At 41.3% G+C, this 244,602-nt stretch overlaps 13 protein-coding genes across 21 annotated transcripts in view; 2 read left to right on the forward strand and 11 right to left on the reverse strand.

The window, feature by feature from the left end:
- The window catches only part of LOC134629050 (E3 ubiquitin-protein ligase RBBP6-like), a 14,195-nt gene extending 9,664 nt beyond the window's left edge, over window positions 1-4,531 (forward strand). The window contains exons 17-20 of one of the 2 annotated variants that reach the window (XM_063475955.1): window positions 1-154; window positions 272-342; window positions 458-545; window positions 1,171-4,531. The exon at window positions 1-154 is cut by the window's left edge and continues 508 nt beyond it. In XM_063475955.1, the coding sequence (XP_063332025.1) occupies window positions 1-154; window positions 272-342; window positions 458-545; window positions 1,171-2,149 (1,292 nt within the window). In that variant the 3' untranslated portion in view covers window positions 2,150-4,531. The remainder of the gene's footprint in view (window positions 155-271; window positions 343-457; window positions 546-1,170) is intronic. The other variant, XM_063475954.1, reaches the window with a different exon arrangement.
- A 26,977-nt stretch (window positions 4,532-31,508) lies between these two features.
- LOC134629051 (voltage-dependent T-type calcium channel subunit alpha-1H-like) lies at window positions 31,509-80,494 on the forward strand. The gene is made up of 33 exons (XM_063475956.2): window positions 31,509-31,597; window positions 31,760-31,893; window positions 32,296-32,393; window positions 33,559-33,718; window positions 37,822-38,134; window positions 38,232-38,324; window positions 38,417-38,984; window positions 43,391-43,743; window positions 49,641-49,792; window positions 50,297-50,482; window positions 50,747-50,864; window positions 51,353-51,508; window positions 52,252-52,339; window positions 53,953-54,140; window positions 57,215-57,526; window positions 58,130-58,230; window positions 58,495-58,618; window positions 59,996-60,064; window positions 60,243-60,427; window positions 60,513-60,639; window positions 64,901-65,026; window positions 65,114-65,203; window positions 65,661-65,853; window positions 70,235-70,386; window positions 70,484-70,593; window positions 70,680-70,813; window positions 70,899-70,969; window positions 74,243-74,321; window positions 74,582-74,703; window positions 75,080-75,364; window positions 75,451-75,601; window positions 76,393-76,955; window positions 77,528-80,494. Exons 1-33 carry the CDS (start codon window positions 31,559-31,561, stop codon window positions 78,167-78,169), a joined length of 6,282 nt encoding a protein of 2,093 aa, XP_063332026.2. The 5' UTR covers window positions 31,509-31,558; the 3' UTR covers window positions 78,170-80,494.
- Window positions 80,495-80,842: 348 nt separating this feature from the next.
- Window positions 80,843-87,457, reverse strand: LOC134628495 (synaptogyrin-3-like). Its single transcript, XM_063475184.1, has 4 exons — window positions 87,205-87,457; window positions 85,776-86,010; window positions 84,091-84,236; window positions 80,843-81,837 (listed from the first exon to the last, which is right to left on the reverse strand). The coding sequence occupies exons 1-4, from the start codon at window positions 87,307-87,309 to the stop codon at window positions 81,610-81,612; spliced, it is 714 nt and encodes a 237-aa protein (XP_063331254.1). The 5' UTR covers window positions 87,310-87,457; the 3' UTR covers window positions 80,843-81,609.
- Window positions 87,458-108,264: 20,807 nt separating this feature from the next.
- On the reverse strand, window positions 108,265-113,209 carry zgc:136472 (uncharacterized protein LOC678514 homolog). The gene is made up of 11 exons (XM_063475185.1): window positions 113,044-113,209; window positions 112,715-112,915; window positions 111,872-111,996; window positions 111,644-111,781; window positions 111,201-111,308; window positions 110,343-110,468; window positions 109,687-109,884; window positions 109,472-109,592; window positions 108,709-108,890; window positions 108,462-108,551; window positions 108,265-108,348 (listed from the first exon to the last, which is right to left on the reverse strand). The coding sequence occupies exons 1-11, from the start codon at window positions 113,207-113,209 to the stop codon at window positions 108,265-108,267; spliced, it is 1,539 nt and encodes a 512-aa protein (XP_063331255.1).
- Window positions 113,210-116,623: 3,414 nt separating this feature from the next.
- Window positions 116,624-119,385, reverse strand: si:dkeyp-75b4.8 (lipopolysaccharide-induced tumor necrosis factor-alpha factor homolog). The gene is made up of 3 exons (XM_063477222.1): window positions 119,250-119,385; window positions 116,832-117,039; window positions 116,624-116,729 (listed from the first exon to the last, which is right to left on the reverse strand). The coding sequence occupies exons 1-3, from the start codon at window positions 119,383-119,385 to the stop codon at window positions 116,624-116,626; spliced, it is 450 nt and encodes a 149-aa protein (XP_063333292.1).
- Window positions 119,386-125,531: 6,146 nt separating this feature from the next.
- On the reverse strand, window positions 125,532-133,499 carry pdia2 (protein disulfide isomerase family A, member 2). Its single transcript, XM_063475186.1, has 11 exons — window positions 133,215-133,499; window positions 132,276-132,482; window positions 130,897-131,030; window positions 130,665-130,802; window positions 129,800-129,916; window positions 129,540-129,665; window positions 129,177-129,371; window positions 128,903-129,023; window positions 125,996-126,174; window positions 125,698-125,874; window positions 125,532-125,619 (listed from the first exon to the last, which is right to left on the reverse strand). Exons 1-11 carry the CDS (start codon window positions 133,483-133,485, stop codon window positions 125,563-125,565), a joined length of 1,722 nt encoding a protein of 573 aa, XP_063331256.1. The 5' UTR covers window positions 133,486-133,499; the 3' UTR covers window positions 125,532-125,562.
- Window positions 133,500-135,464: 1,965 nt separating this feature from the next.
- Window positions 135,465-136,316, reverse strand: LOC134629489 (protein PERCC1). The gene has a single exon (XM_063476854.1). The coding sequence runs from the start codon at window positions 136,314-136,316 to the stop codon at window positions 135,465-135,467; it is 852 nt and encodes a 283-aa protein (XP_063332924.1).
- Window positions 136,317-139,618: 3,302 nt separating this feature from the next.
- LOC134629701 (toll-like receptor 2) lies at window positions 139,619-141,982 on the reverse strand. Its single transcript, XM_063477223.1, has 2 exons — window positions 141,755-141,982; window positions 139,619-141,109 (listed from the first exon to the last, which is right to left on the reverse strand). Exons 1-2 carry the CDS (start codon window positions 141,977-141,979, stop codon window positions 139,619-139,621), a joined length of 1,716 nt encoding a protein of 571 aa, XP_063333293.1. The 5' UTR covers window positions 141,980-141,982.
- A 5,782-nt stretch (window positions 141,983-147,764) lies between these two features.
- Window positions 147,765-150,131, reverse strand: LOC134629702 (toll-like receptor 2). Its single transcript, XM_065471040.1, has one exon. It carries the CDS (start codon window positions 150,126-150,128, stop codon window positions 147,765-147,767), a length of 2,364 nt encoding a protein of 787 aa, XP_065327112.1. The 5' UTR covers window positions 150,129-150,131.
- A 3,975-nt stretch (window positions 150,132-154,106) lies between these two features.
- LOC134629053 (toll-like receptor 2) lies at window positions 154,107-157,391 on the reverse strand. The gene is made up of 2 exons (XM_063475959.1): window positions 157,257-157,391; window positions 154,107-156,350 (listed from the first exon to the last, which is right to left on the reverse strand). Exon 2 carries the CDS (start codon window positions 156,329-156,331, stop codon window positions 154,388-154,390), a length of 1,944 nt encoding a protein of 647 aa, XP_063332029.1. The 5' UTR covers window positions 156,332-156,350; window positions 157,257-157,391; the 3' UTR covers window positions 154,107-154,387.
- A 2,794-nt stretch (window positions 157,392-160,185) lies between these two features.
- On the reverse strand, window positions 160,186-191,455 carry tmem131l (transmembrane 131 like). Of its 2 annotated transcripts, none has more exons than XM_063475958.1 (34): window positions 191,289-191,455; window positions 190,460-190,533; window positions 185,083-185,126; window positions 179,119-179,190; window positions 175,714-175,837; window positions 175,484-175,600; window positions 174,021-174,125; window positions 172,707-172,781; window positions 171,354-171,507; window positions 170,636-170,694; window positions 170,453-170,558; window positions 170,266-170,368; window positions 169,932-170,076; window positions 169,582-169,752; window positions 169,429-169,495; window positions 169,225-169,315; window positions 169,016-169,085; window positions 168,768-168,877; window positions 168,586-168,655; window positions 168,355-168,482; window positions 167,911-168,053; window positions 167,627-167,813; window positions 167,143-167,328; window positions 166,881-167,030; window positions 166,231-166,774; window positions 165,976-166,088; window positions 165,625-165,791; window positions 165,315-165,521; window positions 165,008-165,086; window positions 164,622-164,731; window positions 164,367-164,493; window positions 163,861-163,931; window positions 163,576-163,709; window positions 160,186-160,585 (listed from the first exon to the last, which is right to left on the reverse strand). In XM_063475958.1, the coding sequence occupies exons 1-34, from the start codon at window positions 191,410-191,412 to the stop codon at window positions 160,286-160,288; spliced, it is 4,527 nt and encodes a 1,508-aa protein (XP_063332028.1). In that variant the 5' UTR covers window positions 191,413-191,455; the 3' UTR covers window positions 160,186-160,285. The 2 variants fall into 2 exon arrangements, with proteins under 2 accessions (XP_063332028.1, XP_063332027.1); XM_063475957.1 differs by having other exon boundaries at window positions 169,225-169,348.
- A 2,713-nt stretch (window positions 191,456-194,168) lies between these two features.
- mnd1 (meiotic nuclear divisions 1 homolog (S. cerevisiae)) lies at window positions 194,169-208,248 on the reverse strand. The gene is made up of 8 exons (XM_063475187.1): window positions 208,160-208,248; window positions 207,614-207,679; window positions 207,068-207,125; window positions 204,226-204,374; window positions 202,706-202,780; window positions 202,496-202,610; window positions 196,034-196,078; window positions 194,169-194,408 (listed from the first exon to the last, which is right to left on the reverse strand). Exons 1-8 carry the CDS (start codon window positions 208,160-208,162, stop codon window positions 194,302-194,304), a joined length of 618 nt encoding a protein of 205 aa, XP_063331257.1. The 5' UTR covers window positions 208,163-208,248; the 3' UTR covers window positions 194,169-194,301.
- A 659-nt stretch (window positions 208,249-208,907) lies between these two features.
- Window positions 208,908-243,569, reverse strand: trim2a (tripartite motif containing 2a). 7 transcript variants are annotated; one of them, XM_063475964.1, is made up of 13 exons: window positions 243,376-243,569; window positions 242,662-242,762; window positions 222,748-222,926; window positions 220,658-220,895; window positions 219,986-220,137; window positions 219,704-219,884; window positions 216,200-216,923; window positions 215,135-215,238; window positions 214,850-215,017; window positions 214,209-214,377; window positions 213,215-213,285; window positions 212,409-212,549; window positions 208,908-210,347 (listed from the first exon to the last, which is right to left on the reverse strand). In XM_063475964.1, exons 3-13 carry the CDS (start codon window positions 222,879-222,881, stop codon window positions 210,195-210,197), a joined length of 2,235 nt encoding a protein of 744 aa, XP_063332034.1. In that variant the 5' UTR covers window positions 222,882-222,926; window positions 242,662-242,762; window positions 243,376-243,569; the 3' UTR covers window positions 208,908-210,194. The 7 variants fall into 7 exon arrangements, with proteins under 7 accessions (XP_063332034.1, XP_063332031.1, XP_063332035.1 ...); XM_063475961.1 differs by lacking the exons at window positions 242,662-242,762; window positions 243,376-243,569 and adding an exon at window positions 238,303-238,430; XM_063475965.1 differs by lacking the exons at window positions 242,662-242,762; window positions 243,376-243,569 and adding an exon at window positions 238,077-238,164.
- Between the last annotated feature and the right edge of the window lie 1,033 nt (window positions 243,570-244,602).

The raw sequence follows: 244,602 nt of genomic DNA on the forward strand, positions 1-244,602 counted from the left end.
GCGCGAGCGGGGGAGGCAGATCTGTCAGTCTGGATAAAATGACGATCGGAGAGAAGTCTGCCATCACGAGGAGACAGGCAGATCATCAGGAGAAACCAAGAGCATCCTCTAAGGAGAAGGGCGAGGGCTCAGAAAGAGCCTCTAAACCTGACAGGTCACTACATTTGCTTTTCTGCTTTTCCTTATCCATGACTGAAAGATGGGATGATACAGTTGTTCTGTCTGTAAACACAGTTGTTAATAGTTGTAATTATATTCTCAAATTACCCAGGAGTGCGTCCAAGGACAGAACAGAGAGGAGCGTTCCCTCTGGAGAGAAACCAGCTGCTGCTCGCAGAGAAGGTAATTTGAAGCACGAGTCGAGTGTATGGCAGGAAATGATAACTTTGATTTTGTGTCTTGCTATCTAATTACACATTCATTGAACCTTTCCTCTTTCCTCCCACCTCCGTGGAAGCGGTCAAAGACGGTCAGGAGGCTGCTGTGAAGAGCAAACCCAGGATCAGCCGAAAGGCTCTGACAGGCCACGTTACAAGCTCCACTAAGTGAGTGCCTTTTCTTTTTTTTTCTCCTTATACAGCCTTTAATTTTCACTTCAAAATGTTATGTAGTTTATTTACTTCATGTTCCACTCTTCATTTTATGCATCTGATATTTGGATCTTGCTTTAAGTTGTGTTTCCATTAGGATGGCACGAGAATTTAAATCGTTTCTATCTGTTTCTGTCAGCGCTTCATTAGCAATAGAAGAGGAGTTTGAAAAACGTAATCAGTCTAAAGCTGTTTATTTGGGATGGGTAGGAAAACTCATTATTTTTAGTGTTGCCAAAGCAAAATAATGAGTTCAGTGGCACAATGAAACTAACATTGAATTAAATGACTTGTGTAGTTGTGTAATTTTTGTTTTTGTTCTTTGTAAAAATACATTAGACACAAAGTATCTTAGGATTTGGGTCTAATTATTGATAGTTATTCAAATTTTTTTTTTTAAATTTTGTGGACATAAAAATAAATTTGTTAAGGTGAAGCAACTATAAACTGTTGTTGCAGCTCAAGTTTGATAGAAAAGTGTTTCCCAAAGAATATGGTACTATTGTCTAAACTGTGGTGTCGTATCTGCTCGTATTGAAATGTTTAAGCTTTTCTAAAAACTTGTTTTTCCTCACAAAAGGTCGTCTCATGAAACAAAGCAGGACTCGGAGAAAGACCAGAAGAGTTTGCCTTCGAAACCTGCAGAACAGCCTCCACCGAGCCCCGTAAAAACCCGTGCACGCAGCCCGAGCTTGAGCCCGGTACTCAGCCCGGCCAGGGAGGAACCGCTCATTCAGCCTCCTCCCCGCTCCAAGTGGGAGAGGGAAGATGACGAAGAAGGCCAGGAAAATGAGCTTAGTGTAACCAAGGAGCCCTCCCCGGTGCTGCAGAGGCCTCGAGGTAGAGAGCTGCAGCAGGAAGCACCTAAGCCTATTAGGACTGAAACCCGGGATGCTACAAGAGAAGAGAGGAAAGGAGCAGTGAAGGAGGAGAAGAAGGGAAGAGCCACAAGGGAAGAGGGTAAGGGTGGTAGGACGGGCCAGACAAACTTGGAAAAATCAACCAAAATAAAAATCGTGAGGGAAGAGGGGAGAGGAGTGAGAGAAGAAGGAAGAGCTGCTGCAAGAGAAGAGGAGCGGCGAGGTGGAGGAAGAGAGGAAGGGCGAGTAGCTCCAGGGAAGGAGGAGAGAGCAGCAGAAGTCAGAGGTGGAGGAGGGCGAGAGGAAAGTCGGGCCCCCGAGCCCAGGAGACAGCGTTTGTGTTCCGACCTCGGCCGCGAGACGGACGAGGCAGCTTTCGTGCCCGACTACAGCGAAGGCGAAGGTTCTGAGCCTGAGAGAGGGCGAAGCGGCAGCGCCAGTCTGTCCCTCAGCCAGCGCTCCCACAGCCCCACCCCAAGTAACCACAGCGGCTCAGCCACCACCACGACGGACAAGAAGAAGAAGAAACACAAGAAAGTTAAAAGGCACAAAAAGCACAAGAAACGCAGCAGCCAGGACAAAGAGGCAGAACACAAGAAGCACAAGCACAAGAAAAAGAAACGCAAAAAGAATAAAGACAAAGATGGGGAGGAGGATGAAGAGGGCAGAGAGAAAGGCTCTGCATTAACGGAGGCGTAACTCAAAGCTGCAAGGAGATTAGGACGTAAAAATAACAGCTAACGCTGGCATCCTGCTACAAGGAAACTGATAAATGTCAGCTGTTCTGATGCTTCCTGTCTCTGCAGCTCTCCATGGTACCCTTGTTCCTGTAATGCAGAAAGACTGCTGCTGAGGTCTCTTCAATATTCAATGTGAACGTCTTTGCAGACTCTGGGCCGGGGAACAACTGGGCAGCGACGCTGTGCTGTTGTGGTCAAACTAGAGCTGCAGGACTCTGACGAGAACTGCTATGCTATGAATAACACAAACTGTGCTCAGGGATGTGATTTCTTTTTGGCAGAGGAGGAACTGCAGGTTCTCTGCCTCTGATTCATTTGTAAATATAGATTAACTCTTGCTTTATGTAATAAATTCTCCTCAGTTTGTTTTGCTCACATCCCTGTGTGCTGTTCAGGACTTAAATGTGAAACTCTTCACTGCTTTGAGGGCTGTCTTTCTGAAGAACGCTGCCAGCACATTTTAGCTCATTAACCATGAAATCGTATACGCTATTATCATTTTTTTTTTTTTCTTTTTTGGCAATTGTTGGTTCAATTGGTATGTTTTTTTTTTTCTTCTTTTTTTCTCCTTTTTTTGTGATGAATAATTTGTAAGAAATTCAAGGAAAAATTTCTGAACAGGCAAACCAAGTAAGGTTAATGTTATGCCGGTTGATTTTTCTTATTGAACGTGACATAAAATCTGATTGCTACCTGGTAAATTATGAAACTCTGGAAATTTGTGATTAATGGGCTAAAATGAGAAATTACTAATGTGGTCCTTGAAGTTGAAGCAGACTTTTATGCATTCATGTTACACTGGATTGTATAAGATGTTTATAATACTGACAGATCAGTCAGCATGTTTCTGTTCCAAAGGTTTAGTAGCTAGCACATTGTCAGTGAGCGAATGTTTGTGTGCTGTTGCGAAAGTGAAATGTGATGGAAGTTGAACAAATTGGAGGACAAGACTTCTTACAAATGAATTTTTTTTTATTAAAATGTTTTGACCTCATTAAAATCCCCAAGTTGTGTTTTTGTTTGTTTCTTGGTGTTTGAAATCTCAGTTGCTTTATGTGCTTCTAATGACTGTAGAAAACATGGATGACCTGACAGCTCCAGAAAAATGAAGCCAAAGCGTCTCTGTGGCTACCTGCTGTCTGGCTGCAGTATAGTTTCATAAGTACTGCCATGTTAGTGGATGGGACTAGAGTCAAAATAAAGGAAGTGCTCCTCAGATAAATTTGCCTAAGAATGCTTTCTGTCGTTATTCATAGTTCTTATAGCTGATTTGGGTTGAAAAAGTCATGTTTTTAATTGGGTAGCAATGCTATGATTGACAGCTGAGTAGGCCCACTCGCAGTAAGAGAAGGCGCCAACTCCAAAATTGTGATTGTTTGAAACTTGTTCAGTAAATTGTACTGACCATCACCAGGGCCCTGATGGATAGTTGCAGTTTTTTCCATTTCGCAAAGTTAAGACTGTTTCCTAAGCTAATGCAGGCTGCAGGTTGAGTGATGCGGATGCCGTACCAGTCCATCATGGTAAAGAAAAATCTGAGTGAAAAAGTGAAGCTCTTGATTTCCGGGTTGATCTACGTCCCTACCCTCACCTATGGTCACAAGATTTGGGTAGTGACTAAAAGAAGATCACAGATACAAGTGGCAGAAATGAGCTTTGTCCAAAGGGTGGCTGGCCTCTCCCTTAGGCAGGGGCTCAGAGTAGAGCTGCTACTCCTCCACATCGAAAGGAGCTACTTCAGGTGGTTCGGACATCTGATAAAGATGTCTTTGGGCGGCTCCTGGGTTAGGTGTTCTAGGCATGTCCCACTGGGGCCGTGGGGTGACCCAAGAGAGATTATATCTCTTGGCTAGGGAGAGGGAGGACTTCTCTGCTTAGGCTGCTGTCCCTAGGAGCTGTCCCCGGATTAGTGGAAGAAGATGATGGATGGATACTAGGTGGTTAGTTTTTGATATTACTCATTACACTGAACTAAATTTACTGCTTTTATATTGAAGTTTGTGTCCCAAGAGGGCACATGAGTCACACTTTGCAGCATTAGCTTTTTATATCCAACAGCCTGTGTTGTATATGTTTTTGGATAAAATCATATCACCTCTGTTATTTTGATTAGACTAAAGGTTTAAGATTGTGGGATTTTCTGTTTGTTTTTTTAAAGTGGGCTGCAGCACTCTTCCCACCAATGACTTAGTAACTTAGTTTACTTAGCATCTTTAAAGAATACCCTGCTCTGGCATTCACATACTACCAGCAACATCAGTTCATGTAGTTTCTATCTCATTATCTTGATTTATCATGTTTTCTTTGACAATGCAAACTGAGTAATTTAATTAGAAGGCTTCTAAATAATCTATTAAAACATGGCTTAATGTCTATACAGTTAATAAATTGTATGACTGGAGATTCATTTCAATAACAGTGTTTATATACAATGTTAATGATGTAATCGAATTTTAAGTTGTACCTTTTGTTTTATTGCTGTTGTCTATTCTTAAAAATAGTACAAAATAAAAAAAATAAAAAATGGATATATTGTGTTGGCATTATTTTCTATCTGTGCTTTGTCCCATCTGAGTTTGTCTTGTTTGCCAAGTATGCCTTGTCCCACGTTCCCACTCACGGGCCTAAGATACCCACCCCATGACCCACCCTTGTTGTGGTGAGCGGGCTTTCAACAATGATGCGCCACCTCTTTTTTTTGTTTGTTTTTTAGTCATCTTGCGCTACACACAACTTCACAAATGAGGGTTATACGCACCTTTTAAGTGGAACATTCAGTTTAAAAAGTACGCACTAGTTTAAAAGTCCATAGACATCATTTCTAGAATTTCTGCAGGGTGGTGCAGTGGTTAGCACTGTTGGCTCACAGGAAGAAGGTTATGCATTTGAGCCTTCTGTTCTGGAGAAAAACAGAGGCCATTTGATTAGGCACACCCCATTAATGTTGGGTTGGTTCTGCTTTATTCTTCATGGCACAGCATCAATCAGATGCTGCAAATTTGTCAGCTGGATATCCATGATGTAAATCTCCTGTTGCACCAGATCCCAAAGGTGCTCTATTGGACTGAGATCTGGTGACTGTGGATGTGTGATTTGAGTACAGTGAACTTGTTTAAGATAATAATGTGTACTTTATTAATTGCTTAGTCCTCTGCATTTAACCCATTCACTCAGTGAAGCAGTGGGTAGCTACCAATCCCCTGCCCAGGGAGCAGTGTGTAGAGACGGTACTTTGCTCAGTGGTACCTCAGGGTAGTCGTTTGGTGAATTTGAATCCACGACCTTCCGACATGGGGGGAACACTCTACCTACAGAGCTCTACCTACTGAGCTATCCCTTCCCCCAAGATCCCTGTTTGAAAAGATCTGAGCTTGTGTGACATGATGTGTTATCCTGCTGGAAGCAGCCATCAGAACATCTGTACACAGTGGTCATAAAGGGATGAACATGGTCACCAACAATACTCCTGTGGACTTTTATTGGTACTGAAGGGACCAAAGACTGCCAGAGTGTACCTAACAAGTGTACACTGTGTACATAAGTGAAGCTGCAGTAAAGGCCCAGCCAAAAAATCCTAAAGGATTAAACCCATTGTTTAACTGTGTCCATGGGTTTTAGACTTTAGATAGTCACTGCCTGCAAATGTTTCTCTACTAAGCATTAAAAATGATCATTTCATTCGTGATTAAATTAATTTGTTGAAATACTTCTGAGTCCTAAAAATGGGAGACGATGTATAAAAATGTCACTCTTTGACAGTGGGGGCGGTGCTTCTCTTTCAGTCTTTCAAACTAAAAGTCAGTTTAGACTTGGAGCTCATTTTTATCATTTAATTATAAATGGAGGATTTTCATAAACAGCTAAAATGACAAAAATTGTAGCTGTGTTTCAAAATAGTAATTTCCTGCAGCTTTTAAACTGATGTGTGAGCTGGTGAAGACTTTAGTGAGGAAACATGTCAAGAAAAGATCAGCTGTGTAAACAGAGGATCACAAGTTAACACACACAGGTATTACATACTTACTGTGGCTGATTGTAACTTTACATTCAGTTTACATGACAGGAGCAGTATGGACCTGTGCTGAGTACAGTGTATTTATTCTGATAGATGATCTTAAACCACTGATAAGAGCACAGCAGTGATATCGATTCATCATATAAGTAACATGAATGTCTGTCAGATTTTATGGTAATTCAAACAGATGCTCTTTAAGAGTGTGTTTGCCATCATTCAACTACACTGTGTCCACTGTGACCATAAAGGGATGGACATAGTTAGCAATAATGCTCATGTACGCGTTTCAATGATGCTCAGTTAGTATCAAGGGGCCCAAAGTGTGCCAATCTCTCACACATTCACACCAGCACCAGCCTGAACCATTAATACAGGGCAGAATGTTATTTACACCAACTTCTGACCCTACCACTAGCCCATCTGCTTCAAGAGATGCTCTTCTGCACACCTTGGTTGTAAGTGGTTATCTGAGTTACTGCTTCCTTCCTGTCAGCTTGTCAGCTGGCCATTCTCCTCTGACCTTTGACATAAACAAGAGAGGAATGCCGCTGACTGGATATTTTCTCTTCTCTATAAACCCTAGAGATGGTTTACAGGAAAACACTCAGATTAGTCCGCCTAGCACCAACATTCAAAGTCACTTAAATCACCTTTCGTCTTCATTATGATGTCGATTAGACATTTGCATCAAGGAGCAATTAAATGGGTGTACCTAATGAAGTGGCCGGTGAGTGTCAGACTGTTTAAAACATTTGTGTTTGGATTCCTCGTGTAAAGTGAATTTCTTGGACTGACATTTATATGCAGATCATGCACTACCTTAATGTGTGCATGAATTATGTTTCTCTGCAATGCCAACAGTTAACAGAGCATGAAGAATTGAACCTGCACCATTTAAAAACTGTATATTTCCAACAATTAAGATGAAACTTCAAAAGTGACTTTGAACTTATACAAGTATATTCACTCACACATGACCACTTTAACGTTTAAAATTCAAGCCAAATCCCAAAGCTAAATCTGAACTTTATCCTTGCTTTTGTTTTGCATGGGACGCACATGCAGTACAAACACTTTGTGGAGTACTGCTGTATATTTGAATGAATATTAGATGGTGGTTTGTATCCTCGAAAGCAGTCTTCTGGATTCAGCAGTGAGTCTTTGGCTTTGGCAGCTCATCCCTTTTTTTTTTTCCTTTTTTTTTGCAAACATGAATAATTAAAGTGAAACGTCCCAGAAAGAAAGCTGCAGTAAGACGCAGTGAACACTGTGTGGTGCTCTAAGTCCTGTAACTTTTACAAAATTGGGAGGGAAACAAATAAACAATGGAAAATCTTCTCACATGCTGCCTTAGGTTCAAAAAAATACAACCCCGCATGTTCCCACCATTCCCTCCCTCCAGGAGAACACGGCACACAGCAGGTTTCGCTGTGATGCGTGCGCCCGGTCTGAGTGATGGCGTGACCGCAGGATCACAGAGAGAACAGGCTGGAGGCTGGAGATGGGTTCACAGACAGGTTGAAGGAACACCGAGAAACAAGAGAGCAACAGATGTATTTTCCCTCAAACAGCAGCGCGTAAAAGGACGTTCTCAATTAGTCTGCGGATTATCTGTGTGTCTCTGTGTGTGTATGTGTGTGTACGTGCATAAATGTATATATAAGGTCATCCTTAATGGACTCGGAGCTCAGCGAGAGCATTAGAGAAGATTAATATATTGTTTTAACTTGTGCCCAGATTATCATCACAACTCATTATTCCTCTCCTCTGCCATCACTGCAGGGTAACTCCACATGTGTGCACCTGTTATCTGCCTCTGCATGTGTGTATATGTGTGTGTCTGCTTATGTTTTGTCTTGTAAGCGTGACATCATTTCCTGTCATCAAGGCCAAAGGTTGCTAAGCAACTTCACTTCAGCTGATTGTCGGAAAAGATGCTTCTCCAGTGCCGGGCTTACAGCCTTAAGTCTCGTCTTATCTCCTGTCATAAATATAACGTCTAAGGGAAAGATGCTGCTTATGTGTGCATGATCGCCCGTGCATTTGTGTGGACGAGTGTGCATTTATGCTTACCAACAGAGCGCAGGAAAAAAGGCAAGAGAGAGACAGAGAGAGGGAGAGAAAGAGAGGGAGGGGGAATGTATTTTCTGATAGATATGTTTCCCTGAACTAATAAAAAGGATGAGTCAGTAATGTTCCCGCCTGATGGGATAAATCCAGCTGTAACGCAGCAAAGCATCGGGGCTCAAGTTGTTATTATGGAGACACAGACAACCAAAACTTTGATGTGTGACTCCAAATAAAACGCCTTCATTAAGCTGCATGCATGCGAGGTGATGGTTTACATTACAGCCCAGAAATTGCAGTGCAATTGAAACGCGCGCGGTGCTGTATGTTGGGGACGAATGTGAGAAAGAAGACAAACAGATATATTATTAGGAATGACGTCAGCGAGGGCTGAATAAAGATTACAAAGACTTAAACGCAATGTTGTGCAATTCAAAAAGCGCAATTTTCAGCCTTCAGAGCAAAATTAGTCAGCACTTCTTCATGATGGTTTAAGCAACAGCTGAGCATTTTCAACATCGGATCAGTGCATTCAGTGACTGCTTTGTTGAGCCACGTTAGTTTTCAACAGATGCACCTAATAAAGCAGGAACTTGAAGGCCTTTTTAACAAGACTACCGCAGTGCTTGTAGGTCTTCAAGTCCAGGCTTTAGGCTCACTTTAACCATCTCGTCTCACTACATTCACAGCATCGATTCTCTCCCTTTCTTCAAAGCTGACCTTTATCCATACTGTGATGTTGATATTTAATTGCTTGAAGGTGCCTATAAATCAAACATATTTCTCATTTGTCCACTTGCCCCCCTTTGGCTTTGGCAAAAACAAACAAACAAACACAAAATACATGAATATAAAATAAACATCATTTTTGTGTTTTTTATATTTTAATTTTTATTTATCATTGGTGTTAGTGATACTTTGATTCTCCAATTATAAAAATGTTAAACTTATATACCAAATTTGAAAATAACTAGTTACCACTAGTAGCTGAAAACAGGAAAAAAGTAAACAAATTGTATTAGAATTGTTTTATAAGATCTTAAATGCAGACGATGTGGTGGAGAGCCTGGGTTTTATATCCAGGGTTGGGCTTTTCTGCATGTGTCTGTACCTGCGTGGAGAAGGTACAGAGGTACAACTTATTTCCCCCGATGGGAAAATAAGTTATGAAAAGTTACAACACCAAACAATCATAAGTATCCTGCTGCATAGTAGTCGTACTTGGTTAAAAATGAGAATTACCTCTTAGTAATATTAATATGCTTATTTGTATCTTATTTATATTATGCAGGCTGTGTCACCTTCACTAAAAATGTGTTTTGTTTCCTTACAGAGTTTTTTGTTTGTTTTTGTTTAGTAAAAATTGCTCACGATGGCTCTTTTAACAGCTGGAACAGTTTAACTGATCTTGATATTTTTTACAGTGAAATCACATGTTAAAAAACGGTCATGTGCCACAGTGTCTTTGGGCAAGATATCGCTCCTGAGGCATCCGTGTGTGTGTGACAGCTAGAATGTTTTTTAAGGCATAAAGTAAAGAGCAGCATTAATGTGTGTGTCGCTTTAAAGAAGCGTGCTCAAGTCTTAGTTAGACCAGAAAAGCTCTATAAGTACTGCTCGATTTATCACTGTGTAATTCATCAATGCAAAATGATGTAACAGCAGTCTGAGGGCTGGATTTATAATGACATCTAAAATCAAAAATGTTCCTCCAGTTTCTGGGAGTGCTGCATATAGCTGGTGTAGCACTCTATATGACATAAACACTGTCACAATATGCACTTTCTAGGCTTTCCCCCTCTGGTATCATTATGTAATTTTATCATAACCAAATAAAAAAAGCTTTTTACAGTGAACTATAATTTTCTATTATACCCTTTTAGACTTAACGTGCTAGAAATATTTCATAACTTCCTCAAGATGTCACTCAGTTTCTCCCACAGTGCGACCTTGTATTCCTCCTGCAATCTTTATATTTCTCGCATTAGAATTTGCTCTCTACCTGTTTCATGTTGATGTTAATTAATTAATGAGTTTACAAACAGCTCTTGGTTTTTGTGACGAGTGTGTCGTCTGTCAGAATTGCCTCAGATGGTTTAAACAGACGTGAAGGAAAAGACTCAGAGGCATAAAAGCCAATTAATTACCGTTGCTTCCTTTGTCCTGCTCTGAACTTTAACAAGCTGACACTGAGTCAGCTGACCGTGCTGCGTGTGTGTGTGCGTGTGTGTGTGTGTGTGTGTGTGTGCGTGTGTGTGTGTGTGTGTGTGTGTGTGTGTGTGTGTGTGTGTGTACGCATCTGTGTTACCCTCTTCATACACAGATCAGGTAAAGGAGTGGGAGCATTTAGTCTCACACTGTTCACAAATGTGCATTTACAGTACGTGTGTGAGTGTGTGTCTGTGTGTTCTTTGTATGAGGATGTTCCCTCGGGGGGTTGTCATGACTATTTCAACGATTGATCAGGATCATTGATCTGTAATCGAATTCCCACAGTGTGTATGTGTGTGTGTGTGTGTGTGTGTGTTTTTGAGTGTGTGTGCGTATCTGTGACAATGGCATGAAATAAAGCATGTCCCTATATATAATGTTATGTGATGGTCACCATGGAAACACACCCAAGGGGTGCCTACCACACACTGATAATAATGTTTGGCCTAGATACCCATCCTCAACTGATAACAGAGGGAATGTATTTCTGTGTGTGTGTGTGTGTGTGTGTGTGTGTGTGTGTGTGTGTGTGTGTGTGTGTGTGTGTGTGTGCATTTCAGTACTAATGTAAACCAGCATTTGAACACACCGCGATGACAAGGCTGGAGTAAAAAATGCATGAAATGATTCTGTGGAGCAGAAAGTCTTGCATGAGTTACACAAGACAGTAAGTGTGAGAGAGATGAGATGAGCTGCAGGAGAGGGAAAACGAATGGGAGTGGGAGTGGGAACACACAGCCAGGGAGACCCAATAACAGCGGATTACAACCAGCGCGCGCACGCACAAACACTCACGCAGCGGCTTCAAGCAATGCTCATCAGTCTGCTCCTCCGGGAGAGTAGGATATTAGCTGCAGAGGTCGGCGTGAGTGTTTGCGCGGTTCAACATGTCCTAGATATCTTAAACCGTGTTGTTGAGATGCACTAAATCTTTGATGTATGATGTAGGTGTAAGAGTTACAATAGCTCTGTAGAGTCTGACTGCTGTGAGTGAAGATTGTGTACCGCGCAGTGTTTTCCTGCGCTGAGTGAAAACCTAATCTTAGTTTGTAGTCCCAGAGGTAAATCATCTGCTTTTGTATTTAAGTCCTGAGCAAAATATCTCAGCATTTTGGTGTAGACCCTAATGATGACTCATTCGATACGGTTACTTCATGTCAAGTGCCCCCACTACCCCCCACCCCTCAACAGATAACGATTTTCACTTCAACTTATGACATGAAGCAGGTCACAAATTAAAGAGAAAACACGAAGCCACTAGATACCTTTGATTTTCAGATGGAGGAACTGGTTTCGAGGAGTCCTCCTTCGACACATTTCCTCCACTTGTGTCTGGATGACTCTGATGGAAATCTGTGAAAGCGTCTGCATTTGTTATGATTCTCCTCATTCATTCACTTTATGAAAACATTCTAAAGCAAATGAAAATGAAAATCAAAAGTTCAGCTCATCGCTAGCTTTAGGCACGCCTTCGTTTACAGAGCTGTCGTCATCAAAACTGACAACCTGACACCAGAGCGCTCTTCAAGAAAAAATAGAATAATAGAGTAGGAAAATAGAAAAAAATAATCAACAGCATCTGGGTTTAAGAGAAGTTACCAGCCGACTGGTGACAAGGAGTCATTCTCCTTATTTGGAAGTAAAAAGGTGATCAGCTCATTTGGAAGAATCAGAGATATTACGTTAACTTCCATCTATGGAAAACCGTCTTCGCGGATTCTCCTCAAATGTTCTGTTCCAGCTGTCAGAAGTAATCAACGCCTTGGAAAGGCTGAATTTGAATCTGGATTGTGCGATCACGTATCGATCTCTTCTCCTGATCACTGAGAAGTCCTCAGAGTTCTGTAAAAACGTTACTTTTACATCACCTTCACTGACCTAAAGTCTGAATTTGAGTGTCGATGGATGGGCCGGTTCTTATATAGCGCTATTCTACTCAAACTGAGCACTCAAAGTACTTTCTGCTACAAGTCTCATTCAGAGTTTGCATGTTCTCCCTGTGTTTGTGTGAGTCCATTCCAAAGACATGCAGTTAGTGTGAGTAGATTAATCGGTGATTCTAAATTACTGTAAATGTTTGACTGTCTCTCTGTGTTTGCCCTGTGATAGGCTGCTGACCTGTCCAGGGAACCCTGCCTCTGGCCCCATGACAGATGGGATAGGCTCCAGACATCCGTGACCCTAAGGACAAGCGTCAAGAGGACAACTATGACAATTTTGTTATAAATCCATTAAATTGGAAGAATAAAATATGCGTATGACAAGTTTTATGTTAACCAGACGCTAGACTTTGTTAAACACTTCAAAAAATTACTTGAAATAATCATGGAAAGGATTTCCACATTAATAAATGGCTTTCTATTAGCATCAAGATTAACGTAATTTGCATGAGTTGGATCAGCTCAATTAAATTAACTTGGACTCATCTGCAGTAAATAAGTTGATTCATCATTAATTAATTTAGTTGGTCCAACTCAAGTACACTGATGACTTAAAGGACCTTGGCATGATCATCTTCAGTGGAAACATCTAGTGTGTCACTTTGGTTCTAAGCACATGCTGTCACTTCAGTTCTCTGATGATGATGACACACTCAGATATGCATTCAGGAGTTAAATAATATATCACATCTAGCCTTAGCATAAGTACAGCTGAGGCGTAAATACAGGCCCAGAAGAAAATGACTAAAAACAGAGGCTGATGTCTAAGGCCTGATTTAGTTTTGTGATGAATCTTAGTAAAGCCTACCATGTAACCTACGTAAATGTGTAACGTTGTTGCCAACATTTATGCTCGTGCTGGTGCATTATGTGTTAATTACCGTGTTCCGGCGTTTTATGTGTGGTGCCAGCCAATAGGAACTAATTAGGATTTTTTCCCTCCTGGATCCCCGCTCTTTGTTCTGGTCAGCTTGTTTATGGCAAACATATCTGTCCCTGGAGTTCTTCCACTTCTTCATCCATTCGCTCACATCCATTCTGATAGTTTCTGCAATTTGCTGACATTTGTTAGTCCTTACACTGATGCTATGATTATGATTCCTTACTGACAAAAGCACACTTGTTTTTGAAAAGTCTGTATGAAATCTGCAAAAGATAGAGTTGGAAATTTGAAAGAAAACATATTTAATGTTGTAGACCTTTTAATATAACATATATAATTTTGAGCAGTGGTTAAAACTACACATTTACATGGTCACTAAAAGAGGAAAGGCCAAGACAGGTCAGACACTGTAACCCTCACATTAATATCAATAATAATGGCTTTCAAATGTAAATAAAGAAATGAAAACAGAAATGCCTGGAAAAGGAAATACTTCATTCACAGCAACTGCTTAAAGACTTTTATGGCGATTATAGTTCTTTAGACATAGGGTGCGAGATTCACCACTTTCTGTTGTAACCATCTTTCACAATCAGTTAATGGTGTAGAATAGTAATGATGATGATGTGCTAGATAAGAAATCAAAACTTGCCAATTATTAAAACTTAAACCTTCTGTTGACTATTAAAAGGTACATGTTTTATGCACAAACATTAAGTTTGATGTAAAAACTGCGTACATTCATGAACTGGCCTCAATCACACAGTTTTGACATATTAATATGCAGAAAAAGAAACGGTTCTTTTTATTTGAAGTAAATATTTTAATCCATCATCATATAGAGTTTACAAGTCGTGGTACCCCAGGTAGTTCAGGCTAAGAGGAGTTTGGGAGCAAACATATACTACATTATTTGTTGTTCTTTCTCAGACAACCAAGGTTACAATGTAACCGTATGATCAGTGTAGTATGACAATATTGAGGCGATGATCTTTCTCTCACTGGTGAATTCAAACGCTGTGGCAAAAAAAGTAGCCGGAAATGCACGGGAAGAATCGACGATACTGAACAGGCCAATCACGAGTTGTGGGCTGCATCAACACGATGTGTTGTTGCATTTCTACAGAGGTGCACGTCGGGTTATTCTGTATGTTAAATCATAGGGTTTCAGAGTGGTTTGGGATTTTGACGTAGCTACGGTGTAGATTTCCTGCTGAAGCAGAAATCCCCGGTAACAGTGGTCGATGTCCACCAAAAACTGTTTATAGTGCAGCTTTCTCTGGATCAAACAGTTACAATGCACAAACACAGAAAAACTGAGAAAAGCAGATTCTTAACTCCCAGGTTATGGACACGTTTAAGTGCTGGTATATATTTCTTGCAGTTTGTACTGTACATGCATTTGGAGTGCCTCCTTTCTGTTGACAGATTTTTCAAGTCTCTCTCCCTTTTCTTACATCTTATATCTGCTCATTCATAGAGAGAAGTTTGATTTTCTCGCTCAAGCTGAGTTCACATGCTCTCGTGAGTCCACTCAAATCTGCTTTGCTTTCAGTCTGGACATTCTGACAAATACTCTTCTGCTGAGATGTCACTGAATGACTACTACACAGAGTCTAAATCCTTCTCATTTAAGCAACAGCAACATGGGTTTTCCACCCGCACGCCACAGTTAAAACTCCCCGCCGCTAATAAGACCTAAGATTAACATAATGTCTATTTTTAATCCATCCAAATTTATTTTTTTGGTATTTAATGAGCATGTAGCCCCTCACAGCCACCACACAGGGACTCTTGTTTCCTGTCTAATGGAGTGTAAACATCAAACAAAACATCCCCAGAAAAATGATTTGGAGGCCACATGTAGATATTAAAATATTAGCAGGAGAGCATTTAAGTCTAGTGCTCCCTAGAAGCTGTTTGCTACTGTACAGCCTACTTCAGCTCCAATATCAACTCCCAAAGTGTAATTCAGGGACCGCCAGGGGGCCTTTGGGGAATTGCAGGGCACCCCCAGAAAAAATTAGCCCTGGTTCAGTTTCAGTGCTATTTATAACATTTAGGGGTGTTTACTTTTCCCCCGCCTGCGTCACTTCACTTGTTCTTACCTCCTGTAATGTTACTACACTGCAAACGAGTTGGCTTTAAAGCAAAAAATTCATTTCAGTTATGGAAACTGGAATCACAGGTATTGCTGCAAAGTACAAAAAAAAGTAGGCTGTATACAAAAATACACTTTTTAGATTTTTGCACTACTTGATGCCTCCACTTCATGCCACTTTATATCTTTATTTTATTACATATAAATAAGGAATTTCACAGGTTACTCATTGCTTTGGCCTTTTTTCAAAGCTGTAGTTAGCAGCTGCTTTTAAGGTTGCAAGGTAGTTCAAGTACATTCAGCTCTGAGATCAAGTAATTTAGTGACATCATTCCCTTTGCATTAGATAACAAACAGTTTTATGCCATGAAAAGAAAATGTTTTACTGTGTCTGGGCACTCTGATGAGCTACATAACATGTCTTTTGTTTGTATTTCACTTGCAAACCTCTGGGTCTGAGAACTGACACCAGAATGCAACTGCCTTTATTATCCCTCTTGTTTTTCTAACGGCCAAATTGTTAGAAAAATCGGTCTGACAGAAGTCAGTGACAAAACAAGGCTTTAGGTCTGGTTATTGATGACTTCTGAAAACACTTTACTGATGCGTTTATGGTCTCAATAAATAGTTTCAAGTCCAAAATTGGACAATAGATAACTGGAAAAACATTATCTAGTCTGATGAATCTATATTTCTGCTGCAACATTTGGATATCAAGGTCAGAATTTGCTGTAAACATCCCAAAATGATGGATCCATCTTATATCAACGGATCAGGCTGCTTTCGTGCCACACTTAGAGCCCCTTAGTACCAACTGAGCATTGCTTAAACATTAAATCACTTTTTCTTTTTTTTTTATTGTCACATCACATGTGCAGGTACACTGGTACAGTACATGTGAGTGAAATTCTTGTGTGCGAGCTTCACAAGCAACAGAGTTGTGCAAAATACAATAATGTAAAACAAGCAAAATATAAAAATGGCTAATCTAAAAGTAATAAATATATGTACAATATGTAAAGGTATATACATTACTGAATACAGCCTACCTGGGTGTTGTTGCTGACCATGTCCGCCCCTTTATCCCCATAGCGTACCCATCTTCTCATGGTTTCCTTCAGATGGATGATACACGTCACAAAACCCAGATCATCTCAAACCCTCTTCTTGAACATGGCAATGATTTCAGTGGACTCAAATCCAGAGTCACCAGATCTCAGTCCACTAAAACGCTCCATCAGAGCACATTTGGCATGTGGTAAAATGAGAGATTCATACCATGGATGTGCAGCCGAAAATCTACAAGAACTGTGTGATACTTTCATGCAGTATAAACCAAAACATTTGAGGAATGTTTCCAGCACCGTCTTGAATCTGTGCCATAAAGAAGTAAGGCTGTTTCTGAAGGGAAAAAGGGGTACAAGCCAATATTAACATGTACCTATTAAAGTAGCCAGCAACTATATTTCTGGGGTTTTGCTTTACTTCATCCTTCATCCAGAGTTAAGTCATTTATAGTCAGAGTGGTTACCCCAACACCATCTACAACATACCAATACTGATAACTGTGTGTAACACGTGGCTTAAATAAAGCACTTATTCTGCATAATTATGTGTTTTAGGTGTTAATGAGGGACTTAAACAGGTGAATTATGACATTCTGGCATAACTGCATTTTTCTTAATGTAAATGCTCATGATGGCCCACCATCATGGAAATATCACGGAGCGGCCTGTGGTGTGAGTGGTTAGTAATCTGTGGTCCTCTGAAACCTGACGCAGCATCGCCTGTAAGCTGACTTAAAGGTATTGTGTCGGAACTCTCTGGTTTTAGTGAGTCGACACCCCTGCAGAGTGTGACTGTGGAGCATCATCTCATACATGACAGCACACCCCGCCCACGCACTCACTCAGACACACACACACACACACACACACACACTGTCCGGGGTCGCCGCCAGGCAGAGGCAGGAGGAAGAGTATTGGGAAAAACCTACTGTGTACCGCCAGGCGGAGAAGATCGAGAGGACAAGTCACATGCTATGACTCGCTCTGTCATTATCAAGCTCTCCAACATGAAGAACGAGCTGCTCCAATCAAAGCTTTCAAAATAAAATTGTGCCTCACGCCATTAAAGCGCTCATCGTGGTGTGTTTCATGGCACGTAATGAGGATATATGTAAAAGATGGTTTAGGTTTACAATAAAAAATAAAAATAAATAAAAAACAAAGGAAAAAATAAATAGTTTGTTATAAATCGTAAGCACTGTTTAACAGTCTGTGTTGACCTTAATGACAGTGTAGCTGAGTGGCAGTAAAGAGCTGCTTGTCAAGTGAACAAAGTGCTTTTAATGGGTTTATTAAAGGCAAGTTTAACTGGGATGACTGGTAATTTATCAACTCTGTCATTTCTTTTTCTTAATGGAAAACTATACTGTGCAGACTGAGGAAGAGCTAGCCTTAAACGAGCTAAATCCTCTAAAGATGGAGATCTGTATCCAGCACGGATTCCTATCAAAATTTACAGTTCGCCTTTTTTACGCGTTATTTGACAGTTTTCAGGCGATTTGATGCATAACTTCCGGGACCGGATCGTCTTATTTTGAAGGTAAAATCCGTGCGCGTCCGGTCTGGCTCTCTGCGTCTGGCTTAACGCAGCTCTCCCTCTCCCCGGTGCGCCTCAACTCCAGTACCTGACACCGCACAGCGCGTCCACAGGCTGAGGGGACTCAGGCGCACAGGGGGGACAGCTGGTTCCTTTTTAACTTTACTTTCTCCATTTATTAAAACTTGCGCGTCACACACCTCCGCCGTTTTCTCACCTTCCTTCCCCCCCCCATCCTCCCCACTGGAGGACTGAGTTAGTTTGGATATCGGAGGGGGGGAGGAGGCAGAGGACCAGCGGGGCTGCTCTCAGATGGAGCACCGGGGCTCCTGGAGCTGCGGGCGCTCGGCGGACCCGGAGTGAGTGACGCTGGTGGATGGACGCTGCTCCCCGGTAAGAACAGCGGGCAAAGTTTTTTTCGCTTTTTGCTGCTATAATGTACTTTTTTCCCCCCTTCGCTGCGTTGTCCCGGGCTCTGCGCTGGGCGAAAGCCCGTGGCACAAAAGAAAGGAAAAATGTCCAGTTACTGTGTTGTCGCTCATTGTCAATGGCGGGTTGTCTTTTGCAAAGAAAAAAAAAAGGGTAAAGAATAAAATAATGTGAATAACGTGGTGAGGAGCAGTCATAAAGTGTGTGTGGCTCTATAAACCGAGTTAGTGACCTTATCGTGCTCAGGCCTTTGTAATTTGTTGCATCATTCTGTAACGGAAATATTTGTTTTTATTAGATTCTGCAGTTTATTATCGGATTAATTAGACTGCTGCTTGTTTGCTGTCACAGCAATGCTGGGAAACGCTGTGGCATCGTTAATGTCGTGGTGGCCTTCACGAGGATTTAAATTCCTGCATTGAATGAAAAGAAATGTTATATTTAGAGATGTACAGAGATCAGCTGTTTGTCGTGTTCTCGTCAAGCACGATACACACTCCTGGTAAAGATTTTTTTTTTCTTTTCAATTTACGCAGACGTAATGAGTCCGCCGTAAAGGCTGTGTATAAAACCGAGTTAATGGGTTTCAGAGGTCTTAAAGAGCTGTGAATATATTTGGTTCTAGTCACTGATTGAGATTCGCAAGGATTCACACATGGCTTTGGCTGTCAGCAAGGGAGGCTCATAATGAGTTTTTAAAATGTTTTGAAAGCGCTAATCAGCAGGTTTTCAACTGTGCAGGAGAATTGCTTTCTATTTGTTTCGTTCTTTCTTTCAGAGGTTAATTGATGTCCGCCCAACAGCTAGTGAGTCACAACAAAATGCCATAAAGTGCCTGGACTCCTTAAACTGTCTAGGCTATGTGCCCATAATGAATACACAGGAAATAATGACAGTGGCAGATTCAATCTCATTATTTTCATCAGAAGCACACACACAGACTCACTGCTCTCCAAGCTTTGAACTTGCAAGCCAGCTCTCCCGTTGTCCTGCCACACTGTAGGCACAATATATATTCCTGCACGGACTCACGGTTGGCTCAGACTTCTGTTGTTCTGATTCTTCTTCACACTGTCCAAGTATCTCTGCTCCGGCCCCAACTTACGGACTGTTAAAATGGATTTGCCAGAATCTCTGGGGATCAATAAGCAATAGAACGAGCTCGCTGTGGACCAGTGGGCAGCGTTTGCTGTGTAGTCATGACAATGTGTACTGTATCACATGCTCCAGCTCCCATCTTTGCCTGCCAATGCTGCCCAGCGTGGTGGCCGGTAAAGCTGAAAAATATCATGAAATTTTACAAAATAAATACATATGTTTGAAGTCAAAACAACCAAATTGGCTCTTGCCATCGTATTTAAACTGAGATCATCATTCAGTCTGGCATTTCTGACATGATATTCCAGTGCTCTGACAAATTTAAGGCAGCACGCAGGCAGCTGTAGCTCGACCAAGTCCCTGCATTTCATCAGATTGTATCCCAAATTATAGCTCAAGGAAATATAACTCATGGAGTTAATTAACGGTAATCATCATAAGTTGAAAATTTATTGTAAATGACAAAAAGAAACGAAAGCACTGACAGCTTCAGTACTCTGCACCACACTTTATGACAATAAGAAATAGCCGTCTAAGCTACTTCATCTCGGCATGCCCAGATTGTTTAAAGCCAGTCTGGATTAAAAGCATCAGTAGTAATGGCCTGTTGTCATCACCGAATGGTACAGCTGTAGGATTATTATGAAGAGGTCTAAGTGCTTCCTGTTGTCGACACTGACCCTGTTTGCACCTCTGCACATGTCTATTAGTTCACTCTGTTTAGATTTGTGTAGATTTATGTTTCCTGCACAGGATTGCTGGCTGCGATTCTTCTGGTGAAGGTGTGTTGTTTCACAGAGAAACAGAGAAAGATTTTTTTTTTCCTGCTTTCTTGCTCAGCTCATGGACAGGGTGGCAGGCGTGACAGTCCACACAATTTCAGTTTGTTTTGGGAGCTGCAAGGCAAAACAGCAGAAACAAACACGCTGTACACACACATATCCATCCCAACACTGTAATTCTTTCCACTTTCAATTTAAAGTAATTTTATGGTGCCAGATTTGCCAGAATCAACTTGTTATTTCGCAGCTATTGTAATCTGCATGAATGAACAGATTTCTGTGTAAAAACAAACTTTCCTGTGTGGAATACAAGCTTTACGGAAAAATACTGTTAAATGTATTTTTGCCCTTACAGTAAATCTGCTGCATGTCCTTAACCACGAACCTTAAATTAATCTTCTTTAAAAAAAAATAACAAACTATAACAAGATGTTAGCTTTAATGTATTTTCGCTACTTTTTGTACCTCACTGAATAGGAATGCTGCTATATTGAGCATATCGAATATTTTCTCAGCCATCCAGCAGATGTAGGCTGGGAGGATGTGATTAATCTCTACAGTAGATTCAGTCAACGTGCCCATTGCTAACCAAACCGTAACTCTGTTCTTCCCCACACAAACAATCAAACCACATCACACATCCACAACACAAAATAACCTCCCCAAAAATGCTTTGTAATAAAATAACACACTGTTAAGTGAATGCTTTGAAATTAATAGTCTGTATTCTGAGAACTCTTTGCACTCATTAAGGCAAAAATCCCAGCATGCCTGTGCCTACGTTGCTGTACAGGATTCCTGGATTTTTGCAGGAATTTGTCGCAGGGTGTGTTCCCGGGTCCTGAACAGTTTGCCCGTGCCCCTGCGCCCTCTTTCAGGTTCGGGCTGTTCACAGCACGGCCATGACGGGCATCCAGGAGCCAGACCTGCGTGAGCAGCACAGAGGACCGACGCAGGAGGAGGAGGACGAGGAGGAGGAGGGGGAGAAGGTGCGCGTGTCAGTTGAGGGAGATGAAAGGGAACGGAAAGGGGAGGACGAGGAAGAGAAGGAAGAGCTGCCCTACCCCGCTCTAGCACCAGTGGTTCTTTTGGCTTTGACCCAAACCAGCCCACCGCGGTCCTGGTGCCTTCGAGCTGTCTGCCACCCATATCCTTCGCTGCAGCCGGTGCACCTGAAGCGCCGCGAGCGCACGCGCCTGTGTGCAAGCAGGTTGCGTTTATAATATGACACAGAGATTGTCTGTTTGTGTTTCAGCTCTGTGCTTCCTCAGAGCCATTGTACAGGCTCCCAGATGTTTACTTTATGTTTAAACACAGGGGACAGGGGGAGAAGGTCAGTATTGTGCGTACATGTATGTGTGTGTGTGTGTGTGTGTGTGTGTGTGTGCGTGTGTACGCAGGTATTTCCTTGGACAAATTAGTTGTAGGGAGAGATGGCCAACATTTTTTCCTGATTTGAGGTTTCCATAGTGACAAGCCCTAATGAATCTCCAGGGTTACAGTCGCCTGTCAGTTGCATTGTTACTGGCCTCCATTTATACAGCAGCAGGAGTCACAAATAGTGAAGACTCACGTCACCTCCCAAAGCTTCCACTGCTTTTGTCTTCATCGTCTCACCTCCCATTCCCCTCCCTGTCTCTCACTCTGAGCCTCAACCTCTACCCAGCTCTGCTGTGAAGGTGTGAGTGTGAATAGGTGTGTGGTTATCAGTGCTGTAGTGTGTGTGAGCAGCTATGAATACTCTGAAGCATGCATAAACGTCAGCAACACCTCAGGGATTTGTTGAGGCTCTCCAAATTGAATATTTTCCACAGCTTATGACTCCTTGTGTGCTTGCCTGTCTGTGTGTATGTGAGTGTGTGTATATGTGTGTGTAGTGTGTGTGTGTGTTCTACTTTTTGTGCGCTTGTGTGTCGTTATGCACTTGTCAGGACACGTCTGTGGGTATTTGCCACTGTCAGCACTCTGTGTACTCCATAAAATATAAATACATAATTGCTGAATAAATAAAATGTACACCAAGAAGAAAAGAAGAAGAAGAAAAAACTACAAATGCAATGAAGCTCTGTTACCTGCTGGGCTGTTACTAACTTACTGGGCATGCTTAAAAACCACACATTCATCATCATCACACACACACAGGCTTTCCAGCGTGCACGCCCACACACGCACACACAAGTGTGTAAATGCCCTCACACAAACGAGGGAATCTCCCATGGTGAGGCTCTTTAGAGGAATCACCTGGTTGCTTAGTAACAGCGTAGCTCTGCCCTGACGGCCTTTTTACTTCCGCTTGCTGTATTTGTTTTCATACGAGTTTGCGTTTCTGTCTGCTTCTCTGTCCTTCTGCGAGTCCATCGAGCTGCTGGAAAATGTCCCGCTTTGTTTTTATGCCGCACATATTTCATTGCATTTCACTTACAGTGTGTGTGTGTGTGTGTGTGTGTGTGTGTGTGTGTTACTGTGAATGATCTGCGGGAGAAGTAATGTGGGTGGACGTTGTTCGTCAGGGACATTAATGTGAGCGCACTGGGAGGGGGGAGTGGCGGGGAGCAGTCCCCAAGAGCCTAAAGTCCCATTTTTCCTGAAGTGACCCCTCCTTCCTCTCTGGCTTCTTCTTTTTTTCACTCAGTAACTACATATTACAAATTAATTTCCTTTCTCCTTCTTTCCACTTCCTCCCTCTTTGTGAAAGCAGGCATGCTCCTTTGTACCGTGTTTACGACATACTGTACATCTCTTCCCCCAATTATTAGGAACAAAAAGGAGACTGGCTTTTCCCGTTATATAACATTATCTTGCAGCCTTTCCAAGCTCCAGTGAATTCTATTGGATTTTATTCCTGTTTCAATGGGAGGGGATGGGAGTTATTTTATGTGTGGAACAAGGTGCATACTTTGTCAAGTGCTGAGCTTTCCATGTGGCAGTTATCCCACTCTTTCAGTGTAACATGTGACACAGACAGAAACATGCACACGCATATGTGGACGCATGGGGGTAAGCACGCGCGTGCGCGCACACACACACACACACACACACACACAAATGGCATAACTTATTCAGCAGTGTATGAAACATTCAGAGCATTTCCTTTTGTTTAAAGAGGAGAAAAGCTGATTCCATCACTCCTGTGCAAGTATCTTCCTTTCTCTTATTGTGCTCTTTTCATCCCTTTCTGCTCGGCATTGATCCCATGCTCCCTGTTTATCCCTCCTGTTTTCCTCTTCTTAAACAGCTTCTTAATTGGGTTGAAGTGTGTGTGTGTGTGTATGCGTCTGTAAGGAGGTGATAGTTAGACATCGATGGATAGCATGAAAACCTACTCAAAGTAGGGTGAACTGTCAGAATCATTTCAGCCAATTAACATGATTCCAGCATCTGTTTCCATGGTTACAAGCTGTCATCCTCATAAGGGGTGGAGCCAGTGGACTTGACAACTTGACTAACTTGGCCCACCTTCTTTCAGGCTCTATCTCTCCCTCTCTGTTGCTCAAACACACACACACACACACACACACACACACACACACACACACACACACACACACACACACACACACACACACACACACACACACTGCACATGACAGACTCTGAGCTTAACTAGGTTATGTTTAATCAAGTCTGTGTGTATGGATTCCAAAGTGACAGTGTGAGGCCAAGCAGCAAAGAGCATGAGAAAACTAGTGAGCAGGTTGCTCATGCAAACACAGTAATTCATATTTGAGTCGTGCCATTCAGTGCATTTCCTTTGGTTTCATTCATCCTTTTTAAGTAATTTGCAAATTATAAATCATTTAACACTAGATGAAGAATGAAGCTTTACCCCAGAAATTGACACTCATTGGGAATAGGCACACCCAGCTAGTACCAGTCTGGGCCCCATTTTCCCTACAAAACTGCCTTAACTCTTCATGGCACAGATTCAACAAGGTGTTGGAAACACTTCTCAAACATTTTGGTTTATATTGACATGAAAGTATCTCACGGTTGCTGCAGTGGTCATAAAGTGATGGACACAGTCAGCAACAATACTCATGTGGATTGTGGTGTTTAACGATGCTCAGTAGGTACTAAAGGGACCAAAGACTGCCAGAGTGTACCTAACAAAGTGGTCAGTGTACACTGTGTTCAAAGCTGAAGCTGCAGTAACGGTTCAGCCAAAAATCCTAAAGGAGTAAGCCCATTGTTAAATGACGCTCATAGGTTCTAGACTCTAGAAGTCACTAGCTGGATATATTTCTTTACTAAGCATTAAAAATTATCATTTTATCCATGATTGAATTCATTTGTTGAATAACTTTTGAGTCCTTAAAAGCAGGGGACTGTATATAAATATGTCACTCTTTGACAGTGGGGACGGTGCTTCTTTTTCAGCCTTTCAAACTAAAAGTCAGTTTAGACTTGGAGCTCATTTTTATCATTTAATTCTAAATGAAGGATTTTCATAAACAGCTAAAATGACAAAAATTGTAGCTGTGTTTCAAAATAGTAATTTCCTGCAGCTTTCAAACTGATGTGTGAGCTGGTGAAGACTTTAGTGGGCAAACATGTCAAGCCAAGATCAATCAGCTGTGTAAACAGAGGATCACAAGTTAACACACAGAGGTATTACATACTTACTGTGGCTGATTGTAACTTTACATTCAGATGTAGAGTTTACACGAGAGCAGTATGGACCTGTGCTGAGTACAGTGTATTTATTCTGATAGATGATCTTAAACCAGTTTAAGTCCTTGATAAGAGCACAGCAGTGATACCCATTCATCCTATAAGTAACATGAATGTCTGTCAGATTTTATGGCAGCTCAAACAGATGCTCTTTAAGGGTGCGTTTGCCGTCATTCAACATTAAAGTATACTGACAGGAGAGAAGGGAGCATGGGCAGGCGGCACTGTTTTCTGCTGGAATCAAACCTGGACTTCATAGCTCGTGAGACTCGGGCAGTAAATCCAAGACCAACTGCGGATGATGCTTTTAACTTAATGAACATTTCACATGAAAATGTTGCCACATGCTGGTCTTAGCATGTTTATCTCAGCCAAGGGTGGCGGATGATGCCAGAAAGATCACGGTGATGTGATCTGATTTGATTTATAATGTCTGCCTGACCTTTATTACCTGTGAGCAGAGGGTGTTTGAGTGGGGGAGAGGGGAAGAAGGACGGGAGAACGGGTGGAGCAAAGGGGTATCCGCGGGTGGCCATGTTAAGGCCCGATAGGGGGCTACACACATGCTCATAGATCCCGAGTGACATCCAGTAGCTCCTGTTTTTCTACAGTAACTTTTCTCTGGAGCTGGTTTTCCTACACCTTTCCTATAGTAACGATCTCCTGAGCTTTATCAACAGTTAAAAGAACAACTGGAGCAGCTTTCCCAGATTTTTTCAATCAGTTTATGGTTGCGTAAGTAGAAGCTACTTTTGGCTGCCCGCTTTTCACGAGGGGGGTTGCCACAGCGGGCAGCTCTGCATGTTTGCTTTGGCAGGTAGGTACATGTGTAAACCACTACAGTAGGAAGCTTTTCAGAGGAAAAGCTTCATAAAAAAACTGTCCCACACATGAGCAGCCATGGTGTATTCTCCATGGCAGTCATGTCTGTCAGAGCAAATACTAATGAAGCTTATGCGGGAGTTCAATAAGGAACATCTGTATTCACTCATTTGTCTGCGTTCCCGTGTGCTTGGCTGCTAGCTTATCCATTACATCACTTCCACTTTCCCACGCTGCAAAACTCAATGCTGACATCATTGTTTCTTTAAACCAATCAGCTTTCACCCTGCTATCTTTAAATCGTGCTGCTAATCTTTCATTGTCCATTCAACGCAAGTCACCTCCTAGCATTTTCCACCTCAAGCAAGTCACTCCATCCACCTTCTAGACTCTTGGGGGGTCCTGGCCTAATTCCTATGAGCTCTGGGATTTCATTCTGTTGTGTTTATCTATCGGAGTCTAATTGCCAAATGGTATAATTGAATTCTGTATATCAATTAATCAATTCCGTCTAATGATCTCTTCTTATTGAAATGCTGCTGTACTATTTTACGTTTGGCGATTTGCAACAGAAAGGAAAATTATTGCCATGATGGTTTTCTGATTTCAGGCTGCTCTCCTTTGGAACCAGCTCCCAGTTTGGATTTGGGGAACAGAGACCCTCTCTGCTTTAAAGATTAGGCTTAAAACTTCCTTTTGTGATAAAGTTTATACTTATGGCTCAATCAGGTGATCCTGACTCTTCCCTTAGTTACTCTCTCACTTTTTCTCACTTTTAATCTTTGGCTCTCTTCCACAGCATGTCTTTGTCCTGTCTCCCTCCCATCACCCCAACCATTCATGGCAGAGGGCCGTCCCTCCCTGAGCCTGGTTTTTCTGGAGGTTTCTTCCTGTTAAAAATGAGTTTTTCCTTCCCACAGTCGCCAAGTGCTTGCTCAAAGAGGGTGGTTTCATTGCTGGCACTTTCTCTGTATTATTGTGGGGTCTTTACCTTTGTCTGACTCTGCCACTGTACAAGAGGGAGGAAGAGTGTGAAAATGAGAGGATAAGAGGCAATTAGGATGAGAAGACAAAGAAGGGGGCCATGCCACATTTGCACTACTTAAGAGCTTGAACAGTCAGGGTCTTAGCTGCTCTCATCCCTTTGTTCACCTGATCTAATCATATTCCTAACCTCATCATCCATCATTCTTGCCCCCTTTTACCCCCTTACTGTATATACTTTATACATATTTCCTACTCTTCCTGCCTTTGCTCAGCTTTTTCACAATGTTAATTATTACTTTTTTTTACTTGCGGTTTATCTGTTGGCTGAGACCCGGGCTTCTGTCAGAGACGAGAACTCTACCCAAGGGCAGTCATATGTGGAGATGGTAGAAACAGACGGGGGAGGGCGCCGAGCAGAGGCGCTCCACGCGGAGCGGGGAGTGCGTGTGCACAGGAGTGGATGGGAGAGGCAAAAAAAGATATGCAAGAAGTGATAGGAAATGAAGATGGGAAATTATGCTGCACTATATAAAGGACGAGGGAGACACAGAGAGCAGGAGGAGCAAAGCGAAAGAGAAAAATAATTGGGCCAAAGAGAGGAGGCACAAAAAAAGGTTGTAGAGGAAAATGAGAGATGATAAAGGGAAAGGTTGAGTGTGAGAGGAGATAAAGGAAAAGCAATGGAGGGAGAGCGAAACAGGGGAAAGGACGTTCCCTCCGTGTTTCATCGCTGATACTGAACGATGTGCCAACTGTGAAAATACTCCCTGCTCATCCATCACTCACACTTTTGACCCTGCCGGGTTCCTATAGTTTAACTAAGGTGTGTGTGTGTGTGTGTGTGTGTGTGTGTGTGTGTTTCACAGACACACAGGGGGATTATTTAAGCTGCTGTAACTTATACAGATGAAACAGCATTAAAACGGCTCTCTTCAGCTTTTTGGAAGTGAAGGAAGCTTCAGCAGGAAGACCTTGTTTTCTGGTGTGTGTGTGTGTGTGTGTGTGTGAGAGAGAGAGAGAAAGAGAGAGTTTGTGTGTGCGTATTAATTGTGTTGTGATCCAGTCCAGACAGGATGCAAGCGGATTGTGAAACTCAGAAGTCAGTTCCTACGGTGAGATGGGGGGTTCCCATGGCAACCACAGCAAAGGGAGGACACTGGATTACCCTCTCTCTCTCTCCATCCCTCTCCCTCTTTTTCTCGTTCCCTCTCTCTCTCTCTGTCTCAAGGGTGATAAAGGATTGTACTCTCATTAATTTTTCCGCCCTCTCGAGAGCAAAGTGTCCGGGAAGAGGGGACTCTGTGTGCGCGCGCACATGTGTCTGTGTGTACGGGTCCATGTGCATGCTCCAGGCTTTGTTATGTATGCGTCCTTGGCTCTTGAATACAGTCCTGTCATCCATTCAGCAGTTTTCACATTAGTGCTCAAAAGTGTGTGCAAGTGTGTGTGTGTGTGAGAGAGAGAGAGTGTGTGTGCGTCCGTGTTTGTACAAATTCAAATTCAATCTTTCTTTTAACTTTCTACTTCAGACTATTCTCCCTTTGAAATCCTTCTCTGTTATTTTTTCTCTCCCCACGTCTGATTCATGCTCCTTCTTGCAGTTTGACAGCTAGCAAGCAGCGCAGATGCTCAAACACACGCCATAAGCAAGTTTGCTCTTAAACTGACTCCACATGTCTTACTGACTGTGTCGTGGTAGCTGTCTGGGTCTTGTAGTTGTGAATATTAAACGTGTCAAAATGCCTCGTCAGAAGTTGTTGCTCGTAAATGAAGGTTGACGCCTTTAAGCTTATTATCGCAAGTTTCCACTAAGTTGTTTTTTAGGTTAGTACATTCAGTTCCCCGCTTGTAAATGTGATTTTAAGCTGCGAGGCACACATTTCATGCTCGTCTTAGCCTCATTTTGTAAGTTGTATTTTTTAAGTTCAGCCTGGTAATGTTTGGGGCGCTACAAGACAGACGTGGCTGGACCTTTAACTTTGACGAGTCACAGTTTCTTCGCCGTTGCTATGGACGTTGCCATTGCCAGATATTCATGGGTGACAGACAGGGGGAAGGAAAACATGAATAAATGAGTGCAGAACGATAATGAATGCAGAGGAATGGATATAGGGCATGAGGGGTCACTGAATGGTTTGATGAGTATGAAAATGTTGTGAATTATCATATTATGTGACAGTGACACTCAGCTTAGGGCCCACCATGGAGTGCTGTGTGCAAAGCAAACATCGCAAGAAAAGTATTGTTTAAGGCAGGTGAGGTGAATTCCACGTGTCCTCGTAAGCGTTTGGCAAACTCGTTTTGCAAAAGTGGACATGGGAGATTTTGCCTCTCTGCTGTCAGACTCAAAAAAACAAATGAGCTAATGTGTTTGGGAGAATGCTGCGTGACACTCAGGGAAAGTTTCTGAGGCTTCGGATTTAGTTTGATGTTTGGCAGCACTGAAGCTCTTCAGGGAGCTTGTGATGTTCCAGCAGTTTACAAGCACACCGTATGTTGTTTTTCCTTTACGTTGTCACTCATCTGCAATTCCGTCAATCACACTTCAACACTTGGTCAACTTCATAAACTCGGGAAGCAGAAACTCCTCCTTTGGTGTTTGAAAGCTTGGGTTTAAGTTTACTGCAGTATCGTGACAAATGTTTTTTTGATACATGGGAGTCAGTTTCAGCTGCAGTGAGCAGAAATCTAGAACGTAGCTGCACTTCTGCAGCGCTTCCACAGATGCTAAAAAATGTAGCTTCTGAGTTTGAATAGTGAAGTTAAGTAGACGTGCTAAAAATCTGTAGTCTTTTTAATGGCCAGTAGGGTAGTGACTCCTTTGGTTGCAAAAACTCATCTGTCATCCGTCTAATTGATGTCTTCATGTCTCCATAGCTTTCAGTTCCTCTGATGGTGTAGTAGCCAATAACGTTGGTTGGCAGGTCAAAGAGCGCAGGTTCAATTCTAGCTTGTAAAGATAGTCTCATTTAGGCTTTTGTCAAGTCTGATGTAAAACTTTGCCAGCTGATGTGGCGGTGGGGGCACCTGTAGCAGTTAATGCATCCATCTTACACGTGAAAGATCCCCGGTTTGGTTCCAGGAGGAGACACAAGTTGTGCCACCAAGAGTAAGAAGCGTGTGTGCTCCTGGTGCCTGCTCCAGGCCCGGATAAATGGGAAGGTTGTGTCAGGAAGGGCATCCGGTGTAAAACTTGTGCTAAATCAAACATGTGGATCCATGTGGCGACAGCTTGGGGAACAGGGAGCGTGGTCCACTTGTTCAAGTCAGAGGAGAAAGAACAACACAGGATTTATTTTGAGTTTTGGAACGGTAGAGCCATTCATGCGTCAGTGCTCGATTCTTGTACATGACGCTGCAGTGCATTCGTGGATAGAGCCCGACCGTGCGTACGGTTAATGTAGCGAGTGACAAGGACACAACAATGGCTGTAAAGTTAAAGTTGTACAGTTTTGCTACTGCAATGCTGCCATGTTGGATTGTGAAGTCAGGGTTAGTGTGGCTGCCCTAACTTTCCAGGCCTCAAGTTGGAAGTCCAACTTGAGAACTTGAGCTTAGATTTTCTAACCGGCAACTCAGAAATTCCAACTTCCGATTTGAAGTGGAACGCACCACATCCTCATTGTTAGTCCATAAGCATGCAATCTCACACTTAGTGGGTGAGCACGTGACCACATGCCATATTGCCAGAGAGCAGTAGGCCCGGGTTTGAGTCCGACCTGCGGCCCTTTGCTGCATTTCTTCCCCTCGCTCTCTCTCCCTGCTTTCCTGTCTATCTACACTGTCTCTATCCAATTAAGGCTGAAATGCCAAAAAGCTGTCTGAGCACTTCCTTCTTTGTGGCAAGCCCCTCCCACCCAACGTATGTTTCTAATGTACTTTAACAAAGTCAAGGCTGACTTTTGGCTCCAGGTGAGACTCCTAGCACACTCTTGTTCTTCCTACATGCACCTTACTTCTAATATATTATTTTATACTCTTTTTACTACTCAGTGAAATTGGACTGAAGACATAAATGATTGCCGAAAGTCTTCCACCACAGCTTAGATTAAGACTGAGAGCAGAGTCCAGAAAGGACACAGGAGTGTAGTTCTTTCTTACGCAGCTTGAATGATAATAAACTGAAACGTTATCGTGGATTTTGTTGTCATATTTCCAATGCCAGCTTTAAATGAGACAAGCAGGCAGTAATCTCCTATGCTCCTGTGATTGGCTGAGACTGCCATCAGTCACCCTAAAGCAGGGATGTCAAACTCGTTTGGACCAGACCAGTAAATTCTCTTTTATATCAATGTAGAGGCATTTAACTTCACACTTAGTCCCTGAAAAATCTTATTATGAGGAGAAGTAGTGCAAATTTCGACAGTCCGTCTCAGTTTTTCTACATTATAAATGTGGAAATAGACAAAAGAAGTTGAAAAACAGGAACTTTAGTATCATTTAATTGTCTATTACTTTACTGTGGTGTAGTATGAATGGCAATGAGAGAGGTCTTTATCAACAGGAAAAGTTCAACATCTATGATGAAGCCTTTTAGTGGACCAGAATGGAGTCTTCGCCAGGCCAGTTCTGGTCCTTGGACCTTATGTTAGACACCTCTGCCCTAAAGTTTACAAGCACAGCTTCATTAAATGTGTTCATATTGTTGCTTTAATCAGTGTTCAGACTCTCTGTCGATGTGTTGATCCTTAACCGTGCATCACGTGGTTCGAGCGTGTGAGCATTTTGGCCATCCTGCTCAACTGCGTGACTCTAGGGATGTTCCAGCCTTGTGGCCACACCCCCTATTTTCTGCAGGTAAAGCACGCTCACACACACATAATCTGAAATTGCAGACTAATTATATTCCACTGTCACACTTCATTATCAAGGGTCTGAAAAGTTTTTCCAATAACATTTTTCTCCCCCCCCACTTAATCAGTTAATCCTCTGGGTCTCCGTGTGTGTGTTTGCGTGCAGGCTTTGGATGATGGCATCTTTGTGTTTTTTGCCGGCGAAATGGTTGTGAAGATGGTGGCTCTCGGGGTCATAGGTCAGAGCGGTTACCTAGGCGACACATGGAACAGATTGGACTTCTTCATTGTTATAGTGGGGTGAGTGCTTGACAGATGCGCACGCAACCGACGCGCACTCACACGCAGGCGCGCCTGACATTAAATATGAGCCAAGAGAGTGTGTGTCTGTGTGTGTGTGCATGCGTGTGTGTGTGTGTATATGTGTGTTTTGTGTAAAGCTTAGACACTTGTTTAATGCCAGTTAAATGTCAAGCGTGTGTGCGCGCGTGCTTAGACGTATCAGTGGAAGTGTGTGTGTGTGATAGCTCCACAGAATGACAATCGTATCATTCGGTCATGAGAGACACAGACCTCGGTGATTGGTAGTTAAAAGGCTCTGTATCCCAGAGTTCTGCTACAGTCCCTGTAGGCGTTCAGGGTCTGCCAAGGTCAGGCTGATCAGGATGCCGGTGACACAGCGGTGGCTTTCCCTCTGCGCAGAATGCTGGAGTACTCGCTGGACGGACACAACGTCAGCTTATCAGCTATCCGGACTGTTCGAGTTCTCCGCCCACTGCGAGCCATCAACAGAGTTCCCAGTGAGTCTTTCTCCTTTTATTTATTTATTTTTTTGTCTTACCCCCCTCCCCTCCAGCATGCAGCTCACACAGAAACTGGGTTACTTTATTGTCTTTCATGGCTTTGACTGTACGTCCGCACAATGGGCTGAAACTGTGAGGCTGATTTAAAGTGCTGACTCAACCTTTGAAAGTGTGCCCGCATACAAGCTGGGTGAACAGTGCAGGAGAACAGTCGGGACAAGAGGACAGTGCAGCAGGTTAAAAATCCTAAAAGAGACCAGAGGGTCTTTTTTCCTGAGAGTGCAATTCAGCTGATCGAAGCCTCGAAACAGAAGAAGTAGAGAAGGCTACTGTGCAGGCCCGGGAGAGCATCACCAGAAAGCCTTTGGCGATATGTGAGGGGTGTAGACTCCAGAAAGCCACTGGCTGTTGGAAGAAATGTTAAATCTGATGACTTTGTAGTTTACGAAAACATGTACAATCAACTTCCCTCTCCCCTTTAATTGGAGCAGAAAGGGCCGCGATTCCTGCGCTGCTCATCCGATGTGGAAACACCTTAGCTGAGAGTCAGCAACATCATTAGTCACAGCCGGGACGATGAAGAACGTGTCACCGTCCTTGCACGCTCCGACTAGATTGTAAATCCCACTTCATTTCTTTAACTTCCCGAGCTACGCACCTGCTAACAGCTGCAGCTCGCCCCGTGATGGATGCACGTGTAAATAAATCAGGACATTGTGAACAAAGTCATGCGAATCATTGTGATGCTTGTGTTGTTCTTGATAGCTCACCGCACAAGTTGGCCAGCCAACTTTATGTCTTTTTTTTTCTTTTTACTACACTCTGTGACCTTGCTGCGGCTCTCATCGAGTTCTTGTAAAATCCGAGAGTGTTTTTGAAGTAGGAACGAGTAGAGAAGAAGGAAGGAGGAAGATTTTGTATGTGCTTTCTTTAGGAGAGTGGAGTAAGAGCCAATTATCAGTGTTTGGACTCCAATTATTTGCCATTCAGCTAATTGCACTGCCTGCGTTTTGTGCAGAATACATAAAGAGTCCTGTCTGGCCAACATTTACTGTGACTGACATTTTGCTAAAGTTTGCATTGACTTATTGCTGATCTTTGCTTGTCTGACTGTCTACCCTTCTGTGTTTATGCTGTGTGTGTGTGTTGCGTGCACTGATAGGTATGCGCATCCTTGTGACCCTCCTGCTGGACACACTTCCTATGCTGGGAAACGTGTTGGCGCTCTGCTTCTTTGTCTTCTTCATCTTCGGCATCGTTGGCGTACAGCTGTGGGCGGGGCTACTGAGGAACCGCTGTTTCATGGGAGAGGATGTCAAGATGTGAGTTGCTATAGTGACCAGCCGATGTCACAGCACGAGTTGCGCCAGCTTTATTGCTCCAACCTGTCAAAAGTTTGCTCACAACTGATCAGCTTCTCTCTCGCCTCACTCGGGGATCGATATCACAGATGGGCTGATCTTGTTTGTTCTCTAATCAGCTCCGTCACGGAGGTGCTACGTGCTTCCCGTTGGACACTTTGAGCATCGGGGATCACAAATCAAGGGATTTGGAAGGCTAAATAAATTTAGGGAGCTGTTATTCAGTGGCTGCCTCTGAGCGGCTGTTTCCACAGTATAACCATCTGAGTTTGCTGTCACTCCGGTTCTCCCCCACACAATCCTTCATGTCACGCTCGATCACAGTCTAACTGATGATGTTACCGTCACTCCCACTCCCGCTTCCCGCTCACATGTTCACAAACATGACCACATATTATCGCACAACATCAGATAACGTCTGTTTCGCCTTCTTAGATAGCAACTTGGACAACAATCAGTGATGGCGCTGTGGTGACGCATTGTTGTTGTGCCAAACATTCACTCATTTGATAATGAATTTGTGGTTCTTGCCAATAACTAACTTTATTTATACGGCAGCTTTACAAAGGAATCTGTGGTGATGCTGGAGAAACAAAGACTGAAATTAATCTCTAGCAGCAGCAGCCTCGACCAAAAGTGCTCAGTGTCCTTATCTTATAACAGTATTGTGCAGAAATCTTGAACCACCTCTTATTTCTTTATAGTTTGCTTTCAAGGAGCCAGAATTTCTTGTAATTTTAAAAAAGTGGTCTATGAATCATACAAGTGAACTCAAGGGATGAATCAGTGTTTTGCGTACACACAGCAGACAACTTATCAAAGACCCAATTCTAAATTGTATCTTTACACACTTTGTTACTAGCAGCCTGTCACAAAAACGCATTATTTATTCCTATTTCTTTTGTAGAGTCTATGTAAAATGCCAAAGATAACACAGCTTGTGATGCATGAAATAGTATTTTTGAACCACCAAGATCCCAAAGAGCTGTTAGCTGAAAACTTAGCATATCTCGTCGTGGTGTGCAGTGGGACCTTAAAAAATTGAGGAAACTGCACAAGTGGAGGACCAAAGAAGCAATGACATGCCTGTAGCAGACAAGCGGTATCTGAAAGTCATGTGTTTAAGATATGGTAAAAAAAAATCCAAAGTCCACAGGACCTAAGAAATGCATCTGAACCTTCAGCTGATCCATCTACTGCTCACTAAAGAAATGGTCTCAGGTAGAAGGTGGATGTCAGATCAGGAGCAAGAGGTATTTGGTAATTTTTGGTTTCATCAATATGTATGCAAAAGGTCAAGATAAAAGTGCAACAGTAAGTGTCTACATCCATGACAATGGTCCCAAACACACTGCTAATAAAAGCATATCTGGATAGAAAAATACATAATGAAACACCGTCAGTCATGGATTGGCCTCCCCAGTGCTCATATTTCCTATTCTCCTAGCAAAAAATAATTAAATGAAGAGTTACTTAAGAGTTGCGCACAGTAACGTACAACATCTGTATGAGGAAAGTCAATATGAAGGCGTTAGCTTTAGCAGGAGCCCACTGGGTCTGAGCACCTGGTTTCTAAATTATGGTGGAGGGATGTAAAGTTTATAAGATAATACATCCTAGTGTATCCTCTTTAAATTCATTATGGATACGCTGAAGTTCAGAGAACCTGAAACAGTTTGATTTACCAGGGTCACTACTTGGTGACTTTTCGTGGGTCGAGTGAATTAACTTGAAGAAAAAATATGAACTCACAGGTCAGAAGAGGCAGCAAAGCAGAGGGAGTTAAATATACACCTTATTAAAACTGAATAACAATGATAACACACACAATAAAACCACAGTGCAGGGAACAAACAAGCCCCCGTTTTACCTTTTTAGGGGTATTTTTCTCCTTCAGTTACATTTATATAACATATCCATCACACTGGATGTAAAAAACATGACATGATCCACTGGCTTGAGTTCTCCGGTTCTGAAGCTTCCAGTTGAACATTTTATGGTAGATCTGATAGAGGACTGGACATTAGAACAAATGCAAATTAAAAGCACTTTCCACTTTTTTCTTCCTGAAGGCTACTGACCGCTATCAGCTTCATCTCCTTCATACTGCATATCAGTTCTTATAGAATCTGCCTGGAAGCTAAAAAATCTAAGTCATGCTGAAAAAACACACGTAGAAACTCTGGCTGCTGTTATTTGACTTTATTAAACAGCTGTGGCATCACCCAGCAGCGGGATAGAGGCCCTCCAAATTGCGAGCAATTTACGCAGGTGGCACAGCAGCGTAACTTCATTAATTATTTGCATCTTCTGGTGTGTCATTGTGATCTTACATCGCCTTATTAACCTAAATGCTTTTCTGCTCAGCAGCTGCGCAGATTCGCAGCTTCCACAGTGAAATGATTGGGAACAAAGCGTTGGTGCTCAGGATGGATCTGGCACCTTCAGAGCTGTCAGGGATACATTTTTATTTCAGCTGGTTTCTCCCAGAATCACTTTTTTTTTTTTTACTGAGTTTTGCTGCTTAATGTAAGGACATTACTGCCAGCGTGGAACTTATCTGGGCGCTCATGGAGATGATAAACAAGGCAAAACACTGCCTCATTATGAAAACACAATACACATTTTATCACAACTTTAACTGAGCCAGTGCAAATATTAATATTTCCCAGATCTGCAAATAGTTATCAGCATAATCATAAGAAGAAATGGAAAAAAATAACTCCTCAGCTGAAAGTATTTGGGTAAAGGGGCTAAACCCGGGGTGTTTTATTTTTCTTTGTGAGTCATCAGTGCTTCCTGGAGGTGATTTTTTTTTTTTTTAATCGTCACATTTTTTGAAATGTTATATCATCCAATCTTAAGCTTACATCATAAGTTCAAGAAAGCACACAGCTCCAAAGTAAAGACCAAGAGTCTGAATGCTCTGGCTTCTCTCTGGAGGAATCTGGGCGCTCAGAGGGTTAAGATTGAATTCTGACACTGTAAATTTTACCGATAGAGTCGAGTGAGTGGATAATAGTTTGTTGTACAAGATTTTACAAAATGACATTTGCAAAATGATTTCCAGCTGTTTCACTTAATTTGCAACATAATGCGCACAGTTCAGCTGGAATTGCTTTCTGCTGCAGGAACAGCTCCTTTCCTTACCGTCTGCAGTAGTTGTTAAAGTTGTTAACCGACTCTAGCTTAGCCCACAAGTAGCCCATTGCACATTATCCGGTACCATTTTAGCAAAACTAACCCTTCTCCAGTTTCATGTTCACTGTAAAGATTTTGATTTTTTCTGCTTCATAAACAACAAAATGACCTTTCCTAATAAGAAGTGAGGCAGCAGCGCTCCCTCGTGACCCTCCTCTACGCCACACATGATTGATTGCTTATCTCTCCAATGCACCCTCCCTTTTTTTTTTTGCCTTTTCCCTTCATCTGTGTTTCCCTCTCTGTTTCCTCATTTCCTCCTTTAGCACCTCTGTGTGTTTCACACTGTCTTTCATTTCTTTCCCCAAGAAAACAGACCTTTGAAGGAAACAGTAGGTCAATAAAATGATTTATCTTTTTGAAAACCATTCGAATCCAACCCAGCGACTCAGCGTTTGTGTTTGAGGTCCGCTCCGTGTTACTCGTGCTTGATGCTGGCTTACTCGTGAGATCTGTGCAGCCGGGGCCAAATATAACTTCCTTTCTGCCATTGTTCAGAATTAACTTCATACAATTTAAAAAAACACGACACGCACACATGTACACACACATCCATGAGCCATAATGGGAGACATTTTTCTTCAGGCAGTCTTGTTGTCATAAATACCCCCTCTCACATTACACTCATTACTCTGCAGCTGAAGTAGTTACCAAGAAATGCACTGTTTACTTCGGTTTAAGTATCATTTGATAAAAACAGTTTAATCATTTTTGAAAAGATGATTTTGAAAGAAATGGTATGTTATTTGTTTGTTGGCAGTAAAGAAAACAATCAACATTTTTTGTTGCCCCCTTATATTCGGTTATGCTTACACGAAGCGAAATCTAACATCTGTTCACTCATGAAACTTCTTCTTCTTCAGGAAATATAACATTTCCTTCCTGAATGGTTACTATCGGCCCGACGGCACAGACGATCACCCTTTCATCTGCTCCATGGAAAGAGAAAACGGGATGCTCCGGTGCTCTGATGTGCCTCGTCGCCGAGTAGGCAGGACTTCCTGCTTGCTGGATGCTGGGGAGGCCCTACCAGAGATGGGGCTTAGAGTAGATGAGCCCGGGTCTTGTGTGAACTGGTATCAGTATTACAATGAGTGTCGTGCTGGGGAATTGAACCCACACAAAGGAGCTATTAACTTTGATAACATTGGATATGCGTGGATTGCCATTTTTCAGGTAAATGTCTGCAGGATTACTCGCAGGAATCTGATTGGCTACCATGAGGTGCACACTACATATCGCTGTTGTTGACTGTGTGCATGTTTTCATTCAGGTAATTACTCTTGAGGGTTGGGTAGACATCATGTACTATGTCATGGACGCACATTCTTTCTACAACTTCATCTACTTCATTTTCCTCATTATAGTGAGTACACGCTTACTGCACAAATGCCCACACACATCCATTTATATAAAAAAATTAAACTTATTGTATGTGATGTGTGTTGTCCTCTCTAGGTGGGCTCCTTCTTCATGATCAACCTGTGCCTGGTCGTAATAGCAACGCAGTTTTCCGAAACGAAACAGAGAGAACACGCCTTAATGAAGTCAGAGCAGCGCGCCCGCCAGCTCCATCAGTCGGCCTCCACGCTGGCCAGCGATAGCCAACCAGGGAGCTGCTACGAGGAGATCATCCGTTACCTGGCGCACCTGGGCCGTAAGGCTTGGCGACGGCTCTCCCGCTGCTACGCTCAGATGCGCGCGCGCTTTCGCTGCTCGTGCGCGTGCCACAGAGAGCAAGGTGGCGGATCTGCCAGGGGCGGTGGGGCCGGGGAGATGAACGGTCTCGCCCACCGGCACTCAGGCCACGCCCCTAATGACTTGTCACACCTTCATCAGCTTTATCATCATCATCACCAAAACCATCAGCCTCAGACTGACCCCGCCGTCAGTAATGGAGGCAACGGCTTTAATTATCCCTTCATAGCGCCCCTCTTCAGTCACCTGGATGCAAAGGACCAGGACCAAAAGAGGCTGGTTGCTACGGAGACCAGCAACAGACTGCCGCAGCTGGTGCTGGAGCACGGTGAGGATGAAGGGATGTGTGTGAATGTTTGAAAGTGTGTGAATCACAGTGTCACACTCTGACTATTACAAGTGTGGAAGCAGCGAGTTTGATCCCGTGTCCAGGATTAAAGGCTTTAAAATTCCCATAGACTGTATGTAAAAGATGGACATGAGTGCTATCATGAGTATTTTCCATGGAAAAAGACAAACGAAACTGAAAAGTGTGACGCAAACCAGAAACGGGAACTCTTTTCCTTTGAAATAAAAGTTTCAACTCTTGAAATGGACATGGAATTAAAATTAGCAGTAAGGAAGCACTTTTACTTTGACTGTGAGCATTGTTGATTTCCGGTTTGCGCTGCACTTTTTCAGCTTCCACTACAACTCAGAGAGTAAGTGGCAACTGTTTGCATAGTCTACAGGCCAGCATAGCAATCTGTTAGCAACCAAAGTAAATGCATGGATGCTTTGGGAGGAGTACCACGATTTCACCTGGAGGAAGACAGCAACTTCCATCCAGCTGGGGAAAACACATTTTTCCCTAGTGACTGGAGCTTGCTAGGAGGTTGCCGACTGGTCTCTAGGCCTGTGTGACTGAGGCCCTAGCAACTGTCATCTTGGTATTTTCAAACCTGGCGTGACGAGTGTGGGGTGGCTCTGAGACCTTTATGATCACGTGTCTTGGTGAAGCATTTCTTACTTCATCCCATTTTTTTAACCCTAATGAAAGACCTTAATTTACAAAATGTCATCATGAGTTATTAAATAAGACTTGAAACTATCGACTGAGCACATAATCTAATCAGGACAGGAATCATCACAAGCCAAGGGCAGTTTTCCAGTAGATTTCCTTATGCCATGCACATCTTTTTGCAACCATAACGCAGATTTAAGACACCTCCACATTGGCTTCAGTTTTCAAACCTGGAAACTACAATACGTCCATCTTTTAATACAGTCTATGATCACTCCCCTGTTTTGCTGTTGTTCGTTTGAATAATCTTTGTTTTTGTTTAATTTGAGAAATAATCTCTGGCAGTCCTTTTCCGCCCAAATTAACCAAGAATATATCTTCCCACTTGCCCTCAGCTGTATTTCAAATTCAGATCACTTCAGATTTATTTCGTGAAACTTTGATATACTAATCTGTGCGACATTCACCACCTTTAACACTGCGCAGGCACATTTAATTTTCTTTTCGGAGCTCAAAGCAGTATGATAAAAGAAGCAGAGCCACTGTCTGTTACACTCTGAGCACATTTTTATGCACTGAAAAGGCGATTAGAATTCAATAACGCTGTGTGTCCCTTATACAAGACGACACTCAGGGCTATTATAATTCGAACTCTTGTGGCTACACTGAACATGTAACGTATGCAAGTTCATGCAGCAGCCCCACGCTTCCACTATAATCAATAACGCTGGCAGATCAGCTGCGTAAATGTGTAAATGCTGTGGAGAGCCACTCTGCAAACAGAAAAAAGACCAGCCTCTTTTTTTTTCTTGTTCTTTTGCAGAGTGTTGGATCATAAAGTGTTCGTATATATGAATGCTTTTTATTTTGCCAGTACCAGCTGGCAGTTTCATAGTAACTTTATACCTTACGTCATCCACTGCAGTCTGTAGTCTTACCCATGTCGCACAAACTTAGTGAAAAATGTGACATTTCAGAGCGCTGTGCAGATACGACACAATCCCGAAACAAAACTCCCCGTCTGGTTTCACCTTTGACTCACACAGCACTGCAGGAGCTAAAAGATAAGCTTGTGTTTACCGTAGCCTGAGCATTATCCATGTAATGATATGATGTATGTGATAAAAGGAGGACTATATGTGTACAGCGGTTTTAAAATGCCATGAACAATCATGCTGTTAAAAAACATCAAGCAAATGCTGTCATTCCTCACAACAGCGAAGCTTTGAGGAAAAATGTGAAAAACTGGAAGATCATTCAGATGATCTGTTGTACTATTCAAGCCTAAAGGTTGAAGTGTCTCCAGACAATTGATCCAAAACATTTCTCACCGGTCTAACCTTTTTATCTACATCTTTTCTTTTGTGCGGCCTTGCGTGCTTGATCCCCTGAAATCTCTGTGGAGAGATGGGATGCAAAATATTCAGGAAGATGACTTGTAGCAGAATACTGAAGATCTTTTAACAAGATTCTTTGCCTTATATGGGATAACCTGAAAACCTTTGAAACTATGCATATTTATTTTCCCACATCGACACATCGAGCATAGCTGAAAGCAGTATAAAAATGCAGAACTGTGCAAAAGTCTTGACCCGTCCCTCATTTCTTGTAATTTTTTTGAAGTGGTCTTGAACAATTGTTCTCCGGGCTCTCTGAAGATCTTTCAAAGTTTTTATTCAGACTTTAAAAAAAACAAAAAACAAAAAAAACCTCATTTCAGATCAGTCCTAGTACCTGACCCTGATCATTCAGGGATAAAAACACCTAACTCAAGAGATAGACCAGTGTCGGATCTGTGCATTTCAGACAACTTAGCAAGGAGCCATTTTAAAACTATATCTTAAGGCACTTTAGTTAATGCTATGAGAAATGCCAAAGATAACACAGTTCGACAGTCATAAAATAATATTTGTGCTCCAACAAGGTGATTCCCCAAGAGCCATTAGTCAAAAACTTGGCATATCCCTGCATGGTGTGCAGTGTATCCTTTAAAAATGTCTGGAAACGGGTCAAGTGCAGGACAAAAGAAGAAATGGCAGACCTAAAAACTGTCTACAGCAGATGAACAGTATCTGAAAGTTGTGTCCTTAAGAAATGGGAGGGGAAAAAAATCCAACAAAGACCAGACACAGGACCTGAGAGATGTATCTGGACCTTCAGCTGATCCATTTACTATTCACTGAACCCTCATCCGAAATGGTCTCAGTGGAAAGATGGCTGTCAAGAAGCCATTCTTAAGGAAGAGAAAGAGAGAAACAAGGCTGAAGTATTAAAATTACACAAGAACTGGACTGAAAACAATATGGTTCAAATCATCGCCAGGATCAGAGGAGGTCAGGAGACAGGTTTATCAGTGAAGGTCTACATGCACCATAATGATCCCAAACACACTGCCATTGCAGTAAAGTAAACGCCATCAGTCATGGATTGGCCTCCCCGGAGCCTGGACCTCAACATTTCTAAAGCAGTGTGGGATTATCTTGACAGAGAAGAGAACAGAAGGCAGCCAGCTTTAAATGTCCTTCAAGAAGCCTGGAGAAATATTCCTGAAGACTACTTAAAGAAAGACTCCATTTACATGTATATTTGCACATTTTAGTAACTCACTGCACCCATTTCCCATATTCCAAGGAAAATAAAAAGAAATGAGGGGTAGCTCGAGACTTTTTCACATAAAAAACTCTGCCAGACAATGTTGAATTACACATATAATTTCTAAGACAAGAACTAAATTTAAAGGCATACTCCATAAAATTGCACTCTCACTAAACTCGAAGATTCACTTAGGAGAAACATAAAAATATACGGTCAACATCAAAGCAGCAGAGGCCAAGATATCCTGTCTTTTAATTCCCGGTATGAGTCATGCTCCAAAAACACATTGCGACTCCACAGCCCAGTTGGTAACGCAGCCTTTTCATTAAAATTTTGTTATCTCAAAGTCCAAGCTGAATTAATCCGGGTAATCCTGACATCATCAGGGGCTACTCCCCCCCCTCCACGGCTCCCTGCGTGTTTCACAGCACTTTAAGCATCTGTTTTCACATATCAGCGTTTAATACACTTCAGTGATGCAATAAATTCCGACTGTAGTTGGAGAACTTTGCAGCAGAAGTCATTCAGCGTGGTGCTACGTGTAAGCCACCCACATCTCCTGATTAGTGTATTTCCTGTGTATGAAGTGAAGTCAGTCATTTTCAACAAGTCTGCCTTGAAGGCAGTTTTATCTACACACACACACACACACACACACACACACACACACGCGCACCGCAGAACGACCAGATTGGATTTACTATATCAGTCTCCAGTGAAACATGAATTTGTTGTAATTGTGATGACAAGTGAACTGCTCGTGCTAGATTAGTGTTTGTTGTTATGTCATTGGAGCATTCCTCCCGAGTGGCTTACTAATGAATTCTGCTGAAATCTTACCCCCCCAAGCTTCCTCCACCCTCACAAAACGCACATACATACACACACACACACACGAGCATCCTTGTTCTAATAACAGAGCTCTCCATCTGCACAAAGCACCCCCCCCCTCTCACTAGCACAGTGGTTTCCATGTTATTGAATTTTTGTTTCCCAGAAATGAAAAGAAACCCCTCTCCTTTGCTGAGCCGAGAATATATTAAATGACAGAGTGTCTGCATACAGAAGCGGCTTTTTACTACACCCTCGTGGATGCATGATTGATGTGGCCTCTCCTCTGATCTCTGTCTGTGCAGGAGGCTCTGCTGGGCATCCGGCGTTACTGTTGCCGGGCGAAGTCCCCGGAGAGTCCTCAGTATGCCCGTACTGCATCTACTACAACCAACTTAGTGACGGCGAAAATGTTAACGAGCAGCCTGAAGAGCAGCGCCACGGCCACTCGTGTCACAGTAACAGCCCGTGTCACTGTAGCAGCTCGTGCCTCAGTGACGCGCAGCTGTCTGAGCCAAAGAAGAGGCTGTGGGAGTGCGGCTGGGCGAGGCTCAGAACTAAACTGGCACTTATTGTTGGCAGCAGATACTTCAACAGAGGAATCATGATTGCCATCCTTATTAATACTCTGTCGATGGGCATAGAGTACCACGAGCAGGTAAGTGTGCGCACGTGTGTTGTGTGGGGTGCGCGCCTCTCGCAGATTGGCTGCGACTACAATTTGATTGAAAATTGATGCGCTAATCACCGTGTGCGGTGGAGTCAATAAACTTACCCTCCAATCAACACTTACAGCAGCGAGCATATGGGATCGCGGAGAGAGTGTGCGCATGTGTGTGTGTGAGTGACTGTGTGTGGGTGTGTGCAGGCATGTATCAGGAGATGGAGAAACTCATAAGACCTGAAGTGTTAATTAAAGCGTGACCCTGGGACAGGACGGGGGTGGGGAGGGGGGCGGGGGCAGAGCGAGGAGAAGCGAGTGGATGAGTGAGGTGGAGAGGGAGGACAGATCTGACATTGTGATTGGCTGAAAGGCAGCGAGAGATTGTGTTTGGCCCATTTCCTGAACAATATGACAAATCTGGATGGCTTTAACTTCTCCGATAGCTAAAATTTAAGGATGAGAGCTGCCCTATTTTACCTATTTTATCCTTTTGGCCCAATATAATAAGACGTGAATGCATCCATCTATTATCATCCAAAACTGTCACATACGCAAATAGCTTCACAGTTTCTTTTTGCCAGTGTTTCCTAATTTCAATCAGGATGACCAGTGCTGTTTATTCTGAAAAACCCTCTGAGACTTTCTGGTCCCCCAGAGAGCAGCTGTGTGTCATGCAGATGGCGCTGAGCATGCTCAGAGAAGCAGTTTCTCATGTGCACTCATTTGTTGGTTTAAGGAGCAGAGCAAAAGAAAGAAAAAAACGGTGTCTATGTTCTCGGCAATTTCAAGAAATGTCACCAGCTTCCATGATTTATTTCTTTCATGTGCTTTTACTGTCGTAGTTATTGTACGGCAGCAGCTCTGTGGCTCAGAGGTATAAACTATGTTAGACTTTATGCAGACTACTTGTTATTAAGATTTGTGAATAATATTAACTCTTGTGCTTTGTTGACGTTGGCTTGACTTCGTCTTTGTTTGGGTCCCACAAACCCAGCTGCTGCGTCTGGGAAGAAAATATATTAAGATGTCAAACCCAGAGCGTTTGCTGTTAGCATGTTTTTCTGATCTTGTTAAAACCCAGCAATAACCCTGTTTAGTCTAATCTATCACAGTATGTAATACAGGATTATCTGTATGCACCGTACTGTGTAAAAGTCTTGAGCCACCTATCATTTGTTTATATTTTCCTTCCAAGGAGGAAGACTTTATTGAAAGTTTTAAAGAGGTCTTGAGCAATAGTTGTTCAAGCTTTCTGAAAGTCTGTCAAAATTGAATCATTCAAGCATACAAAAAGGCATCTAAGTGAAGTGATAAACCAGTGTTGTGTGTAAACGTAACAGTCAAATGAAAAAATAGCAACCTAAAACAGATGAACAGTACCTGAAAGTCGTGTAAATAGGAAAAAATCAAGCAAAAACCCAACACAGGACTTAGTTACATCTGGAACTTCAGTTGATCCATCTGCTTTTGAGGCTTCATCAGAAATGGTCACAGTGGGAGGGTGGCTGTCAAGAAGTCATTCTTAATGAGGTGAAACAAGAAGAAACGGCTGAGTTTTGCCACATTACACAAGAGCTGGACTGAGAACCAGTGGCAACAGGTAAGTGGTCATTGAGTGAATAATACAGATTTGATATTTCTGGCTCAAAATGTTGCCAGTATCTACAGAGGAGAACAGAATAGACTAACAACAGTAATCTAAAAGATGATGGAGGCTCTGTCATGGTTTGGGGCCCCATTTCAGCCATTGGTGCTGGAGAAATGAATTGATGAAATTATGAACACAGAAAAATACCATCACATTTTGATCCATCATGCAATGCCATCTTGAAAGCGTCCGATTTGCAGCAGCTTCATTTTCAGCATGACAATGATCCCAAACATACTGCTAATGTACTAAAAGCATAGAAAAACAAAAAATGAACCCGGACGTCTACATTATTGAAGCAGTTCTAACGTGATCTGGCGAGGAAGGAGCGGCTAGCAGGTCCACCGGGCATGTGGTGTGGAGGTTAGCCAGACAACTCGGAGGCTAGTCAGTTAGACAGAAGAACATTTATTTGGCGTTAACAGAACAAGACCATCTCAGGTCTCCATGGCTCTACCCTGTTCGTACATACATGTGCCGGGGTTAGTTAATTGCCTGCGGCAGCCTGTTACAATGGTAAAGTCTTTCTGAACAGATGCACGGAGAGCAGCATGGACTCACACTAGGAGACTCTCCAGCTACTACAATAATAGGACAACATCCCCCTAGCGTTGCTATACCACAATAAAAGGGTGTTACACAGTGTGGGATCATCTTGACAGAAAACAGAAAAAAAAGGAGAAACATCCAAAGACGAGCTTTGAATGTCCTTCAAGAAGCCCCTGAGAACTTTTCCTGAAGACAACTTAAAGAAATTAGAAGAAAGCTTATCAAAGAGAGTTCAGGCTGTGGTGAAGAATAAAGGTGGTCATGAACTATTATGTTTGTACTGCTATGACTGTACAAACTCTGTTTTTGCCCATTTTACACATGTTTTAATAAACTGCTGCACCTGTTTCCCATTTTCCTGGCAAAATATAAAGACGCAAAGGTGGGCCCAAGACTTTTGCACAGTACTGTGTGATATATTGGAAAAGACGCCTCATCAAGTGTGTGCAGAGCCTGGTTGAGTGTGCAGGTGAGGAAGTCATACATGGCATCATTTTAAAGATGGTGAACATGATTAGAGTGCTTTTGAAGTGGAAATTTTGGACTTTTGAAATCATTTTCCAAACAAATTACCACCAGATATTTATCTGTGAAAAAGATTAGCACACACATGGTATCAGAAACTTAGTATGCCTTCAAAAAGCTATCAAAATACTGTTTTGAAAGTATTTTGCATGGTTGTGGATGAGTTTTTGTCATGGTCTTGTTGAACTTTTTGACCACTCTTCCAAGCAAACTGTTTGATGGCTTATTGCTCGTTCTGCCTGTTTCATAACATTTTAGCGGGGTTCAAATCTCTTACGACAATTATCCTCTTAAAAGGTCCACTTCAGTTTTCCGACAGATGCCTCGCATTATCTTCAAGCACTCTTTGATGTGATGGAGAGAATTTGGCGTTGATTTAATTACTACAGGCTGCCCAGTCAGCAAAGGCAGCAAAGTGACCCCGAGCAATAATATTTCCACCGCTACGCTTCTCCTGAAAAGATGTCTTTGGTCTGCACCAAATGTCTCTTCTGTTACTGTAGCCAGTCATCTCAGTATTTGTCTGTCCGGAGCACATTTAGTCCTAAAGGGCGGGTTTTGCCTTTATGTTCACCAGCTCAAATTTAGGCGATTGCACTTCTAAGAACATGCACTTTCATACCAACTTACCTGCAAATTCTTTGCAGCCAACAGACTGCTCTTTACAGAGGAGTATTAAAAATATTATTGATCATTTTGGAGATTAAAGCCCTCTACATAACGCTTTGTGTACATGAGAATGTGAAATCGTACTGCAGAATCAGTTTTAGTTACAAGGAAATGATTTCTCTTTTATCACATAAACACAGTGAGGTGATACGTATAAGGATGGTGAAGCTGCATCTGGCCAGAAGGAAAAAGAAACACACAATATTGGCCAGATAAAATAGCTGGCAGTGGACAGATGCAAGGTTATCGGCGGTTACAGCCTCATGCAGTAAAGAGGATGTTGTATCACGAGACACGATAAGACAGCTGTTTAAGTTGTTTCACTGACTCATCTGCACGAGGCTTTTGTAGAGCGTATATGAGCCTCGGCAGTTATTATGAAATGTAATCTCCACATTTTGGGTTTAATCGTAAAATATCAACTACACTTTATTCGATGGGCCACTGCCATGGCGATGATGTCATGAAGAAATTATGGTTAGTTTACTATGGCAACATTTGGACCCTAACAGATTACACGCTCATTGTAATTACAGCTCAGCCTTGTAGCTCATCACATGAAGTACATCCTTGACTGTGTAAAAGACACGAGCGTGATTAATAACTCCTGAATCATGATGGCTGAAATACCTCAGTTGCACTAATTAATGTTTTGTTCTTGTGTCCAGGCATGCAAGAGATACTGTTATATCATGTACTTACCAGATAGTGAGATTTTATGTGAATTATCTCACGCTATGATAATACAAACACCCTTATAGTATTCTGTATAACACTCTTCGCAGACTCGCGTGGATACCCGGCCGATTTTCTGAAGGCTTTGGGGAGCTTTCTCGATCTTGGCATGATGACAGCACTTTAATAGCAAAGACAGCAGCAGACCCTCAATATCAGACAGACAGGTTGAGACAGGCTCCATCTGTGATTCCCTAATCATTGGCAACACAGATTTTAGTGTCATGCTTTTGAAGGGTTGACAAATGTAGGACTGTACTTATTTTATTTTAATTTTTCTTAATGACAACTACCCCTAAGGTAACAAAAATCAGAAATTAGTACATTAAATGGACAAAAGTGTTGGGCCACACCTCTTAATCTCTGAATTCAGGTGATGTCAGTTGGCACAGGTGTATAAAATCAAACACGTGGCTGTGCTGTACAAACATTTGTGAAAGAATGGATCGTTCTAAAGAGCTCATCGAGTTTGAGTGCACCTAAAAATTAACTGCTCACCCCTGATATGTGTAGATGACTCAGTACTTTTATTTTTGATGTGTGTTTTTGTCCCCCAGAAGAACAAATACTGCATATTATGATATTACAGGGTTACAGATAATTTTATGAAGTTCTTTGTTATAAAATTATTAACTTTATTAGAATCCAGTGAGCATCTTTAAGACCGATATTTGGTGATTTAAGAGTCTGATAATTCTGGCAGAGGGTTCTTCCTGTTAAAAGGGAGTTTTTCTTTACCACTGCCGCCAAGTGCTTGCTCTTATTAGTTTTCTCTGTGTAATTGTAGTCTTTACCTTACAAAATAAATCCTTTGAGGTGACTGTTGTTGTGATTTGATGCTATAATAATACAATAAATTTGAATTGAATTAAATCAACATATCAGCCAGTATTTATTTTTCAGACGCACAAAAACATGAACAGATTTCTCTAACATTTGTCATGTGTAATCATAATTTATGGGTCCCTACTTAGATAATATGACAAAGCAGTTTAAAGCACAGTCGTGTTTTGTTGTGCTGTTTGGCTCACACATATGGTGTGACGCAAACGCAGCAGCCTGCACGTCTTCCTTCTGCTCTCCCTGCTTTCATGTCATCTCTCTCAACTGTTATGATAAAAGTGGAAAACAGGGACAGGGCTAACAGGGAATTTCCCCTCTGGTAGATAAACTATGAAATATTAACATTTGTCACGTGGTTGAAGGGTGTTTCTCCTGTCGCTTCACTATAAATTCAGATACTGATAGACTGGCACATAGCTAAAGTTTAGAGGTTACTAGACTTTATTGGGTTAACTTTTTAATTCTGTTAAAAGAGGATCAAATGTTTGATTGTCCAAATGTGCAAAAAAAATGAAAAAAAAAATGCACGTTTTTACATAACAGTGGGTCTTTATGGCAAATTGATCAGTTAAAAAAATGTCCTGAAACAACTAAGTAACCAGCTATGTCTTTAAAAACAGGCTCTGAAACATTTTTCTTTGTGGATTTTTTGGAATGAGGATACAAATTTAAGCTTTTTTTTGTCATAAACCTAAAAAATATCTGAAAAAAAGAACAGCAACAAAATCTGTCCAGCTTTAATCCGTGTAAACCCAAACTGAAGCCTTCACCAACATTTTGGAGATTCCTAACATGTTGAGTGCACTGAGCTCCACGCACACGCTGTCTGTCTCTGTTTATTTGTTCATTTTTCTCTGTGCCCGTCCATCTCTGTACATCAATCTCTCCCTGTTTTCTCTCCACAAACACTGCACCTCTTCAGCCGCAGGAGCTGACAGATATTTTGGAGATCAGTAACATGGTGTTCACTAGTCTCTTCAGTCTCGAGATGCTGCTGAAGCTCCTGGCTCTCGGGCTCTTCGGCTACATCAAGAACCCTTACAACGGCTTTGACAGCGTCATTGTCATCATCAGGTGGGGGGAACTCTCTGTCTGTGTGTTTACCCCAAAAAGGGAATTCTTGTCATTAGTTATTCTTCCTGTTCTCACGTCTCAGGCTCTGCAGCTAAATCTCCCGAACTGCCAGCGATGCCGGTGCTGGCAGCTGAGCCAAGCGGTTGCACTTATAGTCCAGAGGGCCTGTATTCACTCCATTATGTAGTACTACAAGCTAAATTATGTATCCACGTTTGAAGGCCTTGCTTGTTTACCGTGCCAGTTCACGCTGCGCTGGCTTTCTTTATTGGCTGGTGAACTGTAAACAACACTGGCCTGACTTCGTTTTTTCGTTTGCCACACGTCACATCAAAAAGACTTGAGCGCTCTCTCCCTTCTGAAAAGATTCGGGAAGTTTTTCTTTCTTTCTTTTTGTTTTTGTTTTCCTGGGTGACGCTAATGCTGACAAAGGGTAACAGCTGATTCCTTAATCGCTTCAATGGAAATGCATCTCTGTGCTTTTAACCTGTGTGTGTGTTTCAGCGTGTGGGAGATCGTGGGTGAGGCCGAGGGAGGCTTGTCGGTGCTGCGCACCTTCCGCCTGCTGAGAGTTTTGAAGCTGGTCCGGTTCCTTCCTGCACTCAGGAGGCAGCTGGTGGTGCTGATGAAGACCATGGACAATGTGGCCACATTTTGCATGCTGCTGATGCTTTTTATATTCATATTCAGGTATATATTCACGAGTTACAGTGATGATTAAGCGTTTTCTCTGCTTTAATTTTACTGTTATTACTTAAAACATTTCAAATGGCTACTGCTGCGATTCTCCTTCCTCTGTTATAAACTGATTACCACATGTGTTATTGGCTTTCATGTAGAGACAATTGTGCGCGCAGGCAGTATTACCGCATCTTGTTGTTGCACATATTAAATTACTGCTTGATAAAAACATTACCTTACTGTTGTGTGTGTGTGTGTGTGTGTGTGTTGCAGTATCTTGGGGATGCATCTGTTCGGCTGTAAATTTGGTTTGCGACAAGACAGCGGAGACACTTTACCAGACAGAAAAAACTTTGACTCCCTGCTCTGGGCGACTGTCACTGTCTTTCAGGTTAGACAAACATCCTCACATGCACCCTCGCTCAGGGACACACACGCGCAGAGCACACAAAGACACCGACGGTATTTGATTTGGAGGAATTTCCCCATCAATTACGCGCCACTTTTAGGAGTGAGATTCAAACAACAGCTGCTGCAGTCACGAGCGCTCGCCCGTTATTTCATTTGCTCCAATTTGGGAGTGCGCGCTCGGTTTTTCAGCAAAGTATAAAAAAAACTGTCCCAGTGGGCAGGTAAGATGTTCCTCACGAGCAGAGGAGGAAGAGCAATAATGAAGCACTCACTCGGCGGGAGTTCATTTAACACTGATGAGCGTCATTACTGTTCAACTGACGACAAGATAATAAAGGAAGAAACTCATATTGTCTATGCTTGGAACACCTGCTAGCAGCGTAGCGCGTCGCCTTCTGGCTCCTTGTGTGTTTGACGGCGTGTTTTTCTAACTCCCTGACGTCTCTCCACATCTTATCTAATCTGCAGATCCTCACCCAGGAGGACTGGAACGCGGTGCTCTATAACGGGATGGCCTCCACAACGCCGTTGGCTGCCCTCTATTTTGTCGCCCTCATGACCTTTGGCAACTACGTCCTCTTCAACTTGCTCGTAGCCATTTTGGTCGAGGGCTTTCAAGCTGAAGTAAGGGCAAAGATGCCGTTTCATTTGAGCTACTTAGACAACGAGGCAGAGCGAATGAGACTAATTGAGCTCTGTTGTGTTGATGATACCAAAGCTGCCTACAAGAGAATAATCTCCTCCATCCTGCCTGTGTGGTTTCTCCTTTCTCTCTCTCTCGCTCACTGTCTCTTTATCATCACACTTTTCCTCTGTTGCTTTTTGCCTATCCTCCTTTCTCTCTTCCTCTATCTTTCTTTCTCACTGCAACACACACACATGCACACACAAAATACTCTCCAGGGTAGGGATGTGTTTGATATCGCCTGCCATTCACAGCTGGTGAGCTTTTGTTGTTTAGTTTTCATCTTTTATCTCCGGCATCAGAGAGCGCTTGCTCTTTCTCTCACTATTGCGTGCACACACACACACACACACACACACACACACACACACACACACACACGGATACCCTTTGCCAAAGCCGCCTGCCTCCATCTTTCTGGCGTGAATTTTAATTAAATTCAGTAAAGCTTTATTGGCGTGACTACAGGAGATCGCTGCCAAAGCATCCACATAACTCAACTAGAGAACGCTGGAGATTCCCTCCGCCCGTCTGCCTAGTTTTCCTCTTAGTCTTTCCCGCTCGACCGAAATGTGCTTTTCACTTTTACAACACTGAGGAGGGGAAGGTGGTGATGATGATGATGATGATTATGATGATAGCAGTGACTCCGGTGTATATTTGCGTCTGTCTGTGTTTTCAGGGAGATGCTAACAGATCTGAGGCCGATGATGAGAGACACTCGATGTGTTACGAGGACGAGGAGAAACTGAGAGAGCTGTACGCTGCAGGTACAAACTCGCAGATCAGCCGGACATGGAAGTGAAAGTTCACATGGAGTCGCCTTAAAATAGCCTTTTGGTGTATTCTGACCTGAATTCTTGGAAGTTCTTTCATCCTCTGAACATTTTAAAGGCTTTTCATAATTCTGCAAAATGTTCTCTTGTTTTTAATCCCAGAAAGACTGAAAGATCTTTATCTGGATGCAGCGTTTTCAGTGGGAGAAAAGTTTGATCTCTCGTTCAACTGACGTCTTCAGTCTCGGCTGACTGCAGGTTTCCCCGACCTTATAAACAGCTGCGTAACGACTGAAATTCATGCCACTGACTAACAAAAAAGCCACAAGCTCAGTTTGTCTGATTTGGTTCAGTCAGCCGGCTGTTGGTTTATAATGGTGGGAAAGCTGCAGTCAGCCGAGACTGACGATGTCACCTTAATGAGAACACTGAGTCCAGATGAACAGAATCAACTTTCGGGGATTTCCTTACCTGGATTATTGAAGCAGACATCAAGACATTACTCTTACTTTCACTCTGAGGGCTCATTAAAAGGGCAAAACCGCATAAACCTCACTGACATTACACATAGGCCATTATTTACTCACTCTGATGCTGTGGTTTTTTTTTTATATTAATTCAAAATTTTAACCTACATTACCTCAAATTAGGCGTAAGATGAATCTGAAGGAGGTTTTGGCTTTTTAAGTAGAGGCTAATTTTGTTTAAATTGCATTTGTGAGCTTCTTGAGGGCAGCTCATCTGTATTTGCTCAAGGACAACGTGGGAGTGAAAAATGGACACGAAACACATTGTGAACATTTAGTAACACAAATGTGCACTATCTAGATTTTTTTTTAAATAATGCAGCACATTTTTACAGCTAATCCAATTATTACAGACTCAACGTTTACAATATTTATGTGTGTCAACGTTTATATTGAACTTGCTTTACTCTTTACTCTCAGGGACAAATACTGACAACCTGTTTTATTTATGAATGTGTGTTTCTTGAGGTAAACGTTGTCCTCTTTGACAGTGAGTAATAAAGAATATTAATACCCAATTTTTAAACGTTTTTAGCTTGATTCTCTAAATCATAAACTTTAAGCTGCATCGAATTCCCTGATGAAAAATCACTGACTAAAGTCTTACACTTATTCTTTCTAATGTCGAGCAGGAGCAGTGAAGTCAAATTTCACTGATATCTACAAAAGAAAATGCCAATATTGCTCAGCTGATCTCAGTAAAGACTCAGTCAGTAGTTTCTAAAGTCTTATTTAGTCACTAATTGTTGTCATAATCAAAGTAAAACACACAAAAGGAGGATTTAATTTAGGTTGGTCTGTTTTTGCCAGACCATGTGATCCAGAAGTCAGTTGCACAGGTTTTATTGTAGTCAGTTTTCAGCTCCACTTCTCATGCATAAGATCCACCTTAAAAACCTGAATATCCACAGAGCTTTACCAGCCAGTGAGTGCGATCGTGACATATACAGCCTATATGCAGCGGATACAGCCATGGTCAGTGCAGCCCTGATCCAAACCGAAATCATGAAAATATTGCAAATCCCAAAATATAATAAATGAGAATCATTCTTTGACATCAAATATTCTGTGTGTGTGTAGAGCTGAAGATTCAGGCCATGATGCTGAGTCCCAATGGTCTCCTGAACCCAAAAGCCTCCATGCCTCCCCCTCCTCCTCCACCGCTGCCGGTCATCACGCACACTGCAGCTACGCCCACCATAAACTCCAACCAGTCACGCCGGGCCAGTGGTGCATCCATGGAAAACAGCCTTGAGCAAAGGTCACCGGTGAGCCTTGGGCACATGCTTTTATGTGGATATATATATGTTTATATAAAACCACGTTAAATATTTATTATAAATGTGAGTTAGAGAAACAGTTAATCAAAAAATGTTTGTTATGCAAAGGATATAAATCCAAGCTGAGCTGAAGCAATTTCTAAATGTTGAAGTCATAGAATGATAACACAGAGCTTCATTAAAGCTACCTTGCAGAGGTTCATTTGTTTACTTTCTGTTTCCCAACAAACCCATTATGTGTCTTCTCAAGACACGACAAATTACTTGAGTGCATTTCTGTCCTCATAAAACATTCACAAAGCCAAATATTTCAGCATTGTTTGGGCTGGCAGTCTTTTTGTTAGCAGACCTTCTGCTGGCACTTTAGTATCACCAACTGTTGACGGGTTGAGTCATGTAGCCCTCCTTCTATGCGCGGCTAAGCTTAATGTTTGAGCTGAACGTCAGGTTCGTTTCACGTTGCTTTTAGGAGATTTGATGCCAACGACTCAGAAGATGTTTCAGACTAAAGTGAGGTGGCTGAAAATTTTAGCTTATCTTGATTAAAACATGTCCTCCAAGGGTGGATTCAGACTGGTCACGGTTGCCTTGCATTGTGCCGGAGCTCGATCGCTCCCCATTTTCCCCGCTCCCCAGCTGGTCTTCCCTTAATGAGCCAGGTCCACTTCAGTTTGTCCCGAATCCTTTCTCGTGCTCTCTCCCTTTTTTCAGGCACGCACTCTTAAAAAGCGTTCTTGCAGAGCACAAGGGGTTCATGATTTTATGCAGTCTGTGGCTTAACTGGGCCAGTTCTTATGCCCTGTAGATTTGTTATCAAAGCAGGGATTTTGACAGAGGCAGCTGCTATTGAGCAAGTGGTGCAGTTCTGTGCTTGGGTGGTCATCACACTACATCGTACCATCACTGAATTCAACTGAAGCTCAGCTGTGACCACCTATTCGAGCCAGACAGGGCACAGTTCACTTAACTGCGAATGGCGCGCACTAGTAATCGCACTAGTGAAATGAGCTGGACTTTGGGGTCAGATGTCCTGGGGAACAGATGGCCTAGGGTGAACACACCCTTAGTTTAAAAATGCAGGAGGAGAGCAGCAGCATGACCAGAAATAGTACAAAGCAGGCAACGTCAGTGGTGACAGATATGACAATGGTTATGTGAGACACGCTTTATTAAAAAGCAAAGTTTTAAGCTGAATCTTAAAAGTAGAGGGGGTGTCTGTCTCCCAAATCTAAACTGGGAGCTGGTTCCATTGAAGAGGGGCCTGAAGGCTGAAGGCTCTGCCTCCCATTCTACTTTTATATATCCTAGGAACCACAATTAAACCAGCAGTCTGAGAGTGAAGTACTTTATTGGGGTGACATGGTACTATAAGGTCTTTAAGATAAGATAAGGCTAGGTTATTCAAGTCCTTGTATGTTCTTTTTTTTTTTTTTTTTTTTTTTTTTTAAACCTGTCGCGTTTGGTTCTTTTGCCATCAGAATTATTGTCTAAAGGCGAAGAAAGATGCCCAACGGATTTACTTTACCAAATGGACCATCCCAGCCTTGAAGTAATGGTCCATTTGATTTACCTTTTATTGTTTATTTTTTATTTTATTTTATTTTTTTTACTTGCTAGATACGGGACAGGGGAAAAGAAAAGGGAGAAAGAAAGAGGGGGGAAAAAACAAAACAAAACAAAAAAAACAGCGGAGAAGAGGGACGGGGATAAAGGGCAAAAAACAAAAACCAACAAAATAAGCAGACAAAAAATACATATATCGATCACCTGGATCACCTGTTGAGAAAGAAAAAAGAAAACAAGCAGAAGAAAACGAGAGTAATAGAATAAACAACATCACAATGATATATGGGAATATAACACTAAATACTTAATATTAAACATTATTGTGCAGCACGTAAGATCGACAGCGCACAGTGTGCTTTGAGGTAGGAGCCAAAAAGGGTGTAGTTTGTGTGTGTGAGCACCCGTGTGTACACCTGTGAGCATGAGCGCTCTTGTATTTAAAAGGTTCCTTAATGTAATGATCTGCTAGAGGGTGTGGGGGGCCACAGTCCCATCCTCCAGGGCATGAAGCAGGTATGGAGGAGATCAAAACTCCAGACATCCAGAGGCCCCCAGAACACAAGAGACCAAGGAAGACCAACAGAGGGGCAGCCGCGCCACTGTCCCAGAAAGAGCTGAGGAGAGTCCCAGATGAGGGATCACTCAGCAGCCGCGGAGCAGAAGCCAGGGGGGGTTGCAGTGACGTGCCCGTGAGCTCCGCCGGCAGCCAGCTGTGCCTGAGTGACCGAGCCCAAGGCCGAGAGGCCGAGGGCACCCCACCCCCGAAGTGGCCCGAGCAAGCCCCAGGTTCCAGGCCCGGATAAGCAGCCACCAAGGAGTGAGCCGGTGTGTACCCGGACGCCCACTCCCGGACACAAAGAACCACCAACGCATCGATGTCTGAGGGCGTCTGCCACCGGCAGGGGAAGTGGTGGGGGGAGATAGGCCTCCAAACCTTGGAGGGCCTGAGATGTCCCCAGAGAGGTGGCGTCTGATACCCAACCTGACATATAGACACAGACATACAGGCACACTCAAATACAAACATCCATTCCCACCCTCATGCTCTCATAGGCAATTACTCCACACTCAACCAACGTGGAGACAGACATAAAGAGACGCTTGTCCTTGTATGTTCCACTGGCAAATGGTTGCAGGTGGTTGCTCGCTGTGGGTAGTTGACACTGGTTACAAAGAGATTTATGGTGCTGCACCGAAACCTCTTAAAATGTTATCAGGTAGCATCCTGTTGTTTTACCCTGTTTCTCGATAAGTTTAATAACTGTGCTGGGCCAAACAGACTTATCATTAGCGCAAATCCTGGTCATTTCCATGTAGAGCTTGATAAGGAGCACAAGATACAAACAAAATAGGAGCCCACTCATGAAAACATCACCCCGCTGCACTGCTAATGGCCAAAAACTCTACAGGGCAGCTTTAATCTGTGAAGAATGAAATCCTTATTTGCACTTGAAAGATAAGGCAGAAATCCAACAAGGCACTGGTTCTGTTCTAAGTTGTCTTCACAGTCCCTGTGGGACAGCGGGCCAGAGAGCCGTCGCTCCAGCTGGATCAGCATCGGCCGAGCCCCCAGCCTCCACAGGAAGAGCCAGTCTGGAGAAATGGAGTCCCTGCTGTCCGACACATACTCAAGCTCCAAAGCCAGCAGCAGGGAGCAGTCTCTAGACCAGTCAGAGTACCTGCAGGTGCCAATGCTCCTCTCCCCAGACTGTAACGGCACCACCTTCCACCTGCCAGACCACTGCTACGACGATGCTCCCCTGACATCGCATAACCACAGCGATCAAGAGGAAGAGGAGATTGAAGAGGTTAATGCCTATTTGTTTCATGAATTTGTCTCCCCAAATGAAAAACAATATTATATATATGTAAATGTGGACTCGGGCTGTTTTAATTGGCGTGTGTTCCAATCAGAGGGAGCAGGCATTTTGATGGCTTCCCATTTCTGTTATTCCTAGATAAAACAAGTTCATAAAAGAGCTTGTTTTGGGCATGCTCAGAAGTTCAAAAGCTGCTGCTAATTATCCCGCAAAGGCATAAATTCCAACCTGGCTGACCTTAAGACACTTTTGTTACTTAGAAAAATTTAATTAGCTGAATTTAAATTAGATCCGGGTGGAGGAATGACTCGGAATATTGTTTGAAAAAGAGCTGTGTTGGAATTTTTTGTGCATGCACACGAGGTCGCTGCAAAAAAAAAAGAAAACACCTTGGATAGACATGAAAATGACTTCAGTCTCATTCTCCAGTATCATGGGTGTATAAAATGATGAGCAATACTGATTTTCTGATTTTCTCCCACAAAGCGCTACGTCCAGATGAACAGAATCAACTTTTGGAGCAATACTGATTGTTGTAATGTAACGAGTGTACGCTGTGATGTCATTCGTCTGTTTGTGTGTTCATTCCAGAGTTTATGTAAGAGGCTGAAGAAGATACTGGAGCCATATGAGCCTCAGTGGTGCCTGGAGCATGAAGAGTGGTCCCTCTATCTGTTCGCCCCACACAACCAGTAAAGATACACACAAACACACGTTTATGCACAGCCCCTGATATTCTCCAGGGTGGCCTAGGTGGCCTTAACTGCACGCATGTGTAAAAATTCACAGCTAAAGTGTGAAGGTGGCAGCTGAAGCTTGGTTGTACAATTTGTACTTTTATCAATTAAAGCTGGAAGAAATGCAGCGGTGGAAGTGATGCAGGTGATGTGTTGAATAGAAAATAAACACTGGGGTTGTTGCCGATCCTTTTCTCTTCTCACACCGTCTCTCTGCAGGTTCAGGTTGTGGTGTCAGAGGGTCATAGGTCACAAGATGTTTGATCACATCGTCCTGCTTTTCATCTTCCTTAATTGCATCACCATCGCCCTGGAGCGACCCGACATACAGCCTCACAGCATGGTACCTCATAAACACACACACACACACGGTTACTATACTTGTAAGGAGAAGTATTGACATAATGCATTCCCAAGCACCATCACAACGACATGTCAGACCCTGACCTTTAACCTTTAACCCGGACTTAATGGATGTAATTTTACACTGAAACTCTGTTTCTTGTCTTCCTTGGTTGGTTTAACTGGATATTATTGATATAATTTCCATCTTCATTGTGCTTTTTATTTGATGATTTGGCAGATTTGAACTCATTATGCATTAGTCTAAGTGCTTAGATTAGGTCTGGACGTAACAGCTACAATACTGTGCAAAAGTCTTGAGCCACCCCAAATTTCTTTAGATTTTGCATCATATGATCCAGACTTTCATTTTTAAAGTAGTCTTGAGCAATGAATGCACCACTGACCTAACTCAAGGGCTGAACCAGTGTTGTGTTTAGAGATAACAGACAACACAGCGAAGAAGCAATTTAGAATTTTATCTTTAAGTACTTTGTCATTAACAGCCTGTTGTTTCCATTACTTTAGTTGAACCTACAAAACTGCTAAAGATACCACAATTTGGCAGTTGTCGAAATATTATTTGTGCACCAGTAAGGTGATTCCCAAATAGTTATGAGCTAAAAGAATAGAAGTGGAAGCACCATAAGATTTTGAGCCATGCAATACCATCTGGAAAGCATCTGATTGGCAGTAGCTGGATTTTTCATTACCAATGACCCCAAACACACTGCTAATGCAGTAAAAAAAAAAATACCTGGATAGAAAAACACACAGTGAATTGGCCTCCCCAGAGCATGGACCTCAATATTATCCAAGCAGTGCAGGATCATCTTGACAGAAAAGGGAACAAAAGGCAGAAACATCCAAAGAAGAGTTTTAAATGTCCTTTAAGAAGCCTGGAGAACTGTTCCTGAAGCCAAACTCTGTTTCAACTTATATACTGCGTTTCTCTCTATGTTCTTTATGTTTTCGTTTCAATAAATCGCTACCATTTTCCCAGAATAAGTGGCAGATCAAGACTTTTGCACAGCACTGTAACCTAAACCTTAAACAGCTCAAGACGTGACTCACGGCTCACAAATACAAAAGCAGCATACGTCTTTTGCATGAAAACACACACAAAGAGGGGCTGTTTACTACAAGAGCTCATGTGCTTGTAGCTGATGTAAGAGTCTCTATAACAACACGTGTTGTTCCCAGTATGCTTTTATTATGTTTCTACAACAATTGCTGTGCATTTTTTTTCAGCTCGTTATGCAACACTTTGTGCTCCAGAATCAAAGCTAAGGCTACAAAGCCTTTAAATTGACGAATGCGCTTCCTGCTGTTAATCTGTGCATGTTCTCACGCCTGTGTGTCTGTGTGTGTGCAACAGGAGCGGATGTTTCTCAGTGTGTCCAATTACATCTTCACTGTGATCTTCGTGGGTGAAATGATGATCAAGGTAACCATAACAGTGAACATTTTCTGAATAAGCACTCCACTCCAAAGTCATTTTCTTGCTTCTAAAGAGGCAATTTTCATTGCTGGTGGGGATCAGAATGGCTTTCATTCTCATTTTACACCTCAGCTTATTTGATTATTTCAGTAATTTTGTTGGATCTGTGCGCGTCTGCATGCAGGTGGTAGCTATGGGCCTGTACTTTGGAGAGGGCGTGTACCTGCAGAGCAGCTGGAATGTCTTGGATGGGCTCCTGGTGTTTGTGTCGCTTGTGGACATCCTGGTGTCCATCGCTTCAGCAGGTGGTAATCGGATCTTAGGCATCCTCCGGGTTCTTCGCCTGCTCCGCACACTTCGACCACTCAGGTACAAATCAAGGAGATTATCATCTGTGTTTACTCCGCTGATATTATATTAAGGACTGTTTAACCTGTGTGTGTGCTTGCTGCAGGGTGATAAGTCGTGCTCCAGGTCTGAAACTGGTGGTTGAAACTCTGATCACATCTCTCAGACCAATTGGGAATATTGTTTTGATCTGCTGTGCTTTTTTCATCGTGTTTGGAATTCTGGGAGTCCAGGTAAACGTTCATGCCGACCGTTCCCCGTTCATCCTCTGTCAGTTAAAGATAAGCGCCATCAATTTTCCCCCGTGACAGCAAAATACAAAACGCGCCAAACTCATTGTCACTCGATTTGATGTGACCGAACATTAAAAGCTCGTTGTGTTTTCTGCTGCAAGAAGACACAGATCACTGTGGTTTAAAGTAAATGAACCGCAGCTCAGAGAAAGCTTCAGGTAATAAAAAGTGAAGAGAAAAATTGGGAGGAAATGCAAATGAGCTGCTGATTATGCACCAGTCCCTGGAAGTAATTAAAAAAAAACCCAACAATGGTTCAACAGGGGGAATGTGCTGAGAATGCGGTTTTTAAATCGGATTTTCACCTGGATTTTAATATTACTAATCAAATTCATAAATACAGCTTATTATTTATTAAAACAGCTTAATATTTAGAATGAGCTAATAAACTATAAATAACACACTTTGCTTGATATAAAAGATCAAAAAGAATATCATGTTGCTTTGGTTTCAGACCTAAGGGTTAGGACTGTTAATAAGCTCTGAAGCCAAATAACAGGGTACAGTATAAGAAAGAAAAATGTAAGCGCAAATAAAGTTTAATTTGTTACTACTTTTAAATAGTAGCTTACCTACCTTAGAAAACCAGCTTGGATCAGCATTCCTCAAGTGACATATTATTGGTGTGTTTCCAATGTAAAGGACAGTGAAAGTCTGAAAGGGGAGGTGTTTTTTTAACAGGTTGGTTTTTTTTTTGCTTGCCGTTTGTTTAGGTTTGGACACAAAAAATTACTGGTCAGCATTTCACCTTTTTTTACAGTCTGAAACATGAGTTAACACTTAATTTTCACCTTTATCTGCAAGCTAGGTCGTAGCCACTGTGATGTCAAGCTAAATGCTAAAGTATTTGGACTTTAGCATTTAGCATTCAGGCTGCCGCCATGTTTTGTTTTGGGGGTTTTTTTTGGGGGTTTTTTTTGGGGGGGGGGGTACACAATTGAACATATCATAATGAGGTGGGAGGGGCTCCAAGTATCAACTAGTGCTAGCAAGCTTTGTTCAAAGCTGCGTATACAAACTGCTAATGCATGCTAAGCTAACACACTAATAAAACCCTCAAAGTTCACTCTCCAAAACTGAAGCACAAACTTCTTGGACAATGTGTGCTATACAGGGAGACATTTTATTTGTCAGGTATTTCCATTAAAATGCTCCAGAAGACACCAACACCGCAAACACAGTGGAGAGGTTCAGTTCAGTGACTCCAATTAGTGGCGCTGAGGCCTACCAGCGATGATTGGCTACGCCTGCCTGTGTTGGGACACCTGTCAATCAAAGTGGCCGTGCCCTTAACTCAATTATCCAGGTGGTTGACTTATAAAAAAATTACCTCCTAGAGTTGTTACGAAGGGAGAAACTATCAGAGAAACACAGAGGCCAAAAATTGCTTTTTGTACCAGATTGTAAATATATACTTTTCTTCTGCTGCAAAGGGGTGTCAAACATAAGACCTGTGGGCCAGAATTAGCCTGGCAAAGACTCCAATCTGGCCCCAATGGACGGCTTTGGAAAATATGAGGGAGGCCATAAATTTTGAATTTTTAACTGTATTTTTTAGTTTTACACCATTGGCTACTGATGTAGACCTCCACCATGGCCATTCATGCTACACCAAAGTAAAGAAGTAATATATAAACAATTAAATTGCAGAAAAGTTCCTGTTTTTTTTTTTTAATCTACTATAGAAATTTCATTTTTCTTATAATGGGTCCACAGTAAAAAAAAAAAAAAAAAAAAGAGAGAGAGAAAAAAGGGCATTTTCTGTGCATTAACATAAACTTTCTGCTTTATAATTTCAGTGCAGTCTGGTCTAAGAGTTACCAAAACTTTGTAATTAATTTTACACATTTATTTCTAACACTTTAAGCCCAAAAATGTCTTTCATTTAGTAGATGTGCTGTTGAAATTGCTTATTTTAAGCTTATTTTTCTTGTATAACGATATCTCAGGGATTAAATGTGAGGTACAACGTCTTTGCGCTAATAGGAGCCAGGCTCAAGTGCACATTTTCACACAGTGACTAGAAATCACTAACAGGGCTCTAGAGTGCGACCAATTTGGTCGCAAATGCGACCAAATTTTTCAGTGGTGCGACTAAAAAAAATTTTTCGGGTAACAACAACAAAAAAAAATCTCTGCAACTCTCCGTGTGGTCAACAACAGACACACATTATGCCCCTATCGTGGACTAAACCAATCAGAGATAGTCAGGGGCGGGACCTCTCTGATTGGCCGTGGTCCAGTTGAAAGTGCAGGTGGAAGAGAGAGGTGAGTAACTTGAATAAAGCGATATCGATTCATTAACGGATTCCACACAAAGACGTAAACACAGAGCGGACCCGACGCATCAGAATCAGCTTTGTCTTTCTCGGCTTTCTCACCCCACGGCCCGAACACGGACACGCTGTCGGAGCTTAGCGATTCTGATGCGTCGGGTCCGGTCTGTGTTTCCGTCTTTTTTGCGCTAGATTCAGAGCTGCAGGTTTTGTCTCTCTCCAACCAAAATTCGCCGAGCCAGCAGCAAAAGAAGCAGCAAACTGCGCTTCATATTTGATCAATGTCGTCATGAATTCCCTCTGACTTTTGCTGTTTTGCTTCCTCCACGATAAAAATTACACTTCATGCACAGCTCTCTCTCTCTCTCTCTCTCTCTCTCTCTCTCTCTCTCTCTCTCTCTGTGTACTTCAAGAACAGTTTCCCGTCTCAAATCTGTTTTCTGCATTATTCATTCGCTTATTACCCACCAGTCTACCGTTGTTTACAGCGCTGTCTTTTTCTTTTTTCACTTAAATGACCTCGGACAAGAAAGCCTAATTTCTGCTGTTCAATACTGAAGAAATTTAAACTTCTTAAAATTATGCAAAATTGCAGAATATTGTAGAATAGGTTATCTGCTATAAAACGCCAGACCAGGAAAATCTCCTTCATGTTTTTCTGTGTTTTATTCTAAGTTACTTTGACACAAAGGCATCTGCTGTGATGTTCACAATTTGGATGAAGTCTCACATTTATCAGTACTGATAAATGATCAGAATTATAATATTTCTGACTGTCTGAAGCTAAATTGAATCGAATCAGGACTTTGAGAACCGGAATCGAATGGATTATAGAAATCAGTGATGATACCCAGCCCTAGTGAGCAGCTTAGGCCCAACAGAAGTGGATGTAGCTGTGGGTAATAAGAAAAGATGAAAAGAACTATTGATAACTTTTGTGTTAAGGCATGATCCTTCTGAAATTCATAGCCAGTGCTCTGACACAGTGCCATCAATCTTTGAATGCTGAAAGAGCACAGTGTATCCAGAACACACATTATATGCTGCAATAAATGCACTGCCCAAGTGTTCCCTCTCCCCACTGCCTTTCAGCAGCATGCAACAGCAAACAGGTCGTCAGAGGAGGCCAAGATGATGATTAAGTTTAACATTTTCTACAATATTGACAAAGCACTTTAAGCACAAGTTTGTTTGTTAATAATTTAGAAATGAATATTGTCTGTATGGACTTCCCCCCCAAAGAAAGTGCACATGTAAAACTGCGGTGTTAAGCGATGCGGTTGAAAAATTTGAGTGCGCCTAACTTTTGTGCCGGTGCGCCTAAATTTTTAAAGTTAGGCGTACCGGTGCGCCCATGTCAAAAAGTTAGTCTAGAGCCCTGACTAAACTTCAAAACATGTTGATATGTGATTAAAACAGGCTGGATGGGCTCCGGACAGATTCACTTCTTCACGCGTTGAAGTCCTTCAGAAATACTTTAAAACAAAAGAAACTACTAATGAAACTTCCTTTAAGGTTTAAAGGCTCTCACCACATTTTAAAATGTCAAAGTCAGGAAATGAATGTACAGTACCGTTTTTAAAAACTCCACTCAAAGCCAGTCAGTTCATTTTCATGGCTTATGTTTCTCTTTTTGCAAATACAAAGATTCAGATTTAATCCTTGCAAGGATATAATACCTAATGAACGCTGAAGCTAATTAACACGTAGGCTTATATTTGACGAAAAGCACGCTATCAGTGGGTTATCTTCTAATGAGAACACCCATGCTGGAGTGATTCTGCACAGGGGTCTGCAGGCTCTTGCAGACTGTTTACTGTACAGCAATATAACAGCCTCTGCTCTGTTGTGTGAAAGTTTGTTTACACTGCCTTGAGGTTACAGTCTTCTCTCATGTTTTTTTCTCTGTGCTCACACTTGCGCAGCTGTTTAAAGGGAAATTCTTCTACTGCGACGGGATCAATGTAAGTAACATCACCAATAAAACTGAGTGTCTGCAGGCTGGTTACCGCTGGCTGCGGCGGAAATACAACTTCGACAATCTGGGACAGGTTTGTCACACTCTTGGACAGACATCTGCTCTTACGGGCTGGTAATTGTAGCAGGGACGCTGATTTATGTGCGTATCATCCCGCCAGGCGCTGATGTCGCTCTTTGTGCTGTCGTGTAAGGACGGCTGGGTCAGCATCATGTACGACGGCCTGGATGCCGTGGGTGTGGACCAGCAGGTGAGGAGAGGCAGTCTCGCACACAGCGAGGGGGAGAGCGGGTGTGTGGGGGAGTAAAGAGTGAAAATCAGGGAGATGAACGACTCATTCAGCGAGTGAATGTTTCCCTGTGATTTCCTTCTTTTTTGTGTCGTTCTTAGGAACACTTGATCTTGTTTGTTTGAATGTGAAAGGGGAAATATCTCAGGAGTGAGGTGTAGCTGTGCAGAGAAAAGAAAAAAAAGGCAGATGGATGAATAGATGTGAGCTGACAGAGCTGGCAGTTTTAGTGCTGACTCAGTACTTACATTGTCTTCTTGTTTGTGCTCTCTCCTTTTCTTCCTCTCCACCCCTCCTCACCTTCTTTCATCACTCTTTTGTCCTTCTGTTCTTGGGTTGTTTTTTTTTTACCTTTTGTGTCTCTGTGCTACCTCCTGTCCTTTCTTCTTCGCTTTTTTCTCTCTGTTTCTCTCTGCAGCCAATAAGAAACCACAATCCTTGGATGCTGCTGTTCTTCATCTCATTCCTGCTCATTGTCAGCTTCTTTGTGCTCAACATGTTTGTGGGTGTGGTGGTGGAAAACTTTCACAAGTGTCGCCAGCAGCAGGAGGAGGAAGAGGCCCGGCTGAGGGAGGAGAAACGACAGAAGCGACTGGAGAAGAGGAGGAGAAGTGAGGAAGCGTTTTGGGAAAGTGGGTGGAGGGACATCAGAGTAAAGTACTGTGCAAAAGTCTTGAGTCACCTCTCATTGCTTCATATTTGGCTAGAAAAATGGGAAATGGGTGCAGCCATTTATTGAAATGTGGAAATATAAATGGAAATACAGTATAGAAGACAAAAACAGAATTTGTACAATTCTGACAACACTGAATGCCAATATTTGGTATTGACTTTATTCTTCAACACTGTCTGAGCTCTCATAGACAAGTGTTATTGTAATTTATTTAAGTGGTCTCCAGGAATAGTTCTCCAGGCTTCTTGAAGGACATTCAAAGCTCTTCTTTGGATGTTTCTGCCTGTTGTTCTGTTCTCTGTCAGGATGATCCCACAGTGCTTCAGTAATGTTGAGGTCCGGGCACCGGTGAGGCCGATCCATGACTGATAATGTTCTTTGCCTTCCACTTGTTCTGTTTCCTTAAATGTTGTGAGGACTACACAGAAAACTGCATAGCATGGCAAGATAAACCACATTTAAGGCTAATAGGTCTTTGGGAATCACCTTGTTGGTGCAAAAATAGTATTTTATGCTGTCAAACCTTTTAATAATAACTAATTTTTTGTGTTTCTGCATGAAATTCTCAGTTTTTTGGACGCTAACTTGTCACGTAACATATATATAGACTGAAATCACTGTGATTTTGTGAAAAATATGTCAACCTATGACCAGCTGGTCTTGATGTTTCCAAACAAGAAAAGGAAAAAACTGAGATTCTGGGTTCCTGCAACTCTCACGAGAAGGCAGCAGGAGGAAGAATTTCATGTTTTGACCCAGGAGTTGAAATTCTATCGCGTCTGCTTCTGTGCATATTTCAGGATGTCAGTGGGACAGTTTAAACTTTTATTGGCAGACTTGGCATTTATTGTGGTCAATGTGAATGGCTCTATTAAGAATAGGTGAGTCCGAAAAATAGTTTTAAATCACAAAATATTCGCACAAATTTTACACGTCCGGTGTGTAAAGGCCTTAAAGATACAATTTGAAATGGGCTCTAAGTTGTCTGCTATGTGTAGACGCAACATTGGTTCATCCCTTGAGCTGGATGTCCGTTTATGCTTGAATGATTCATGCGTCAGTGTTCAGCGGCTTAACAAATGAAAATGGTCAGGTACAAGGACTGGACTGAAAATGGGTGAAAAAGCAGCCAATGTCCAAAGAAAAAACTTTGAAAGACCTTCACAAAGCCTGGAGAACTGTTACTCAGGACCACTTTAAAAAATGGCAGGAGGGCCGGCTCAAAATCTGCACAGTGCTTTAAGTGGACATCCAAACGTTACACCTGTAACTGCTTAACATGTGATTCCTAAAACACCTGAAAAAACCATGCAGTCGTGATTCAAGAAAGTGGACACACACGTTGCATTCACTTCACTTCCTTTAAGAGGTATTGTAAAGATCTTGAACCACTGGTGGCTTCACCCTACCCAGAAGTCTTTAGAGTCTCCCCTGATAGTTGCACCATTTTCCATTCTGCCTGCTAGAGTTGCCATCTCCTCTGCTCTTTACTCCCTTGGCCATGAAAATGATCCCATCAACATATACCACCCTAAATCGAGTAAAATGTCTTTTTTTGGTCTATCGCAGGCCTAACACAGAGAGACAGACAACCATTTGCATTCACATTTACGGGCAATTTAGAATCACAAATTAACCTAAAACACTTAACTAGATGTCTTCAGACTGTGGGAGGAAGCCAGAGTACCTGGAGAAAACCCACGCAGACACAGAGAGAGCATGCAACTCCACACAGGAAGGCCAGGTGATGGAGTTGAACTCAGGGCCTTCTTGCTGTGAGGCAGTAGTGCTAATCACTGTGCAACCATCCTCCTCCCTCTCTTCCAAAAAACAGAAGCAAAACATGAGTGCACTATTTCCTCCCATAGGGGCTAAATAATCATCGATACTCATTATTCCATATGGGCTGATAATTACACAATATAGGAACACTACTGGATGTCAGCTGCAGGTCGGTAGTCGATGTTCAGCGGCACATATAGATCAATCAGTGTTCTTTTGCTATTTATTGCAGTTAATCATTGGGTCCTGGGCTCTCTCCATCTGATTGCATTTGTCTTTGTGACCTCATCTCTCTATGCTGCTGTTCCTCTTTTAAGTTCTCTTTCACTCCCTCTCACTGTGGAACAGTTTCAGTGGCCAAATCGACTGCAAATGCAAATGCAGATGATTCATAAATACGCTTCAGGGGAAACTAATTATGGCTGGAAGATGTATCAATTGATTTCTACAAAGGGAAAAGTAAGGTCATCCCGCTTCCTTTCTGCGCTCGGCCCATGTTCCGCACTAAGATCACAGTGAGTGCCGGCTAGCTCGCCCAGCATGCCTCAGAATTAGTCATTTGTAAGATGGTTAACACGGCTTTAATCACACGTGGCGGTGTAAGGTAAGGCTTTCACACAGTGTGCCTTGCGACAGAAATGCTCTAGCTTAACAGTCCTCTCCTTCATCCTCCGAGCTTGTAGATGAGGCAGTGGCTTTCTCATGTCCTGACTCATCTGCTGCTACAGCAACGGGAGATAACTCTTCCTGCATCTCCTCTGGCCTCGTCTGCGCCCGTTAGCTTCCATCTCCTTTTCCTTTGAAAAATGTTCATACATCCCTAGCCTAGCGACCAGCAGATGCCAGCAAAGACAAGTCCTGTAACTCGTGCGCTCTCTCTCTCTCTCTCTCTCTCTCTCTCTCTCTCTCTCTCTCTCTCTCACACTCACACTCACACACACACACACACACAAACACACACACACAAAGAGAGAGAACAGAGAACAACCCAAACAGAGTTGAACATTTTTCATGTGCTTGATGAGCAATATCCGTTATTTTCCAGCTTTAAGGCACGATTATGTTTTCTTTTGGAGGAGCTATTCATAAAACATTCTGGGCCCAGGTCTGCCGACGCCTGTACACGAGCACATTATTCCCAGTGTCCGGAACGATCAGCTTCCATTCGAACTGGTGCGTCAGTGTGCGCTGAAAGTAGGACATGTCATTTGTGGTTTATGAGTGTCTCTTTTCTCTGCTCTACTATCTCATCAGGTCTGTCGGTGTTAGAGCATTTTACTTCTCAGCATTAAATTTCATAAAAGCCAGCATGTGTTGACGACTAACCTTGACTTATTATTATTCCTCATTCTTTTCTTTTCCTCACTTTTCAAAGCAAATCTAGTTTTAGTTTGTTTATGTCACTTCTCCTTTGGAGTCTGAAGCAGAAGAAACGGGTGCAGAGGGAAAAGGTACAAAATACAACAAAAAAAAAATGCTCCTGCTTTAAACAACAAGGGAAACATGCCTGCTGGAGAACTGAAAGAAAATGTTGGCGCTGATGCTGGCAGTAAACCCAGCGTCACTGCATCAGCCAGTCAAAAGTGCTCCAACCAAACTAATGGAGCTATTTCTTTATGGATCTGCCTTAGTACATGGACCTATTATACACTCACTGGCCAATTTATTAGGTACAGTGTGCTAGGACCCGCATTTGCCTCCAGAACTGGTTTAGTTCTTCATTGCATCGATTTAACAAGGCGCAGCAAGATTTTGGTCCACATTGACATGAAAGCATCACACAGTGCTCCATATTTGTTCCACCACATCCCAAAGGTGCTCTGTTGGACTGAGATCTGATGATTGTGAAGGCCTTCTGCTCCTGTAGACCATCCGCTTCAAGCACATTCAGAGATGCTCTTCTGCGTTCCTTTGCTCAAACAAGCAAACTTCAGCAGGTTATCTTGACCTTGTCTACTTGCCTGAGTTATTGTGATGTCACTGGCTGAGTGGATAGTTTTGTTAACGAGCAGTTAAAGAGGTGTATCAGTTGGAGCCTGCTGTTGTCTAAATTTTCTGCTGAGGCATTAAATATTCTTAAAATTGTATCAAATATTCCCTTGTCAGGGAATGTGTCTACATAGTTCTGGTCATTTTGCATAGGTGTGCACACACGCATAGTCAACACCCCTACATACACACACATTGTCTTTCTCTTGCTAGATTTCTGTCTCTCTCTCTGTACGCTCTCTCTGCAGTGTAATCTCTAGTAGTGCTCTCCTCTTAGTCAGTTAACTGTCTGGCAGCAGACAGCGAGGGTTTCTGCTCAAAGACACCTTGAGGTGCCGTGGAGAGTGTGTGTGCATGATGGATAGGACTGAATTCCTGAGGTGGCACTTTTAGTCTGTGCACACACACGCACGCACACACCAGAGTGCCACTTGGCACACGCTTCACCAGTGACCTCATAGCCAATATCATATTTTTCTTTCAGAAGCATTTTAATGACTCTCAGTGTGTGTGTGTGTGTCTGTGTTTGTATCTGTGTGTGTGTGCAGGGGCCCTTGAGAAGCCGTATTACGCCGACTACTCCCCGTTACGTCGAAGCATCCACACCGTGTGCACCAGCCACTACCTGGATCTCTTCATAACCATCATCATCTTCACAAACCTCCTCACCATGAGCATGGAGCACTACAACCAACCTCGGGTAACCATGGCAACACCTTCCTCCACCTGTCCTAAAACCATAGTAATGAAGCACAATGCAGTGGTATTGTAGAAGTGTGTATCTGTGTGTCCTGCAGTACCTCGAGGAGATACTGAAGTACTGCAATTATGTGTTCACGCTGGTTTTCGTCATCGAGGCCATTCTGAAACTCATCGCGTTTGGTCTTCGGCGCTTTTTCAAAGAGAGGTATCCCCAGTCGCGCATGGAGACGGAGGCTCTCAAAAAGCATCCCTTCAGAAGCTAATATTGTTTTTGTCCATGTGTGTGTCAAGATGGAACCAGCTGGACCTCGCCATCGTGTTGCTGTCCATCATGGGTATCACACTGGAGGAAATAGACCTGAGTGCTTCCCTGCCCATCAACCCCACAATTATACGGATAATGAGGGTCCTCAGGATAACACGAGGTAAGCACACGGAGAGACAAACACACAAAAAAAACAAACACGACGGCGTGAGGCTGATAAGAGCTGACATGTTGCGATATTTCAGTGCTGAAGCTGTTAAAGATGGCGACAGGGATGAGAGCTCTGTTGGACACGGTGATGCAGGCTCTGCCTCAGGTAAGAAGCATCTATTGTGCTTGTACAGTTAAACATGTCTTTTTAAATGCCTGCCTGGTGTCCAGATCTGATGAAAAGCAGATGGCTTGTTTTATTTAGCAATTTACGAGGCCTGGCACTGACTGCCTCTCCCATGATTTATCACTTATTCCTCCCAAGCAGTGCTATACCAGCGACACCTAATAATCACTAAACAAAGAAGAAGACATACTCAGATTCAGATAAAGGGTACCTGCTGATCCTTAAACTCATCAGTTAAATCCTGACTTTATGGCATGTTATGAAACAGCTTGGCTTTGGGATGATTGTTTTGCTGCTTGCTGACGAATAAAGCAGAACATCCAAAGATCCAATCTAAAAAGCTTTCTTTTCTTTGAGGCACAAAAACTCTGCAGACAAAAGCTGCATTCAAGCAGATTTTACCAGGCAAATACACTGGTAGATATATCACACTTTTCCACTGTATTTAAGCACTCAAACCACTTTCTTACTATAAGCTTCATTCACACACCCATTCATATTTGCACCACCAACCACCAATCACATCGCCAACCTTCTGATTACCTCCTGAGCTCCTTTCCTGTGTGATTTTTTTTTTTCAAGCCTGTGATTATGTCCCCTACAATAGGCTAATACTGACAGCCTGGACCACTACCTCAAGGTGCTTTATATTGTAAGGTAAACCCCAATCAAACAACCCCCTATGACCAAGCACTTGGCGACACTGGGAGGGAAAAACTCCCTTTTGACAGGAAGGAATCTCCGTCAAAACCCGTCTCAGGAAGGGGCGGCTGGTTGGGGGGTAATAGAAGGGAGATGGATGTAGCCACTGTGACGCCACCGGGGGTCTGCAGACTCTCCTTTTGAAGCCAGAAGTTATGAAATTTAAATGAAAGGCTGCTGTGCTAAGTTAGCAGCTAGCTTGATTAGCAAGACTCCATGGGTGCAACACAGTCACAGATACCTGTTAATTAGTGCTAACTACGGATGGCCCTGTCTAGCTTTTTCCAGTTAAGAGCTGATGTTGATACCTTGGCTGTCTAAAACACTGGCTAACACAGAGGAAACAGTTAAAAATATTAGAATATCACGCACAGAAAAAAAAGCTGAGCTAAGACTTCTCAGCCAGTTTGACCTATCCACAAAGCTAGTCATATTTTTTGCCACATAAATGCATTAACTTTTCCCCCATAAAGACATTTGAAGACCTCATCTGTGCCCCTAATGAGTTTTGACAAGTATATATCAATAACGCTGGGTTAAATGACCATTAGAGTAGCCATAGTAACCTGTGTAGGCAGAGATAACCCTCAGTAATGTCTAATACACACCCAGCTATTTTGTTCTGGAAACAGGCCGGAAAAAACCTCTCAGTTCAGAAAAGAAAAACAAGGGTTAGCCACAATAGGCGTCTACTAAGGAAAAAAGGCCTAAACAAGGTTGAAATCCAACATCTAGCACCTACCTATCACTAAATTGCTACATCAAGTTATCGGGTCAACTACTAATTGGAAGGTTTGTGGTTCGACCCCTGGCTGCTCCAGTCTGCATACCAAAGATCTTTGGGCAAGATACTAACTCCAAGTTGCTCTACGATGCATCCATCGCAGTATGACTGTGTGTGAATGTTAGACAGAAAGCATGTATATAGAAAAAGCAAGGGAAAATTTTCTTGCATGATTGAGGCAAGGTGTATGAAGTGCTTTGAGTGCTCCAATAGAGTAGAAAAGGACTTTATAAGAACAAGTCCATTTACCATTTATAGTAAAAAGGTAAAAAGAAAAGAAAATGTGTCTTAGATGTGGGAGCGGCAACATTAGTTCACCATTTTGGTCCAGATTAAAATATTCCAACTATTAAATAGATTATCATAAAATGTTTAGCAAATATTCACGATGAGGCCAAATGAATTTAGCTTTCCAGCTGACAGCTGATGTTTGTAGCTTTCATTTAAATTTCTTCATGATGTGGCTGGATTGTAGTGAAGTTTAGCGGCACTGTTTATGTTCCTCTGTGGCTGAACACTCTCATATGTTAACCTTTTAATGGTTAACATGCTAGTGTCAGGTTTTACCTGATATACTAGTAGAATATGGTCTGCACTTTTACAGCACTTTTTAACCTTAGCAGATCTTCAGAGCACTTTAACAATGTCTCTGTCATTAATTCGTGCAACTGGGGACTCTGTGAACTTTGGGTTCACTCTCTTACCCAAGGACATTTTAGCATTTGGAAGGAGCAGCCAACATTCTGCAATTAGTATAAAACCCAGTCATTCACCTGAGCAATGACTCAGAAACATCCCCATCAGCCTCAGCTCTACTTGTGTGTTAACTTCTAATTAACAAATATTAGCACGCTAACAAGCGTGGGCATAACATCATAATTATGGTGCGCACTACTAGAGATCTGCACATTAGCATTGTATCTGTGAGCATGTTACCATTAAGTCAAAGCGCTCCTGTGCCTAAGTATAGCATCACAGAGCTGCCGCCTTCCCCGTGTGCCTTCTTTGAATATAATGTGGGAAGGCTTTGGGGAGGATCAACCAACCTTCCTCGGGGGACCCCACAAGAAACAAGGGAGAAACGGTGAGGGAGGGGGCGGTGGTGCACATTAGACAAGCGGAAACATGTATGCAAGTACACATTTATAAGGTGTGGTAATGCTTTTGACCTCCAGCTTAACCATGTTCATTTTAAACGACAAACCCCAGGTGCCGTGCTCGTCTTTGCATATATTCAAACAAACCAGCGGAAATCTCAGCTATAAAGAAAATACCCACGATCCTCCACTGCCTTCCCATTTGGGTAGTATTTGTGTGTCTTTGAAGTGACACGTCACTGCAGGGGATCAACCCCACGTCTTTGCGGCGCCGTCCGATGCGCTTGTTTCCAGTTCGCTTCATCGGTGGATGCACCTTTTATCTAATTAGACATCACCATGCCTCCTACCATGACGAGAGGCAAGCCAGGACTCGGTGACAAGCGTGTTTGTGACTCATCAGGGCTGGGTCCAGGCGCCAAAAACTCACTTGTTTCTCAAGCCCTAAAAAGTAAGGTGTTATTCCACTCCAGGTACCATGATGGATCCCGTTAGTTTTTAAGGAGTAGTAAACGTCAGTGCAGTAAGGCTCAGCGGTCTCTGTCTTTGGGCTCTTCCTATCTGTTGGCGTCTCCCTCTCTCTCTTTTTCAGTGTATACTGTACATGTCTATTTTTTGGTGTATCATACACTCTATATATCTGTTTGTGCGTGTAATGTGTCCGTCTAGGTGGGGAATCTGGGTCTGCTCTTCATGTTGCTGTTCTTCATCTATGCAGCTCTGGGAGTTGAGCTCTTTGGAAAACTGGGTTAGTGTGTGCGTGCATGTATGTGCAAGAGTGTGCATGTGAGCCTGTGCATGCGTGCAAGCGGGTGCGACCGACGGGTGATTTATGTGTGGATTACATAAACAAGCATAAATTTTGCTGAGTTACATACATTAATTAATGCCAATTTAGAATCAGCAACCTAATCAGTGATCTAATCTGCGCGCAGTTCTCTTTCTTCTCCCCCCTTGCCTTCGTCTCCCACACTTACCAGATCTAATATTCCTTTCATCCTCTTTCAGAGTGCTCAGACGAGAACCCGTGCGAGGGTCTCAGTCGCCACGCTACCTTTGACAACTTTGGCATGGCTTTCCTCACGCTCTTCAGGGTGTCCACCGGGGACAACTGGAATGGGATCATGAAGGTTGTTACTCTTCCTTTCCTCTCCTCTGAGGGGGTTTTTAAGAAGATGGATGGACGACTGAGTGCATGTTTGTGTCTGCGCACACGTGTGTGTCTCAATGCATAGGTTATGAGACAGCCGCTGCATTAAGCAGAGAGCAGATCACTGTTTTTTTATGACAGACTAAGAGCTGATGACATTCGAGGGTCAGGAGAGTGTATTACTCTTCTGTGACAGGCTCAAGGTCTTTTTGGGCTCAGATCAACATCTCCCCCTGTAGGAGATGAGAGGAAGTACAGCAGAGCGCATTAATATATCACCCTAATCCCTTCATTTATCATCAGGTTATTGCTTCTTGATCCTTTATCGTCTCCTCTTCCCTTCCTTCATCATCCAGGACACACTGCGCGAGTGTCGCCCGCAGGATCGCCACTGCCTCACCTACCTGCCCTTGATCTCGCCCGTTTACTTCGTCACCTTCGTCCTCACGGCTCAGTTTGTGCTTGTCAACGTGGTCGTGGCCGTTCTGATGAAGCACCTGGAGGAGAGCAACAAGGAGGCACAGCTGGAGGAGATGGAGGAGAGGAGGGAGAGGGAGGAGAGGAGGGAGCGGGAGGAGGCCAGTCGACGGCTCAGCACCGCGTCTGTGGGCGGGGACTTAGAGCTGGATGCACCTGCACAGGTGCCTGCTTGTATTTCTGCATGCGTGTAAGCTAGGAGGGTAGAGATGACAGTGAGAGTAACAGTGTTGGTGATGTCATGTGCCAGGTGCAAGTTGAGGATGAAGAGTGTTCCCATGGCAACCTACTGAGCATGGGACGCATGCTCTCCCTCCCCAGCGACAGCCATCCTCAGCCGCTCAGATGCTCTCCTTATCCGCTCATTGGCCACGAGGCATTCTCCGGCTACAGCTTCTCAGGTAATTTGGCTGTTTATAGCCAATCGAATTAAGGAACTGTTTTTTACTGTCCTATAACAACTAAATGACTCCTGTAAAGATTATTGCTTCCATAAATAGCTTAGAAGGCAGCAGAGCTGTGAAGTTTGCACAAGGTAAGGCAATGTTATCAAAGGCCTTAAGGAAGGAGATATTTGTTATGGATTTAAATGGAATTGATAGAACTATACGCCTGCCACATCTTTCCCATCTTTAGTTTATATTTGGATTGTAACAAATCCTGGAACAGCCAGGTATCCCACGAACAAATAAAAAACAACAGAAAATGTTGGGTCATCCAATATAAAACCAACCAAATCTCAATCGCACACACCGTAATTCGGGTTGTTTCCACTCAGTGTTCTCTCGCAGACGTTTAACAATATGCTGTAAGTAAAAGGTTTATCATAGATTAAAACAAGAAATCAAGTAGTTCTAGATTTGGAGTGTGCCTGTAGCATTACCTGGAAGTTATTTTCAGTCTTGTCATGTTAAAGTGTATTTTTTAACAGTGGAAGTTTATTGCACCAAGTGAGCTGAATATAGAGTTCTCCACTGGAAGTCATGTTAACTAAAATTGCCAATGAGATAAAGTTGAGGTGAAACTGAATCGTGACTTGGTCTCAAAACAGTTTTTTCATCTCCTGAGTTGTGAAAACGTGTGTGGCTGTGAGGTGAAACAACTCTTTAAAAAAAAAAATGCATCTAACAGTTAAAGTCTTGCTTTTTTTTGTTCTAGCTGTCATCTTCATAATCCACGTTACTTTCTGTAGGCTCCATGTCATCTCTGGGCTCCAGTGGAGGCGGCTCCCTGCTGCAGGTTCCAGGAGCTCTGCCAGCCATCAGTCACGCTTCACTGGGGTCTGGACGCAGCTCAAGGCCAATGATCTGCCTCAGCACATCTCACAGCATCGACAGGCACTCCTCACACAGACTCGGCTCAGCCAACAGCGTAGAAGGATACAGGTTTAGCCCCACTCACAGAGCCAAGAGACATAGACTGAACTCGGCTCACAGTATAGATGGATATAGATTCAGCCCAGCGCATCGCATCAACAGACACAGACTCAGCTCTGCTCACAGTATGGACGGATACAGGGTGAATCCAGATCCCAGCGCTGAGCGGCCGAAGCTCATGTCCAGCCACAGCATAGACAGGCATCCGTCGCTCAGACTGAGCCCCACGCACAGCGGCGGCGGCAGGCGTCCTTCTTACTGGCTCAGTCCCGAAGACAGTTTAGACAGAAACAAGTTGAGCCCCTCCTACGTCCCTGACAGTTCAGCCACGAGGAGACCAGCATCCTTCCGCACTGCAAGCAGACAGTTAAGGAGACAGGTGTGTTTTTATGACAATGATAGCTGAACACAAACACACTGCAAACCTTTTTCAGCTCAGTTTAGTTCAGTTTTATTGATAAAGTATTAAATCACAACAGCAGTCGCCTCAAGCTGCTTTATGTTGTAAGGTAAAGACCCTATAATAACATATCTGCTGGGGGTGAGGAGAGGAAGACAGTTATATTAGTTTAGTTCTACAAGTTTAACAGTTTCCCTTTGAATCAATTAAATAAGCCAGGTGAGATTCAAGGATTTAGATGGTGATTTTTAATTTTATGGGAATGAATCGGAATCAAAGAATGTAAAGACAAGCTGAGAGGATAGAGTGCATCCCTCCAAAAAATCTAATATCGCAACAGCAACGTCTGCAAAGTTTGAAGTGGGTGGTAGTTGCTTATAATCAATTTTGGTGCCTTTTTGTGTTTGTAAGGAACAAAAAATTATCTAAATGTATTTTTTAGTATTCCATCTTTTGCTCCAGGGTGATCTGCAGCACACAAGCCTACACGCACTTTACAACAGTCTGCGATTGGCTATCTCATAGTGTTTGTGAATGTGCTGTGTCCGCAGGAGGCCGTGCGCCTCGACTCTCTGGATCAGAGTTCAGCTGATGATCTGGCGGAGCCCCGACTCACTGTTCCCGCAGCCTCCTCCACCCCACCACGGCAACGGTCGTCCAGCGTTCACACAGTGAAATATGCGCACTCGCAGAGGGTCATCTCATGCAGGAGCCACAGCCGGAGCCACAGCGATACCGCTGCACAAGAACACGTACCTGAGCAGACAGCCTGTGGCTCTCAGCCAGAAGCAGATTTTGAGAAGAGTTTGAAGGTATCAGTTCCACTCTGTGACTCCAGAGCAGCCAGCCCCGTTCCTGGCTCAGACCCCGCCCCGCAGCCAGATGACGCTGACGCAGAGGTCAGCTGTATTAACAGTTCTGTTCACTCTCACACGCAACCTACCAGCTCCCCGCACAAAAGTAGACACCTCACCCCGAGTCCTGGGGAGCACAGGAGCCGCCTCAGCCATTCGGTGTCCCCAGTTTCGGGCAGGAACAGGAAGCAGCGAATGAGCCCGCCGCCCGGGGAGGAGCCAGTTCCAGTCACAACCCAACTAACTGACAGCAGCGCTGAGCTGAGGAGGCGGACTTTGTCTTTTGACGCCACAAGCCTCTCTCCTAATCTGCCGGAGGGAAGTTCTGTGGAAGACTAAACAAACCCAGTGATGGGATTGGTCATTCTTTGAAGTGGAGGAGCCGAATGTGCTGCTTTAGTGCACGAGAGGGACGGGAGCCGCGGCCAGAAACAGGATTATACCCGTCTCCTGTCCCGCCCCTCGCCTCTTGCACTCACAAGGTTTTCATAGGTTGTGTGAGCAGGACTCAGACTGTGTGTGTACTGAGTGTGTATGTGTTCAAAGACTTGGACCCCTTTTGTGCCGTATGCACACGAGATGCACACAAGAAGAAGTTTCCTTTTCTTCTCTCATAGTTCTAGCTTTAGTTCACTCATAGAGTCACTTTGCAGCTATATTACTCAAACACTAACCCTCCCCCTTGCTTGCTCCACTCGCTCATCCTTTTCCTCGCACCTCAAGCCCAGGTCAGAGTACAAAACAACTCTGAAGGTGCACTGCAGGTTAAGTTAGTGACTGGTCTGCTGTTTTACACAAAGAGACCACACAGCTGGGGCTGCAACTACCTGTTAGTCCACACAACATAACTGGATCACGGTAACGTCTAATCACATTTTTTTTCTCTGTGAAAATACCAAACCCCAGACACTCGATTCTGTTCATCTGGTTGCAGCTTTTTTTAATGGGATAAATGACTTTTTCAGCCATCCAAGTGACTGAAGACTGTTGAATTTCCACATTTTTGAATGTCAAATGACTGAAGTTGTCAATAGAATGAGCGATTAAATGTTTTTCCCACTGAAAATGCAGCATCCAGGTGAACAGAGTAGGCTGTTCTGAGATTTCTTTACCCTGACAAAAAAGACCAAACAGCAGGTTGTCAGTTTATTATGATTTTGGATCAAGAGGGTCAAAGTCATTTAATTTCTTAGGCTACACACAACCCAGTTTGATCTTAATGAAATAGTAAAATCATTGAACAATATAAAAGAAAAACACCTCAAAATGTTCCTCTTTTGTTTCAATGTAAAGACATACATTCTAAATAGAGTCGCATGTATGAAACCATCTATTTACAGGACAGATGATGAATAATCCTAAAGAAAATAAGTGATTTCAACAATATGTCTCAGTCTTAGTATCACCCTAACTCCTCGACTTAACCACCTTACCATGGTGTGGTACAGCAGGCTAGGAGTAACGTCTTAGTAAGTAAGAAAAAGCTGTAAAACTAACAAATCAGATGAGTTAGCAGAACCCCTCGCAGCATTGTTGCTTGAAAATGTATCCGTCAGTTATCAATATCAAGAGTTGCCAACTGTTTTCTTTTGACTAACCCTTTGATCAACAAGCTGTTTCAGCTCTCATTCAGTTAATAAGATCTGATGATTTTCCTAATTTGCAAACCGGTACTTGAATAGAATTTCCCCCCACTTTGTTCTCTCTGGTGCAGAAATTACAGTTTATGTTTACAAATGTGGTTTTAAGCAGTAGAATTACAAAACGTAATAAAACATAATAAAAATTTGTAACTGAACACCTACAGTATGTGAATGGTGCAGGCACAATGCCATTTTATAAGAGACTTATACCTCCAAAACAGTAATAATGAATCCTGTACAGCAGCTTGTTGGATATATCATAATAGGAAATTTTATATTAAAGATAGTTTTTGATTTTCAATATGATTCATCTTCAGTTTTTTGGTTTTTGGAGGGTTTTTTTCTTCATTCATCACGGCCTACAGTAAACTTCTGGGTGTCGCTTGATTGCTCATGGCCTGAGAAAACCTTGATGTCTTGTTGATTTTTGGCCTGTATGCACCCAACCCTGACAGCCTGAAAAATCAATCCGCTCTTTGAACCTTTAAGTTAAAATCATGTAGTGTGACCTAGGCCTTAGTAGTTTCTACCTCGCTTTCCCCCTGATCCCACCCACTCAAAACATTCAGTCAGCTCCGTTTTCTCACAACCCCCCCTCCGTCTTAGTATTCTCAGGGTAGAGGTAGTTCAGACACAGCTGAGTGTGGTGCGATCAGAGCTCTGCGGAGTTAGAGTGCCCTCTGCTGGCCCCTTAAATTTGAAGAGGTGATTCAGACAGACGCAGATAAAAAAGAAGGGCTTATTCAGGTGACATAACAATGCGTAAAACTTTGTAGAAAAGGTCAAGAATCTATTTTATTAACACAGTGGGTGGTAGGAGAATTACAAAGGTGAATTTCTACACTTTTGAATGTCAATTTATCTGCTGGTGATGACGAGGATGGATGATGAGGGGTGCCAGTTGTAACGATTGATGATGATGGTGGATGATGCAAATGTTCATAAAGCCGTTTAATGTTCCTGCATATTAATGGAAGCGGGGAATGATACAAAGAGAGGAGTTGATTGGACAGTGCTGGAATAAAACCACTTCCTGTCTGACTTTTATCTGACTCAATAACCTTTCTTCTAATTCTGTCCTTTCCTCATGTGTCAAGATGGAAAAAAGAAACAGAAGCGGAAACATTCGCAGTCTTCAACACGTGCCTCCTAATCTAAAAATAAAGATAACACACAGCAGCTGCCTGCTGCCACTAATGAATTCAACCACTCTATGGCCTTCTTCCAGCAAATGGTGATTAGTATGCTAACACGTCCCCAGATCTTTTTCGCAACACATGATTATTTTCAAAAAAATGTGTTATCATATTGCAGGAAGCAAATAAGTTATTTAAAGATAATGGAAACAAAGGCAGACTCTGGTGGTGGTAGTGGATATATTTTATTTTCAAATACCACTTCAGCATATCACAATAAAATATTGAATCACATGAATATTTCACACTAAAACACTATAGCATACAAAATGCATTAAGCAGTCCTGCCTTTATTCCCCTGCTAAGAAAATGTAGCATTTTCTGCAAGGTCTGCCTGGCCTCACTCTTTTTGCTCACAATCTATTGGTCAAACGGACCCTCTGTTTGACGTTCAGCCAATGGGAGCTCACGTGTCAGCAGGGCAGCTTGTGATTGGCCAGGCTGACTGAGGACAAACAGAAATAGATAGCTACACAGCTTCCCTGTCCTCCATGTTTCGTTCGCTAAGTTATCTGTTAATAAGGCAGATGGAGCATCATCACTGCATCTACATCTATGTTAATCTGCACTTCACCATATGAACATGCAGTCAAGGCGTGAGCGTGTGTTCTTCCAGGTGTATGTACATGTGTTTCCAGGTGTGTGTTTGTGTGTGTGTGTGTGTGTGTGTGTGTGCATCTGTTTCCAGGTGTGAGGGAGTACAGCTGTGTTTGCGTGCGCCGGTATCTGTGTGTGTGCATGAGCAGAAGACAGAATTCTTGACACAGACAGTTACAAATAACTAAGCTGAGCCAGCAGTTGCCATGGTGATAACATATCACGCTTCACATGACCCAAAATCCTGCCAATCCCAGGAGAGGACGGAGAAACCGCTCAACAGTGAGGCAGGAAGTTGTCCATGTCGTGTACATCTCGTCCTTCTCTCCCTGAGTGTGTGTCTCTAGAAGGCAGGAGCCAAGGGTCTCTGCTGTGTGAGCTTCTGGGGGTCCAGGGTTTCAGTGAAGGGCGGAGCTTGATAGGGATTTGTGGTAACTATGGTAGCGCCATTGGCAATAGGGTATGGTGTAGCTCGAGTGTTGCTAGGGACGGGATCCAGGTGTTGCCAGGTGAATAAGTTTGAGTTACTGCCGGTTAAGAAGCGTCTCAGCGCACTCAGCGTCAGCACAGCCTGTTAGTAACACACACGCAGACACACACATGTTAATGATTAACACTGTTAATCACACACTGAGTAACACTCTGTTTTTAGAGAAGCCTGCAGATGTGCACGGGTTGGTTAAAGATGCAGTGACAAAAAATGGACAGAAGAAGCACGAAGGTGTAGCGTGAAGAAGGTTTACACCACTTGGGATTAAGTATTGTGCTTTTCCATTATGCAGTTTCGAGTCTTCAATGAAACAACAGCACAATGTAACAATACAAAAACCTGCAGAGCTGAAAAATAAAACTGCAGTTCCTCGAGTGGCCACTCGAAGCTCGCTCCCAGAGTGAGACACTCATGTTAAAATGCCCAACTTTACATCAGAAATAAACATGTTTACAGCCTGCTATACTATGTTTTGGTCTCCATAGCCAATTTACCCCCTAAATAACATCACAATAACAGTGATAGAGATTTTTTTTTTTCAATCACCCATTTAAGTCGCATGAAGGCTTGAAATTATGTGTGAATCAGGCCATATTTAGTCTGTGCTCGTCTGTGGTGAGTGACATTCAGGTATTTTATTTGCATGTTACTTAACACCATTTAGCAAGTATCTGTGACTGTGTGACACACCTCCGAAGTCTATGTATGCAACTTGCTGACTAGGCTGGCTAACATTACCTGATACCTCAGCAATCCACCTTCTCATAGAAATATGGTTGATTCTGAAGTCTCATAAATCCGAGATGATGACAGATATAATGCTAAACTCTTTAAACTAAAAGCTGCTCTTATTCATAGAGTTTATGGACGCTATAAGGCTCATTTGACAGAATGGGACCGCTGCATTAATGGTTTTACAGAGGAAAATAAGTTCTATGTTAACTACTTAAAGCCTGGGCTATTTTTTAAATTATATCTACTTAGTGTCTTTAGTGGTGAGTCGGAAAAAATTCTGTCGTAGGTACAAATTTGGAAGATGCAAGGAAACCGTGAGCGTTAAGTACGGGCAACATATGTTGAACAGGAAAACTGAAACGAATGCAAACATGCAGACACATAGACATAAATGCGCTGCGATCATTATTGTAAGATTATATTTATTTGTTTTTATTAAACCTGAGTGTCTACTATCACACTGAAACTGGGCATAAAACATGCATTTAATTATAGCAGTGTTAGGCTCCCTGTCACTCACACTGTGCCTACCTTCTCAGAATGCCTCAGGTTTCATTTTAATGACAGATGAAATACCAGGTGCCAAGTTCTCACACCCACACTGGCTCTACACTAGGATAACAAAATGGAAAATTCATCCCAGTTTCCCCAGTTTAGTGTCACAGTGGGAGCGCAGTCCATCCCAGCTGCTGCTAAAAGAACAATTCAAAGTACTGAAATCCTTCTTTGTACTGTTATACACTACTGTGCATCTGATAAAACCTCAAACTCAAGGACCTGTGACTTAAGCGAGACACTAGGCTGTTTATCATCATCTCACACAGACCCTCTTTGGTTCGACACAAGGTTATATGCAGATTTAACTGCTTTCAAACACAAGCTTCCTGTCAAAAATATGACAGCCTTGAAGCCCAAACAACTACGAGGTGTCACTCGCTAATCATGTTTAATGAGTAACGCCCTCCAGAGAGGAGCTACAGCCTGAAGACGACCGAACCTTTAATATGATCGTTTGCCACATGCTACTAACCCTCTGCAGGGGAACAATTGAGCCCTTCTCAACTTAATGGTTAAAAAATGACTTGACAGACTAAAAAAGTGAAACCATGCCGTACTTCCTTGACACAATTAGAGCTTATCCGATGACAGTGAGATGAATGGCTGCTATAGGTTGGTGTTAAGCTAGTTTTAACAGGCTCTACTGAGTCACCAGGGGATAATAAATGAGCTAACTGTCTCAGTTGAAATATCTTCTTGCAATGCAGTTCTCAGCAGTGAGATGCTTTGTCAGCAAAACCACACAAACACACACACGGTCAAACAAGCACCGACGCCTGGAAGCTGCCCAGGTCAACCAAGTGTGTGCGGCAGCGTTAGACTTGAGAGAGTGCCGGGGGGGTCGTGGGCAGCAGCTTCTCGACCTCCATGAAGGAAACGCTCTTAAATGTGTTCATGGTCAGCAGACACTGATAACCCTGAAAACACACACGCGAGCATGCAGGTGATCAAATATCAGATGATGATGATGATAACCACATGCTCACAGGCGTGCAAAAGACAAAGAGGGCAGTGTGAATCGGCAGGTGTAAGCATACACACCCAGGAGAGGATGGAAAAGAAGCAGAATGCGATGGTGGCTCTGGCTGCGTCGGAGCCCTGCGCCAACGGCAGCTCTTCCGGAGAGGTCGCCTGCCACTGATTGGCCAGAAAACAGAAGCCGACAAACCACAGGAAGCAGGCCAGACCTTTGAGGAGAGGAAAACAGGACTTTTAGATGCAGGGTCACTTCATAATTACCACATTTCTCAGTTCTATTTTTTACAGAAAAAAGTGTCTCCAGTCTATTTGAGAACCAGAAAAGATGAATTTTGTCTCCTTTCATGTTAAAGAGAGATTCTGCTCTCTGTTGTTTTTCTGACTTGATTATGAAGCAAATTGTAAAAGGCAAAAAAAGAAAGAGCTTAATCAGATTATACTCTATTCATGTTTTTCTTTCATTCTAAAAATATATTTTATTCCTTTGATTTTATCAGCTTCTTTGCACTAAAGGCTTCAGATAAGGATTAAACATACAAAATCAAGTTTCAGTCGCTGAATTAACAGGTGTCATGGGCTACGTTTAGTACAGCACTGCTCACAGTGCTCACAGTAAGCATGATATATGATCAATAGTTTTAGCTGAGTGTTATTAGTGTGCTAACATTTCCTAATTAGATATAAACACAAACTGTTAGCTGAGGAAGGACAATCATTAATCTTTGTTTTTCATGACCTGGTATATTGGATAGATTGAAAATGTGTACTAATGATGCGTCTCCACGGACTGAATCACCGGCTATTAAAATTTATCCCAACAGCAACCTGAATGTGTGCTAAATTATGTGCTGTTTCACTCAACACCACAAAGGTGAAGCTCATGCTGCTGTTAAAGAAAAGTAATTTCCTTTAAAACAGGGGTGTCAAACATAAGGCTCCGGGACCAGAATGGCCCCACAATAAAGCACCAATCCAGCCCACTGAACAATTTTAGAAAATATGAACTGTATTTTCAGATGTTTTATAGCTTTTATGAATGATAAAGACCTCCACCATGGACGTTAAATGACAGAAATCTTCATGTTTCTTTGACATCTATTAAAGAAATTTCTAGGAAAAAAAGCGACACTTTCTGTCAATTACTAAAACACTCCTATTTTACAGTCACAGGATAGTTTACTCAATGAGCTACCACAACTTTTTCTGTAATTTTTACACATTCATTTCTTACATTTTAAGCCTAAAGAGTCATGCTGACAGATTTCTTTCATTTACTACAGAAGCAATTTTTTTTTAATTACATAGAAAGACTGATGTGTATTATTGAAATTGCACTTCTTTTACTGTCTTCAAGCAGGACTCAGGCTAGCTGCCAGTGTTCTGCTAAGCTAAGCCAAGTGCTGGCTGAAAGTAAAGATGTGCAGTTCCCAGAAGATTAAAGAATACAATGTTATATACCTCATATTTAAATGTTGTTGTTAAAATGTTTGAGATTTGGCTTTAATACTTTTGTTTTGCCTATTTGAAACTGATCGACTTGCCGCTTGCATTTAAGGGGTTTAACCAAAGTGTTGTATTTAGGATTCAGGGGTGTAAAAAGTAATTGGGCAAGCCAAGATAATTTTAAATATAAGGATTTTCTTCTTTGTAAATATCCAAAAGATGATGTCTAGCACATGTACCTCAAATGCTCCTGGACCTAGCTCTACGTTGTGTGTTACGGTATTCAGCCTGTGATAACTGTGTACCAGAAAAGACGAGATCCAGCAGGACCGCACGTTTTCTGTCCCTGACGCTGCTGATGCTGGGAAAGTAAGCATCCAGGATGAGAAAAAAGATGCTGCCGAGGAAACAGGCCACGCCCACGGTGACACCGAAGTTACAGGCGTCGGCATTGTTGTTGAAGATGCAGAGCAAACGCTCGCTGCCGATGTTGATGTAGCCTTCATTCACAATGCAGCTGAACACCACGATGGAGAAAACCTGCAGGGAGAGACGTGTTGGCCGGTTTATTACCTGACATGCAGAAGAGAATTAACTCACACCGGCGTGCCAGTGCCATGCATTCCTGCGGTTGAGAGCCCAAAGACCAAGGATATTCTTCTCCACAATTAGATGATACTTTAAAAGGGTTATGCCGCCCAAATTACAACAAAAACAAGCACTTGTGCCAGTTACTTAAATGTCATCATGTTTAATATAGTTGACACTGACACACCGTGCAGAAAATGAACTCTCTGATATAAAAGGAAACAGAAACTGAGTAAAGATAATACCAAGTAATAAGAATGAGATTTCCTTTAAAGACAACTGGTTTCTCAAATCACTAAGAATTTTCCTTTGATTTATTTAAAAAACACAAATTGAATCATTTGCCAGAGGTAGATAAAACAGTGTTAGTTTTTAAAGCACCCTTGTTTAACGAATCTGTAGCCAAATGTCAGGAGCTACCCTAAAATCCTTTTCAGTTAGACAAAGAAGTGTCATGGATGATCTTTACTGGTTCCAGCTACACCAGTTTTGTATTGTGTGATTGTAATTCAGCTTTACACTGTTCATTTGGTCCACAGAGATCTCATATGTCATTAATACTTCTCAGGACTAGGCTCAAATCATAGTTTGGAGACTAATGGTGAAATCATTCAACTTAATGTCTTCTTTCATCCAACGGGTGCTAATTGGATAGGTCAAAGAAAAATGGATGGATAGAAATAGAAAAGCAACAGTGACAAGCTGACATATGATGAGCTGAATTATGAAGGACACACACGGGAAAGGAGGGCTGGCGTGCTTTGTTAACTAGCTCTGCTTTTGCTCATCTGTAGCACATTGCCTCCTGTGCTCCTGAAATGTTGTATGGTGACTCACAGCAGCACAGCACAGAGAAAACAGAGGTGTTACGTTCCGGTTGGGGGGCATTATTATCCCCGAGCGTTCACATTAGCTCCATCCAGACACAAAGAGGCAGCCCTGTGTGCCAGAGGCTGAAATGATGTGAGCGCTGAAAAAGCTGAAATTCAGACACTCAGCCTTTTGCAAAAATAGCCCACTGATGTAAAATGCAGACGTGAGTGGATGAAACACCAGACAGATGTAAGTAGGAACGAGGCAGAGAGGGGGGCTGCAGGTAGGCCTATCCATTGATGAAGATACCCACACAGTGCAGAGGAGGCTTACCCACGAAAACAGTCTGAGGACGGTGCGGGGATGCGTGAAGAAGGCGACCGGATCGAAGGAGACGCTCCCGGCCTTCCCGGCGCCGTACGCGCCCGCTGGCTGCATCCCTCCGGCTTTCTGATGCCTGACGTACTCCAGCTGAGAGAACGAGACGAGTCGGTGTGAGCTTCGCGGAGCGGCGGCGTCCTACTCCAGCCTCCGTGTGAAGTCACACCGCGTCACCGCCAGCAGCTCAGCACAGGCTGCGGCAATATAACACTCACCGTGACTTCAGCTTAACACCGATATGCTGCGTGGTTTCTGGGTGTCACGCCTGTTTACCCAAAATATCAACGCGAGCTTGAATATCCTTATGTAATTTGTTTATTGCTAGAAATATGTAATAATTATCGATAACATGTGTACCTTATTTTAAAAATAGCGATAAACCCATGTCAAATATAAATATATAAATACATCAAATAAATACTAAATCTGAAAAAACTGCACAACGAATTATCACAGCGATAGTGAACTGAACCCATGTTAAAGGAAATCTCTGCTCTTTGTTTGCTCCTCCTGGCTCACACATTCCAGTTTGTTGCATCTATACATGGATAAAACCTCAGCACAGCAGCCTATCACTGACATTTCAAGACAACATCGTCTATTCACCTCCACAAAACTTTCATTTCGCGTGCTCACGACGTCACCGCGTTGCCTAGCAACTGCCCAACAACTGTCTAAAATCACAGGCCAAACAAGCATGTAGTCTTGTTGTGTCCTTAAACAGGGGAAATAGTGAGGAGAGATGAATGAATGATACTGACACACAGCTCTCGTTTTCACTCACTTTGCTCTAGATCCACACATATAAAAGCTTATTACTTTTAAACGTTCGCGGTCTTCAAATGTCCGACAGCCCCTGCACTGGCACAAAACCTAAGAAGGACCGCACTGAGACGCGCTCAAGAGAAGCAGAAAGTACATTAAGTGTTGTGAGGGAAAAAGATTCAAGGCAATGTGAATTTAAAATCACATGATTCATATAATACATGCTTGCTATTAGCTGTTCAGCATTGTGTTCTTAGAAACAATTCTGTTTTTGTTTTCTATTTTCTAATTAGTTTTCATTTTTTCCTACCTCACTTGTGTTTTGTCTGCTTTTCCTGGGTTTTTCTATTTGCTGGTGTTTTCTTAAGTTGCAGTCCTTTTGGCCCCTCGGGGCCACTGTAGAGATTCCATTGTAGGAATGTTGGCAATGCTGTCAGCCTGACTGCTCATCACTGCTTTTGTTACCTGTTGAAGGTCTGGTTCATGGGTTGGGGTCCTCATAGACGTCAAAACTAGCCAAGCTTTGAGTAAGCATGCTGTCTGTGCAGATGTTAGCAGTATAATCCATTTGTTTCTTTCGCAGATTCAGTTTTTATTTCACCATCATGCTCTTGCCTCTTTGTACAATAAAAATACAAATAATGTCCATATCTCCATTCTGAAAACCTGTAGACCAAACCAATGCTTTGCTCCTCCAGCAAACAACTGAAATCAGCTGACTGTAGTGGAAGTGCATAGAAAGAAACGCCTGTTTTATTTATTTATTTTCTTTTTAACCAACTGGTGTTCAGATAACTGAAGAACCTTTGTAACACAAGTAACCACATAATTGTAACTGTAATGTAGTTACAGAGTTTAGTGCAGTAACATGCTACATTACTGCAATACTGAAAAAGTGTTGTGATTACAGTAATGTAATTGCACCAACACTGGTGATGGCGATTCAGCTGTATAGGATCGATCTTATCTTCTGGTTGTGGTGGGATATGGTCTGGGGTGTGTCAGGGGAGCCTGGCCAGTGCAGCTGGACCGCATCATGCTAATCACGTCTCCCCTCTTGCCCCTTTGCAATAGCTACAGGGGCAAGAGCTCTACTTGATGGGGGAGGGGAATGGCCCCCAGGCTTTCCTGGAAGTTTTTTTTAAGGTATGACAGAGGTGTGTTTATGGCTGGGTGAGGAATGGGCCCTCCGGTTGTTGCCATGGTTGTCCAGGGATGCCCAGTGGCCACCCTCAGCCTCTGCAAAGGACCATCGCAGCAACTTCCATGGAGGACAAATGTGGCTGGAGGACCAGCCCTCTGCCTACACCAGGCAGGAGAGTTCTGATTGCGGAAAATGGTAGTGATGGAGAAATTTGTGGAGGAGCTACCGGCTGAGACAGTGAAGTGCGTCTGCTGTCACCAGCCGTGACCATGGTCGAAGACCACTTGGCGCCCTGGCCGGGTCACCAATGGATATTCACAAATACCCCATAGTACCGGCGGAAATTAAATAATGGGGAGGAAAGGAATAGAGTAACGGTTGCGGTTAGTTGGCAGCTAGCATATCCCTTAAATCTGAGAACTGATTGGTCGGGGTTTAGTAGCTTAATAGGGCAGTGTGTAGGACTGCGTTCTCGAACAATAGGGACATGTGGCGTTTGTGCCGCGTTCAGCGGTGACGCAAGGATGACTGACAGTGACTTTGGGGAGGGTGGATTGCTGGTTCCAGCAGTTCACTACAAGGAAGATTTTCCACTGGAGCAGTCTCATAATGGCGCTCTGCGCTCAACCTTTGATCAAATGATGAGAGCTTATAGTCAAATAGTGCACCCTGACGTAGCACTGACATTACCAAATTTTGTAACAAGTAGGAACAGATTATGTTGAGTGAGTTGTGACACTCGCACAATGGAAGAACTCACCCACTTGTTTGTGCCAGAAAAGCCTTTGAGAAATCATTTTTTTAGGCGGCTCATTACAACTCGATGGCTGGTCACATTGAATAAGATAACACTACTGCAGGATTTTACTTCCCAGGCATCCACTGTGTCGTGTTCAATTTCTTCGAAGGAAGTACAGGAGAAATATCTGTCGTTTAAAAAAATTTAATTTGCTTTGGCAGTTGGAATTACAAGTTTACAGCACTGGACCTCTCTGTGAGAGCAGCCATCTGTCTTCATAGAAAGGATGACCCTGAATCAGGCCGTATAATTTTATACCCCAACAACAATAATAATAATAATAATAAATTTTTATTTATATAGCACCTTTCAAGACAGAATCACAAAGTGCTGCACATAAGATTAAAAGTCATAAAAAGATTTAAAAAGAGAAAATAAAACAGACAAATAATTAACCAAAAGCAGTTTTAAAAAGGTAAGTTTTGAGTTGTTTTTTAAAAACAGCTACTGAGTCCACAGTTCTTAATGCTTGGGGGAGAGAGTTCCACAGTCTCGGGGCCACATTGGCAAAAGCTCTGTCACCCTTAGTCCTCCTCTTAGTATTTATAGCAAGTAAGCCCTGATCAGATGACCTCAAAGACCTGCTAGGGACATAGGGCTGTAGCAGATCAAAGATGTAGGCAGGTGCCAGTCCATGCACAGCTCTGTAGGTCAAGACCAGGATCTTAAAATCAACTCTAAATTTAACAGGAAGCCAGTGTAACTGAGATAACAATGGTGTCACATGCGAGTACTTGGAGGATTTTGTCAGAAGCCTCGCTGCAGCGTTTTGCACAACCTGCAGACGATCCAGAGAACCTTTGCTAAGACACATGAACAGCGAATTACAATAATCCAACCGTGACGAAATAAATGCATGTATAGCAATCTCCAGTTCAGAACGAGATAAAATCGGGCTTAGCCTAGCCACATTTCTTAAATGATAAAAACAAGACCGAACCAGAGAATTGACATGCCCATCCAATGTGAGACTCGAGTCAAAGGTGACACCTAGATTCCTGATAGAGGATTTAACATAGAGTGAGAGAGAACCAAGGGCTTTCACTATCTGGGGTAGAAATCTATCAGGGGCGCATACGAGGACTTCGGTTTTGCCCTCGTTGAGTTGGAGGAAATTTGCAGCCATCCAACATTTGATCGAATCTAAGCAATCATTCAGCCGCTGAAGCTTAGACAAATCCTCAGGCATAAAAGAAACGTACAACTGAATATCATCAGCATAACAATGATAAGAAATATCCTCAAAAGAGCCCATTATATGCTGGAGGGGGAGAAGATAGATTAAAAACAATAAAGGCCCCAAAACAGACCCTTGAGGGACACCACAAGCAAGGGAAATAGAGGATGACCTAAAATCGGAAACTGCCACAGAAAAGGATCGGTGATGGAGATAAGAGGAGAACCAGTCTAAAGCAGTTCCAGATACACCAACCCAATTTTTCAGCCTTTCAATGAGGATGTGATGGTCAACTGTGTCGAAAGCTGATGTGAGGTCCAACATGAGTAGAACAGAGCATTTTCCTGCATCATTATTCACCAAGATGTCACTTGAGACCCTAAGAAGAGCTGTCTCCGTGGAGTGAAATTGACGAAAACCAGACTGAAACTTATCATAAATGCTATGTTTATCTAGAGCTGCCCTAAGCTGCTTAGCCACAACCTTTTCTAGAAGCTTAGCGATTAACGGTAATTTAGAAATAGGTCGGTAGCTGCTCCAAAGAGAGGGGTCAAGTTGAGGTTTTTTTAAAAGTGGGAGGATAGCAGCGTTTTTAAAATAAACCGGAACTATACCAGATGCCAATGACGAGTTGATTAAAGTGAGCACACATGAACCAATAGACTGGAAGACATTTTTGAATAATGATGCAGGTATAATGTCAAGTAAGCAGGAGGATGCTTTCACTGAATTCACTAATTTCACTAGCTCAGGTAGTGAAACCGGAGAGAAAGTATCCAAGACAATGGGCCGGGATGGGGTAGAGATTGCGATAGCAGGTGTTGAGTATGTAAAACTCATTCTCACGTTGTGAATTTTTGCCAGCAGAAAAGAGAGAAAATTTTCACAGTCCTCATTAGATGAAATAGGGGCCGCAGGTAGAACAGGAGTAACAATGTCACTAATGGTGTTGAATAGCACCTTAGGATTGCCTCTGCTCTTTGTAACCAAGTGTGAGAAATGGGCAGCCCTCGCATCTCTGATTGCATTATTGAAAGAAGCTAAAAGGTCCTTAAGAAAGAGGAGGTGAACATTTAGATGAGTTTTCCTCCACCTGCGCTCCGCTTTACGACAATCACGTTTTAGACAGCGAATACTGTCATTTAGCCAAGGAGGAGATTTAGAGGCAGAAACACTCCTCGTTTTAACCGGACAGATTTCATCTAAAATAAAACGGCAATAATTATTAAAAAGACTAGTTGAGAGATCAACACCATTTTGAGGAGATAGCTGTAAGTTAAAGGCATCCCCAAATTTCTCCACTGTGGAGGAGTTTAAGATGCGAGACTTAACCATCCGTCTAACAGGGGACAAAGGCTCATTAAAAGACAGGTTAAAAACAATAACATAATGATCAGAAATAAAAATGTCCTCAGAGCAAATAAAATCAATATTTAAACCCAAAGTAAAAACAAGGTCCAGTGTGTGACCTTTGCTGTGTGTAGGACCGGACACATGCTGAGCAAAATGAAAAGAATCCATAATGTTCATAAAGTCTCTGGCGAATGGGTCGGAGTCATCATCAACGTGAATGTTGAAGTCCCCAACTATAAGCACCCTAGACAGCTTCATAGTAGCGGATAAGAAGTCGCTGAGCTCTGACAAAAATAACCTGTTATATCCAGGTGGGCGATACAACACAGCACAGAAAAAAGGATCCTTTTTACCAATTTTGAGCAGCTGCAGCTCAAACGAGCGAAAAAATCCAGTTTTCACAGAGCGGCAGGAGAAACGGTCCTGGAAAGCCACGGCAAGCCCGCCACCCCGACCAGACAACCGAGGCTGGGTTATAAAACTATAGCCATCCGGGCAAAGTTCAATAAGTGACGAGTAGTCTACATCCCGCTGCCAGGTCTCAGTCAGGAATAAAAGATCGAGTTTTTTAGATAATATAAAATCATTCAACAAGAATGATTTATTAGAGAGAGATCGAGCGTTAAAAAGTGCCATATTCAGTGAGCTAGAAACCTCATTATTTGCAGAGGCTCGAGTTAAGGAACGTAAATACACAGGGTTCGAGCCGTCACGTTCGTAGAATCCACTCACCGAGGGAAGAAAAAGCCAGCCCGAAGAAGAGTCTGGATAAACCCTCCTAAGGTGGCACGGTCTCAAAGAGCCGGGCCCAGCGTATCCAAACAGGGCCGTGGAAAACAAGTTCCCCTCCATGAAGCTTTTCTGGACACAGGAGACAACGCAAGCTCGACGTCGCTTACCAGCCAAACCACGCCGCCAGTACATCCTGAGCTTCACCTGAATACCTCCTCTTCTCCCTCTCCTTCTCCGTGGTCTAGAGGGTCCACTGAAAAGGCCTGACGAGGATCCAGCGAATGGAGGAGGATGGAAAGTGCCAGAGGACGACGAGACATCGTGTGACATCATAGAAGATCGGATGGATAGCAAAGCCAGGCGATCATACACCAGGGCAGAGAATACATCATTAAAACTGAGTGAGAACAGTAGAGCAGAAAAAAACAACGCAGCAGTAGTAGAGCGCAACACACTGCAACCGGCAGCGGCAGAGCCAAACACAGGCGCCATCATACCGGAAGTACTGCATGTATTAACGACACACTATCTTCTTCTGGAACTGACGTGGCAGTCCTCTTATTTAATACTATCCTGATACCGATTCTATTTATCTAGTTTGGGACATTCTGTTCGGACTCCCTTTGACCCAGAAAATATCATCTTGACAGTTATCTGGTGTGATGTAAGCATGTAGCAAAAAAGACGGTGACTGTGGCAAGAAAAAACTCCCTCTTGGAGGAAGAAATCTTGGAAGGAACCAGGCTCTCTGGGAGGACCCTTCCTCCTAAGGGCAACACTTACTAATATTTGTCTTCCAGTCGGCAATGGATGGCTGGGACGACTGTTGTTCCTTCTTGGCATGATGACGACCTTAGCTTCCTTCCACATCCTGTTTTACAACTGAGAATGAAGACAAAACTAGTTAACAAGGTGATAGCACACAGCCTCTCACACTTCAGGATAAGACGCTGTGTCTTCTTACGTTTCTCTTGGAAAACAGAATGTAGGCCGAGTGCTGCTGTTCCTCACAAACTGCAGATCCAGTTGTGTGCAGCACCTGTGTGTTATTATCATATTAAGAGAAACGAATTTAACTTCTGAAGGTCAACTGATTCAAGCAAACAGTGATTTTGACTTTGTGCTTCTTAGAACATCAAAAACTTTTGTGAGTCCTTCAATGAAAAGTAACAACTTCTGTTAAATCATTCTTTGTTTGTAACAAGTCAGTTGTTTTACATGATTCTGTGTTTCCATAATGACTAATAACGATTACAAGACTGTCACAGCCACCACCCTGAGAAGGAACAAATCCAAAGAGTGTTAGTTTCATAAAGTCTCACATCTCTGGCTCTCTTCCACAGCATGTCTTTTGTTCTGTCTTCCTTCTCTCAACCCAAACTGGTCCCAGCAGATGGCCGCCCCTCCCTGAGCCTGGTTCTGCTGGAGGTTTCTTTCTGTTAAAAGGGAGTTTTTCCTTCCCACTGTCGCCAAAGTGCTTGCTCATAAGGGGTCATATGACTGTTGGGTTTTTCTCTGTACGTATTTGTAGAATGCACTCCACACACACACGGCTCGATACAGCGAGATGTAGGGATGGGTACCGGTGTCCGGTGCCATCATAAACGGTAGTAACCAGACCGAAAAGCAGCGCACATTTCGGTGCTTTATTTCGGTGCTTTTTTTTTTCCTGAGCCAATTCTAGCCAATCATTTTACGTTTCCGAGGATAGTAGGCGGGCCCAGGTGCGTACGTTCTTTTAGAGCAGAGCTACAGATTAAAAACGCCCAAGAGGAAGCGGTCAAAAGTCTGGCTGTACTTCACAGCAAAATATGCAAACTCGGCTGCCTGCAACAAGTGCTTTAAGGTGATACTGTGATACTGTCAAAGGAGGTAACACCTCGAATCCGATGAAACACCTGGCGACACATAGCGTTTTTTTTAAAGCCGAGAAATGCACCGTATTTGATAGCTTGCTGCGAGACCTCACACCGAGCACATCTACTGCGGGTGTGGTGCCTGTTATCGGACCTGGAGTTAGCAACATCCCCCAAGAACCCGAAGAGTAGAGTCCTGGCCCCTAGCCCTGCCAGTGTAGCAGAAATGATGACAGATGATGATGGCAGTGAGTAGCTTAATTCTCTGCGTGAGTAGCTTAATGTTGTTCGTGTGTAATTTACCTTGAGTAGGCTAACCACATTATTAAATTGATGCATGTAAGGTGAACAAGCAAACACCTTCGTAGTTACATGCGGCTGTCTTCTTGTTTGATGGCAGATGCTCCCTTCATCTACAGGTGGCAGAGCAGGTCAGCCACTAATCAGAAGGTCGGTGGTTCGATCCCAGGCTGCATCCTGGCTGCATGCCAAATATCCTTGGGCAAGATACTAACCCCATGTTTGCCTACTGGTGGTGGTCAGAGGGCCCGGTGGCGCCTGTGTCCGGCAGCCTCGCCTCTGTCAGTGCGCCCCAGGGCAGCTGTGGCTACAATGTAGCTTGCTATCGCCAGTGTGTGAATGGGTGAATGACTGAATGTAGTGTAAAGCGCTTTGGGGTCCTATGGACTAGAAAAGCGCTATACAAATGCAGGCCATTTACCATTTACCATTTTCACCCTGGCCAAAAAGGCTAAAATGACCAAAGAAAAAGTCGAAAACAGTTAAACATGAGAGGTTTTTGGACAAAGTTTGTGTTTTTTCCATTGTTTAAGCACTGCTTCCAGCCAAGAGTGATACCATATATGCCCTATAGCTGAAGAAAAGGCTTACATTGTTATCTTTTTACAAAAAAAAACAGCTAAACATGAGAGGTTTTTGGACCAATTTTGTGTTCTCCATTCTTTAAGCACCGGTTTGAGCACCGGCACCATTTCAAAAGTACCGGTTTGGCACCGGTATCGGATAAAACCTAAACGATACCCATCCCTAGCGAGATGTCACGTTTATTTCTGACTTTTTTTGTGATAGTTCACAGTCTGGACAGCACCCGTCTCAGCTTTTTCCAGCCCTCTCCTCTCCTCTCTCACTAAAAAAGGGGAAAGAAGATTGTCATCAGACCAAACGCCACCAGCTGGATTCTCACCTGCCTCCCCAGCACCGCCCTGTTGAGCTCACTGCACCACTCCTCCCCTGCAGCCGAGCCAGGGACCACACCTCCGCCACAGTTTTGTTGTAGGGTCTATCTTACAATATAAAGCACCTTGAGGCGATTGTTGTTGTGATTTGGCGCTGTATAAATAAAACTGAATTGAACTGTGTCAAGTCCATGTTTCTGTTCCCACGTTCAGTTATTTCCTGTTTTATTCTGGTAGCCTGTGTCTCCTGTGTCTAGTGTTTAATTACACCTCAGCATTTTTTGTTATCAGATTTAGTTCATCTGTGTTTTTCCTCAGCTGTCTCCACTCTGCCTACGTGTATTTAACCCCTCATTGCTGTTTTGTCCCTGTTCTCCTGGAGTCCTGCTTCAGTCTGTTTTGTTTCTGTCCTGCTCTGATGTTGTTTTGTTTACTGATGGCCAAATAAAGCTTTCTGAAGCTTGTACTGAAAAAGGTTTCATTACTTGAAACCTTTCAACACAGTTGTCTTTGGTGACATCTGGTGGCCTGAAATATGAGGAGCAGGTTGAATCACAACTTAAACTGCTTCATTACAATCGCTCACTCTACAGAGCGCTGTTGCCAGTTTCTGTTTAATATCATGTGACGGTGCTGTGTGATATCGTTCTACCACTGTGGTGCTTTGAACATGTCTATTTGATTAATAAGTAGCTTTGATGAATAAACATTCCTTGTTTAAACATGTGTCATGGTGTGGTCTCTCTTTGCTTTTGACTTCTTGACGTTTGTAAACATTTGGTGAATTTTATGAGTTTATTTCTGCCTTCTGTGTCCTGCATCTGGGTCCACACTCTACCTGCCACACAGCAGACCACGACGGCTGTAACTAGAGAACGGTCGAGGAATCTGGCTGTTTATTTGAAGCAGCTACTGCAGTTCATGGAAACTGGTACAGTTAGCAAAGTGTGATCAGGGTGATTTAGATGAATGAAATCACTGAAGAAAGTGAGGAAGCTGATCCACTTTGACATGTCTGTTGTGAAAAGACTTTATTGGATTCCTACATCCAGGTAGGTCTGGATAGCTGCTTGTCCCTTAAAACATTCTTCATTTAAAACCTGCATTTTGTATACACTCAGATCTTGGTCTATTATTAAAAGTGTTACATTTCAAAATAACAAATATACAAAAAAAAAAGGAAAATACACAACAGTAACATTTTTTTGCTGAAGACGACAATATAACACATTTTCACCTATTTTATGAACCAGTTAACTACAATTGAGCTTAATCATTTTTTAAGTCTACATAAATATCACATCATCATTGACCCGTCCCTTCATCTGGTTTTGTTGACTGTGGAGAACAGTGCACATGAAGACTCTCCTGTTTCTTGACTTCTGTCTCTGAAAACAAAGAAGAATATTTCATGATTTGGAGGATATAGCATCAACTGATTTCCATTAATGGTGAAAAAGAACAGTAAAAGCAGCGAGTTTGTTTCTTAGACATGAGAGGACAGTCTCTCTCACCTCTTGGCTGCACTGCCTCTGTTAAATCTAACAGCAGTGTACTCAGTAACTTCCTGTTCCTGCATGTGTCTGTGAGGCTGAGCTGTTCTGATGTTGGAGTAGAGAGGATCTGCCTGGTTATTGGAGAAGTGGATGCTGGTATACTGAAGATCATCCTGCTCCTCTGGCTGTCTCTGATCAGGTAAACACTGTATAGGAAAAAAGATCTTAGCTACAAATGTGATCAAATGTATTTGAGTTAAAGAACAACAGCAAAGAAGGATTTGTGAGTCCAACAGTAAGTTTAAAACCACAATGTTGGTTATTTGTACAACACTGATGTGACTGTTTTCACCTGTTCTCTGTTGTTTGCTCTGTCTTCAGATTTAACAGGTTCCTTGGACATCCTCTTTTTTCTGGTTGGGACAATTAATGTTGAACAAAATAATGACATTCATAAACTGTTAAAATCAAACTGTATCTCACAAACAATAATGCAACAGAGAACAACAGCAGTTACTCCAGCAGCTTCTAATGTTCCTGCTCCTGTGGAAACAAAGATCAAAATAAAACACTGACAGTTAAGTTAGCATTACAACAACTGAGCACAGAGTTGATTCAGGCATGAGATCAAGTCAAACTAAGCCACAACATTGTAGAATAAACGTTACTGTGGCTGGAATTTTAGATAATTGTACTCTTTGTAAATCTGCACAAGAACTTGTTCATGCATGAATAGCCAGTAAAATAAGCTACTGTAAGACTTGAGTTCACTGAAACTCATGTAACACTTTCCTTATTTTATGGCCTCAATTATCTGATTGTAACATAAAGTAGAGTTACTGCAGGTTAGAACAGTTAAAGCGGTGCTCTGATCACTGATGTACTGGCATATAGTTAGAGTTAGACAACTTAGATTAGTCCTTCAGCACAATGAGTTAACTGGTTCCATCCCAGTATTGAAAATTTGAGCACTTAATGAACAAAGTTTTTAGGAAGACATATCCTCCTCCAGACTCCTGCTACACAACTGCTGATGTCAGAAGTTCATGTGAGAAAAACAGAAACATTACAATTAAATTTGAAGTTAAACCAGCATCACTTCCTGAGTACAGAAAGTAACACTGAAGCTGTGTCCAAATTCATGGGCTGCATCCTCCTGAGGACCCGGCCTTCGCGGTCTACGTGGGCCGGGTCCTCAGAAGGTCGGGTAGGCCGGAAGTAAACGGCTGTGAAATTGGACGGTCTAGCCTTCTGATTAACGTCACCGCTGTCTCGGTGGAGTTTAATAAACTCGGCCCTCTGCTCCTTGCTATTTAAAATATAACAGGACACTGGCGTAAATTCTCGACCGTCTCATACTTCTGTTTAATCAGTTTTCTGTTTGACGTTTATTCAGCTGTGTAAAAACCAAGGAGGAACCCACCCGGGGGATTAATAAAGTTTTATTTTATCTAATCTAGTCTAATAACTTTAATCTCAGCCAAACCGATTTACTCACGAACAAATAAAACACTGAAAAAAGCCAAACAATAACATTTTTAGGTTGTCTAAGTGACTTATATATTACGTTTAACCCGAGTAGCGAAAGTCCGCAGTGATCTGAAAATGATGTGCCAGGAGTTGTGCCGTTGTCAGCGGCTTCAGTGACCCTCGAGCTCTCGGCTAGCTATCGAGCTGGTGGGTAACAGACGTCTCCGAAAACGTCGAAGCACTTTTGCAAATATGCGATATCTTGATAAACCGAGCAGATATTTCAAGTTTACACACCCACATTCTCGCCTAAAAATATGTTAAAAGTTTATTTTGTGACCCAGAAGGATTAATAACAGTAACTTTAAAACTTAGTAGCGGCCGCCATTGCCGGAAACTGCAGTTTGGCTGGGCCGCGCTATGAATTCTGGGATATGGTGGGCCACGAAGGACACACCCGACCCATCCTTCAAATTCGGGGAAAAGGAGGACGCATTTGTCGGCTGCATTTGGAGGAGTCTACGAATTTGGACAGCCTTCGGCGCGTCGCTGTGACATAATCGGATATATATTACGTCAACAACTGTTACGAAACTCATTCCCAGTACAGAACAGTACTGCTGCAGTTTCAGCAGCATTCAATTGTAACTTTGTCTACATGTTTAACTTCTACTATTAACTATTAACTTCTGAGCTCATGCAGTGAGGAGGATACTTTGTGAAGAAAGGCCATCAGTCAAGTGGAAGTTAAAGTCAAACACTGCCAGAAGAACCCAACAATGCAGCCAATACTCTTCCTCAGAGCAACAGATGTTTTATATACAGAAAAGCAACAGAGCAGGTTAATATATCACCAACAACAACAAGGACAAAAGTATAAGATGTAAAATGTGGAGAGTGTGATCTTTGAGGTGATCAAGCAGCTTCCAACTGTTGGATGAGATATCCTCCTCACTGCCATCATCATTAAATCCACATGAGCTGAATGTCAATGATTACCTGCTACAACAGTCAGCTGTAAGGTGGAGTTATGAGTACATATGTACATCTGCATAATGACTGAAACTAGCACCACTGAATGAACAATGGACTGGGAGGTCAGTTCCTAGATCATTAAAGTGTAAATTCTCATGACCACTGGTCAACGGCTATGAGTACTATTCAAAGAGAGTTGGGGAATGGCAAGCTACATTGTAGCCACAGCTGCCCTGGGGCACACTGACAGAGGCGAGGTTGCCAGACACCGGCGCCACCGGGCCCTCTGACCACCACCAGTAGGCAACGGGTGAAGTGTCTTGCCCAAGGACACAACGACTGTTAGAGCCGGGGCTCGAACCGGCAACCTTCCGATTAGAAGACAATCAAAGCTAAAGCTTGGCCGGCCGGTGAAGTGGGAGCCGAAGCACACTTGGGAATACACACTTGGGAATGTTCACGTGTTGACAATATGTGATTAGAAAATGAATTAAGAAAAATGTAAAAGTGCTGCCACGCTGGGGAATCGATCCCGGCCCTCTTGCTCCCGAACCGGTAACATTAGCCGGAAGGCTAGGCTAAAGAAAAAGCTTGCAATAACACTATTATGACAGGGCGTCACACAGTTGCTTGTGTCCAGCATAGCTCTGTTATTATAAATTGGATTCAAAACGCGCCCAGTTTAATGTCTTAAACTAAACTGGCATTAAAGTTTCAATGAACTAAAGTGGTCCCCCTGAGTCAGCACCCAGAAAGCTCGTATCTTTAAAAATGTGGCCATAAATACGAGCGTTGCTAGGACCTTAAAACACTGGGGCTAAATCCAGACCTGAAATCTTTGGAAGTTTCACTCAGTAACAGCACCTTTTTAATATTATTGACTAAATTTTATAGTCACATTTATATGAAATGTCAAACAATCACAGAGTGATACTGAACTAAACAATCAATGCAATTTGAGTTGTTCTTGTTTGTTCTTTATATTTGATTTATTGTAAGCAGCGGGACTAAAGGCTAAAGAAAAAATAGTAAAAGTATGAATGAATCTCTGCTCTCACAGCTTTTATTGTGCCATAATGTCTCCCTTGAAACTGTGCTCTTGCTTGTCTTTTGGATGCTCACCTCTTCTTCACCTTTCCTGTTCCTTTGACCAAACTGCTGCTTCCTTTGCCATCTCCTGGGGCGGGCCTACGGAGGAGTGCTGAAGATTTCCCTGTGAGGGAGCTGCTGGTGAAGATTATGAGTCCTGCTTGATCAATGCGATGAGCTTCAGTGTTCCTATTGTTTCTTAAATGATGCCTCTTTCAGCGGGTCAACAGAACTTCTGGCACAGGACAGCTGTGATGAAAGAAAGAGAAGAGGTTTCTCCAAACCTCTGGACCCAGGAAACCCAGCTTGGTCCTGGTGGTCTCCCTCACTAGTTTCTCTCCAGGGTGAATGTAGCTGTTGATATAATATGGATTATTATTAAATGAAAAGAACAAATCACACTACACTACTGAAACCTCATGCTGCTGTTTTTAAAGTCTCCATGTTACCTGGATGTAGAGGGCTCTGAAGATTTAAACAGTTTTAGATCCATTACACTCACAGTCTTATGTTAAAATCTCAAAGGACATCATTATATTTTTGATATTAACAGTAACTCTGGGCTTCTGTAGAGTGTGCAGCTGATCTCATCGCTGTCTAAAAATGGATAAAAAAAAAACATAAGAAGTGCTGTATCCTTCAATAATACAGACTATTAGAGTAGCATCGCTAACTAGCTAGCAACAAGCCTCCAACACAGTGCGTATGCTAGCGGCTAATCTAGCAAACGAATTAACAACAGAGTGGTTTTAGAACTATAAGATGATAAGCTGTGTGTCTTTTTTTATAACAGTGACATGGTTGTATTTACCTTAATTAAACGAGTCGTCAGTCGCGGTAAACCAGCAAAAAACTCGAGTCGCCGGGCTACGTAAAAAGTGTAGAGGGGCGTGTTAGCGGTCATGTCCAGCGGGTGTGTGGGCGGGAGTGTTACACAGTCGCTCCACCTCAAGTCACTACTGCGCAGCCTCTGGCTCCAAATTTGCAAGATGGCAGCCTCCACAAGCGGGGTATTTTGGCTTCATTTTTGCACAATGGTAGGAGGCGGTGTCGCGTCGTCCATCTTTTCTACAGTCAATGGTTAAGTCCCAAGCCTAACTGATCTCCTGCCTTTTGTCCCCGTATCAGGGGGCGTTGGGGCTTAAGAGGTTAAGCTGCGGCCTGGCCCGCCTGCAAAGTGGGAGTTTTAAAACACATGGCTGAGAGCCAAAACACACTTGGGAATGTTCACATGTGTACAATATGTGATTAGAAAATGAAGTAAAGAAAAATTTAAAAGTGCTGCCACACCAGGGAATTGATCCAGGCCCTCTAGCTCACGAACAGGAAACACTAGCCGACAGGCTAGGCTAAAGGTAAAGCTGCGATTTGGCACGCTGGCCAAGTGAATTAACTGTTAATTACGTTGCAGTGAGCTCCGTTCATATAGTTCTATCACGTGCACGTGCACATGCATGTTGGCAACCGTAACCATGGCCTGCCGAGGGTATATAAATGCCGCACAAGGTTCCATTCGTCCCTTTACACTTGCTATTGGACTTGTTTTGACCTGCTCCAACCTCAGCCTGTGGAAAGTTAAGTTTTGGAAAATATTTTTCTGAAAGCGGATTTTACTTGCAAGCGACAACAAGTACTTCATCTTTGGTGTTTGTGCTTGTTTTTCATCTTAACAGCAAAGATGGCTCGTCGTGGACCCCGACTCCTCGACAGTCCCCTGGACTTCGCTGCAGGTACTTTTAACATTTCTTCAGTTATTTTAAGAGTCACTAAATGACTGTAATAATTTAATAAGTGCCAGTGTGAATATCAAGTTTTAATGTTATCAAAATATGTGTATTCCAAGATTTTTCCCCGTAAATTGTTTGTATGCTTTCAATTTTCCGGGAGAGGTGTAGAAATTATTAACGACTGGTGTATGAATTTGAAAAAAAGGTGTTACTTTGATTTGAAGGCTTTGACCCTTTTTTAATGAAATGGTTAAAAACAGCTTAATGGACTAAAATTTGTAAAATGCCCCAAAATCAGTCTCTGTGGTAACAGCATCTTCAGCATGTCATGACGTCAGAACACAGGTGTAAACACGCCAGATCCCGGTCCCCTCCTAACATCCTGTTCTTCTCCGGATCAAATGCTTTATTGAAATTAACTATAACTTTTTCTCTGCTACAAAGCGTGATGGTAAAAATAAAATAATATAAAAAAAAAAAATCAGAAAACAGTAATCATAGTACAGTAGTAATAATGGTATTAAGACCTATCTTATGTTATGCTAATATTTTTAATAATATATCTTATTATATAGCAAACAGATATATAGTATTACACAGGGATAGCATGTGGTAAAAAGATTTCATGTATCTGTCCTTATGGCAGATACAGTCCTCGTGCACATTCCTAATAATGCAGATTTTGAGTTAAGAGTGTTTGTTTGTTTGTTTTTTACTTGACCATGGTTTTCAGACATACCTGCAGAGCTTTGTGTGTTAGCAATTTTAACTTCTGCCAAGGAGGTTATGTTTTTGGTAACTTTTGCTTGCCTGTTTGTGATTGGTAAAAATGAACAAAAATCTTTATAATTTAGAAGCTATGATCTTTAAAAATGTGTGGAGTCTGTGGTAAATATATAATAGTACTGTGTAAAGATTTAAAATATCGCGTTACATCTGACCTCAGTACAACTGCTTTTGTACAAACAAAAGCAGTTGTACTGCCTTTGTTTGTACTGGCAACATTTAGGGGGAGATGGGGAGTCTAAATGTTACATTATAGTTTGTGTCCACATATTGAACCTCTGATGAAGTTTCAAAATGTGTTACATCGTTAATGAAAGAATTAGTTAGTTATGAATTTACTGTACTATATTTATACAATAAGCTATTCATGTCCAGTTATTTACAAATCAATACATATTATCCAGTACTTACTCCAACATAGTGTTTGCATAAAGGCTTACAAAGAACAAATAAAACAAAATGAATGTATACAAAATACAATAGTGTTACCTTAATAGTACACAGAGTGAGCTGCTTTGGTGGAGGTTTGGAGCTCTTCTATTAAAAATGGATGCTTCACTTAATGATGTGAACTTAGTTGACTTAGTTGTTTTTTTCTTGCATGAACAGGTAGAAGTGTCATTCAGTCTGACATAAATGTAGCCTAAAATGCTTTTCTCTCATCATCTGCTCAAACTAACAGATATAGGTCTGTTGCTTTAGCACTTGGTGTTTATTACATTCCCAATGTTATTTTAAACTTGTTTCCTCACAGGTCGTCTCGACTACGTGGTTGAGCGTCCTGCAGAAGAAGGCCTTCCTGAAGTCATCAGGATCCTGGATGACACTGATACCCAGCGTGTCAGTGAAGGTGAGTATGGTGAGTATATCCCTCTCTCACCCTCCCCCTCTTCTCATGAAGCACAGCATCCTGATGACAGTGAAGAGGAAGGTGAGTACCCTCCCTACCTACCTGAGGACGTTGAAGAGGTGAGTGAAGACACTGACAATTCATCTGACTGGAACGACTCAGAAGAGTGGGGCGATTGGCCTAGCGATGACTCGGGGTATGACACCATGGATGAGAGAGATGATTCCCCTCTCATCCGGGAGCTCCCTCCAGAGCCGTTTTGGCACGATTGGCAACATCCTATTGCTCCAGGTGGTGCCCCATTCGCCATGCCGCCTTTCGGCCACGCCAACGACCCACTCTTCCCTCGAGTCGTTGCCCCAGTCGGTGATCCGTCAGCTGCTCCTCCTTCTGCTGCTCCTCCTTCAGCTGCTCCTCCTTCTGCTGCTCCTCCTTCAGCTGCTCCTCCTTCAGCTGCTCCTCCTTCAGCTGCTCTCTTATCTACTCCCTCAGCTGCTTCATCTCCTGCTCCGTCACCTCCGCCCTCTGCTGCTCCTCCTTCACCTGCTCTCTTATCTTCTCCCTCAGCTGCTTCCTCTGCTGATCCTACAGCTTCTCCTTCTCCTTCAATCTCAGCTCTCACCTCCTCAGCAAAGAGAAGCAGAGAAGACATCTGCACTGAAGAGGTAAGTGCAAAGGTAAGCAAGGTAAGTGATGACACGTTCTATGGCCCATCAACATCATCAGGTTCTTTTGGTGTCAGACGTTTCTGGGAAAGGCCTTTTAACTTTTCACTTGATGACAGTGACTCTGACTAGATTATGTTAGAACTTGTTTTTAAACTTTAAAAGTTTAAGTTGGCCTGGTCTTGCAGTGTTTGTAAGACACTTTCTTGCTTTGAGGATAGCTTCTTGTAAATATCTTTTAATTTTTAATTAACTTTGTAATGGTTAAGTTAAGCCTTTGTGTCTTGTGATGTTTGTAAGACAGCTAACTAAAAATATCTGACTTTTAAAAAATATTAACTAACACATGTGAAATGTATTGTTTTTTTCTTAATATGTGACATTGCCTGTGTGACTGTAAGGTAGTGTTTTAGGTATTGTTACTTCTGTTTTTGTTGTTATCACAGGTAACTATTTAAATGACTTACATATTTTTTCTCAAGCTCTAGCTCACCATGCAGGACAAAGGTAAGTCCGTACTTAATGTCAACACAAATAATTAGAAAAGGTTTAAAAATGATGTAGTGAACTGACTGTAGTCTCTTGTTTTTACATAAGGTATAGCCTGTGGCTAAGGGATCAGAGGTAAGGTAAAAACACATAACAGAAGAAAAGTAAACTGAACAACTCGGTGATCTGTGAATTCATGCTTTTCTCTTTGTCTTTTTGTCTTCAGGTGCTTTACACTTGTCCTCTCCCAGCATTCAGCACTTCAGACACTCAACGTCCAAGACGGAGCTAACAAAGAGAGATACTCCACCCAGAAGACAGCCTTACCCCAACCCGATGAGAAGGATGGATGACCAAATGATAAACTGGAGAGTGGTGCTGTGTTCCAGCTATGTAAGTTATCACCTCACATTGGCTACAAACTGTCTTGAAGACTAAATCCTTCCAATAGCTGGTATAAATCATCGTCCTACAGTACTGCAGGTTTAAGTTCATTTATATTTATTGTGTGTATATGTTGAGTTTAAAATTGCATTTTAACAACATGCTGCAGCTACCAACAATGGAAATGCTGTTTTGTGTTAAAATGACGTCTTTCTTGTGTTATTGCTTTGCAGGGCAGCTGAGAGTGGACAGAGCTGCACAGAGGACCAAAGATCCACTCTGAGCACTTCATATCTGACTGGCCACAGCACCACCCCTCCTCACCCTGGGTGAGGAGGGTCCTGACACCACCTGCACAGAGGGAGTTGTGAACATGCACTTCTGTGTCGGTGGGTTTAGGAGCCTCCTCACACACACACGGCTGAAGACTGTCACTGGAAGATGTCTCCGTTGCATCAGCAGGATGTAAGCATTTGTAAAATATTACAGTTTGTGATGTTTTATACATGTTTTTATTGCTTCATTTCAAACTAGGAGATATAAAATAAACCAGTTTTCATAATATTTTCTTTGTATTTAGTTGTTTTCTTAATAAGTTATTTGGAACATCATTGCAACCTGTCAGCTTTTTATTGAGGATTTAGAAAGTTGCTGGTGGCCCGAGTGTGTACAGTGGGGTGTTGTTTTTGTCACATGGTGAAAGTGACCTCATAGGGAGCAAAAAGAACAACTGAACTATTTGGGGATTCACAGACTTTGGTAATCGTTAAAAAAATGAAGAAAAATAGTTCTGTGTGAACAAGAAGCTCAAATATAAACCATCCTGACACACTGACACAAATGATCTGCTATCAGTGTTTTCATGAGCCTGGGCAAAGGTAATTTGCATGAGTTTAACCTCCCTGTCAAAAACTTGCATGATTCTGTTGGCACTGTAACTTTCTCCTGTTTATTTATTCATTTGCTTATTGTAGAAGATTAATACGTTCAACAACCGATTCTTACTTGGCCTGAATGTTTGAAAGTTTGCAGTTTCAGGTCCTACTGATCAGTTTTAAGTACTGTAGAAAGTGAGCAGCAATTTATTCAAATCCTGGGATGAAATGGGACAAAAGGGTAATGTGACAGCCACATTAGTTCCTTTCCCTGGTTTAACAATGTGTAAGCAGACTGCTTTAACCTGCAATTTACTGCATGTTATTAGGCTGCATGGTGCAACCACAGTCTGCTAACCACCCATGGTGAGCGAAGGTTTTGAGGTCTTGCTCGAGCTACTGATGAAGCTTTATCAATGCTTGTTAAGTTTCCCAACCACATTTCATCCCGATGGTCCAAGGCTTACATCTTTATGCTCACAAACGTACTTCTGTAATTAATCAGTAACCAATTTATTACTTTAAGTTACAGTGTGAGGGGCATTAATGAGCATAAATTAGATTTAACTGGATTATGTGTTTAGGTCAAGAGACAGAGACCTTCATCTTTAAGAGGCTCTTCTTAAATGTCTGATCACGATGTTTGTGTTTGTCTGCAGCATCACTGCAGCAGAGAGGGTATAACACAAGGCCACAGTCATGTGGTATTCTGTCCTGCTATTAAGTGAATAAAATACTGAAAAAAATGTGTATATATATATATACACATACATATACATATATATATACATACATATACACATATACATACATATACACGTATGTATACGTATGTATATATACACGTATGTATATATATATATATAGATAGTAGTAATATTATAACTGTGTAATCATCTGATATTTTCCTACAGTTGACTTTCTTTACGTGTGGACGGTAATCTGTTATTTTCAAACTCTTTAGCTGTACTGAAACTGTGTCTTGTTTCAGTATTCAACCTTTTCCATTTGAAGTTTCATTAAATATCAAAAATTATGTTTTGAGACTTTAATGCAGAATCAAAAAAGAAAAAGTATTTTTTATTTAGAAATTTAAAGAGCATCATTTTACACACACACACACACACACACACACACACACACACACACACACACACACACACAGTCATGTCTTTGTTGTTGTATTAAAGCTCATCTTTGGTGTTGTTGGCTTTTTTTGCCTCCTCAGCTTTCATGGCCTCGATGTACTTCCTCCTGTCTTCATCCTCCTGGATGCACAAAGGAGAAAAGTATATTTTTAACTGAAAGAAAAAGGCAGCTCTCAAACACACAGACAGCTATAAAAGCACACAAAGGCACAAGTGTAAGGAAGATCACTCACCTTAGCTCTGTATTTTTTAGCTTTCTCCATCTCCTTCTCTACAAACTTAATCAGGGGTTTCAGCTTCGTTTTTCCAGTGTAAACCACCACCTACGACACAGACCACACAGAGATCTCACTGTAACGAGCCTGGTTTCCTCTAAAGAGCAAATAATTCCTTTTTTTAAATCTGTTTTTCGTGATGATATCATGGGCTTTAATAAAAACCATTAATCGTCATGTGCCCAAAGACATAATTGCCTCATACCCTTTCAGCATACAGAGCAGGAAACAAGCAGAGTGATGGGTACGTGCCCTGCACTGACAAGTTGATATCATTGGCTGAAGCATCAATACGAGCGATGACCACGTCCTCGCGATCCTCAAAGGCCTCAGCTAGTTCCTCCCACAGCGGAAACACAGCACGGGACTCTTTACTGTAGGGCAGATCTTAAATACAAACACATACGGTTACTTTAGGAAGCCCTCACTGTTTGCACTTTTAATCACAACATAAATTTGCACATAAATTGTATCAAATGCCCTAAATAAGGGCATCATTTTTTGTAATCTGTCAAATTTCGTCACATTGTTTGGGATGTATCTCTGCAGTCTGTCTATGGATCTTAAATAGAATTTGAGTGATGGTTTTAGCTGAACTACATAAAGGATTGGCACAGACTTGGTTGCTTGTGTTGGTTTGCTCATTTTCTGAAAGGTTAACTGATCATTGCATTGAAGGGGACTTCTTCAAGTGTTTGTATTGCCTGGCAGATCTGTTCAAACACTTTTTTTGACTCATCATGTTAGAGAATCTTTTTCCTTAAACTCTCAGAGCCCTTTAAATACACCCTGAACAACTCAAATCATGTGCGTTTTCAATCTAAAGGCTTGAAGGTGCTGTTTAGCTTATGGGATTCAGAGGGTGGTCGCCAATTTTAGTCACCAATGACTCCCAGTATAACTTAGGGCCCTCTTTAAAAAGAAAAACAAATTAAAGCATGATATTAAAATGAACAGTGTTTACATACAAAACAGGACAAAAACAGTCTTGTCTGGGTTAAAGGCAACTTTCTCCAGATTCATCCCCACCAGCTCCTTCACTGGTTTTTGGTCCCATCCTTCAGGTATCGGCTCGCTCTGCATCTTAGGCTGTTAAAAATACACAAGTCCATTAAACACATAAAGACGAGCTGCCTCCCGGGTTCTGTCTCTGTGCCACACAGCAGAGGAGAGTGGGACTTACCTTAGCTTTGCCCTCGAGGTAGTCCTGGCAGAACTTTTCTATGATCTCTACGTTCAGGGCGTCAGAGGGCAGATGGTAGGTCACGTGATTTGACAGGTTAACCAGTCGGATTAGGGGAGCCTCAAAGTCCCGCACCCGGAAGTACTCCATAATTCTGCCATTGCGAAGCTCAGCCACGTTCACCAACACAAACAAAATCTGACACACAAACATATACAGCCCTCAGACGCTCCCGTATATCACAACAAGGCCGGTGTGCTCTGCAGGGATACTTATGAAAAGAGTCTGCGAAGAGCAGTTTGAGTTGGAGAGTCCAGGAAGAAACATTCTGGCAAGCGCTAACTTTCAAACAACCCTCGTATGACTGTGTAAGTGCAAAATGTAAGAATGCACTAAACAGTATGGTCAAAAACAAAGGAAAAATTCAACTAAATCTATGTGCTGTATTTATTAATCTCTTACTCTGGGAATAGAGTAAGGGTCAGATAGGGTCATTTGTTTATGATTTGCTGTTTTGCAGCCAAATTCCTCACAAGACCTAAAAAGTAAAAAGTAGGTTTAAGGTGAGGATTAATGTTATTTACGCGATAGAGTCAAGGTCAGGGGCTGAAAATACATTATTACTGACCTCAAAAGCACAGACATATGATGTGTACCTTCATCCTGAATGTCTCTGCAGCGGTGCTGAAGGCAGAAAAAATCTCATCAAAGTCTTCTGAACTTTTGTTGACAAAGAGAAGAGCGTGGTTTAACACAGGCGACGATAAGATCTGAGAGGCTGTCTGCAAAAGGAGACAAAGCAGTTCAAACACTTAAGCAGTGAAGCTGGATTTCAGCTGGCGCTAATGTAAGGCAATTCAGCACATTTTTAAGTTCAATGGACAGAGCCCTCTACTGGCTGAGATGATCATAACAGGTGCAAATGAGGACATTAAGTTGTAATTGAGCCACTAACTGCAAAGGGAGGAGGTCAGGGTGGATAAAGAGGACATCAAAGTCCAGCTCTGTGTGCCAAAGTGACCTCGGGAAAGGTATCTAACCTCCAGTGCATCCATCAGAGTGTGAATGCATGTGATAAAAAGCACTTAAACTTCAGTTAAAGTGCTGTACAAACTAGCTTGATTGCTCTTTCAGAGTATAAAAACACCTTTTAATATGGCGTCATGTATGCCAAAGAGGTGGATAAATATTAAAATTGATTTTCAACATAATGCGATCCAGTACCACCACCACCACCCACTACGACCTCAGTGATAAAGATAAAGTAGAATAATCACCTTTCGGGCAATGTCAACAATAGCCTCATAAAAGTTTATGGCAGAAGAGCTGCATTACACTGCAAGGTGCAAGGTGCTCCTAATAAACTGCTCGGCAAGTGTAGCCTACATGAAAACAGCAATTAGATTTCAGTCAGCAGAGGTTTTCCCTGAAAACCATCCCAGTGGATTCAGACCAAACCGTTCCTACCGTAGCTGTTGTATATGTGTGAAAATACACCATGGACAACACTGTACCTGCCCAGTGTACTCAGTGACTGGGTCCATCTGGTAGATCGTGATAAAGACAATCAGGTCCCATTTAGATGTCTCGGGCATCATTTTGTAAGCCTTGATGAGCCTAGACTGCGGTGGGCACACACAGACACACAAACATACACAGTATTACAGGTAAGACTATAACCAACAAGTCTGCTTTATATATTTACGCTTCTTTTGTAAAACTCTGGATGCAACATCAAGATTTCTTTCAGTTATGCATGTCTTTTTGAAGGCTCACAGTGAGGTTTATGTTTAAAATCTCACTCATGTTTTATGGCATTCACCCACAGCTAATTTCTCTTAACTAAACAGAACTAAAAACTAACTAAAGAACTAAAACCTTTCTTCACATAGAGCAATGTCACAACTAGTACTGTTTTTGTGAACGGGTGTGTTTGTATATGTTGTGCGTGAAGAACCTTTTTGAGCATCAGAACAACATCATGTGTGAGGCCGTATTTGGCGATGACGTCATCGTCCTGCGTCACCACAAACCTGACGTCAGGAAGCTCGACCGCTGTGGCGTAGAACACCTGGACGTACTCGTGGTTCAGCTCCTGCTCACACGCAAACGCATAGAAACTGTCGCAGTGCGGTAGATGCACAACATAATAGAGAAGGGAAATCAAGCGGGGCTTTTGTTTTACCTTAAAGAATCCAACCACTGTCACCTCTTCTGAGGCCTCTGATTGGCTGAGATCAGTGACGAGGTCAGCAGCTGACCCTGCCCTCCGTTTCAGCCAGGTCAAGATGGAAGCCGAGCTCTGAGGAACTTCAGGACAATCCAAGATAACAAATCACTTTACCGTTAATATTTTACCCAAAACAGTTAAGATTCAACAGCTGAGTGGATCCTAATAACTCCTGGTGCTCTGCAGGAAATATGAAACAACAGCCAGTAAACTCTAACCACTGGTGTTTCACAACAAATGGCAGGCTAGTTAACTCAAGGAGACACATATCTGAAAAGTTCAAGGCAAAATTTAATGACAGGGTGTCAGCTTTAACAACTTAGCTGCAGCATGTGCCTCTTTCATCCTGATCTTTTCGCATGTTTCCAGAATAAGAGCAAACTTTCACACAAAAAAAATGCAATTAAAATGTGTGCTGGATAACTTTAGAGATATATGGTTCACATGAAAACATAATGACTCCAGCCAGGGCTTTCACTGCTGTTTTTATTACCCAGCATCTAGCCATCGGTTGTGCCAGCGAACATCATGATGAAGTCAGAGCACTAGAGGACAAAGCCCTCGAACAGAGGCAGAGGAAGATAGATTCAAACCAAAGCATCCCTTTGTTTCTCTACTGTTTCCTAATAATCAGAACCCTGATTTTTCATTCGCTTTGTCACATGATGAAATAAGTGTGGATAATTTATTTTTCAGCAGTATGCCATATCTGGAGCTACTCCTCTGTATATGATATGACATGACCCATTGTTCTTGTTAAAAGAATAAATGAGATGAATGAAACTCTTCTGCACGTACCAGGGCAGGCTACTGGGTTGTGTTTATCTCCGGAGAGGTACAGTCTGATTACCGGGTGGCCTGTCATGTTCAGTTCTTTAGCCAGGTCCTTCTCTTTTGACACATCAACCACTGCCAGCTTGACCTTTGACCCCTTGAGCTCCGCTGCAGCTCCTTGGAAAGCTGCAGACACACGCTGGCTTTCTCCCGACAGAGGGGCAACTGACAGACACGCAGAGGAAATGAGGATTTGATTTCTTACACACCTTGCAGTCGCCTGTTTGTGCGCTTAGCATATGAAAGTATGAAGGTCAAAGGTCATGCTGTACGAGGCTTGATGTTTAACTTACAGAAGTGCACCAGGAGTTGGTCATGCTTTCTCATTGCCCTTTTGAAATTCCCCTTCTTCAGCTGTAACACTCCATCTTTCTCTGGGAACTGTTTGTCTTCCTTCGTGTCGGCGATGCATACGCCGAGACAGAAGGCCGTCACGCACAGCAGCAAAAGTCTCTTCATGGCGGTTCAGTCTCACACTGACAAACTGGACAAGCTTGGCAAGAAGGTCCGGAGGGAGTGGTGAAAGGGAGGTCTGATGTGTGTATCAGTGCCGAGGAGGTATAACTGTGAATCCTTGCGTTATCTGCCGCCTGGACCCAGCAGCCTATAGTTGATTAACTTTCCTATCTGAGCACTGTTGTATGTCTGCTATTGGCTGCTGTTCATATCAGGCTCTAGTATCTAAACGCTAAACCCTAACTTTGTTGCCTGTACAAGGTCACACAGCAGACATAAAAGAGGAAGTTACTCACACATTTGTTGTTTGTGTTCATATGCAAAATGCACCCACTTGCCCTCGAAAATGCATGAATGCGTGTTTTGTTTTTGGTCCAGTAACAAAACATGACCTTAACTTGGCAGAGATACTAAACATTCACTACAACATTAAAGGCAGGCAAAGAAAGCCCATTTATCACTTTATTTAACTGCCTTTTCATTCCTGAACCCACACTGTCATATCATTTTATCACACTGTTTTTTTATACTGGACTTAACAGAGGGTTAGATAACAAGAAAAATGTCTGTACAACAATTGCTACAGTCACATGGTTAGTTTAGCTTAGCATTAAAGAACAGAAACAGCACCAGGATCACTTAAGCTGGCAAATTATGCTCTATAAAAACTGTTTAATCATAATCAGGTAAGTAAGAACATTTTATCTGGTGATATAAACAGCAAAATACCAGAAAATAGCTGAATACCACTATCACCCGCAGCTAGTTTGAAGTTTGAGTTTGATTTTGTCTGCAAGAGTAGCTAATTTCGGCTGGTTAGTAAATGTAAGTACCACACAGGTTTTCCTGTTGTTCCTATTCTGAGTGATTCATATCAAAGCTCCCTCTGAGCTGGATTGTTTCTTGGTCAGACTTGCTGGTCTCCAGTGAAGTGACTGATACCTATCTAGCTACAAAATCTTTTCAAACGTGCCAAAGCCAGGTAAGATATACAAGTTGTGTCTGTCTACTCCACATTTACAGTCCACCTACAAGTGTGCTAAAACAAAACTGAAAAGGGTAACTGCTAATACACACTTCCTTTATTCTTTAATAGGCCTCATTTTAAATTCTAACATTGGTGCAGAGTCAAAGGTAATGGGATTAAAAATAAAAGTACTACTGAAATCAAACAAACTACTACACCGACAGAAGTTACACATACAGTCACTATAAGGAAGGAAAAAGTACACCTTCTGTCAGCTTGAAGGTTTTGCATATCAGGATTTAACAACAACAAGTACATCCCATGATTCAGTAGCTTGTAGAACTACCTTTAGCAGCCGTAACTTATTAAAAGTAATCACTTTCTGTATCACTTTATAAGTCCCTCTCTCCATTGTGGAGGAATTTGATTCCACTCCACTCTACAGGTTTACAAGTCATACTTGATCAGTCTTTTTCTAATTGTACTCCCATGAAGTGTAACATTTAACCAAGGCCTGTAGAGTATGAGATGCAGCTCTTGGATGTTTTGCAGTTTCTCTGATTATTGGATCTTCTGTATGTTGGGGTGAATTTGCTGGGATGTTCATTCCTGGGATGACTGGCAGCTGTCTTGAATGTTTTCTACCTCACTGTAAAATAAAGGACTTCAAATTGTTGGTAAATTACCTTACGACCCTTTCCAGATTGATGCTTCATGGCAGCAAACACCCAAAACCTCTGCTTTTATACAGGTGCTCACACGCGGTGATCAGTTAATCAAGTGCATTTGATTAGCAGCACCTGCTGCTTACCTTCCAAGTTTTTATAGAAACACTAAGGTTGTACTTAGTTTTTCACACACTGCTTCTGCATTTTGGCTTATTTTTTTCCAATTAAATGATGACACAGGGTAATATCTCATTGATTTATCATCTATCAAGTCTTCAACTTCAAGACCTGCTAAAGACCAACATTTTTTCAACATTTTTTTTATTATCTCCTGATATGTAAAACCTTGGAATTTGAAGAGGGTGTACTTTCTTTTTATGTGATAGATTTCCAACGCATAACAAACATTAAGGCATTTTAAGGATTTCTATTTATTTATGATTTTTTTGACCACATAACATATTTGTAAAGCTAAACATTTATAGGCCTACTTGTCAGAGAGTAAACATTGCTGGTGTAAACAAACCTTTTATATGTTGCTAAGTAAATACAAGTCCTGTGCATCAGTTCAGGAACAGGTTTCAATCAGGCGTGGCTGGCAAAGCCACACGAGAGAATGAGTCAGTCCCACTGACTGATTACAGCTGCTTAGAAAGCAGTGCAGCGCAATTAGGTCACCATTCTCACATGAAATAATAACAGATATAATAAATATAATAATTTAAACCACATAAGTGATAGTTAGAAAAAAGGTTAAGAGTAAAATAGTGCAGTTAGGCAGTTAAAGGTACTTTAAAAAACTTCAGTTGTACCTGTAGTAAATCTGAAAAACATCAAAGTTTTGTTTTTTTAGTGTTCAGATATAGAAATCACAGTCAGTGTGATTAAAAAACATTGAAAGCTTAATTATAAATGACAAAGGAATTTAGTGCAGAGCTGTAAAACTCTTTTCATGTTAGAATTTGGACAAATCTGGTTTAAACATGGCTGCATCCCACTGTCTCCTCCCATTGTCTGCAATGAAGAAGGACTGTCCTGCACTTGCACGTCAAACTGTCTTTAGGGGCGTGTAAAGTATTATTGCTGTGTGTCATTTAATCATAATGAACTCACACTGTAATACATTTGTACAAAATTAGAAAGTGCGAAAAGTGTTTTTGTGTAATTTCTTTTTCATATTTACGTCCTAGAAATGCTTTTCTGCTTCCTTGTCGGGGCGATCGTGGCTCAAGAGTTGGGAGTTCGCCCTGTAATCGGAAGGTTACCGGTTCGAGCCCCGGCTCGGACAGTCTCGGTCGTTGTGTCCTTGGGCAAGACACTTCACCCGTTGCCTACTGGTGGTGGTCAGAGGGCCCGGTGGCGCCAGTGTCCGGCAGCCTCGCCTCTGTCAGTGCGCCGCAGGGTGGCTGTGGCTACAACGTAGCTTGCCATCATGTGTGTGTGAATGGGTGAATGACTGGATATGTAAAGCGCTTTGGGGTCCTTAGGGACTAGAAAAGCGCTATATAAATACAGGGCATTTACCATTTACATTTGTGAGCCTTAAAGTGTGAAAAAAAAGGAAAAATGTCTCAGTACAGCTACCAGCTGTGGTAGTATGTGTGGTGACCTGGAGTTCCTCTGTAACAGTCTGGGAGAGTTTGTACAAAAGTCTCCACATGACTCCGGGCCTCTCCTCAACCATCATCTGTGTAAAGTACGCGTTTGCCATAGATGTCACACTAGCATCACAAGTTCATTTGTCCACACTTCGATGTGTAAGGTTAATTAATCCTCACAGGGTCATCTTTTGTGCACGTGCAGAGCGTTTCCACACTGTGGGCAGGAGTGATGTGTGTCTTGCATTCCCCGTACCATTAATGGAATGAGACAGAAACCGCAGATGAGCCTGAAACACAAGCACAGAAAACACCAATGAAGCTCAGCTCAAGCTTGTCTAGCGCTGGTGCACATGCAATACTCCTCCTGTGTGAGTGTTTTGGGCTCTTACCCTGCCATTGCAAGAATGACACACCAGCACCAAGCAGCTGTCCCAGGTACATGTGTGACTTTACTGGTTACAAGATGACTGCAGTGTGGGCAGCGTACCAAACCAGGGGCGCCTCTCAGATATTCCACCGCTATGGGAACAGGCTGCGGCTGGCTCACTACTGCTATAGGCTGAGTTTGTCTGCTGTTGACCCGCGGTGCAGCACCAACTGCCATTCAGGAGACAGATGAAGTTATTAGAAGGAGAGAAGAACAAGTAAGGCGGAAACTTATACACTCAATGGACACTTTGTTAGGTACACCTTGCTAGTACGAGGTTGGACGTTCTCTTCCCTTTCAAAACTGCCTTTACAGCTTCATGGCAAGATTCCAACAAGTTGCCAGAAACATTCCTCAGAGATTTTCTTCCATATTGACATGATGACATCACACAGCTGCTGCACATCCATGATGCAAATCTTCTGTTCCATCACATCATGAAGATGTTGAATTGAAATCTGATGACTATGGAGGCCATTTGGTCAGGAAAACCAGTCTGAGATGATTTGAGCTTTGTATATCTGCGTGCATATATCCCCCACAATCATTAGAGTCTGCTTCTCTGTTACTCCTGATAATCCCTGCAGTCAAAGCTTATTTCAAAAGCAGCTTGTGTCCTTGCTGTTGCTGCATCAAAACTCTTAAATGACCTCCCAGATGATCTCATGCAAGCATCAGTGAAGACTGTTTTTAAATCTGAGCTGCCTTTTCTGTTAAACTTGTGAAACAGTTGAATTGTCGAGCTGTGATTGGAGGATTGGCTGCTGTTAGCTGCTGTTTTTTTTATAGGAACCTGTTTATTGTATTTTATTTTGTGTAGCGCACTTTGGTTTTAAATATCCTATAGAAATAAAATGTATTGTTCAATTTTGTTGAGCCAGTTTAAACTGTAGCCTCAGTTTCCTGTTTGTAGCTGACAGGAGAGACACTCAGTGCGGTCTTCTGCCTCGAGGATCGACATGTTGTGTGTTCAGAAATGCTCTTCTGCATATCTTGTTTCCTGATGCCTTTCTATGAGCTAGAAACAGTTTGGCTATTCTCCTCTGACCTCTGGCATCAACAAGGTATTTTGATCCAGAGAACTGCAGTTCACTGGATATTTTTGGCCCATTTTATGTAAACCCTAGAGATGGTTGTGTGGAAAAATCCCAGGAGATCAGCTTTTTCTGAAATACTCAGACCAGCCTGTCTGACGAGAACAACCGTGTCACATTCAAAGCCACGAATGCCACCTTTCTTCCCCATTCTGATGCTTCTTTTCAATTTCAGCACGTTATCTTGACCATATCTGCATACCTAAATGCATTTAGTTACCTCCCTGTGATTTTCTGATGAGATACTTGCATTGACAGTCAGATGAAAAGGTGTACCTAACAAAGTGGCCAGTAAGTGTAAATAGCAGTAAAGAGACCATGCTTATAGTAAAGATGTAGTCTTGATACTTGCCTTGTCGGGAACGTGAGGACGCAGCAGCTGGAGCAGAAGCTGCAGCGCGAGCACGAGAAGCATGCGGATTAACTGTAACACAGAAAAACCAAAATTTAACCTAATGTAGCTTTTTAAATACTTACACTTTGACCCTTTAAAGGCTGAACCATGAAATAATTGCCAGAAAGTTCAAGATTTTTGAAAATATTGTGAACCTTCTGAGAAAAAAAAAGAAAAAAAAACATATTCATTTGCATACATGAGTTTACTTTAAAATTATATTTGTTACATTTGTTTCTCTCTCTCTAGTGCTGTTTAGACAGGCTTTCCACGGGGATCAGTGATGATGTAGAAGTCTCAAAAACTCACAAAAACTCATGAATTAAATATGATACGATAGGCACTCTGGGGTTAAAATACAAACATTTGGTAAGTAGACATACTGACTGCATATCGACTGAGGCTCTTACATTGTGAAACCAGCGTGCAGCACATAGAGACTGAACTGAACTTACTGAGCATGCCTAGATGCCTAAATGCCTTGGTTTGCTGCCATGTGATTGGCAGGTTTGATATTTCCGTTAATGAGCAGTTGAACAGGTCTACATAACAACGTCAGTATTAAAAGTGCAATCTTTATACTTTGAGTAACGGGATGGACTATGACTCCAGTGCTTTGGTGGGGAGGCGAGGACACGGCAGTTGGCACAGACAGGACAGGAAAAGGATCTGGCTGAACTGTAACTGTGATTTAAAAAAAGAAAAAGAAATGTTTACATGTTATTTTGCAGTCACACTAGTGTTTCCTTCCACACTCAAACCCTTTAACAACTTAAAGGGTGCTTTTAAGTAATACTTTAAATAATAATTTTTATTGATTTACTTCAGAATGTACTGAAGCAACCCTGACTCAAGAAATGGGGTTAAAGGAAGCGGAAAGATTTTATCTCACCTGCTTCCCTGTAGGCAGGAGGAGGTGTCGGTGGGGATGAGAGAGAGGCGTCATAGGCAGGCGGGGGAGCGTTAAAAGCTGCAATGGGCAGAGCAGGAGGTTGGCGACTGGCCTCCTCATATGAAGGGGGGTCCATCCAAACAGGTCAAACAGGATTCTGTCATAAAGAGGAAAACAGAAATGTAGATAAGAGCAAGAAATGTGTGTTTTCATCACAGATGGTTAATTACATAAAAATGATGTAAGTCTATACCCAGATATCTTTGTATGTTTGATTTGGTACAGTCTTGCTTTCCAGATAAAACCCCAAAAGGGCATTAATGTAAGACTCTTCTTCACAATTATCGAGTCACGTAGCTCCTGCTGTTGATAACATCTGTGCTTTTCCTTCAGTGACAAATGAAATAGATTTTTATTTAAAGAAAAAAAATATTTTGTCATCACTTTAAAACAGGTTATTTTTGATCTTCATTCATAAGTCGTCACAATCTTCTAGTATTTGATGGGGGAAAAAGCTGACAATGATCTTGTGTTTGGTGAACCCACATTAGCGAATCTTAACACACGACTAATGTCACATGTTAGGTTCTTAACATGTGACATGAGTCATGTGAGACTCTTATCAGAATTGTGATAAAAGTATTCGTGGAATCAGTCGTGCCCTTTTTCTTTTGCTGTTCTTCTTTTGGGGGTAATTTGTTGGACTGGATTATTAGGAAAGTTACTTTTATCAAAAGTTGTACTTACATTAAAATGTATTTACATGATGTAATGCATCACTTTATAATTTTACTTTTTAGGATTAGTGGAAGCGATGACCAGCTTAAAGTTGTTTACCTGGTCATAAAGGAGCCAAAGGACATTATGTGTGTGAAAACACTATTGAATTAAGCAAAATTACTTTATTTCCAAGTAATTTTCGCTGGATTACTTGTCATTTAGCTCACTAACAAAAACTGAAGTTCACACATACTGGTGTCCACTCCTTTCTCTCACATTTCCACTCTATTATCACTGTGCTATCCAGTCAGTCAGACTTATTTTTGTTAGGCGTCTCTCTCTCCAGTAGAAAAATATAGAAAACTGAAAAATAGACCATGTGAAAGTGTACATTATATACAAAAAGGACAATTTTTTATTGACAAGACAACATGTATTATATACAGTCTCAGTAAAAGTGCCAGTAATCTAATTAATTAATACATGGTTACGAAAGACTATTATTTTTTTTAAAAAAAGGACATTAAATCATGTGTAAGCCTAAACATCTCAAAAGTTGAAGCAGTACTTGTACTTTTTGTACTTTGTTACTGAAGAAATGTTTTTTTGGTACAGCTGACATACAGCAGTGATAATAATGAATGATCGTATCAAACAATGATCTACAGTCACAGACTCTCTGTCTCTGTTTAGCACTGAATCAGAGAAACTGGGAAAAAAATGGGAATGAATAAAACCAACATATAAGGTTTTAAGAATGAAAAAATAACATTTTATATTTAATTTCTTCTATATACCCTGGGCTTTTCCAGCTTGCATTGCAAATGAAGTGCGCTGTGTGTACACTAGCTTCTTTCAGTTTATCCTGGTGTTAATGTGGGCGCACTGGAAAGAGTCAGTTGTAAGGTAGTTTATGTGGCAGTTTAGCTCTTTGTATGCCAGGCTCTGTGATGCTGAGTCTCATATTACTGCTTTTAAGTCTGAAGCTCTGATTCTGCCGTAATAGCTACTTGTATTATCTCTCCTCCTGACTGCTAAACAATGAAAGGCGCTACATATTTTCCAGTCTTTCATTGTTTAGCACTGCTGGTTTAAAGTAACAGCGTCAGAACAGTACACACAGCGTAACATGTGATGGCGTAAATCAGTCTTTTACTCATACTTCACATACTTTAGTGTTTTTAATAATGCCGCACACATTAATCTTAGTTGTGTTTTAATGTAACTATACAAGCCAGATATATATATCAGCAGCTTCATCCCTTTTATGGATTATAAAACTAGAAACAAACGTCAAATCTAGACTGTTAGTACACATTCAGAAATAGCATGAGCTCAATATAGTTGCACTGTTTTTAAACTGGTGAGAAATATTCACCCTTTTAAATGTGTATTACTCATCGTCCACCTTTTTATCAAGATGACACAGAATTATTACAGCATGTAAACACAACTCTGACTGGCGAAGATGTATTTTTCAACCCCTATATAAGAGAAAACCGAGTGTATCAGCCATATAATGCAGCCGCTGAATGCAGTCAAGTCACTCGAGCTCACATGAGACTTCGCTCTTATGTAAACAAGACACATCCAAGTCCCGATACCTGATCCAGACAGGCACAGACCTGCCCCTGCTACACAGACATTTCCAATAACACCTGCCAACAACCTTATAGCTCATTACCCGCTAATTAAATAGTGTAATGTGAGATATATCGGAGCAGTGGTCTTACCTTGGGCAAATGAGGAAGAACGACTGGCAGGAGGAAACACGTACCATTGCTGATCATGGTCATCACATCACAGCCTGTTAAACCTGTTCTCCCCTGGAATTGGAAACATTTTACGTCTCACAGTGAAAACCAACCCTGCTTACCTGCTTGTCTTATTAGTCACCTCTGCCTATTCAGAGGTTTTCCCTCCAGGAAGAAAAGATTGTGCAACTTAATGGCACCCTCATAACATAGGGCATTTAAATTATCAGTGCAATTATTTTAAATCAGTCTATACCTGCTTACTAGGTGGAATCACTATATTTAGACTACTAGATCTACAGCAATAAAAAAAACTTTTATAGTATGATTTATTGTTAGATACCCAAAACAAAGACTAATCATTCTTTATGAGGCAATTATGGAAAGTTTCTTAATAATTGGCAATCATTTCTAATATTTCGCTTTTTTTTTTTATTAATGTCACCACTCCTCCTCTCCTTTTTTTACCTCATTTTTTCCTTCTCTCTACGTACACCTCCGCATTTAATCATTAGGTATTATTAATGTCCAACTCTCTTACACAGTGTGCCTTTTGTCCTGTCTTCCTCTCCTCACTCCCTCACTCGCAGCAGACGGCTGCCCCTCCCTGAGTCTGGTTCTGCTGCAAGTTTCTTCCTGTTAAAAGGGAGTTTTTATCTATGCTCTAAGACAACCGGTGCTTTTTTGGTTTTCTTTTCCTTCTTTCTTTTTTTTCATTTTTTCCCCAAAGTTTAGGAAAGATAGTAACTGGACTGGTCTTATAAAGCGCTTTTCTACTCCACTGGAGTACTAAGTTTTATACAACTGCCTCATTCAGCCAGGCACGTTTTTCGATGCTTAAGTGTTTTCATTCCAGAAATTACACATATTCACACTCTGATAGATACATGAGAGAACAGCTTGGGATTAGTAACTTGTCCGAGCACATTTGGCAGTTACACATCCACCAGCAGCCTGAACTGTTGATAGAATAGATCCATTTTTCTCATCCTATCGTCTGAAAGTTGTAACAGAAATTGAGACCCATCAGATCAGGAAATGTTTTTTCTAATCTTTTATTGTCCACTTTTAAAGAATCCATGTGAACTGTATCGTCAGTTTCCTGTTCTTAGCAGACAGGAGTGATGTGGTCTTCTGCTGCATTTAGAGATGCTCTTCTTGGTTGTATGTAGTGGTTATCTGAGTTATTTTTGCTTCTGTTCATCTCAGAGTAGTCTGGCCATTCTCCTCTGACCTCTGACATCAACATGCATTTTCACCCAGAGAACTGCAGCCTCTGGATATTCTCTCTTTTTCTGACCACTCTCTGAAAACCCTACAGATGGTTGTGGTGAATAATCTCTGTAGATGACCATTTTCTGAAATTCTCAGACCACTGTGTCTTGCACTATGACAATAAGTGCCACATTAAATAACTTAAATCACCTCTCGTCCCCATTCTCATGGTCACTTTAACCCTCAGCTCAATACTCTGCACACCTAAGTGCATGTGAACAGCGAATGTATGTGCATTATTATTATCATTAGGCAGGTTAAAGCATATTATTATTGAATTAGTTAACTTTTTTAAGCCTGTAGCCATTTCAAATACTTCTCAATCAGCTCAACAATTATCAGGAAACACAAACTTTTTCTCTCCAGTTTGTCACAAATTGTGTCTGTGAGCGCTACAGCTGCTGCAGTGTTAAAGTGACACACTGAGAGATGTAATGGTGCAATAAAAAGACGACAAGAGAAGAAGATGAGAGGTTATTTGCAAAGGTCAGGACTGCTCAGCAAGTGAAGTTTTAGAAAATCAAATTTAGATCTGCAATTAATGTTGATTCACTTTAGAGTTTTTTAACCAAATGTTGGATCAAAATTTTGTCTTATTCAGAGCTTGCATTAAAACAGCTGGCAGTTTAGTTCAGGCTACACCGGTTAGTTTGCTGTATCGTGATAACGTTTACAATGATGCACTATTTGGGATGGAAGTACTGTTACTAGGTTACATCAAGGGTGGATCCTTGGGTCCTAACACCTCCTAGTTTCTTGAGTTTTTCTTGCTCCTCCCAGTTTCTTAAGTTTTGTGGGTTTTTGGTTCATTCTTGGAGTTATTATGTGATTACACTCTAGTTCTTCATGTCCTAGTCAGCGCACAAGTTACCACCCTCATACCTTTCTGATCTTTTGAACTGGTACACTCCTGCAAGATCACTGAGGTCTGCAGATCAAATGTTCCTAGCTGTCCCAAAGTCCAAATTAAAGCACAGAGGAGATCGGGCCTTTGCCGTGACTGCTCCTAAACTGTGAAACAAACTGCCGCTTCACATCAGGACCTTTTATTCCTTGGCTTTTAAATGAGAATAAGTTCATACTACTTTTATTTGTCTTATTTCTTACTCAGATCTTCTCACTTTATGCTTCTTAAATTTTGTCATGCTTTCCTATGTTTTTATCTCTTTTGATTATTTAAATGTACAACACTTTGCTCAACAGTTGTTGTTTTCAATGTACTATATAAATAAATTCAAGCTCGTTGGCTGTAACCTGTTTGTATTTTGATCTTTTGAGTCTGTAAAATTTAGTTATCTTCATCTGTGGCCCTGGTCATGCTTCTGTGTCCACTCTCACTGTGCCCTGTCCCTATGGTCGGTCACCCTGTTGTCTCAGGTCAGTCATGTCTCTGTGTTTGTTTATTTCTGGTCTTATTTTGATCATCTCTTATGTATGCATTGTGTTTTTGCTTCTCCTGTCTTGTTAGCCTGATTTAGTTCACCTGTGCTTCCTGGTGCACTCCATCTCCCTCATTACTTCCTGGGTCTATTTAAGCCCTTGTTTGTCTTTCCCTCAAGCTGTGTGTCCTGTCTGTTTGGAGTTCCTGTGTAGTTTCCTAGCTTGTATTCCCACGTGTCTGCTTAGTATTTCTATTCGGTCTCATGTAAGTTCAGCAATAAAGCTGCTTTTGAGTTCAGTTCTATGCCTGAGTCCTCCATATTGTATAACAAATACCTCCCACACAGTGATAAAGGGTAGCAGACATTAATTTATATTTGAGGTGATGCTGATTAGATAGACACACTGGTTTCTACTTTTTACACTAGATTTATCATATTAAGGGGGTTGGAAATAAGCCACATAGCTCACAACACATACAGTTATGTCTTGTTGAATTCAAGATAAAGAGCAGTGAATATCAGAGCAGCAGCACAAGTCAGCTGATCACAGTTTGTACACAAAGAAACTCACAGAACAAATCATTATGTGACTCATTTCCAAGAACTTTCTAAGAAATTCTTTTCACTACACTGCTACGTCCAACCTTAGAGCCCCCCCACCAAATCCCACTTTAATCCCTGCCCACAATATTGAGTGTCTTGAGAAGTCTATTGTTATGAACCGGTGTTATATAACCAAACTGAGTTGAATAGAAATTTATCAGATACCCAGTATTAAAACTGATGAAGCAAAACTGTATTTGAAACATCATAAAAACACAGCTATGAGCTGTTTTCTTTGATTGTTAATGCTCTTAAAAAATGCAGCAATGCACATCCGTCTTTTATTGCGCTGTTTGTCTTTGTAATGTTATGGAAAAAAGATCCTGGTCCATCGTGTCCTCGTAATCCTGCTGAAGCTCAATTTTATGACACATTTGGAGAGTCTCTATAAACATTACCGTCTGGGTTGAACCTGTCAAATTCAGCCGTGTGAAGCACTCAACAGACATATAAAGAAGCAAGCATCAAGACAAAAAGTTTAAAGCTTTTTCACAACAAAGCCAACACTTTAAACCTGTATCACTTTTATTAAGAAAATTCAAAGTTGCTAGGTTGATCCTGATTGGCCAAAAAGTGACATTACAGCTCATCTTTGGATGTTTTATTGGTCTTTTCCTCTGTGGACTCATCGGGCTCCTGAAAAAGAGGAAAACGTGTGAATTGTGGATTCTTTTTAAAAGAAGAACAGCATAAATCTGCAACATTAACACAAACCTTGCTATCGCCAGCAGCCTTGTCGCCTTCCTTCTTCTCATCCTCCTCATCCTCATCATCATCATCATCATCATCATCGTCGTCATCCTCATCCTTTTCCTCTTTAGGTAAAACTCCTCCACCATCCAGGAATTTAGAAAATGTCTCCAGGTCCCTTTGTCCAGTGTATTCGATCACCTGAGAGAAAAGGAAAGAATGCAGTGTGTCGAGGTGTGTCTGCGCCTGTGTGTGTGTGTGTGTGTGTGTGTGTGTGTGTGTGTGTGTGTGTGTGTGTGTGTGTGTGTGTGTGTGTGTGTACCTCTTTGTCACCAGCTGGGAAGTATTTGAGTGTTGGGAAACTCTTAATGTCAAGAGACTCCACTTCATTGGCTGTCGCATCCATTTTGGCTATGATGATGTCATCATGGTCGGCATATTTCTCACCAAGCTGATCCCAGATGGGAGCCAACTCCTTGCAGTGTCCACACCATGGAGCATCTACACTCAGACACACAGAGATACACATACATTGTTGGGGGTTTAAAGGAACTTCATTTTAATGTTGGTGAAGATGAATTAGAGAAAGGTGGATTATTTCAGCTGTATGTTACAGTAAACACAGAGGAATAACCATTTTAGAAATCTGCTTCGTTGCTTAAAGGAAATGTGGAAGGATAGGAGGTTCTTACCGTGTTTGAACAACCTTAAGTTCAGCGAAATAAACGTTAACTTCCTTAATGCCAACTCCCTGTTTAGTACATACTAATCTACACACACTACATGGACCAAAGAACTTAGCCAACACGATGTTCCACCAACAGGAGCTGCTCGAGATGCAAACTCATGCCATGAAGCTCCTGGTGCACAGTTTCTGTGCTGATGTTAATGACAGAGGTTTGGAGCTCTGCAGTTAAGTCAGCAGAGAGTTGGCGTCTTTTATGAACTATACGTGGTCTACCAACACTTACAGCTGATCGTGGAATTTATAGATGTCACAGAAAATGTTACAAACTGACTTGTTGCTATGGTGGCATCCTGTTACAGAACCGATTCTTCCATAAATGTTTGTAAAGGTAGACTGCATGGCTAGGTGCTTGACTTTATACACCTGTGGCAATGAAACTGAAAGCACCTGAATTCAAGGATTAAAAGGCGTTTCCTAATCCTTTTGTCCACATAGTGTATGTTCTTTATTTTAGAAATCCAGCTGAACTGTTGGCCTGTCTTACTGCTCTTGCCCCATCTGACTTTAGAGTAGTGAAGTGGCCACGTTAACAATTACTTGTGTTAAGTGAGAACAATAATCTTCTTACAGAGTATGTGCCCTTTCTCCACCTTAATGGGTGGGCCAATCTGAATGAAACTTGCATTACTAACATCTAGATGGGGTTTTTTTTTAGATCCATTATAAATCCCAGCTCTGTTAATTTTCATAGATATCATGTTCATTTTATCATACCTCTATAAATGTGATGTTATCTTCTCTGTTTGCGTTTCTTACTTTTGTTCATCTATTCACCACCAAATACAGAATGAAGAATTTGAAAAACTGCCGCAAGCCTGGCATGAACAGCCTTTAGGATGGGTTGTTGCTAACTAATATTACCTTTTTGCAGTTGTGTGACTCCATCCATATATTAAAGTTGGAATTTACTTCTGATTGTGTCCAGACTCAAGATACATGCAGTGTAGACGCTGAACAATTTGTTAATAGGTGGACACAAAAGGTCAGCGTCACCAGATCAGCATCTGACCGAAGGTGAAATATCTTCACTGTCTCACCCTCTGCTTCTGTGTGTGTATGGCGCCAAATATTGGCCAAAAAAGTGTCTTTGAAGAACAACACTGTGGCAAAGTGAAGGTGACCTTTGACCTTTTGGCTTTATAATGCTATTTTATTAGACATTTTGTGGCTGTAGTCTTGACTGGTTGCATTGATGTTTGGCCAGCAAATTCTAATCAGCTGTTCAGTGTGTGCAAGAGAACGTTTAAGCAAATTTTGGCAGGATTAAAAAATTAAAAGACAGCCACAGCATAATTATCCCTCGAAACATATAAAAAGAACAAGTGTGAATTTATACTACTTTTTCTCCAGGCTAAGCCTTTTTCAGAGAGTTTTTTCCCAAATCCGGATCTTTCTCCACATGCCCTGCTTTGATTACAGGAGTGGAATGAGTTGCTTGGTGGCTTGACTTTCCAGCTGCCAATCATCTGCAATCATCTTTGCCTCAAATACCTTAGCTCCAGCATGCTGCCCAATCACATAATCAGCCGTTCAGTTCCTCAGGCCACTCACTAAACCTCTTGCTAATTCCTTGCTGATCCACTCCTCGAGTGGACCTCCTCTGGTCTCCAGCTTGCACAGATTACTTGTGTCTGAGTGTCCCTCTCTGCTCTCACTGGCTCGGATTAGCCTTCGCTCGTCTGCATCAGGAGTCTGTGTGCACGCTGCCAGCTCCGACCCTTTTACCAGCTCATTCTGCTTCTCTGTCTCAAACACTTCATGATGTTCTTTGGTGAACTGTAAATAAATATTGCTTGACCACGCTTCTGCTTCCTGTCGCTTCACTTTGAGTTCTCTCCAGCTTTAAGACAAGACTTGAATGATAATGTTATCATATATTAGATGCTGCATCTAATATCAGTACCTCCTTCACTCAGTAGCTTAATCTACATCTGTTAATGCTTGTTTTGTGTCCTCTTCCGTAGTTTCTGTAACATTAAAATCGTTCAGTATGCTATGGACTCTACAGCTTTTGCTCCATGCTCTCTTGAGAGGATGTTTTGTTCAGAAGTAGTAAATTCAAGGAGTTTTCCCTCCTTGAATTCACTGTTGGTGGATATGCAAATATTTTTCTTGTCAAAGGTTTAAAGACTGCATTGGAAATGTCTATCCTCAGTGTTTGTGCAGGGTTCCAGGTGCCAAACTTCCTATTAGACCAGGACTTGCTTTTAAGTTATTAAGATGTCGGAAATCCTGCTCACAGGTAGGCTCATTAAAGTAAGATGAGACACCAGAGCAACTCTGAGCGAATTAGTGCCGGACTCTAAAAATCATTTAGTGAAGCAGCTTAAATCAAGGACTAATGAATTTGAAGTCAGAGAAAGGTGATGATCAAAGTGATGTTGGCAAACTTCACTGCAAATTTGATTGAGTTGAATAATAAACGAACGCTCTGATTTCACAAGATCCCCGTCCAGGATTTTAAAGTGCAGCTCGACTTACAAAACTCCACAAACACATTTTTGGTCGGGTCCAGAGCGATGGAGTCAAAGTTCTTTCCCACCAGGATTTTAACTGGTCCTTTGTCCCAGTCCTCTGGGATATCCTCTGACCGATAGTAAGGCTGCAGAAGAAAAAAGGACATGTTAAAATAACTGGTACTTCGACAGTACTTTACTACTCATTACATTACTTCACTCCAAGTGCTTTTAACCTAACATTCACACGCAGTCACATACAGACTTGAGAAGGTGGGGACTGTGTGCGTTTGTAGTACCTTTGCAGTACCATCCACAATCTCTTGGCACAGCTGTCGTAGTGAGCCTATGGTCAGTTCCTCTGAGTCACTGGCGTACTTCTTTCCTGTGTCCATATTAATGATGCGCATCGTGGGGGCGTCGTCCTTGGACACGGCAAAGTAGCTCAGCACGTGTGACAGGGGCTCTGACACGTCTATCAGAATGAACAGCAGCTGTATGACACACACACAATCACACAATCACATTTCCAACAGTTTAGAGGACAAAGCACTGATGAAACAAAGTCTTCACCTTACATTGTAATGATCCACATGACACACACACACACACACACACACACACACACACACACACACACACACACAGAGCAGGACAGTTACCTTTCCCTTGAACTCCTTGGCAACAGCCTTGAATTTTTCCAGGAGCCTCATCTGACTCTCCACTGTGGAGTTCATGAACAGAAGGCAGTGCACGTTGATGCCAGAGTTGAAGACTTTGTCTGCTACCTGAAAACACACACACACACACACACACACACACACACACACACACACACACACACATGCACAGTATTATGCTATCATTTTTTAAATTTAATTGCAGTTTTCTCTTCGTGTCTGCTCACTGGTGTGTGCGTTACCTCCTGGCTGAATCGGATGATCAGCTGCAGGCTGTTTTGCTTGATGAAGGTGGTCGTGTTGTTTTTGTCCAGCTTCCCTTCTTCTGACAACACAAAGTCTGCTCTGCCATCATCAAACTAGCAAACACACACACACACACACACACACACACACAAACACACACACACACACACACACATTTACATTTTACATACTTGAAATATTACACCTGCAGGATTAAGGATCATAATTCGGTGCATTCTTTCTCCACATCTATAACACAGTAGTTACTGTATAATCTACCCTCTCAAATCCATAAATGTTGTAGTAAATAATGTGTTTTGGTCTTTAATTCAGTTTTAGTGGTTTTAATGTTTGATTTGTTACCTCATATGTGTACGTTTTTCTTTAACATACAGTATGCTTAAATGGTTTTCTATGTTTGTTTTTTCTTAATGATCTATAAATAATATCAACCTACCAGGTTGCATTTTCCCTTTTGAATAAATACAAATATTATTACAACTATTTCGTCAAGTTCTCACTGATTCATCAATATCTGTTTTATAGTGAAGTTATTCAAAGAAATGACTCAGACTCAAAGAAGTTGATTCTGTTATATGTCACAGTCTCTTTTTCTGATGCTTTTCTCTTCATGGTCAATAGGCTTAATAATTTATTTTATCATCAGCTACATGGACATGGATATCATAAAGTTATCAAAACATATATGTAACATTTAATTTTAATGATCTTTGATTATTTTTGCATAACTAAAACTGATCAGAATATCTTCGAGGACGTTTGGCCTTTAACAGGAACATGCACTCACCATCTCCGGACACTAGATGGCGGCAAAGCAAAATCTCTGCAAAATATTTGTACCTTTTTGAAGAGCACCACGGAGCTGCCTTTCACCTCATACTTCTGGAAAACCTCTGGAGTGGCTGTGACTCCAAACTCTGTGTCAGGCATCTCCATAGCAACTTCCTTAAACACCTGAGCAGCTTCACTATCCAAACTCTGCAGGAGAGGGCGAGAGCATGGGGTTACACCATGAACGAGCACTCATAGATGATTGCATGATTTAATGTTAGCACTGGACAGAAGGACAGACCTCGAAGAATCCCACTACAGTGATGTTATGGGCGTCTATGAACTGAGCTGCAGAGTCTGCAGACTCCAGGGCTTCAGCACCGGGGCCAGTGCGACGCTTCATCCACTGGATTATCCCTATCGTCGTCCTCTTACCTGCAGAGAAAAGGTCGACATAAAGTGGCTGTTTCAGGTGCTTTGAAGCAAAGAGTCCCCAACATCAGCTTGTAGCTCAGCTTTGAGCAGAAATGATAACAAGAGAGTAGAAAAAGGCAGTCAATGAATTCAATTAAGGAACAGTCAGAAAGGTAATGAGTATTTGTAATGGCTGCTAAAAGTCTGGCTTAATTAATAAATGTTGGAATTGCTAGCTAGCTTTCATTTTAGTACTAGCTGAAAGGTTATGGGTAAATATTTGAAACAGCCAGTCAAAGTCATTTTATATCGAGGGGCACATACCGCCAACCCAGCTTTGACCTTAAGGAATCGGTCAGTATAAAGAGGTTTAACTACATATTGCTAAATGTGTAGAAATGTTGCTGTAGTAAATGAAACAAATCTGTCAGCATGACTTAAATTGTAAGAAATAAATGTGTGAAAGTACAGAAAAAGTTGTGGTAGCTTATCGTGCAGACTGTCCTGTAATTATAAAGCACACATGTTTCATTAATTCACCAAAAATACCTTTTTTTTTTAAAATTTGGACACATTTATTTCTACAGTCAATAGTGAAAAAACAAGAACTTTACTGATGTTTGTTTGTTTATCTGTCACCTAATTACACGTGAAGTGCAAATGGCCTTGGGGAATGTTTTTAGCAGAAAAAAAGTTAAAAGTCCAAAATTGTCATCTAAAAAAAAATTTCCAAACCTGTCCAGTGGCTTGATTGGACTCTTTGCTGGAATAATGATTTTACAGTAATTATTTTAATTTTAAAAAAGTGTAGAATGAGTTCAAATCAACATATTTTAATATGAGAAGTGATGCTGATGAAGGGCTACTTTTTAAAAATATATTTTTGGTCACATTAGATTCTTATTGTAATAAAGTTGAGCGAAAGACCAGTAAAGACCTCTAGGCAGATTCCAACCCGTATTGCATATGGGTCAGCTGCTCTACTCAGTAAAGCAGTACCCATCCCACAGGCCTTTGTGGGAACCGCAGCTTTGACACACAAAGACTCAGAAAAATTATAATAATTAAAAAAGATCTAACACCAACTGGGTTATACAGTAGGTTAAACACACACATTTGGTTTAGTGTGCAAACTGATAGATGATAACCCTCGAAGGTGCTGGGAGGTGGAAAAATGCAAACTATCCACAATCAGGTGATGATGTTCACTGATGATGCATAAAGAGCTGCTTGTGTTTGTGTATACGTGTGTGTGTATGTGTTCACCGGTGTATTCGACAGGCTCTTTGCGGTCTCCATTGATGAAGAGTTTCAGAGTGGGGAAGCTTCCGACGTCAAACTCTTCAGCCAGCTCTTTCTCCTCTGTGGCGTCCACTTTGGCCAAGCGCAGCTCCGGCTCCTCCTCCTTCAGCTTCTCGGCAGCCTCGGCGTAAATTGGCTCCAGCTGTTTACAGTGACCGCACCAAGGAGCATCTACAGTACATATAAAAACACATGAACACACACAGTTCAATGAAAGTTACAGAGAGAGTGAGAGCTAGAGGGAGACACTGAAAACTAAAGGGGTTTGTCCACGGCAGGCCTCTCTGCTGCTATCAGCAGCTCCTGTCCAGATACTCATGGAAATGAGCAGCTGATAGAAAAGTGGCAGTTGGGCTCCGTCTTTCTCCCCCATGTCTCATTTCCTTGTCCTGGCCTCTCCGCTTCAGTTCATCTGTGGGAGAGTTGAACTTGCACAACACCTGGACAGGACGTGTCACGTGTGCGATAATGCCTCGGCGCTGTTAAAGGCTAGGAAAGAAAACTTTTAACTCTTTTATAAATTGATCAAATTTTAAATTCCTTGTCAGCAAAATGAGATAGTCTTTTCACGTCCTGCCATATTTTCGAACCTTCTTTGATCAGTTTATATTCAATTATGTTCCCAGGATGAACAAGGAGCATTAATGCTTATTTTACATTTTAGTTTTCATGTTATTACTTAAAATCTGCACGACTTACCTATGTGACCCTTATGCCAACCTTTGCTGTCACTGATGTTATTTGTGCATAAAAGCAACTCAAATTTAATAACAATTGTGTTGAAGAAGACAAAGCGATAAGGGAAAATTCATCACAAGTTATTAATGGCATCTAAAGAAGGAGAAGGAGCTCATTTATCATAATAATCAGAATTTTCTCCAGAACATAAGACATCCCACTTACAGAATTCAACCAGTAAATACTGATTCTCGCTGAGGGCTCTTTCAAAATTGTTGATGTGAAGGATCATGACGTTATTCTCCTCCTCTATCTCAGTTGTTTTCTCTTTTTTTGGTGCCTCCTCCTCCGCCTCCTCAGTTGTCTCCTCCGATGCCTCCTCAGACGTCTCCTCTTGCGACTCTGCCTGGTTGTCAGTGCTGTCCTCGGCCTGCGTGCAAGAGGCCCACAGCAGCAGGCCCAGCAGCGCTATGAACAAAAGCTTGTGAGTCTTCATGTCTGCGTCTCTGTCTGAGCTGCTCTGGTACCTGTGCTTAGGTGTAGGTGACCGTCAATGCATGTGTCTTTTACTCTTTGTACGATTATTTATCTAAGATGAAGCGTGTGTGTCAGAATGTTACTGGCCTTCCCTGTCATCCAATCGGGCGTCACGCCTGTAGGGGAAACTTTCCAGTCTCGGCCAATCAAACGATGCCTTGTAGATTCAGAATTGGGTAAACTGGATGATCGACTGCTGTGGTTGATCACACGTATACCTACTCGTGTGTTTGTGTTTGGGGTTTTTTGTTTATAGCGTTTAAATAGACCTCCCCATGCACCACATTAGCATTAAAACGCTCCTTTTAACTTTAACTCCTCTTTCTGCTCCTTATCAAACCCTCATTTACCTAAAACTCCCACAGTGATACTAACAGGTGGATTAACAACTCTTACCGTTTATCACATCCTTTATGTTTACTCAAACTACAGAGACCACTTTCCACAGTTGCCCCTGTCATGACCTCAAATTTAAATCCACAGCACCATTAAACAGGAAAGATAGCAAGTTTCTCTGTTTTCTCTTCAAGCTAGCAACATGAAATATCACTTAAGCTGAGTGCTGTCAACATAGTGCTGTCTTTGTCATGCAGATGCTTTGCGTTTTACTGTGCGTGTTGATGTGCGCTTCAGTTAATCTAAAACCAGTACATGTAACACTCACACACAGCTCACAGCGCTGAGTCTTTCTCCACAGGCAGAGGTTGTCCAGCTGTTCTCAGGATTTTAAAACTTGCTTCAAAAGTTGAGATTGAAGTTTGAGCTCTAAAACAACCGCAAGGCTCTTTTCTTTTAACCTTTGTGTTCCTCTAAAACGTTTTGAAAAGTCTTATTTATTTGCTGAATTCAGGTTTTTTATATAGCGCCAAATGAGAACAACAGTCATCTCAAGGTTTATATTGTAAGGTAAAGTTTTTATGAGCAAGCACTTGGCAACAGTGGGAAAGAAAAACTCCCTTTTAACAGGAAGAAACCTCTGGCAGCACCAGGCTCAGGGAGCGGCAGCCATCTGCCGTGACCGGTTGGGGTTGATGAGAGGGAGACAGGACAAAAGACGTGCTGTGGAAGGGAGCCACATCTGTTTCTGCTTATAACTTTAAAACTCACTGAATATCTTTGAACGTTATTGAACTACGTCCAGGTTTCTCAATGTTGCTCTGAGATTCAAAGAAGCAGGTCATTGCTTCCAGCATCGCTCTCTGTCTCCATTTTTAGTTTCCTGTCGTCTCTCTAATACCGATTCGCAGATAAAGGTAAATTGTGCATTAATGTGAAGGGTTTCACTCCAGGAAACAGCTGCTAAAGAAAAGTTTGTTTTGCTGCCTGTCTGTTTAACCTTGGGCAGCATCTATGTACAGTAGAGATACCGTGAGATAAATGATGGGTGTGGTGAGTAGTGTTTTCTTTACACCTGTAACCCAATGCTGTAGCCACACACAGCAGGGATGTTACAGGAGTGCAGTCCTGGAGTGCACCTGTGCATCCATGTGGCAAAACAAGAAGTTAAACTCTGTAACCTGAGATTTTTGTTTTTTTTTAAAGCTCCACGACTGTATGACCAAAACGATGATGGATTTATTTGGAAAAATTAAATTTTTTGACCCGACACAGCCATATTTGACAAAATCCAAACTGTGAATTAGGAAGTAAATAACAGCAACAAAGAGTCAACACTCATGTTAATGAGTCTATTTTATAAAATATCAACAGCAGCTCTACAAAATATTATGCAACAGAAATAAAGCGTAACAGTTTCACATCCGATTATGTTACAGTAGTAGAGGACACAGTGGGACCTGGTACATTTTTTAATTAAACTAAATCTCACTCTGCTCACATGGCAGGTTCTTTGTCCTGATCCTTTCAAACTGCAGAAAACTGTATTTGTAAAAGGATCATAAGTGGAGTCTTTTCAGTCCCAGGCTGAGGCTGGCGTGGTCAGTGCTGCATGTTTGTGTTCTCCGTCAGCGTGTGAGTGAGCTCCGGGTTTGGATCCCAGTTTGCCAACAGGTCGCTGAAATCTGGCTGAGTGCTGTCGAGGGTGTGCATGTTGTGCTGCGCTGGGACGTTATAGTGCATGTGCGCGTTATCGTCCGTGTGTGTGAGGTCCTGCGAAGGCGAGGCGCCGGTCCTGTGTGCGATGCCGAGCGTGTTACTCAGAGTGACCAGGGAGCAGCTGGGGATCGGCTCGGTCCAGAAACTGAGAGGGAGGTGTCGTTTGATCATCGGTTGGCCTCGGACCTTGCTCGGGGCCCTGAGGTCAAACAGTTCGGCCAGGGGCCCCAGCCCACTGCTGTTGCCTTTTCCAGCCGCGGCTCTTTGCTCTTCAGGACAGGCCCTGAAGCTGTTCTCCTGCACCTCAGGACTTCCTCTCGCTATTCTCATCAGGTCGTCATAGTAACGCAGACGCCCACTGGTGGTGATGGAGATGGAGTCGCTGTAGATGTCGCACGCCTCTTGGTCACCCGAGCAGCGACCAAAATAGCGCTGCACATCGCGACTGATGACGTCGGCGAACCTCAGCAGCTGCTTGGTCACATCCAGAGCATGGTGAGCGGGGTTTAAGAAAACCTCCTCCAAACCTTCTTCCTCTTCCTCCTGAGCCTCAGATTCTTCGTCCTCCTCGTCTTCATCTGCCTGTCTCTCTCCTTCGTCTTCTCTCTCCTCTGGCTTCTCTTGCAGCGTCTTCTCGTAGTCACTGTCCTTACATGGAGAATGCTGAAAAATCATGGGGAAGTAGGCCGGAGTCGGAGCCTGGATGAGAAAGTTCCTGATGACGCCTGCAGCCATGTCAGCTTCTAATCCTGGTGAGGTGAATGCAGAAAGAGGGACAGTAAGAACTTGATTGGGAATAACAAAAAAAGGAAAAAACGCTTATATTGAGTTTCCTTACCTTACCGAGCTGCCAGGTTTAGTGTCTGTCCAAGAATAAAGGTCTGGCCTGGGTCACTGATGGATTCACTCGGTGTGTCCTCCAGGACTGGCCCTGTATATATACCTCCGCACACGGCAGCAGGCGTGTGTGTGACTGGCGTCGGATGAGGCAGCTTCCAGGACAAATATTTGCGCGCGGGATTGGTCAAACACACATTGTTTACTTTATCACTGGGCAACCGGGGAGGGGGGCCGAAGCTAATGGACCCTCTGCTAGGGGATGATGGAGATTTGTTATCCAGACGCGGACACAAACACATCATTGCCTTTTTCCGTCCCTGTTATCAGGCTAGTTAAAGGATAAAAGAGCATGAAATCAAATCACATGCTGTTTTGACTTTTAAAGGGGAACACTTTGAACCCACATCAGCCCACCACATGCCCCCTACGACAGCAGTCTAACACACAGGCTGGCCAGACACACTCTCCCTAACGAACGACACAGTGTAATATTCTTTAAAGCACCCAAGTAACGCGCCATCGGCCGCTGGTTGACTTGGAGAGTAAAACAGAGAAAATCAGAGTGCCCTCAAGGAATAAACTGATGAGCAGGTGAGAGCTGTTAGCATCTCATGGTGTAAAACCACGCAACCAATTAAAGCTGACAGGGAGGAGATACTTTATCATTTATTGTCAATATACAAAAAGACCAAAACTACAAACTCTACGGTGTTGCACCATCTTTCTATGATTTACAACTTCCCTGGTTTGTGTCGGGATTCGGCCTCCTGAGCTTATTCATTCAAAAAGATTTTAAAATATTCAGATACCAGATGTCCTATCACATACTTTTAAAGTAAAGTTTTAAAGACCTGCACCACCAATTGTGAAGTCCATAAAATGCCGTTCAGCCTCTCGGTTTGATGTAGACTTAAAAGCTAAGTCTACATCAAACAGCCACAAAGACAAAAGTAGGTTTGTTTTCAGTGCTGTTTGTCCAAAAAGCTACCAACATAAACCCATGTGCTTTTCTAACTTAAAACTTAACTCATGCATCATTAGTTCCCCAGACATGGATTAAGGCTAGCCTTGGACTAAAAGCTTTAATCAGTAGAGATTGTTACTGATTATTGACTTAGGCTTAGTCTGTGTCTATGAACCACGCTGGTACTGCTTCAGAACAAGACTCCTTTAAAAACACAAAGATTAAAACAAAGACAACAGAAATAACAGATTTCATCTGTAAATTAAGTTTTGCAATATGCTCTATCTAAGTTGGTACTTACAGATAAAGTTTAAACTGAAACTTGAATTTTTGAAATCAAAAAGGAAATACGCTCTTCATGACCTGTGATTCAGGAAACTGCACATTAATTGCAGTTGTCTCACAGATTAAGGCCGATTTGACCTGGTTTGTACTGTAACATTGTATATACGTGTCTTGCTTCTGTTTATATGTGCATGTGGAGCATTATTTAATGTGTGTGTGGGTGTGTGTGTGTGTGTGTGTGTGTGTGTGTGTGTGTGTGTGTGTGTGTGTGTGTGTGTGTGTGTGTTATCAGGACACCCTGACTCCCCTGGCCTGCCTGTCATCAGTATCCAGGCTTCTGTGTTGATTTTAGGACTAAAGATCAATAGCAGCAATATGTCAGCTCTCAAGAGGCTGACAAAGAATTACACACGCTTTTAGGCACACAAGCACATAGACACACAAAACAAACACAGTAACTTTGTGATTTGTCTAACATGTTATATTCATTATAAAAAGCACACATGCAAACTAAAGATTTTAGACCATTTTCTATGACAAAATACAATGATTTAGATGTTTGTACAAGATAAATGGCAATTATCGACATTTTCAGTTGTCATTCTTTAATATTTAATTATGATAAATAAAAATTAAGTCATCATAAAATCTTTACTTACTTATACGTATGGCCTTTGGTATCAAACCCAAAAGCTACAGGTGTTCATGTAAAAAGGAAATTGAAAGAAGTTCAGTAGTAATGTTTTTAAAAAGTGATACATAATATATATATAAAATGGTTATTATTTTTTCATTTTTAATTAATAGATGTTAGAAACATGCAAACCTTTGATAAAACGGTGAATTAAGAATGACTGGGACGTGATATCCTGTCCACTGTTTCTCCTCTGTGCACCCCGTTTTACCTGTGTTATTTTAAAATTAACTAAATAAAATAAAACAATATTATACATATCTTTGCTGTTATTTGAAGGGAGAAAATTAACAGAATGGAATAATGTAAAAAATGTGACTACATTTTAATAAAAGTTATTTTTAATCTCAAAGACATGAATTAAAATTACATCAAATATCAAAATAAATCTTTTTCTTTGAAAATACTTTTTTATTAACACGCTCTGAAAACAATATTTGAGTAAAGTCAGGGACATTTTTCCCTTTCATATTTACAAAAAAATAAGACTGACTGTACATTGAAAACTGAGACACAGAGATGAGATTGTCCTATAACAGGGAGGAGAATTTGGGCAAATTTGTTATAGAATAATATTCTGGGCTTTATGCGTTTATTTTTGTAATAGTTTAACAAATCATCTTTCAGATAAAATCATAAAATCATGGAAAATTTGCCTCTTTTTGTTTTTAAAACTTTACTACCTTCAAACTGAATAGTAGGAATGACCCGTATAAAACAATTATGACCAGTAAAAAACTACTGACTATCTCACTTTACTTATTATGTAAACCTACATGAGTATATGCACGTATGTACATGGTTTGTGTGCATACATTCATATAGAAAATAAATCTACAGTTATAAAATATAGAGAAAAGCGTATTTGCAGGCAGAATTTACATTTCATTTCAAACACAATTGGCACAATAACTGGATGAAATTAAATCAGAGGATTTCAGAAATGCAATGCGGTATTTTTGTAAACTGCAACATTATAAGTATACATTCTCCTGTCCTGTAAATTAAAAGGAATTGAATTGAGTGAGTCAACTGAGAATAATGGAATTATTAAAAAAATGTACTAAATTACATTCTACTTAAAAAAATTAAATCATAACTTTTCATATTAATTTTGTTAAAATAAAATAAAATACTAAAAGATAATAGTATTATGTTACGCTATATTCATAGCATACATCACTGAAATTGTAGCACTTAGAAAACATAATTTTGAATGTACACTCATTTTAATATTTCTAACTATAACTGCTTTTATAGATTGTTTGTATCGTCAATTTCAGGTGTTTCGATCGCTGTTCTCAGACTTTGCCAGAACGCTGGGATCTGATCTTCATCATCAGGCCACTCCAGGTACGTCCTGGAGTTCATCACTTTCCGCAGCCTGATGAACTTTTTGGGGATGTTATTTTTGTCAATGGGCTCCAGTAGAATCAGCACAACTGCGTCATCGTTTTGATCAAACAATCTAAAATGGGTGTAGTCAAGCTCGTACTTGCACCACTCGCTTCTGACAAAGTTCTGGGAGAGGACGAAGAGCGTTCTGTGACTCTTCTCTATAGCGTCCATGATGTTGTCTACGATCCATCCTCCAGGAACAAAGTCTCTCTTGTGGAGGCAGAGTCGGAGGGGCGGTTCCGACTGCTCCAGGGCCGGGATCAGGTGCGCCTCCACCCAGCCTGAGTCCATTTCACTGTAGGACACAAAGGCATCGTACTGGAGCACTCCCTTCTTCAACTTTGGCTTTCTCTTTGCTTTTAGCCATGCCCAGGTCATCTTCATGTACCACACAACGCTGAACTTATAACACAGACCTGCAATGAGCACACACAGCACCAGGATGCCTAAGCAGAGCAAAGAAATCGATAAAGCTGTGTGGCACTCAAACACTGATGGCTTCACGTCTGATACTCTCTCCCCCCTCACTGCATCGGGAGAGTCACAGGTGTAAGACTTTAAGTCGCCTCTAACTACAGTTTTGTGGTTCATCAAGTCATTTGTCACGAAACCTACAAAGTCACATGAACACACGTAAGGGTTGCCAGCAGCTTCCAGGACCTTCAGGCTCTGGTAATCATGCAGGTTTTTACTGCTGAATTTGGCCAAGTTGTTGTCTTGAATGGAGAGAACTGCGAGGCTGAGGTATAAATGCCCGTCAGGGAGATTTCCAAGCTTGTTGCCAGAGATGTACAGCTCTTTGAGAAGCGGCAATTCAATGTTAAAGACAGTCAGTTTATTTCTGGATAAATCAAGGATCTGTAGGCTCTGTGGTAGGCAGGATGTCACCTCAGGAAGAGAAGTTGACGAAAGGTTTAAGAACTTGAGACTTGCTGGCCAGGAACAAGTCAAAGGCATGCTGCCAAATGAGTTTCCACTCATGTCGAGGTTTTCCAGCTTTTCTAGTTTAGTGAAGAGTTCGCTGTTGATTGAAGACAAAATATTTTTGCTGATGTTGAGTGTGCGGAGCTTTAGAAGGACACCAATGCCATAACACATCATTTCCATAAGTGTCAAATCACTGATTATGTTGTCACTGATGTCCAAAAACTCCAGGTTTGTGAAATGAATAATGGATTGACAAGGAATGGCAAACAACTTAGTGTTTATCATAGATGCCCTTCTTACTAGTTTCATCATACTGTTTATGAAATTCAGGGCAGGAAAACTGTAGAATGAATAAATATCAATGTTTTTGAAGACGATGACATCCAAGCTGTTTAGGTTTATGCGATGCAGAAGGACTTTCTCTTCATTTTTGAAGATTTGAGAATCTTCAATGGCAAAAAAAGTCAGATCAGAGCCCGACAAAATATTCACAAGTTGTACACAAGCTGACACAGACATGTTCACATTTTTAAAACTAAGACCTGTAGCACCACGCTCGATGGCCACATGAACTGGGAACATTTGCAAACTTTTGTTAAACTGTGTGTCAGTGAATGTCACTGTTGTGTTTGGATGAACAACGTCTAATAATATAGCTTGTACTACTGCTAAATCTCTCTGAAATACTCCATTGAGACTAAGTGTTACATGGCTAATGGGTCCAATTTGTCTCAGACTCCCTCTGTTATACACTTGCAGATCATTTCCTTCAAAAACAAGTTCCTCAAGACCAAAAAGGCCAGAAAAATCCCTTTTACTGACAGACTGAAGGAAAGGTCCTCCAAAATGGAGGGTCTTCAAGCTCCTCAGTGGCAGGAAAAGGTTTCCCTGACCAAGTGTTGAATATTTATTTCCCAAAAGATTCAAGTAGTGGAGAGAAATCAGGTTCTGAAACCAACCAGAAGACAAAGTCTCCAACTGGTTTGAGGACAAGTCCAGTTTCTCCAAATGAATCAGTGGGTGAAATGCGTCTTCATGGATGGTTTTGATTCTGTTGTTATTCACGAACAAAGCCCTCAAAGCGGCATATGAAAGAAAGTCATCTTTCATTATCGTCTCCAGTGCGTTTAAAGAGAGATCGAGCTCAGTGATGAGTTTTGAAGCGGCTGCAGGGACTTCTCGAAGGTTTTGGCTCGAGCAGTCGCAGGATGTTTGTTCACAGTGGTGACACTGTTGACTGGTGAGTGACGAGCACTGAGATACTAACAGGACAAACACGAGAAACTTCATGACTTATTCTCTTGAGTGCCTGCAAAACACAAACAAACACAAAATCAAAAATGATCAGAGCTTTTCTTTCAGGTGCTGGTGTGACACAATCTAATGATAAAAACAGCCATGCTAACAGCTTTGGAGCACAGCTGGAGGCTTCATGCTAATGTCATAAAGTAACGTGGTGGGGAAATTACAGTTTGACCCACTGGCAGCAACTGAGTGATCATTAAGAAAGACGCGTCTGCAGAAAAGACATCAGGGACCACAAACGTCTGAACCAAATTCACACAAAGACAAATTCTTACTTTTCAGAGAAATAAAAGAACAGTATTATATACGCGTATGCCAGTAAATCATCACAATAACACAATGTACACAATATAATCTACAATCTTTAAATAATTGTCTAATAGTTGACACTTGACTTGCTTTTCCTTGTGTGGAATTTGTCTTGATTGTTATAGAGTTCAGAATGTGTCACTGAAGTAGGAAAATCATGTATGTCTTTAATTGCATATAAACAAAGAATTTAAAAATGGAATTGGAAAATGTTCTTGAAAATACATTCAAATTTAATGTTACTGATGTTATAATTAATTTTTCAACATATCATTAAAACATAATAAATTCTCTGGTCAAAAAAGCAAGCTTAACAGCTACAGGCCTGCACAGAACAACAAAATAATGAGAAAATACCTTCATAAATGTCCCGTCTTGGTCACAGTGGAAATGTCTCACCCTTCTTCTGCACATTTAGAGCAACTTCTGAAGTGTCCTGTGCCACTTCTATTGGTTGTGGCTTAACTATTTCCCCATGTCTGGCATACATCCTGCCATATTAGGAAGTGGTGATACAGAAACAGAGTGGCAGTTTGTCTGCAGGGCTTTGGGATAAGAATAGGATAAATGGTTTCTCTGGTTTTACTGTTCAGTTGTCTGTAGAAAGCTTCCTCTATATGTTATTTGAATAAAATACATGTGCCTTCAAATGCCCAACAAAAATGTTTTTTGTTAAATATTCAAAAAGTAAAGCAAAAAAAAGAAAAGAAAAGGTGCATTTAAGTTTAAATCATAAAAGGTTAATTCCATGCCGTGTGAGAATGGGTGTGTACGTTGGCTGTACTTGTCTGCACTTGTTTTGTCCGACTGGAGGAAAAAACAAAACAAGAAACTCCCTCCGTTGAACGGTTACAGTTATTTGACGGTTGCATTTGTGCTACAATCAGCTGATTTCAGTTTGTGACGTTAGCTGAGTGAATGCTGACCCCAGCCGAGCAGTCAAGCCTTGCACTTCAACAAGTAGCAAAAGCAGTGATGAGCAGTCACACTGCAGACTCCTTTTCTGCCTGTTTGTGTTTCTAAAGTAGAATCACTCAAAAGTCTCTTTGTGCTGGTTTTCATCTTTTCTTTGTGCTGTGAGCTTTGTTTTCACACCTAAATACTAAGAGAAAGATCATATGTTTGCCGTCATTATCGCAGGGATTTGTGTTGGTGTGTAGGACTGCAACCTCGAGATTTATATTGCTAAATGCTAATTATGAGACAGTGTGGTTGAGGTTATTTTACAGAGTAATATGAAAGTAATGTAATGAGTAGAATAACTAATTACTTTCTCCTGGGAGTTATTAAGCAATGTACTTTATTACTCTGGCAGAGGTGTGGTCTATGGCTTTGCTGCAGGGGAAGCCAGAGATGGAACGTCGGAACAGAATATCAACTCTGTTAATTATAATAAAAAGCTTTGTACGAGCATGCTGTGTCGTGATAGGCTGTGTGGCAGGCAGGCAGGAAAAAAGGACCTAAAATGCAGGACTCTCAAAGATGGGACTGGAACTCAAAATGCAGCTTTATTGCTGGAAAAATCTCCTCATAAATAAAACTCACAAAAACAAAACAAAGCTCTGAACAGAGAAACTAAACAGGAGTACAAGACAAACACACAGCTTACTGAGGGTAGGAAACATTAACGACACGACAGAGAGCAAACGAAAACACAGGGCTTATATACACAGTGGAGTAATCAGGGAATAGGAAACGGGGGAGACACAGCTGGGAGAAATTAGGGCTAACGAGACGGGGAAGTAAAACTGAATACACTGACATAGGACTGAGACTAACAAAATAAAACAGGAAACGAGAAACGAATCACAAAGATGCAAACTTGACACTGAACTAAACCTAGAAGAATAATCAAAACAGCACAGCTAAAGAATCAGAACATAAATCATAATACAGAAAAATACCAAAACACAAGAAACTGAAAATGCTGGGTCAAAATGACCCAGAACCGTGGCATGTTGAGTGTGTTAGGTAGTGACTGGGGTGGCTATTGTTACTTTTAAAGAAAAGTCTTTTGTATGATATGTGTAATAATTACATTTTTGAGTAATAACCCCAATAACCCCAACACTGATCACAACAAAAGAGGAAATATATATATATATATATACATATATATATACATATATATATATATATACATATATACATATATATATATATATATATATATATATATATATATATATATATATTGGAAAAAATATATATACCGGCAATCAGAAGGTTGCCGGTTTGAGCCCCAGCTTGGACAGTCTCGGTCGTTGTGTCCTTGGGCAAGACACTTCACCTGTTGCCTACTGGTAGTGGTCAGAGGGCCCGGTGGCGCCAGTGTCCGGCAACCTCGCCTCTGTCAGTGCGCCCCAGGGTGGCTGTGGCTACAATGTAGCTTGCCATCACCAGTGTGTGAATGAGTGGATGACTGGATGTGTAAAGAGCTTTGGGGTCCTTAGGGACTAGTAAAGCGCTTTACAAATACAGGCCATTTACCATTTACCATATGCAGCATGCAATTCATTTGCATTACTGTAATGTCTTTGATACGCTGCTTAGCATGTTAAAGTGATGGTGGTCACTCTTGAAGTGGAGCCAATGAGAATGCGATGAAGGTCCATACGAGAATTGATAAGAAATCGAATCAATAAGCGATGTTAATAATGGAATTGGAATCGCTAAATTCTTCTCTTTCCAGAATCGCTAAATTCTGTCTTTTATTTTTCTAAGCCAGCTAAATTGAGAACATATGTTCTGGCCACCTGGCTGGCCTGCAGAGTTGCTCCACCTATGCTGCTGGCCCCCTGGCCAACACCCAAAGATGCTCCACTTCCAATGCTGGCCACCCAGCCAGCCCCCAGGACTGCTCTACCTCAGCTGCTAAGATTCCCTCACAGGTGGCATAATCCGCCCATCTTTGTCTCTCTTTGGTGCTGGATTTTCCTTCATGGAAAAAAAAAAGAGTAAAGCAAATAAAACTCAGGTCCGCCCCGAGTTCCCGAAGGCTCTGGATGTTGTAGGGCTGTCTTGGTTGACACGTCTCTGCAATGTTGCGTGGAGATCAGGGGCAGTACCCCTGGACTGGCAGTCCGGGGTGGTGGTCCCCATCTTTAAGAAAGGGGACCGGAGGGTGTGTTCCAGCTACAGGGGAATCACACTCCTCAGCCTCCATGGGAAAGTCTATGCCAGGGTGCTGGAAAGGAGAGTCCGTCCGTTAGTCGAACCTCGGATACAGGAGGAACAATGCAGTTTTCGTCCTGGTCGTAGAACGCTGGACTAGCTCTTTATCCTCTTGAGGATACTCGAGGGTGCATGTGAGTTTGTCCAACCAGTCTACATGTGCTTTGTGGACTTGGAGAAGGCATTCGACCGTGTTCCTCGGGGGGTCCTGTGGGGGGTGCTCCGGGAGTATGGGGTGACTGGCCCATTGCTAGGGGCCATTCAGTCCTTATACGACCGTTGCAAGAGCTTGGTCCACATAGCCTGCAATAAGTCGGAATTGTTCCTGGTGGGTGATGGGCTTCGCCAGGGCTGCCCTTTGTCACCGATTCTGTTCATAATTTTTATGGACAGAAATTTCTAGGCGCAGCCAAGTGGCGGAAGGCTTTCACTTTGGTGGTCTCAAGATCTCATCTCTGCTTTTCGCAGATGATGTGGTTCTGTTGGCTTCATTAGGTGATGGCCTCCAGCTCACCTTGGAACAGTTCGCAGCCGCGTGTGAAGCAGTGGGAATTAGAATCAGCACCTCCAAATCTGAGGCCTGAGGTCCTTAGCCGGAAAAGGGTGGAGTGCCCACTCCGGGTCAGGGACGAGACCCTGCCCCAAGTGGAGGAGTTTAAGTATCTCGGGGTCTTGTTCGCGAGTGATGGGAGAAGGGAGCGGGAGATCGAGAGACGGATTGGTGCAGCTGTTGCAGTGATGCGGATGCTGTACCGGTCTGTTGTGGTGAAGAGAGAGCTGAGTGTAAAAGTGAAGCTCTCAATTTACTGGTCGATCTACGCCCCTACCCTCACCTATGATCACGAGCTGTGGGTAGTGACCGAAAGAACGAGATTGCGAATACAAGCGGTGGAAATGGGCTTCCTCCGAAGGGTGGCTGGCCTCTCCCTTAGAGATAGGGTGAGAAGTTCGGCCATTCGGGAGGGGCTCAGAATAGAGCCGCTGCTCCTCCACATCGAAAGGAGCCAGTTGAGTTGGTTCGGCTGGCCTGGGAACGCCTTGGTGTTCCCCCGGATAAGCTGGAGGAGGTGGCGGACCTCTGTAACACTTATCACCTGGTCAGAATTAAGGTAGGAGACGAATGGAGAACAACGTTCAACACCCTTTTGGACATTTTGAGTATCTGGTTATGCCGATTTGTTTGACCAATGCCCCTGCAGTGTTTCAGGCCCCGATCAACTATGTGCTACGAGATTTCAATAATCACTTTGTGTTTGTGTATCTAGATGATATCCTGATCTTCTCTAAGTGTCTACAGGAGCACTAGAAACATGTCCGTCTGGTCCTCCAGCTCCTCTCGAAAAACTGTTCCTATGTGAAAGGAGAAAAATGTGTTTCTGTTAGTGCTGTAAGCATTAATCTTGTTAAAATTATGTTAACACCATAACCGCATTATGCGGATCGCCCCACGCACGGGGCGATCCGCGATAATTTGCTAACGGAGATTTGCTGCGTTAAAGCGGTTATGGCGTTAACGTCATTTTAACGAGATTAACGCTGTCAGCACTAGTTTCTGTGTCTCTTTTGGGATTCATTGTGGGAAGAGAGCAACTGCAAGCAGACCCTGTAAAAGTAAAGGCTGTGGTCGACTGGCCCGTACCCTCAGACAGGAGACATCTGAAAAGGTTTCTGGGTTTTACCAACTTCTATTACAGGTTTATTCGTGGTTTCAATAGAGTTGCGTCGCTACTAATCAGTTTAACCTCTCCCAAGCACCCATTTCAGTGGAACTCTGCAAACAAATTCAGACAGCTCTCCACTACATCCACATTCTCACTCAACCTGATTTAAGTAAACAGTTCCTAGTGGAAGTGGACACCTCAGATTCAAGTGTGGGAGCAGTCCTCACCCAACAAGACATGGAAATATTCGTCCATGTGTTTTTTTCTCTCATTAACTCTCTCCTGCAGAGAGAAACTAAAAAAAAAGGAAACCCAAATTGTGTATTCAGTCATCAAATTCCTTTTTTAGTACATTTATATGGCGAGTCATACAGAAGGACTTTCAAATATTTTTAGAAAATATTTTTGCAAATTCGGATTAACAAAATCTCACATATTATTATTTTAATGGTTAATTGTAGGGATTAATTGAAGAAAGTAAATATAAAAAAAAATGATATAAATTTTATTATATTTATTTACTTATAATAATACCTGATTTCAGCGTAAAGTCAGGGACATTTTAGCTTTCAGAAAATGTCAATATAAAAGTGAGTGTAAATTAAAAATGTGATATATACATGTTTTTATAGATTGTTTGTATTGTAAATTTCAGGTGTTTCGATCGCTGTTCTCAGACTTTGCCAGAACGCTGGGATCTGATCTTCATCATCAGGCCACTCCAGGTAAGTCCTGGAGTTCATCACTTTCCGCAGCCTGATGAACTTTTTGGGGATGTTATTTTTGTCAATGGGCTCCAGTAGAATCAGCACAACTGCGTCATCGTTTTGATCAAACAATCTAAAATGGGTGTAGTCAAGCTCGTACTTGCACCACTCGCTTCTGACAAAGTTCTGGGAGAGGACGAAGAGCGTTCTGTGACTCTTCTCTATAGCGTCCATGATGTTGTCTACGATCCATCCTCCAGGAACAAAGTCTCTCTTGTGGAGGCAGAGTCGGAGGGGCGGTTCCGACTGCTCCAGGGCCGGGATCAGGTGCGCCTCCACCCAGCCTGAGTCCATTTCACTGTAGGACACAAAGGCATCGTACTGGAGCACTCCCTTCTTCAACTTTGGCTTTCTCTTTGCTTTTAGCCATGCCCAGGTCATCTTCATGTACCACACAACGCTGAACTTATAACACAGACCTGCAATGAGCACACACAGCACCAGGATGCCTAAGCAGAGCAAAGAAATCGATAAAGCTGTGTGGCACTCAAACACTGATGGCTTCACGTCTGATACTCTCTCCCCCCTCACTGCATCGGGAGAGTCACAGGTGTAAGACTTTAAGTCGCCTCTAACTACAGTTTTGTGGTTCATCAAGTCATTTGTCACGAAACCTACAAAGTCACATGAACAGACGTAAGGGTTGCCAGCAGCTTCCAGGACCCTCAGGCTCTGGTAATCATGCAGGTTTTTACTGCTGAATTTGGCCAAGTTGTTGTCTTGAATGGAGAGAACTGCGAGGCTGACATATAGATGGCCGTCAGGGAGATTTCCAAGCTTGTTGCCAGAGATGTACAGCTCTTTGAGAAGCGGCAACTCAATGTTAAAGACAGTCAGTTTATTTCTGGATAAATCAAGGATCTGTAGGCTCTGTGGTAGGCAGGATGTCACCTCAGGAAGAGAAGTTGACGAAAGGTTTAAGAACTTGAGACTTGTTGGCCAGGAACAAGTCAAAGGCATGCTGCCAAATGAGTTTCCACTCATGTCGAGGTTTTCCAGCTTTTCTAGTTTAGTGAAGAGTTCACTGTTGATTAAAAACAAACGATTTCTGCTGATGTTGAGTGTGTGGAGATTTAGAAGGACATCCTCTTTTCCATAACACATCATTTCCATAAATGCACGATCCGCGACTGTGTTGTCACTGATGTCGAAAAACTCCAGGTTTGTGAAATGAATAGTGGATTGGCAAGGAATGGCAAACACCTTGGAGTTTATCACAGATGCCCTTCTTACTACAGTCAGTATATTTTGCATAAAACTGAGTTCAGGAAAACGGTAGAACCAAACAATATCAATGTTTCTGAGAAAAATGACCTCCAAGCCTTTCAGGTTTATGTCAACAAGAAAGACTTCCTCTTCATCTTCAAAGAACTGTGAATTTTCAATGGCAACACTGGTGAGTTCAGAGCCCGACAAAAAATTTGCAAGTTGTACACAAGCTGACACAGACATGTTCACATTTTTAAAACTAAGAGCTGTAGCACCACGCTTGATGACCACATGAACTGGGAACATTTGCAAACTTTTGTTGAACTGTGTGTCAGTGAATGTCACTGTTGTGTTTGGATGAACAACGTCTAACAATATAGCTAGTACTACTCTTAAATCTCTCTGAAATACTCCATTGAGACTAAGTGTTACATGGCTAATGGGTCCAATTTGTCTCAAACTTCCGTTTTCATAGACTTGCAGATCATTTCCTTCAAAAACAAGTTCCTCAAGACCAAAAAGGCCAGAAAAATCCCTTTTACTGACAGACTGAAGGAAAGGTCCTCCAAAATGGAGGGTCTTCAAGCTCCTCAGTGGCAGGAAAAGGTTTCCCTGACCAAGTGTTGAATATTTGTTTCCCAAAAGATTCAAGTAGTGGAGAGAAATCAGGTTCTGAAACCAACCAGAAGACAAAGTCTCCAACTGGTTTGAGGACAAGTCCAGTTTCTCCAAATGAATCAGTGGGTGAAATGCGTCTTCATGGATGGTTTTGATTCTGTTGTTATTCACGAACAAAGCCCTCAAAGCGGCATATGAAAGAAAGTCATCTTTCATTATCGTCTCCAGTGCGTTTAAAGAGAGATCGAGCTCAGTGATGAGTTTTGAAGCGGCTGCAGGGACTTCTCGAAGGTTTTGGCTCGAGCAGTCGCAGGATGTTTGTTCACAGTGGTGACACTGTTGACTGGTGAGTGACGAGCACTGAGATACTAACAGGACAAACACGAGAAACTTCATGACTTATTCTCTTGAGTGCCTGCAAAACACAAACAAAGAAAATCAAGCTCAGAGCTTTTCTTTCAGGTGCTGGTGTGACACAATCTAATGATAAAAACAGCCATGCTAACAGCTTTGGAGCACAGCTGGAGGCTGTCATGGCTTGTTTTCAACTCAGTCCAGTAGTCCACTTTAATAAGTGGTAGAATATGAGATTCACATTATAGATGTGTTCTGTCGACATCTGTAGCAACTCTGTGATGCTGTCATATCAAAATCTCTGAGGAATGTTTACCCTGTCTTTACAAAATCTTTAATCTTTGCATTTTAAAAAAAAGAAAAGAATGGAATTTGTAAATATTCTTGAAAATGAATTTAATCTGAATTTGTTTGATATTTTTATTTGTTTGTCATTGCATTGTTTAAACTTATTTAGAGGTGGCAAAAGTACAGACTTTCTTTACTTAAGCAGAAGTACTGATACAGGTGTTAAAACATACTCCAGTAAAAGTTAAAGTACTGAAGCAACGTTTTTTCTCAAAAGTGAAAAAGCACAGTAAAACTAAAAAGTAGCTCCTTTAAGGACAATTCTACGAGCCATTTTTGTACAAAAGTAGCTATATTAATATATTTAACCTCCTAAGACCCGAACTCCTCCATGACATTCATTTTTAATTTCTCTTTGATATTTGGGCTGATTGGGACCTGATGAATGTAAAAACAAAGAATACCCGATTTTTTTTTTTTTTTTTTTTACCAAATTTTTGTTTCTGAGAAAAATGAGAGCCACATATGAGGATATTTGTCTAAAATTTTGATAGCACAGTGGCAGTATAACATCCTCGTATGTGGATATCAGGCCCTTGTAGAGCAAAATTTAGTATTTTGGTCTAAACAACCCAAAATGTGATGTCCACATATGTGGATGCCAGGTCCTAGAAGGTTAAAAAATAATATGAATACATGAGCATATAAATGTTATTCAAATCTAAATTGTAATTGTAATGGATGTACTCAGCTTGAATCTGTTATCTAGGACAGAAGCAGTGAAAATAACTATTTTCTGTTCCCTACATTGTAGAGGCTGACTTTGCTTCCACACCTAAACAGTAAAGTGAGCACAGTCAAGGGTTACAGTGGGATTCAGCAGATGGGGGAACCATAAGATCTGTGTAGTTGATCAGCACAGGGAAAAGAATCACAACTCACAATAATTTTAAATATGAGCTTCAGAGAAGTTTCTTTATATACAGGCTGTGATCAGCAGACCTTCTGCTCTTTGTGGATTTCCACAAGTGAATTCAACAAGATGTCAACGGATGTTTCACAGATGTCTTTGCTTAGCTCCATTTCCTCCACTGACACTATACACTTTATACCTATTTTTATACTAGACGGTATACAATTGATATAAAGTCAGAATTCAATGAATGTATCTAAGCATAATCAGCTTAAATGCAAATTGATCTCTGCAACACTAGATTTGCAGTTTATCAAGCGTCACTGAGCAGTCCTTACCTTTAAACCTAACCTCTCCGCTCCTGTCCTCTTACATCTTTCTCCATCTCTGAGTGAAGTTAGCTCTTTTTCTTTTCTCTGCCTGTGAAATACAGCAGCTGGACCTTTAGCTAGCAACACACAGTGAGACAAACTGAACACAGACAGTTTGTGTGTTTGCTGATGTTTGTTGAGCTGATAGAAATGGTGCACTTCTGCCACTTAAAAAAACCCTCGTTCCCCTTTTTCTTCCTCGCTAGCTATTTTTTGACTTCGTTACTTCCCACCTCTTAAATTGACTGATCTAAAAACAGGTTTAAGTGGGTTTAGAAGAAAAATGAAGAAAAAATAACTCGATAAATCTTGCTGTGTTGCTCACAGGTGAAATGTCCCATCCTCCTTCTGCACAGCCACGACACTGACTGATTTGTAAGTGCCCTGCACTACTTCTCCTGTTTGTCACTAAATTATTTCTTCATGCCTCACACTGGTCCTGTCATATTCAGAAGTAGAGACAGAGAAATAGAGTGACAGTTTCCCTGCAGGGATTAGAGATAAGAAGAACAGAAGCTAGGTATTAGTTTCTCTGGTGTCTCATTTCTTTCATATATTTTGTCGAGCAGTTGAATAAAATGTGTTTATGTTCAAGTGCCCGAGAAAAATGACAATTGTAAAATATTCAAAAAACATAAAGGGAAGAAAAAGACAAAAGGTGCAGTTAGGCTCAAGTCAAAAAGACTTTAGTCCATCCTGTGTGAGAATGAGTATGAAAGAGTGTGACTGTAGCACTTGTTCACTGTGTTAGATTGAGGGACTAAAGTTAAATAAACCGCAAGTAATCCAAAATAAATCTGTGTCAGCGCCACCTTTCAGCCAACCTCAGCCCTCCTGTGATCAAATAAAGAAAATGAATTTTATAATCACACTAACAAACAGCATTCATTGTTGTTTGGTGACAATCACTTGCTGAAGTTTTAAAAATAGTTATGTAACAGTAAAATCAATATGGACTTGGGAGGTTGCTTATTTTGACCAAGATTGCAACATATTAAGAGCAGAGAATCTGACACATGTCAGCATTTAGACAACGGGAAATTCAAGTTCTACTTTTTTTCTGCATGATGGGAAAGTTTTAATGTGGACTTCCACAAAAAAGTTGTTGTGGTCAGTAAAAGCAGAGCACTGCTGTGGAAAGATGCCATTAGGGAAATACAGCTTCAACCACAAAAACTGCTTATTAACCTTTAGAATGGTTTGACTGGACTGCACTTAAACTCTGCTGCTATGTTTTAGGTGTGGTACGTCTTTCCAGATGTGCAAGATGTCAATTCCATATGCACTGATGCATCCACATAGTGTCAGAGATGCAGAGTTTTGCACTGGGAATAATACGAAAGCTGGATAGTCTCTCATCTTCAGTGGAGAGGACAGAGGATCCAAGTTTTTCAAAAAGAATTGCAAATTTTGTTTCGTCTTACGACAGAACAGCTTTCCATTTTGCCTCAGTTCATATTAATTAAAAATAAAAACAAAATAATGGTTTGTGGCATTTGCAAATCACTGCATTCTGCTTATATTTACATTTGACATGCTTTTCAGCTACTGAAGACAAACTGAAGGCAGAGACTCACAACCAGTAAGGAGCTGATGGTAGCTTGCACCAAAGGTGAAGCAGAGCAAATGGTGATGTCAACGGGTTCTACCCTTCCAGCAATTACTGACTGAAAACTTTCATACAAGTATTAAAAACAATCTTTATTATAACAAAAATTATATTTTTTTCAATTTCTTTTGAAAATGGGCAATTTGGATAAAAATGACTGTAATTCTTAATCAGTTAAAGTGATACTTTTATTCAAGCCTTGAATTAAAGCTGAAACTCTACACTTGCCTTATTTGATTTTAAATCCATTGTGGTGGTGCACAGAGGCAAAATTACAACACAAAATGTGTCATTGCCCAAAAATCTTGTGCAACTGATTATATAATCACTTTTGTTTGGGTTTTTCACATATACATAAATTGTCTCAGTTACAGGTTTTGGTACTTATCATAACTTTGAAACATTCCAGTGAACAAAAACAAAAAGATCATTTTGCCTTTTTTAATCTTTATTGCATATATAACAAAAATGACCTGTAATAGACCACTCACTTATCTTTCATTAGTTTTTATGTAAACCTCCACTAGAGTACATGCATTCATGGAGGGGAAAAAAACTTAAAAAGAAAGAAAAGAGCAATTCCTGAAACCATTCAAACTAAATTAGCACAATACTGAAAGATATATGAGTAATGTGCAGCTCCAACCCAAATTATGTACAAAAAGCTAAGCTTTTTTTAGCACATTTATATGACAAGTTAAGAGAAAGATTTTAAAAGGAGTTCAGAAATACAAGGGCAAGTTTTAAAAAATTCCAACATTATCCGTATACACCCTTCTGTACTTTGTTTTTACTGTCAAATGAAGGGAATTCTTGAGAAAATTGAGTTTTTAAAAAAAGATTGACCAACTTACATTCAAAATAGGCTATGCTGTCTTTGATAATACTCTTAAAATATCATACTAAAATATAATAATCTTAAAATTAATTTGTAGCGTAAAGTCACTGACATTGTAGCGCTTAGAAAATGTAAAATATGTGTTTGTACAATCAAAATTGTAAGTATAAACCCTTTTATAGATTGTCTTTATTATCAATTTCAGATGTTTTAATCGCTGTTCTCAGACTTTGCCAGAACGCTGGAATCTGATCTTCATCGTGAGGCGACTCCAGGTATGTCCTAGAGTTCATCACTTTCCGCAGCCTGATTTTGACAAAGTTCTGTCAGAACGGCAGTTCCGACTGCTCGACTGCTGGGATCACATTTGCCTCCACCCAGGTCACCTTCGTTTAACCCCACAATGCTGAACTTATAACACAGACCTGCAATGAGCACACACAGCACCAGGATGCCTAAGCAGAGCAAAGAAATCGATAAAGCTGTGTGGCACTCAAACACTGACAGCTTTACGTCTGATACTCTCTCCCCCCTCACTGCATCGGGAGAGTCACAGATGTAAGACTTTAAGTCATGTCTAACTACAGTTTTGTGGTTCATCAAGTCATTTGTCACGAAACCTACAAAGTCACATGAACAGACGTAAGGGTTGCCAGCAGCTTCCAGGACCTTCAGGCTCTGGTAATCATGCAGGTTTTTACTGCTGAATTTGGTCAAGTTGTTGTCTTGAATGGAGAGAACTGCGAGGCTGAGGTATAAATGCCCGTCAGGGAGATTTCCAAGCTTGTTGCCAGAGATGTACAGCTCTTTGAGAAGCGGCAATTCAATGTTAAAGACAGTCAGTTTATTTCTGGATAAATCAAGGATCTGTAGGCTCTGTGGTAGGCAGGATGTCACCTCAGGAAGAGAAGTTGATGAAAGGTTTAAGAACTTGAGACTTGCTGGCCAGGAACAAGTCAAAGGCATGCTGCCAAATGAGTTTCCACTCATGTCGAGGTTTTCCATCTTTTCTAGTTTAGTGAAAAGCTCGCTGTTGATTGAAGACAAAATATTTTTGCTGATGTTGAGTGTGCGGAGATTTAGAAGGACACCAATGCCATAACACATCATTTCCATAAGTGTAAAATCTCCGATTATGTTGTCACTGATGTCCAAAAACTCCAAATCTGAGAAATGAATAGTGGATTGGCAAGGAATGACAAACAACTTGGAGTTTATCACAGATGCCCTTCTTACTACAGTCAGTATATTTTGCATGAAATGGAGTTCAGGAACACGGTAGAACATGTTAACATCAATGTTTTTGAAGACGATGACATCCAAGCTGGTCAGGTTTATGTCAACAAGAAGGACTTTCTCTTCATTTTCAAAGAATTGTGAATCTTCAACAGCAAAAAAAGTCAGATCAGAGCCTGAAAACATATTCATAAGCTGTACACAAGCTGACACAGATATGTTCACGTTTTTAAAACTAAGAGCTGTAGCACCACGCTCGATGGCCACATGAAGTGGGAACATTTGCAAACTTTTGTTGAACTGTGTGTCAGTGAATGTCACTGTTGTGTTTGGATGAACAATGTCTAATAATATAGCTTGTACTACTGCTAAATCTCTCTGAAATACTCCATTAAGACTGAGTGTTACATGGCTCATGGGTCCAATTTGTCTCAGACTTCCATTTTCATAGACTTGCAGATCATTTCCTTCAAAAACAAGTTCCTCAAGACCAAAAAGGCCAGAAAAATCCCTTTTACTGACAGACTGAAGGAAAGGTCCTCCAAAATGGAGGGTCTTCAAGCTCCTCAGTGGCAGGAAAAGGTTTCCCTGACCAAGTGTTGAATATTTGTTTCCCAAAAGATTCAAGTAGTGGAGAGAAATCAGGTTCTGAAACCAACCAGAAGACAAAGTCTCCAACTGGTTTGAGGACAAGTCCAGTTTCTCCAAATGAATCAGTGGGTGAAATGCGTCTTCATGGATGGTTTTGATTCTGTTGTTATTCACGAACAAAGCCCTCAAAGCGGCATATGAAAGAAAGTCATCTTTCATTATCGTCTCCAGTGCGTTTAAAGAGAGATCGAGCTCAGTGATGAGTTTTGAAGCGGCTGCAGGGACTTCTCGAAGGTTTTGGCTCGAGCAGTCGCAGGATGTTTGTTCACAGTGGTGACACTGTTGACTGGTGAGTGACGAGCACTGAGATACTAACAGGACAAACACGAGAAACTTCATGACTTATTCTCTTGAGTGCCTGCAAAACACAAACAAACACAAAATCAAACTCAGAGCTTTTCTTTCAGGTGCTGGTGTGACACAATCTAATGATAAAAACAGCCATGCGAACAGCTTTGGAGCACAGCTGGAGGCTTCATGCTAATGTCATAAAGTAACGTGGTGGGGAAATTACCGTTTGACTGTTTGAGTGATCATCAAATGAACTCTAATGCAAATGCGTGGACTAATTTTAGCAGACATCCTAAACAAGCACAGAACACACACATATATATTTATATCCATATGGAGAGAGGAATGTTTGTAATATTACAACATCGTCAATCTGTACATAAACAACAAAGAATGTTGAAAATTTCGCTGTCTTACTCACAGATGAAATGTCCCGTCCTCCTGCTGCACAGTCAGGACACTGACTAATGTGAAAGTGTCCTTTACCACTTCTCTTATTTGTGGCTCAGTTATTTCCTTATCTCATACATTCATCCTGTCACATTAGGAAGTGGAGATCCAGAAATAAAGCAACAGACATCTGAGTACAGTGAACTTACTACCATGTTTAAGAAACCAGGTTCAGATGATTTGAGCTTTGTGCCATTTTGCATTATCCTGCTGGAAGCAGCCATTGAAAATGGGTACGCTGTGATTAAGCGATGCTTGATGTACTAATGGGCCCAAAGTGCGGCAAGAATTTTTTTACATTTCATTTCAGACTTTTTGTTTTTAATTCAGTTTAACTTTAGTTGCCAGAGTGGGGTTTCTCGTTTTAGCTTCGTCTTTATTGTTTGAAAATGTTTAGTTTTTAATAATTTAAATGTTATTTGTAGGTAGTTTGTTTGGAGAGGATATGTGAGAGGTAAGATTTAGGAAATCAGTGCAGACATTACAATTGAAACACAAAAGTTTTCGAAATTTGATGACTCACAGTCTTAGAGATTCCGAGTCTCAATAAACACCTTCATCACTGCCTCATCAGGTGAGCTACGTCCACACTAGCCCGGATAGGTCTGAAAACGCTCCGCGTCCACACTAGCGTTTTCAGTCGTTTTCACAGAGTTCCGCGTCCACATTGAAACGGCAAAAAGCGCTTACGTTCCAGTCCTGCGCATGCGCAAAAGCGAGTGAGAATTAAAGAATTTGAAGGAAAGCTATCTGGAGCATGTACAGACTGATATTAATCTTTTTTAGGGTTGTCAAAATTGAGAGCAATCAAGACAACTGCTGTATAATGCCCTCCGCTATCTTTGTTTAATTGGTCACAGGACTACGTCACATGACTAAAATGCGTCATCGTTTTAGAAAGTCTGTCCACACTGCGACGGAGAAATGTATGCGTTTCAAACGCTGCGTTTTTCCTTGGGGAAAACGCCGTCTCAGTGTGGACGGGAGGCCAAAACGGAGAGAAAACGATGCGTTAGTGTGGACGTAGCCTTAGCTTTCCAAGTTCACAGAAATTTTTCACCTAGTCTATTTTTTATTTGTTTTTGTTTTTAGTTTTGATTATTTATAACACCCCTGCCTCTAACCCTGGCATCAGGGGTCAAGACATTTTCATCCAGAGAACTGAACTGACTGAGTAGTTTCTGTTTTTCGGACCATTCTCTGTAAACACTAGAGATTTTTTCCCCCAGTCTGATGCACACTGTGAACCTGAGTACCTTGTGCATGTATGTATGTGTAAATGCATTTAGTCGTTGCCATATGATTGGCTGCATTGAGCTAACTTGTATGTGAACAGAAAAGGAATGTGTATCATTACGGTGATAATATAAATGTTATATTATTATACTTTATATACATTATACTTTAGGTTGCCACATTATAACCAGCGTATGCATTTATGTGTGTGATGGTCAGTGCCACAATGCTGAGTTTAGAGTATCATACATTTCCACCTAGGTCTAAATGGAAGATTGGATACAGATTGGGCTGTTTTTCATAAATAACACCTGATAAAGTTAAATAAAGCACAGGTAATCCACCTTAAAATGGGTAAATCTGTGTCAGCGCCATCTTTTAACCAACCTCGGACAGGTTTCAGGCCTCCTGTGATAAAATAAAGAAAATGAATTTTATAATCACACTAACAAACAGCATTGTTGTTTGGTGAAAGGTGATATTGGCTATGATAAAAGAATGAAATAAAATGTAATTTAAGTATCACCAAATATAAATGGGGACATACAATGTTTGTGTATTTGGCAATGACTTACTGAAGTTTTAAAAATAGTTATGAGAGAGTTAGAGACCGGGAAATCCCGTTCCTTTTTTTTCTGCATGATGGGAAAGGTTTATGTGGACTTCCACAAAAAAATTGTTGTGCTCAGTAAGATTACAGCAGCAAAGATGCCGTTCTCCAGGCCCGCTGAAGTTACTCTAACTGTATTACGTGTTTGTGCATGTCCATTTTTGGTGTTAGATTGTATATTTTGTTTAGTTTTGTTAATATTTCCAGTGTAGTGGATTAAACATCTACATATTTACAACATATTTAGAAATTTTACAATGCACCATCAGAGTTTTAATAAATAAAACTCTAACATAGAAGTGTTTAAGTGCTTAAATGTACGTTTTACACCTTCTCAACTTTTTCAGATTTAAGGTATATACACACACAGGCACACGACTTTAGATCCTCCTAATATCCATGTAGTCTGAGGGATCTCAGAAGTCTGCATACACCTAGGAGTTGGATCATATCGAGGTCGAATCATAAATCATAAAATGGGTCAAACACATTTTTGATTTGATTTTTCCTGGGTGTTTATGAAAAGGAAAGAAATTGCTAGTTTATGTCATGAGCCACTTGGATATTTTATATACATATCTATCTATCTATCTATATCTATATCTTTCTCTCTATATATATACATACATACCTATCTATATATATATATATATATATATATGTATACATATATAGAGAGAGATAGGCACACGTATATATTTAGTGAGTGTGGTGTATGTGCATGTACATGTCTATTCTTATATAAAGTACTTACATCGTAAGTAATAGAAATTTATTACTTGCCTATTTCCACAACACATACTGTGTATTCATGTACATAGAACCTCAGCTACCATTGTATATAGTGTATTATCTGATTTATTTTATATTTCTTGACTTTATATTCTGGTACACAATTTGTATTCTTCTGCTATATGTACCTGAGCTGAGGTAACACACAAATTTCCCTGCCGCGGGATCAATAAAGTCTTATCTTATTCACTGTGTGACAATTTACCTCAAACATACAATGTGGTCTTTTTAGTTTCACAAAAACCTGACCTTTGACCTTGAGGATCAAAATCACCAATACACAAACTCATCCCAGATATTTGGTAGAAGAATCTCTGGTATCGTTTGAAAAGCCTACACCACCTCATTCGAGTTCACAAAGTTGGGTGCCTGTGCTGACCAACATCCACTGGCCAGGTGGGTTGATGACAATTCCCCCCCACACCCACAAATCTGCCCAAGCTAACGTGGAGCTGCCTGCTATGGTGACTTGCGGTGAAAAAGGAAGCAGCCAAAAGTAGGTTTTAGTTAAAATATTTTCTGCGTTTAAGAATCAAAACAGCTCAGCTGAGTAAAACTCATTATTTGTAGCCAGGGGCAGAAAAGTGATTCAAATGATTGAAAGTTGGAGGAAAAAAAAAAAAAAAAAAAAAAGGAAAATGAAGTAAACAAGTCAATTAAAAAACAAGACGCATGAAGTTCAAGTACAAAACTTTTTTTTTTAATTTTCTATGATCAAAACTGCAAAACAGCTAGAAAAATATACAACAAATGCTTAACCTTTCACAACATATAACATCTGAAAATGGGAACATAAAAGAAAAACAATATTCACATTTTCCCCATCAATGATAAAAGAACATTTTTTTTTTAAATTTCCTTTTCTTGACTTATAAGTTTCCAATTATAGTTAAGCTCTGCTGTATTTACTTGTTTTAAACATCTCCACAGTAGCCGGAGTCGTTGGAGAGCTGCGAGTTGGAGCTGCGGTTGGATGAAGAGTTCCATATGTCCAAGTTCATGTGTGGGCCGAAAGGGTTGAAGCTGGAGTACTGCAGCGGTCCGCAGGCCCCCACTGGCTCCCGACTAAAGGGGGAGTGAGGCGGGGTGATGGGGGACACCGGGGCCGATCGCTCAGGTTGGAAGTGGCTCGGGTAGGGCTCGCTCTGGGGTGTCCAGATGGATCCAAACAGGCTGGACATGGGGGAGAGACTGCGGGTACCCGAGAAGTATGGCTGTGGGGGTGGAAGAGAGGAAAAACGTTGTCAGGAGGGGTCGACAGTTTCTGACCTCACCTTTCACTGCACTCTGATACCATCTGTTCCCCACAGTGACGACCTGGCTGCAGTTTGTCTCTCCTTTTCAGCAAAAACAAAATGACCTTTCCAGTTCAGCAAAGATGGCAACACTTCCCCTCATCTTTATGAGTTCTGTGATAATCTTCTTCTCTTCTACACTGTCTTACAAATATACCTCAAAGAATTTGAGTAAGTTTCTCAGATCTAGCTGAAGTGTTACTGAACCAAAGTGAGTCACACGAGGGTCATAGAAATGCTCAGATGTATACAATACTGTTAACATCTGTATAAACTTATTTTTCCATTGATGCAGCAGATGTTTACGCAATGACACTTCAGTATATATCAATAAAGACGTGGTTTAACGACCATTAGAATCGTATCTGGATTTTTCCAAGGGGAGCTGCATAGGCAGAGGCCACCCAGTTATTTTGATCTATAAGCAGCCTGAAATATGAGTCACCACTCAGTTCAGGAAAGTGCTTTGAGGTTTACTTCTAATAGGCTTTCAAGGGGTAAAGAGTTAATGTTTCCTTTTCTTTTTGTAGCCAACTCTTCCCAACCTGCTTCACAGGCCTGGCCTGACAAATAAATGGTTGTGCAGGATGCTGGATTAAAACAAACAACAACAAAAGGCCAAAAGACTTTGTGTTAATCGTGTTGCTCATTTCTGCCACACAGACTGGACTGGTGGAAATAAACCAGCTGCTGTAGCAGCATGCCTCTTTTTCTTCTTTTAACTCTCTGGTGTCCTATCCGGGGTATTTGACTCCACACATCTATATGACAGAGCAATACCCCCCCGGTCCTCTTTTTACCCTCGGTGAAGACGCACGTGACTCAGTCTCCTGTACTCTTCCGTCTTCAAGATGAACTTCCCTTTCTCTTATCCAGCCTGTTAGCTTGCATGTGAGCCTGTCTGTTTAGACTGGTTTATGGGAAACATGTATGTTCCTCTGTAGAATGCAACTATGACTAAAACTTAACAAGAACCTAAAGAAAGATGTGAACTGGGTTTTAATTTGAAAGGAGCTAAATTTGTCGTCTGTCACTGTGTGTTCTTTTATGTCAGGATTAAATCAAAGCGTCACGCCCTCCGTGTTAGCGTAGCTACACGAAACGGAGAGACTACAAACAGAAGAGAAGCTGATTCTATCCTAAATACAGTAACATACTCTTTAACCCAGATTCCCTGCTTCCTTACTTCTGCACAGAGCTGATTACTTTCTGAAAATGATCAGAAGTCAGAACACAGAGGTGTAATTACACTGATCCAATCGACACACATCCAGCTTACATCTCGAACAGGGACATCAAACTCGTTTTACACTGTGGGCCACATACAGCCAGACCAGTGAAACTGCACAAGTGTGTAAAATTACAGCTTTGGTAGCTCATAGCCCAGACTGTCCTGTAATTATAACATAACTGTTTCATTAATTCATCTAAAATGTATTTTTCCCCCTCTCTAACAAAACAAAAAAAACCTAAACAAAAAACAAAGTAGTAGAAAGTGGAAAATCATAATTGTTTACTTATTAGATATTTATTCCTTTGGTGTAGTGTGAATGTCAATGGGGGAAGATGGTTCTTTATCAATAGGAAAAGCTGTAAAACTTCAGAAAATACAGCTAAAAGCTCAAAATCTGTGCACTTTTCTAAAGCTGTCCAGTGGGCTGGCTTGAAGTCTTTGCTGGGTTGATTCTGATCCCCACGGCTTATGTTTGACACCACTGAACTAAGGTTCGAAGTTTAAACTGGAGCCGCAACTGGGTTTAATCACCCATCACACATTTATTTAAAGAGTAATCTTAACAGATGTATCAGCATCTTAACCATCTCCAGCCTATCAGAGATAAAACGGTGTGTTTGTTTATACCTACAGCGCGACGATGTCTCTGCAGTACTGTAAGGCTAACTACACCACCCAGTTGTGCTAGAAAACTTCACTGTGTTGCTTTATGCATCCAATTTACAGAAGTGCAACTGTGTATTTGCTTTAGGGGACTGAAACCCTTCATGTGTCATCTTTACATGGTTTATTTATAGGCCTCGCGGCTGGTTTAGTTGCTGCAGTTCAGTTATTGCTGTAGTTGCAGTGGCTGCTCTGGTTGCAGAAGCTGCCATATCATCTTTACTGTGTATTCTGTTAGTATAACACTTTGAGTTACTCCCACCCCTTATAAACATGTAATCAGAATAATGTAAATATGAAGATATGATAGTGAGTAAACAAAAAGTCGCTTTACAAGGTGCAGAAAAAATGATAAATCTTCTTTTTTTTTTCTTTTTTTTTTTAAGAAAAAACTTCCAATCTGTTCCCCTTGACTGACTGCAGCTGAAGTCATTGATTTCAGGTAATTTTACTGTCATTTGTTTGCACCACCACGATGAATCATGAAGTAGTGTTTTGACTCTGGTTATTGAAACTAAGGAAATGTTCTCTAAAGGAAATTTAGAGAACCTGCGTGCTATAAAAATATCAACATTTTTCCCCAGTGTATAGAAAATATGTCACAAAAGGAATCATTAAGACAGACTGCTGTCATATATAACATAATGGACATAAAATAATATCTCCAAGTACAATTAGTGTGAGTAATTGTAACAGCCACTGGAAGTGGTACAAAAATACAATTACCGATAAAAACCACCATTCTTTGAAGCAAAAGATGTATTCATAGTAACATCTGCACTTTGAAACAGAATATCTGCAAATAAACTGATTACTGACTTCTCAGACTATCACAGGCATGATGGAAAATAAAAGTCCTACAGTGCTACTATTAAATTAAAAACAAAACTTAATTGGTGAATTTTTTCTTTGCTGCCCTCGACCAGATGCTTTCTCCCTAAATTGGCACCGAGTCATGAAAACTTTAAGAACCCCGCGTTAACCATCTGACTTGAGTATTATGAGGCGTCACCTTGCTGCCCACACAGGCTGCTGTGTCCCAGGTTGAGGGCGATTCCTGAGGCTGCTCGTCACTCCAGATGGTCTGATTGCTGTGCATGTTCTGGCCCTCCTGACTGTGAAAACCACTTGTAAAAGTTCCATTACCTGCAAAATGATAACAAACAACAACTCAGACTTGAACCAGCAGTGACGTTTAGCCTTTGCATTATTTGTTGGTTCCAGTATTATATAGCTGATCTTCTACAAAGCAATGGGAACACATAACCGGTTCAAAGTGCTTATCATGAGCTCGTACCTATGTAGCCGTTTTCCGGATGGTAGTTATAGGAACTGTTACAGTGGCTGCTGGCACTATTCCAACGTAACCTGCAGGAGAGGAGGAGTCAAAGAAGCCGAAACACTAATCTACAGAGAAGCAAATATGCAGTGCAGCAGCAAAGGGAAGATATTCAAGCATGTGCTTACTCAGTTAGGGATGCTGTTTATAGAGAAGGTCTGAGGAACACCAAACTTTTGAGATGAATATGCAGATTATCCACAGGTGGAAAGCCGCTTTATGTTCACATTTGTAAAGTTATTTCCAATTCTACTAAAGATTTTCAATAACTGTTAATCTGGATTATCGTTTTTAATCACTTCATGAATCTAAGAGTCTGTTATGGACACTAAATTTGTTTTAGACTCCACTAACTCCAGCCCTCTCTTTGGTGCCGTCATAAAGACCCACGCAGACAGTTCATTTACTGGAACTGAGTGAAGCACCACTAACCAAGTGCTTCCATAACGTCTTCAAATACTCACCCGCGGTATGACGCGGTGGTTGGTGGTATATAGCGCATTGCTTCGGTGGTGTTGTATCTGAACTCACTGGTGAGGGGGATGGGTGGAGCTGACCATGTATCTTCAGGCAGATACTGACCTGTCACATCTGTGAGGAGAGGACATGATAACGATTACGAAAACGGACGCGATGCACAACCGTTGTTGAAGACAAGTTTACTGCACATTTTGCCTTTTCAAAAAGTGTGCCTTTACTATAAATGATTAAGCCTTTACCCGTGTTCTGGTCCATTCCTGCAGCAACAGCAGCAGCAAAGCTTGAGGTGAAGCTGGGCACTGTGGACTCTGGGCTTTGGCATGGGTCTTTATGGTACAGGCTGTTCATGCTGAACAGAGGAAAAGCAAAAGTTACGACTTACACTGCGTCTGAATAAACCACAAGATAACCTAAATCCAGCTCTTGGCATTACAAACTGTACAAATCCTATGAAAGCACAGTAAAAAAAAAAAAAACACATGAATGACCATCTCTGACAAAGTCATTGGAATACAAATTACAGACTGATAAATTTGTATTTGTTTAAGTTGGCAAAAAAAAAAGATTAAAAAAAGAAAGAAAGAAATTTTATATTTATACTAATCAGAACCAGTTCTTGTGGTACCTTTTAGTCTTATAGTTGGCATTAATGGGCTGGTAGCTGTCAACCTCTTTTGGGTACACACTGTACTGCATGGAGTCCCCTGGAAAAACAAACAAACTGACTAATGTTAAAAAGTGGCAAACTACAGTTCTCATCTATTATAAGAAGACTTTTCCTGACTACTTTCCTACATTACACACATTAACTCAACGGCTGAAAAAGTGTGAGGCTGGCTGCAGAGACAGTAACACTATAAACCCAAACAAAGCAGCACTGCAACAATAATTTGAGTTGGTTTTCTTTTCAAGAGAAGGTAAGCGTCTCGTACTTTTTCTAGATGAGGTAGTGGAGCGGTGTGTCCGGGCACTGGCGTCCTTGTCTCCCTCCATGCTGCTGGTGCTGCTACAGCTGCCCCAGCTCCCTCTGCTGGCCCTCACGCTGCCCGATGAGCTGCCTGAGTCTGAGCCTGATTCGCACACGCTGCCCACACGCCGCTCTGGAGTACACTTCTTCCGAGTGCGAGCAGGACACACACCTGGCAGGAACAAAGCCCAGCGAAATGAGAATCGACTTTCCTCACCAAAGTAGCTTCATTTAAGGGAAGCTCGGTAATGGCCGAGTTAGTTATTTGTGCCCACCGTTCTGTTTGAGTGGGCTCTCAGCAGTCTGCACAGGCTTCAGTGCTTCTGTCTTGAAGCTGTTGGTGGAGCGGTTCCTGCTGTGGGTTCCACTGACAAAGTCCACAGTTTTCCAATCAGGTTCCTTTTCCCTCTCTGGTGTTACTTGCATATTGTGCTCGGGAGCGCTACAACAGTAATTTGGAGACAAATCAACAACAAAAACCCCCAAAACAACACATTATATATATTTATATTATTGGGTTTAACTGAGAGCCTCTGCTTGTTTTTAAATTAAACGTCAAAGATATGTCTTAAGGTATCTTTCATCATGAGCATGAGTGTTGCTTTGGTTAAGTACGTGTGTATTACCTGGAGACATTTTCAGTCTTCCTGCGGCTCCTCTTTCCCTTATTATTCCCTGCTGCAGTGCCAGACTCTGTGCTCTGTGCTTTCTTTTTCTGTCCTTTGCAGTCATCTCTCAGCTAGATGGGGTAAACAAACAGGGATGACAGTTGTTGTTTTTTTTCTATAGAAATCTCTTTGATGATAAAAGTCAAAGGAGAAATGAATTTTTTATTGTAATTAAACAGAAATGCAGCAGTCTAACAAAAACTCCTCCTTTACCTCTACTTCAGAACTGTCCCTTTTCTCAGACTCCATCTTCTCTGCATAGTGCTCAGTGCAGCTCTTTTCTATGGGACTGCACACTAACAGGCCCGGTCTGGGTCCTGGCCCCAGTGTGACATTATCTGGGAAACCAGCAGGTATTTCCATGGGAAACATAACCGCTGCTGGCATTGTATCTTCTACGACTTCTTTAAAGTCTGGGGCTGTCATCTTCTCCATCTCATTGATGAAAGCTGGTTCGTTGTTGTTGTTGCAGACGTCGGTGTCGGGGGTGAGGGGAGGGTCTGGTCTCAGGTCTTCCAGCTCTTCATCCACTGTCACAGCACCAGCTGATGCTGTGGATGAGCTGGGTTTATATTTGGAGTAATAGAGTGAAACCTTGCATTTCTTCTGTTGTTGGGAGGGTGTGGTTGAGGAGCCTTTCTTTGAGGACTGAGGTCGAGGGGCGGGGCTGTTGGCTAAGGCTGGAGACCCGCGGCCTTTACCTTTGTCGGATGTGTGGCAGGTGTCCACGTAGGTCTTACAACTGCCTTTTGTTTTACTGCACAGACAGACATTTGACTATTTAGTGTTTTAACACCAAAAGGTTTCCCTGCTACGTTTACGATTGGTCTACATAAATAAATGAGGAAGAAAAATCTACATACTGTACTCCATTAGGTGTGATATTATTGACTGAGCCATTTTCCCGGGACAAGACAGAGTTGTGGTTGCTCCTGCTGCTCGGTGCAGAGAACTCATGCAGGATAAACTGTGCTTGATAAAAGGCCATCAGGCACACACCAAACAAAGAGAAACTGCAACAAAAACAGAGATCCGAAAAAATTTACAAGTTAATCAAAAACTAAACCCCAATCAATAAACATTCCCCGATGCATCCGCTTCTCCTCACAAATTACTGTTACTAACCATGTGAAGATGAGGGTGACCACCCAGAAAGTTTCCTCCCAGCTGGGGCCAGGAACCACCTGGGCACAGAGGGGCAACATGTGATGGGGAAGCGTCACGTTGAGGGTAAAAGGGAAAGAAGTGCCACGTGATGTCACAAGGGTGAGGTCCCGAATGACCCAGGATGAGGTGAAGTCTGGGGTAAACCTGAAGACGCCGACAGGTAGAGGCAGAGAGCGAGAAACAAACGGCAAAATGATTAAAAAGGAGCCAAAATGATGAGAATTTTAAAAAAGGAGAGGAAGGCATATTCAGGACATATTGTGCAAGAATATAAAAAAGGAAGAGAAATAGCAAAAAATAAATACATAACAAGAGAAGTAGGATATTGGGCAACTAATATATTGCGCAACCAGAAAAGTAAACCCCATTATGGTTTAAAATGAAACCCAAAAAGTTAAATGAGGGGACGTCATGAAGGAAAGGGGTCTGAAATTCCACTCACGCTACGGTGAGCTCAGAGGAGCTGTTGTGATCGAGGCTGAAGGAATGACACTGCAGCACCTCGAAGCCAAATCCCTGACACTTGTAACCATTTATATTCATTGACATGACCGTCAGGGGAAGCTCGCCGGCATTCTCCACCTTGAAGCTCTTTCTGATGGCAAAAAGGGGCTTATTGCTGCGCAGACCTGTAAGCGTCAGAAATAAGGCCCATTAGCCTGATTTTGATCGTACATTTAGCTTAAAATTTACATTAATATGACAGCTGATAAACTTCACTCTCACCATCACGACACTCCATTAGCGTTGATTGAGGAACATTAAAGCGTAAAGAGGCCCCAGGACCGGGCAGTTTTCCCCCGACTTTTAGCAGCTCTTTGGCCCCGTGGCCCTGCACCATCACCATGTCAAACACCGTCAGGTTGTTCCTGAAAAAAAAAGAAAGAAAAAAAAGATTAAAAACACACAAACTCAGACGTCGAAACTTAAAATAGGAAATCAAGAGACACTTAAATCATGCCACATTTAGTCTTCAGTGTTATAAACAGACAACTTACCGACTTTTTAAAAACTGGCTACAAAACATGTTCTACTACACTTTTGTACCAAACCGGGTACCACAAAAATGGCGGAAAACGGATTTGTGAAATGTCTACGAAACACAAAAAACTCAGCACATATGGACCGAGAAGACACAATCAAATCCATTACATTATTATCAATGAATACCTGATGATAAGAATGGTGGTGGTGGGTTTGTGTTCAGAGGGAGTAAAAACCACAGCAACCTCTCTGGACTCCCAGGGCTGCAGCAGCAGACGTAAGACTCCGGTTTTTTCTTCCATATTCTTACCCACCTGTACAGATGCACACAGGAGGGAAGAAACGGAAGGATTAGTCAAAGAAAGGAACATGAGACAGTGGCACAGCTTTATTTTGAGGAGTTTTTCCGAGGCTTACCTTGGAGGAAGAAGCCAACAGAGAGAACTCTGTTGTGCTGATGTTAACAGAGAGAGGGCTGATATTAAACCTGCCAATCCAAACAAAGAAAACACCTTCAGAAGTGGAGTAGAAGGAGGTGCTGCGGCATCAAAACTCAAAACAGCCGTGTACTAAACTGCAACAATAACTTGACAATGTACCATTTGGTTAGAAGGTCCAGAGCCTCCAGGGGAGCAGGGTACAGAGAGAGGACCCGAATCTCTACAGAAACCACTGAAGACGAAGGGTTCTTCAGCATGAACGTCTTAACCTGGAACAAAAAAAAAATTTTCCTTTATAAGACAAATGCTTGTTAAGAATAAATGTTTCCTAAATTTAAAAAAATATCTTAAAATGTACAACTAATAAAAAATAAATGCTGTATTTTCAGTAAACAAACATCACCCACCTTGCTCTCATTGACAGGAGTAGCACCAAAGTCCAGGAGAGACGATGCCTCCACTGGGAGTCTCGGCCACCTGACAAGACGAACATATTTACATGAATAATTATGCTAATGCTGACCGCTGATGGAATATAAAAGCACACAATGCAGGAGTGTGTGTTTCTGTGTGTGTGTGTGTGTGTGTGTGTGTGTGTGTTAAATTCAAGAATAACCTGCAAGGCAGCTTGTCTTTGTGGCTCTGCCATCGAGAGCAGAGTTCAGCAGCTAGTTTGCTGTCCACAGCCCAAGACGAGTGGGAAAAATCTGGAAGAAGAGAGCGTTGCCACTCTGAGCGACCTAATAAAACACACCAGAAAATAACTTGGATCATAACATCTTCCATCACAGGAAGGAAGAAAGAAAGAGAGAAGTTTTACCTGTTTCAGATAGTCTAAGAGGACAAGGACGTCCACACTCTCTTTCCGCCTCAAACACCACCTCTCCCTGATGGCAAACATACAACTTTTAATTTATACACAAATGCCCGACCCAAACACACTACCTACTCACCACTGAAAATGCTATTTTACCTTGGAAGGATTAGGATGGAAGTATAGTGGAACTTGCAGTGCTGTGCCCAGGCTGGTATTCAGCCTCAGGGTGGAGACCTGGTTAACAGGCAGGGCCCTGCTGAGCAGCTGGAGGGACAGGACGTGCCAGCAGCCCTGAGGAACTGTCAGTGGAGTGTTGAAGTTCATCACCTGACAGACAGGGGGCAGCAGAGATAATCTGTTAAATCTTCCACTTTGTTTAGAATCCATATGATGAATGAATAACTTGTTACAGGTCAAAATCTATGCACCATAACCTGGCGCAAATTTGATCATCGTGTGATAAAAACTGTGCCCTATCATCACATGTTGCAGTAGTGCATGCCTACCTTCATTACCCCCTGCAGCTTCTCTGAGAGGCTTGCATTCAACACAATGAGAGGCACAGGGAAGGGGTTGCTGAGCCACAAGTCCACCTGGTTAGCAGCTCTTTGTTTCATCTGGAACAGGCTGAACAAATCCCCAACAGGCCATCTGAAGAAAGAAATAAAAACATTAGTATAAAAATGACCCCAGAAGGAAAATATAGATGATATACATTGATATACTTGTCTGTGTTTATTAGTACCTTAAAAACACTTTTAAATGAACTATTTCTGGGGCTATGTTGTTTCAGATCAGATATACGTTTATTGTGATGATTACAAAATTCCTCCATGTTACCTGTGTGGAACATGTAGTCCAGGGAAGCTGTAGGCTGTCCTGTTTCCCATAATTTTCAAACTGATATGACTTATACATTTCTGGTCGAGGCCAGGCAACGAGCCTGATAGAAAATACAAATACAATTTCACTCAGAAGAATCGGTACGGGTTTAGAGCAAACTATTGCAACTTAAATAGGTAGTCACCTTTGCAGGCCAGTGTAGCCACTTCAGTGAAGTTTTTTGCTTCTGGTGTCAGAAGAACCTGATTAAAGTCCAAGCTAGCCTCTACTTTTGATAGCACCTGCATGTCCTGGAGACATAAAACAACGTTTTAGAGCTGCAATAATTCTACTCGCTGACTGTTGTACAACAAGGCAGAACTCTCACCTTTATATAGAGCTTCTTCCCTCCAGAATTTAACATATAAACTCTTATTTTTGATTCCCCTGTTGGAAGAAGCAAAGAGGAATGAGAATAATGTATACAAATGTGATTCATGTGTAATACAACAAAATGAGGATCACAGCTCAAACAAAGCGACATCAGAAACAGGCAAGTACAATAAAATACTTCAAAAAGCGGTTCTGAAAAACAACAATGGTTCAAACTAATCACAGGAACTGTACACTGATGCTGTGTACACAACTGTGGCCAAAATAATTTGAACCTTAGCCCCTGATTTGGTGCAAAAACCAGAGAAAGAAAACAAAATCAGGACTGATGTTATATTTCCCATGCCTCTCATTAGATGCTTCCTTCAAAACGGCAAAATAATCCAATTCTTGTAATTGTATCCCTTCTCTAGTTAAAACTAATACGTTTAGAAAAATGGAAGTGACTCCACAGGAAATATAGAAGCTCTGTTATGGCTAAATCTGTCAAAAAGTAAATATTATTTTGCTTTGATAGAGCTCCACCACACAAACATTCAATGATGTAATTCATGTGTAGGCTGAAATAAATAAATAAAATACCAGTGCATGTTTCTCTTTTCATACTGAAATACTGTTTTATGAACGACAGTCAGAGTCGAGTCGTGCAGCGTGGCACGCTTGTGGTGTGAATTGCCTTCAGGGCACGAATCAGAAAGGTCGCAGACACCCACCGAATGCATCCTGTTCAGCAGCAGGGGCCACCAGTAGGACCAAAATGTGCTCAATGACATAGGGTTTGAGCTTGTCCAGGTCAGCAGGCTGGTCACCACGTGCCGACAGATTAATCTGCAGACTGAGACGCTCCTCGCTTTGGAGGCAGGACCCCTGGGACAGAACAGGAAAAGCATACAGTCATGCACCAAACACAAGGACAAAATAAGGAGCACATGAACAATGACGAGTAATCTGAGAATTTAAAACAAAATCCAACAAGCGGGAACAGAGACTAAATACATACCCTGACTTAGCTGCCCACGTTTGCCTGTCTGTTAACTGCTACCACCCTCCCTGTTACTAACACCCTCTTAAAGTTGACAGATCAGTAGTGGGATAGTGCAAATCTCACTACAAACCAGGGATCGTCTCAGTGGGTGAATCACCACTTGACGAACTGCAGACAGATACTATGGCTTGGTGCCACTGGGGGATCAAGGCCTGCAAAAGCAAAACTAATCCCGTGAAACCAAGACTACTGCTAACTTTCTGTTGGGCTCATTTGATCTGTACGCAACTGCGACTCCGACCCAAAGCCCATTTTGTTCAAGTAGACTTGAAAAAGAACTGAGCAGCAGGTGTCGGTCCTGGATACGAGCCAAAAGTTACAGGCGGGGCACTCACGCCACAGCAAACGAGGAAGATTTCAGTTTGTATTAATATGACAGCGTAGTTGGGCTGTCTGCAGCAGTCTTCTCTCACTTCATGTGCACTTCTTCGATTATAAGGTCTCTTGAGAAAGCAATTAAAAGCCTGGCAAGAGATCTCCCTCTCCTCAGGGCTTCTGCAGAAAACAGAAGGCGCTCAGATGACGAGCCCGGCTGTCTGTTGGAAGTTTAAGACTGGCAGGCCTTCTGCTCAAGAGGAGTGAAGCTCAGCTCCGATTTTGCTAAGTAGGGGTGAACTAAAAATGGTGCAAGATCACACATCGTAAAAAAATCAAGTACGTGGCTAACTGCCTTTCTATTTATTTCTCCTTATTTCCACAAAGTTTGCCCTAAGCATCTTCTCATAGCATTGTGCTTTTCTTTTGATATTTTCAAATGCTTGCAGTAACTGCAAATCAAGAATATCTAGGATTTTAAAATCAACAACAGTGGTTGAGAGAAGAAGCTGAATTTTCAGGTGTGTTTAAAACCATTCTGAGCTGGAGTAATGTGCCAAGATCTTCCCACTGTCTTTAGAACCTCTAAATTCAGGGGTATAAAATCCAGGCACGCGAATCCCTGTACTTGTAAAACATGATTCTCCAGAGCAGCGTGTCAGCTGAAAAGGCTCGACAACTACTGAAACAGATGGAGACAAATTACCTGTGGACTGTTCCAACTCTTCGGTAAGCTGCACTCCAGGAGTAGACCCAGTATAGTGATGTTGGAGGCATCTTCCTGCAAGAGCAACAGCAATCGTCACAGGTTAAATAGCTTTTTTCATTTACTTGCTGTAAAAGCATTTGCATTGCAGTACTGTAATCCCAACAGGTGCACAACAGGATACAAAGTTTAGAGCAGCTTTCTTGAAGTTGCACTCTGATATTTTAAAGTACAACAATTTGGTGTATAAAGACCACACTTTTTCAAGGTAAATAAACAAACAATGACCAATCCACTTTGTTTACACTGATTTTAGAGCTGCTGATTTGGGAAAGGTGTGACAAAAGAACATCAAGTAAAAGTAAGCATACATGCATGTACCTAATTACAGATCTGAGCTGAACTTGAAGCAACAGAACAGAACAAAACTGAAAGTCCTGGCACTGAAGTGCTTAAGCAATTATGTGTAAAGTGGGAATGAGCTCAGATGGGGAAGTCACTGCAAAGTTGCAAGACAGAGTGAAAAACACTTTTTCAACCTCATATGCACATAACATGGAATAAGAACCTAAACGGCACTAAAAAGACTTAAACATCGGCTACAACATAAAGCATAACACCACAAAGAAAAAAAATGTTGCAAAAAATTGTAAAGTTGGTGCAAATGTTACAATTTGTGTGTGATAAGAAGAAAAAGAAATACACATATACATGAACACTGTGGGGGAGAGATAGAAAGAAAGAAAATCATGCATGTAGCTTTGGCAGCCGTTTGTGTGACTGAGTGAACACAAGTCTCTGCACTTCGCTCAGCTGACATTTTGCAACTGCCACCCCACTTCCTGTTGTGGAGGCGGACACGCCTTTCAGATGCCTCTTACACACACATACACACACACACACACACACACACACGCACACTTTCACTGCCTCAGCTTGTTTCAAAAACTATACAGAAGTTGTTCATTGGTTTTCGGTTTTGCGTCGCTGTGAAGCGTGTACGAATGAATGCTTCTGTGTGGCTAATTTGATTTCAAATCAACTGTCCGTTACATTGGAAGCAAACATTAACATTTTTAATTAAAAATGTTAAAAAAAACAAAAGCATTTTTTTCTATCAAGTTTTATGCTGACGGCAAACACATTCATAATTTAATAAGACCTAGCTCATGCCAGTGTGCATAACAAAGCTCCTGTTTGTATCTTTATCAACGTTGGCAGGAAAGTGGAAAATCAGCTGTTTCCAATGATGAGCTCTTATTCAATACTCTGTGTGTCCTCCACAGAAAAACACAAAGACATTCAAGAAAGTACCTGAGTTTGGGTCAGCTTAATGCTCTGGATGTGAGGGAATATTAGCAGACTATCCTTTCTTTGGACAGATTTTAACGATCCCTGGTCTTCTCCCACACCAAATACCTGAAAAACAAGCAGTTAACATTTATACATTTATACTAAGAAACATCGTCAGCAAGTACACAAACAAGTGTCATCAACACATACGAGTGTTTGGGATGATTTATTCCAGTCTGAATGCACACGGAAGAACTCAAAAACCATAAAGGCAAACTGACTGAATATAGCTCCACTATATGTTTAAACTATGAAGAAAATTATGCAAAACTATCAAGTGCAAACATTACTGTATTAAAGACAGTGGTATGTTATTGGCTCATGTTTACTTCGTTGTTGTGGCACTGTACTGATTGCAAACTTTAATTTCACATAGAAATTTTTAAGGTATCTTTTTTAAATCACAGGTGTGACCGCTTGATCCTGATTAGATCCTGAAATAAAGTCAAACTCTGATATTGCTGCTGTGATAATAATAGCAGCCTGTGAACACCCTTACTCCCAAAGCCACTCCTTAATAATAATCGAACCAGGAAACTGAGTTTTGTTGGTGATAAATAAATGCCAGAGGAGTTGCCAAGATGGCTGTCGAGTGTCGAGACTTGCCTATGACAACCGTCATTACACAGACTTAAGACTTTTGGATTTCTGTGGGCAGTCTCTGCATGCTTTGGTTTCAGTGTAGAGCGCAATTATGTCTGACATCCAACTTACAACTTAACTGATCCCGCTTCAAATACAGCAAGCATTGCAAGTGACACAATTTTCAGTTAAGCCGAGCCTTGAAAGGCAAACATCTCTGACAAAGCTAACCAAAGGCTACAGTATTTAAGCAAGCTGAGGTTAGATAAACCCTAAAGTGGTCTCACAACCAGACTTTATTTTTCTTCTCCTTGTAGCAATCTACTTTAACTCAAACTTGCAGAGTTGCAGTAAAAAGCAAAAACATTTTCAGTGAACTAATTAAAGCCTCAAATACACAAACAAAAAACTTATGAAACCAGCGTGCTTTCTACCTCGAGGTAACAGCGGAGCCCTGAATAAATAAACGCTTTCTCCTACCAGCATTATTTCTCTTTATTTCTTTAGCCTCAGCCATGCTTTGCAAATAATTTTTGAATTAAACATCATTTGCATGCTCAACTTTCTAATGGCACAAAGTTCAGCGTTTTGACTTGCGTATGAGCGTGTGCACGTGGGACGAAGCAAGCATGAAACCAGCAGTCTGGTCAGCTTCTATTTTGAATAACACTTTCTTAGAGAATAACAAAAGCTGACATGACCGAGACTGTTTGTAAGCTCATACAAGGACACATACTGCGATAAAACAATAGCATGCAAACAGTATCTAAATGCTTATCCCCTTATCTGGAGACACGAAGTGAGGGGAAAAAAAAAAAAAAAAAAACACGTCTGCAACTCACCTGGTATGAGAGCAGCCCATGGGCCGATGTGTTTATAAATAATGTGTTTTCTATATTGCCCTCCTCAGACGGGAGGAAAATTAGTTTAAAAGATGCCTTCCCCCTAGGAGGGATCACCTGGGTACAGAGAAAACATGAAGCAATAAGTTATTTGAACAAGATACACATTTTACTTCAAGTGCAATTATTTCTAAGCATCATTGCTTGTTAAGAATCTTCTACGGACTTACTCTTCTGTGAAAGGAAGGTATGTAAAAATGCCTGCTGGATGTAAACACTGACAGCAGTGTGACAGGAACTTCCTGACTGGGGTTGTGTATATATATGGTTTCAGCTCTTGGCAGCCCCAGCGGCCTGTAAAGACACACACGAGAACGTTAGGATTCCCCAGTGAGTTACAGGAGTGCCATGGCTAGCTGAATAAATGGAGGTACACATCATTATAGTTCACTACATACACATCTATAAGAATATTCAAACATCCCTGCATACCTTAGATCCCCCTGCTGCTCCTTGAGAAAGTGGGGTGTGCATGAACGTTTATTTAAAAATGCATAGTTTTGAGAGCATACCCTGGGAGATTCTTTACATGATGTTTAATTATGTAAACCACATTTCTCTGTCCCAATTAATAACAGGTTTAAAGCTATAATATGAAGCTGAGCAAGACCAGTGGAGCTGAGCAAAGACGGTCACACTCAAGCCTTTGCACTTATATGAAAGTTAATCCTTTGTCCACTGTTAAGTCTATGTTTACAAATTCTTCCATAATAATTTAGATAAGCCTCATAGTTCTGATCCTCTGCAGTAGATCAGTAGCATTTTGCATTCTGTCAATACAGGGAAGCTGTAAGAGGAAACTCAAACGATTTGCATGGAAAAGATGAGTAACATGTATGAGCTCTTTTATTGTATCCAAACAAGCTGCCACTGTGAGAATTAAAACCACATACATACACAAATAAGGAAGGCTATGAAAAGCTGTCTGTTATATCAAACAAACTCTCTCAGTCTGGCCACTTTTAATCTATTACAGTCACATGACGCTTCCTAGGGATTTGTGTTAGGTGAATACCTCCTACCCTGCCCTTCGCACAAGCACTTTAGGGCACTTCAGAGTTACACACATCTGTATAACACCTTCTGTCATGAAGGATGATAATGTTATTTTACCTGTGTATAACTGAAGTGGGACAACTTAAAAGCTGACAGTCTCACAGGTAAAGAGAGCTAGGTCCCATTACTAGGCAGATCAATACTCACATGACTTTTTCTTCTCATTTAAAAAAAGAATAAAAAAGAAAAAAAGGGGGGGGGGGGGCTTTTGAGAACATGTTTTACATAATGTTCAGCCTGTTGGACCAGCAAGCATTTGTTTAACATACATTACAATGTGATAATATGATAAGGACAAAAAGTTTCACAGTGCATCTCTTTCCTTCATTGGCTTCACTTGACAGCGCTTTTATTCTTTGATATGTGGTAGCAGAAATCATTGAGCAAACAGCACTTGACCCCACTCTGCTCTAAGTACTACTGTTTTTGTTTTTCCTCCACAGTCTTTCCATTTGATCAGAGCAGTGCAGCTGTGCATGTACAGATCAAGTTAAGAGCAGCTTAAACAGTTTGTAATATAACCCATTTGCACTGACAACATATAGTGGCGTAAAGTCATTCTCAGCAGAGAACAAAGTCACGCTCTCGTTTTGTGAACTGTAATCTGAGCCTTTCTATTAATTGTTTGGTAGCCGGTCCAACTGCATTTGAGCCCATCCCTTTAAAGCTGTTTGCAAAGTGCAGTCTCAGTGTAGTAGGCTTTACTGACATTTTGCCACTCGTTTTATCTTGTGTGTCTCTTCTGCTCAACATCACAGGTAGAACAAAGTATACGACTTCTTCCTTCTTTGCGGGGGAAGCTCAGGAACATAGGAGTCTTATTTTTACTGATTTAGAAGTGCAAGTTATGCACTGACATAAAGTGAATTGCTACACAAGACTTATTTTAAATTGTAAGAAGAGTAAGATATGAGCCTGTTGCTCAGCTCATACTTGTCTACACATCTGAATGGCAAATTGAATAAGTGGGGTATTTAAGTCGCTTTAGCCTCTGTACAGCTGCTGCTGCCACCTCTGCAAGCTCGTTTGAACTCCACCTCCAACCCAGCTCCTCCTTTCCATGCTGGGTTTGAAATAATCCACGTCATGTCTGCTGCTCTCTTCTGTATATGCATGAGTATGAATGCTCCTGTCTCACAACAAATGAATGCAGAGAGAAAAGCTATTTTACTCGCCTGTAGTTGTCCTGAGTGAAATGCACACAAACAGAGGCACCTCAGCTCTGAACAATTATGAAAAGGTTTCATTTAGAGATCTATATAAAGAACTACACAATATGGCATTACAGTATATAATTTGAGACAATTTTAAAAACGGGCTGGGAAAAAAAAAGACACTTTGCAGCAGAAAATCATGAAACTCTTCATATTACCAGACTCTTCATTTGAGACATTTTCCAAGCCTCAACTGAAGCATCTTTTGCTTCCTGTTTGTCAGTCAGAGTGACTTTACTTTCATTTTAGGCAAATGAACTGCATGTACAGCAGAATTTAAATCAAGCGAGACTTGTGGTCAAATTAAATCGTTTCTACTTTTTCTTCCAACAATCAGCCTGATCAAACATGTATGGATTACATGTAACGCCAAATTATCACCAAGAGGCACACAAATACTCTTGATATTGGCAAACATGATCTTCTTAACCACATCAAAATGTCATGCTCTATTAATATTGTTTGAAATGCCAAACTAGGTACTCCAGCATGCTTAAGATAAAACACAGTGCTTGGTGCGGTTTGCATCACTTGCAGTTCCCCTGCTCAAATGTACTTTGTTATTCTTATGAACATGTTCATTTTTGTTGTGTTTGGCCACATATATCAACCGATTTGAGTCAGTGTTACTGTTAGAACCACAACGTTATCCCACAACTCACGTATAAAAAGGAAACCACAAAATGGTGAGTGACTCCCCGTCTTATAGTACTATTTTAAAATTAATTGTAATTCCCAGAAGCAATTTCATTCTAGTGTCCAAATATGTATCTAATACTGGGATATCTTTTGCCTTCTGCATTCCAAATCTATGACATAAAATATGAACTAATAAAAGCTGCTTGTGACTGTTTACCTTTAAGCAGAAGCAATGGGGACTGCCGTGCAACCACAGTATTGTGCCTAATAGACTTTGTGTTTTGGGAGTATCAAGGCAAACAGTGAAGTTCTTAACCCCATCTGGCGGGGTTCAACCCTCTGCAGTGTGTCTGGATGCTGGAAAACCAAACTGACTGCCATACTTGGCTATTCTAACAATGAAGGGCCCTCAGTTTATGAAATGCTCCCTTCCATAGTATTCATCACAGTGACAGATGACACCACTGGCTTGCTTTAGCTCTACAATAAAATAACTCAGTTGGGTTTTCCACATCATTCATTTGAGATGGCAAAATCAAATCACATTTTTCCCCTTGTCTTATGCTGCTGACTATATAGTTAAAACTGTCATCCTTTTCAGTACAATATTAACAACAGCAATGCTTGGATAGAAATATTGAAGCAGAAAGTGAGAGCAGCACTTACTGGGTCCCAAACTCTAACACTGGAGGCTGAAAATGCAAAGCCTTCCCATTCTCCTGCATATACGAGGAGGAGCTGTTGATCAAAAGAAAAACAAGCAAAAACAAACTGTTACCATTTGTGCATTTGACTGAACACAGAAAAGTTGCAAAGCTCATAAACAATCGTTTAGGATCATCAAAAACTGTAGATCAAAGAAACAAAGACTGTATTTTAAATGAATAACTGTGAGCGTTTGTCAGATTTAGTGAAAAGTGAAAGATGTGATGAGTAAGCAATCAATACTTCTAAAAATACGTCTGCAGATGCAGCAGTCATTGTTGCTTCTGTAAAGTGCCAATACGGATGTATTTTTTTCTAAACAAAGACATTTATTGCACTCGCCCTCATTGACATTATTCATTTCATTTTTATTTATACCCCATAATATAAATATCTTTGACTATTTTCTTATTGACAATACTGAGCTTGAGTACCACCAAATTATTACATCTGAGTTTTGGAAAACAAGCATTTTTTTTTGTTGTCATTTGGTCACAAACTGTGTCTCACAAAACCTGGGCTCATGCTGAACTCTGAACATTAACATATCTAAAGACAAAGTCCATCCCTGACAGCAGAACGACCAAGTATTTATACACATAAAAACTGCGACTCTAAAGCTCTGCTATAAGGACCAAAGTTAAACACCAAAAAAGTAAGGAAGGGAGAGTGACACTGCTATTTTACAGCCATCTTATCAGTGAAGCCAACGCCCTCAAAACAATGGCAACAGTGCCCATGAGCAGTGAATTTCATGTCCACAAGATACATCGCACATGCTGAAAAACAAAACAGCATAGTTCAGATCATATACATCTTTAATTTACCTCAGTTTACTATACTTCTGTAGCTCTATCCTGAGCCAGGCAACATGTTTTCATTCTGATGTGCATTGTTTGCTCTCCAGACTAAATGACTGAGTCATTTCATCAACAGAAAAAAGCATCCAGCTTATATTAGTAAATATATGGAACCTAAATCTTTTATAGCCCCAAATAATGACTGTAACACCAACAAAATACACTGTCAAGTGTACGTACAGTAAACAATGCAGGAGAGTAATACTGAAAATGGTCAATTCATACAACAACTACTGTCCTTCAGCGATACTTCCTTATACGCACACACACCAACTGGGCAAGCTAGATTTTGTTAGAAATACACAAAAGGGGTGGCATCTTCTGCTGGCCATTGTAGCTGGAGAGAATATCTCACAAACTGCTGGTTATGTTAGTACCAGTTCTTCATATCAGTCACCGATGGCCATCTGCCACAATTACTTATAGTATTATGGGGTCTGCTATCACAGCACGCAAGCATGGGTGCAGGAGAGGAAGTGACTGAGCTGCTGGTGTGGCCACATTCTAAGTTTCACGACACAGCTAGAGGTGGAAGACGCTCACTTCTATATAAGGGCAACATATGTGCTAATACACAACAGACCAAATGAAAACCACTTTGTAAGCAGCGCAGAGCTGTGTTGTGTATCTGATGTCAGAAAATGGACCGTCACTAAAAACACCACAAGGATAACAAAGAATTTTTAAGACATACGCGTTTATTTTCTCTTTAAAAGTAACAAGTACTTTGACTGAGTCTGAGTCTGCTCTTTTTCTGATGTCAAGCCTCTTCTCACAGATCTGACTCAGTGTTAGCTCCGTTTCTTTTCAGAGTAATTTTTGTTTGTCCTTGACTGCTCTTTTTAAAGGTGAACAGATTAATAACTCTTAAAGCTTTTTTTTTTTAAGAAAAAAATGATGATGAAGCAACAGGTCTACTGGGACACCAAGATATCCACAAGGCATTTCTCTCTCCCGGAAATCATGGGATTTGGGATTTTAGGGGTTACTAACTGACTACTGAATACTTCTCCAAGTCCAAAATTAAGCAAAGTTCAGAATAATTGGCGCACAGTCAAAGCAAGACGACCCTGTGCAAAAATGATCACACACTGAAGATGGCCACAGTTTACAGGAAGGTCTGTACCTTTGGTTTTGGTGTTTGGTGAACAGTGTTTACTGCTGAGTGGAAAAATTACAAACTTAACAAGCTATGTTGTTGAAAAAAGCCATGATTGATTTTACACTCAGGTCCACTACACTATTATACACAGGTAGCTGAAGAGAAACAGGTGAAATAACCAATCTGCTCTTAAGGAACTGTTTATCTTTTCTCCTCTACCCTCTGGCCAATCAGTAGGTACAAAGAGAAGGATATGTAAACAACAACAGTTTATTTCAGACTAAACTAAACAACGCCCATTATTCATAACGGGTGTTGGAGTTTGCAAAAGGTCACAAATATAAATATAAAAGGCACCAACTCTGTCGAACACCATTTTCATTGGCAGATACAAACGCTGTGATCATACAAGTCATTTGACAGTAAAATGGAAAATCAGGAAATCTGATGCTGTACTTGTTAAAACAGAAGATGCAAAAACATCCCAAGTGTGAAAAAAATGCTCCCCCCAACTTGACTAAACCGGCAATGATGCAACTGTCAACCAGTGTGAATAAATAGATGGACATACAATTTCATAATTACCAGCAATGTTCTGCATGAATGTATTAAACGAGTAAACGGGAGGGAAAATAAAATTATTGGTTCTGCTGGGTCCAGTCCTCTTAAAAACCACATTCAGACCCCATAAAATTAGCTCTTTATGACTATCAACGTATCATCAGAGCACAGTAATTGTGATAACTGCAGAATTCAGATGCTACACCTTCTCTTGAAGGTGGTGTAGCAATATAGTGACACTTCTGAAAACGTTTCACAGAGAAACACGTGCAAATGAATGTCAAGTAAATACTGAGTTAAAGAAAGAATGAAGGCACAAATATAGCACAAAAAAACCCCCACAGATGAACTGGCTGTGGCTTGTTCAGAGGAACAATGCCTATTGCATTACATAATAAGGGCTTCCCTCTCACGTTCAGTATAGCTCTAATTGTTTATTAATTTGTAGCCTGCCAAACAGTATCATTTCAGTCTTAGAGTGGAAAAACAGTGTGTGGGTGAGTGTATGAGGGGTCAAATGTGAAAGGGAAATGAGGTTGTGTGCTTGTACAGAGGAGTCCCGTGCCATGGCTAGCATTGTTGTTTCAAGGTCAACAGTTTCACCACATAGCTATTCATATAATTAAAAGCACACTTCTCTACTGACTCGGAATAAAAGACCACCTGCAGAACAATGTTAACTTCTGCAAAAATTCTGAACAAATGTTAAAATGCAAAGTGAAACACACTCCTCTCTCTGTAGTGGTGAGTAGTGTCAGACTTCGTTCAGATCTTCAAAGGTTAGCTGGGGGCTTTTACCTTGTCATGTGCATTAGGAACTTGGAATTTGCTGTAAATTCAAAAGCAGCTGCCCATGAAGAAAAACCCAGCCTCTTAACAAGCACACCACTGAGCTGTAGTCTCAGGGTTCTGTCCACTGCCACAGTACAAAAATAACAAGTTATGTTTGGTGCTATTTGAGCTCTTGGATCTAACTCAAATAAAGTCAGTGTTAGCAGTGACCTGAGCCACGCTCCAGGGAAAGGGTTAGGACTAGACAAGGGTTTAGATCAACTTTATTCACAGACATGTGAAGTGACAATGACGTTAAATCCACATGCCACAGTATTAACAGTATACCTCTATAAAGCAGTATCATAAATGGTCCTGGTGGAGAATAAAGTAAAAAGGCCTAAAAAGAGAAGGATGTAGGACTAAGATATTTTGACGCACAAGAGCACAGACAGAGATATCATTAACCTCTGCAAATGCTGCCTGCTTTGCTATTTAGGCTGGGAGAGGGTGATGGCAGGCCTGGCAAGTGCCTGATAACCCAGGCACGAGAGGCCTCACAGCTCAGGAGGTCTTGAGGTCAACCAGAACTGCAAAGCCTCTTTTGCTTCTCACTTCTCAAGATTTAAAAATAGTCATATTCCCACACTGTTCACCAACTGCTGTCTACATGCAAATCACATTAACCTCGAGATGCTTGTCAATTTAAAACAGCTACAGATTTAGTCTTTCACGTTTATGAAAGCTGGCATTGGCTAAAAGCTATTTATTATAACAAAAAGTTTTAGTGATAATGTTTTTTAATAATCAACACTGACTGCATGATATAAAAATACATTTATTTTGATATTACTAAAATTAATTAAGTTGCCTGCTAAACTCCATATGTGGTCTATTCAGACACTTTCTATTTCAAATATTAAATGAATTTACTAAACTACTGCATGCTGATGCTGACGAGTGCACTGAAATGTCTCTGTGGTAAGGTAGCATCAAAATCAACCCAATATTAAAATGGTACAAAGAATTGAGAATTTCTTCAACCTGACAACCAATTACAAATGATTTGATCAAGTACCTTGCATATTCCACAAACATTTTTATGGTGTTTGGATCTTTCAAATAAATATGATGATTCCCATTTAGAAGCAATCTGTCATTCTGAAACAGGTAGGAAGACTATGTTTATATGACCAAAGTAGCTCTAGTATCTTTTAAATTTGTGTTCTATTGATATCCAAGCATATGCAGCATGCATGTATCTTTTCTTTCTTTGCAAACCCTTCCTTCTCTCCATTTTTTCTCCTTACTCCCAAACTCATACCAGGGACCTTGCTTTAGGTTCCAAGAAAACGAAAAATGCTTCTAGTTGTGCCAGTAAAATAATCACTTTGAGTAAAGACAGGAAGAAAACACCTTTCTGGGAACATTGGACTGCCATGTATCTGACTCTCTTTGCATGATTGCAAACCAAAGAATGTGCAGGACAGAGGCCAGATATGCTATGTCATAAACACATTAGCTCCACAAAGCAGCCTTAGAAGGTTTCTTTTTTTTGAGAGAGAAAAACAGAAAGTACTTTCTCAATTGATTCATTCAAACTAAACTGCTACAATGAGCTCACCATCCACAGTGAGTTTGACTAGATCGTCAGCTCCCAGCAAACAAAACCCATTCAGAGACCGTGACAGAGAAAACATGTACGCCTTTTTCAAAACATGCAGAAAACTCAAGAAATCAGGGATCATGAGACTTGGTTAGGAACACACTGATAAGCAGAACAAATAATGGAACAGTTATCAAAAAAAATCTTATCTTTAAGGCAGGAAACACTGCCTTAAAGATAATCAGTACAGTCTCAGAGATTGTACGGAACCAGCATAGGCACTAGAGATTTTACTGACATTTATTCTGCTCAACAATTATTTTTGGAAAGATAACCAAGAAGGCTAAGGCAAGAAAATATTTACAAGTGCAATTGAACAAGCCTCAAGATTGCTCCGTTTCTGAGCAGCCATCAACACCACCAGCCTGATAGTGAGCAACACTATGAACTGTTGAGATTCTGAAGAAAACGTCTATTTTTCCAACCAGTTTTATGCAGGAACAGAAACAGATGGGAAAGACAGACCTCCCCTCCTTTTTCTTTCAAGGAGTTCTAAAATTAGGCAGGAATTTGGTTCTGTGCCTCTGTAACGCACGCCCCCAAACTCTCTCCATCACACCCCCTCACTCACCAACATAAACAACACAGCCTGCATGCAGGCAAAGACTTTAAGCTAGTTACACTGAAACCACACTGCATCATTTGTCTGTGTGAAGAGAAAAAACACGTCACCCAGCAGCTACAGTTTAACGCTGCATATTACACAAATCCCTTGATGCAGCTCTTCTGTAATTTGTATGTTGTTAAACATGCTCAATAAGCATATAAGAGTTTTTTGCATTTGGGTGGTAACAAACCAAAAAACATCTTTAAATATAGAGCTTACAGTAGAATTTTAATTTGCACCCTGCTAAAGAAACCCTTATGTATGACAAGATCTCTATGTAGGTTTGTTATTTGTTGGTCATCATGCGTCTTGTTGGCAAGTCTCTACCTAGGTATTCAGTTTTAGCTGATAAGCTTACCTGTCCTCGAGTGGAAGACCCTCTTTTCTTCGCTCCTTCTCCACCTGAAATTTGATGAAAAAAAAAAACAAAACAAAACAAAACAGATAAACCAATTTGCATCAAATTTGATTTTACTGTGAACCTGGAACAGTCAGTGGAAACTTAAAATGGCATTAAAGCTTGTGCATCCTGGCTCTAATCTCATGTCTGCGAGTGTTGGTGGACTGTCATGCAGTTCTTAGAACAGGGCAATAAGCATCTGGTTTATGGATGACTACATCTTCTCTCTACTAAAAAGGGCGTTTTCAGCGTTTTATGTCTGAACTCATCTTTACAATGGACCCCCCTCAATCTACACACAATACTTCATCCACAGTGACAATGCAAAAATGATGTCTTTCACAGAAATATCCCATTTAAGTAGGTATTCACACTTGAGCTTATGTGTATCCTAAGATCGCCCTGAAGATGTGCTTCAACTTGTTAAGACCTCATGTGCCCCTAATTCAATTCACTGAATAAGCTGGGAAGGACACTGTTTGCCTATAAGGTCTCAAAGCTGATAGAGTAAGTCATAGTGAAAACTAAGCCATGACCCAGCCTTGAAATATTTACGCAGACCTGTGAAACAGGACTGTTTCCAAAGACTAATTTGAGGAAGGATACAATGTCAGCACCATTATAAGTTTCCAGATCATGTTAGCCTCCATCATTCTCACAGGGAAGCTGTTTGTAAGCAGAGTCTTCATAGACTTGAGCACACAACCAAACTGATTAATTGGAATTGAGAATGATGAACTTCAGTTTGACAATGAAGATCATCTAGACTTCCTTTGTAATGCTGGGAGGACCTTATAGAAAGACAAACAATGGTGCAGCACTCACCAATCAGATGGTAAAAGAAACCATACATAACTAAGTCACAAAACAACCCACAGGGGGCTCGTCTCAAGACACCTGAATAAATCAGATCATGAAAAGCAAAATCCTCAGGTAGCCATGGCTAAACAGTCTGAATAGTAAACCTTTTCCACCTAACGTTAGGTAGTTAATTTGTGGGTTTGACCATCAATTGAACTGTTTAATTGGCACTGAACACTACACCATCTGAGAAAGTATGATATACAACCAAATTTGTCATAAGTAACAGTCTTTTCTAATTCTGTTTTGTTCAGTTTACCTAGTATTACCCACCGGCTTATAGATGAGTTTGTCCTGAAACAAGGTTCTTGCACCTCTCAAATGGCTGAAGTCATGACAGACAGCATCTTTAATGTGGTTATGAGCAGGTCGAAACATAATCTCAAAGATGAGAGCAAAACCCACTCGGAGCATGTGCATTGTAATCGTGAATTAATCATCTGAAAACTTTGGAAACTTGTCATTTGGGACTGGGGAAAAAAACGCATCGTTTTAATTTATACTCCTAAATATTATTTTATTTCATTTTTATTCTGACGGTCCTTTTGAGTAATGTTGAAAATACATTTGATTATTTTCAAAGTCTTATGTTTCTTGGGTCATTTGCTGTAGGAGGCGTCAACAGGGTGATATTCACAGGTGGGCAGACTTGAGCAGGTGAGGTACTGGAGCCTCGAAGAGGTTTGCCCACAGGAAGTGAAGATAAGAGTTACTGAGATAATCGTTGACTAATCAAAGAAAAATTGGCAGATAAGTCGACGACTATGATTTTGGTGTATTCCAATTTCTGTGAACTTATACTGTCAGCATTAACAACAATCTTTTAAAGGTTTTCTTTTTTTTTCTTTTTTTTAAATTAAACTGATCCATGTTCATGATAAAACACTGACTGTTTATATAACTTTCAAAATCTGCACACATTTTCAGGATCATCTTTGCCCACCCAGTTAAATTAATAAAGTACTGCAAACTACATCAGTTCAAATCATTTCTGTTTGCAGCTAATAAACATCACACACCAATAACGGGAACCAAACGTGGACAACACAAAAACGCAGGAATATCTCTGAACAACTGAGTTCATACATGAATCGGCAGGGCAATGAAAATGAAGAATAAGTGGATGCCTGCAGTGACTATTACTCACTACTACATTAGTATTATGTGGTAGCAAGATAAAAATAAGAAGATAAAAATAACAGTCCATCACTACTTGTGTTATGTAATAAATACTTTGCACATATTCATTTAGGTGCAATGTATTTACATCTCAGTTTCATAATTTCATTTTCAAATAAACTGTAAATTACTGCATGTTTTAGTGGCATTTAACAAAATGTCACTTTTTTAAAAAAAAAAAAAAAAAAAAAGGAGGAAATACATTTGTAGATTTAGAATTGAACTGTAGAAGACCTGACCATTACAGCTGATTGTAAAATAACATAGGACAACTTGAATGGCGTTATAAAAGAAATTTTTGAAGGAACATTTAACAGATTTAAAAATGTCTTATCTGCACAAAAACTGGTTCCTATTTGTATCATATTGGCAACCAAAAACCCATAAGCGAAATTTAAATGCTTTACAAGCAATGGATATAGAACACTATTAATCACCATGAAAAACAACTATGCTCTTTAATTCTTCTTTTTCTGATGCACACATAGGTTTCCTGCAGAATAAAAAGCATGCTACCAGTCATTCCTTCCAGTATTACATTTGTGTGAATTAGGAATCGAGTTACCCAAAACATTTCCCATGTACTAAGCACTGTTTTATGGTAACAGTAGTCATGGGAATATTTAACTGAAAGCTGTTGCTTCTGTAAGAGATCTAACCCTGATTTCTGTAATAAAGGTGTGTAATATGCTCGGCATGCTCAGGGTAACAAAGGCCCGTGTCACCATAACATGAGGAAATCCTTACAAGTGCAACACTTCCTTGGTCCTATTTTGAAAGTTCACTTGCTGATAAGGGAGTGCCCTAGGTCTTCCTACCTCATATTTTACTGTCCTACTGGCTCAGTAGCTAGGCTTCTTTTCTGGCAGGTTCACAGTATAATTTAGGTGGCGATGGGAGTCCTCGTCTTTACATTCTAAAGTAAGCTGGAGGGCCACTCTAACCAGAACCTGCAGCAGATGGAGAAGTGGTTCATGTGCTGCTAAGCAGAGTTCACCAAGGACGCAAAGCACAACAAGGACTACTCTCAGCAGCTGCAGTCTGAGACAGTGGACTGGAGTGAACGTGCTGGATGAGAGGCTAACCGAACGACAGCTGATTCATTTCTCAGCTATTTTTCCCCCCTCTTCTGCTATTTGCAGAAGATGAACGTATACACTGAATTATTTAATAACTGTGAAACTGCATGAGTCTTCTTTCAAGACAGACATGCACATAAACATATTGCCACTGCAAAAACAGCCCTGGGCAAGACATTGAAGCTAAAATTAGTCACAATGGAAGTTAGATCCACAGCTGTTATTGTGCAAGTGTGGAAGTTTCTGGTGTTCCTCCAAATAGGCAATTTTTAAAGCAATTGATGTTTCATGCATAGTGCTCAAGCATAGTATAAATTTGTGTAAAAAAATAAAATAAAATTCAGCCATAAGAGAAAAATGCAGAAATTTCCATTAAATGATGTAAGGCAGACTTATCGCCTTCGCTGCACACGGACCAGTGAAGCCACAAAAAGCCCTGGGGGGTGTGTGAGTGGGTGAACGAGAAACAATGTAAATTGCTTTGTAGAACTGCTAAGGGTAAAAATGCTTCATAACAGCCGACCATTTAACCACATAAACCTTTCCCCAGCATAGCAGAAACTACAGGCCTCAGCCTGAAAAGCTCCAGCTGATGTAAATTTCTTTCAAGAACTCCAACACCTTTAATAGTTCAACTAAATGAAACAAAACTAATTTCACTAGAGTGTGCACAACAATAAAATAACAAAAGCTTATGCTGCTCACTACAGCAGCTGAGCTGATAAAGCATGAAAAGGAATATTCACAAGCACAGCAGCAGTGTTTGTAAACAATGAGTGCAGAAATGACAAAACCCAAACAGGAAGATGAAGCAGATAAAACTGCAATTTATTTAAAATTACCAGGGAACTTCAACCAATATCATTAGACCCGAGGCCAATCTAAACACGTGACCCATAACACATGTTAATGGTTACAAAAAGCACAATGTGGTCACAAAGGAAATGTGCAGCAGTTACTGCAAGTATTACAGGAATGTATTTACAGCCCAGATTTGATTCTGACGATATATCTGCATATATTACACTGCATCTCCAGCATCACTACTTCAGTGAGCCCACAGCACTGGGGTAGACGATAGACATCCATGTTATGCTCTGTTTCACATAGCTCATGTAACTGAGACAATCGCTCCATCCAATACTACATATGACACTCAACAATGTCAACAAGCCAGTCACCTGCCAACTGATCTGCAAGGTAGGGCTAAGTGTGGAAAAAACAAAACACAAAAGAAACATCAAATTCCTCCCCTCAGCATATGAATTATTTATCAGTGTATACAGCTCACACTAAGAACTATCTGCAATGCTGAATCGACTGCTTCGGTGTTATCTCTGGTCTCTGGTCTATGGCAATTACCGTAGGGTGCACACCACAAAGCAAGCTTGTAAAAACTATACTATACAGTGGCAAAAATAAACTCTCTGCAAATGTTTCTGTGCAAAGGAGGCCGGCTTTTAATCTTTTAATTGGACACAAAAGAATAATATTGAACTCTTTAAAAAAAGAAAGGTATGCAGATAGTTTAGTTTGCATCTAGTTTTTCACCTAAAGCAGCCAAACTCTCAACACTGTCTCCTTGCAGAGTTTTTCAGGAAAATGCCACACTCCCCTTTCAGGTAACCTGACAAGCCAGCTGGTGACTTCATGATAGGTTTGTCAGTAAACACCGAACTTGTGCTGTTTACCCTTGCTCTTGCCTCACAATTACATAATCATCACAAACACCCACTTGAAAATGACTGGAAGTACTTAAAAAAACCCAACAACAACAAAAACAACAAAAAAGAACTGCATAACCTAGACTAAAATGTGTGAACCACAAAGCCGGAAGCAACTGCGAAGAAGCCTTCAGGCTGTCAGCGTGTGTTACTAACTGAACTCCACAATGGATAGCACGTACAAAAGAAAATAAGGAGGAGCCACATGGCAGGTGACCTCCCGCTCTGCTTTCACTTTGGAGTTGTTTAATGAACTGTGACTACTAGCAAGATAACTTTTCTTGATAACTGTGTTGACAAAATCGTGGCGGGCTATTGACGAGTTTTCCCCTCTCAAACAGACCCAACTCAGTCTGCAAACTGAGTCCAAAAACATCGGTGATGCTTTAACCCACACGTGTTCACTCATGCTGTCTGATGAGCTCTTTTTTTTTTTTCTGAAGTGTGCACATACAGAGCCAAATACAAACACAGCCATTAGAAGGTACCTACCTGAAGCGGGACTAATGGCTCTGAATCCTCTGGTTGCCAGACCTCGACTACGCTGGGCGACATCTGACTCAGAGCTTTGTAGGGAACAAGAAATCAAATTAACAGTTAGGTGCTGCCCTGGGAAACTGGGCAACATGGAAAACAACACACTCTGGTGGAAATGCATCCAAAGCACCCGAAAATATAATAATTATAACATAAGTAATTAAACCTGCCAAGCCACAGGAGCATTATCTCTTATTACGAATGAATCAAGGGAAACGGAGTGGATGAGAATGACAGGCAAGTGAGGAAATGAAGCCTCACAAAGGCTGTTTGCTAGCTGCTTGTTTAGCAGGGGGTTAGCTCGGTGGCTAACGAACTTGGGGAAACATCTCCCCTGCTGCTGCAGTAAACACGACTGTATGGTCATGTAAAGGGCAGCTTACAACACCGCGTAGATTTATTACAGTAACAGCCGCTAAGTGGACGTTCATAGTCTCGACAACCCGCTCCTTCCCTGTCTGAGCAACTCAGTTTCGTTAAATCAAACAGCAGAGGGGAATTGGAAGCTAGCAAGAACTAACATTAGCGGGGTGATAAAGCACTAGCTACAAACCTCTCCCGAGTAAAAACAAAAGAAAAAGACAAAAAAAAAACACCACTTTAACTTTTATTTTCATTATTTTTCACACACTTAGACTGGCTGTGGACATTTCAACTCGTTTCTCGTCTTCCACAATAACAGCCTAGCAAAATTAAAGCACATTTCTTCTCTTTTTTTTCTCTGCAACGGTCGCGTGAACGTACCAGCCCCCCAAAGCGGAAAATAAAGACGAGTATAACAAACCTTGGAGCTGAGCACCTCCGTGCTGGACGCAGGGTAAAAGTAACTGTAGTATTCCTAGTAGTATATTGATCCACGTTTTCCTGTGACAGTGGCTGCCTTGGTGGAAGTCTTGTAGCCCCGCCATGCTGCCCTCTCTGCTAGCAGCCTGCCTTGTGTTTCGCTGCGTTGGTCTTTCTTTCTCTCAGCAAGCAGAAGCAGCAGCAGTTCCGTCCCTCCCTCTCTCCCTCCCCGCCTGCTCAAGCAGACTACAGGCACTGCAGCGAGGCACGAGGTAGAAAGCCAACAAATACCATTAAAAAATAATAACAAGTCTTTATGCAACCCACAATAAAACTGTAAAGTAGCCGAATACTCGAGGTGAAACAACTGATCAAATGCTGTATTGAATCAAATGCTGATATTTCTGACTAGCTTTAGTTAAGAGCTGCTATTTGATATTAGAAATTAAAACATAGTTAAACTTATCTGCACTTCAACCCTGCTAGAACACATCCCCAGAGGGTACAGTTCCCCCTCCCCACTGAATGGCTTTACATAGTAAAGTACAGAAAAAAATAAAACAAAAATTACAATTAAAAAAAATAACTTGAGTATTATTTTAAAATGCACTGCTATTAATGGCAATACACCAGGAGATCTCAAGCTGAGTGGCTTATAAAGCATTTAAATGCTATTGTAGATCAGCCATGATCTGTCAATTTAATATACATGTACTAACAGTAGGTGGAAAAATTGAGATTCTGGAAATACTATCTGTAAATGAGATCTGCTTGGGCTTTATGAGATAGAACATAAAAGTCTGACTTACACATGGAGTCAGGGTTCATGTTATAGCATATACAACTAAACTAATAAAAATATTAGTGTCAGGTATAGAGAGCCTTTCACTCTGGTTCCTTTTAATCCATATTCTGCTAATGTGTTTGACATTTTTACTACAGACGTATTCTCCAGTCCTGCTACTTTTACTTAGTGTCAGTAAGTAAATACTTCTAACACTGCTGGTGGCACAGTATTTCCAAGTGGGAAGTGACTAAATACATTAAACTCTACTTAATTTTAAGATAAATGTTTCATTTCAGGCCAAGATATTTAAAGGAAACTTTGTCTTAATCTAATAAGCATACACAGCACTTTAAAAGGCTAGTAATAATATAATAATGCATAAGCTTTCAAGTTGAGTATTATTAAGATTTTACAGTGTAAAAATAGTCTTCTAATATATTTGCCCCCCGTCCAGATTAATCCTGTGTGGCCTTGGCAGGCAGTTGTGTATTAAACAGTAACTTCCCACACCTTGATCTTCTTCAGCAGTAAAACGCAACCTACACTTTGATTCGTAATATAATCGCTTAGTCACAGGGGATATTTCACTTCATTTGTGTGTGATTCTTTTTACTGAGGCGAGATTTGAATGCAGGAATTTTACACTGTTGTACTGGCAGTGTCAGCATGTAAATCGAGAGTTGAAGAAGGTACTGAGGAGCATTTGGAAATGTGAATAGAAGAATAGAAATTGGCTGGGTTTCAAACTTTCTTCGCAGAAACGTAGGCAAATGCATGTAATAAAAGTCCTTTACACTCCAGTTACACCACTCTGATTTCATATGTTCATATGGGGAGAGGGCTAAGTCCTTGTGTCAGTACTGCTCTGTTGGTCTCTTTTGAGGGCCAGGCATGTTTTAACCAGAGAAACTGCAAGCTGCGATTACCAAAAACTGTGCACAGTGTTCTCAGAGTTTTGACATCCAACATGTCAAGCCTGTGAATCACAGTACAGGTTGGGCAGGTACACACATGAATACATACAGGTTATTCTTGTGTGGGTGTGTCAGCTCCCTCAAACAAACTGCTGCTAGGCATTTCGACTATTTATTTTGTTCCAGCCTTGCTGTAGTCATCAGTTCCAAGAAGGTGCTTAGAGTTGCCCCAAAAATATAACTATGGACATTCAGAGACTGGATTAGATGAGTCTTTATCATGCCACTAACTACACTTACAGTAGTAAAACAGTGTCCTTTAAATTAGTAACTAACATCTGTCTCACATTCATTAATGCAGGAAAAAAAAAAACCTTAGAAGAAGAGGCGAAAGATCAGATATTACATTTGCATGTCATTCATTTACTGGAATAAAAATGAAACTGATGAGCACAGCAAAATGAGCACAGAGCTCATTTGAAATTTAAATCAAAGAACCCAGACACATTGGCCTTCTCAACTAGGTCACACAGTAAACAAGACACACAACTGCCTATTTTGCATCTGGTTTGACAGAAAAAAGGAGCAAAAAAAAGAAGGTCAATAGTCATTCTAGACATGTTGTGACAGCAATGATCTTTTTTGATCATCCAGAAAGTGAGTCCTGAAAAAACACAACAAAAAAACAAAACAAAAAAACCCTAAAATTTCAGGGCCGCTTTTGTAAAATTCCAGTGACGATTATAAAAGAAACAAAAACATCAAAGATAAGGCACTTGACACTGACCTTTGTAATTACAATACAACTAGGAAAGCATGCCCTGTAATACTCCAGGGAGAGAGAGAGAGAGAAAAGGAACATATCTAAGAAAAAGTGCACAGGCATTTGATTCCAAACCATCTGTTTAAACCATACAAACGCGACCACTGGCAACACAAATGCAGTAAGTGTCGATTCCTTTCCATCATCTACTCGGAGCTCTCAGTTTTCATGCAAACAGGTGTCCCAAAACTTTGGCTGCTAGCTTGTGTTTATCACAGGACCCTGTCAGCCCTCACAGCCACTAATGGCGTTTCAGACTCTTCTCTGGTTGCACCAAAGCAACATATCCACTGATGAAGTCCATTTGCCACCGCAAAGTCACTGACATCTGTCCTTATTCAAAATCCACCCGAGGGCGCGAGTGGAGCGTCTGGTGCTTTTATTTTCACTGAAACACACAGCACAGAAATTAGAAATGCAGAGACCAGGTAGGTAGGTGTCAGAGACCGAAACACATTACTCCATCGCTGCGTCCATGACAAGCTGGCAGTCAGTCCATGTAGTCGAAGTCCTCCGGGATACCAAAGGCTTTATCAATGCGGCTGTTATCAAAGGCAAACTTCTTCTTTGTCCAGGACTTTATGGCGAAAACATTGTCTGAGAACAAGAGTAAAAAAGAAACATTAAACACATGAAATATAAATGAAATGTCAATTTACAAATATATACTGTACATTTACAGCAAAAGGAATCTGGACTGCTCATTCAGAAGCAAGAAGAAAGCCGGGTTACTATGACTGGTTAGTGCGGCAGATTTAGATTATCTGTTTTCTCAGTTTAGTGAATATCATGTAAATTTAGGAAACACAAACTGCCCTTAACAGTCATTTGACATTTCACATCCAGCATTAACAAGAAGTCAAAGAACTGTATATATACACACGACATCCTATTAGCTTCACTCTAATTTCAAATTCCTTAATGATGTATGTGTATATTCCATATATAATATAATATATAATAATCCATTTAACTAACTCAAATGAAACACATCTTGATGTTTTATGGTGGTGAATTCACCGTAAAAGCCTCATGTGAAAATAGTTTAAAAAAAGAAAACATTTTATATGTTATATATATATCTGTGTCCTATTCTTAAATAATAGCAATAAAAATAACAGTTTCACTAAAAACAAAATGTCTATTTCAGGAAAACATTTTAGCAGCTGAAGCTCTGAAGTCTCCAGTTTCAAAAGCAGAACAACTTCCTGCAGACTAACAACTGATCAGGAGCTTAAGCCAATGAACGTTGACTTGCACTTTTAGCGATGCCTTTCACTTCACTTCTGGAGGATTAGTTTTTACTGTTCTCCAGTTTTGATATGACAAGCGATTAAATGTGTCGAGGCTTGTGTGGGCAGCCGCAGACAATTCATGAGCAGGCCAACATACAGCAGCAGTGTTTTAAAAACAAACAAGGTGCGCAAAGTTGCAGCTGCTTTTTCCATGAAACCTTCAAAATTTGTCTTTGCTGTGTTGATTTAAGTGTTTAGCCACAAACCCTGACCAGACCTGGTAAAATAGTAGCATTCTCTCTAACAGCATAACATGAGAACTTTATAGCTCGTAGTAAAAGATGTTACTGTGCAAATTCAACAGCTGCGCTACGAGGAAACACTTATGCATGTTTGTTTCATACTGTCCAGCTCAGAAAAGAGAAGTACTAATCGTGAATGAGGCAGAAATGACTCACTTTGGTTTTTTTTAACTGAGCTTCCTTCCATGAAAGCAAAGCAAAAGCTCTCCAACCAAAACTGACAACACCACTCTGTTGACCTGCAGCAGGCAATGTTGATCTAAAGAGTCAAAAGACCGCAGGCATCGATGGCTACCATGATCCCTAAAGGTCAGCTGTGTCCAAGGTTACCACTCAAGTCAACAAATGTACACACAGAGTCTAAGCGCGGACTACTTAGAGCGACAGCTGGACTAGAAAGCGCCATCGCAGATTTCATTTTAATGCACAAAGTCCGACTGCTGTCATCCAGCTTTTTTTTTTTGGACTAACCAGAAATTTCAAACAGAAAACAGTAAACCAAGATCAATCAACAGTCAGCAGTCCAAAATCCACAAATAGTGACTACAAAATAAAGCAACTCTCACTTTATAAACAAGCACTACAACCAGATATTGGGCATTTTATGTTCTTGCAGTTTAAATCCAGACCATTACATATCTATATATATTTAAAAAGAAGAAAGAAAAGAAATTAGCAGACTCACCTGTCCATCTGGAAACAGCTTCTTTTGCTATAACATTTGATTTTTCTGCAAAATAGAATTTTGGATTAGTATGTGCATCCAACTAGTCAGTAACCACTTATATAGAGATACAAGATAAGCGACCCCCGGTGCAAAAGCACACAGGTTTGCAGCTGGAAAGCATTTAAACGTTTTTTTCAAGGCATCTACTGAACACCCAACGAAGTCATTACAATAACATCACTCCAAGTTTTGCTTCAGCATGTCATTAAAAGTGTCATGTTTGCACTGTTGCTGCAGCTGCTGTTGAGGTGTGTTGTTTGCATTCAGTACATTTAATAACCTTTGTAACATGTTTTGAATGCTATTTCCTATGATTTGTTTCTTATGACCTTTGGTGTTTGCAAGCAAGGCTCACACACTGTGCAAATACAAAATGCTTAATGTGAAAACGTCAGCTGACACGGAGGAAGTCTAGTAGATTATATAAAACTGGGGAAAACACTGAAAAAAAAAAGAGGAAAATAAGCTTGCAACACAAGCACAAATGAAAGCTGGCAACAAACCATCCCCTCTGAGGAGGAAGTGGTGGTCAGGGATGTGATGGTTGGGTGGCCACAGCTGTGCTGTATGACTAAGTGGCGGTATCCTATTAAATTAAAGTGGACACTAACCTACTCATCCCCTACAGCTACAGCGGCGCTTGAAAGAGCGCTTTATACTGTAAAAAAGTAGAACGGAGCTGAACAATATGTTCCCACTGGACAGCACTCAGAGTGAAGTTTAGATTAAGCATAAAAACACAGATGACATCAAGTTTCCACTCACCTGGAATAATCACATCATATTCAAGTAATACAAAAAATAAAAAATAATGATAACCTTTTTCACAGACATTAATCTGGCTGCTGTATGAGTGTGAACTGTTCTACAATAGGCTTGAATCCAGCACAAATTATTTCAGTCCAACAGCTCTGGATAGTTTCTCTCCGATCTGTCCTTCTGGAAGCTTGAAAAGGTTCAGTCCCAGTAAAATATCCGTTTGGATCACCAGAACAAACACTGCTCGTGAGGACCGTTTCAACACTTAACTGATATTGCGTAAAAATAAAACTGAATTTCTCCAGAAACAAATCTGAGTAGGAAGTGAATTAATTCAACAATCGCTGACTCAAAGTTGGAGAACCTGATTTCACTTTATGGTTAAAAGTGTGTAGCTAAACGAAACACAGCTGCTGGGTGCAAGGTAGAAACGTTTCACGCATCGAATGCCATGGCTCACAGACGCACCACTTTTTATTTTCTTAAATACTTAACTTATTTTTCTTTATCTGCTCACTAATCAACAGAAAAAAGTTAACTGTAGATAAACAAGGTAAAGCAATAGAATTTTTTTATCACCCTTGTCTGGATATTAAGATGGGACCCTAATGCCAAGTAATATATAAAACGTTTAACATAATTAAAAGTTATGCACTTTGCTTTGTGTGCCACAAAGCAACATATGAACTTTTATTATAATACACAGAAGAAACAGAAAAGATGATCCCCCCCAAAAATCTTCTTTGTTAAAAATAAATAAAAATCATATTTTTAATCACCTATAAGCCCACTAATAAATCTGTACTTGTCTGACTTCCTGTTACTGTGGTTACATATAAAATGCTGATTTCTTTGCCTTTACTCTGTCTTGTGGTTTGCAAAGCAGGTTACTTGCAAACTGAACAAAATGAACACACCGATTAAATCCACCCCCACGTCTGGTTAGCTGTGGTGCGTCCTCTGCTGCATGTGGTGCAGACACTGGTGGAGTATTATAAACGATGGAGCTGGAGCTGCTAGCACACCGATACTCTAAATATCTGTTAGGCTGACATTAATTATTAATATTGGCCTATTTAAATACAGTCTGGGCTCAGTTACACTGGAATGGTTTCTGTTGGGCTATTTAATGGTTTCATTCAAAACTTATTGGTATCTATGGGTGTGGCAACCATTGTTTAACATGCAGAGACAAGAAGGCACGAAAGCTTTGTTTTTGGCCAAGTTGCATTTATTGCATTTATTAATAAAGGTCATCTTATCTTATCTTGTTAGTACCGAGTGTTTGTTAGTGTTTCTGTCACTTGGCTTGGTAAATATGTGGAAAGGCATGTTGTGTTTAGGTAAGTCGTGCTGAAGTTAATGGGGCAAACTTACTTCTGGTACTTCAGCATTCTTGCACGTCGCCCGACTTCCTTTATAATTTCTAACTTTGCAAGTCAACTAATTTTCCTTATTCCTACAACTCCTTTACTACAAATCAAAAAAAGAAAGAAAGAAAAAAAAGGCAAATAATGGTTCACAGGTGAATAATAATCCTGTCAATAACAGCATGGGCAACGCCCTTGAAGATATCTAATGAGCCTACATGTGCACAGCTATCACATATGCAGGAACAAGTCTGAGCTCATTCTGCAAGTTCAGTCTGATCCTCTTCAGCAGCAGACATTACATAATATCATACAGCTGGATACTGCTCTCGAGCTTTGTTAACAGATAACCATCAGCAAAGCTCTCTGTGTGGTAAACCTGGCAGTAAAAGACACAAATAAGATCTGTAGACAAGTAGAAAAAAAGAATTTAACTGTAATGGCGAGCTAGTTTGTTCTCAGCCCGCCTGCTGAACTGTTTTGTGTCAATATCACTATGATCTGTGTGAGATGTACTCATAATCATCCATCTAACAAAGAGTATAGATAACTGGCCTTACTCCATCCTCCTTTAAATGCACCACTGATGGCATAACTATTGTTTTACATATTAAAATATAAACAATATTTATTGCTCCTGAAGCAGGTAAAATATAATTTAAGGAGGAACTATGTGCTAAAACCTGTGTTGTAAACACAATCCTAGTCATTTATGATCAAAGTGATTTTCTCAGCAACATTTAAACTGCTTGTTTTATCCTGATTAACTTTGTCTTTCTGCTCAGATTTGAAAATTTGACTCAGCTTCAGTTCAAATCATTTGGGCATTGTAATGCAACATAACAGGGGTGAGACCATGGTCCATTTCATACACTACCCAAAATAAGGTTTCTAAACCAGCATGTGAAGGCGAGCAAACCCACAACGTGGTTGTGTTGCCTCTTTACAAACAACTCCAGACTCCCTGTGCTTTGAAGAGCGTCCGAGAATTCATGAAGTGCAATTTTGCTGGTTTTGAGATGTGAAAGTAACTGTACGACCATTTTCAAGCACCGACTGCAGTCTGCTGATCTGATTAAAATCAAACAGAGAGGTGTTTTTGTCCTTTAAATAAGACAAGGACAAGATTTTTAAAAGCTGCCTAGTTTAAAACAATGCTTCATTAAATTTATTAAACATTATGGCCTTTATGATAGCAAGATTTACCGTCTAGTAAACAGAGACAACACAAGAAGCCCACAACATTTGGTGACTTCAAGCAACTATGAAGTGGTAACACAAAGTGGGTGGGCCATGAGATAAACGTGCCTTAACTTTAAGCAGGACACTGGTGATTGGTATAAGACAAGGTGAGAATTACATTTGAAGGTTACCTAGGCAACTGAAGCCCAAAATGCAGCTAGCTACAAATTATCCGCTTTTATAAGCACATTTAAAAACAATACAGGTTGACCAAAGTGTTGTCTACTTACACAACAAGTACTATAAAAGGGATTTAACACTGATTCATTTTCTCATCAATCAGTAATCTGGCCAATGAAATGTCAGAGAAAACTTTTCCATTATTATTTCTTAGTTGATATTTAGTTTTTTTCAATAAAATAATTAATCTGTATTAGTACCATCCTTCTAGATTACACAAAATAGTTTTGTTAAAGATAGTTTATACTAGAAATGTAAGACAAAAAGAGGTACTATTTTACAGGCCGATGGTTAAAGTGGTGTCCTACCACAGCTGAATAAGTCTGTAATGGCGGTACTGTCGGTTGGTTTAGTGACTTGTGTCAAAGTAATTCGTAAGTTTTGGAAAGTCAGACACTGAAAATGTGGACTAAACAAATGATGCAACACTGTTGCCTGTCAGAATATGTTGGGAAGGCTTAACTATAATACTGAGATTATCATAGAGCAATGGGACAGTAACGATGAGTTCATATCCAAAGACAAAATGAAAACATAACTTGATATGAAGCGGACAGCGTGTACTGGACATCTGGCAAATGAATATTACCCAATAATAAAGTACAAATTGCCTCATATGCCTCAGTCTGTATCATTGCCTTTGACCTGCCCTGGTCGGTCTTGATGTTTTTAAAAATAACTCAAAAATTCTCAATTATAAGCAAAACAAAGAATTGTTACTTTTCAAACACACTCCTATTTAAAAAGCCAGAATTGTTTTTATTGTTTTAAATTTTGCTTCAACATTAACCATAGTTTGGCTCCACTGTAAAGTGGCTGCAAATTCGACGTTTTAGGTTACGTGCAATGGCAGCAATGATGCCTCTCCATCTCATTTCAGGTAGACTGGTCATAAGTAATGTGCACGGTCATGTTGCCATCAGTACACCACAGTGTTGTCACGGTGGAGTGGAAAAAAACTGGTAAGCTGGGAGGTGCAGGTAAACAGCCCAGATATTTGTCTGACACCACCACCAGTCACATGAGCAGATAAAGGAACACACCTCCCATATTGCAGGTCAGACGTAGCATGAAAACAAAGCACTATCAGATTTTTGCAATACTATCAATAGCTGTGTCTGTTTGTGGTTCCCTTATGTAAGGGGTGTGGGACAGCCAGCAAAGGACTCCAAGGCCTTCATATTTTAAAAGCTTTTTAATGCCAGCCCTGTGAGCTGACAGGTCGGAGGTAATAAGGTTCATTTGGCTGCAATAAAAACCTTCAGACTTCTGTGTCCGCAAGAAGAGTTCCACTTTTCAAACTTACCTAACTGCAACAACTTAACCAGTCTGAGGTTTATATCTAAGAAAGTATATCCTGAAAAGCAAGGCGAGTGGCCACTTGTGACCATTTTTCACTCAGACTGAGTCTCTTAATTTGAACCGTGAGAATGTTTGACCCTGCAGCTTGACATGTTTGCTCTCAGCAGTACACTCACTGGTGTCTCACGCAGCAGGTACACACCCTACAACCTTGTTTAAGCTACTTGGCACAGTAAGATCAGCTGAATCCAACCGTGGTAGCTGCTGAAGAACGTCCTTTGCAAACAATAGAAAGTTGGTTGGTAATAATGCGGGTGTTTTTCCTTCTACATTAATCATGAATGCAGTTAAGCACACCTGACAAGCACAAAGACCTGCTTTGACCCGTCTTCATTGCCAAAAGGAAATACTTCCCTTTAGCTCTACAAACCTGATACCAGTGAGGTTAGGTGAACACAGAAATAAAGATTTAAGGTAAATGCAAGTCTGAGAAGCAACAAGTATTTCCAGTTTTAGTCTGCAGAGACCAACAAAATAAAAAAACTAAATTGAGCCAGCAACTACAGTAATGTTGGCGACAAAGACATGGAGAGTACAACTGTTTATATGTTATTTTTAAAAAATTGTTGCAAGTGTACACAAGCACACCTACAAAAGTTCCACTGCAATGAGATAATCAACTGCTGATTGGCACATTTCCCAGGTCACTATTGAATCTTTCATTAGAAATGTTCCCAACATCTGTTAAATGCATTTGAATGCAATGCTATCAGTATCATTAGGGCTATCAGTAAATGGGTGAGGAGGACATTTCAAGGCTGGGAAATCCCACTTATAACATTGACTTGATGCTATTGACAAATGCCAACTGCAGTGCAGCACTGATGACCAGAGGTGCTTTCTGCCACCATTTCCATTAATGTAGCTGTCTCTGTGTTGAACAGATGAACATTTTTCATATCTGCCAACTGCACCAGAGTCTTCTTTGTATCTCCCTGATGCCTGACACCGCGTGGGAGGCTTCGCTGAAACAATATGGCTCCTACGGCACAATTTTGAGTTTATTATCTGGTGTGAAACCATTTATCCACATTAGGCTGAACGCTACAGAAGCTGCTCAGATGCTTATGCGTCTTGGATGATACCCAACTCCTTTTAATAAGAGATCCTCGCTGGATGCAAAACAGTGCCATCTGCATTCATAAGCCCTGTGATGCTAGGAAGCAGCATCTGATTGAATCTTGTTAAATAAACATTAATTTAATAACCACACATGTGCTGACTTGGTCGAAACATGCTTTACACTTTATATTCCTGTGTTAACTTAACATCTAGTGATGTAACAGTTTGTAATCCCACTGATTAGAAAAATCATAGTACAACAGCAGCCTATTATGACTCTAACATCAAATATGACTTCGCCAGCATAGGTCAGATTCACATTTGGATATTTAAAGCTTCACACGGGGCTCCATGCCTCCCATGAGTAACTGTAGGTGATGCGATTGATGCAATAATTTAAAAGTGACCTTTTTTGAGAAACCAGTAGGTCTGCAGCTGTACTCACTCATCTCCTCGACGACCTCAGGGTCACACTCTCTGTACTTCTCCAGCTCGGCCTGCAGCTGTGTGCGCTCCTCTCTCAGAGCCTGCAGCTCCTTCAGCAGAGAACTTCTTTCCTTCTGCAAAGACAAACATCAATTTCACATGCTCAGTGCATTAAAGGGATGATATTCTTTTTATTTCACTGGTTTAAGTTTGAATTTTGTATACTTACTGTATCCTGGCGCCCCACTTTCGCTTTTTCGACCGCTTTCTCTAGGGATGCTTTCCGCTGCTTTGCCTCAGAAATCTTTAAAGTACAACAGTATCAGGTTAAAGCTTTTCTTACAGTACTAATCAGCAGATAACTGAGATTTTCCTGAATTGCGATATAAATAAACAGTAAAGCCGCTTCTGCTGTTAACAACATCGATGTTTCTACTGATAAGTGCTGCAATAATTACTGAGACCGCCCAACAATATGCTGAAACAACTCAACACTGGAGCCCCTGTAAGCGATTAATGCAATAAATACAATCACAAAATCTGAATGGTACACAAATGCTTACCCGTACTAAACTCTTAGCCAATTACAGTGCTGTTAACTTTACAGTTCAATCATACGATATAATTAATGTGGCTGCAAGAGGAAGCTGACTTTTATTCTAACTTTAAATTGCACCTCATCATTTTCCACACAGTCGACACTTTACTCTCGTCCTTCCACTCAAAACATCAAGCATTGCTGCAAAGTCTATGTGATGATCTCAGTGACCAAATGCTGTGATATCGCATAAACAGCGCTATATTGTCACCAAGTGCGGTACAACCAAACATCGTCATTATTTAGTGAGCGCTTGCTGCTTAAGATCTGTCCCAGAAATCTGGTGGCTAATGTTCTCTGAGGAGTCGCCACCCTCACACCATCTGTCAGCCGTGAAACAGGCGAGGGAAGTGGGTCATCGCCAAGGACGACACAGTGGTGAACACATAAATGAATACCATGATTTTTATTATTAGCTACAACTGGGTATCATTTTTAAATGTGGATTTTTTTTTTTAAATGACATAGCTGACAAAAGAAAACATAAATAATAGTGATACTAACTATTAAAGACATTTTTATTGCCATTTCTTATCATCTAAATGAACCAGGACCCGTAATATGGGACAGATACATCAAAATATGTCTGAGTTAAAATTTCAGACTTTAATCTTTAATTGGTTTTGAGATATTCGTGTCCAAAACTTGCCTCAGATTTCAATGTGCAAAGAAAATTGCCTGAAAGTGGGTCAGTGGACCATTTAAAAAAAAAAAAAAAAAAACCCAAAACACCTATATATTGAAATGTATAAGATATATGAAGCTACAATCATTATATATGTGCAAATATATTTGGACCATAAGATTTGTATTCAAGCCAGAGACAGTCGAGCAGAAAAAGTTCTAAAAACGTAGCTGATTTGAGATGGAATGACCTACAACTAAGATATAAAACAAACTCTGACAAGCTTCCTGTTTAATCAGCATCTCATTTGCATTTTCTTCCCATTTCTTTTTTGACCCTCTATTAGCAGAAGTGTCTTCCAGGCACTGTTGACCTCACGTGTTGACCTTATTACTGTAAACTGCGAGGGAGAAGTACCCAAGTACCATCCTGTGAAACCAAAATCACCCCTTCTTATTTTTTGCTGTGGCGCTTATGCTTGATGCGACCTTTAATTGGAAATCAGACTAGAAGGGACTGAGCTCACCTGTTTTTGCAGCTCCTCCAGTTTGTGGTTGCGAGCATGTAAGGCTTTACTGGGAAAGGCCCAGTAATAGTTGGATGTACCTACTCTCTCACAGTCCACCATGTTGTCATCGACAAGGCTCTGCAGCACTTCCTTCACAGTCATGGGAGCTGAAATCAGCAGAGCACAAACATTAAAATGGTGTTTATTTCTCCAGCGCTCAACTGCATGCCCGTGGAGTTGATGCCATTTGGGTACGATGCTTTCTCTTGATTTAAAACTGAGTTATGGCCCGTACAAGCTAGGCAGTCTGTAGCCTTTATATCTGTAAATATAAAATGCATCTGATGCTGGGATTGACAGTGCACTCTGCAGAGGACTTACAAGTCAAGTCATCATAAGGTCTCACTTTTTACTGCTGGAAATGTATGCTGCTCAAATTACAAAACTCAAACCCACACATCTGCAGCCTATCTGGCTGTTTCATACAGATCTGAGTGAACGCTGCATGAGAGGATGTAACAGAGCAGAAGCTACATCTTGAACAGTGTCAGCGGTGAAATGTGATCCTCCTACACGCTTTGCTCCACTGTTTAACTGAAAGAGCTTATCTGCTGAGAGGATGTGGATCCAGCAGCAGAAAGAATTGGATGGAAAACGGGGAACACTCTGGATGGATTAACCAAAGTCCATAAGTGCTCGTTTCTCTTTTTTTCATCTATAAGATTCAAGCAGCTTCATCCTATTCTGACTCCTATGTATGTTATTACCGCTCTTTTTCCCTCCATTCAACTAGTCCCTTTTGTCACATTTCCAACCCTTCTACAGGAAAGCGTCCCCCACAATGTAAATCTCTTATTGCCCCTTCCCCCCATCACGCAATAACAGGGGTCAGAAACATGTGCTTTTAATCATGGCAACGAGATCCAGTTTCTTTAGATTAATGTTGTGTCCATTTCAAAACAGAATCTCTCCTTTGTTCAGTCAAACACGCTCAAGAATTTCATTCTTCAGGGCGATTTAGCACCTAAAAATCTAATTTTGTATTATTAGAAATTTTGCCTCAACCATCAGAAAGTCAGGCTGCAGAACCAAAAGCTTCCAAAAGCCTCTGAACTAAATGATTTCTGCTACTGATAGGTTTGGTTCTGCTTACACACACTAAAGATGGCAATAGCCCCGTCCTGGTTGCCATGGCAATTCTGTAAGCCTGTTACCACAATGTTCACAAAATTCATGAATGTGCAGTGCACGCTGATGCTGTTTGTGCTTATGGTATTCATCCATGTCCATCTATTTGTCATTTTTCTGTCATACTCTAATTCTCCTTTCCATTAATCATGCCTGGACGAACACAATGGTCACTTTTCCATAATTTCAGATATCAGTCTTGCACTAATAACATTTACGGGTCACTTATAAGACGCAATTTAATTCAATTTTATATATATAGCACTAAATCACAACAACGGTCACCTCAAGGTACGGTAAAGGCTCTACAATAATACAGAGAAAACCCAAGAAACAGACAACCCCCTAAGAGGAAGCATTTGGCGACAGTGGGAAGGAAAAACTCCCTTTCAACAGGAAGAAACAGGACAAAAGACACACTGTGGAAAAGAGCCAGATAATAATAATAACTAATGACTACATGCAGAGTGGTGTGTAAACGCAATGAATGAAAAAAAAGATCAGTGAAGAAGAAACACAAATTAAATCATGGAGAGCCTAAGCCTACCGCAGCGTAACTAAGGGAGGATTCTGGGTCACCTGATCCAACCTGATCTATACGCTTTATCAAAAAGGAAACTTTTAAGCCTAATGATTATGAAGTCACATTAATGCAGAGACAGGCACAAGATCTGATTGTGCATGCCTCTTGTGCATCATTGTGAGTTGCTCAGCTCACTTTAAAAAAAGAAAAGAAGAAGACGACGATGACGAAGAAGAAGAAGAAGAAGAAGATGCCGCTAACTCTAACACTTTGGTGTGAGACACCCGCTTTTGACCCATCTCACTCTGCCTAAACTAACCACACGCATTAAGAGGAAGTCTCAAAGTAAGACCTTCATGGGGAAATAAATATGATACAAATTCGCAAAAGTCAGGCTTTGTCTACATTCAACACACAGATTGTGTTAATTTAGTTAAAGAAGGTGCACACAGATCATTCAAAAAAAAAAAAACCAAACCTAATTTATATATATATATATATATATATATATATATATATATATATATATATATATATATATATATATATATATATATATATATATATATATATATATATATATATATATATATATATAAAAATATAAAACACTATAAAGTACAGCTGGATAGTCAAATATTTCCTTAACAAGACTCATCAGAAATGACAAGAACCTACATTTTGATAAAACAGTGACTGAAGATTTGTTTGTTGCTTCCAGCTGTTTCCTTTTCCTCTGAGTTTATTACAAACCAACATCACAGCAGCAAGATCACCTCATGAGCCATCTGGCTGGATGAAATATGAGGCTATTCTGGTAAGTGGATATATATATACATACAAACAAAATCAGAAGAAAGTCTGGTCTAGGAAAAATAAGTGTTTTCTAAAAATAGAGTGAAGTCTCAACCAACCTTTAAACTGAACTACTGTTACAGAGGACTCAAAGCACTTCACCCAGTCACACAAACACACAAACACACACACACACAGTTTTTATCTAAGCCTGAGCACTTTGACTAATATTCACACACAGAAGCTTCAACTTTTTCACTCACACTCCAATCAGCTAACACTTTGTCATCCAGACTAGTGGAGTCAGGGATCGAACCACTGACCTTCCGATTGGAACTGTTGTTCTTTACTCACCTATGCCTTTTGACTTTGGGGCAATCTTCTCAATGTCTTTCAGCTGAAACACATCTTTCTGGGAAGAGAGCACAAGAACATGTTCCAGGATTTAAAAAACAAACAAACAAAATAAAAACTACAATATCACAGAGAAAGAAATTATTTAAAAACCATTACATCTCAAAGAACTGCTTCTGGATGGTAACATAAATAACATTTGCATAAACAGAAAATAAATTGATTTTCTGGTTATTTTAATTTGTGGTTTATCCATGTTAAGGACCGCTTAAGTATCTCATTTTCTGCACTTTTTATTGCCTGATTTAAATGTTGAAAACCAAGTTTCTAACTCAATATTACGGTGCATGGATTTAAACATTGAATCAAACACGTCATCTGCTGCCTGGGGGTGGGGGGTATGTTTAGTCAGGAGATGTATTACATCACGCATGTATAAAGATTAAAAATAATCACATAACAGCAATGACCAGTATGAATAGGACACACAGTAGGACAAAACAGTGGGGATATGGAGCCTGGGTCACCTGCAATGGTAAAACTCACAGATTCAAAGAAAATCTCCATCATGCGAGTTCTCTTCTCCTCCAGACTTAGTCCTTTCTTCTTTGACTGTAACAGGGGGTTAATGTTATTAATCTATATCTGAGGCACTGAGTTACTAACACTTATTATTTACGAGTGACAAGGAGCCAAAGGTAATAGAGATTAGAAGAATGACCTCTTGAAATCTTTCATCTAAACAAGTTGCTTATATATTCAGTGGTTCGCTGTGAAGTAACTAAATGAAATAGACGGCTAGCACGGGTATGACTGGTCCAATGACAGGTAATGTAAAGTTTGTAGCCGTTTACCAAATGTATGATGTGAAATAATAAATGCTGCTTTGTGAAAGTATCGTTAGCGATAGGGTATAAGCTTTTACTCTTTAACATGCTGCTGTAGCACAATCATTTCCCTTGTGGGATCAATAAAGTAACTGTCTATTATTTATCTAAGCTATAAACTAGCTTAAAAATGATAGCAAACAACTACGTAAACGCCGGTGGTCTTTACAGGAGGTACAGCAGGTTAAGGTGCGCTTCTGCTTACCATTTTCGATGTAGAGCTCACCAACAACGACCACTAAAATTAACGTTTTAGCCACCTGAGGGTAACACGAGGCTGTTGTAAAGTTTTTAATGTAAAGAAGAAAGATTAGGCGACGTATAAGCAGAGCGGGGACGCAGCAGTAGCGAATTTCCCGCGGAAGGCTGTGACGTACCAATGTTGCGTTTACGGAACTTCAAAACTCACCAGATGTTTTTTGTGTGCTTAGACTTACTGTCTGTTTGATAGAGATACAGAATCAATAATAATTCCAATATTCTGAATGCTTTCAAAATATTTACTGTTAAAGTGAAGCACTACTTTTACACTCCCCTAACTCTCTCAATCCTGATTTACCAATACACAAACTAACAGTATTCGGATTATGTACGAGTGCTTATGAAGGCAGCATTGGGGAGGAGCACTGTTTTTTAACTTCCGCTTAAAGCTTTATAGCGCCCCCTGTCGTCTGATGAAATAAAAGGCAAAAGCAGACAGCCCTGAGCAACAAGAACCTTCTATGGTCAGAAATATCCACACCCTGGCTTTCCTTGGGCGGTTCCTCTAAAAGGGGCGTTTGCTGAGTAGATTTAAAGGCTTTATCTGCAGCCAAAGACTAAAAACTGTTTGGGGCCATAAGATTAAAGTGATGTGCAAACATTTTTGAAATTACTAGTGTTATTGTTTATTTATCATATCTATCTAAATTCAGCTTATTGCAGCACATATATTACACACAAAAGCACTATCATTCATTTCTATGGGCACTTTAATTCCATTTGGCATTACAAATATAAACAGGACAATGGAAAACAAACAATTTACAAGATCGTGTAGAAAATCGATGACCCGATTCTGGATAACAAATAATGACAGTTGTGTGCTTGAAGACAAACAAGGCTTTCTAATAGGAACACAGTGCATTATCACTTAACGTACACCTCGACTGCCAAACTTTCTATTGCTGATTGTGAAGGTAGACAAATTATGTGTTGCTAAAACACAATCTGTTAGTCACTCTATAGATTTATCTGAAGTTATAAGAGCACATGGAGGAGTGAAGGTGATCGCAGTTCTGCACCTCTACTTTCAGCGTGATGAAGAAACCTTTCAATCGAAACTTAATAGGATGCATCCTGCCGAGTTCATTCCAAGTATTTAGCTTTTCATTCAAATTCTGCAACTCGAGGGGTCTGCACACGATCACAGCAGAAATGTTAAGAGGCATCATACACAGCAGAAGCATATCAGGTGGCTTATGTTTGGTATCCTTAATTCATACAGTCACACTTGTCAGCATACTGTTTTGTTTTGTTTTTTTAATTCAAAGTGATGACACAGCTCACTGAAGAGCTTTCACATTCAAATAGAAGTGAAACAGCGTCTCTGTTAGAAGGTATTCAGCTGGAAACGGTTTCATACGCACAGTTTAAGGTGTTTGAGTAAAAACCGCATGCACAAAGACATCTTAATCATGCTCTTAAATACCCTGCTATACCTACAGTGGGTGGAACACTTTTATAGTGAAGAGGCAAAATGTAAAAACCCTTGAGAGCATTTAGCAGGAAGCTGCAGTCACTGCTGCTATAGATGGAATTTCATTATTTCTCAGGTGACTAAGGTACCTTTTACTTTAATTATGACTTTACTTAATACAGCCAGTGATTTGAGGAACAAGTGCAAAAGTATTTATTTATTTATTTCCAGTTTCTGCCATGTGGCAGTTCAAAGCTCTACCATGTGGACCGCGTTAAAGCCTTTTCAAATACTCCACATTAAGATGGAAGGTGAACGAGGTCTCAAGTGAGCACCAATCAGCAGCAGCCATTCATGTAGGTCAGAGGTCATCTCGCTTCCCTCGCACCACTAATAAAGTCTCTCGTGTTAGTTTGGGGAGGGAGAAAGGTCAAACAGATGGCACAATGACAGCAAGATTCAAGAGTGAACAGGTGAGGGGGGAAGTGCAAAAAACTTCCAGTTGCTCCGTACTACTGCGTGTTTGTACATATGTACACTGTACAGGCTTTGTGTCGAGTGGCTACTGCAGGTAGCGGTAGACTTTGAAGCAGTGGTTGCCAGAATCGGCGACCACGACGTGTCCGTCTGAAGTGAGCGCCAGTCCCTGCGGGCCGTAGAGGGGGTCCGCTGATGTGTTGATGTAAGAGAGGAATGAACCGCTGCCATCAAACACCTAAGAGAGAGAGAGAGAGAAATATCATCACTGCTGGAAATCAGTGTTTCCTTCATTTGGCTTTTTGTGGAAAATACAACACACATAGCTATAAAGTTTAAAAAAAAAAAAAAAAAAAAAAAAAGAAGAAGAAAAAAAAAAAAAAAAGAATGATTTCATGAATATGGATGATGTATAGTGACCAAAATAGTTTTTAGGAAGTGACAATTGTTGCCTTCTATTGTTTTAACCCTTCTGAGACCCAAGCTTTGTATGGGATAGATGTGATGCAAGAGTGAAATGCAAGATGCAGAAAAGCCAAATGGAAGATCTCCATATAAGGACACAGGGTCTCAGGAGGTTCAAACACATGTATTTTAGACACCAGCGTGCAGTGATCAGGCCTAATATTATGCCTAATATTGTGTCGGTCCCCTTTGTACTCTCAAAACAAGTCTGACCTGCCGAGCCATCCCATATGGAAAAGAAATAGTAAAAACTTATATGATTTACTCATGAAAGTGGCCACTTTCTCATTACTTTCATATATTTTTTTAGTAAGTATCCAAAACATACAAGTTTCATTATATAATTTTTCAAGGGATCTTATATGTGTTTTCACTCTTGTATGCTTTTCATACAAGTTTCACACAAGACAGATACAAACTTTATAAGATTTATATATATATCTTTTCCATATGGGATAGACTCCATTACACCCCTGAAGGTGTGCTGTGGATTCTGGCACCAAGATATGAGCAACAGATCATGTAAGTCGTGAGGTGAGGCATCGATATATTGGACTTCTTTGCACATCCCACAGGTGCTCGATTGAGATCTGTGGAATTTGGAGGTCAAGTGAACACCTTTGAACTCTTCAATGTGCACCTCAAACCCTCCCCAAACCATTTTTGCTTTGCTAAAAGAAACCACATTGATCTGTGAATGCAGTTTCCATGAAAATGTTTACGTGGTCTGCAACAATGCTTAGGTAGGTTGTACGTGTCAAAGTAACATCCACATGGATATCAGGACACAAGGTTTCCCAGCAGAACATTGTCCAGAGCATCACACTGCCTCAGCCAGCTTGAATTCTTCCCAGAGTGCATCTTGGTGCCAGTTGTTCCTCAGGTAAGTGATACGAACCCGGCCATCCATATGAGGTAAAAGAAAACCTGATTCAGACCAGATCATTGCTTTGGGGTCCAGCCCAGTGTTGGTGTTGGGGGTCAGCATGGGCAGCCTGACTGATCTGCAGTTATGCAGCCTCATACACAATAAACTGGTGCACAGTGTTTTCTGACACCTTTCTGTCAGAACCAGGGTGAACGTTTTCAGAACTTCAGTAGTTCGTCTGTTGCAGGGGTCCCCAATCTCAGTCCACGAGGGCCGGTGTCCCTGCAGATTTTAGATGTGTCCTTGATCCATCACAGCTGATTTAAATGGATAAATTACCTTCTCAACATGTCTTGAAGTTCTCCAGAGGCCTGGTAATGAGCTAATCATGTGATTCAGGTGTGTTGACCCAGGGTGAGATCTAAAACCTGCAGGGACACCGGCCCTCGTGGACTGGGATTGGGGACCCCTGGTCTGTTGGATCGGACCTCACAAGCCAGCCTTCGCTCCTCACATGCATCAGTGAGCCTTGGCCGCCCATGAGCCTGTCGCTGGTTCACCACTGTTCCCTCCTTGGACCACTTTTAAAGGATACCGGCCACTGCAGACGGGGAACACCCCACAAGAGCTGCGGTTTTGGAAACCCAGTCGTCTAGTCATCAAAATTTGTCTCCTTATCAAACTCACTTAAATCCTTACACTAGCCCATTTTCCTTCTAATAGATTAACTTTCAGAACGCTTCCTCCCTAATATAGCCCGCTAACAGTTGCCATGATAAAGAGATAATCAGTGTTATTCACTTCACCTGTCAGTGCTCATAATGTTATACCTGATCAGTGTATAAATATACTATTAATGGTGTTTTGGTAACATTTCACAAGCCATTATGAGGCAATATTGTAATGTTGGATGCCAGTTTGTATTAACTGATTCTTCAAGGAGTAGAAATGATTCATTCTGCGTACCTGTATCCTGCTGTTGCCCCAGTCGGCTACTATGATGTTTCCATTGACGTCCACCGCCACTCCTGTGGGGGCGTTGAACTGGCCATTGCCTTCACCATTGGAGCCAAATTTCAGCAAGAATTCTCCTTCTGTATTGAACACCTGCAGTGTGGTTTCAGAGAAGCAACAGCAGAGAGAGAACACTTCTTTAAAAACATAAAAATAAATGAAAAAAAATGCACTGTTCTAAGTGTAGTTAGTGAAATACACATGTACTACATCACTTCATCCTCCCTGCAGAGCTGTTCATTTAAAAAGTTCCACGTCACTGTTATGTCACTCTGAGAAGCTATCAGTGAACATCTGATGACTTCTGCCTCTAGGGGCAAAAACCAGTTAGCCTGAGGCTTCCGGTGCAACCAGCAGATATTCACATAACAGAACGCTGATATCCAGACCAGGACTCACTGTTGTGTGCATCAGGCCTGGTTTACAGTCTGATAAATGCAGTGAGATACATTTAAATAAGAAGCAGATGCTGATGGATTTGAGACCGTATTCTTAGCCGATGGTTTCCTCTTTGCACAGACCGTCTACTCGGACATGATTGGTCAATACTACACTGACTATAAATGGACTCCGAACTTGTTGGAATGTCATAAAATCCTCGTCCACATGACAAATTTCCCACCCTCGACTGATGAATGTGACAATAGCCTTTTAATGTGAATGATACGAGTAGAAAACACGTTTTGAATCACGTTTTGGTGGCAGCTGCTAACATCTGTATTCCTGTAACACACAGACTGCTCTGGAAGTTCACTTGCCTTGACTGAGTGGTTGTGGAAATCTGTCACAATGATCTCGTTGTTGCTGTTGACAGCAGCAAAGTGAGGGCCTGGATTAGAGAGAAATATGAAGAAGATTTCAGATATCATCTGTACAGTTTTGCTTGACTGCGACAAAACAAAAACTCAGAAAACTCCTACATGACAGATAGAATAGAATTCAACTTTATTTTCATTGCACATGTCACAAGTACATATTTGTGGAGGACATGCAGCTTCAAAAACAAATTCAGCAACAGATAAAAATAAAAGTACACTGATTTTTAATGCTTTAATGTTAGAGCATGACCAAAATATTGGTCAATAAAGTTGGATTGGAAAATATTGATATATCAGTCAGGCAATTGGCCATTTTCTGATATATTGCTATCAACATTTATAATAGCCATAAATCCAACTTTAAAAAGTAAAGAAGACAGAAGCACCCTTTAATCATGCTTTGAGTGTTGCTGTTGCACAGTTTATCCACCAGAGGGCACTCTGCAACTTCCCTGTTAGCCACAAGCAACCAGCTGATTTGAGGAGAGTCAGGCAACATTTTTTAAAACAATAAAACAAAATTATTTTAAACTGAATTGCCATATAATCATAGTAACAACTCAAATAACTACACGTAATAAATCTTAGGGAAATCTGTTTATGTTTCATGTGAAAAGAAAAAGCTATCAGACGACATATTAGACAAAATATCGGTATCAGTGTCAGTCTTAAAACTCCTATATCTGTCGCTCAGATTAAGTGTATGACAAAAGACAAACATACGACCAACTCATAGCATGATTAACGAGACCCCATGCTGTTTTAGGGACACTTTTGTTTATAATAATGAACGAATGTGATGGACTAAAGTTGCTTTTTCCATATTAATGACCCTCATGAGGTCAGTGCAGCTCCTCTTCATTCAGCATGCAGGTTGGAGAAAGACTGAATTGTGTTATATTGGAGCAGTGCAACATATTACCATTGAGTGTACCTGCAAACTGCCTGTCACCGTTGCCACGGTTACCAAACTTGGTGACCAGCTTGCCGTTGACCTGGAAGATGAAGACGCAGCAGGACTTGTTGTCCACCACGATGATGTGGCCGTTTCTGTCCACCGACACGCCTTTAGGACCCATCAGCTTCCCCGAGCCGATCTTGTTCTGGAGAGATTTTATTTCACGAAGCCACGCGTGAGGAAATGAGTACTTACAATCACAAAAATACAAGTAATGGTCAGTATTACTGTTTGCATTAACACATAAAACCCCCGAAGCTGTCTTCTATGTGTTTGCACATAGACTGAGAGCACACCCTAAGTCCTATTAGGGTGATCCCACTCAGGAAACCAGTGTTTTTAATCTGAAAATCTGCACTCATTTAACAGAAGATAAGCAGGCTGAAAAGGGGAAGTCAAAACCTGCATGAGTGAGTCTCTTAACGCGTGAGAAATTTGCAAATGAGGTGTGAGAAAGTGTAACCATCTGAATCGAGGACAAAAATCAGTGTGACCTTCTGCACAGCTGCAGTGGCACTGGCATTTATTGCCGGAGCCCACCCGGGAACATGCCGACTATTGCCGTTCTGAGGAAAAATCTACTGAAGGACCCAGTCCCAGAGATAAATAAAACTCACCTTAAACTTGCCCTCGCTCGAAAAGATGCTGACCCATTTGTTGTCATAGTCCGCGATGATGATGTCGCCGTTGGGGTGCACGGCCACACCTGTCGGCCGCTGCAGCTGACCCGGAGTCCTGCCCCGGATGCCGAAACGACTTCTGAACTGGCCATCGTTGGAGAAAATCTGGATTTAGTTAAAAAAATAAAATGAAATAAAATAAAACACTATGTTAAATATTAGATAGTTTTCATATATTATCTCAGAGAGCAGGCGCGGATGCTTCAGGGAATTCGTTCTCACCTGCACACACTGGTTGTTGCTGTCTGCTATCAGCACCTTCCCCTGAGAGGAGGCAGCCACTCCCTGCAGGTTTGTGAACTCCCCTTTGTTTCTTCCCTTTGTGCCTGTGAGACACGAAACATGACCACGTTCACCATGATGATGATGATGACACGTACGTTTTCTACATGTAAAGTCTATTGGTTACATAGTTAAGGTAACCTGATGCTCAATTTTCACTCCAGCAGTAATAAGCTCTCTGTTGTGTATACATTTATACTTCACATAACCGTGAAACAGACGTCTCCAAACCATATTTACTAGTATTATCTTACTTACATTGTTTTTTTTGGTCTGTTTTTGGGTAGAAAAAGTAACAATTTCAAATGGACAGCTGTTTATTGAACCTGCTACCATTTTTTTTTATTAAATATTATTTTAATACAAGTATTAGTTATTACTTCTTGCTACGATTCGTGATCGTTTTTGTGGGGAAAACGACAAAAACGATCACACTGATGATGCAGACGTCACAAAAACTGAAGCATGTGACATGTCAGGGTTAAAATCATATGAACACAAGACTGAAAATCCTCATGTTCAAGAAGCCGAACTAATCATAATTATAGAGCTTTTGTCACTTTTTAAATTGCTCGTAAATACTGATTTGTTAATCAGCTGAATTGAATTTTCCCTAGTGCACGGATTCCCAAATTGTGGGTCACAGCCCCCGATAGGCCGTGAAGATACTGCAGGTGGGCTACAATAATAAAAGAGGATAATGGGTAATGGGAGGGCTTAGTTTGGGATATTGCTCATTACTCTCACCTAAATTTACCTCTCCTGTATTGAAGTTTGTGTCTCAGTGGCAGGTGGGTCACACATTCGCCTTAACACTTTGAACATGACTGGGTAGCATTAGCAATTTATAGCCAGCAGCCTGTGCTGTTTATGCATTTTGAATAAACTTTTCTTTTTCTCACTGATAGCTCCTCACAGCGCAGACTACACTTTACATCCTCCTTTGCGGTTTAAAGAAAGTGCTAAGGTTTGATGTTCAGCCCTTCGGCTGGGAGCCAGTCTTACCGATTCTGAAGATAAGGTCGTCCTCAATGGGATTCTCTTTCCTCCTCCCTGTGCTGTACATACTGGCCGGCCTCTTGATGGCCTTCTGCTTGACGTGTCCGCTGCCCGGAGACTTGAGCCTCTTCTTAACGCCGTCTGAAGTCGGTGACACGTCAATGGATTTGGTGGCCTTTATCTTAAAGGGGCTCCCTTTGATGTGTTGGTCATATAAGCGCAGAGATAAAGTACACGCGCCCTCTTTAGGAGCTGTGAACAGGTACTCATAAGTGCCGTTCTTGTTGTCGAGCACGTCTCCGTCACACTTGCTGCCGTCAGGCGAAAACATTTCAGCGGCGATGACTGCGTTGCCCATCTTGCACAGCTCTCCATCTTTGTCCTTAGTAGTGATGGTGATGGAGGTGGGCACGCCTACCACACAATGCCGCAGCCCCTCGCCTGTCGCCACAGTCTCGGAGGCCACGGCGTTGGTGGTCACAATAGTGCCCAGGTTGTGGATGGACTTTTTTAGTCCTTCCGTTTCCACGAGGAAGTCCAGCTGGTTGTTCTCTCCGGGCTGCAGCGGAAGCTCCTGGCTGGCCAGCTCGACGAGACGCTCGCCCATCTGCTTCTTCACCAGCAGCACCTCGGCCTCGGTGCCCTGGCTCAAGGCCTGCTCCGTGAAGTTGCAGCTACTGGTGATGCCCTCTTGGCCCTGCAGCAGGGTGTCCAGCTGGGCTTGGAGCACCTACACATGGATGCATCAGGGGGCAGCAGAGAGACACTGAGCTTAGATAATTTTGAAAGCTGCATAAAGTGTTATTATTTTTCTTGCAGTCATTCTGTTGATTACATTATACTAACGAAAAGAATATTAGCTTTGCCTTTCTGTCCGTTTTTAATATCAGATCAGGTTATTAGTACTTGGCAATCCTCAGCTTGGGATCAAATATATGGTATTAATTAAGCATTACAGGGATGTTAGTTTATTAAGCTGCTGGTAAATCTCAGAATATAATGCAATAAAAATGTGATTTCTTACATTACCTCATTTTAATTTGTAAATTAGTCACTTTACTACGACCACACTGCTGTTCTTTAATTGCAATCTTCTTTCAGGCACTCTGATAATTAAATAAGGGCTGCTTTGATTGTAATGCTGGATATTCAAAGATATGCCTCCCATGTGGAAGCTGCCACAGCTTTGCTGGTTTCCTTCAGCTTTTTTCAAACCCACCACAAAAAAAGTAATTGGGACTCAAAAAGCTTACCACCACTTGCTTGTACAGGTGGTAGAAGCAAACGTGCAGAAAACTGTAGGTATCTGATAACCAGATATAAAACACCTTCATGCAGAAATGATCTTTTCACTGCAACTGAACTGCAGATAATATGGGTTCATGCAAATTCATGCAAAAAAAGAGAAAAAAACTAAAGTGTGAGTGTGTCTAAATGACATGTGTCTAAATGCAGGTGTTTAAACTGGTCTGGTTACCTGGTAACTGAGGATAAGAAACTGATCAAATATCCAGAATTAATCAAATCTTTTAAGTCATCCTATTATCTCATTCTACAGACGAACCCCCCTGTGCAATAATACGTTAACCTAAGCCACATTTAACCTTTAATAACCAGCTTTACTAACTAGTTGCTACTGTCGGTGTTTACTAAGAGCGCTGTGACAAGCTGAACTCGGGTTTTTGCGGCTGACCCTGCTGCTGCTGTACTCTTGTAGTTCTCAAGGCGAAAAACAAAAAGTGATTTACTAACATGCTCGACACGCACTTTCCTGCGCCGATGTTTAACGCTGCAAAACGAAACCAAAAACAAAAACAAAAAGCAGCATATCTTATTTTTTGCGCTTGATACTGAAGCGAACAGACTGCGCATGTGTTTAGAAATCAGCGCAACTTCTGTAAATCCCCCGTGAAACCGAGCACACCTGTGAGCGCTGTATGGGGGATTGCGCTCACACGTTAAGTTAATCTGGCGCTAAAAATGTGCGACATTACCGCAGGCTGCACTCGTTAAAGCACCGAGACAAACTCACCGGCGTCCGGCCGTCATCACACTCCTCTTCTACTCCCAGAGACGCCATAGCGTCCAGTGTTTCTCCCACACAGCTCATCCGCGCAGTAAAACTAAGACTCTTTGTAACATTGTAGGACGAGAAATTAACGGTGAAGTGACAAAGTGTTTGTCCGGGCCGGACTGTAGTTCCTCCCCACGGGCGGCACGCCCAAATCAAGAGCGCACGCGGGACACCGGCTTCATGTAGCAGGAGCAGCAGCACAGCTTCCCCGTGGGCTGCAGTGTTGTGACCGATCATCAGCCACTCAGTTGTAAATCATTAGCTGTGCCCATGTGATGCAGCTCCCTGAGGGAGTCAGCAGGCTTTTAACCCAACCGGCTGATTGGCTCATGGGTCAATGCGGCGCACCAGCCCCCGCTCCCCGGCACCTCCTTCCTGTGGAGGGGCAGTCTGTGCCATGCTGCAAATTTATTTTACTTTCTATCGGATAGATACCAAATACAGGACCAGTCTGGCCGATACCAATACTGATATCGATACTTTTAACTCATTTAGACAGTTTATGCCGGGGAAGCATGACTCATCATACATTTGCGATTCCGAACAATTTTAATGACCACTAAATCACATGATTTTTACTTTGTACAATACTTCCTTAACACAACCAAATACACCTTTTAGCTTTTCATTCATATTTTGAAACAGTTTTTATTATCATTATTATTATTCTTGTTGTGGTCTCTAAAGCACTTTGGGTCACCTTCTGTTGTTTAAATGTGCTGCATAAACTAAATAAACTCTACATTCAACACAAAAAGCTTATCACATTCAGCCATTTTTTAAAAATACAATTCATCTTTAAGGTATATTTTTTCTCTTTCCAATAGAATTATTTATTTTAACACAACACAATTATGTGTGCTGAATATATATTTTTGAATATTTGTATATAGTCTGGAGGTAATCAGACTGCTAAAGTAACAACTGTGATGAACACTTTGGTGTGGCATCAGTCGTGACTGGCACATTACTTTCACCACGACATGATCTGCATAGTTATTCTCTGGCTCACTGAAAGGCAGTGACAGTGGGCTCTGTCTATGTCTACCTTCATTTGGCAACGAAGTCACATGACCACAGGACAACAACAAACACGGTGAAGCAAAATGTGCCTGCATGAGAGGAGCAGTGTTTGCACCGACATGTCTGCTGTCTGATAAACGAGAATAATCTACTGATCTTACAGGAGAGAAAAAAACAGACGCATCAATCCTCTCATGTCAGTATTGGGCCAGTAAGAATACCAGTGTTGGTATTGATATTATCTATATTATTTGGATAGCCCTGACCTGTTGAAGAACCCGTGACAGGTGAAAAGATTACTTTAGTCTGTGCTCCAAAATCTCCAGATCAGGCTCATTTAAGTGTTTCACATTTGTTCTGTTTGGTTGTTACATTTTAGCCAAAGTCCCAGCTGTGCTTCACTCTGCACTCACCTTCTGCTTGAGGCCATAGTTGACCTCCAGCTCCATGAGTAGAACGCTCTTGCGGACATTGAGGGTCTTCTGCAGCTCATCGAAGGTCGCGTGGATGTCGTCCTCGATGGCGCTCTTCTGATTGGTCAGCTGCTGAAGAATCTCTGACAGCGTCTGCAGGGCTGAGTCGATCTCTGGTAACCTGAAGGCAGTCGAGTAAAATGTCAAGGTCGTGTGACAGAGCTGGAAAATCATCACTGCAGTGCAATATGACAGTATTTACATAATAATATTGCTGCCTACCTCTTCTTGACAGCATCTAGCTGGTGGTGCAATGAAGCCTTGTGCTGTTCCACTACGTCTTTAAGAGGCACGGTCGGGTGCTCTCCGTGTTCGCCGCTCGTGCACTCCTGACACATGGCTGTCTCACACGGAGGACAGTAAAACTCCATCACCTACAAATCAGGAAAAAGCAGGGATCTGAATTTAAAATAGGCCCGAGTCATAGACCCATTTATCCACATTAATGCTGAGGATATAAACCATCCTGCATGTTTACACACTCCTTTAATGTCTCCATCTCACATCTGCCAACTCTGCATCTCCAGACTCAGGAGTCCTGTCCTATTTCCTGCTTTCGTTGGGGACACTGCTCTGCTGTGTCACTTTATCAGTCTACTGCACAAACTCTTGCCCATCAATAAATAATATTCTTTGCTTTAAAATTATCTCGACCTCTTGAATCACGGCACCGTCAGCTGGTTTGATATTCTGCTCCACGCTGAAATACCCAGACAGATGTGGAAGAGACTGCTATGAAATTATTGTGTACAGGCATGACCGCCGCTCAGATTATGAAACATAATGACTTGGTGATCTCCTGACTTCACCCTCAGCTCCACTCTGAACATCTATATCCCTAACTAAATGTTAAAGCTGACTTTGCTGTCAGGTGTCAGTGTGAGGAGCTCTTACGCTGCCTCCATGGTTTGGGCAGGAGAGTAGCTGGCCTGTAGCCACAGTGGTGATGTTGTTGAGAGCGGCGGCCTCTTGGCTGCAGCTGCCCGGCGCCCGCTGCAGCACGTCCATCAGGTTGGTGATGAAGAAGTTATTCTGCAACGCCGCCACACCCTTCTCCGGCAGGATTGAGGTCTGGCGGCACACAGGGCACGACAGTGTGAGGCTGTGGGCCGGGATATAATTCTGCAGGCACCTGCAGGAGGATGACAGGTGTATTAAAAAGGTTGTAGTTTTAAGATATGTTGCTTTATCGCCTGACATAAAAAAAAACCTCTTAAAGCTTTCATCTAGCAGTCCATTAACAGCTTATTTGTCCTTCAAGTAAAAGAAGAACAGCAGGTCAAAATCCTGTCTTTGAGACCATCTAGTGGTTGGAACGATTATACTGACAGTGATTTGCAGCAGCACTTATCAACGACATCTGTGCAATGTAGTGTATTCAAATGCAATGACCGTGCCATAAATCCTGTCATTGTGAAGCTTTTAATGTGCACTTTATGACACTGATGCCATGTCAGAGAAGGTGTTGATTAAGCTGCAGCAGAGTTATAAGAAGCACCCGTAATGTGGCACTGCCATGTTACCTAATTATCTCTCATAATGTGTGTTAGAGGAGATAAAAAAAAGAAAGACAAATCATTAATTCATCCGATTCTTAACTATTTATTCATCTCAGGGATTTCCCGGTAGTCACTGGTCAAGAGGCAGGATGCAATGTGAACCAATCACAAACTCAAAAGAAAAAGAATAAATAAATAAAATCTCTTTCATTAATCACTAAGGAAAATGTGATTGGCATAAAATATGTATATACTGAGATTCCATTAAATGTAGTGTTTTATCTTATACTAGTCAAATTACTTAAAGTCAGTATATATATTTATATTTTTAATGCAGTAACACCTGCACTAGTAAACAGGCACAGTTAGAAACTACACAGAGGCTACAGTGCTACTCACTGCGCTGCCCTGCCACCATAAAAACGCCTGCTTCCTGCTCACTACCACAATGAGTATGTAACTTTATCCAAAGTTATATAAAAAATACAATAATAAATAAAGCACAAGAAAAAAACATGGCAGAGAATACTTTAAAATCCTGCCACGCACACAAAACTAGTCTACCAAAAAAAAAAAAGAAAAAAAAAAGCCACAACTACAATTGTTTTTAACAAATTAGTTTGAAACTGTGTTTGCAGTCAGAAAGACACAAATGCAGGCAAACTTTACCAAAAACATGACCTCCTTGGTGAATATAATCATCATTGTGTTATACGAAACTTGTTGGCTCACATCCCTCTCCACATCAGTACTTAATAAATCCAGTCCAACTATTGTTTATGCATTTAGCTGCTGTGCTTTTCATTCAGCTCATCTTAATTCTCCTTTATTGAACTACATTTACTGATATTGTCAATGACACATATATGTTGTCCATTGTGCAGCAGTCTTATTTTTACATGAAATAAATAAGCTTGAGTTAAATAAAAAAAAGTGTTTTGTCACAGCTTGTCTAGCCTCCAACAGACTCTTTGTCGGTTTGCTGAGAACGTAATAAACAGTGACCCAAAGATGATCATCAAATCACATGTAAATATAGTACATGACAGCTCATATCAGCTTTAATCTAGTCAAACAAAGGTAAGTGGTGGAGCTGAATATTTTAATGTTCATCCCAGCGTCTATGTGTGAAACACAGTAGCTACACCCCACAGAAAGAGTTAGAAACGACTGTAAATTGTTCAGTTTAGCTGCACACTGATGCTCCAGAAACAACCAGAGCAAAGAGACAGGCGCACACCGTGAACAGTTCGTCTTTTGTGTCGGAAACAAAGGCTGCCTAACAGCGAGGATGACACCAACACACCAGAGTCGACAGCAGCAATGCAGACCTGTGTCTCCTAAAATAACGCACAAGTTTACAGCAATGAGATATTCATTAAAAAATCTGTTATTATTATTATTACTGCGCCGTTATAGGCTGCATCATGTGTCTGAAATCATAAAACAGTACAACACTTACAGCACTTTGGAAACTCCACTCACCGCTCACAGAAGGTGTGCAGGCAGGGCAGGACTTTGGGGTTCTCGTAGCGGTCCAGACATATGCTGCAGATCAAGAACTGCTTGTCAATTTGGCGGACGACAGGACTGGGGATAGTGGAGCCTTCACTGGCCATCCTAAAGCTCTGGCATAGAAGTCCCTCTTCCTCTTACCCTGCACCCTGTGGAGCGACACAGAGGGAGAACAAAACCGGTGAGGACGTAAACACAGTGGCATCACATAGGATCAAACGCACAATGAAGATCTTGTGGTGGTGAGCGGGACTCTGTGGGGCTGCAGAGATCAGAGTTTGAGGCCGAAGGCAAAGACAAAGTACTTCCATCCTTCCACAGAGGAAATGCAAAACTACACAAAGAGACATGAATTAGTGCCTGTGACCAGGCAACTGCAAACAGCCACTCAATAAACAGGACATGAAGATAAAACCATGTTTTTGTTTTTTAAAAAAGCACAATATATATATATTTTTTAAATTTATTTATTTTTAAATTGACTTTACCACATTTGTAATATTTTTATGCATATTTAAAATAAGCAGACCGACAATAACACTGACCTTGTGTGATGAGTTGCCGGATTTATGGCAACAGCTAGATGTGTAAAATATATATATATTTATATTTTTGGGCTTTTGATCCTGCAAGTGATGTAATGTTTGCAGTTTCACCAAACCATGAGCTGGATAAATATCAAGGCAAAACAGTGCATGTGGCGTTTCCTTTTGATGTTGCTTAACTTAAATAGCTTTAAGGCAAATCCCGTTCTGCACAGACGCTGTCATTTATATATGTCAGATGCAGTATGTCTGCTCCACATAACATAGATTTCATAAATGTCATTATGAAGATCTTTAATGTGCCTCCACAAAATCACGATCGAGTGCGGCACACATCCTAATTACTCTCACTGAGTTATATGCAGATTTTACATGGGAAAAGACCTCGCTTACATCAGATTAGTGCTCGATATTTGAAGATTACCGGAGTGCTGATATCGTTAAAAATACTCTGATTGAGGGGTGTCAAACATCGGGCCCGGGAACCAAAAACAACCTGGCAAAGTTTCCAATCAGGTCCACTGGACAGCTTTGGAAAATGTGAAGGAAGGCATAGATTTTCAAAACGCCTTCAAAGCTTATGTCTTCTATGTTGTGAGATGTGATGATTCATGTGCTGAGGTGTTTTTTTCTGTTCTCAAACTGATCTCCCTGTTGAAGCTCAGTCTGGGGGGAGTTTTTTTTTCCTCCTTGTCTTTCCTCATGTTGTCCCTTTCCCATTGTTATACCTCTCTGACCTGTCTTCCCCATTGTGATGTTTGTGTAATGTATGTATGGTCGGAAGGGTAAGATGGCGCTGGCACGGCTGGCAGCCTTAACCCAATTTCTCTCGGGATGAATAAAGTATTATCAATCAATCAATCAATCAATCAATCAATCAATCAATCAAGGACTTTTTAATGTATTTTTGGGAGTTTTACAGCTTTTTCTTTTCATAAAGTCTTCCCTCATTTCCATTCATAATACACCAAAGTAAAAGGAGAAACAATTCAGTGACAGAACCTGCCACTTTTGTCTTTCTGGGTTCTGGGTTATTTTAATATATTAATCGTTTTTATATAGTACTTTAAAAAAATTTAGAAAGACATTTTCTGTGAAAAAAGTTGCTCTTTTTTAAATTACAGGTCAGCCTGGGAAGTGAGCTACAAGAAATTTTACAGTTTACAGATTTATTTCTTACATTTTAAGCCCAAAGAGTCACGAAGACAGATTTCTTTCATTTAATAGAGCAGTATTTCTCTGTTATGCACTGTGAAAATTGCACTCCTTTTTGTAATACTAAGATATTTCAGTTAAACATCTTTACACTGACAGAAAGGGGAGCTTCATTGGTCTGGCCCACTCAAGACTAATGTGGGCAGAAAGTGGCCCACAGTATAAAATGAGTTTGGCATCCAAGCTCTAATCAGTGCACGGTGTTAGAAAATAAATGCTCTCTATAATATAACACATATTTATCCTGTGACCCCTGTAGTGGGTCTCAACCCTTATGTTGGTAACCGCTGCAGTAGAAGAGCAGCACCTGAGCCGGAGATGTGTTTGTCATGAAAAGGCTCTTTAAGCACTAAATATTTGATGATGTGAAGTGAAAGCAAGGCACTCTGCGTTCAGCACACATTAGTCAAACTGCCAAGACAGCCGAGCAAAACTATTTCCAACTCGGCCCTCTGCTTTATCCCAGACAGCTTCTCCTGGCATCGTTTCGTCCCTGCGATATTCCTGTTACATTATCCGGCAGCTAACTTAGACACGGAAAGTGTGTCAGTGCTTTTATTGTCTCTTCACATTCAAGTTGGCCACAGAAACAGGCCACCTCTGCTGCTGGGAGGAAACCCCGAGGGACTGCACTCCTTTCTACAGTGCACGCTCTTTCTCCTCATCCCATTTCCGCTTAATCTCTCTCCTTTAGATACACATCTTCTCTCATATTCCTCTCTGGAAGCAGACGTGGGAGCCTGTAATGTTATAAAGAAGCTCTCAGGCAAACCTCTCAGTATGCTAGGTGAATGGAAGCAAGCTCAGTGTTACTGCAACTGAAATAAAAACAGCAATTATTAACTGAGACTCATCACCAAGCTAATCTATCACTAAGCCCATTCTATCACTAAGAGGATGATCTACAGTAATACATATGTTCAGAACATAAATGAAAAGACACAAAGAAAATAAAAGCATCTGACAGTATTCCAGCACAGACGTGCACAAACACAAGAGCTCAGATCTCTCTTAATAACTCACCAGCTCCACAGAGCAGATTAAGCAGATGCTCACAGCATCAAATATGGGACTGCTTTTAAAAAAATAAATAAATATGTAAATCCTGCAGAAAGCCACAGCAGGAAAACAGAAGCAGTGCCGCGCTGACGGTGCACAAGGTCACAGCAGTCCCACAGCGCTTCACTCTTACATAATCAGATCCGCACCAGCTAAGCGGAATAATTCCTGCTGGATTGAGCCGTCATCCCACGCACAGAAGAGGGCGCACATGACAAAAAAAAAGGGGGGGGGGGGGGGCCTCACAGCAGGAATTTATACCAAATCAAAACATCTTCTGTCATAGAAAGACTGTGAGAAACACTCATGCACAACAAAAGTGATTCCAGGGCAACAGCAGCTATTCCAGAGAGTTTCCTATAATCAAAAGCGGATTATTAAAAACTTACAGTGCTGCATTCATGGAACGATCAACAGGCGTCATCCACTCCAGTGCACTTCAAATGAATGAAACACAGACAGCCTTCATCTTCTGAATCGTCCTTCAACTCATACCGGCTCTGACAGGAAATGATGCTTCCCTCCAGGTTACAACAGAGAGCCAAACATGAGACGCCAGAGTGCGTGTGTGTGTGTGTGTGTGTGAGAGAGAGAGAGAGAGAGAGCCAGCCTCCCCGTGTGTATATGGGCGTGCACACACGTGAGCAAAGTTAAGGAGGAGCAGTTCAGCATTGTATTTCAGTTTTCTACATCATGTCCCCCCCTCGCTCCCTGCGTTACTTTCTCTCCTCCCATCACTTGCATTCCCTGCTCGGTCTGTCTCATCCATTCATCTCCCTCCTTCCTCTCTGTCTGAAGTAAATGCTGCTTCACTGCAGCGCGGCGAGCAAGAAAGCGCAGCATCCGGAGCATGTGAGCGAGCACTGGCTGACGCCTGGTTACCTAACAAATGGGAAAAAAGGGACAGCACTTAAGGGTCTCCGTCACAGCCAATAGAGATGAAGCCACAGGGATCTTTCTGCGTGCGGGTGTGCGTGCGTGCAGGCTGCTGACTCACTGTACATGCAGAGACTGAAAATGAGCACAAGGAAAAGTCACACACTGTATATGAAGAGAGGGAGGAGAGATGACAGAGAGTAAACATTGCAGAGAGAAAGGAAGTACGGTGAGACGTGTGCTTCCAATGTGGCACGAGTCAGAGGTCTTATAAACATATGTAGATTTTCCATCATCAGCTGGACACAAGGGACACACTGCCTCTCCAGTTTAAGAGACAGAAATAGAGATAGGTGATAAAACGCTGAGGTGAAATGCATTTTCTGCCTGTTTTTTCTCACTGCACTGCAGCTCTGTCGCAGCTCTTTGGTCACTGCTTTCTGCATACGCAAGAATGGATGACTTAAACAATGACACAAAGCTTTAACCTTCAGACAACCTCAAACACCGACCACTCTGTGGACATCATCTGGGGGGTTTTCCACCAAGAAAACTGGAGGCACTTTGAGTATTTGGTCAGTAAGAGGACAGATTTAAAGGCCTAATGGTGGGTGACTCCAGCAGGTCCGTCACTGTACTCTCTGAAAACTGTTCAGTGGTTAGAGAGTGAGACAGAGAGAAACCACCAGCTTTCCAATTAGTGGATGGCCTGCTCTACCTCCGGTCCATCAGGACCAACACATAGAGCACATTTAGAATCACCAATTAATTCATCTATCAGTCTTGTCTCTGGACTGTGGGAGGAAGCTGGAGTACCTGGACCGATAGCAGTTATTTTGCTTCCTTGGCACTAACAAGTCCGAGGGATACTGTGTTGAATATACATAAAAAAAACTGGCTGCAAGTATGATGTTACATGATACTTGCAGCACCCCCAGCACCCCCCTTCAGTTCTTAAATTTTCTTATTTCAGTTCCACGTCAAACACAGTTGTGTCGATGGAGTTTTTTCACAGAGTTAAGCATGCCTGGCAGCTCCACAGCTGTTCCAGTGATCTCATCTCAGCCTCTGCCAAACTCAGTGAGCTCAATCAATCAGAGGAGTGGGACACAGAACAAGAAAACATAATGCGGGAAAAAGAATGAAATACTGTGTGGGTGCACACCAGTGACAACAATCAGTCTCTAAAGCTTCACCTTAGATTCAACACTATGAAGGATAAGGCCGTGTGATGTTATATGTTCTGTTCTGACTTGCAGCTCAGTGGCACTCGGACCCAAACCTATTCCTTTATTTCTGGCATTAGATTCATTACTAGTATTCATTCATTATCGATACAGAAGTTTATAAAGTTTGGTTGTTTCTGTGTTTAATGTTTTACTCTTTGACTGTACTTAGCTGCTGTATGGATTTGTACTGCTGTCCTTCTTGGCCAGGACACTGTTGTAAAAGAGATTTTTAATCTCAACACTTTATTTTCTACGGGTTACAAAGATACATTTACTAAATCAGTCTTTGGCCGAATGGACAGTATTCTTTATGGCAAATGTTTTGCTGAATTTGGCATAATTTCTATTAAAGAAAATTTTACAATATTACCACACATATCATTTAAAGAAATCCATGCATATAATAATAAAAAGAGTTCTCCACGATCCTAGTAGTGTTTAAAATCTATTCACTGAGTGGTTATAGAGGCTGCCTTCGATTTGGATAATGCAAATTACAGCCAGCGAACATGCCTTAAATAGTTTGCTTTTGCTTCCTTAAAGGCACAGACTGAAATCAAACCTGTCTTTTAAATGTTCAAACTGATGATGTCTTTTTGATGCTCTTAAATGCTCGACTGGATCAACAGTGTTTGTAAACAAAGCAGAAAAATGCAGATATTTTCAGTTATGGTGAGCAGTTTAACAGGTCACATGGTTTACTATTTTTAATAATCCATGTAAATCTCTGCAATGATGCCTTTAAACACACTGTGCAAACTGAAAGACTGCAGCATTACATTGCTAAGATTTAAGGAAGGCAACATCAAGTTACATCAGGCCTGACTTGAAGCCAACACACAGGAGTAAATATGTCAGATAACCTGTTTTAGCTGCTCTAACGTTCACGCCAACACCATTATCCCTCACAAACAAATAGCAGCAAAACGACTCAAACTCAATAACATTTCAAACTTCTACAGGAGAGATTAATAGAGAAAATAAAGTTGTAGTTTTGAACCATTTCCACTCACTCACCATAATGAAGTAGAAACACACACTTGTGTTTACTGCATTTTACTTTATAAGCTGCTTTCTGTGTTACCCTGCCGTCTAACCCACAGTTCTTTCCAGAGCACCGACTCGAGCTGTTTCCACCGCTTCTCTCGGTTTCTAAACACACAAAACGCTGCACAGTGACGACACTGCACAGGCTGACTGATCGCTTTCAAATTGTAAACAACAAGCGTGAAGAAAAGAAAGATGGTTCCTCGATTTTCAGTAAATATGACCACAGTGTTTTTGGTTTGACACACTTCACTTCACTGAGCTATTAATATCATTTTTATGATGGAAAACTTAGTTTGTCAGGTCCAAGAGTCCAGTCACAGGTGGGTTCACTGTTGTGTCGGCTGGTTATGAAATCAACTTGGGGGGAAAAAAGAATCCACAGAGCTACTTTACTTCTCCTCTATCCAAGATCAGTAAATTGAAGTAAATTTGGAGTTCAACACTCGTAAAAAGAAGACACATTTTGAAAGAGGCTGTGTGAATTCAAACTTGGCTAATACTCAGTGTGATGTTAGGTGCAAGATAAGCCACGCACAGTCAGAATATCAAGCACATTTCTCTGCATTACGTACAAGTCAGGAAAAAAAGGAAGCGAGTCCAGCTCTGTCTGATGTGGTTCAGAGGTGGGCCTGCTATCACTTTCCAAGCTTTTATGGTATATGGTAATATACAGAATTGTGCAGGGATTTCACTGAATTCTGGAAATGTTAAATGTGATTTGGGACAGACATCCTCTCTGCTTTTAGTATTAGCCTTCCTTTTTGATAACGCTTTAGTTAGAGCTCAGTCAGGTGACCCTGAACCCTCCCTTAGTTATGCTACAAAAGGTCTGGGCTGCTGAGGGCACTGAGAAGATGCACTGAGTGTTTCTTCTTCACTCTCTTTGTGTTTATGCACAACTCTACATTTAATTATTAGTTATTATTAATATCTGGCTCTCTTCAACAGCATGTCTTTGTCCTTTCTTCGGCCCCTCACCTCAACTGGTCGAAGCACATGGCTGCCCGTCCTTGAGCCTGGTTCTGCTGGAGGTTTCTTCCTGTTAAAAGGGAGTTTTTGTCCTTCCCACTGTCGCCAAAGTGCTTGCCTAATGTGCTTGCCTCACAGGGGATTGCCTAATTGTTGGGGTTTTCTCAGTATTATTGCAGGATCTTTACCTTCAATATAAAGCAGCTTGAGATGACTGTTGTTGTGATTTAATGTAAATTAAATTGAACTGAATTGAACTGAAATGAAAGGTCATCAGGATTCATTTTATGGAAAATCATGAATGTTTCGGTAACTTTTTCCACGCATGTCCTGCAGCTGTGAACTTTTCTAGTCATTACCCAGCAACACTAACTAGTACAAAGTCTCTGTGTTGTGATGTGATTTGAAACAGCACTGAAGCATGCTGTGTGCTGCATATGAGAAAAGGTTTCTTTGGACAATGATTCTCCTGACTTTGTCTGAAGTTCATGTGTGAAAACAGCTTACGTGTGTGAAGACTTCCAGCCATTCAACCCTATTATATAAAAGTACCAAAACAAAGGTCACTGGTCTTGCTCGAGTTATTTGAAGCAAACGATCTAAAGCCCTTTTCATTACAGATCGACTCAGCACGGCTCGACGCAATTTTTACGATTTTCCATTAAGTGGTATTATCTGGTCCCAGGTACTTTTTTAGTATCTACTCGGTCGAGACTCCAGGATGCTTCTTCACATCCAGCTAGCAGTGGGGATTCCCAGACAGATATGAAATGGTGTTACTCGTCAACTCAGGTGACCCTGATGGCTCACATGTGACCTCAACAGCTATACTTTATGTAAAAAATACCACCAGATTCAATAAGTTGTGGAGGTAAATAAGAAAATAACATTTTCCCATCACTTCAAGCCCTCATGTTTTTATGAGCAAAGCTACTTGCCTCCCAGCAAATATAAAGTGTTTTTATGTTCTCTGTTTTTTCTGAAGTACACTGACGACATTTTGCCATTAATGTAAAAGACACTGAGTTTATGAGCAAAAATGCACCATGCTAAGGCTTCACATTTACTGCACAAGCATGACAGTGATGTGTGAGTACAGAAAAGGCTGTCCTTGCTTGTCTGTCTGCCATCCATCCATTCTGGGGACATGTGGGATGACTTTAAATTTCAAAGAGACATTTAAATGCTGGCTCATTAAAGTCAAACAAGCACAAAAAAAAAAAAGACCTGGCAGGTTGGACTGACTGCAGAATGACATCATCCCATTTATCATGGCCTGCATGACCATAATGACTACTTATAGTAAAGTGACAAATGGCCTCCCACTTAGCTGCCTGGCAACTGTCTTCATTATGCCTGAAATCACTATGATCACATTCAGGAGCAGACAACATGGACAAAGACTAAGCTGACTGTGCTGCCTATAAAGTTTGAACTCCACGTTTGATTATTATACCTTTTACTGTTTATGTGTTCAACTTTGTTCCCTCTCTTCCACTTATTGTATTTTAAGCTATATTTGCATGCAAAGCCTGGAGGCTCACTGCCTGCTCCGTTTCAGAGGAATTTGGGGCTTTCCGTGCTTTTAATGCTAAAAAGGGTGACATAAGCCCCACCCCGATTATGAAAACTCTCTCATGTTTTCACCCATAATCTAAAGCATCCACTGGGGGCAGGATGATGAGAGATTACAGAGGCAAACGCACGTCTTCAGGGTGAATGTCCTCTTATCCAGTTCCACATCCACCAACACCACCCTTGGAAATTTTCAAGGACCGGCAACAAATTTGAAAACACAGATGGTTAAAGTTTCTAAACCTTCTGTTTGGGCAGATTAAAGACATTTTTCAGCGTGGGCAAAGTGTCATTTGGAGATTTGTGGATTAATCCTTTTGAGAATTAAGTTTAAGTTTGTTTTTTGGCTGATCCAACTTGGATTATTTTAAGAAAACGGATTCTGAATAAAGAAGCAAACTCCGTGTCACTGCGTCACTGGGCTGTATATCTGCCAACCACGCACTCTGGGGGCACGAGATAAGACAATGCTCTGTGTGTCAGAGTGTGCGTGCTAACGGCTGACCTCGAATAAGGCTTACAGATGTGGAAGGGTACGGCCGCTACAAACTGTCCATGGTGCACATCTGTCAGGCAGAGCTAAGTGACGCTTGACTCAATGTGCAGACAAAACACTCTCCCTCAGTGAATGAGTGACAAGACAAAAGAGAAAGCTGGTTTTTGGTTTGGTTGATCTTTAATCCTCGGAGTTTGTACTGATCACACTTTGTACTTTCAGTAAAATGCGTTTGTAAATTTGCAAGATATGATTTTTTTTGTGAGAATACAAGTTCACATTCACTGATATTGTGTAAAGTATAAAAACATGTGGTAAGCCCTTTGTTTCCTTGGCTGTTAGTTACACATCTGAGACCTCTGTGAAAAACTTGGAGTTTCTTGAATAACCTTAACTTCCTCCTCGGCAAAGAGTACAATGTAAACATGTCGCACCTGCAGCTTCTAAAGTCAAATGAGCATCAGCCAGTGAGCATCGTAAACAGGAAGCAGCAGGAAATGAACAGATGTGCCATTACAGCACGTCTGCCCAAAGTAAATAACAGGTATTTCTCCACGTGAACACCTGAGACCACAAGACGTGCACAGCAGGAACCTGTATTTCTTGTATCAGCAGATTTCCAGTGTAACAGCCTTAAGTTACAGAAGCATCTTTTTAATCACCTCTTTCCTGTTACAGATGCCAAACAACTTTTCAGTGCTGTGCGCTGGACTGTTCGAACACAGCGCTGTTATAGCTTCTGCCTTTAATTAATCATAAATCTTTCCTTCCTCTTGTTACCCGCTCTTTCCAGCCCTCCTACCCACATTCAAAACATCCCACTTACTTCAACTCCATGGCTGCTCTCCTCTTCTGTCCTCTCTCTTCACTGAGGTGGAGAACAAACTCTGGTAACCTAATTCTCCACATGTATGATATGCTGTATTATGTCCAGGAGGCAGTGACAAGAAGGCATGTGAGAGGCCTGAGCTGCTACAATAATCCAAACAGACTGACAGGAGGCCAACGGGTGAGCGGAGACGGAGGGGGGAGGACGGTACAGTGGTGTAGAGGAAAACAACAGACCAATCACAGGAGCTAGGGAGGCTGAAGAAGGCTGGGCTTAAAGCCTGTGCTGCTCTTTAACCCCCGGTGAGGGCAGAAGCTCAACTAGCATGGAGCAGAGACAGATAAGGAGTGACAGAGGACGGGGCAGCTGACAGAAACAGACACAATCAAATGTGCCAGCAGTGGCCAAAGGATTTCATGATTTTCAGAGTCCAAATGCTGTCCCAGGTGCAAAAGATTATAAGAAAACTCCCTAAATGACACAAAAGTAATTAAAGCTAGTAATTTTTACATTAAGATGTTAGTGTGAAGGCACAGGACACCACTCCAACCTTTTTATGAGGAGTTTTATCCTGATTTGAGATAAAGGTGCTACAAGTTGTACTCGAGCTCTGCTTCTCCTCCAACGCAGCTGGTATGACATCATACTTTTAGTGAATAACTATTAAAGCAAAAATGTCTGCACAGAGTAGTTTAACTAGATAAACTCAGAGTTAAAACATACTGCAGGTACATCCAAAACTCGTTGATCCAAAAGTTAAAGAGCAACAGCCAACCAAAGTCATAGTAATTGAAACAAGATGGTCCCAGAAAGCCATAATAACTGTAACAGTCCTCTAAGTGATGACCACAGTGCAATCATATGCTGAACACTACGGTTCAAAGAGCAGAAATGCAGTTATTAATCAGCAGTGCGTTGGTATCTGTTTGCCTCCAGATGAGGCAAAGCTGGAAGATAAGTTCAACATGAAGCAGACGTTATGTGTGCGGTCATTCCTCCAGAGAAAAAAACCAGTTCAGCGAACTAACTAAAACCTCCAAAATGACCATGAAATTCATGCTCACGGATGTAAACTTCCGACCACAGCTGTAAATATGAGGCTCTAAAATTCCTTTTCAGCTTTCCATTCAGCACCATGAATCTTAATATGCGGGCTTTTTTTTTTTAGTATAAACAGCTCAACTGTGTTTTAGTGTGATCTTACTGATTGTTTTTGTTTCACGTTTCCAAAAACACGATAATAAAATGAGCATCCTGTTCTGACGCTTGCAGCCAAGAGGGCAGCCTTCCTCTTATTGTTTGCACATCTTTCACGTTTATACCTTGGCAGAGAAACATTAGCTGTTCCACCATAACAAAAAAAAATCACTCATGATGCGTTATCGGGCTGTATACACCCACACCCACACTTTCCTACAGACAGGAAGACACTCTCACATAACACAGACATGTAGCTCCCCCCAGAGTGGTTCCTATTTCTTGAAAGCTTTAATCTTATTGGCAGGCAAAAACAAATGTTTGTGGTAATTATCCAAATGCATTTGCTCCCCCCCCCGACTCCCACTTAAATGGATTACTTAAGCATAGAAAATGACGTTATACAGTAACAGGAGCACTGTGATTCAATCCTCTTTCAGATTTATATCACTGTGTCACACAGAGTAACAGGAAACCACCAGCTGAATATGTGAAAGAAGAAGAAGAAATGCGATGTAACTGCTGTTCTTTTAATTTGTAATGGCTCGTTGCATTGCATGCTAAATCTAACAAACGAGTTCCTTGAGACATACTTCAGTATTTTCTCCTAAATACTGACTAAATACTGTTTACTCAACCTGAACAATAAAGAAAAGAAAATTGAAAGAACAATTTAAGATGATTATTACTTGCTATGAATAACCCATTTTGATTGATTAATGTTTTGTCTTCATTGCTCTCCAGAAAGGTAAATAAATTTAAAACTGCTAATTAGTTTAAGCAGACCATCTCTAAGCTCACGTGTTTATTTTGGTTATTAGGCTGGTTCAGGTTCCTCTTACATTGCAGTCTCCTCCCTTCCTTTCAACCTCCACTCACATCTTGCATCAGGTGACCTCAATAGGTCACATGACAGGGTGGGGGACTGTCCATTACTTGATAAGAAAGACGTATGATGTCATCACTATTGTACTGTATCCTGTATTGTGACTGACAATACCCTTGACCCAATATATATATATATATATATATATATATATATATATATATATATATATATATATATATATATATATATATATATATATATATATATATATATGTTTGCAGCCTTAATGCTCATAATGGTACAAATGCCTCTCTGTGCAAATATGTTCAAAGCTAGTAAGTGAAAGGTTTTCACATGCACATATAACTACAATATGTGTTGCCTTAACTTGTAGTATTACATCAGAGCTCCTCATTATTTGGAGATGACCAAAAGATGATGTCAACTCTTGCATGCTGGATCAGAAATAGATCAGAAGGATTTTTATGACTGATACAGATATCGATATTTGGCGATTTAAAAATTCCATATGTATGGAATCTGGAGAACCTGTTTATAACACATAAACAGATTCTCCTATCATTCGGTACGTGTAATTATTTATTTACTCATTCCCACTCCGCTTGAATCTGCTCGGATTAGCTGTTAGTTGTTGTGTGCGGAAAATTGCAGAGTGCCCCCTGGTGGACACACCATGCAACATCAGCACTAATAATAGGTTCACCAACACATCATGCACATAATCTATAATGTGTTTGTTTGCCCTTTCAAAAACAATGTCACTCAGAAGTCCTTCGTTCTCCTGTTGATTTGCAGTCACAGAAATGATTCAGATACACTCAGAGCTACTACAGAGTAAAGAGTGACTAAGCTGGTTGTTCTAGCTTAATCACTTAGCTTTAACCACACAGACTCTGAGCTCTGGCAGAGCTCAGAGCGCTGGGTCCATTGATCCTGAGGGGTGACAATGTCACAGTGCAACAGTGCAGAACAGCAAGCCTTCAGGGGTTTTAGTCACTGTACGAGAAAAACATCAATACTAACACCACCAGACGACATGTAATGGAAAAATATGTCAGTCGATATCGGGGTAATTTGCTGATTGATACTGTAACAAAGCTACATTTGCCTTAATGAGTATCTATGTTGCAAATGATCTTAAAATTTTCTATATATTTATGGCTAAACAGATGTTTTGTCATGTAACTTGCTTAGGTTTGTGCTACTTTATTGCTTATTCATAGTTTTTTTCTCTCACATGTATTCTCATATTCAAACTTTGTATATTTAAAAAAATAAGTAATTTCTTTGACCTGGATGAGAATGAGGGGTGGATTTGAGGGAAAATAAGTGTTTTGCAACTGCTGACACTACACACTGCGTATCAAGATAACGTACCTCAACTATTCTGTAAATATCACGAGTGATTAAACACATTTATCGACAAAATGCATTCTACATTTCACTAAAGACTGTTCACTGTGTAGACATACTGTTCACTGTAAATGAAAATGGATTGTTGCTTGGACATGCTGCTTTTACCCCCAAAAGTTGTTTCATGGACATTTGTGGGTTCCTTCATCACTACTTCGTCATTAAGAGGAATTGAGAAGCAGTGATGTGTAGAGACTCCTAGGGTGGCTTTTGCATTTTGAAGGTGCAAAATAGAAACATGTGGTCAGCTGATCCTTGAGGCCAGGGGTGGAGAACTCCAGGCCTCAAGGACCAGTGTCCTGCAGGTTTTAGATATCACCATGGGTCAACACACCTGAATCAAACAATTAGTTCATTAGCAGGCCTCTGGAGAACATCGAGACATGTTGAGGATGTAATTGCCCATATAAATCAACTGTGTTGGATCAAGTACACATCTAAAACCTGCAGGACACTGGCCCTTGAGGCCTGGAGTTCCCCCACCCCTGGTCTAGGCTGTAAAAAATAAAAATAAAAATAACAAACCAATCAGGCTAAGAGCAGAAACACTAGCAGTGAAAACATTTAAATCAAATCTCAGGGGAAAAAAACAACAAAAGAAAAAATAGACAGAGATGAGCTTGGAAACAAAGACTCCTGGACATCTGTGGAAGACAAGAGTGGTGCCTGATCACACATCCATCAAAATGAAGAAAACTTGATATGATTAGACACATAATAATCCCATAAAGAGAAGAATTCACAACAATAATCACAGAGGTTTCAACAAACTATTCACCAGACTTAAGAACACAAAGCCCAGATGACACGTTTCATTTCCCAGTTTACCTTTTCTGGACAGATGAGACTAACGTTAACTTCAATCAAAACGATGAGGTAGGCTCGGAACAGCTCACGATCAGGTGGGATGTGATGGATGGGCACGTGTGGCTTCCGGTGCCACTTAGTCACATGATGGGAAAAAGAAGCTTGAAGATGAATTCCTTCTTTCCAAACCACTCAAGTTTCCCGATTAGCACAAGGATGATGCTCCACTGCAGCGGTGGCAGAACTGTGCAGCCTTTACTACACCACTTTCTACTTTTTGTTCCCACAACCATTTACTGCATTGAAGCATCTCTGATGTCACAACAGAAAGAACAGCCCGCCATAGGAAAACTACTGCTCGGACATCAAAGACTCTCTCGCACAGAGCCAGGATAAGAGAGAGGAGTGGACAGAGAGGGCAGGCTTATGTAATCACACTTTAATCCACTTAGTTTATCTATGAAGAACGGAGCCATGACAATGACATGAATGTGGCTTGCTGATGAGCCATTGAGACAATCCACTGTGAATAATGATGGCAATGTCGTAGAAACTCCCAAAATGAATGTAAAACCCCAGCAGTGTAACAGAGTCAAAGACTTCTCTGGTCACATTTGATCAAAGGATTCATTTGGTATTCAATTCAAGTTTCTTATATCTGTAAACTGACCTCAGAGGGAGAGCACAAGTCCAAGGGTCACTTATTAGCATGTTTAATTTCTAAAATCAACACACAGTGTATAAACTGTTCAACTAGGTGTACATGGTGTCAAAATGTCAATTCAAGATTTAGTTATTTCATTTATTCCCTGAAAAATTACTGTTACTGTTTTTATTTAAATAAATCACTAACTCAACCGAATCTGCAGAAATGCTCTCATCTCAGTGTTTTTAATGAATCCCGCTAAAATCAGATGACTTCTGAATGAATCCGACGGTCAGACACGTTTCACTGCAGAAATAACAGCAGCTTGTCACAAGCAGCAGAGAATCAGGTGCAGTGCGGCGACTACAGCGTTACTCATGCCAGACTCTGCGCTGTGACAACTCAACTTTCAGATCAAGCCTGAAGTTCAAACTGAAAATACTCACAGAGAACTACACGTGCAGACAACACACGCGCTGAAAACGCCAAACAAAATCCCACAGTGCCTCGGAACTCATGCGATCCTTCCTCCCCAGCACTCACCACAAGCGCATCAGTGGTTCATTCAAGTTTTCGCAGATTGAAGATGCGGACGTAGGCGCGCTGTTGTCCCGATGCAGGCCTGCGCTCTTACTAAACCAGCAGCTGGACATCTGCACTTTATAAGATTGGATGCATTTCATTTTAACACACAGATGTGAATCCTCTAAAGCTCTCACTGCGTTAAGCCAAATCCTAAAGCACAGAAACAGCTGATGTTTTCACTTACCTAAAGGCAGACTTATCCGCGATAACTGAGGATGTTTCAAGCAGTTATCGTCATCTGCTGGGATTTTCCCGTTTAAGCTCCCTCCGTCCTCCGCCCTCCGTCCCGTGTGCTGCTCTGCGCTCACTCTACAGCTGAACCGAGAGCCACTTCAACTCACTTCCACTTCACTTATTAAAGGGATCCGCTGACAATAAAAGGGAAAGGCAACAGCAGCCGGAGGCAGTCTGAACTCATCAATAATGCATTCACGTGTAAAAATAACCGATTGTTTCCGAGTTATTTCTATTTCTGCTTCAGTGTTTAGAACTATTTGTAGTATTTATTGTTGTTTTATCACTTGGGAATCGGACCTAATATTTCTACCACAATACATTTAAAAGAAAAGTAGGCTTCTGCATGTTTTTAATTTGTTTCTACATAATTTAAACACACACACACACACACACACACACACTCAAATAAAAAATCATTATTGTCGTTGCCAAAAGTTGCATGAAGGCATTGACTGACCGCAGTTTTTAGGGTTGTAAGAAAAACCAGTGGTTATAGTTTAGTATAACGTTAGGAAGCACGGGTAAGCTAAAAGCTAACGTAGTTTTGTCGTATGGCAAAAAAACCAAACAAAACAAACCCGCCTTACACTCTCTCTGAGGTAAACATCTCACATTTAGTAATTTAATATTTAAAGTAACTACCAAATAAATGAAATGAATGAAACAAAGGACAGTTAGTCAAAAAAATTAAACAAACAAACCAACTTTAAGCCGTCAGCCGTCCATCAACTGCTAGCTAACACCTGTATTTATTATTGTAGCCTCTTTACAATATAAAGGCTTTGAGGCAGCTGTTGTAATTTGGCACTATATAGATAATTTTTAATTGAATATTGATCGATCTATTTATTTATTCATTCATTCAACTTTACAGGTGACCCTAATTTATTTATTCACCAGATAATAAATAAGTGACAACCACTGGAGTTAAAATGTGGAGTGTCATAAACTGCATTTCCTCTAGCGGCCACTTGAGGCTAAATCCATCTGTGAGTCAATCCTATTTTAAAATGCTTAACTTTACAAAATAAAAAACAAACAAAAAAACAAGTTTACACTCTGATACAAAATGTGATTTTGGTCTCTGTGGGTAGCTTCAAAAGTCTGCAGCGAAGTGATTTTTTTAATAACTGGACTTGATTTGGAGCTGGGTATGCAAACACAGACAGCTGTGGGACAGTTTTCTGTGTGAGGAGAACTGTAAGTGGACTTCTCCACAGTGTTTGTGCTGCTGGAGCCATTTGAAGCATTTGTTATAGAATTATCTGACTTATGTTAGGGCTTTGTGTGCGCTACAGAACAGCCGCAAAGTGTGATTAGGTTTTAAGGAGTAAAGTTCTGGTATTAGTCTACTCTAAGTGTGGTGCTGAGGGCCTAGAGTGCCAAAATGAATTCTATTTTATTCATTCATTTTGGCCAACGAGGCCCTCCATAAGTAACTAGCTATGTGTGTCTGTGCATGGCACCTCTGCAGGTCACGGATGTAGCTTGCTAATTATGCTTGCGAGCTCCTGCTCTCCTTCAAATGTTGTCACGTCTGTCACAAAACACTAACGTGCTCTCGGCAAAGGGCCATTGTTGAGGTTTCGAAATGCAGAGTCCAAAACCAGCAGGTGATATAACAATAGATATGTTCATGTTAGCTGTCATTTTGTTTTAAATTAGGCTAAGATAGCTTAAACTAAGCTGTCTGTGGGCTAATATTTAACTACACTATGGTTAACTGTCTAGAGTTTTCCCAGCTCTTCACACAATAAGGATAGGCTTGAACCATGCCTTGACCCTGAACAGGACAAGGGTTTAAGAAATCTAACGGATGGATTCATAATAGATGTATTTTTTTTTAATCCAATCAATCAATAAATAGATAAGATTTTTTTTTTTAAAATTGAGTTAAAAAGAATGTAAGCTGGTCGTACAATTCCAGCTTCTAGTAGGACTCCTGATGGGCGTCCCAGCGCCAGTTGTAATTGTGGTTTCCTGTCAAGTCCCTCCCTTTTTTATGCAGGAGGCTGTTGCATGGCAACTCTACATTATGCAGCCGCCCATGAAAGACTCTTTTCAGATTAAATAGAAAGAAAGAATCGAGTTATTTGCATTCCTTTTCCATTAATGATTGTGTTTGATGCAGGAACAGGCTGTGTAACGTTTATTGTCTGGTGTGCGTCAGAGGTGGGGGAAGGGTGACGCATCTGAAGGCCTCACTACTATTTTAGAAAACTCAGGCAGTGTGTGTGTGTGTGTGTGTGTGTCACAGTCAAAGGGCACCTGTTTAGCATGCGATGCACAATCACAGGCTCAGTGCAAAGATTTCTGTTTCTTCTCAGCATCCCACCTCTGTTTCCTCACAGCTAAAGCGGTACAGTGACAGCCTAAAAAGAGTTTTAATAAAGGCTGAAGAGGCACCAGAGCACAAAAGCACACCAGTGCATGTAAAATTTCACATTCAGAGTACGCGAGCGAAAGCTCAGAAGCATCAGCAGTAACCAGCATTTATTTTTCTATTAATTCTTATTTACTTAAATCTACACAAAAAGAACTTAAATCTTAAAAACACCATGCACTCAGTTCATGTCCACGGCTGATTTGCTTTGGTTCTTTCAGGGTTTGGTTTAGAGTCACGACAGCAGCTTGAATTAGTTTTCAAATAACACAACGAGATGTAGCTTGGCATAAAAATGTGAATCGATTGATGTCACCAGAAAAAAAGCTTTATTCATTTTAAAATCAAATCTTCACAGGAGAGTAGAAACAGCAAATAAAGTCCACACTAGAGTGTGGCCATGCTCTGGCAGAGTGCTTTTTATTTTTAGGCCAGACTGGAGTTTTACCATTTGACCATAATTTCATATCACACCGGTCACAGCTGCCTGCACCTGCTGCTGTTATTAGCTCAGTGGAGCATGGCTGGATTAGCAGAGGGCTCTGTGAATGGCTGCTGAATAATTGAACAACTTCTTTTGTCTCATTCATGCTGTTTGTTGGAACACATGATTGGGACATTACAAATGCCCAGCGTGAGGCTTTAATTTGGCCATCATTGCAGGTTATTGCAGGCAAATGTACACTGAAGTCACTGCACAGTTACCACCAGGCAATCTACCGATACTGACAAGACGTACAGTAAGACTAAAGAGCAGCAAAATGTTTGTGGTCTAGTAAAACCAAAAGCTTGAAACAGAATACATACACGCACCTATGTTAGGTACCTGTTCAACTGCTTGTTTACGCAAATATCTAATCAGACAATCACAGGGCAGCACCTAGACGTGGTAAAGACAACCTGCTGAGGTTCAAACCGAGCCGCAGAACGGGCAAAAAAGGGGATTTAAGTTGCTTTGGATGTGGCACGGTTGTTCACGTCAGATGAGCTGGTCTGCTGAGATTTTCCCACACTGTCATCTCCAAAGCATATCCAGTCAGTAGTCATTCTCTGGGTATAAATGCCTTGCTGGTGTGAGAGTTTAGAGAAGGATGGCCAGACTGTGTCAAGCGACTAAGAAGGCACAGCTACAGCAGCAGAAGGCCACACCGAGTGCCACTCCTGTCAGCTAGGAACAGGAAACTGAGGCTACAATTCACACCAGAGAAGCGCCTCTTACCAGCTGCTAATCATTTAAACACCACAGCCCACCTGAGTATTGTTGCTAAACATGTCCGATCCAGCCAACACGTCTGCAGCAACTGTGTGATGCTGCAGACATCTTGCACCTTGTTGAATTTATGCCACAAAAGGGAACCCAGTAATATCGAGCTGTACCTAATAAAGTGTCTGGTGAGTGTAAAAGACTGCAATTTAGAGACTAAAGGAGAATTTAAAAAACTGAGTGACTCACAAGGTAATATGGTCCGAATATCACATTGGTTCATAAACACAAAGACAAAGATTGTTGGGGCGTTCGTGGCTCAAGAGTTGGGAGTTCGCCTTGTAATCGGAAGATTGCCGGTTCGAGCCCCGGCTTGGACAGTCTCGGTCGTTGTGTCCTTGGGCAAGAAACTTCACCCGTTGCCTACTGGTGGTGGTCAGAGGGCCCGGTGGCGCCAGTGTCCGGCAGCCTCGCCTCTGTCAGTGCGCCCCAGGGTGGCTGTGGCTACAACGTAGCTTGCCATCACCAGTGTGTGAATGTGTGTGTGAATGGGTGGATGACTGGATATGTAAAGCGCTTTGGGGTCCTTAGGGACTAGTAAAGCGCTATATAAATACAGGCCATTTACCATTGTCTTATTGCAGCACATCATTTGAAAAGCGTTGAGTAAACTAGCATGGGGGAGATGTTTTATATCAGTGAATGAAAAACAGCCTCACCTCATGTTTCTGTTCCAGTCTTCTCTCCGGAGCACTTCCTCTCTGTGCTGTGAGGTCAGTTCGGGGGCTTGACTTTCACCACATCTTCATGTAATGAAGATCTGAAGACAGAAGAAAGCCCCACTCAGATCAGCTCTTGACTGTCACTCGCTCTGTTACCGACTTACTTTTAACCCACTGGTTGTATTTATAAGGACATTGATTGCTTCACCTATTTTTTTCACAAATCTGAGCAGTTGCATCCAAATAATCTGTGTGCTGTAATCACAGGTAATCCCTGAGGCTGTAGTAAGTATGAGTACGTGAGTATGAAACTCCTAGCATGTTTGTGGGCTGTAGACAGCATTTACAGGCACACGCTTGTTTAAAGGTCACAGTGATGGAGGGAGACTAATAAGCAGTGACAGCATGTCCTTTAAAGTGATACGGAGTAAGGTCATCACCAGGGCAGCGTAGTAAAGCTCTGACTTTAATAACACATGACGTTAAAAAAGTAAACTATCAAACCACAGATGACCCTGCATCAGCCCCAAATTCCAAAGGGAGTCGCAGCCAAAGGTGATTTTCATTTTACAGCTTCATTTGTGGCTTTTGATGCTTAACATCAGAGGAAACTAAATGCATATATTAAGACTTCATGTTAACTTCTCACTTGCAGAAACAACTGCTGCAGTAAATATTCAGATTGCAGAGGTTACAGAGGTTGCGACTCACTCCGTTCTTAGGCATACTGATGGTTCAGTCCTCGTCCTGTACGGGACCACGCCTGTTGTGTCTGATCCCAGGTGTCTGCTTCATGACGTTAATATAAAGGAGAGCGTTTATTTGCTGTTCTTCTATCCACCGAACAACCCTTCCAAACCCAGGAATGATTAGAGCTTTCTCTGACTAACCGGGCTAACCTTCACCAGGGAGAAGACTTTTACTACCTGCGGCAGTGAGAGTAAAGAGCTGGCTCTTCAGGTATCGCCCTGAGCTGTAGGATAAGGAGGGATTGAGAGGAGCATAATCCCTCGCACATGGCTAAAGCGCCTTTGATCTGGAGATAAACGTGCCAAGTCACGAGCTGCTTGACATCTCATGCTTTGTAGTGCTTCCTCTGGAAGAGATGCAGCCCAGTGTTGAACCTGCACCACTCACTGTACTGGTTGACCACAGAAAGCCTTACATAATAGTTTCTGTTATGGTTCTGGCAGATCTGAGGTTTTCTCTTTTTTCCTCCCTCTGTTGTCTCTCTTCTGTCTGTTGTAGCTCTCTCTCACTCTCGGGTGGAGTAAGGGGCTGGCGTTTTCTCGCTTGCCCGCCTGCAGATGGAGTTTCTTTCTCTCAGGCTTTCTCCACCACACCCATTCTGCACTGGATCATTGACTCATGCTATTTAAGGACCAACTCGGGCTGCTGCTCTCTATCAGGTTATTGTTGGTGTTGTCATCAACCTGGCTCTCTTGTTTGTTCTCTAAAGTGATAACACTAAATTTAACAGATACTTCCAGACTTTTCCCTGGATCACCCTGGAATCCCACCTGCCTGCCATTTACCTCTCGTGCAACTTAACATTCAGACAATTACGGTCTCAAACTGAGATCACCATCAATGCAAAATCTCATCATACTCACCTTGGAGGCGCCTCCTTTCCTCTGTCCTCCTGGCAGAAACTTCATTCCCGCGTTTAAAAGAATAAAATCTGTAAAACTGCTGTCATGTCAACATATTTAAGCAGTACTTTATAATATGGCCTGTGACTTAGGGTACAGTTGCCTTATAATTTAATGTAATTCCAACCAATTTTATCCAGAATTAGCATATAATTATAATTTATCTACAAATCCTCGTGGATACACTAGAATAACGGAGTACCGATTCAACTTTTTACAAGGAAAAATAAATCTACTGTAAGTAATCTTCAGCTGTGGTACCTTAACTTTGGCTTTTTACATTTTT

This window comes from Pelmatolapia mariae, linkage group LG6, assembly GCF_036321145.2.
Source record: "Pelmatolapia mariae isolate MD_Pm_ZW linkage group LG6, Pm_UMD_F_2, whole genome shotgun sequence".
Lineage (NCBI taxonomy): Eukaryota > Metazoa > Chordata > Actinopteri > Cichliformes > Cichlidae > Pelmatolapia > Pelmatolapia mariae.

Excerpts from the sequence above, each read along its gene's own strand:
- LOC134629489 (XM_063476854.1), bottom strand. The coding sequence starts at position 136,316 with ATGGCTGCAGGCGTCATCAGGAACTTTCTCATCCAGGCTCCGACTCCG.
- LOC134629053 (XM_063475959.1), bottom strand. The coding sequence starts at position 156,331 with ATGAAGTTTCTCGTGTTTGTCCTGTTAGTATCTCAGTGCTCGTCACTC.
- LOC134628495 (XM_063475184.1), bottom strand. The coding sequence starts at position 87,309 with ATGCAGCCAGCGGGCGCGTACGGCGCCGGGAAGGCCGGGAGCGTCTCC. Across the intron at positions 86,011-87,204 it reads TCCTCAGACTGTTTTCGTGG|GTTTTCTCCATCGTGGTGTT; the intron begins GTAAGCCTCCTC and ends CTCTCCCTGCAG. Across the intron at positions 81,838-84,090 it reads TCTTTTCCATCCTCTCCTGG|GCTGTGCTGACGCTGAGTGC; the intron begins GTGTGTATGCTT and ends TGTTACTAACAG.
- LOC134629051 (XM_063475956.2), top strand. The coding sequence starts at position 31,559 with ATGTTCCAGCCTTGTGGCCACACCCCCTATTTTCTGCAG. Across the intron at positions 38,985-43,390 it reads GCAGCTGGTGCTGGAGCACG|GAGGCTCTGCTGGGCATCCG; the intron begins GTGAGGATGAAG and ends CTGTCTGTGCAG. Across the intron at positions 50,483-50,746 it reads CTTTTTATATTCATATTCAG|TATCTTGGGGATGCATCTGT; the intron begins GTATATATTCAC and ends TGTGTGTTGCAG.
- trim2a (XM_063475964.1), bottom strand. The coding sequence starts at position 222,881 with ATGGCCAGTGAAGGCTCCACTATCCCCAGTCCTGTCGTCCGCCAAATT. Across the intron at positions 214,378-214,849 it reads CGAGCGAGGGCAAGTTTAAG|AACAAGATCGGCTCGGGGAA; the intron begins GTGAGTTTTATT and ends AAATCTCTCCAG. Across the intron at positions 210,348-212,408 it reads GGGGCAACAGCAGGATACAG|GTGTTTGATGGCAGCGGTTC; the intron begins GTACGCAGAATG and ends TCTCTCTCTTAG.
- tmem131l (XM_063475957.1), bottom strand. The coding sequence starts at position 191,412 with ATGGCGGGGCTACAAGACTTCCACCAAGGCAGCCACTGTCACAGGAAA. Across the intron at positions 175,601-175,713 it reads TACCTTCCTTTCACAGAAGA|GTGATCCCTCCTAGGGGGAA; the intron begins GTAAGTCCGTAG and ends CTCTGTACCCAG. Across the intron at positions 170,559-170,635 it reads GGAAGAAGCTCTATATAAAG|GACATGCAGGTGCTATCAAA; the intron begins GTGAGAGTTCTG and ends TTATGTCTCCAG.
- LOC134629701 (XM_063477223.1), bottom strand. The coding sequence starts at position 141,979 with ATGAAGTTTCTCGTGTTTGTCCTGTTAGTATCTCAGTGCTCGTCACTC. Across the intron at positions 141,110-141,754 it reads CCGCTTTGAGGGCTTTGTTC|AAAGTCCTTCTGCATCGCAT; the intron begins GTGAATAACAAC and ends AAAAATGAAGAG.
- mnd1 (XM_063475187.1), bottom strand. Across the intron at positions 207,126-207,613 it reads TGGAGATTTTCTTTGAATCT|AAAGATGTGTTTCAGCTGAA; the intron begins GTGAGTTTTACC and ends CTCTCTTCCCAG. Across the intron at positions 202,781-204,225 it reads TGGAGGAGCTGCAAAAACAG|ATTTCTGAGGCAAAGCAGCG; the intron begins GTGAGCTCAGTC and ends TGTACTTTAAAG.
- si:dkeyp-75b4.8 (XM_063477222.1), bottom strand. The coding sequence starts at position 119,385 with ATGGACCCCCCTTCATATGAGGAGGCCAGTCGCCAACCTCCTGCTCTG. Across the intron at positions 117,040-119,249 it reads TCCTGCCTACAGGGAAGCAG|TTGGTGCTGCACCGCGGGTC; the intron begins GTGAGATAAAAT and ends CCTGAATGGCAG. Across the intron at positions 116,730-116,831 it reads GTCATTCTTGCAATGGCAGG|GCTCATCTGCGGTTTCTGTC; the intron begins GTAAGAGCCCAA and ends CTTGTGTTTCAG.
- LOC134629702 (XM_065471040.1), bottom strand. The coding sequence starts at position 150,128 with ATGAAGTTTCTCGTGTTTGTCCTGTTAGTATCTCAGTGCTCGTCACTC.
- pdia2 (XM_063475186.1), bottom strand. The coding sequence starts at position 133,485 with ATGAAGACTCACAAGCTTTTGTTCATAGCGCTGCTGGGCCTGCTGCTG. Across the intron at positions 129,917-130,664 it reads CCGTGGTGCTCTTCAAAAAG|TTTGATGATGGCAGAGCAGA; the intron begins GTACAAATATTT and ends TGTGTTTGCTAG. Across the intron at positions 125,620-125,697 it reads AGGCTGCTGGCGATAGCAAG|GAGCCCGATGAGTCCACAGA; the intron begins GTTTGTGTTAAT and ends CCTCTTTTTCAG.
- zgc:136472 (XM_063475185.1), bottom strand. The coding sequence starts at position 113,209 with ATGAAGAGACTTTTGCTGCTGTGCGTGACGGCCTTCTGTCTCGGCGTA. Across the intron at positions 112,916-113,043 it reads CCAACTCCTGGTGCACTTCT|TTGCCCCTCTGTCGGGAGAA; the intron begins GTAAGTTAAACA and ends CGTGTCTGTCAG. Across the intron at positions 111,782-111,871 it reads CAGTGGTTGGATTCTTTAAG|GAGCTGAACCACGAGTACGT; the intron begins GTAAAACAAAAG and ends GCGTGTGAGCAG.